The 271,970-nt window shown below is 32.2% G+C and overlaps 5 protein-coding genes and 4 long non-coding RNA genes across 11 annotated transcripts; 3 read left to right on the top strand and 6 right to left on the bottom strand.

Moving 5' to 3' along the window:
- Positions 1-56,444: 56,444 nt before the first annotated feature.
- LOC126750230 (uncharacterized) lies at positions 56,445-60,983 on the bottom strand. The gene is made up of 3 exons (XR_007665649.1): positions 58,005-60,983; positions 56,998-57,938; positions 56,445-56,914 (listed from the first exon to the last, which is right to left on the bottom strand). It is a non-coding gene; the product is annotated as an uncharacterized LOC126750230 (long non-coding RNA).
- A 7,448-nt stretch (positions 60,984-68,431) lies between these two features.
- Positions 68,432-89,180, top strand: LOC126750728 (uncharacterized). The gene is made up of 5 exons (XM_050460440.1): positions 68,432-68,755; positions 68,826-69,093; positions 83,237-83,474; positions 83,532-83,787; positions 88,778-89,180. The coding sequence occupies exons 1-5, from the start codon at positions 68,479-68,481 to the stop codon at positions 88,963-88,965; spliced, it is 1,227 nt and encodes a 408-aa protein (XP_050316397.1). The 5' UTR covers positions 68,432-68,478; the 3' UTR covers positions 88,966-89,180.
- LOC126750732 (uncharacterized) lies at positions 73,080-75,163 on the bottom strand. Its single transcript, XR_007665808.1, has 2 exons — positions 74,644-75,163; positions 73,080-74,584 (listed from the first exon to the last, which is right to left on the bottom strand). It is a non-coding gene; the product is annotated as an uncharacterized LOC126750732 (long non-coding RNA).
- Positions 83,522-93,488, bottom strand: LOC126750731 (uncharacterized). The gene is made up of 2 exons (XR_007665807.1): positions 90,965-93,488; positions 83,522-83,917 (listed from the first exon to the last, which is right to left on the bottom strand). It is a non-coding gene; the product is annotated as an uncharacterized LOC126750731 (long non-coding RNA).
- A 6,826-nt stretch (positions 93,489-100,314) lies between these two features.
- On the top strand, positions 100,315-187,242 carry LOC126750724 (myrosinase 1-like). 2 transcript variants are annotated; one of them, XM_050460436.1, is made up of 9 exons: positions 100,315-100,918; positions 165,772-166,055; positions 185,616-185,824; positions 185,895-186,078; positions 186,138-186,232; positions 186,405-186,695; positions 186,749-186,886; positions 186,940-187,046; positions 187,102-187,242. In XM_050460436.1, exons 1-9 carry the CDS (start codon positions 100,842-100,844, stop codon positions 187,214-187,216), a joined length of 1,500 nt encoding a protein of 499 aa, XP_050316393.1. In that variant the 5' UTR covers positions 100,315-100,841; the 3' UTR covers positions 187,217-187,242. The 2 variants fall into 2 exon arrangements, with proteins under 2 accessions (XP_050316393.1, XP_050316394.1); XM_050460437.1 differs by lacking the exon at positions 100,315-100,918 and adding an exon at positions 156,441-156,570.
- LOC126750727 (uncharacterized) lies at positions 111,347-116,536 on the bottom strand. The gene is made up of 5 exons (XM_050460439.1): positions 116,202-116,536; positions 115,859-116,126; positions 112,725-113,001; positions 112,412-112,667; positions 111,347-111,715 (listed from the first exon to the last, which is right to left on the bottom strand). Exons 1-5 carry the CDS (start codon positions 116,476-116,478, stop codon positions 111,525-111,527), a joined length of 1,269 nt encoding a protein of 422 aa, XP_050316396.1. The 5' UTR covers positions 116,479-116,536; the 3' UTR covers positions 111,347-111,524.
- LOC126750729 (uncharacterized) lies at positions 169,410-173,139 on the bottom strand. 2 transcript variants are annotated; one of them, XM_050460441.1, is made up of 3 exons: positions 172,829-173,137; positions 171,751-172,585; positions 169,410-169,945 (listed from the first exon to the last, which is right to left on the bottom strand). In XM_050460441.1, the coding sequence occupies exons 1-2, from the start codon at positions 173,091-173,093 to the stop codon at positions 171,765-171,767; spliced, it is 1,086 nt and encodes a 361-aa protein (XP_050316398.1). In that variant the 5' UTR covers positions 173,094-173,137; the 3' UTR covers positions 169,410-169,945; positions 171,751-171,764. The 2 variants fall into 2 exon arrangements, with proteins under 2 accessions (XP_050316398.1, XP_050316399.1); XM_050460442.1 differs by having other exon boundaries at positions 169,410-172,585; positions 172,829-173,139.
- A 27,658-nt stretch (positions 187,243-214,900) lies between the features above and the next one.
- LOC126750726 (myrosinase 1-like) lies at positions 214,901-253,631 on the top strand. The gene is made up of 9 exons (XM_050460438.1): positions 214,901-215,021; positions 250,898-251,181; positions 252,009-252,217; positions 252,282-252,465; positions 252,521-252,615; positions 252,796-253,086; positions 253,138-253,275; positions 253,329-253,435; positions 253,490-253,631. The coding sequence occupies exons 1-9, from the start codon at positions 214,972-214,974 to the stop codon at positions 253,602-253,604; spliced, it is 1,473 nt and encodes a 490-aa protein (XP_050316395.1). The 5' UTR covers positions 214,901-214,971; the 3' UTR covers positions 253,605-253,631.
- LOC126750733 (uncharacterized) lies at positions 242,740-244,289 on the bottom strand. Its single transcript, XR_007665809.1, has 3 exons — positions 244,146-244,289; positions 243,577-244,079; positions 242,740-243,525 (listed from the first exon to the last, which is right to left on the bottom strand). It is a non-coding gene; the product is annotated as an uncharacterized LOC126750733 (long non-coding RNA).
- Positions 253,632-271,970: the final 18,339 nt, after the last annotated feature.

Below are 271,970 nucleotides of genomic sequence, written 5' to 3'. Positions count from 1 at the left end.
GAAAATGAAAACAACTTTTTAATATAAATAATATATATGTCTCAGTGAACACAGGAAGTGGTATGATATGAGCATGAAATAAAATAAAAAAATAGGCAGTGCAAACCTTATAAATCAATTTACTAAATGATTCAAGTAAAAAAAAAGACAAAATAAATGTTTAAATGAATATGTATTGTAGTGTAAAGCCGGCAGTAGTAAAATTCTATAGCTCAGTCTTAGTAAAATTTACATTGCATATCGCTCTCCATGTTTTTCTTGTAATGGGAACTGAAGGAACTTAAAAAAATATCTTATTTATATGTTTCTCAGAACCATTTAAAATATAGATACTCTTACATCAAGGAAATTTTCAGGAAAATTTTCATCAATTTTTAATTGTGGAATAGAAAATGAGAGGCTAGACATTTTGTAATATGTATTTATAATAATCAAGTTAAAAATCAAATACTTGAAAAGTAAAACTTCTTCATTGCAATCAACTGAATTTGATTTTATTAAAGACTAAAGATTGACGATGCAAAAACATAATAGCAATAAATAAAATCAGATTTTCTTACCAGAAACCTGGAACTGCTTGCTGCAAATCAATTAAAACATCACTCCCAATATTGAAAGAGAACTTTTTAGAAAAAAAAGTCATGAATTTAAAATAACATCCTTAAAACAAATAGCAAACTCAACCCACGCCTGAGTTAAATATAGTCAACACGAAAATAACTTTTTTTAAAAATTATTTATTCGAGAGCGGAATTTACAACTTAAAATCTAACTTCATTTGAACAGTAACTTAATAGTAATGTAATTAGTTCTTAATGGCAAGGCAATATATATATTTATAGTGTTGGTTTGCTTAGTAATCAAATAAGTAAATCAATAGGTAATTGGTTAGCTGAATAGGCAGACTGGTAGCGTGTAACTCCTCCCTTCGTAGAGGTGAGCCCGGGGATGCAGGGGAACTTAGATGACGATTTGAGGCTGATTGGTTGTGGCTTCGGGTGAAGGAGAGCGGTTGGCATCTTCTAGAAGTTTGGGCAGCATCTTGAAGTATTTCGCGTAGACTTGGTGCCCAATGAAGCTGAGAATAATAATATATATTAACAGGGTCCAAATGCTGATAGGCTGTATATAAAGAGGTCCGTCGAAGAGTAGGGCTTCCTTCAGTTGTTCCTTTTCTTGGGCAATAATACTGGGTATATTTTCAATGTCCTCAAGGTTTAGTTTATCCATTTTAAAGGGCGGGATTTCTATATAATTAGGATTCAGGTTGGCTTCAAAGATGAGTTTAGGCAGCTGAATGTTCTGGAATTTTGTTTGTTCTTTCAGGTGGTAGTTCCTAAGGAGGTGATCTTCTATTTGGATGGTACAGTTAGGCGGGAATTCTAATACATAGGTTCCTTTTAAAGGTATGTTTTCTTTGTTAGTTCCACATTGTTGGTTTGCGATTGTTTCGTTAGGTGTTATCAGCATCCATTTTTCTTCTTCTAACTTTTGGATTTTTAGGTTATTGATTTTTGTCTCGACAATTTGGCAATTTATGGTTTTTTTTGCATACAATAGTAGGTTTACTTCGCATGGAGGATTAGTTCCTATGCTCATAGGGCTGCTTTCTTTGCATATAAAGTGTTGTGGCGTTATCTCTTGGCACTTTGTGTCAAATGCAATATAGCTAACTTCATTTAAAAGGAGGTATTTGTTAGGTGAAATGATGATTTGAAAGGTATTTTTAAAGGGAACTGGGAGGGGATATAGACGATACAATACATAGTTTTTTATTTCGACTATAGGTACTTGTATGATGAATGTGATTTTGTTTTCTTTTATGTAACTTTTAATTTCAATAATTTTTTCAAAAAGCAATAAATTTTCTAATGTGGCAGTGAAAGGAAGTTTATTGTATGTTAAGTGTGGTGTTATAGACATGATTTCATTTAAAAGGTCATTAGGGTTTACTATGGAAGGATGAAATATATTTAATTTTGAAAATGTGATGGCTATACCGACATTTTCTAGAATATCGTAGATGTTTTGAAAAGCATTGATTACTTGAGATAAAATTATTTGGCTTGTAAAGTAACCATAAGAAATGGTGTTATTGTTTTGAATTTGTTTAATAATCGTGTCTATCTGCCTAATGTGTTTTTCTAAAATTTGTTGGTTGTATGTTAAATTCTTGCTAATATTTATAAAATTTATTGATGATTTTTCTATGATAGTAATTTGCTCTTTGAGAAGTGTTTTAACTTTATTCTCATTATTTGTTATAGTATTAATAGCGTTGTCATATCTTTCAGCATTGTTTTGATCTAAGTTTCCAGTCAAGGATTTGACTATAGATCCTAAACCGTTAATGAGACCTCTCTTGGTACGTGAAAATGAATAGAAAGGGTTGATTTGTGTTATCTGTATATTGATTTTGTTTTTTAGAGACGCGATCAAATTAAAAGAGTTTAGAAAATTATTATAATTAGTGGATGTGTTTTTTATGGAAGATTGTAATTGGAAATAATGGTTTTCAAGGGACTTAAATTCTTTAATGATGTCACTTACGTCTAATATTTCAACAAAGTCAGCTATGTTTTGAGCATTACCAATTTTTAGGGGAAGGAGTCCTGGATTTTGATTAATTTTATGGAAGTTAGGGGTTGCTAGTTCTGCGCCTGCGAGCTGGAAGGTTCTGTAACAACAGGGGGTAGTTTCAATTCTTTTATGTGAATTGTTTTTTGTTGTTAATAGGGTTTTTAATCTTAGCTTTATTTCTGTTAAGGAGCTCTACAATCTGATAGGGGCCTTTAAATTTGTTATCTTTTTTATTTCTAGAATTGTTAACTTTGTAAACTTTATCTCCTTTTTTGAATTGAGTTTGATTGGGACCTAGTTTATTGTTTTTTTCTATGACTTTTTGTTTTTTATCTAATAAGTTTTGTGTTATATTTTCGTAAAGATGTTTAACTCTATCTTTATGATTTATAACATACTCGTTATAAAATATCGATTCTAAAAGATTACTTGGATCTCTAGAATTTGTATGGCCAAAAGTTAATTCGAACGGGGTAAATTTAGTGGAAGAGTGTATAGAATTGTTGTATGCTATTATGGCATAATTCATAAGGGAGATGGTACTATCTGACGGATGTTTCTGTCGAAGGATTCTTAGATGTTCGATAAGGGTTGAATGTAGCCTTTCGACGAGTGAGTTTGATTCGTGGTGGAGTGGAGTGGTAAAATGTACATTAATTTTATGAGCACGCAGAAGCTCTTTAACAGTATCGTTTTTAAATTCTGTGCCATTGTCCATGGTAATTTTGTCAGGAATACCATAAAAGGAAAAGTACTGAATAAGGGCATTAGCGATTTCGATAGCTGTTTTTCCTTGAATAGGGAAAGCCTGTCCTAATTTTGTAAAAGCGTCTATAATAGTTAAAAAATCTTGGTTATCATATTTAAAAATGTCAATATTAATTAGTTGAAAAGGTTTTCCGACAGTTTCTGTTAATACCAGAGGAACGTATGGATTTTTTCTTGCGTATTTGCTGGTTTGGCAAATATCACAATCGTTTATATATTTTGTTACATCTGCTTTCATTGACGGCCAGTAATAATTACGTTTAAGTTTTTCTAATGTCTCATTAATGCCACGATGGTTGCATTTGCCTTCGTGCTGATATTTGATTAGCATGATTCGTTCATCGAGTTCAGAGACGGAGTTTACTAATTTTGTGCATTTTATTAATTTAAGTCCGGAGGAATAAAAATGTTTCATGTAAACTTTGTTAAAATTTAAGTACATCGAATCATCATAGAAGTAAAGATAAAATATTTTGTTTTCCTTAGTGTAATTTTTTAATAAATCAATGATAAGAGAATCATTAGAGTTAGAGTTAGGAATTTTTACATGAAGTATTTTATTATTTCCAAATTGTTCTTGTTTAATTTATTATAGGGATTTTTAGAAATTATTATTTGGTGGGATTTGTTGTTAATTATGTCTTCCAAAATTGTAATGCCTTCGTTTATTATGTTGGGATCGCTAGAAGAGTGTGGTGTGGCTAAGGTGTTTTGTGCTTCTTCAAGTCTTTTACGAAGCCTGGTGTCTGGTTGTCTGGTCGACAGTTATTTTTGTAAACGCTTGGCAATACCGCATCCCTTCCATATCACGACGTCACCATGCGCGAGGAGAGCGCCGCGCGAGGTAGAAGTGGGAACGACGGACTCTCTCTTCTTGACTTTCTGACGACGCAAGCAATGGCGTCATACTATTTAATTTAATAATTTATACTGTACTTATGTACTGTACTGTGTTTGGAAAATAAATGTTGTTTTTTAATTAACGTGAAATGCAAATAATCTGAACGCCACACACTACATTTTATGGTCCTTCGTCGCTGGATTTGACTCCTGAACGGAATTTTAGTGCATTTTAACATCCGTACGGGACTTTCAACGAGGCTTTTACCGCATTTATTTGTGGCTTGAACTGGAAGAAACGCCGACCGCCGACCCAATCGACACAAGTTTGGATATTTTGCCTTTTTGACGACGGGAACAACAAGACCGTCTTCTCAGGGAACACCGATTGGTTTTGCTTATTTCACTACAGGTTAGTGCGTTCCTTTCTCACTTTCTTTCCTTTACTTTTACAGGCCTCTGTTTGATTTATTTGTTTATTTTTTTAATAAACTTAAACTGCTTTGTATTTGTGTTACTTTATGGTGGTTACTTTGATGGTACTTTACATTGATTTACAAACGATTTCGTAATATTTGATGCTACTTTGGTGACAAAATTAATACCTTTAACTGACATTTGTTTACATTGCAATATATTACACATTTTGCTGGTATACTATACCTATTTACACTAATTTCTTTTGGTATTTCACACTCCCTTTGATGGTGATTTCTACTATTTACATTTTATCAAATTTTGACATTTAATATACCTACTTTATTAGATATTTTACACATTTTTGGTGTTACTTACGTAGGTTTGATAACTTTACATGCATTTTAATTAAATGTTCTAAGAAACCTATTTAATTGCATTGTTTTATTACTTTGCCTCTATTTTGAACAATTTCTTTGAAACTACTTGTATATTTGTATTATTAACTATTCGAGATGGCTGACGCAAGAAATAAAAGAAAGGCTACTAAAGCTGCTCTTACACGGTTTGAAAACTATTTTCAAGCTATTAAGTCAAACAGAAATCTTTCTCAAACTGATTTGGTGGAACTCAAAATGCGTGCGCAAAAGGCTGATCAATTGTTGGAAGATTTTAACGCTGCTCAGTTAAAGATTGCCGCTACGGAGACTGATATTGATTTTGATAAACATGACAGTGAGTCTGAACAATTTGAAAATAAATTCTACCGCATAACATCTGAAGCGAGCAGATTTTTAATTGACCAGATGCAGCCGCAGGTTTTAACTCCAAACGTGGAAACTAATTTAGCATCTAATTCTAATGATGATTTAGCTAACATTAGACTGCCTCCAATAAACCTGCCAACGTTTGACGGTTCATATGACCAATGGTTGTTTTTTAGAGACACTTTCAATTCTTTAATACATAGCAATTTCAAACTGACACCAGTCAAAAAATTTCATTACTTGCGCCTCTCTCTAAAGGGTGTGGCAGCTGAAACTATCTCATCACTTGAAATCTCTGACGCCAATTATGATGTAGCCTGGAACATCTTAAATGAGAGATTCGAAAACAAACAGATTTTAGTCAGCAACCATGTAACGGCTATTTTTAATTTGCCATCTTTATCACGTGAATCTGGACGTGGCCTTAGAGTCATACTTGACGGCTTACAGAAGCACATGGGCGCCTTGACGGTTTTAAAGATGCCCACAGAACATTGGGATGCCTTAATCTGTCATATTGTGACAGGTAAATTTGACAATGTGACTAGAAGAGCTTGGGATTCCAAAACCTTTATTAAAGAACTCCCTACTTACAAGGAACTTATAGATTTTTTAAAAGACAGATGCCGAATTTTAGAGTCTTTCGAAAACAGGTCTTTAAGAAACGCTTCAAACAAAATCGAAAGGCCTCGCCAATCACACCCCAACTTTCACAAAAATACTTCTCAATCCTTTGTCGCTACTAACAGTAATAAAAAAATGCACGTTTTGTCAAAAAGAACATCTCATCTACACATGTCCTCAGTTTTTACAAATTTCTGCTATTGAAAAATTAAATAATGCTAAACAAATGAAGTTATGTATTAACTGCCTTTCTATAGGCCACGCAACTAAAAACTGTAGGTCGTCTGGATGTAGAAAATGTGGAAAATTCCACCATACCCTTCTACATTTCAACAGAACCGATTCTGGGACTGTACAAACCAATAATAATAACACATCTACCTCTTCTTATTCCAACAGCACTGAGACTGACTTGAAAGACGTAGCCACAACCTCTTTGTCTACACATGTGATGCACACTCCTCTTATATACTCACCGTGTAGTTTAGTGGTAAATGAAAAACTTAATTTAAACACTGTATTATTATCCACTGCTATCATCAAAGTTTTTGACACTACAGATAAGTCACACTTGTGTAGAGTACTCCTAGACAGTGGAAGCCAATCCAACTTCATTTCAGAAAGACTTTGCAACTTGTTACAACTTCCTATTGAAAATATTAAACATTCTATCACTGGTATCAATCAGAAAATTGAAACCATAAATTCTAGAGTTTTTGCTAAAGTCCAATCCAATTTTTCTAACTTTGAGGCGAACATATCGTGTCTTGTACTTAAATCTATAACTGGAAATATTCCAGCTATATCCTTCGACTCCAGTTTATTGCATATTCCCAAAAATATTGCATTGGCTGACCCCGATTTCAGCTCTGCAAAACCTATTGACTTACTGCTCGGAGCAGACATTTTCTGGGAACTGATCCATATTGGTCAAATAAAATTGGGTCGAGGACTTCCAATTTTGCAAAAGACACATTTTGGATGGATTATTTCTGGTCCTTTACAAACTAATCTTAGTTCAAGCCTTTGCTCAAAGACACAGTGCTTTTTTACAACTTCAATTGACAATCAGCTAACTAAATTTTGGGAGGTAGAGGAATTTTCTAAAACTAAATACTATCACCAGAGGAAACCTTTTGCGAGGAACATTTCTCTCAGCACACTTCTAGAGCCCCTGACGGTAAATTTGTAGTACATCTTCCTCTTAAGGACTCCATTGATCGTCTTGGGGACTCGAAGTTGACAGCTACAAGTCGTTTTTTAAATCTTGAAGGGAAACTGAATAAAAGCCCTGATTTAAAACGTACTTATCAAGATTTTATAACAGAATATGAAAAACTCGGTCACATGACCCTATCTGAGAATCAAAATGATACTTCTGGGTATTTTTTACCGCACCACTGTGTGCTTAAATTAAGCTCCACTACAACTAAACTACGGGTCGTTTTCGATGCTTCCTGTAAATCTGACTCAGGTTTTTCTTTAAACGATTTACTTATGGTCGGACCTAATGTCCAAAACAGTCTTTTCTCAATTCTCTTACGGTATTGTATACATCCTGTAGTTCTCAGTGGTGACATTGAAAAAATGTATCGACAGGTCTATGTAGCCCCTGAATATCGTAAACTTCAGAGAATTCTTTGGCGTGCTAATATTAATGAGCCGATTTTAACTTACGATTTGTCCACCGTTACATACGGTACAGCCTCTGCTGCATTTCTGGCTACTAGATCTTTGCAGGAAGTAGGTAAAATACATGCTAAAGATTGTCCAAAGATTTCTAACATAATACAGCGTGATTTTTACGTTGATGACCTTTTAACCGGCGCACAAACAGTTGATGAACTTAGACAAATTAAAGAAGACATCCATGATCTTCTTATGAAGTATGGATTTCCACTTAGAAAATGGGCTTCAAATGAGCCAACCTTAACTTCTGATTCCTCAATATATTCGATTTCTTTTGATACAGATATTCCTTCTAAAACCTTGGGCCTTTTATGGAATCACATTTCTGACACGCTAGAATATAAAATAGGTCCTATTGAATCTAGCACTCGCGTAACAAAACGTACAATTTTATCATGAATTTCCCAGATTTTTGACCCTCTTGGTCTACTTTCTCCCGTCACAATCTCGGCAAAAATCATCTTGCAACAGCTGTGGAAGCTTAAAATATCATGGGATGAATCGATTCCAATGGATCTTTTCACAATCTGGTTATCTTACAGGACACAACTTGTGGAATTGAATAATCTTAAAATACCAAGACTAACTCTTTGCGGTAATCCTACTGAGCTGCAATTACATGGCTTCTCTGATGCTGCGGAGCCAGGTTATGGTGCCTGCGTGTACCTTTGTTCAAAGGATTCGTTAGGCAATTTTTCGTCTAAGCTACTCTGTGCAAAAACTAGAGTCTCTCCACTTAAAGAATTGACTATTCCTAGGCTCGAGCTTTGTGCAGCATTACTCTTAGCAGAACTAGCTAAAACTGTGTTAGCTTCAATACCCTCTACTTTGGACTCTAAGCACTACTGGTGTGACTCTACAATAGTACTTGCCTGGATTAGATCATCTCCTCATCGTCTAAAGACATTTATTGCTAATCGAATAGCTCAAATTCAATCCATAACTAATATTGATGAATGGAGATATATTAGAACCGCAGACAATCCAGCTGATCTACTTACTAGAGGAATTCCACCTTTAAGCTTGTTAAATTCGACTTTATGGTTTCATGGACCTCCTTGGCTGACTGAAGATGAGTGGCCAACCGACATAGTAGATTTATCAAATATTGATACTCCTGAATTACGAAATGTCACTTCTTTTCATGTGTCCATCGAAAAACATATCAATAATGACTTACTTACTTTAATTGACAAATTTTCTAATCTAACTAAACTGGTTCGTACTTTTGCCTTTGTGCTACGCTTTAAAAACATCCTTAAATTAAAATCTAAATCTGACTTTTTTAATAGAGAGCTTTCAACTCTGGAAATTGAGAATTCTTTGAATACACTTGTCAGCTTGGTAGAATAATAGAAGAAGCACTGAAGAATAATAATAAGGTCTCTAATAAATCCAAACTCCTTACCTTGAATCCCTTCTTTGACCACACTCTTAATTTTATTCGAGTTAGGGGTCGTTTGCAACAATCTAATTATGAATATCAAAAGAAACACCCTATAGTTTTACCCCCTAAACATAGACTTTCACTTTTGATCGCACATTCTGAACATATTAAGCTACTTCATGCTGGTCCACAACTTACATTGGCATCACTTCGTGAAAGCTTCTGGCCAATCAATGGCAGGAACTTAATTAAAAAGGTTTACCATGACTGTTTAACTTGTTTTCGCTTTGTTGCAAAATCGACAAAGTACCTTATGGGTAATTTACCCAAGACACGAATTACACCCTCTAGACCCTTTTCTGTGTCCGGTGTTGACTACGCAGGGCCCTTCTCCCTTAGGGATCGCAAAGGACGTAATTTTAGAACTAACAAGGCATACATAGCATTGTTTGTGTGTTTTGCTACCAAGGCTATTCACCTAGAGCTAGTAAGTGATCTTACTAGCGAATGTTTCTTAGCCGCTTTGTACAGATTCATGTCACGAAGAGGCAAGTGCATACAAATTTATTCTGATCAAGGGACAACATTCGTGGGTGCATTAAATGAATTAAATGCGTTTCTCAAAGAACACTCTTCTACTATTTCGGATAAATTAGCAAATCAAGGTATACAATGGAATTTTATACCGCCTCGCGCTCCACACTTTGGTGGGCTTTGGGAGTCCAGCGTTAAATCGGTAAAGTATCATCTTAAGCGTGTAGTTGGTAGTTTATCATTAACTTTTGAAGATTTTTCTACAATAATTACTCAAATAGAAGCCTGTTTAAACTCCAGACCCTTATGTCCTCTTTCTGATAATCCGAATGATCCAAATCCTCTCACTCCTGCGCACTTTCTTATTGGTGAACCATTGACGACGTGCCCACAAGTTGATCTACTGGGAGTAGCAGAGAACAGACTATCAAAATACCAACATAGGCAACAAATGGTGCAACATTTTTGGTCTCGTTTGGTCAAGGAATGCATTGCAGAACTCCAGATACGTACGAAATGGAAGCAGAATTACCCGCAGCTCCTGAAACTAGGCGTTCTTGTGCTCATCATGGAGGATGGATTACCACCATTAAAATGGCGAACTGGCCGAGTGGTACAAATATTTCCTGGAGGAGATGGTATTGTCCGAACAGTATTAGTAAGGACTGCTGCTGGCGAGTATAAGCGTCCAGTTACGAAGATTGCTGTCCTGCCTATTTATGATTTTTAAAGCCTGGAGGCTTTCAAGGGGGGCGATATGTCTGGTTGTCTGGTCGACAGTTATTTTTGTAAACGCTTGGCAATACCGCATCCCTTCCATATCACGACGTCACCATGCGCGAGGAGAGCGCCGCGCGAGGTAGAAGTGGAAACGACGGACTCTCTCTTCTTGACTTTCTGACGACGCAAGCAATGGCGTCATACTATTTAATTTAATAATTTATACTGTACTTATTACTGTGTTTGACAAATAAATGTTGTTTTTTAATTAACGTGAAATGCAAATAATCTGAACGCCACACACTACACCTGGTTTGGGGTGGTCTGGTTTGAATATTTTCTATTATATTTATTTTGGGTATTACTGTATTAGAACTTTGTGGGGGTATGATGTTATGGTGGGTAGGGGATTCAAGATTCATGTTTTTTAATGCTTCGTTGCAAAGGTCATTTAAGAATTCATCTATATCTATATCTTGTTCACCAGGGTTGTTTACAATACTTTCGTTTTCAAAAGCATTGATTTGAATGCGAGAGAGGGCATCAGCATTTGTATTTTGGAGGCCTTTTTTATAGATAATTTCATAATCGAACTCTTCTAAACGAAGACGCCATCTAACTAATTTACTGTTAGGTTCTTTTAGACTGAATAACCAGACAAGGGGTCTGTGGTCGCTATATATTTTAAACTTTTCCCAAAAAGATATGGGCGAAAATATTTACATGTCCAGACGATCGCTAGGAGTTCCTTCTCAATAGTGGAGTATTTGCATTCGCTATCGTTAAGGGTTCGGCTTGCATAAGCAACAGGCTTATCGTTAGGGACATTACCTTGTGATAATACGGCACCTATGGCAAAATTACTAGCGTCGGTAGTTAGAATGAATGGCTTTTCGAAATCAGGATATTGTAAGATAGGGGCATTCATTAGAAGATGTTTGCAGTGTTCGAAAGATTTTATGAATTCGGGACTATGGATGACTTTACAATCCTTTTTGAGGCATGAGGTCATAGGTTTGGTTATTTTAGCAAAGTCTTTAATAAACCGTCTATAATATCCAAGGAGACCTAAAAATGATTTAATATCTTTTGAATTTTTGGGGATTGGAAATTCTTGAATTGCTCGGATTTTTTCAGGGTTTGGTTTTACGCCATTGGATGTTACGAGATGACCTAAATATTGGACTTCTTTTCTAAGAAACTCGCATTTATCCATTTGTACTTTGAAGTTGGATTCTCGGAGTCGTGAGAAAACTTGACGTAGGCGAGAAATGTGTTCTTCCAAGGAAGTACTGAAAATGATGATGTCATCGAGATATACGACACAAATTTCATTGTGGAGGCCACGGAGGATATTATCCATAACTCTTTGGAAAGTTGATGGGGCATTTTTCAACCTAAATGGCATTCGGCGGAATTCATAGTGACCTGATTCTGTTGAAAAGGCGGTCTTCTGAGTATCATTGGGATCCATCTCAATTTGATGAAATCCATTAGCAAGATCCAGTGTGGAAAAATACTGGCTTCTTCCTAATTTATCAAGTATATCTGCGATGTTGGGAAGAGGATACTTATCGCCTATGGTTTTTTCATTCAGCTTACGATAATCGATGACGACTCTCCATTTTTTTTTCCGGATGCATCAACTTTTTTTGGGACAACCCAAATTGGACTAGACCAAGGGGAGACTGAGTTTTGAATAATTCCCTGATCTAACATTTTTGATATTTGATTTTTAACTTTCTTCTTGTGTATCTCAGGATAGCAATATGTTTTAGTGAATAAAGGGGTGTCATTTGTCAAATTGATTTTATGCTGAATCTGGTTAGTAAATGTTAAGGGTATTTTGTCGCAGTAAAATATGTCGCGATATTCGAAGCATAATCTTCTAATAAAGTCTTTCTCTTCTTTATTGCAATGGTCCAAACGCAGGTTTTTAAGATTTTCTTTAAGTATATTATCATGTTCATTAGTTAGAGTTTGGTTTGTTTCGATTTTGTTGCAAAAGTTTACTTCTAAAATATCTATTAATTCAACATTAAAGGGTCTATTCATATTAATAGTAACGGGATATTCATTGGCATTCGTTATTGTTGTATAGGCAAAAAAATTTGAAATGTTTACAAGTGCTTTAGGCATTTCTGTATTATTTTCAAAATTTTGATATTCTAATATGCCTAAGCCTTCTTTTAGATTTACTGGGATTTTTACAATTTGTTGACATCTTGACGGAATTGTTATAGAAAAATTTTGAAGATCATTAAAGGTATTTTGAGTTTCTATTGGTTTTTTTATTTCGTAAATAATTGGAATAGTAGAATTTTGTGTTATTAATTTACAATTTTTTAAGTCAATATTAGCGTTAAGTTGTTTTAATAAATCACTACCAATAAGTCCATCGTATTTTTGCGAAAAATCGAACAAATAAAATTTATGGTAACCATTAAATTTAAAGATTTTAAAAACTGGAATATTAGCGAATTCATTGTGATAGGACATAGCGTGTGCCGTTTGGATATTAAATTTCTCATTTGTAATAAATTTATGATAAAACGTGTAAGCAAGTTTAGGGTTCATTAAACTTCGACTACTACCGGTGTCTATTAAAAAATATGCGTTTAGGTCAGCAATATAAATATATGGTAAATCCGATCTAATGTTATTTAAATGGATTATGTTGGGTGCGTGTTTATATCGGGGTTTTGAAAATTTTGTTGTTCGTTAGAAATGGTTATGTCGTCACTTTTATAAGTGTCATCTTCGATCGGGTTGGAAAATGAATTATCAGGAAAATGGTTATACGGATCGTAATAATTATTATCGTCATAATAATATTGATCATTCTGATAAGGGTTATAATAGTCGGAGTAGTTATTATCGGAATCGAGATTATAGTCAATACTTTCTGGAGAAATTTGATGGGCATATAGTTCTGAAACGCGGGGCCTTTTGTTTCTAGGAACAAAGGTATGTCGACTATTTCCTGAACTTGTGTCCATTGGTTCGACTTGATTTCGACGAATGACTGAACTGGGTAAACTATTATTTGGGTTGAAATTAGGGGGTCTTAGATTCAATTGAGGTCTATTAAAGGTGTTATTTGAAAAATTGGGTCTAACAAAATTATGAAAACTTGTATTTGGAATATTTGTCCTAGAGATCGATATGGGATTTGGATTAGAATTTTGAAAGTTTGTTGGTCCTATAGGTTTTTGAAATTGGGGTCTGGCGTAATTAAAAGTGTTTGGTATAAATGATGGAAAATTGCTGGGGGTTGGTGGTAATGGGGATCTTGGTTGGGGTTTTGATTGTTTGCAATGAGTGCGAAATGGTGATGGGTAGGTTTGTAAGTTATAATTTTTTCCTTGACTAAAGTATATAAAGTTTTCTTCTTCGACTACTAACGATAAAGCTTTTTCAATATTTTCTGGCTGACGTAATCTAACAACTAACTGAATTTGAGGGGGCAAGTTACTAATAAAAGTTTTCAGAGCAAATTCTTCATAGTGTTGAATTTTAATTTTCCTTCCATTATCATTAGCAACAGAGGTGTTTAATTTTGAAAATAAATTACTTCTGGCATCCTGCACTCGCATGCCAAATTGTGTAGGACTTTCGAACCTTTGAATTTTTAGAGAAATTAAATCTTGGATAAGACATTCGATGCTTCTTTGATCTGAAAAGGCTACTATTAGGGCGTCTTTAATTACGGCCCAATTATTTAAATCTGAGTTGGAGCAAATTATATCAGCGGCTCGACCTTTAAGTTTCATTAAAATGGTATCTATTAGGCAAATATTTATGGGATTAGCTATATCTGTTGTATCTTGGAAGTTACTTAAAAAGTGTTCACAAGCTGTGAGAAACCTATTTAATTGCCTACGGTTGCCATCATATGGAGGTATGTTATCAGCTTGGTACCTTAAGAGACCAATATCTTTATTGTTAGACTGCATGTCTGATTGATTTGTGAGTTGAGAACCTTCTTGAGTGGATAAACTTAAAAATGATTGAGCTAAATTTTCAATTTCTTCAGCTAAAGAGTTTGGCATTAAAGTTTATTGTTATGATAAAAAAGGAATAATACTAAAATATGCAGAAACTAAAGAAATATGAAAGAAAAATTAGCAAAAGAGAAACAAATTTTACCTATAATAATATGTCAAACTATTTTACTAAATATTATACGTCTATGGTAAAAATAAAGGAAAAATGGAAAAATAGGAAAAAGTTGCTTACGCCAAAACTGCGAAAATTTCCATTGGTTTCTTTCTTGCCTTAAGCCTAGTGGTCCTAAAGGAATCGATGCTAGTATTCCCAGGAAAATGCTCTCGGTGTTGTTGACTTCCTTGGTGGGTGCAACTTCCTGACGATGTGTGTTCTGAAGGCTGCTTCCAAGGGTAGGTTCTTCGTGCTTGAACTGTCAAAACAGATCGGTTTTGGCGATTTTTGTCCGACCGTAACACGAAACTTCCGACTGCGCCAGTTAAATGTAGTCAACACGAAAATAACTTTTTTTAAAAATTATTTATTTGAGAGCGGAATTTACAACTTAAAATCTAACTTAATTTGAACAGTAACTTAATAGTAATGTAATTAGTTCTTAATGGCAAGGCAATATATATATTTATAGTGTTGGTTTGCTTAGTAATCAAATAAGTAAATCAATATGTAATTGGTTAGCTAAATAGGCAGATTGGTAGCGTGTAACTCCTGCATTCATTGAAATGAAAAACAAACTCAAATGGCTTGACAATGACAAATGATGTTCTATCAATCAATGTCAACAACTGTCTGTCAGCTCCCTGTCAATTTTGCCAAGCAAGATGGCCGACAGACGATTCCGATTTTCACCATACAAGTTTCAAACATGTGTGAGAATCACAAGACCTAACGTATCGACAATGAGAATTGCACCACACAGTATAATAGTAGAACACAAATATAAGAAATGCGTGTTGCTTAATGATCATGGTGATGCCTAATGATCACAAGGATGGCGACCATCTTGGGTGGCGTGAAATTTAAACTGATCTTTTGCGCGATATTTGAAATTCGCACAATTTTGAAGGTGATGCGTTAACTGAAGAGTGACGAGAGATATATTTAAATATAATTTTATTGTATTTTAAAATTAACAATATACTTATCAGTTTAAGAATTCCCTCATTTTATTAAAGTTGTTAATATTTGAATTTGAAAGAAAAATAAATGTTAATACAGTGAAACCTGCCGATACGGACACCTTCAATAGACGGACAACTCCCTTGAGCGGACATTTTTTTTTGGTCCCATTGAAAATACACTAAATTCCCATATGCTTTAACCGACACTCTCTCGGGCGGACGCGGACATCTAAAAGTGGTCCGAAGAACCGCTAAACCTTCTCTTGAGCGGACACAGAAAAAATTTAAACACGCAATCGGGGGTTGCATTAGCGCTAGAGCCTGGGTTTTCCCCGATACGATAGTACTCCTCGCATGGCGCCGGTTTGTCGGGATGTTTTTGTGTTTTGACTGTTTTGTTAATGCATTTGGCTTTAGTTTATTGTCGTATCTTCTAGCGTTATTAGCGTAACAACCGATATGTCGTCGAAAGATAAAGTGCTAACTCTTAAAGAAAAAGTTGACGTAATTGAGATTTTTAATAAAGATAAACTAAGCGTACGCGACTTAGCAAAACGGTTTGGAATAGGAAAAACACAGGCAGCGGAGATTATTAAAAATAAGGATGTTTTATTAAGTTCCTCTCAAATATATATGTGAATAAAAAAAGAAGCTTCCTAAGAGAAGAGGGCAGAAATATTGACAGACAGTGCTATGAGTGGTTCATTAGAGCTCGAAGCAAAAATATTCCATTATCAGGTAACATACTTCAATTATTACACATATTACTATATATTTTACATGTCCCTATTATCTTTTTAGGTACAATTGTTAAAACGAAAGCCAAAGACGTCGCTGATGGTTTGGGGTATAGAACTTTCAGTGCATCAGAAGGTTGGCTGCAAAAGTTTCGTACCCGGCACAACATTGCCTTTAGAACTATCAGTGGGGAGGCCGCAAGTGTGAACTCTGCCGATGTCACGACATTTTGGGAGAAAGTACCATCTATAATTAAGAACTATGCCTCCCAAAAATATCTATAATGCTGATGAGACTGGACTATTTTTCCGAGCAGTGCCAAACAGGATGCGTGAAAAACGAGAAATTTTATTATTTCTCGACAATTCATGTTGTCACCCAAAGGATATAAGATTGAAAAATATTAAATTTGCACTTCTATTGTACAGCCTTTAGATCAGGGCATTATTAAGAGTTTTAAAACATTTTATAGGACAATCATTATTAAAAAACTTTTATTAGCCATAAATACTGCTGAATCAGCCCAAGAATTAGCCAGAAAAATACACGTCCTAGATGCAATTTACTTTATAGACATTGCATGGGACCAAGTGACAAAGAAAACGGTTCAAAATTGCTTTATTAAGTCTGGCATTACACACTCTAATAGTTCAGAAAATAGAGCAGAAAACCTGGAAATCTGGAAAAAAGAAGACGACATTCCATTGTCACTTTTAGCTTATGTTGAGGAATTGAATTGACGAAACAGTGGGCTGCCAAGGCAGTTGTGCATATAGGTCTCCTGATGGACCCGTCATGCCCCACCGGGGGTTACCAGAGCCCAACGGCCTTAGAGAAACCGATAAGGCTCTCTGGTCTGAAGGACTTAAAGTCGCTCGGTACACTGAAAGTGTTACCCAAGTATAAGAACACGTTAAGGAAGAAGAGGAATTGACTACCTATCAACAGGCTTTTAATATGACGCAACAGTTAAAACGCTTCACTCAGGCTAGGGGTGACCTAACTGCTCTAGATTTACTATCTAAGCTTGATCTTCATTTCCAAGATACTTTGCTCAACAAAAAAAAATCGACAAACGTCTTTATTAGAATATTTTAAACATAAACAATGATCTTAATTTGTACATGTGTTCCAAAATATTTACATATTATTTCTTACAAAAATCTTTATATGTATGTATGTACTAGTTTTTGTTTATTTTCGGTTTGTTATTTCATAAGTTTTTGTTTTGGTTTGTTTTTTAAGTTTATTTTTTTTGCATAATTATAATTATTTTATAACCCTAATTATATACTTATTGTCATTATATAATTAATATTAAACTTGTTTAAAAAAATAACATGCTGTTTAATTTTGCTTCTGTATGGCCTTTTTCACTTGGGCGGACACTTTTTGAAGGTCCCATGAGTGTCCGCTCAAGAGAGGTTTCAGACATCCTTCATCACTTTGTTCAAGAATTAACACATCAACTAAAATATTATTTGATTTAAATTTAGTTCTCAAGAAATTGCTTATTTAAGACTTTCAAGCTATTTAGATATAGATACTTACCAATGATTATAAATTAGCACCCTAGGTATGGAAGCAAATTTTAAATAAAAAAGCACAAGATTAATTTGTCTTTTAAATATTTTATTTTTAGATGAATTGAAACAAATTTACCAAAGGGCTTTAAAACGCATAAAAATAGTTACAATACATTCTAAATTAAATAAGCTGTAACATGTTTACATTGCTATGTAAGCATGGTATTAATGAGACTGTTTATAAAAATATGGATTTATGGAGGTATAAAGCATATTTTTCTTTGATTAATTTTTATAATTTCGATTATTTCTGAACTTTCAGAAAAAATTACCTGTTTTTTTTTTGTTTCCATAAGTGTTAAAAACATTATGTAACAAACACACCTAAATAAAAAAATTAAACATATATTATATTTTTTAACGATCTATACAATAATAACAACATACCCCATATTGTGGAAGACAAAATATAAATTCTTATAACAAAAACAGAAATTACACCTATTTCTTAAATTAAATCTTCTCATGGTTAATAAATTCATTATTAATGACTCAATATAACTCAAATACATAATATGGACACTATGTCCAATTTTGGATGAAATTGCACAGTATCTCTGTAATTTTTTAAAACATCATAAAAAATAAAATCTTCTAAAACTTACCATTGTTTTCAAACTGGTTAGGCTCTTGTGTAAAGAAAGGCTATAAAGTAGGAGATAGGAACCATGAAGGAAACTATTGTTACAGGTTAAAATTGGCATTTTAAACTCTTTATTAAAAGCACTGATTACAGTTATATTTTCAAAATAGATATTTTACAAATATTAATGATTGATACTAGTAATGCCCTCTCTGTAATAGCCTCCCAAGTAACCCATAGTTCTGTTCTCTAGCCATTTCAAATTACAGTATTCTTTTTTTTAAGGACACATTTAGTTTTGTACATTTCAGCTTCATATTGTACTGGTTGTTAATGAAATTTTATTTATACTCTTATAAAACCCGGTTCTGGACTAAAGAAATATTTTAGAATTTAAATTATATCCCATATTGATTATTTAATTATTTTATAACGAATAATGATTAATTGGGCATGTACAATTATTGTGTATGTTGTACTGTTCATAGTACAATATCTGATTTTGGCTTGACCATACCAGATATGCTGGTTGATTTTACTCGGACTGACCTATCTAATTTTTGTCTCTTTTTATCTAATGTAAATATTAGTTTTCTTGGAAGATAGCAAGAAGTTGCTGGTCTAGGCAAAATCGAAATTGATTGTCATAGTGACACATATTTTCATTGCCAACTTCCTTGGGCCACAAATTTTGTTATTTATTTTTTATAAAAGGTTTTATGGTACTTATAAAAAAAGTTAAGTTATTTTGTTATATATTTCGATTGGCAATACACTTTGTGCGTGATTGCTTAAATACGGGTTTGACCTCTGCGGTCGTTCCTTTTCCCAGACCGCCGTCATGAAGTGAAGAGTGCTTTAGTTCTTTTTGAAATTCGTGTGAATTTTACCCATATGGGGATATAATTGACTAAATGTGGTGATAGTAAATCAACTTTTTGGGCGTAATGCTGTAATTTGTTGTTTTGTTGAATTTACTGGCCTTTATGGCGATTTAAAACCTAATAATTTTTCACGTGCCCTCGAACATCGGCAAAATAGCGGTTCTGATTGGCATTGGCAGGGGACAATTTTAATTAGCAAGTAGGTATTCTTGAATTTATCGTTCATACTGATAGTATAGGTTTTTTCTTTTCTTTTGGCTACTAGAGCTACATAACATGGATTTTGAATGGATTTTTTTTGTAGGGACCTGATTTCTTCATGTCACATGGTGCTTTCGTTTTGGGGTTATGTACTCTACTGGCTCTAATCTAGAAGGAGATTTTAAGCAACTGTGAGCTAACGTCTAACCTAGACCACTACCAGAGCTTGGCGTATTGTGAAGTGGAAGAGGTGAAGCTTGGAAGCCTGCAGTTTTTTTCTTTGACTGGGAATTGGATGTCTGGGAGAGTCTCGAATCTGAAGTAGTCTGCTGTGTGTGGAGCTAGGTGACACAACATAACATTTTTTTTATTCACTTATTTTATTTTTATTATCACAACTTTTATCTTTTGAGTTGAGATACATACATAAGCTTATTTAAAATTTTATTGACATTATTTAATCGATGCTATTTTATTATTGAATATTACTGATAAGAGTACATATATATGTGACAAGTGACTCCTGTGAGGTAAGACGCAGCCGGCTTCGTAGTACTACGAGTATATACTTGGGTTATATTATTTATTTTCAGACTACTCCTAAGATGTCAAATTTTCTCAGATTAGCTAGTAAATATTAGAGTAAACTAATAAAAGGGTAATTTTTAAGTGGGGAAGCTTCAACAGTTAGGGTTGTTATTTTTTTTTTTTGCTTAGGTCAATGTCTGTGGCGGGATATACCGGGCCATGTAAGTTATTAGTTTAATTGAATTGAAGCTTCATTCCCCAAAGTTTGGGTGTAACATAATTTATTTTATTTTGACAACCACACTTTGATTGTGTATTTTTTGTGTGATGTTGTGGTTCCTTATTACCAACTTAAATAATTATTCCTCTTAACGATAAATAACATAACATAATTCTCTGTGATAATCAAGACTTAAATAAATTGTTATTTTCTATTGTTAATTTGTTTTTCACTTGAGTTGAGTAGGTTGGAATATCATAGGTAATTTGGAAACAATAGTGTATACTGATTTGACTTTGATTTTGTTTTCCAAGTTTCGTTTTGAACTTGCCTAAATAAATTTTGATAAATATTGGGCGTCCTTTGGGATTATATAAAATCCAAAACTTGGTGGCGCCATACTGATTTTGACATTTAGTTGGGTAACTCTTGGGTAGTTACTACCTAAGAAATTTTGGTTCATTTGGTTGAGAAAGAAGCTAGAACCCACATCGGCTTGAGCTAGCAGCATTGTGAAGGATTCCTTCTCTGGGCGTTTCAGGTAAGAGGGGTTAAGTTCCTCCGGGCATCAAACAACTTTTGGAGACCCTCTTAAGGCCATAAACCTTTCACTATTTTTAGTACTTCTTTTCTTTTGATTAACTTGGCATTCATCGCTTCACCACCATCATTCCATTTTATTGCACTTTAGAAAAAAAAAATATAACACTGGCCCCCAACGTGGGGCCTATATAACACTATTTACAAAATGTAAACCTAGTATTTTAAACTTTAAATTTGTAAAATTTAATACAAACCTTTTCACTGCTATCTTCCGCCACTTCCATTGATTCTGCATAATCCATATCAACTTCAGGTAAGCTAGTTGAAGGCATTTTTGCTTCCATTGCAAGTTTTTTTTTTGCGTCTGTAGTAAGTTGCAGAATATTTAGTCTTTATATCTCTTTATTTTTTAAAGCAAAACGAAAATAATAAATCCCAATAATTCCAAGCAAAAAATGAATTATAAAAATAAAAATTAAGTAGGTTATGTTGAATTGAATATTTTTTCTTTCTCTTATTCTCTCTACCTTTGTTTTTCATCTTCTTCCTAAAACTGTTAACAGGTCAAAAAGCTCCCTTTACAGCGAAAAATGCTTAACACAGACGATCAGGCAATGTAATACCACAGATCTAAGAACACAATTTCGTGTAGCATATATTTATCTGTGGTAATACCCATTCGCTAACGATAAGGTAACGTTGTTCTTACTGGGTTTTTGATTCGAAAAATTGTACACGTCTGCACGTCGTCGTTTTAAGTGTAAATTACTACTGCTACCATCTATAGTAAAAAAATACGTTGTAAAAACAGCAGCAGCGAGTTTTACAACAGTTGCGATACAGGGGCAATACGTCGAAGTTTGGTCGAAAATAAACGTCGTTGCAAAACCAACAAAATTTTGCACTGAAAACAACATTGCAACTAGTGAAAATAAGAGTAATTTTAACTTAGGTGACTGCAAATTGTTACTTGGGATAGCTTTGCGGTTTTCGCGACCCTGTATCAAATACAAATACAAATCGTTTATTTGTCAAAAGAAAAAAAAAGAATACACTCTATAAAAAAAGAAGGCAGCATGACAAAAAGGACAGTTCATCGATTATTACAACATTTTAAAAAGTCTTTAAATCGGCAAGTATAAATTGTATAAAGAAGTGGTCCTAATATACTTTCTTGAGGGACACCCACAAATAGAGGTATACTGTCGACGATTACTCAAAAAAGAAGTAAAAAACTTAACTGCACAATTTGAACAGCCGACATATTGATATGTAGGATATTATAATTTAAACAGGATTTTAGGTTTTTCATACTCTTTGTTCTATTTAAAAGTTTAGACAAATTTACTATTTTCAAACTATTTTATTATTGAAATAATCATTCATTTATTGCAGTTTTTGGTACAGTTATATGGCCATTTATGCCTATGTATATTTTTATTCATTCTCTTTCGCTTCATCCAGCTTGTTCAGCATTTATTTTATATATATACCAAATGCTTTGCAGGCGCGACTTAGTCATTAAACGGTAGTCTTTAAGCAAACTTCATGTTAGTTTGTAAGTTGCTTTAATTGTATTCTTCTTTTTAATTAAACGAATTGTTTTTAAAAAAGGAAGTTTCAATTAATCAAATAAAAGTGTACACAAATAGAACATGTCCCAGACTATTATTATTATATTAGAATATGTATTGTATTATTATAAATTTACAATCTTAATTATATATTGTATTAGAATACTTGAAACCTTGTATTTTTATTTTCCAGATGATTAAATAATATATTTTTGTGTACATAAAATCATACAGTTATGTTTTATTTTTATACCTGTAATTTAAATAGACATTATTATTGAAGACATATTATTTTTTGTATATTGTACCTGAGAACATTTTTTGAAGTAAAAAGTTTAATGGTATAAAAGTTTTTTAATTCTTTTATTTTTTAATAGATTTGTACATGGGAAATTTGTTTCTTTTTGTGCAAATTTTTTAAATATTTTTTTTGTAACATAAAAAATATAAAAAGAAAATGTGAAAGAACAAGTACTGATATCAATTTATTTCAATCGAGTAGAGTGCCCGCAGATTGTGACATTTAGTAGATTTCTCAAGTTGGGTCCGTCTTAGAATTCAAATTTCCCACGTTTTATTGAATTCAAATGTGGTGTCGGATTTGACCACGCCTTCTTTCAAATCTAATTGGTTAGACGGGTTGTCAATAGTTATGGCTTACAGATGTCAAAATTAATTCGAATTATTGCACCTTCAGTAGATGACCAAAATTTCTTCGCGTTAACAAGGCAACTCGCACTTCTCTATATTTGTGTTCTGTGTTGATAATTAGATTATTAAACACTTGACATCGATTTGCAGCGGCCAAATTGTGTATATTTTCGATAATAAATATAATTATTACGCTAAAGCTCAACGTAAGGCTATGGTTACAGTGCAAGCGATTTCGCGCAAACGGTCGTTCGCGGCAGAATCGCTTGTTGTCGTTAGAAGTTCAAACGGGTTTGTTTTTTTCGCGCGAACTATTTTCAGTCGTGCGGTTTGTTGAGCTCTGACCTGTTCTTGATCACTTTGTGTAAAAACAAAATATTATGAATAATGAAAATTTTCTTAGTGTTTGATAGGTTATTATGGAAACAAAGGAGCAAGGGATACCACAATCGTAAAAAATCACAAAAATTATGGGAAGAGGTGGCAGCAGATTTAAATGTTAACAGTAAGTAAATTTTGTATTTTATTTAATTGAAAATATAGATATATTATGTTTTAATATACTGCTGTGCTATTGCATCGATTTCACTATTTAAATAATGTTTAATAGCTCGAGTTAGAATATATTGGACTGGTTCACACCTTCTTTGTCTATAACAATATTATGTAATACACAAATAAATTTGACTATTAAATCAACCTTATCAGGATGACATTCTATATTCGAAGAACAGTAGTGTTCATGTAGTGTTCATTAATCCAAATGAACATTACTGTTCTTCGACTCCGTGACAGTCTGTAATTAAATATTTCTTCTTTGCATGAAAGGTTCCGTTTAAAATATGGCTTCAGTAAATAAGATTTTAGAGGATATGCATCATTACCCATAGGAAAACGTGTGAAAGGGCTATTTCGGAATTATAAAGTTTTTTCTCTTCTGGAAGAAAATATTCTGATTCTAGTTGCTCATATAATGTGGAAAAAGTGAATATTCCGCTATCGCTTTGCTTGCCATATCCATCAATCCAACCACATCAATGCAAAGTAAATTTTAATTTGCGTCAGCCACAGCCTGTAGTACTATGGAAAAGAACTATTTGTAATTATGAACATTTTAAAATACAATATATTTATCTAGTTATTACATTTATATTTAAATGTTTTCACTTTTGTATACTTCACTTGAGCAGTTCGTAAATATTAATTTTTTTAGGTGAAATGGCAAAAACGAAATGGAAAAGGTTACGAGATACTTTTAGAAGAAAATTATTACCAATTAGTGAGGACTTGAATGAAGTTAGGTGGTGAAACAGAATCTTCCAAAACAGAAAATACCGTTGAAGATCATCGAAACGATATGATAGAGGTTTTGCTATCTATTAGTGCTACCAACCAACAGTAGGAATCATTACGCAACAAGCAGAAATTCTCAAGCAGGAAGTAGCCAACTCTGCCAAAGAAACCTATAAAAGTTGGGAATGATGTTCAGAAAAGAATGATAGCTATAGAAGAAGAAAAACTAAACTTTTTAAAACAAAGGAAAGTGGAAACCGACATACATAAAGATTATAACTACCACTTTTTAATGAGCTTACTACCTCATTTCAAAAAACATGAAACAAGAAAGGAAGCTCAATATACAGTTACAACTACAACATGTTCACCTTAACGAAATCAGGTCCTACAAAACTCAAAAAATATTATTTATGCAAGTAGTTTTTCCGCGGCCTACGTTTTGTATTCTACCAATACTACTTCTCAGTCAGCAGTGTCACCTGCTTCAGCTAACTCGAGTAGCTCCACCTTCCGTATCCCAGCACTCCAACTCATCAATACGCAATAAACTTGGCCTTGAAAATTAAACTCCACAAGAGGAATACCAGGATTATGATATTGCTACATTTGTTACCATTTTCACGGTTTAAAATTAAAATTAGATTTGCTACACTATACACTTCGAGTATTACTTACCTTAATGTTACGGTTAATTTTTTGAATGGACAAATACATTCCCTGAAGTTACACTCTTTTCTTACTTCTTCCTCTATTGCGTTCAATATATAAGAATACCTCTCGTAACTCATTCGAATAATAATATTCAAAGAATTTTATCGGTTCCAATTTTAACTCTTCGAAAATCTGATAATATTCGCTAAATGATGATTTGCGTATATTTCGTTGACACAGAACCGCCTATTTCTTTTCTTAAATGTAATTAATCTCAATACTGAATTCTCAGCTAGATAAAATTCTTCTTCCATATCCATATCTTCAAATTAATATCGTTAGCGATCTGCGGTTTAATAAATTGTTTTTAATCTCGCGAATTGTATAAACACTAGAAGCCACTAATTTCTTGCACAAATTTATAAAATTTAATTTCTTGCGCGAAATCGCTTACACTATAAATGTAGCCTAAGTAATAAACAAATACTAGGTCTAAAAATTGATCCTATATAACACATAACACCAACATAGGGAAATTCGGGTTGCCTCATTAACGCGAATAAATTTTGGCCCTCTACTGAAGGTGCAATAATTCAAACTACTTTTGACATTTGTGAGCTATAAGTATTGGGTCTAACCAATTGGATTTGAAAAATACGTGATTGGAAACAGATTGTTCTCGATACTTGTTCTCTTCAACACATTTAGTTTTTATATTTTTTATGTTACATACAATATAAAAAGGATTTGCACCAAAACAAACAAATTTCCCTTATACAAATCTATTTTAACCAAGCAGAATACCGATTGACTGTGCAATTTGACGTAGTTTCCTAAATTGGGCAAATATGTATATAATTTGTAAATTTAATTTTTGGAGCCAAAACAATTAAAAAACCTTTGTGCCATTAACCATTTTTTACTTTTTCTACTTTAAAAAAATTATTGGGTAATATTTACACACGTACGCCATATGCAAAAAAGAATATTTCATCAGGAATAATGTTTATTTAAATTACAGGTATAAAAATAAAACACACACAACTGTACGATTTTATGTAAATAAAAATATATTATTTAATCATCTCAAAAATAAAAATACAAGATGTCAAATATTCTAATACAATATTCAAATAACACTGGTAATTTGTAAAAACAAAACAAGTTGTAATATCATAATAATAGTACAATTACTGCAATATTTAATTAATTAGGTCAATAATCAAAAAATTTGAAAATAGTAAACTCTTAAATAGAACAAAGTGTACCCAAAATTCTATATAAATGTGCAATTATAATATCCTGCACACAGAATAAACGATCTGAGATCGTTTATTCTGTGATCCTGCATGTAAGTGAATATCATAATAACTGCAGTTAGAAAGCTATTAGTATCATACTTAATTTTTTTTCTCTTGAGTTATACAAAAAAATATTAAGGGATAATAATAAGTTTAATAATATAAAATAAAACCTTAAACTTTTTAAAAACAATTAACATATAGTAACAAAAATACAGATATAATCATTCAAACCTCGCCTATAGGAAAGAGTCTCTGAGCGTAAGCGAGAGGGGACATGTGGAGTCCGCATGAGACAGACAGAGGGCACAATACATGCCGTTTCCAAATTAATACATTTGGCAAGACTGATATTTCTGCCGCACGGCTCTCCGCTCGTTTATCGAAAAACGAGACAATTCTTATCCCCACCACACTGCACCGCCAATATGAGATTGCATTTTAAACGTTTAACGTTATTTTAATTCCTAGCTTCCTGCTTAATCAGCAAATATTGCATTTAAAATAAACCCGCTCGCTATTTTCTTGTTAAAATGTGTTCCCTTGAGGAAAAAAAGCAAATTATTAAGTGGTATTATGCCGGCAGTTCTGTCGATGAAATATCAGGCAGAATTGCATTCACGTTCGAAAATCGGCCCATTCCCGTACGCAGCACAATTTTTGCTGCGCTTTTTTATAGATGGAAACCTTAATGCCAACAAATACCTTAATCTTTTGAGGGATGAAGTTCTTCCTACTATTCGAGGGCTCAATATCAATTTAGAACAAGTTTGGTTTCAACAGGATGGTTGTCCCGTTCATAACGCGTTAGTGGTACGTCAATTTCTCGAAACGTCTTTCCCTGATCGAACAATCAGTAGAAACGGTACTATTAAATGGCCCGCCAGAAGCCCCGATTTAGCCCCCAATGATTTTTTTCTTTGGGGATACCTAAAATAACAAATTTATAGGCACGAAAATGAACGGGCTAGTAATATTTAGAAGAGCTTTGTGTTAAAATTAGGCAAGCATTTAATAGCATCTCCATTGAAATGTTGTCGAACACGAGAAGGTCGTTTTAGGATCGATTGACGTACTGCACTGCTAAACAGGCTGGCCTTTTTGTACCTGACATAAGATAATTTTAATTTTTATTTATTATTATTAAATTAACTTCATTTTTTGCTTTATTTTGAATTAATTTTTTTATTTCCTGTCCAATATTTAGTTAATTTATGTTTACAACATTATTGCAGTCGGTTTTTAGTTTATTTTTTGCTGTATGGACAGGCAGTAGCAAAGACTCAAACGAAACAAAATTTTTTTTTTTAATTTTTTCCACAGAGCCACACCCCCGCTTAAACCCCTTAAGAATAATGAAAGGTTTCGGCACAGGTTAACTACAACCGTAGTTAAGCTGTGGTTTCGGTTTCGGGCTTCGGCGGGATCCGCTGCTTCGAGTATGTTGTCACAACGTTGCCAGACCTACCGCGATATATAATTCCTATAGGCGAAGTTAGAATGATCATATCTGTATATCATTGTTGCACTAAAGCAAGGAAGAAAATTGAGGTATAAAAGTGCCAGCTTGCCAGATGTATATGAAGTAATAAAAGATGGAATTGTAAAAGACACTAAACATAGGAAATTGTATTGTTCAACTAGTTTTTCAACTGTTTAACAACACTATATTTTAACGTAATATATTGCCTATTAAAAACAAAGTGATGTGAGATGGCTTATTGTCCATCATCGACTGGACAATAAGTCTTTAATGCAGTTAATTATTAGGTTTTTTAAAACCATCTGTCTTAACTATACGTTGTGCAAAAAAATAGGACACTGGCTTTTTAAATGTTTTTTTAAGATCTGGAACCAGGAATATAAGAGCATGATTTGCTTGGTTGGAGTTTTCACTCAGAGAGCCTAAGTTTTGAAACCATGAAATTCTTTGACTGGATTTTTCATAAAAAAGTCCAGAACGAGATATTTGATCAAACATCAAGGTACACCAACGATCTAGTTTACTCATACACTTTGCCTTCAATTTCTCTCTGCAAAGGTTCCAAAATTGGTTTGATTTGTCTACAATTCAGAGGTATATTGGAGAATATAGCTTGAAGAGTTCTGGTTCCTGGAGATGGTACTTGGAAAAAGTGCCTTTAATACTTGTAAAGCTATAGTGCGTTTAAGAACTGAGAGGGCAAAGGCTTTGTCTTTGGCTGACCACCTGCGACCAGAAGGTAGACGATTTGCATTTTGAAAGTTAATGAATTTTTAGTTAGTTCATTAAGATTCCCTTCTATAAACTAATTCTTCCATCTTTATAAAGAGACCTTAAAGAAACAAAAAAAAAAAAGCTCTTTAAAGCTCTTTCATTTTTCAGAAGTAACATCAATTTAGATATATTTATAACAATTTCCTGTTCAGGAGTTAACCCATCTTTACCAAAAAATACCAGCCTTAGCAAGAATGACTTTTCTATTCTCTAAGAGAAAAGTATATTTATCCATAAAATTTGTAGAAATATTGGAACAACACATTCTTGATGGTATTGATGGTGTACAATTTGAGTGGATATTACCTGATGAGATAGTTAAAGTGAACATACCACTAGTGTCTACAGTCTCTGAACTTGAAACTTAAATTTTATTCTCAACAATTTCTTGGTTTTAAGAGAGATTAAAAATAATTGTGTTCTAACAGAACCTGATGTTTTAGTGGAAATGCAGCAACCATGGAATTGCATCAAAATCTAAGCCTTAAATCAAAGAGAATATCAGGGTTATTTTAATTTGAGGTAGCAAAATGGTTGGAATAACCTTTAAAGTTATTGCAATCCTTTAATGAACTGACCTGGCATCCACGATTTCTTTAATATAAGATTTATAGGAAATGTGAAAAAACATTTATTTTTATAAGTCCCTAAACAATAACAAATACGTTCTTACATAATATTTACATGATAGTTTTGTTCTAGTATTTTCTAGAACCCTACGTCTAGAAAACTTACCCTATTTCAAACTTTATGCCTTTTCATGCTGTAAGCTCACAAAAATTAAAACTTGAAACTAGGGATTACGGTAAATAGAAAGCCATTAATTTCAACAAACTTTTCTTGACCCCTGAGGCGAGGCCCTCCCAAAGAAAAAGTCAAAGTGAAAACTGTCAAGAGTGTCACTAATATCACTACTGTCAAATTTTCCTAATGTCAAGTCACCCTAAGATGGCCGCCGTCCGAAATTCCACTTTGGCGAATCAAGTCTCATGGGGCTGCTAGATAAGAGGAAACACGAAAGATATCTAAATCTATATATTTTTTACCCTAGCTGCTTAGAAAGGGATTTTAGAACCCACAAAAAAATAGATAAACAAAAAATCTTTTGTTTTCAATAATGGGAAGAGACTGGCTTCGAAAAAGGCTCTTCTTGTAATTCAATTTTAGTGGACAATTTGAGAAAGAAAAAATCATGATATTAAAATTAAACTTAAAAGCAAGGATGACAAGATTAGACAGCTACATCAAAAACAGCTTCACTAAATGAATTAATTGATAAAGTGGAGCTACAAGTTGCTAAAAGCCGTTGACTTACCAAAACTCAAAACTTTAAAGAATATATTCTTGAAAATCAAAAAAAAACCACGAAAACTCTAAATGACAAACCTTTAGAGACACTTGTGCCTTTCAGGTAATTCCTAAGCATTATGCTAGGTTTAATAATGTTGTTTGTGCGATGATTGTTGTATGATTGTTTTGACGGCAGTAAACAATGTTGATATTTCTACTAAATCTTCAACCTCATTGCTAATTTAAATGTATGTATAATTTCTGTTAATCCTACGTATATTAATAAGTCTTATCTCATTACTACTAAGATTTATAATTAAGCGTCAGATTTATATTTTATTTTAATCATATTAAGTTTTTAGATTAACAGAACACATTTGGATTTAAAAATTTTTATGGGAATAGTTTTTATTTAAATTCCTAGAGGCTTGCGTCTATTGGAAAAAAATTTTAATATTGTATAAAAAACTTTTAATTTTTTTTTTGAGTTTGATAAATATATCAAACACTATTTCAAATTGAGACTAAGGTTAGTGTTGGTCTTCTTCCTGAGAGTGACATAGATGTTGGGTCTGATGGGATTTCAGGGGAAGTATCTCTTCACCAGTTGACTCTGTTACTGATAAAATCTTTTTGTCAGAGAAACCAATTTGGTTAAAGAATAATGAACGCCATAATATTTCTCAATATGTGATGGTTTCCTCATTCTGTAGAAGTAATTCAATCGGGGGAGGTAATGCAATATTCGTTCGCGAAGATTTGTACGAAGTAGGATAGTTTTGTAGTGTACTTGATTATAACAAGTTGAGAGTCGAAAATGAATTCCAGTTCTCGCTGGTGTTTGGTAAATTGTTCAATATTTATGTGCTATGTATATATAGACCGCCACGCGATAGAATTCCAGACGTTCTATCTTACGCTTATGTAGTACTTTAATTGATTATTTTTATGTAAGTTTTATTGAGAGTAATTATTGCATTATGGCTGTGGTACCGTTTGCCTTATCAGATCATGAAGCTATTTTATCTATTAAAAAGTTAAATATTAAGAATACTAAAATCATACAGAGGAGAAGGATATATAGTAAAGCAAATTTTATTAAATTTGAGTTATCAAGTTATCAGAACAGCAAAGAGAGCATTCTATTTTAATAAAATCAAAAGAAATTTGGCAAATAGTTAACGACTTGAGGAGAAGCTGTAATAAAAATAATGTTTATCAAACTGACATGGATCCAGATACTCTTAAAAATTATTATTGTACAGATATTTTAAATTTATATTTATTATTTTAAAAAATAAAAACAAGAATTGAGCCGGTATTGACGGTATTTCTGTGAGACTATTTTGTAACCATCCTGACTGAGTACATGCACACTGTGAAATTATAAATATCTCCTTCGACAAAAGTATCTTTCCTGAGAGTACGGCTTTCGTAAAACCACTTTTTAAAAGGGAAATTCTACTGATCCTTCAAGTTTTGGACTCAGCTCAATGTTGCCAACACTCTTAAAGATTGTAGGAAAAAATTAAAATTAAGCTGTCTTCTTTTCTAGGAAAACATAATTTATTAAATAAAAATCAATTTCGCTTTAGCAGTAAGAGCAGTACTAGTGATGCCACTTTTAATCTTTTGGAAAGACTGTACTTGAGTCTTAATGAGAGACAGAGGGTTGCGGCAGTGTTTTGCGGTTTTTCTAAGATATTTGACTATGTGGATCTCGGAATACTGTTGGCAGAAGCTTTCTCGTTATGGCTTTAGAGGATGTGCTCTTGAATGCCTTGAATTATGTCTATTAATTAGAAAACCAGTAGTTGGTGGGCGACACGACGTTTTCATCTGTGCGCAGAATTCTGGGGTTCCACAGGTGTCAGTTCTTGGTCCTCTATTGTTTATTGTTTACATAAATATTCTAGCTTTAATTAGCATGAATGGATTCATTACATTCTTTGCTGATGATGCCACAATTTTGTGACCAGGAACAAATGGCACTACATTGGGAGAGACAGTTCAGAACAATATAGGCAATATTAAAAGATGGTGTGAGGCAAAGAAGCTTATATTAAATACCAGCAACACAAATTTAATTATGTTTCGAGGGGATATTTTCGAGGGGTCCTTCATTAAACGGGGCCCAAATTGCAAATGAAGACTGCATCAAATTTTTAGGCATTTCTATTGATTCTGCCTTTAATCTGAATCAGAATTTGATTTTGAAGTTTAATCTCCACATTGCGACGTCTAGAAAGAAGTTGGCCTCTGCCTGTTATGCCATAAGACTGGTTCGCAGTGAACCAGATGGAAATTCGGCACAAAATTCAACAGTTCCAAAAAAGATTAAATCTGTTGACGTACCATAGTGACCAAAAATGTCTGGAACAAATGGATATTTTAGATGGATGGTTTTGAAATGAAAACACTGTATAAAAAAAGCCGAATAATATACCAGCATTACAAAAATCAAAGAAATATCTATCATAGATATCTTGCCAATTAATATGAAATAGCTATCTCAAAAAATTAAATTAAAACTGGTTGCAGCATTTTAAATACGGAAACAACTAAAAGGAATGACATCGTTAGCAGCGAGTTTCATATTTCTAAACTATCATCGCCACACCCAAGTTCCCTTTACAATGTTAATTACCCTACAATATTCTTGACACCAGTTGATTCTATGAAGGTATATAGAATTCCTATGAATCTGCCAAACAAATTTTCCGCTGGATTGAATAAAATTTCTATGATTATTCTAAAACATATAGTTGGTTTTGTTTGTAAACCATTAGCTTTTATTATTAATGAATGAAAGATAACCAACATTGTAGTTGCAGGAAATTTCTTTCATCTCTTTTCGTCACTGTCGACCACAGAATTTTGTATGGGAAGCTGGAGAGTTATAGCCTGAAGGATACCCGTTCATCTTTTATAAAGACCTACGTGAGAGATATATCCCAAACAGTGTGTATACGTAGAAATAGATATTAGGTACATAACATTTTCTGGTATTTCAAGTTTAAAGGTATCACCTAGAGCACCTATAAATATTTTCAAATCCCAAAAAAACATTAGATATATGCTGCGTTTGGGACCTAGGGACTCTTATAGTAGCGCTTTTCAGTCAGTTTTGGTACGTTTTGTAAAAAAACATAGTACCTTAGTCTCAAGAAGTTCCGACCATTATTCTGATGGCATGGCAATAGTGAACAGGAGCAGAGACCAACGAATCGCTTTACCTCAATCTACCTTTTATAAAAGAAGGACACATTACAGGACAGTGCGGACTTATCGAATGCTACCATATTTAAGTTATTCAAAATTTCAAATTCGTTTACGAGAGCAGTGATTGATTTCCGAGCACTAGACAGGTGTTACTACTCCTTTACTTTTAGGAATGTACTTAATTACCACAATGTGTCCTTTTTAATTGTTGTTATTTTTCTCCATTTTTCTCTCATCTCCAAATTACAATATCCCAATTTGTTTAAATTGGGATATTGTAATTTGAATGTTTATATGTTTTATTTAATAATGCTTGTTACTATACTAGTTAAAATTTCTTATCTTAAAATAATATATGAGGGGGTTAATTAGAATGACCAGGTATGAATGAACTAACAGGGCTTTTGGTATTTTTATTTGGCGATAACGGTAGTCTTATGCCTAGAATAGTCATTATAGTTGACTATGTGAATTGTCTCTATATGATCGTCGTTAGGTTACTCTTAGGATTAGTTTTGTGTCATAGCTCGCTGTTTGGAATTATTGTTCACCATACGTTTATACTCCTAGTTAACTTTATTTCAATAAATGTTTTTTAAAAGAGGCTCCGTCGGTCTTTTCATTGAACTCGGTAATTTTATTGGTGCTTATTTTCGGTTAGTTTAAATGAAACAATAGGAATTACAGTATGAGGTATCATGATCGTTTATTTAAAATTCTATAATTAAAACGCTTCCTTTGCATTGGCTTATCATTTTGAAAATAAATAGGACTATTGTTTGATACAGGTTTTAAAATTTTTCCTTTTAAAATATTATTTAATTCTTTTTTATGTAGACAATAATATTCATTAAATATTTACATATACAGTCAGCAATCATCAAAGCATATATTTACATATACATACGGGCGCCTTTAGAGAGAGGGCGAGGGGGGGCGGCGCCCCCCAATAATTGGCCGAGTTGGTTAGTAAGTAATAATAATAATAATAATAATAATAATATTATCAACATCATATATAACATCTCCAAGTTACCGAACAGAGAGTAGCAGACCAATATCGGGTAATAATGCGTAATCACCTTATTCCAGAGACAAGACTCAATACCATTAAAGAAGAAATACAAGCGCAAACTAACAACGAATAAGACCCCGCTAACAATGAACCAGCTGAGGAGCAACCTGTAATAGAAAACGTATTAAATAACACACAGGAACTTAACACTACCGAAAACACCCAAGAGGACAATTCTGAGCTATATCACGAACTATCTGCAGAAATGGCACGTGCGATGCTAGAATTTGAGGGAACCAACCCACTGATAAGACAAAAACTTCCAAAAGTAAACTCTTCAAAAAAACTAGGTCAAATTATGGAACTTTTAAACACCAAAATTCTTCCACCTTATCTTTTAAATATTAATAGCATGCAATCTCTTCACCTTTTAGTTTATAGCGCAGCAACTGCCGTTGCTAAAACCATGAAGATTAAGATAAGGATCCACAATGACTCTGCAAGAACCGAGCTGCCGATACCGCCATGGGAGACCAGACTCAACGAAAAATTCAGAGGTTTCGAAAAGATATCGGCCAACTAACAGAATATCTGAGGGGTACACGAACAAATAGACTAAAACAGAAAGTTGATGAAATTTTGCAGAGAAACAACATCCACACTCGGCATGAACCAGAAAATAATACAGCTCAACAATGCCTAGATACTCTAAAACAGAAACTTTCCTTATTTTCAGGGCGCCTACGAAGATACAAGACCAGTAATAACCGAAAACGTGACAATCTTCGTTTTGAAAAGGCCGAAAAACAATTTTATAGAGAGCTAAATTCAAAATCAGATCACCCAGATAAGCAATACCCCACGAAAGAACAAATTCAAGATTTTTGGACCAAACAACTTGCAACTCAAACAACATGCAATATCAACGCAAGCTGGGTTACTGAAGAGAAACAAAATAGTTATAAATATAACCAGATGGAACATCGACCATTCACTATCGAGGAAGTCAACCAGATTATCCAAAAACTGCATAATTGGAAATCACCTGGCCCAGATGGAGTTCATAACTTTTGGCTAAAGAAACTACGGAGTGTGCATCCTAAACTCTCAGAATTAATTAACCACGTTATTCTTAACCCAAAGGAAATGCCAGCGTTCCTAACGCAAGGAGTAACCTATCTACTGCCTAAAGACCAGAACAACACAAAAGATCCGTCTAAGTACCGACCGGTAACGTGCCTACCTACTTTGTATAAAATTATCACTTCATGTTTAACACAGCGCATTTATCAACACTGTGAGGAAAACAACATCATAGCCGCACAACAAAAAGGATGCGCTAAAGGGTCTATGGGCTGTAAAGAACAACTTATTATCGACTCAACAACCAGGCATATCACAACAAGAGAAATATTTTTACTGCCTACGTCGACTATAAGAAAGCCTTCGACTCAGTACCACACGAATGGCTAATAAACATATTAAAAGTGTATAAAGTTGATGGTAATACTTTGTCTTTTCTAGAGAGCGCTATGACAAGTTGGAGAACAACGATCCAACTCGAATTACAGGGTAAAAGCGCAGTAAGTACAAACAACATTCCAATTCGAACAGGAATCTTCCAAGGGGACTCACTGAGCCCATTATAGTTCTGCCTTGCTACGAATCCTCTTTCGAACCATCTTAACTCTACCAACTATGGGTTTAGCATCCGAGATAATAACACCGAGATTGCAAAGTTAAATCACTTACTGTATATGGATGATTTAAAAATAATGGCTGCAACTAGGAACCAACTAAACCAAATGCTGCATATAGTAGAAGAGTTCTCCAACGACATCGGCATGCAATTTGGACTAGATAAATGCCGTACTCTCAATATAATCCGAGGAAAAATTCAGCCAGGAGAATATCAGATGCAGAATGTCCAGACCATCGAGGCCATGGGCGAACACGAAATTTACAAATACTTGGGGGTGAAACAATCACAAACGATTGAACAACAAACAATGAAATGCGAACTGACTAACGAGTTTTTGAAAAGGGTAAGACAAGTTTTGAGAACCAATCTCAACAGCAAAAATATGTTTAAGGCACTTAACTCCTACGCATGTTCAGCTCTTAGTTATTCTTTTGGGGTAATTAATTGGAGTAGGACAGACATAGAAAGGCTACAAAGAAAAGTGAGGACCCTACTTACTAAAACGCACAACCACCACCCTCGAAGTGCCACTAAAAGAACAATGCTTCCCCGCCACCTTGGAGGAAGAGGATTAATAGATCTGGGTAAACAACTTGAAAAACAAATCACTAACTTAAGATTCTATTTTTACAGGCAAGGAGAAAATTCCACGCTGCATCGCGCAATAAATCAAATAGACGATTCCACTCCTCTACAACTTAAGAGCGAGGAAGCGCGCAGCTACCATCATACGGACCAGGAAAAACTCCGCATCTGGATGGAGAAGCCCCTTCATGGGCGGCATCTTAATGAGATCAGCCAAAATCATGTCGACACTGCTTCGTCGAACTATTGGTTGGTATCAGGCAAGATGTTTCCAGAAGCCGAGGGCTTTCTACTCGCCATCCAAGATCAGGTTATACCAACAAGAAATTATCTCAAGCACATCGTCAGAGATCCGTCCGTACAAAACGACAAATGCCGGTATGGATGCCAAACATCAGAGACAATCCAGCACATAATAGGAGGATGTCAGGCCTTTGCAGCGACAGAATACAAAGAACGGCACGACTCAGTTGGGAAAATTTTACATCAAGAGTTGGCAATGAAGTTGGAACTTATTACAACAGAGAAGGTTCCGTATTATAAATATTCTCCAGAACCCGTAGTGGAAAATGACCGATATAAGTTATATTGGGATCGCAGTGTACTTACCGATCAACATGTAAGGCATAATAGACCAGATCTTATTTTAATAGATAAAATTTCCAGGAAAACAACTCTAATTGACGTAGCCATACCGAACAACAATAATCTGCAAGAGAAACACACTGAGAAAATTGCCAAATACAGAGATCTAGAAATTCAAATCGGAAGGCAATGGAGAATTGATAATGTTCAGACCATCCCAATTGTTATATCGACAACGGGTGTAATACCGAAGAGTCTACACAACTAGGAACTGGCGAACATCTATATAAGCACATGCAAAAGGCAGTACTACTGGCAACTGCTCGTAGCACCCGGAAATTTCTAGGAGATAACTCTACATTTCAGGTCACTTAAGGACCTGGGATAAGTAAATGATCCCCCCCTTAGAGGGAGTGCGAGCCTTAACTGGCTGTAAATAATAATAATAATAAGACGTTTATTAGCCACCAATACAAAAAAAAGCATAATTACAGAAGGTAATATGATTATATACATGGAATTGAATATTAGAATATTAAACAAAGAAAGCATATTAAAAGCAATAGGTTATATAAAGAATTTAGTTAACACAAATAAGGCAACTAATAAGCCATGCATTCAGACTTCCAACAAAGAAGGAAACAACTTCCTGGATTCTGTTAAGGCTTATAATAGAAGAAGTGAGAGAGAAAAAAAAAACAATTCTTATAGACAAACTAAAAAAAAAATAAATAGGTAGGCATACACTTATAAGGGGAAAAAGCAGTAGGGGAAGGAATAAATGAAACGGAATGAAAAAAAATCCTCCCCTCCCCTCCTCCCTCTTTCTTCCCCTTCCTTAAACAGTAAATTTTTGAATAATAAATGTTAATAGAATATTTTACGTTGCATTCAGTTAGTTAGCATGTGCGTAGTATTTTAATAAAGAAAGGCATTCAAGAAAAATTAAGTTTGATTTTAAAGAAGAAGCTTGGTTTTTAAGTTTTTTCAGTGACAGTAAAATTAATTACTTTGAACTTATTAATCAAATTTGGTACGACATAAGAAAAGGATCGCTTAAAGAGTTCTTTGCTATGGCAAGGAATTGTTAAAAGATTTTTACGTCTTATATTAAGATTATGCACATCAGTACGATAGGTAAGCTTTTCAAGTAAGTAAGGCGAAGTTTTTGATTTTAGAATTTTGTAAGAAAAACATAAAATATGTAATATTCGTCTATTGTGCATATTTAGCCAACCTGCTTCTTTTAATTTATAAGAAATATGTTGCCGTCTTCTTATACCAAATAAAAGTCTTAAGCAAGAGTTTTGAAGTTTTTGAATTCTACCTGGGTCGGAGTTATCGAGACATGGTCTATAAATTGTGTCGCAAAAACGTGAGCTTAAAAAATGTCTTTGACGATATATTGTTTTTAAGGCAGAATATCCATTTTTTAGTTTAAGGATAACATGTTCTTTGAATCTAAGTTTATAGTCCATTACTAGTCCAAGATTTTTTGCAGAGTTTTTAAAACTTATTATATTGTTATTAAGGTGTACATTTAAATTATTTAAAATATTAGTTCAATGATTGTCACTACAAAAAAGAATAGCTGCTGATTTAGTGGGGTTAATCTTTAGAAGTAATTTTTGAGTTTCTATATTTAAGGTATTTAAATCCTCATTTATATATTGATTAGCTTGGACAACATTAGTGTGATGAAATGAATAAAATAGCTGGATGTCATCTGCATAGCAATGGTGCTTACAGTGTAAAATTTTTTTAGTAATTAGTGAAGTATAAAGAGTATAAAACAAAGGATCAAGAATGCTACCTTGGGGCACCTCAGAGGTAACATCCAGTGCATTTGATTTATTGTTATTGAGCACTACTCTTTGTTTTCGATTAAACAAGAAAGAAGACACCAATGCCAACGCAGACTCAGCAAAACCCATATATTCTAATATAGCCAGTAATATTCTGTGATTTACCATGTCAAAGGCTTTAGAAAAATCTAAGAGAACCAACACCGTAGCTTTATTTTTATCAAGTTCCTTAAAAATATCATCAGTCACTTTAGATAAAGCTGTTGCACAACTATACCCCTTACGAAACCCAGACTGGTATTTAGGAATTAAATTATTTACATTTAAATTATTTAAAAACTTAAATGTAAATTAATTATTTACATTTAAGTTTACCTCTGGTAAAAAACGTATATTTTTTAAATAACAGATTCGGCTATTTTTTAATTTTCACCGGATTAAGTAAACACAATAAAATGTATAATTGCATATACATATACTTACTTAATCATTAATTTCATAGTAGGTACTATTACGAATTTTCATGTTACCTTACCATTAGATACATTTAAACAAATATGCTAGGCAACCAGCAATACAGGGTAGCAGTTTCATTAACGACCTGTAAAAGCAACTGACATTGTTATGATGATTACTCGGGGAATCCCCGTTCCAAACCTTGAATTACATATTAATGAACCAAAGCAGGCAAACGGCTTATTTTCTTACAGTGTTTTAAAGACAATTTTTGGCTATTTGTATTTGTTTAATTTCTGTATTTGTATTTCGCCTTTTTGTTATACCTACAGTTGGTTTTTATTGAAATTAGCTTTAAATATTAATTGAACAATGGACAAAAAAATACGCCCCGGTCGGGTACAGGTGAAATGTGTGAGATGTGGAGCAACTTTTAACAGGGACTATAAAAAGACCCATGAACAAAAAATTCATAATGGGGATACAGTGCAAATTAAAAATGTGGGAGCGCTGGACAATCCTTTTGTGATTGCAGCAAAAACAAACAAAAACTTGCTTAAGAGAGAAAGACTCGGAGGAAGATGTTGGTTTGGAATCGCTCAAAGAAGGTAAAAAAGTATTGTATTGATGTATTGCTTTTATATTTAATTATCTTCTTGAGTAAAGGAATTTTAAAATTAAAAATGTTGGCTTATTTAATAATTTTTAGGTTGTTAAGAACCTAAGTTAACTTAGGTTAGAACCAGTTAAAGAACCTAATTCGACAACTATTGACGAATGCAGCAAATCAAATGCCAAGTCCATAGAGAACTTTAACTCCAATTTAGGTAAATTTATTTATGTTTCGCCCTTCCATACCTACAGTGTGATCCGTTTGTTTACGAAACGCGAACCACCCTTATAAAAAGTTATTTTTTTGTCTGATTTGGATCCGATTTTTTTTTAAAGCTAGAAAAAATGCACCTTCTCATTGAAATTTACTTGTCTCGTCTGTCTTGTTTAAAAGCCAATGTACAAATTCTTTTTAGCAAAATCTCTAAGTAATATGATTTCATCAAAATATTGTTCATAAAAGACTATCATGGCATCCTTGGCATTTAATGAACTAAATTTAATTTTAGTGAGAAGGTGCATTTTTTCTACCTTTAAAATTTAAAAAAAAATCCGATCCAAATTAGACAAAAAATAACTTTTTATAAGGGTATTTCGTAAACAAATGGGTCACACGACTGGATTTAATTAGAGTTTTTTTAGAAAATATGGTTATTGATGAAGACGCTGACGTTTGTAATAATGATCTACAAGAGGCAAGTACTTCTTATGAAATGCAACACTCAGGTAAATATATTTCTTACACAAAATTTATTTCCTAAGAAATAAACATTAGCATCTTAATACAACGATACGGTATGTCAATTTTTTACGTGTTTACCAAAAATAAAATTTCGATCTAGAGCGACATCTTAAAAACCACTGATTTTTAATCAAAAAACCCTAGATAAATAGTATTGATTTTCTAATTTAAAAAAAAGTCAAATTTTTGAAAAGATTATTGGCAATAATTCTTAAACGGGTTAATTAAAACTAGTAATAGGTATTTGATTAGTTGCAGATTTTAGTGTTCTTTAATTAATCTTAATACATTTTTTACCTAAAATAATTAGGAGAGCCAATATTTGACCCCCTTAAATATTAGTAATATTACATGGGTTTTTCTATGTCCCGCATGGTGATACAACATCCTGTAAATTTACATATATAATTTTTTGTAGAGGTTCAAGCCGATATGCCAGAAACCAAAGTCACACTTGAAGAAGATGATATTTCAACTGTCAAACTTTCATCATTGTGGCTAGAATGCGTGGGGAAGCTAGCCTTATTGGTAGAAAATCTTAACGAAGCAGCAAAAATTTTAGATAAAACCAAAAATAAAACAATTGTTAAAGAATACTTTTCCGTCATAGAAATGAGTGAAGCGGCTGATCAAATACTGGCGGGCATCAAAAACTTAAGAAATCACTGCCAAACATATTTCCAAAATTTTAAAGAATCCAATTCTAGCCTAAAAATTGTCGATAAAATAAAAGAAAATATACGTTTAGAGTATGACCCTGAAATTACCTTATTCAACTAGGACCACACCAACCGCATTTACATTTTTTCCCTAGTGATGGCCACAACAGATTTAATCCACATTGGTATAGTGATTTTGAATATCTTGAGTATAGTATTGCAAACGATTCGGCTTATTGCTTTATTTGTTCCCTTTTAAGTCAGAATCTTCATGGGTAAAAGGTGGCGTTCGAAACTGGAGAAAAATGAAAAGCGCTGGAGCAAATAAAGCCGGCAAACTCCAGCAGCACTTTAATTCGATAGCTCACAAGTCGGCTTTATTGGATTATTGTACTTTTTTAAAAACATATTAGCATGTTAATATTTTGCTTGATCGTAAAAAAAGGAATCTCATTATCGAGGAACAACGACGCTGGATACTTGCAGGACTATGGCAAAGCAAGTGATAGCTTTCCGCGGACATGATAATAAAAGTGGAAACTTTGTACAAATCATTAAACTTATATCTCGCCATAATCCAGTACTTAAAAAGTGGTTAGATGAGTCAAAATTGCGGCCATATCATACAAGCTACTTAAGTTCAACATCGCAAAATGAATTTATAGGGCTATTAGGAAAGGAAATTCAAAAACAAATTGTACAGGAAGTTAATAATGCCCCATTTTTTACTGTTATGGCAGATCACACTCCAGACTCATCTAATAAAGATATATTATCTGTAGTCATAAGGTACGTTGACAATAATGGTAGCCCTCAAGAGCGTTTGCTGTCGATTCTAGAAGCAAAAGATAAAAGTGGTGAAGGTACGGTAAACCATATTTACCGTATATTTTCAGCTGCTTGACAAATTGTAGCATAGATGTATCAAAATTATCTTTTCAATCCTATGATTTTGCGTCTTCGATGTCAGGTAAATTTAAAGGCACTAGCAGAAACTATCTGATTTAATTGGCTACAATATACCGTATATTCCTTGTCAAGCCCATCGTACCAATACCGCCCGTGAACACTGTGTTGAAGCTAGTTCCATTATCGCTGAAACTTTTTAACGTTTTACAAGAATTGTATATTTTTTTCTCTTCTAGTACCAAGCGATTCCAGCGTCTTAAAGGAGGGCTAGATCAAATTGAAAACTCACTTCTACTAAAAAATTTGTCAAAAACCCGTTGGACAGCTAGAGCGGAAAGCATCAAAGCTGTAATTATCTCATTTGAGTCGATTATTAACGTGCTGCAAACTATTAGTATTGACATAACTTTGGATGCTAAAAGTAGGGCAACTGCAATATGCTTATATAAGCGATTACTCTCTTTTGATTTTATTCTCACTTTACCTTTCTTAAAAATAATATTTTACAATATGAAAATTGTAACGGTAACTTGAGAAAAAGATGACTTAAATATTTTGGATGTAGTGGAAACAGTTTCCTCAACTACAGCTGTGCTTAGAAAAATACGAAATGATGATATGGAAATCGACAACCTTATTGAAAGTTCAAAAGTGTTTTCTGAAAAATTAGGTGTATCGCCGTTAGAAGATTTCAATCGTCACCATCGGCGACGATTGAAACCAAAAAAAATTGATGATAATAGGGACACCGAATGGGTTTTTACTTTAAACAGTTTTTTTAGAAAAGAATTTAATTTAGTCTTGGATACCTTAATCAACTTTCTTCAAAATAATTTGGCAACCGTTCTGAAAAATATTGAAGGGTTTTCTAAATTGTTTTCTTTTCCACTTTCAACAAATAATATTAAAATGTGTAATGTATCGCTAGTTCTTAATCTATTTCCTCCACAACACAGGCCCGATGAATTTGCCTTGTTATCCGAGTTGGAAGTGTTGCTTGACCTATGCATTAAAAATGAGGTAGATACTATGCAAAAAGTAATGGAAATAGCTGAAAAATATAAACCTGCTTTGAAAGTTGCATACCGTTTATGTCAACTAATTTTAACAGCTGGATATTCAGTGGCCACTAATGAACGAAAATTTAGTCTCTTAAAACACATTAAAAGTGTTGGTCGTTCAACTATGGGTAACGAGCGTCCTTGACTACTTAATGAGTTTGTCTAGTGAGAAAGACATTTGTGACCTAATTAATATTAATGATCTTGCTGTGCAATGGAGCAAATTAAAAAACAGAAAAATTAAAATAAATTAAATCAGAAATAGATAATTTTAGTTTTATTTACATGTAGGGTACCTACTTTTTAATTAACTTTTAGTTATAATACCTCGATTATCATTAAATAATTATTTATAATTTATTTATATAAAAATTATACATCACATATGTATAATTTTTATTTGAGTATTAAAAATTTCCCAATAGAAATAAAGTATCAGCATTAAAAAAAAATGTCTTTTTAATTTAGTTGGGTTTTTTAACTTAACTGTCCCCCCCAATCACAAGTGCTTAGAGACGCCCCTATATACAGTGAGATATAATAGTCTTATGCGAGCATGAAATCAGGTTAATTTTTTTTATATAAAAATGAAAAACTGTCTTAATAAAAAAGTAAACAGATCTTTTTCCTGCAAGTCCTTATATAAGATAAATTTAATGATTGAATAGGCTTTTTTTATTTTCATTAAATAATGGTTATTCACAAAACAAAGCCTGTTCTTTTGAATGTCATATTCTCTCTCCAAAGTTATTTCATCATCCACATTATCACCTTCTTTCTCCCCTAATACTTAATAAAAAGATTTTTGATCAAAACAATAAGTTATTTTAATTTTGTTTTTGAACTTTTTCGTTAAAAAATCGACATACGTATTTTAAGACCTTCTGCTCCAAAAGCATCTGATTAACCGGCAAGTCTTCAGAAATTTGTGTGAATTCTATATGCTCGCCATTAGTTTTCTCCTCCTCAGGTAATCTCTGCAAAATGTTAGTACATAATATAATGTTGGATACTTTTGTTTAAAAAATTACTTACTTGAATTGTTTAGGTCTTTATTGTTAGAACTTAGGTCAGTTTAGCTGTGCGCTTTTTTAAAAGCGCACTGTTATTGGGCGCTCAAATAAAGATGCTTAGCTTTTGGTGTCAACTGTAATGACCGGTTTAGGTTGACGGTCTTTAATAATCCATTTTATCCAAGGATTTTAAAAAAACATAACTTTAAACAAAAATATTTTTAAATGAACATAATAGCCAGAAAAAATTTGTAGGTCATTTAAACTTACCAGGTGTCATAGACAAACTATCCTTTTATAAAAGAACTTTAATTTCTTCTCTCTCTCTTTTTAGCAGCTTGATATCCACTTGGTTCCGGAATAGAATTGCTACCGATTTCTGTAGAGTGTTTTCCTTTTATCTCAGGTTTTCGGTCTATTATAAAATCTAGTCCTGAGAAGTAACAAGTAGAAGATTTACTTGTCTCAAAATTATAGTTTTGACGTAAAAAAACCATTTGCTTCAATTTTAAAATCTGTATGGTACGGCTAATTTATCTAAATATTAATTTCCAACTTATATTAAAATTTGCTCTACCGGTTTATGTTTAGGTTCTCCAATAAGCCCTTATTTGTCATAATATTGGGAATTTGAAAAATTATTGCTCCTTTATTTCGTATTACCTACTTATTTAGTTCGTGTAAACCGTAAAACGTTTGCAATCAAAATAAACAATATGTGCTATTTTACCTATAAACTTTCAGCAAGTTTTTTATAGAACATTCGTCGAATGAAAAATAATAAACCACACAAGAGCACAATAATAAACAGAACTAAACACAAGAGCGGCAAATAAAAAAATAAACGAAATTTTAAAATTATTTAACTATTTAATGGGAATTCGCACGTGGTGCTTATTTTAGTGCAGTATTATACAAGATATAATACCGGCAGCAAACTAGGCATAATAAAACAATTAACAACTTTCAATTTTTTTGGGCGCGGGCCGGTTAACCTGCCAATAAATTACCTGAACATATATTAATACTTCTTAGATTGGTAACTCCCATAAGAGCCAATAGAACACTGAACGTCGATTGACTGTTTTGACTGTTGCGCTCTCGGAATGTCGAGTACTAACCGGAAGTACATATAGTTTTCGACGTCATAAAATAGCGTAATTTAAAATTTAATTATACCGCCAAATTCGTAATTTGCTCGAATTGCTCTCTCAGGTTTGGGTCAAATTTTGAGGAAGTTTTGGCATTGAGGCTGTCAAAAATTCTATACAGAAATAACATGAATTTATTTTGGACTCCAACATCTAGAAATTGAAAACATATTTTAAAGTATTAGTAATTAAAATCAATCAAAAAAGATCTGACCCCATAATGCCATATTATCCCTCTAGGATTCTATGGTATTACTAAAGACGTGGGTGAAATTTTTAATTCAATCCATCAGCATATACTATTGTCGGCTGCTACTCTATGTGATTAAAAGTAATCAGTTCTTTATAATCTGATCTGAAAAAAAATTTAATGAAGTAAAATGTCTTATACATGTTGGACTCAAAGAAATAAAAAGATATTATTTTATCGATTTTAAATTTATCATACAAAATATAATTTGGACACACAACAGAGCTGTCAGTGTACGAGACATATTACTAAGTTAAAAAAAGAGCTAAGTTTAACCCAAACAGTTAGGGAGATAACCGAAGACCCTGGGAGGATAACCGAAGGTATGGCAACTGGTTTAAGACCTCTCCTTGAATTGTAAATGAATGAACGAGAAGTAGTATAATTTTTACAAACATCGAATTTTAAATAAAATTGTTTATTGAGATTTTCATGGTTTCAAGGTTTAAGAATCTGAACTCAAGTAATAAACATATTGGGCGTATTAAAAACCAGAAAATCTGTGTCTTTTGCTATACACTGATTTAATAGAATAGCTTCTTCTTCTCATAATCCATTTCTCACTTTTGTTATAAACAAAAAAAGTGTATTACAATAACTACTTATGCAAATGCAATATCGCCAATGTCTGTATGATATTCGATTAAATGTTTTTACTACTTATTTCCCAGTTTAACATTATATTTATAGAATAAGAAAACCTAATTTGGAGCTATAAAGTTATCAAGATAAATTAAATGAAATATATAAAATTTTATTTTTTAAATGTAACGTAGTATACTTAATTTACTTTGTTATAGTAGATGATTACTTTATTGAAACTTTGGTTCAAATAAGTTTTCTTATTCTATGTATAATCAGATTTTTTCTTTCGAATAAAAATTCAATAAAGTTTAGTAGGATATTCAGAAGAAGGTCTGAGACAAAGGCTCCGGTCCGATCTTGCCTCAAAAGAGAATTGTTGTGGGATCGGAAAGAGTGTGTTCACACATGTCATACATGCTTCCTCCTCCTTTACGAGTTTGGGCTTTCGCTAAATACGGTTTGAACTCAACAATTACTATAGCATGAAGCTCATGTGACAAACAGCAAGATATTTAAAATTTAACTATGGTGGCAATTTGTTTGAAGATGAGGAAAATAAAAAAGGTTTTATAAAAAACAGCCCAAATGCAGATTCAAGGTACACCCTGGTTGGAAAATAAAATCTGCGGAAGGGGAATATTCCACACTTTTAACTCACCTCTTGGACGACGTCGTAATTTATGATTATCTTAGAACGTTGATTGCAACGTTTATCTTATTGGAACTTAAACTTCAAGAAACGTTGTTGCAGCAAGACATTATTGCTTAGACATTGTTTGGTAGTTTTGTTGAGGTAAGATACTAATAAACTTTTGCAGCCCATTCACACGGTAATAATCTTTTTTTCTGGTTCGTAATTTATAAGAAAACGTAATTTTTTGTGATGGCTTCATAAACTGATCGTAATAAATAAATAGTGATTGCTCGACACATATGTGAAACTTGACATATATTAATTTATGAAGCCAGTAAAAAAATATCGTTTTGTTTTAAATTACGATCCAGAAAAAGTGACGAATCATTCGGATTTGAACAGGGGGTTAACATTTATTTTTCTTTATATTTTAAGGAGAAAATTACTCAAATAACGATTAAAACAAATTTATATTAACAAATCTCTTATATAAATAAAAGAATAATAATTATTATTAAAAACACAATTATATTAATTGCTATTCGCTGGTTTTGAAACTGCTGTTGCCGTAGAAAATTATTGCTTATTTTTACTTTTTTTTGTATCAAGGCCTATTTCTTTTGCCTGCTTGGCGGTCCATTAGCTAATGGTGTTTACGCCAACTGAAACATTTTTATTTCACTTTCCAGATAAACTCTAAAAGCGATTTTCAGTTAAATATTTTCTTTCATGTGGAATATTACTGCGTTTGAGGAGGTACTTGTCAGAAAGCCGTATTGGGTAGATGTCGGGATTATCCTTTTTTAAAATTAGCCATTTTGAGCTTGATAAATATTTATCTCCTCCCTGCACTGTCTTCGAAACACTGGGTTATATTCTATACGATTTGTGTATAAATAAATAAATAAATAATGGATTTATTTGTACTTTTCAATAGTGTACATAGGCGAAGTCTAGCCAAAGGCTAATCTACTTAACCTAGTTAAAAAAACTAAGCAAAATTATTTTAGATAGCACAACAGAAAGAAAAAAAAACATTTGTAATGGTAACACTAATATTAATATAAAAATAAACAGATATACACCCATTGGTCCATAAAAATCAAAAAAATTATAAAATAAGAGATACCTACTGACAATTTAGCTATACTGTTTTGTTAAAAAATGCAGCTTTAGTTTTTTCTTGAAACCCGCTACTGACATTTCTTTTATAGGATTCGGAACAAGGTCATTGTAAATTGCCTTAGCATTATACAGAAAACTACGACGAAAGAAGGCTGTTCGATATCTAGGAATTGACAACTTATTTATAAATCTCAGATTTGCATCATGTAAATTTTTCCGAAAAGTAAGTTTTTTGCGGAGGTAGGGAGGAGTAGACGACGCTAGTAGTCTATGTATAAAAACCGCCAATTGCAAAGAGAATAGATTTTCCACGCGCAGCCAACTAAGGTCACATAGCCTTGCAGAGACTCTATCATACTTTCTCAGTCCATAAATAAATGTGCAGCATTGATTTTGCAGCTTTTGCAAACGGTACGCAGTGATTTTGTCTAAACATGGAAAATAAACAATATTGCAGTAATTCATAATAGGTAATACTAAAGACTTACACAGTTTTTTCCTTACCTTAAAATTAATTATATTTCTGTTTGCATACAATGGCTTTAAAGAATAGTATGACTTTTTAATAACATTAGAAACGTGTAACTTAAAGCGCAATTCATCATTCAGAAGCAATCCAAGATTTTTTGCACATTTAACCATACTTAGCTGATTACCTCCCACAAAAAGCTTTAAACCGTGCAATGCTTTCCTTTTTTTGTTCTTAGAAGTAAAGCACATAACAAACACTTTGAAGGATTGAGTTTTAAATTATTTTGAGAGGAAAAGAAGGAAATTCTAGAAAGATCGTCGTTTATTTTATTTGATGCCTCCAATACAGATTCAGCTTTAAAAGCTGCTCTTTTTCAGCTCTCATTCAGCTCTTTTTTTTTTACAACTTTAAACAAATCCGAAACATACATTAGAAATAAGAGAGGTCCCAAAACAGATCCCTGAGGTACTCCAGATGTTATATATTTGATATTTGAAAAAGTCTGATCTTCCCAGACCACCATTTGCCTTCTGTTGGATAAGTCGGATTTAAAAAACATTTGGGAAACATTATCAAAGCCATACTAAGCCAATTTTGCCAAAAGCAAATGATGATCCAAGGTGTCAAATGCTTTGGAACAATCAATCATTATAAGTGCTGTGGAGTCACCTTTATCCATTGCAGAAATTATCTCTTGGGTATCGCTTAGTAAGACAGATGTCTTGCTATGTTGTTTTCTAAACCCAGATTGCTTATGCGGAATAATATTATTGGAGGTGAGAAAGTGATAAATTTGCGGCTGTATAAACTTTTCCAAAACTTTAGCGATGACTAAAGGTCTAAGGTCGCTGAAATTAGTTGGATTAATAATTTTAGCCAAAGGTGTTAAGAGAGAAATTTTCCACATACCCGGGAAATACCCAGCTTCTAGGCAACAGTTTATAATATGCGTAATATGTGGAGATAGCTTTGGAATACAGTGTTGCAACATTAACGCTGATATTGAATCACAACCGTGTGCATTTGATTTTAGGCTTAAGACTATTTTAGAAATTTCCTCAACTTTGGCTAATCGAAATGAAAAATTTAGATCATGTTTAAACTGTTTGTTCTGAAAATTAGCAACTTCTTCGGGGCAACTACCTAACGGGCTATAAATTGAAGCAAAATAGTCATTAATTTTGTTTGGATCTCGGAGATTTAAAGGAATAGAACGATTAGAGATATTTTTAGACTTAGATTATTAATAGCTCTCCATAACTGTTTACTATCTCTGATGTTCTGATGAAATTGCAGATAATTTCTTTTTTCTCGCCTAATCATTCCCACCACAAGATTACGCATCTGTCTATAATATGCCCAATCAGTCAAATTTTTAGATTTTTTAAAACTTGACAATGCCTTATTTTTTTCTTTTATAAAAAGCTGCACATTTGCAGTTATCCACGGGGTATAAGGCTTAGAAATTTTTGACGTCGTAAAGGGTGCATGTCTATCAAATAATGGGCAAATATTACTAGTAAGATACTGAATTTTTTCGTCTAAATTATTGATATAGTACACATTATCCCACACAATTTTATTCAGGTCCTTATAAAAATCATTTTTATTAAAATGTTTAAAATTACGATAGAGTTTCGTTTTTATCTCCCTACTCCGTGCCGCAATCTCGATACTGCAGAATATAGCTTGATGGTCACTAACTAATTAGATCAGCGTTAAGTACTGCTGTACTTGTAACATTTGAGGGTTTATTAAAATAGATAACATCAATGAGTGTTTGTGCCATAGCAGCAATACGAGTAGGCTCATTTATTAACTGAGTAAAATCATAAGCTGTAAGACAATCAAGTAAAATATTATTTGTAAAATGATGAACATTAACATCACCCAGGATGATAATATTCTCATACTGTAGATATGCATGTGATAATATATCATCAAAACATTCAACACAACGCCCTAAATCTGACCTTGGTGGTCTATAGACTGTTCCAACAAGAAATATTGTTTTGCCTATATTTAATTTAATAAATAAACACTCTAGATCATCAGAAAAGTCAATGTCAGCAAAAACTAAAGAGCTTTCAAAAATCTGTCGTACATAGACAGTCACGCCCCCACCCCTACCACGTCTATTCTTTACAAATAATTTGTAGTTCGGGATCAGAAAATTATCAGCCTCAGAATCGCTCAGCCAGCTTTCAGAAATACACATAATGTCAGTATTAGTTAACGTAATAAAATTTACAAAATGATCAAAACCTGTAAACAGTGATCGGACATTTAGATGCCCAAAATTAACATTTTTAACCGTATTAGCTTCCATATCAGTTTACCAAAAATACACAGCAGACCAACAAATTATAACAAAATAAAAGAAAAACAAATCAAATTAAAAAAAAAGGAAAAAAACTTCTAAATTAGGTTAAATGGGCACAAGTATGAAATCTAAGAAAAAATAAGCAAAAAGAAGTTTATCATAGGTGCCTCTGACCCTATAAATAAATAGACGTATAATATATAAACATATTTGCACATATAAAAAAAGTATATATATATATTTAATAAGTTTAAACCTAGGCAATAATACATATTACAAATTAGTGGTAAAACAACAAGAGCAAAGGGAAAAAAAATATATAGTATAAAAAGAATTCCACCACCCTACAAATTCTTACTATAAATCTATGGTAATTGATATAACGATTTGCTAAAGAGTACCTTGTTTAAATGGAATTTAAGCCATCTTCGTCCTGAACTCTGTGCACAATGCCCCGATGTTTAATATAGATATACCCATGTATACACCACACATATTGTTTTAAGAATTTATTCACGGCACTTTTAAGTAACATCTGTCTTATTTAGAGTGTCAAATTGTGTCAAGTGTATTCTCCAAGGCTGTTGATTTTTTTACTTGCGAGCGAGCCCCTTCACCACATCTCCAAACCGATTCGTAGGAAAGTACAAAAGTTTTTTTCTCCAAACTATAAGGTGTATTTTCATCGCAACTGTTAACGATTGCTTCGAAATCATCATATTTTAGAAAAGCTGAACTTGCTTTGCTCTTTTCGGGTCGATCAAAGTTAATTTGATACTCATTATAGTATTTATATATTTTCTTGTAATACGTACGTCATTTCGCTGTTACATTCCATAACGTTTTTATTGTAAAATCTTTTCACTCCTGCCCGTCTTGTGTCTTCATATTGAATGCCCAATCTTGAAGAACGTCTGCAAGTTCTCTAATCTGCGTGTGCATGAGTCATATCGTCCATATATCGTCCATTCCATGTCACATCGTCGTTGTGTCCTATGAGTTAAATATACTTTAAACTGACATAATATTCAAATAAAGGGCGTTGTTACTAAATGCAGGGCAAATAAGATATATTTTTTAAACGTCAAGAATTTGTTTTGTTTCTGTCAATCAACAATGAAAACTTAACGGTTGGTTTTCCATGGAGTTCTGTTCGATAGCTGGATGGGGTTGTTTTCGTTAGCTACAGGGGTTGTTTTCGCTGTAATCAAGCGAAAACAACGTATGTAAATAAAAAGAATTAGTGTAAATTTCTATAAAACGAAATATGCCATTAACAATAATTTGACAGCTGTCATAGTTTTTAATCTACACAGTGATTTTGAAAATTTTGGATTTTGGGATCGTTCTTGTATCTCCGTTATTGTCAACAAATATAACATATTAAAAAAGTAAAAAATGGCTTTGATGGGATTTTTTCAGTAGAATATTGATATTTAATCTGTTTATAATATATTTAAATTATTATTTTTATTAATTAAGTAATTAAATAAATTATCTGATTATAATAACACTATGGACTTATTTTCAAAAATGAATAAATAAGAGACAATTTTCGTAACACAATTACCTACTATTCTAATTTTAATAGTAGGCCATCTCTTTGGAATACATCTCTATGAAAACAATGCTGCATTGTTTTTAAGAAACTTACGACAGAATGACAGATAATTAAAAAACTATCAATTTTGAAAAGAGTTCTGTTTCTAGTTGTGCAGTGCAATTTGAGTTTATTCAGATTCAGAATGGCAGCGCAAAAAAATTACAATTTTCTAAAATATGATATGCTACTTTGCTACAAGACATGTAATGAAAATTCCCTCCAAGGTGCAAACTTATATTTTAACAGGTACCTAAAATTTTTTTGTACATTATATAGTATGTATATGTATTATATAGTATGTATATATATATATGTATTACTTCTTGTAGTTATCCCGAGAGAAGAAAACTTTTGCCCACAGGTTTTTAAGACTAAAAGAAACTTTGATTAATCATGGCACCTTTTCAAAACCAAAACCAAAAAATTATGAAAAAGAGAATCAACTGGATGAAACTAATGTTTTGGCATGTGTATCTGCAAATATATCTACATCTTGAAGAGTCATTAACTCTGAAATCGGGGTTAAGAAACGCAAGGCCCATTTCATTACAAAAATACACAAATTTCACCCTTACAAGGGAGTCAACGGAAATTAGTCAACGTTTACAACCTGGAGACGCTAAATGTCGCTTAGTTATTGGTAATTGGTATATTGCCCAGACATAATTGAATATTAACTTTAGTCGATTTGTAATATGGAGCCATGAAGCCTATATATTATCAGACGGAATCTTTAACAGACATAGTGGCACATCTTAGCATCAACAAAATTCCTTAGAATATTGAAAGGCTACAATTAGCATTACTGTGGAACTATGGACAGTTTATTTGCTTGCAACATCTCTGATCCAATGATGCCAAATGCTCATGTAAACATGGCAAAAAAACACACTTTATTCCACTTTAATAAAATATGAAGCATCTTTTTTTCATAAAATATGGTAAGATACTCTATAAAGAAGTCAACATTCAAAGTTAAATGAATGAATGTAGATAAGGTATATTAGAGAAAAAGGCAACAACATCGCAACGTAGCCCGATCGCATTGTTGATTCCACCGACACAAGTAATCTTTACCAGTGACGTCGCCAAAAAATATTTATATTATAAATAATTACTATTAACAGATTTTGGTTTAAATTATAAACAATATTACCGATTATGAACTCTTTATGCATTTTTTTAACGTATTTCATTATAGTAAAGATACTTATCTAATAAAAATAATTTTTATGGAAATTAAATATTTTATATTTATTATAGATTTCTTGATAAGCTTTTATTATTCTACGTTTATGACGACGGTTGTCCCTTGATATGATAGAAACGTATCATCCATTTTTTCTCTAAGAGACCAAACGAAAATAAAACAAAGGTAAAAACACAGAGTCACGGTCTCATGAAATCCATATAATTTTTTAAAAGCTACACGTGTTTCGCTCCTATCGGAGCATCATCTTTTAATATAATCAGCTTTTAATAATGGTTTTCCACTTGATATAATTAATCGCCTTTATTCTAAATTCTATAATAAATACAAACTTACTTACAACTTAATCCATCTTAATAATGAAAATAGTCATCTTTTTAGATCAATGTCATTTTTTGGTAATATTTCTTTTCAGCTTGCAAAGTTTTTCAAGTTTACAAATCTTACAATTGCTTTTAAAACTACAAACAGTTTAAATAGTCAGCTAATTAGTACAATAGATAAGGCAGATTTCTTTTCAAAATCAGGGGTATATTCATTAAGATGTAATGACTGTAATGCCATTTACATAGGGCAATCGGGGAGAAAAATTTCCACCAGAATAAAGGAACATACAAGTTTGGTGGACAGGTATAGGGATACTGACATGATCGAAACTAAATCGGCGTTTGCAAATCATTTATTGGCCTCCTCACATGGTTTTTCTTTAACTCAGGGAGCGGATATTTTGCATGAGTGCTCAAAAGGCAAAAAACAAGACTTGTTAGAAAAAATGGAAATAACTAAGAAGAGCCCTGTCCTTGTGTGTGTGAACGATATTTTCACGTTTGAACCTCACCTCATTTATAACAACCTCTCTTAAAAAGCTTTCTCTTCTTTTTCGATTTTAGATATTTTTAGTTTTTATTGTTAAGATTGTTTACTTATATTCACACATATTAGTATAGTTCGAATTGTTTCCCATTTTTGATCATGTTACTTGGTGGCCTATTATGGGTTAGACGCGCGCCTGTGAATCTAAAGGTTGCTGGATCGTTCCCCACTGGTGACATTTTACATTTTTACTTTTTTATTTTTTTTAAGCATATATTTTTATCTATGGTGGGAATTGTTAAATTAAAAAAAAGAAACTTAACCTAACAAGACTTGTTAGAAAAAATGGAAATAACTAAGAAGAGCCCTGTCCTTGTGTGTGTGAACGATATTTTCACGTTTGAACCTCACCTCATTTATAACAACCTCTCTTAAAAAGCTTTCTCTTCTTTTTCGATTTTAGATATTTTTAGTTTTTATTGTTAAGATTGTTTACTTATATTCACACATATTAGTATAGTTCGAATTGTTTCCCATTTTTGATCATGTTACTTGGTGGCCTATTATGGGTTAGACGCGCGCCTGTGAATCTAAAGGTTGCTGGATCGTTCCCCACTGGTGACATTTTACATTTTTACTTTTTTATTTTTTTTAAGCATATATTTTTATCTATGGTGGGAATTGTCAAATTAAAAAAAAGAAACTTAACCTAGCTTTTCTTTTGTTGTAAGTTGTAATGTGATCTGTGGAGGTCTAGGTAATGAGTTTTATAAGCGTTCTTTTTGTGAAAGATATCTTAATGTATTTTTTAGGCCTGATGATGCTCCGATAGGAGCGAAACGCGTGTAGCTTTTAAAAAATTATATGGATTTGATGAGACCGTGACTTTGTGTTTTTACCTTTGTTTTGCCTTAATATGATGTTATGAGAATATCGGTATTTACTTGTGAAAAGATCGGCTTAAACCGCCTATTTTCCATGGTACGGCACAAGTTTCTACTATCTTAACAGTTCACAAACACACTAAAAGGACTCAGCCTTTTTCCTTTTTCAACCAGAAACTAAAGAATAAACACAGTACTTCACACATGCTGAATGTAAACACGAAGCCGTTTGTCAAAATGAGACATTAGCTTTTGCCTGCGGTGTTTTTAATCCAAAATCTAACATCAATAAGTTAAATTAACATTATTATACGTGTTAGCTGTGTATAGCTGAAAATTTCCTCTTTTGAAAATGCGTATAAACAGAGAATCGATGAATTTGTTTGTGAACAAAACACCCCCCCTTGCCAGCATACGTTAAAATACAAATATGCCTAGCCAATGAGAGCGCTTCGGCATCCGCGAGGGCGTGGTATGCGAACCGCCAAATTCAAAGTAGGAAATTTTCAATGTATGTATACTTTTTCTATTCATATTTATATTTAATTAGATTTTTATGATGCGTATATATATTAGATGAAGAAAAGTGCAATATGCATTAAAAACATTTAATAAGAAGATATTTTAGCTATTATTAGTAAATGGATTATTGATTTTTTAAAATATTTACAGCTTGTGATCAATTATTATTTTAAAAATATTTTATAAATACTTGCCAAATTTGGTTTTTATAGCAAATTATCTCTTTTAATGACGAAATTTGTTAATCATTTGGTATAGCGGTACGTGTAAGCGCAATGTATGAATTATTTAATTATTATTGTTAGTTAAATATTAAAAATGGGGTGATACGAAATTGAATTGGTGTGTAGAGCTGATAAATTAATTGGTTAATAGGTGGATGAGTGGATAAATAAAAAAGTTAGAAAATAAAAATAAATGGCAATTAAATTTTGTAACAATATATGGTGAACATTTTAAAGTTCGCATTTTTACATACCTCTGTATCATAATTCTAATATGCACCTTAATAATATAATAATTGTCAATAGTTATTTGAAAGTATAATATTATTTTAAATTGTCCACTACCACTATACATATTCTATACATTATACTTTAGTGGTTGATATAAAGTATATATATATGGTTGGAAAAGCTGGATAAAGGGTAAATATGACTAAAAAGTCAAAGTATAAGAACAGAAAACAAAAAAAAAAACGTAGAAATTATATTTTAACTTTGTTTATTCCAAATAATAAAAAATCTATAAATTTATTTGTTATTTAAATATAATAATTTATGGTATTTTTAATATCAACAACCTCAAAATTAAATGCAAAGAGGCTAAATGTATTAATCTGGTATATAGTATGTAGACTCCCACTTCTTTAGCTTATTTGTCATCTCTGCTGGTCATGTATATACAGCCCAAACCATTCAAACTTCCATACAATAGTAACATGGAAAAAAATTACTGCTCTGTATACATTTTAATTAATAAATATATACTCACAGAGGATCTTCCCCCTCGTTCCATGTCAATTTCAAGTTAATCCAATTAGCTTTTCTGCACCCTAAAAAAATTTAAAAACGTAGCAAACAAAATGTAATAGAAAATGATTAGTTGAATATTAACATACAAAATAAGCTAACATTTTAGTCTTAAAATAAAAGATATAAAAATAGTTATACAGAAACCAACACCTATGACGTCTTAAAATTTGTTTTTACAATTTGAAACCTACACCAAATTAAGCCTTACAAAAACTATACCTAGTTATGTATATGACCTCTTACATAAAATTTGTATTTACAATTTGAAACCTGCACTAAAACCTTACAAAAAATATACTTAGTTATATTATACTGATTATAACACAAAATACCACATCCTATTTTTGTTAACTTCACAGCTATAATACAAACATAAAAAAATAGCTACAATTCAAATATTATCTAGCCATTAAATACACAAAGAAATCTAGCTTATTTTTTATTTGGATAGTACATGTGTTTTTTAATTTTTCTTTTCTTTTCAATGCCCTGAGAATTTTCTTCCTCCACCTCTTTATTTTTAAATTTGTTGATTACAGCCATAAATCTGGCAAATGCATATTTATCTAAACTTCTACCATAGCTACAAATTTCTTGCATCTTAAAATAAGTATAAACGATTTAATAAAAATGTAACTTATATTTTACTCAAACTACTTCTCGAATTTTTCTCTCTCAAATTTTCTTCAAAGTCCATCCAGACTTTCATTTTTGAACTCTCCTGAATAAAATGGTTTACATCCTCCTGATAATTGATTTGGCTAGTTGTGGGTAGATCAACAAACAAAACATTATCCTCTTCCTCTTCACTCACAGTTGGGGAACCTACAACAAACTCGCTCCTCTGCTCAAAAATGGCTACAGCCTACAGCATGTATATGTTTACAAGGTACTGTTTTGACAGAATTTTCTGGACACTCACATCTGTATTTATAAAAACATATTTTACAGATGTTACAGTATCCAGTGCGATATTGCTCATCACATAGTTCATGACAAGACACAACATAGAACTTACCACTTACCGATACACTTTGTACTTTAAATTTTCCAAATTCTAAAAATTCTACCTTACCATTCATTTTTTCGGCTTTGTTATGGGCTTCTATTACAATTTTATGCTGATAGCTATTTGAGTTTGGTCCTGTTGACATGTTCCTTGAATGCGAATGCTTCCCCCAGACTTCTCACTTTGCACGCGCTATTAAATCCTAAAAGTAAACACAACAAAACATACTTATGTATGTTTGATAATGATCACTAAGACTTTGTACAACCTCTGATATCACTCCTGTTGCAATTGTAAAATATGTGTTCTTCCCCATTCTTAAACTTGTTTCGGGTCTGACAAGCATAATCTATTATCTTTCTATCTATCTATTATCTATCTATCTTATTATCTATCTTATTAACTATCTTATTATCTATCTATCCCTATTATCTTGTGCCCTCCAATATGTGAATTCTTCAAAATTCCTAAAATTTAAAATTGATTCTTAAAATTGATATGGTGAATATCAAGCAAATGTTTGTTTAAACAGTTAAAATATGAAAATGTCTGGATATCATTAGTACACATTCGACATTATAATGTGTTTTATTTGTTCCTTCCCAACAAATTCAGGGTGAAACTTTGTCCAATGCCTGTTTCTGGTAGATGTGCTTAAAAATTCCTTATCACAAACTTCACAGATTGCATTTTGTTGACTGCAAAATAAATAATTATTCAAATTAGAACTAAAAAAATTATATGTATCTTACCTTAGTGATGCCATAATTGTCTAACAGACAGCAACAGATAAGTGCAAATATAGGTTTAAGTGGAAGGAAATTATACACTAAGAAACACTGGCAACTTTATTGAAAGGTAATGAAACTTAAACACTAAATTGTTTGTTTTTGAGCCCAAAACCAGCACAGATATGGATTGTATAGATATTGGAGTAAACACTCAACACTATACACTATGAATTTTTACTCAAATAGTCACAAAGTTGATATAATTGTTGATAATTAAATCAATTATTAGGAAGCAAGCAAAGCAAATAAAATCTGCAATATAGGTTAAGTTAAAGAAAACCAATCCCCAATCCATAGAGAAATGAATATTAAATTACTATATTATACAACTATATTAACATACTTTTAATTATTCTCTGCCCCAATCCGTTGATTTTCAATTTCCTTAGCTAATCGGCAACGAAATTTGACGTACGAACTTTCACGAAAGGATCAGCAGTGCTGCTCCACTCTCAATTTCTCTGATTGGCTGGGCATATTTGTATTTTAACGTATGCTCCCCTTGCCCCTGTGTACATGTTGAACTCAAACGAAGTTGTTGTTTACTAATTCTAACCTTTCAATGTTCTAAGAAAAATTCTCATTACTCTTGAACGTCAACGTCAAGGAAGGTTCGGATTTAGCGTTACATGTTTCATTTTTGGTGGGCAACTAGTTTTTAGAATATTTGAAAGGGTGCTAATAGTAGACTGGTATTTAAACATACTACAAGAAGTTATACCCGAGGTTTTAGAAAATGTTCCTTCGGCAAATTTAAACAATATATATATGCAATTCAAGATGGTCCACCAGGACATAATACTAATATTATTCGGTCATTCCTAGCGGATTTCTTTCTACAAAAATGGATAGGAGCCAATGATCTCATAAGGTGGCCAGCAAAATTTCCCGATCTTTCTATTTCGGATTTTTTTCTGGAGCTACTTAAAAATAAAGTTTATATTATGGTGCGGCATAAAAATTCTGAATAACTACAGCAATCAATAATAACAGCTATAGAGAATTTGCGTGCGCATCTTATACATATATATATATATATATATAGATTATGTGAAATTTGTGTAAGCAAAAATGGAAATAATTTTGAACAATTTTTATGAAATATTTGGATATAATTTGAAAAAGGAGAAAAAATTTAATAGTTTATTAAATTCTGCACGAAAAATGTCTTAATAATATTTTTGCTACACCTTGTAGTTTCACTTGCAATTTGTAGCGGGGCTTGTTATGTACTAAACGTAAATCCACCCTCTAACTTTTGACGTCCCAGAGTATCCGTCAACGCCTTCACTATTTCTTTGTACACTTATAGGAGAATATGTTTCTTTAAAATCTAACAATCTCCAATTACCAATTTCTATGATTAAGCACAGGCAGTTATTTGGAAAAATGTACCGGAAAATTCGGCACTCTACTAATGACTGAAAGCAGTATGATTAAAGGGAAGGGGTTATGGTATTTTTATACAAACGGTTATGGATGACATTCGTGAAGCCAGGAACTCAACACCAATCAAGCGAAGCAAAATCAATCAATCGGTCAACATTTACCCCTGCTCTGTTAATATATGAATAGTAATTATAATATCACGGACTTAGTTATTACTTATCTTTTACAACATGAAGAAGATAAGCCTTTCACAACATAAAGAAGTGTTTCTCTGGTTTCAAACAAGAATAACTTTTCGCGAACGGAATTAATGAAACGCTGTTGTAATCACCTGTCCCAGAAAATACGAAGAAAAATAACGTCCAAACCACAGTTTTAAAAGTTCATAAAACGGAGCGGAATCAATATGAATATTCTAACAATAAATCACAGATAAAAACTCCCAGCGAAAAAGTAAAATACCACCGTTTTCCAAGCATGTAACTGGAAACCAAAATACCGTAACGCGGATAATTTTACGATTATTCTGTCAAGATATCCCGCTTACTACCTGCCCTACAAAACATAAAGAAAAATAATGGCCAGGCACCAGTTATTAATCACGGCTGTTGCTTGCCCCACAAAACAAGGAGAAAAATGGGCTCAAGCGATAGTTTCAAAATAAAATAAAACGGAACGGGACGGAACGATATTAATAGCAATTTTACAAGCCGATACGATAGCAATTTTAATACGCGTGCTTGGAAGCGGCCGGCCAACTGTCAACAGGTAGCTCTTACCTAACCCAATTCACACTGTCAACATCAAGACAAAGTTTATAACGTAAATATTAAAAATTTAACGGTATTGAAATACGGAAAAATTACTGGTACTTCGCTCGAAAGATATGGTATAACCCTTCTGCGACGAATGTGTAGGAATCGGAATTCTAGTCGTACTTGAATGGTACCGTCACAGAACACAAAAATATAGAGAAGTGGTGGTTGCATACAAACTGATCAAATTCCTCTGACAAATTAGCTAACGTCCTCTCGCTTGGCAACGGAAAATGTTGTAACTAATTTGACAGTTTGACGTGCCTAATTGGACCAATTAAAATGGTAGAAAGATGTGGCAAAATTAAGGCGGGAAATCAAATTTCATTTAATCTGATAATCTTATTATTTAAATATCTAAAGCAAACGCTAACCTAATATCTAACCTAATCAAAAAAGTTACTTATAGAAAAATAGGCCTTTTTGATTAGGTGTTCAGGTGTAGCATCAGATATTGATCAGAATAAAAATAAAACTCATAGCTTTATTTTACATATCTAAATGAGTTAATTTACTGCAATAATCAACTAACAATAGTGTACTACATATCACCAATTACAAAATGGAAATAAAACAATGTTTTTGTTTAATATATTTATTATTTAATTTTCCTGAAAAAAATTACTTAAAATGATTTAAGTAATATAGAATAATTTGTTAGAAGAGACTTTATATAAATTAGAATTAATCTAAAAATGTTTAAAAGTATTTTGTTAGCACTGAACTACCCTAATTTTAAATAGATTAGAAAAGGTTGTGAAGATTTTTATTCTATTTTCTTATCATACATCTAAAGACATTACCAATAGGTTAATAATATCCCTATTTTACTAACACAAACATAGATTCAATAGAGGATGAATTATCCTTGTTTAATATGTACTTGTTTCTGTTTCCTAAAAAAAATTAAACAGATTTTAAAAACTAATTAAAAAAAATATGCTATCATGCTTTTATGCTTTTATGCTTTCAAATAGCATGTGCCTTTCAATTCAGTTTTTATTAATATGATAGTTCCATATGTTGTTAGTATTATAAGAGACCAACAAATATATACCTACTATGTAAGTGATATATATTTATACTAAGATAAGTTGTTTTCATTTTCAAAGAGTTTATTTTGTTTTGTAGAGATATATTGTTTTTTTGGAAAATACTCTGATGTAAATTTTTTAATTAGTTTTTAAAATCTGTTTAATTTTTTTCGATACTAGACTATATAAAGTAAAAAGAAACTTTAAAAAAAACACAAGTTAAAATAAAAATATTCATTCTGATCCATTCTGGGTGCTCAGCTCTCTTAGTCTCTATACCTATGTCTCTTCTCAGTGAACACAGGAAGTGGTATGATACGAGCAAGAAATAAAATTAAAAAAAGCAGTGCAAACCTTATAAATAAATTTACTAAATGATTCGTGTGAAAAAAAAGAAAAAATAAATGTTTAAATAAATATGTATCAGAGTATAAGGCCATCAGTATCAGTAGTATCAGCATTATTAAAATTTGTTCGACAGAACTGATCGGCACAAATTTTATAGCTCAAAGTTTTAATAAAATTTTCGTTTTATATCACACTCCATGTTTTTCTTGTAATGGGGACTGAAGGAACTTGAAAAAATCTTTTATTACTATGTTTATCAGAACCATTTAAAATATACATACTCTAACATGAAGGATATTTATAGGAAAATTTTAATCAATTTTTTAATTTTGGAAAAGAAAATGAGAGGCCAGATATTTTGTAATATTTATTTATAATAATCAAGTTAAAAATTAAATATTTGAAAAGTGAAACTTCTTCATTGACATCAACTGAATTTGATTTTATTTAAGACTGAAGATTGACGATGCAAAAACATAATAGTAATAAATAAAATCACATTTTCTTACCAGAAATCTGGAATTGCTTGCTGCAAATCAATTAAATCGTGAATTTAAAATAAAACTCAACCCATGCTTCCAGCATTCATTGAAATGGAAAACAAACATATAGAAAAATAGTTCGACAATGACAAATGATGTTTTATCAATCAATGTCAACAACTGTCTGTCAGCCCCTGTCAATTGTGCCAAGCAAGATGGCCGACATACGATTCAGGGCTGGGATTCTAAAATCACGACTCGATCTCGATACGATCACGACTTCGAATTCGATCGCGACCCAGTCGTGACGACAAGGGTGATTCTAAATTTCAATCGTCGGCTAAACTCGTTTTATTCGATTTGATTTAGGTTTCTTGGTAAATATTTGTTATTTTCCCTAATATTTGACAGATGGAAACGTCAATTGTCTTTTCTATTGATAAACACTAAGAATTTTTATTTATTTTGTTAATTTTTTTCACCTTCGTGTTTTTTTTATTTAAATATATGCCTATATTATTTCTTTAAAATAAAAAAAAAAATTCGTTTCAAACCACCACTATCCATTGGAAAATAATAATTCAGTTCATGGAAAATCACAAAAACTTGTGTTCATCCACCTTAGGTTTTAATATGGCAACATAGGTGCAATCAATAGGAGCTATAACACCGGGGAAATTGGATCTCTCTATAAATGTTAATTTATTAATTTCTCTCATCAGGTGATTGTCAATAATTTCGCTAATTGCAAATTTCAAATCTTGTCCAATGCTTCTTTGGTAATAATCTGTGGCATAAAATCTTGACATACTAAAACTGCCCATTCAATGATAACTCTACTTCCTCTGCCTCTATTATTAACAAAAGGTTGTGGAAAATAGGGTCGAATTAAATCTATTAGTTGCTGTGTTTAAGAAAGCTTCTTGATATACTAAATAATTACTAATGAAAACCCGGTATGACTATGGGTAAACAATAAATGAAACAAATACGTTAAAAAAAGGATGCTGTCACATTATGCACGTATTAAAAAAGGAAGAAGCTATATCGTCTGGTGTATACGATATACCCAAGCGTGTCGTCGATAAATCGTTAAAAACTAGGCAATCCGCAAGACACTCACGACTGAAAATTTTATTTAGAATCAGTCATATCGAGTAATCGTGTCGAATCGTGATTTTAGAATCCCAGCCCAGATTTTCACCATACAAGCGTCATGCATGTGGGTACCCAGCCAGGTGAACCTGGCGTTTTTTATACCCACGGCAGGAATTTTTGGATACCGATGACCGACATCCTTGGAATCAATCGTTGGATGAAAAATGCAATTGAGAAAACTTAATGGTAATAGAGTTTTCCATCATGAAAATGGTACGGGCTTACAGGCTATGACTTTATACGGCAAACAAACTTAGTTTCAGTTCTTAAAACCGGGTACTTCTAGGTGAAAACAGGCAGACAAATGTTGGTCACATGTGTACGGGAAAAGCTGCTTTTCGGGAAAACCGAGGGAAACTGAACCATGATTTCTATTATATTTTGCAAAACCAGCTAGTATGCCTCTTCATTTAACAAAGATTTCCAAGGTAGGTAAATTTTAAAACTTGCATAAAAGGATATTTAAACAATGCAACAGCATGAAAGAAAATTCATAAAAATTACTGGAAAACCTGAAGCATAGTGATGAAAGACCTCTCAGCTTTAGGCATTTGTGGTTCTTTACTGTTCTAAGAACAACCAGGACTGAAATTAATGAAGGCCAGGGACTACAACAGTCAACGGAGAACTAGGTATAACCTATAAGAAATCGAACCTTTCTACGATACTATCAAGCTAGAAACCTCTTTAAGTTGGTCTCTTTATGTATGTTTACCATTATAACCCCCTCATAACTTATAGGTAAAGCTTAAAAAGGATCTTTTTGTTATGTAAATTATAAATTTTCGAGGTTAAATGTTAACGGGGCAAAACTATCTAAGTTTTCTTATAACATACTGCCTGGGCTAACCCTTATTACTATAAAATAAAGACAAAATCTTATAACTTCGTTACATATTTAAAGTGAAACACAACTGGTAGGAGGGAAGCTTTTGCTGTCCCTTTTGAAAAACATTGTAAGCTAATATCTCTAGCGACGGGAGTTATCGGTGGCCCGAGTATTAGTTGTCCTTAGTCTATGTCCTTGATAATCGGAAAAAATGCTGTGAAAGTTTATTTTACTAGAATTTATACATTCAAGAGCTTAGACAAAGCCACAAATGCAGTAAGTTCAGGCCAATGGAAAAGCACTGAAAGTGAATTTAACAGAGCTCTTTGATCGGATTTTGTTCTGTTGTAGCGGTAACAACAAAGCCAACATGTTTTTCGTCCGAGCTTGGTTTTGAATTATGGACTGGCCAGTACGGTACTAGAATAAATACCATTGCTAGCATGCTGGGTTTTAATTAGCTTAATCCCTACTTGACTAAGATGTTCAAATTCATAGACTTATTTTAAATATTTTCGATTGTTCAAAAGTGAAGTACAAGTGGCCTCAAAAATGAAATTTTGAATAGGATGTGTAAGCTCACTAAACTACCTCGAACTACTATCCATGCAATAATTAGAGCAAGAGATGTTATTGACCATAAAAAAAATCAGAAATTTAAACTAAATAATAGCGATAAAGAAATCATACGTCGAACTGTATATCAGTTTTATCAGGACAACAAGTACCAACGGTAGAAAGGAAAAAAAGTTACAGTACAGTACAAGTATAACACTTATTATTATTTATTTCAGGTTTCTTGCTACAGTGGAAGAAGTGCATTTCGTTCCGTTGTTCCATTGAACAAAACAGTCATTGGAATACTTTTAAACGAGTGATGCCAGTTCCAGATGAGGTCAAGTGGAATAAAATAGCAACCGAATTTTAGGAAGATGGCAATTTCCCAACTGCATTGGTACCATGGATGGAATGCACGTAAAAATACAAGCCCTAAAATTCTCGGGAAATGTGTACTATAACTTCTTTTCTCTTCTACTCAATATATTCCATTGTCCTTTCGGCTTTAGTTGATCCCTGTTACATTTTTTTTGTGGACGTGCAAAGCTACCAAAAAAATTCAGATGGTGAAATTTTGTCAAATTCCAATATAAGAAAAAACTATGAAAAAAAACTTAATATCCCCCAAAAAAAGTATCTCTTAGGGACAAACAACATCATGAGACCATTTCCTGGAAAGAATTTACCTGGCCAGCCAGAATTTTCAACTACCGATTGAGTAGCGCAAGGAAAATATCTGAATATGTGTTTGGTTTTTTGGTAGAAAAGTTTCGAATGTTCATGAGATCCCTCCAGGGCAATCCAATCCTTGCAGCATGTATCTTGCAGAATTTGATTCAAAATAATGAAGGCTACAATGTGCATGAACTATCTGGTCGTACTGATGATTCTACCTGTGTAAAGAGGTCTCGACTTCAGAACATGGACGCCAAAGGTGGGGAATATCGCAAAGCATTTAATTTGATGGAATAGTTTAAACAATTTTTCAATTGTCAAGAAGGAACTGTGGAGTGGCAAGAACATCGAGCTCTCAAGATTTGATATATTTGAAAATTTTTCTATCGTTCTAATTAATTACCACAATTGTACAGGGTCATTATTATGTTTTCCCACCCCCTTTTTTGAACCGCAATTTTTAGAATAAAAATGGTATGGAAAAAAGTTGTATGGCTTGATGTGTTGTTTTTGCAAAAACTGTAATAAATACAAAAAAAAATCGTAAAGGGAATACTCTGTATTTAAAAAAAATTATTAAATAGAAGGTTTTTTCATCTTTTTTTTAAATATATAGTTTGTTGGTATTTGGTACAGTGGTTTTTATAATGTTGGTTTAAATTTTATGATTTGGTTGTTTTTAACATTTTAAATACGAATATAGAATATTAAATATGTATATTGTTGCAATTGTTTGCAACAATATACATTGCATCGCTAGGAATTCGCTTTAAAATGAAACTAACAGCTAATTCAAACCGAAACGGCGAAAATATGCGATTTGAATTAGTAAAAAAAAATGCATTCTGAATGTATTATTATTATTTATATATGTTTCTCATCCGTTTTTTTAAATTAAAAGTTTTAAAAAATAAACAATTTTAATTAATATATAATTTTAATTTTAAACATGATTGACTTTAACCAGTTTTTAACGTTAAAACACTAATAACAGCTGTCAGTCTGGCATCCAAATCTAAACTTTAAATCAACATATTTCAAAAACCACTGAACCAAATATCAATAAGAACCAGATGAAACGACGAATTGAAAACGGGATGAAAAGAAAACAGAGGGTGAAACAGATTCGAACGGTGCATGATACACGGTGCGTCTTGGCCTTTAGCGGTTGTTACCAGACAAGTTTCATCACAGATGTAAATAGCTCCGCACGTAGTAATAGCTCCGTGTAGTGCGGAGCTATTTACATCTGTGGTTTCATGCGGGGGACATTTTGGTAAATGGGTATTATTATAATTAAAAATAAAATTAGTTGAACGTAAAGAGATAATCAAATATAAAAAAAATGAATAAACTATATTGTTGTTGAACAAATGCCAACAAATCACTTTTATATAAGAACAAAACGAATCGATTACTTGACCACCTAAAAAGAAAGTAGACCTTAAGCTATTGATATATTATTTATAGATCAACCTTCTTTTTTACGGCTTTGCATATAGTGCATTTATCCACTACCTTAATTGATACTTGATTTTGAATACACAACACCAATCGAAACTCAATTAATGCTCTCGTTTCTCCATTTCTACAAATTAACAAATAAATGGTTAATTCTGATTTTTTCCTTTGATATTTTTACTAAATTACGTGCATTCGTTGGTGGCAGATTTAATTTTTCCAGGTCTTCAAGAAGATCAAAAAAGCGGATCCTCCTTGGTTTGACCGACATCCAAAGGGCTAATATTTTAAATCTTTAACAAATAAGTTTAATGAGCGTAGTATAATTACTCTTACTAAATTTGGTATTTTCAATTGATGGCTCCAAGGTAAGTTGCTTATAGGTCTTTGTATAAAAATTACAGTTTGTGGCTCCATATTCACCAAATTGCTGTCTCCATTTTTATTTATTAGTTGCCCTAAGGCAAGGAAGTATGTTATAGAATTGTAATCCGTAAACGATTTGTAATCCGATACGTCTTTATCAATAACTAGCAATTTCATTTCCTTTTATTTACTTTTTTCTCCTGTTCTATGGAAAAAAACCCCATCAAAATCAATTTTTACTTTTTTAATACATTACATTTTTAAAATAACTATGTAGACTAAAAACTATGACAGCTGTCAAATTTTCGATAACGGCATATTTTATTTAACAAAAAAGTAGCACAATAATACGAAAGCCGCAAGGCTCTATCTCCTATAGTAACCGAGATAATCTACAAAAGTGTCCAGATATGGAAACCTTGTACAAATTTTTTCAAAAAATGTTTTAATACTCTAACCCGACCATGGCATTAAATTCTTTTAGATGCATCGAAAGCCTTAGGTATTAGTATTAGTGTGAAAAGAAAACATTAATTATTTTAAAGATACACGGGCATTTCATGTATAGAGAAATAAAAAACCACTCTGTAAATTTGTAATACTTATAATACAACCTATTTAGACGCTTAGTTCTTAAACACCTAGGTATTTCCTATATCTCTCCATAAAATAAGTATGTGCTTGAGCAACCCTGTATGTCTATTAATTGATTAATGTAATTTTAATAATATGTTTATCTAAGATAACATTTAGTGAAAAACTCGATGTGAAATCCCATATATGCTTTGGTAATTTTATAAAGTTGTTTAGTATTTGCACGCGAGTGTGTCTCAAAAATGGAGACCCTTATTCCTGAAGTTCAAAGAGAAATAGAAAAAATTGCTAAAGATCATGGTTTTAAAAATTTTACTATTACCATCACAAATACTGCAGCGAACGAAACAGATGGATACATAGGAGTAATCGAGGCTGGATGTATTAAAGACAAAAATAGCGACAAAACTATAAGTTTAGTAATAAAAAAAGCTCCTTTAAGTATTAATTTTAGAAAACAGTTTCCTCTGCGAGAAGCTTTTGAAAGGGAAATTTATATATATGAAAAAGTATTTCCAGGTAAGTACCTCCTCTTTTTTACCAATAACTACTTAAAAACACATATTCTTGTAACAACATATGTTTTTAGAATTTCTTTCTTTTCAAACTATACATAATGTTGCGAAAGTCTTTAATAATTTTCCGAAAGTCTACGGATGTATTGATGATGAATATAAGGAAACTCTTATTATGGAAAATCTAAAGGAGGCAGGCTTTAAACTAACAGATCGGACCAAACCTTTAGATGCAAATCACTTAAACTTAGTTCTAAAAACTTATGCCAAGCTGCATGCAATATCTTATGGCATGAAAAAGTTAGAACCAGAAAAGTTTAAGTTACTTACTGAACGAATTAAGTAAGTTTATCATCGCTAAAATTGTCTTATATATTTTGAAAATGTCTTTAAGTAAATGTACTCTATATGAATTCTAGACTTACTTTGGATGCTTTATTATATATGCTATAAATTATTTTTAAACATTATCACGTTACTTATATCAAATTTACACCGCAAATAGGTATTTTATTGAAATGCTAATTCGATTGACCTTGCGTGTTTAAAAAAATTGTGTAATAATTTGTTTTTAAGTTCGTATGAGATCAATATATTTATACAGGATGCCTCCGATTAAGTCGGCACTATTGGTATCCTTGTCATGGTTTAATATTAGTATTTAATATACAGGGTGTTGCACCGTTAGGCCGGACATAAGAAATCCCGTGTAATTTTTAACAGTTTTAAATTAAATTTCCCCTAATTATTTTAGAAAAAAAATTTATTAGAATAAGTTAAAGAGCACCAAAAAAGCACTGTAGTAAATAATTGCAAATGTGAGGCAAACATAATGAACGAAACAATCATCAAAGGCAAGGACACAAAGAAAATGATAAAAACCTGCAGGTTTTTTTAGAAGAAAATGAAGGAAAAATAAGTACAAGAAATCTTGAAGAGATCATGGGCACTGATCATACAACTGCGTTTTGGGCTTTAAAAAAATAAAAATATTTCTCGTACAAATATGGAAGGCATCAGGAGGTTAGAGATGGGGATGAATTACGGTGGCAAGAGTTCTGTTTCGATATGATGGAAAGGGTAAACACGGATAAAACGAATTAATAAGAAGTATTTGCTTCACAGATGAATGTATTTTTACTTTAAACAATGAATCTAACGTTCAAAATTATCGGTATTAGCAAAGATACCAATAGTACCGACTTAATCGGAGGCACTTTGTATGCTTGTATAAATTTCCAGTAAGATATTTGGAAAAGTAAACCAAAGCTTTCCTAATAAAGCTTAATTTTTTTACATCCTAATTTGGACCTTAAGAAACACTTGAATGAATCAGTTGGGATAGTGGTCGGCATAATACATTCTTAATAAGCACCTACTCATTTATTATAAGCTCTGCTGCAATAGAGTTTATCATTAGTTTTTTTTAGAAATAAGTATCAAATATGTTTCCTTTAGAATCTTGTTTTTTATTTATTATCATCTGAGAAATTTATCCGACAGTTTTCCGTAATACTAATAATAAACCTTTTTTCTTATATAATAATATAACCTACTATGTTACTATAAATAAAACTTTTAAATAGCTCATTAGCAAAAGATACCAAACAAAAGCTTTTACAGTTTCTAGAACTTATAGGCACATTGATTATGTGTTTAGACCCGCAGAGATCCCAGGCTCCATTCTATACATTTAAATTTAAATTTTATTTGAAAACAAGAGTCACACATAAAAACAAAAAAAGTTAGCTAGTAGTTTACAATTAATTTTATTTTTTTTAAATATTTTAAAGTCTAACAAACATATATGAAAAACTTCCTCGAAACAGGGCTGTTCTAAACTTACATTACTTACGAGCGTAGCTAGTTAAATCTGTGGTCTCATCTATATATTTCAACTTATTTCGTAAATAACTAGGAGTATTTTTAGTTAAAATTTACTTATATATAAATGTTACAAACTGTAGTTCCCATAATTCCGGAGTAGGAAACTAACGCAATACTATATTTTTTTGGATAATTGGCTCATACTTTTTAATTCCATGTACGAATCGGACATATGTACGGTGCACCAGTTGGATTCGAGTTTTTGTTAGGAAATCTAAACAGGGGCCATACACAATACTCGCGTAACTAAAAATCGGAAAAACCACATGTTCACAAAGTTCTGACTGACGTAGTATATGGAATATTCTCTTAAAAAAAATGAGGCTTAAAATTGCCCTAAAAAAGGCGATCCTTATTCTCCTTACAATCAAATGGCATATAATACTATTTTTTGCAATAATTTAAATCTTTGAATTATACGATTTTGAAAAGCTGTAGGTTTTTATGATATTCTGGTAAATTAAACTGTTAGCCATCAGGAAAAGCCTATACCTAACAATTCTTAATTTCTGAAAATAAATTAAAGATTTCAATTAAAAATAACAATGAACCAAGCACTGACCTCTACGGAACGCCTGACCGAAAGCGAATCTGAATACATACCATGAATTCTTACTTTTTGTTTTCGATTAGTTAAATAATCTTTAAAAAAGCTTGAGGGAGTTTTCATCAAACCCGCTATAGTTCAACTTTTCATATAACACATCGAGACAAAAAATAAAGCAACACAAGGGACGTTAGATATAGTCTCATTATTATATTATCATCTCAATATTATATTATCCCTCTTCAACCTATTAGTTTATCACTAGTAATAAACTAATAGGTTGTAAATCCGTAAATGTTTCTGCTTTGAAATTTTTTGGAAGTGGGCGGATAACAGATTCATTCCACAATTGAATTATTGGCAAATAATAATTTAAGATACGCAGTGTTATGTTATCATTTATCGGTTGAGATTTTATGGAATTAAAAATAGAGCATACATACATCACTTACTGTACCTTAACTTATAGGGAAAATTCTCATTTCTAAATTTATTTAAATGTTGATACAACTCATTATAATATATCAGTCTCACTTTTACTTTTTTATTAATTTTACAAACGGCATGACCCTTTTTATCATCATGATCCTGTTAACACTGTTAACCCAGGAGTCCTTGATTTATTAATTAGTGTTAATCTTGACACATCAAAAATATATTAAGAAAATTATAAAAATTATTCCAATTGATTGACTCAAATCATGCAGCAATTTTTCAATTTTTCGACTTTTATACTTAAATGATAAAAAACTAGTTTGTGATCTGAAAATCCGAAATCTATTGTATACCCATAGAAATGTACTCATTTTGAAAATTTAGAAAAATAGGATCGATTAGGGCTTGAAACCTAGATGGTTTCACAATTATTTGTAAAAGTGAAAAAACACCTTCAAAAACATATTTGTAAAAGTTTATGAGAATCAGGGCATTCTCATTCAAAGAGATGTACATATCAATATTAAAATGGCAAACAGTTGGCAATATATCATCAATGCTCCACACTTTCGTAAAAACTTACATCGGGAGGCCTATAGACCAGAAATAATTCTTCCATCAGATTAAAATATATTCGTCGAGCAACATTCGGCTTTCGCAGTTTCACCTTAATTTTCTTTGATTTTTTTGAAAGAAATATAAATACTCAGACTAAGTTAAGGAAGCACAGAAAAATTCAACAAAGTGCTGTGTCGAGTCAGTCAGTCAAGTACCTTTGGCCATAAGGCAGCAGTGTTGAGGTCTATTATTTTGAAGAATGCTTAATCTCTAACAAGCCCAACCTGTATTACATCTACCAATTAAGAAAGAAAAAACACTTTGCATACCATGTATTTTTTCTTTTACCACTTCATATGGTCCATTAAACACACGAAATTTTCTCAATTACAAGACTCTATACTTGTACTAAATTCACACTGTAATATTAAAATATATTATTTATTATCGTCATAATCAGATTCCACTGGGCCAATGAGGTGTATAAAAGTTTTTGGAACGCTGACAATGCAGTATTTATCTTAGATTTTTTGCGTATCACCAAACTTTTCTACAAAACTATTGACATAATTTTGGAGACAAACCAAACAATATCTTTTTATACTACTTAGCATCCGATTAATACCATCACATCCTCCAACAGATGGAATGTGAAGATCGCTTTAAATAATTCGTCTAGTCTCTGGCTCTAAAACATTTTTAACAATCTCAACGACTCACCTAGTGACAACGTCTATCGAGTGTTCTGGTTTATGCAGATACATTATTTTCTTTATTTACATAAAAAATATAGTTTTTTGTATATCTTTTTTCTAAGCTAATGTTTTAAAATTAGATTAAGAAATGTTTAATAGTAATTCGTAAAATTGTTAACATTTAATTATCTTCTTCAATATCTATGAATGTGTGATTTACTTTTATTTGGAAACTTATCTTTTATCATTTCATATGATTCATTATACACAACATCCTTTTTTTCTCGCACTATATGGTAATATAATTATAGTTCTTATATATAATATGATTACTTTTTTTTATTTATTTTTTTAAACATTTTTTGTTACCAATAAATAATTTGTTGCATCATTCCAAACTTAATGCAACCTATATATTTTGATCCTTAGGGTAGCTATCGAAACCATATATAGGATCACAAGAAATTAATGTATTACTTATGGCTAATTACAAGTCTTTTCCACAACCAATTTAAAACAGTCACGAGAAGTGTACTTAGAGTATGAACTGCGTTATTGTAAGCAAAACTCCAATAAGCGATCCAAGTACTCCAACAGATACATATAAAGTTTTAAAAACCTGAGATTGTCTTATTCTCTAGATTTAAAAATTGGAGGCGTCAAACACGATTTTTAACGATAGGAAAAATTTCCTTCAATAATTGAACATTTCAAGATAATATAAAAGGGTCTGGCTAATATAAAACTGGTTTTTTATATCACGGTCGGGCCCTTTATGATTATGAAAAGCATTTATACCGTTTCTTAAAGTCTTGCGAATATTAATGGAGCATATATCATTTTGGACAAATCACATGACCTTGTGCAAGAGAGACTAGAAAAATAGTCTACAAGCAGATTTGCAATTTCAATGCCTGAATGTCGGACTTGTTTAGAGTTGGCAAAACTGTAAACGAAATTGTTATTGTTAATTATTGCCTATGTTCATTTTTAATGCATTTGGTGAAATTAATATCTTCTCTGAAGCCAACTTGGCAAGCCTCTTAAACTCAGTTCCTAAATTATAAAACTCCAAATAATTTTAAATAGTAGACGGATCATTAGATTCCTTTCTAGAACTTCGGGTCAAACCACCTGGGAAACCTAGCTGAATGTTGGGTGGCATTATCATGCAATACAATAAAATTTGTATCAATATTTCAGACGTACGAAATAATAGGTTTAAAAAAATTTCTATTGGAAGGGTCTGCTAATAAGAAACGATCCAGAAGAACGAGCATAGTTCTACTTTCAAGAGAAATCTTGTTCAACTGTAAACCTCCCGTGTATGATGGACGATTTCTTTTGCTAGGTGCCGTCCAGAAACGTACTCTTCGAGAATTTGGATACAGGCCAAAGCGAGGTTTCTTCGATTTAAGGGTTGAAATCTCCCAGCTCTTCGGCTTACTAGATTACCTTCTCTTAATCTTCTGCAGTTGGTATGTCTTAAAACAGGCACATTATGAGCTTCGCGCAGATGACTTATTAATTGTGTTGCTATTACTATGTCATTTCTTTAAGCTTCTAACTTAACACATCGATCCATATGAGGTGTAGTCATCCTTGGTCGACCCAAATGCATTCCGCGTGTGGTTCCAGTTTCTCAATAACGGCTCCAGACCTCCAGAGGCAACAGCCTCAAGCATCGCCACAGCTCTTAACATCTCATTACCTGCCAAATGACATTTAGGAATTCTTAAAAAAATTTAAAAACACCTTTGAAGTACTAACCTTGACAAAAAACTAATAATATTGTGCATTATCAGTGCACATGAACTAATTTTTAATCTTATTGGTAAGTATTGTCAATTGAAATTGAACTTGTTCAGTTGTAAAAGTAGTGGATCGTCTAGATTTCCAATTCAATTTGATAATAATCTTAAGACAGATCAAGATAAAAAAGTATCAGCTTAACGTTTTAGAATTAGATTCGGAAATTGGTCGGAATTCGCGAAATATTTTCCGAAGTTTAATTATTTCTACTAGTGCGAAGTGATTATGTCGCTGTTTGAATTTTCGAATTACTAACTTGCCGATTTTTTATTTAAGAAATTTTTAGAGTGTCAATGGCAATTTGACATTCTGATGTCAAATAAAATGTTAATAAATTTTCGATAATAATTTTCAACGTTTTTATATGGTTGTAATTTCTGGGTACTGAAAATTGAACAATAGCTTAAAAATTTGATCATTCATAGAAACAAAACAACTTGCTCAACTTAATCCAACGTAAGGGTTCTCAGAAATGCAGATGAATTTATAATCTTATTGGAATTACTGTCAATTGGAATTGAACTTGTTCATTTGTAAAAGCAGTATATCGTATACATTTTCAATTCAATATGATAATAATATTGAGACAGATCAAGATGAAAAAAGTACATTGCATCTGAGAGAGAGTAAAAAATATTTGACACATATATGACAAAGAAAATGTTTTATCTTCCAATTCTTTATTACACAATATACACTGGTTTCATATCAAAACGAATTAATAACTTCTTTAAAAAAACACCTCAATCTAGATATACAGGGAGACGTTTAATTTTATTTTTAACAAATTCTGTCAATACGCTCCTCACCTCCAGCTAACCTCATTTTGGAACCCCATCGTGTGACACATCCTTGTAAGCAGTTTTAAAATTTCTATTCCACAGTGCCAAAAAAATTTAATCTGTTAATATACGAGCGAATAGTGATCAAAAATGTCTGGGATATGGTCAGATAATTTATCGATCTCAAACTCTTGTATTTCAAATGGCTACGAAAGTGTGGTACATCATTTTAAAGGGCATCTCCTATCAAACTGAAAAAAAAAACTCGGTTAACGTCTAAGCAAATAGTAAGTAAAAATGCGTGGTAAAAACCAAAAGCTGAAAGACATGTTATCAACTTAAACTTTGGTAGATCAAATGGTTGCCTCATTGTGTCATACATTATTTTAAATGACAAACAATTTTCCATCTTACTTCGCTAAAAAAATTGATTAAAGTTGAAGCGATTTACCAGTAAAAATGTATGGTAATAACAGTTCATTGAGTCCAAATATTTTTTAAAAATATGCATCTATTATATGAGAAAAAATAACTAACGCTATTTTGAAATTCTTCCCAAAATTTGTTGCGATATAATATGTGGCGTATTTATTTTTCTAGTATTTTTTGCAGTACCTAATAGGTACAAAAATAATACTGCAGTAATTAGCATTTTTAATACGTTTAAAAACCAATTGAGTATTACTCTTAAAATTGTTATCCTGATTAGTTGAAAGTTCAGAAGTGCGAAGAAATTAAAATGTGCGTTTAGGCATGATGCAATTGAATGGCCAGTACGGTCGCCAGACTTAACACCACTAGATGTTTTCCTTTAGAGGTTTTTAGATAGCAAAAGTTTATAAAAACTTATTTAAAATCTGAAAATATTAACGATTCAAAAAAAAAAATTACTCGCGAATGTAGAGATAGTAGTAGACAAATACTTGCCAATGTTAGGAATTTTAAAACAGACTTTATTATTATCTCGCGAATAACAGAGCACATTTTGAGCACCTAATAAAAGAAATTCTATGAACTGATTAAATTGTTTATTTTTTAAACACCTTTTTCAAATTTTTGTTATTTGCCCAATATATACATATACAAATTACACACAAACAATTTTACAAATATATACCCGATGGCAAAAAAGACTACAGCGCGAGTGGCCGATAACACAAAATACACAAGGCATGTGTAATGTGTATTTGTGCACTGTACCCCTATGTAACTTAAATTATTAATAACAAGTTTCGTATGGCATAGCAAATAGCAGAAAAAAGGGTAAAAGATGCGCTCGAGACAAACAAGGGAAGCTAACAGAAAATATATTAATTTTACAAGTTTTTCTTCTTAATCTTAACGGGAAAATCTGACAACAGCACAGCACACATGATTTGGAATAAACGTAGGTTTTTTTGCTCAATAATAAAAAATTGCTTAGCGCATTTTAGGAATCTTTTATACGTAAATTCCTTTACTTCATCTGGTAAATCATTCCACAATTTAATCCCTATGTATGTAACAGATTTCTGAAAAGCTATCGTGCGATGTTAAGGCACATTGTATTTTTAAAAAAATCTTATAATGTATAATGCTGGTGTAAAAATGGATTAAATAACGTTGTAAACTATAAGGGTTGTCCAGTTTTTAAGATTCTGTGTAAAAAAGTATAAAAATGAGGTTTTCTACGGTAACTCATATTAAGGATATTTTTATTATTTAAATGAGGTTAATATGTTCTCTAAATGGAATATTGTAAGAAAAACGCATACAGCTGCTTTGTATTTGGTGTGCTAATTGCATCGTTATGGATGAATCATAAACCACATCACCGTAGTCGAATAGCGATAATATTAAACTGTCACATAATTGATACTTTATTTTGGATGGTAGCCATTTTTTAAAATAATTAAGTTTTTTCTTCTTCTTTAAGTATCTTATATAAGCAATTTTTAATTTATTATGAATATGTGTTTGAAATGTTAGCAAATCATCAAAAAGTATACCCAGATTTTTCACCTCTGAAACTCAGACCAAAGGATTATCTAGGTATTTGTGGAAAAAATAATTGCTTTATTCTGTCAATCTGATATTTAGCATTACACCCTTATTGTGTATAAGTCTATCGACTTACATTTTTTATAGACGGTTGGGTGGTAGATTATATGTTCTTTAAAATGATCTATCACACTAGTCGCTAGTACGTCAACAACGTAAGACATTGCTGCTTACACTGATGTGTCATACGATGGGAGTTTCTATTTGATATATCAAAGTGAGGTTAGCTGGAGGTGAGTAGGTGATTGACAGAACTTTGTGAAATATAAAATTAAACGTCCCCCTGTATATCTAGATTGGCGTATTTTCTTTTAAAGAAGTTATTAAGAGTGCTTCATTTTGAAATAAAAGCACTGTATAATCTGTTAAGCATGTTTACGATTTTTGAGCGTTCATATGGAGTTGTTAGCTAATCACATAATTTTAGTAGGTGGTAACTGCATTTCCAGGTTTTAAGGAGAGCATGTAGGCAGATTTAAGATCTCTACTGCCAGACAGCTGGGAAGTTAATATACTCCAGCATTAAGATCCCTTGACTTAAGTAAGGGTGCTGACCATTATTATTTAGTTTTTCATATATTATATATTTTAGTTAAATAGAAGTCCATATTTTGTAGGAGAATGTGAATATAAAGATTACAAATAGGGGAAGTCTTTATCTCCAAGAAAAATGCATATGGGTCACTTAGGTAAATGTATTATCCATTTCGGCTATGTAAACAGCCATCATCAGATACAAAACATTACAAAAAACAAAATACGTTCACCAAAAAAAAAATAAAAAAAAAATGAAAAAAAAATTTTTCTTCTATTTGTAATCTTTATATATTTTAACCTATTTATCTGCGAGGTTATGAATTTACTTTTTCTGCAAATGCAGTAAAAGATATGCTTTTATCCATATAATTTTTTTTTTAATCAAATATTTTGCTTATCATTAAATCGTTACAAATTCATTATCTAAATAAAATGTGTCAGCGTATTTTGCTATTATTCATTTAATCTTATTTTAATGCCAGTCATTATCTTAATGCGTTGTCATGTTTCGTGTTTATTAAGTCCAACACCTCATCAACGCAGCTTACAAAAATTTCTGTAAAATTAAATATTTCGTAATTACTTAGCATTTCATATTTAGGAATAAAAGGTCTTTAAAATTACTTCTTTATTGCGGGTGTTTAATATTTTTACAGCAACCTTATTACTTATGGATTTTCCCAAGGTTTCATCGATAAAAAGTTTTCTAGTTTACTTGGTAATATTAAATAATATTTATTTATACCTACATTGCAATAATGTCTGGCGGATATTTTGTATAATTATATTTTTTGTAAAAATCTATTCTCTAAAAGAATAATTTTAATGTCCTCTAAAGCTCTAAAGGTGTTATAATTTCTTAAAATTAATCAACTTGAGTTTTGAGCAGTAAAAATCTGATGAGAATTATTTCTAAATTAAGCTAAAAAATAATTTTCATCTTTTGTGCCTTCGATGCCTTTACTAAGCTTGAAATAGTTGCGCGATTTTATAATCACTCTTAAATCATGATGTTATAATCTATTTACAAAAGTTGCTAGGGTCAACTCCTTATTAACTCTTGTTAATTTTAATATTAAATAATCCATTTCACTTTTCATACCATTTAACTTCCTTATATAATGTGTATTTTTATCCTCCTATCTACGGATCTTTCCCTAAGTTCCTCCAAAATATATCTAAACTCGTTTGGCACCTGCAGCAACTACTGCTAATGGGATAACAGTATTTTATACTATATTTCTAATCTAACACGCTTATCCTAAATTAATCGCTCACAACCAAACTCTAAATGTCAAGGCCCAGTATTAGCACTAATCATACTATAAGAATGTCAGCGATACACTACTTGTGTATACCCTAGTTTTTTATGAAACGAAATATGCCGTTGTCAGAAATTTGACAGCTGTCATAGTTATTAATCTAGAAAGTGAATTTGATAATTTTGGATTTTGGGACCCTATTGTATCTCCGTTATTATTTAACATGTTTAAAATGTAAAAAAAAATTGTACAGTACTTTTTTCATAGAACACGATTATGTTATCTGTTTTATTGTTATGACTTAGGATTTTGACATAAAAATAAACTTATGTCATTAAAATAACTTAACTGTAATATCCTATATAATTTTAAATCCGCTTTATTTTTTCCTTTTTATAAATAATACTATGCACTTATTTTTAAAAATGACCAAATAAGAGACAATTTTCGTAAAATAATTACCTATTATTTTAATTTTAATAGTAGGCCATGGTCATGTATTGTTTTTAAGAAGGCGATAACAAAATAACAAATTCGTATAAACTATCAATTTAAAAAAAACTATCTGAATTATTTTTTATATTTTTAATTTTATTTCTTATTATTTATTTTCTTCTTTTTAAAAATTATATCCAAATATTTCATAAAAAATTTTTAAAATTATTTCCGTTTTCGGTTACACAAATTTCACATAATCTTGTAATGAGTTCTATCGCATTTAAAAGTATAAGACGCGCACGCAAATTCTCTATAGCTGTTATTATTGATTGCTGTTGTTCAGAATTTGTATGCCGCAATATATAAACTTTATTTTTAAGTAGCTCTCGAAAAAAATTAAAAATAGAAAGATCGGTAGATTTTGCTGGCTACGTTATCGGACCGTTGGCTCCTATCTATTATTGCGGAAAGGAATCCGCTAGGAATGACAGAATAATTTTAGTATTATGTCCTGATGGACCATCTTGATGGAAATATATATTGTTTAAATTTTCCAAAGAAACATTTTCTAATAAGCTTGGGAATAACTTCTTGTAGTATGTTTAAATACTAATCTACTGTAAGCACTCCTTCAAACATTCTAAAAACTAGTTGCCCACCCAAAATGAAACATGCAACGCTGAATCCGAACCTTCCTTGATATTACCGTTTAAGAGTAATATGAAAATTTTCCTTAGAACATTGAAAGGCTAGAATTAGTAAACAACAACTTTGTTTGAGTTTAACATGTGCACAGGGGCAAGGGGGTGTTTTGGTACAAACATATTTGTCGATTCTCTGTTGTCAAGTTTATACGCATTTTCAAAAGAGGATATTTTCAGCTATATATCAACACCTATAATAATATTAATATAACTTATTGATGTTAGATTTTAGATTAAAAATAAAAAGTAGAAATAGTTTTTTTTTCGATTGATTATTGCCTATTATACTTTTTATATACTTTGTTATGATCTTTATTATGATGTATGATCTTTATTATTCTTTGCGTTATTAATTTTGCAGATTTCACCAATAGAACTATTTTAACTTTAATGTTTTTGGTTTTTTTTCCAGAAAATATTGGCACATTTCATAACATCTTGACAGGATCGCCATGTAATATGTAACAGGATATATCCTAAAAAAAGACCAATAAGACAACCAATACCAATGTTCAACTTATAGGTACCTATACTAGCGAAACTTGCCTAGAAACCAATACGCTCAATAATAATTGATGAATACAGCAAGATAGCATTTATAAAATAATTTAAATTTTTTTTTATTTATGGAGCTCCTATGATATATTAGGTATACAGAAAGATTTCAGCAAGGATTGGAGCCCTTTTTAAAAAAAAAATTAAAAAATGCTCGGACTGTCGATTTTTCATTTTAGGGGGACAATTTTTTTAAATAATTTCAACCCCTTAACATTAACCTCTTGGCGGGGATTTGCAATCAACCTCAAAATCCTAAATAGGAAAGGGGGTAAGGTAAAAGCTTATTTTAAAGGTCAAAACTTTTTATTCTAGTTACAACTGCTAAGTTTGAAGGTGCTAACTTGAGTTTTCGCAGTATAACAGCTTCTCAAAGATTTTTAAACAATACCATTGCTTAATACTTTTAGCGCTAGTTTTTAGAGGTTCTTGCTTTACAAAGCAAAAATGCTTGTCTCATCGATTTTTGATTTTAGGAAAACGCTTCTTTGTTTAAATTTTTAACCCCACAACCTCAACCCCTTAGCGGGGGTGACATTCATCCTTATTTTTTTAATAAGGGGTGTGTTGTGGTACATCTTTTGAAAAGGCATTCCATTTTCTCTACACTTTCTTTCTTTGAGCTGCCAGAGAAATCTAATTTAATTTCATTGATTAGTACTTATGCATTATCTTATTAAATGTTGAAAATGTCCGCTGTTTACCCCCATATAATAGTACAGTAACTGTTCAAAGTGTTCCCGGACATTGTAAGGAATATCGGGTATTTATTGGCATTCAAGTCTAAGTGCGTATCTCCATTTAAATTTTTCGGTAGGAAAAATAATCCAATTATGTGATCACCAAATATACCAACCCAAACGTTTAATTTTTGAGGGTGTTGAGTATGAACCTCATGATAGATCCCTGGATTCGTGTCGGACCAGTACCGACTATTATGACAATTGACAGTGCCATTTAGAAAAAATAAACATTCATCTGAGAAGCAAACAGTTAAAATATAGTTGGGATTATTTAAAATTAGTTCGGACATTATTTCAAAAACCTGTAAACGGCGGTCGTTATCATTTTCATTTACTTCTTGAAGAAGTTAAATTTTATATAGGTACCATTTATTATGTTTTAGATTTCTCTGTACAGTGGTCCGCGAAACTCTGTTTTCTGGTAGTTTTCTGGTACTTAATATAGGATTCATAATAACTTCACCGAGAGCACCGACATCTACTGCCTCTTTTCTCACTGGATATTTAATATTCCGTTTTTTATTTGCCACCGAACCAGTTTCCCGAAATTTATCTGAATGTCTTTCATTAAACAAAGTTTCCGTTAGTCTTGCACATTGATTGTTTATAAAGTATAATTCAATAATTTCCACTCTCTCTACAATAGAATAAACCATCTTTATCGAATCGAAAGAAAAGCACAGAAATAACTAATTTACATCAACTTGCTTTCTGAAGATAAAGTCGGATTGTTGACTGATTTTTGATAGTTTAAAAACAGTTTTTTACTCACACATCTAAAATATCCAGTAAAATATTTAGAATTCCATTGCTTGGTGATGCGTAGCTCAAATTTAAAAAACAAAGCGCTATTGTAAAGTAAATTGAATGAATGTCATCCCCGCTAAGGGGTTGAAGTTGTGGGATTAAAAATTTAAACAAAAAATTGTTTTTCTAAAATAGAAATAGACGGGTGCGAGCGTTTTTGTTAATCAAGAACCTACCTAAAAACTAGCGCTAAAAGTATTATATTGTTTCATTGTTTCAAAATCTTTGACAAGCTGTCGCAATGCGAAAACTCAAGTTAGTAATTTCAAACTTGGCAGTTATAACTAAAATAAAATAAGCACTTGACCCCTACTCTTATGCAACCCTTGCTTGTTAAGTTAAGGGGTTGAAAGTATTAAAAAAAATGGCCTCCTAAAATCAAAAACCGATGAATTTGAGTATTTTTTAATTTTTTCTAAAAAGGACCCCAAACCTTGCTGGACTGTTTTCGATGAGCCGTCCTGTATAATATTTTTTGATGTAACCGAAAATATCATTAAAGGATATCAAATAAAAAAGACGCCTAATTTGGAACAGTGCGATACCAAGGCCGCTTCTTTGTATTGATATTTTTTTGTAGATTTTGTATATCAACTCGCATTTTTCTCATATAGTATTTACAATTTACAAGAACGTTACTTTATTACAATTATAATTATAATACAATACATTTATAATTTAAGCACAAACATAATGATGGGACATGGTGGCCATAATAGGAACGAGGAAGTTAATGGCACACTATTTAAATCCTGCTTTTCTGCTATCAGAGACAGACCTGATCTAATTTCAGAGTTAAAAAAATACGAACAAAGTGCTGCACATAATTTTTTCCTTTATATTACCCAATTATATAAAGATCAGTATGCCGTTTTTACCCACAGTGATTGTTGGAGTGCGAACCTTTTATTTAAATATGGGGTAACTACAAAGATTTTCAAATATATTAAGCATACAATATTAACAAATAATTTTTAGGATGAATCTAAGCCTTACCTACCTACGGACATCAGTATTATTGATTGGCAAACGTCGGCAGTTAGTCATCCCGTACACGACATAAGCTATTTCTTCTTTATTACTGCTGGCAAAGCAGATTTACACAATTACAAAAGTTATTTAAGGTCTTATTATGAGGCGTTATGTGAAAATCTCAGTGATTTTGGAATAGAAGCCAAGTCATTTTATCCCTTTGAATTACTAGAGGAACACTGGAAGAAATATTCTATAATAGGTAAAAAAAGTGTAATATTAAATATTGAAAATATAAACCTTATCATTTTATTACCAAAATATTGCGATTCCGAGGCTGCTCCAAAATTATACAAAATCGCGTTTTATTTTTTGATTTGACTTACGGGTTGCTAAAAAATGGAATTTAATTTTATCGATTAGTACATGCGTCTTATCTTATTAAAAATATAGCAAGTATTCAAATTGTTCCCGGACAATGTTTTGAATCTCGGAAGTAATTTATTAAACAGTTTCAAATTCTTGCAGAAGTAGAACTTACATACATACTCCCTGGAAATTCAATCTATGGCTACAAGGCATCAGTAAAAGGGACGTAGTTATAAATAAAACATAACTGATTTCTTTAAAAAAATTTCTCGGTGGCGTGTGCGAAGTATTATATAATCAAGATTATAGGACATACAAACTTAAAAGAACATTAAACGGAACGAAAAAACTAATGGAAAGGGAATCTAGTTTACCGTTACCAGTATTACCTAAGTAGCCAGCAGCAGCCTCAATTACTAGTTTTTGTATACACGCCAGTACAAGCATACATATCTAATACACATACGGCTAGATACTAATGTAGGCTTACTAGAGCGCATGCCACTCCTGAGGCTTCCTCACGAAGCCCTTACAGTGGACTGTCACAATGCCTTGTAGTCACTACCCATCAAAACAAAAGGACGATTCCGTACAGCCTACGACCAGTTTTTAGCAGGGTGAATCTTGTCGGCTCATAGTTGACTAGGGAGGATATACGTACTCCTTATAGCCTCAATGTACAACGCAAATTTTAAATTTACTTTCCAACTGAATTGCTTTCCTTCAATTAAGATTTCTTGGCAACGCTTAAATGTTTGATTCCGATACCTTTCGTAGCCGCAAATAGAATTGCCAGACAAAAATACTAATAGCTTGATTAAATACTGGTTGTGCCTCTTTTGTTCTGAAATTCCCATTTCGTAGATTGTTTTATAATATAATCTTTCTTCTTTGTTGATAACCGCAATCAAAATACCGTAAGCAAAATGTTAAATAGATCTTTTTTATTGTAGTTAAATTTATATAATATACAAGGCTAAATTACTACTAATCATACTAACGAAAAAAATAAATTACATAATTTTTTTAAGCATTGGCGATTTAAAAGTCTTAAACATTAATTAATATTTTTAATATTCTCCAAAATCTCCGGGCTTATGTAAATATTTATTAATGTTTAAATAAGAAAAACTGTAAAAGCTCATAATTTATGCAGGCCTTAAATTAATATTATATCACGTGCTGTATTGTTCACATTTTTTTTAATAAGAACATTTTCTAATGTTCAAAATACTGCTTGTCTAACTGTTTGGAAATCATCATTTTACATGAACATACCTAATAAGTCGCGCTGTCAAATTTTGGGTTTTTAACTTATTCACTAATAAAATTACAAATTACACTTTAATATAGTAAAGTCCTGTGCAATACAATTATTATTTGTGTAAATGGACAATATAAGGGACATGGAATTGAGACATCTTATGTAAGTGTCTTTCTATTTCTTACGTCGAGCGTTTGGTTCCGGTTTTCTGAATTATAATAAATATCCAGTCTACTTTTTCTATCGAATTAAATTCGCAATTGGGCGACACTGACTATGTAACAGAACATCCTTTTATTTTCATCTCGCCTATGTTTAAACAGATAATACAGTCAATAAAAGGCCTAAGTTCTCTACAATTTTGGTCTCGTGCAGAAAAGTTATAAAACCCACGGGTTCAAAGTGTTTTTTTGTCGGCGAAGAAATTCTTCTTGAGCTACGGTGAGTCTTAAACCCTAGGTAGCGTGGGGCTCCGTGCTCGGTTACCCATTAACACTTTCCCGCTGGGGGATACCAGTTTCTTCCCTGCACTACGGTCTGCTCTGTTGCAGTTCTCATAGGATTTCATACTTTGGTATGTCAAACTGCCGGAGCCGGAGTATAGAGAAAGGAAACAAACACAGAGAAAACCTTTCCGCTAGGGAAATACACCACAGTTTTCCAAGTGGTGGTGATTGCTATACTTGAAGTACCAAACAAACGAGAATCATTGAAAGGTAACGGGGCATTTACTCTGATAGTCAAGCTGCCTTCAACGCCATCTAGAAACCCAGGGCTAGCTCAGCGCTAGTCCAGGCGTGCAGATACGCATTGGAAAGACTTGCAGCACACAAGAAAGTGAGACTGAGGTGGGTGCCAGGACATCAAGGTGTCGAGGTCAATAAGCGGGCCGATGAACTGGTAAGACAAAGTTCTGTTAACCCCTTCGTAGGCCCCGGACCTTGTCTAGGTCTCTGCAAAAAACAAATCTCCCAGGTACTTGATAATTGGACCTGGGCAAAAAACAAGGTAGAATTGGAGAAGGACAAAAGGATGTGGACAGGCCAAAGAGATGATACCAGATCATGAAGGCTCGAAAGCAAGGTGACTGCTAGCAAACACCTGACAGAATATCAAGGACTTGGTGGGAATCTAAACAGGTATCTACATCTTCTTGGTATAAGAGAAAACCCGCTCTGTCCGAATTGCGCTATAGGGGGGAGAAACTTCATAGCTCAAACCAGATGTCTGTGATAGGTGAAGTCGCCTGAAAGGGAAAACTTTTGGAGCAACAACACTCCGACGGTGAGACCCTAAAGATCTGAACTGGTACAACGTGCAAGCCTTTATTAAAAGGACAAACCGACTAGGCTTGTCCTTTTAAGGGTGTAGGGGTGGGTGATTCTGAGGTGTCGGCGGAAAGGGACTGTTTAGGTCTACCTGCCGAGCTCTAGCTCTACTAATACTACTTGGTATGTCAAATGGCTATCCTATAGTGTGATACATCATTTTAAAAGGCATGCAATCCACTACCCAACGGCGGATAAAAAATGTAGACTTATAGATTTATAAACAGTAAGGGTTTAAAAAGGCGTTTAAAAAATAAACAATTTAATCAGTTCAGAACTTATTTTATTAAGTGCTCAAATGTGCTCCGTTATTCGCGAGATAATAATCTATTTTGAACTTCCTCATGAACATTGGTAAGTGTTTGTCCGCTATAGGCATTCGCAAGTAAATCAATCCTGCATTAATATTTTTAGATGGGGTCTCATAGACTTTGCTTTTTAAATATCCCCAAAGGAAAAAAAATGTGATGTTAAGTCTGGCGATCGTGCGGGCCATTTAATTTCACCATGCTTGCCAAGCCACCTTTGGAAACCGTTCATTAAGTTTATGAACAGATTATTAAGTTTATTAATGTTTATTATCATACATTTTTACTGGTAAACCACTTCAATCTGCATCAATTTTTTTGGCAAAGTATGATGGAAAATTGTTTGCCATATAAAATAATGGGTGACAATATCCACAGTAACCATTTTACCTACCGAAGTTTAACTTGATAAAATATCTTTTATTACCCCACACAGTTTTGTTTACTATTCGCTTGTACGTCAACCGATTTTGTCTTTTTCAGTTTGGTTAGAAAGGAGATTGTATGATCTTTAAAAAAAAGTTTGAGGTCGATTAAATATCCATTATTCCCAGACATTTTTGTCCCTATTCGCTGGCAAGTCAACCGATTTATTTTTTTTTGCACTATTGAATAAACATGTTAATGCTGCTTACAATGATGTATCACATGATGAGAGACACTATTTGACATATCAAAGTGAGTTTAACTGGAGGTGAGGAGGTGATTATCAGAACTTTATCAAATATAAAGTTATTAAAGTTCGTCTGTAAGTCTGTTACTACCAGGTCATTAAACAGTAGACATATTATTTCAGCCCGTACCACTAATATGGGCTTGGCCCTGCCAGGTTTTTTAGGGTAGTAGTCAGTGTTCTTGACATCGCTACTGCTATACCCAGACACGCTGCTCTTTGTGTTTTGTTGAGTGTCTAAATACCAGTTCTTCTTTTTGCCGCATGCTACCATATTCATGCTGCATAGGAAATGATTACGCAAAAGAAGTCTGATGGCATCATTTTATCTGATTAAGCTTTGTCTATATTAATTTTACTCTTCAGTTCTCTTTGTGCAATAAATTAGAAAGTGGTAAGATACATTTGGTTTTTTTCTATTTCTATCTCTGTAACATTTTCATTATTATAAACCATAAGATCTATTATAGTAGAGCTGTTTGACTCGGAATTGTAACTCAATGAGAAAAATTAAAACTCTCCGTCATTAGTAAGGGCATCAGTCACCAAATCACAAAATTTTATCGTTTGAGGAAAAAAGATCCAATAAAATATCTATAATACCTTACTTAAAAAAGTGTTGCTGGGAAAAGTAAAAAAAATACGAAATATAATAACAAAAGCATTACATAAATAATATCACGGAGCTCAATAAAAATGCAGTTTCTCTACAGGAGAGTTCCATGGTAGAATCATCACAATATTTATATGTTTGACAACGCGATTGTTTAACTCGCAGATATTTCCACAGACTCGGTAATGTAAACCCATACTGTTCGTGTGAGGGGTGGAGTAATTTAAGGTATATAATATTAGAACGCATAAAAGGTGACCCTCATCTATATGATCAACTGTGGTAAGTCCCAAAAACCGATTGCATTAATGACAATCCTTCATGAACCGAAATGGAAATTATTAAGGCAGGTAATATTTTGAGAAAAACGACATTAAACTATTTGTCAACCGATCTAATTTTTTTTTGAACTGTTGACTAGACATTCCTCCTGTATGTCAAAATTGACGTCTTTTTTTTCTTTTAAAAAAGTTATTAAGGGCGGTTCGTTTTGAAATGAAAGCACTGTATAACTAATACGAAGACCAGCTGCGAAATTTATTTATATTATAAACTAATACTAATAAAACTTGCCGTTTTGTAGGTAAATTGCATCAGTCTTTCCAATTTATTACTTTTAATCTGCCGCTATAACCTCAATACACTTCTTACCCTAAATTATTGTTACCGATTTTTAAATAATTTATTCTTTATTTAGGTTTCATCATGTGTTTGGTTATGCTTAAACAAAGCCTAAGTAGCACTAAAACTCGTGATTTACCTAAAATGGCGGATAATGGGGAGAGCCTTTATAATCTAGGAGGGACTGATGACGATTCCCAATTGTATGAACAGCGAATGACAGACTTAGTAGAATTTTTAATTGAGAATAAGCTCATACAATGATAATATATTGGCAAATAAATATATTTATATAGAACTTTCTTTACTTGAAGCCTTCTGTACAGTTTTACTTATAATATATACGAATAATAATATAAGGTCTATTATAAATGTAATACTTATAAAATGTATTTTCATGTATTAATCATGTAGGTATTAATAAATGTTATTACTATCTTTATAGTATAAAAATAAATTTGTTTAACATATTAAATATATTGACTCGTTTTCTGTTGCATTATATTGAAATTTCCGTTAAATTCCAAAAATTAATCAAAAGGTATCTCATGTCCGTTGCACAGCTTACTTTTTGTCTCCCCAATATTCTTAGTCTATGCCATTTCCTGCGGTTGGTGACTCACTGTAACATTCGCTGGCCATCGTTAATCATTTATCCTTTGGACATGGCCCATACGATTTCAGGATATCGATGTCATGATTTCATTATTCTTTATTTCGCTTTTCTGGTTAGCTGACAAAATAAACGCCAGCAGTTCATTTCCATAAGAAGCTCTGAATATGTATCAATACTAGCAATAGTTTCTAAGATACTTTAAAATTTTTATACCTTTGATGTTAAAGAAGAAACCGCAAATTAGACTATTGGTGGAGAGAACTTATTATTTAACATTGTTTTCTAAACAGCGACACAAGTTTTACAAAAAACGCAAACTCTATCTATCCGCTCTCATAAGTAACCAACAATTTGACCTACGAATGTAGTCCAGGAAGAGGCGAATAGGGTGCATGAGGTAGAAATTGAAACTTCCATTTATTATTTTGGGCATTGCAATAGCGTATTTGCGAGCTGATACATTGTCTTGCTTAAACAATATTTTACTTAGCCAAATGCGACCATTTTTGCATGATTGCTTTGCTTGCGCGTTGCAATAAGTTCGGCGTTGATAGTTTTCTTTTCAACTGGACTTGGATCAAGTTAAGTCAAATTAGGTCAAGTTAAATTTTCCTAGTCCGAAACTCAAAGGCAAACAAGATACATGGTGATAAACCTAATATAATGTTTGTGAATTTTGGTCATACATTTTAGTATTTATTCTTCTAATACCATTTAAAATATTATTTTTTTATGTCAAATTTTAAAATTAACCTTTTCTAACATAATGTCATAGAGGGCGCCACAAACAATATTTTGATTTTATTTTAAACTCCGTATTTGCTTAGGATTGACATAATTTTTTATCTAAAATATGCATGTGCCAATAGTTTTGCATAAAAAAGTATAATTTAAAAATCTCTCTAAGATTAACCCATTTCGAGATATTTATATTTCAAGTTTTCAAAGGATTAAAAAAAAACATTCATAAACTTAGAACTTTGAATGCACTAAAATAAACATTGACTGTTTTGTTAAAAAACAGTTAAAAATTAAGAAGATTAGGATACATGTAGCTTTATTTAATTTCAAACGATCTAACTTTTTTTGGTACTGTTGAATAGATGAAAATGCTGATGGGGTGTGTAATATAGGGCTGAACACCGTGTGTTTACCCCAATATGTACCTCAATGTAAGCATTGACTTAAATAGGTTTACAAGATATACCTTAGAGTCCTTAGACAATAGTATAAGATTTTAGTAAACAAAGTCTAAGACAATAACTCTAATACTTATTTGAAACTTTGAAATCTAATTCTACACTAGTTGAAGTACATAACTACTTACGTAAAAAGTAATTTGACGTCTATTTAATATTTAATTTGTTATTTGTAAAATAGTTATTTACGTACAAAGTGTGTAAGATGATTTTTTTTGATGAATGGGAAACTTGTCGCATGAGCCGTAGGTGAATACGACAATTCCCCTGAATCAACAATAATAATAAAAAAGATTTTTTAAAACCTTTTTTTTTAAATACATATTAATCATTTATGCGCTTGATATATTTCATTTCATACATTGAAGTTTTCAACACAAAGTTTTTAGCATTTTTAAAATGACGTTCACATCAGAAGAAAGAATTGAAATTATTGTTTTTTACTTACAGTCCTTGGCCTTGCTGCTTTGGTCCCAACTCACTCAGAGACATTGCTATTATTTCAGGTGTGTCCCGAAGCAGCGTTCACCGAATTTTGACATCACATAAGTTTCGATCCTACAAATGTCAGTTGGTTCAGGAAACGAACGAAGATGACTTTGATCGCAAAGTAGAGTTTTCTGAAAATATTTCGGAAAAATTAAACAACCATAACTTGTCATTGTAGGGACAATGTTTGCTTGCATGGAGAAGTAAACGGTCACAACTGCCGGTACTGGAGCGAGAGTAATCCATCCTTCATTTAATCCATGTAACACATACCCAGCGTTCTTTAAAACTAAACGTGTACGTGGGTATTACGCAAGCAATCACATTGTTGGACCTTTTTTGATACAGGCCAACTTAAATGATGAAATTTATTTAAATTTACTTGAGAATGTCACCTATCTCCAGATGGCGAGTTTAGAAAACGAACCGAATTTAGTCGAAGATAAGTTAGTCTTTCTATAAGATGGAGCACCTCCTTACTACGCTCGCCCTATAAAAGATTTTCTAGATATTACTTTTCCTGCTCGATGGATTGGGAGGAGAGGCCCAATAGACTGGTCGGCACGATCCACTAATTTAACACCGTTGGACTTCTTTCTTTGACACCTAAATGTTTATAAGACGCAGTCAGAATCAGTTGAGAATTTAAGACAATGAATAGTAGTTGAAAGCCGTCACCTAACACATACATTTAATAGGGTTCAAGAGGAATTTGAAGATCGATTGCATATTAATTACATTTAGTATTATTAAAAAATCACAAAAAGTTTCTTGTTTCTATCTCAACCTGAATGTTACTCTAGCAAAAAATTGCTCCTTTTTAAATTAGAACATATTTTTAAAATGATTCCTTGTAATCGTATTTATTTTGCGATTGTCTGTGTTAAACTCCATTACCATCTTATTTTAAACATCTTCTGACCCTCATTATTAGTCTCAAAGTTTAAAGCGGCTAATTTCTGAGATTAAATTAAATTAAAAAAATAGCTAATCTACTAGGCATTTTAAGTCATTTCAACAGGAATGGCAGTAGAGGTCTCAAACTTGACAGTTTTACTCAAGCTCAAAAGACCTTAAAAATAGAGTATCAGTCGATACCCCTTTCCATTTAACATATTGGGGGTGAATCTAACCCCCACTTAGGGGGTAAGGTGGCAAAGCTGAAAATAGGACCCGAATAATTTTTTTTTTTGGTGGGGAGCAGAAAAAAAAGATCCTAAATGCGAGCCCTGTGGAAAACCAAATGACGGAATTAAAGACTCACAGGACAACATCTTTGAAATGAGACCTACATGGATCGCCTTTTAAGATTCCATCCATCTTAAGACGCTGCCACCCGCGACGATCTCTGCAAGTCCAGCCACGAGAATAACATGGCTAATCTTGTCCTTAAATGCTTTAATAAAATCAATGTAGATATGGCATCGACCTGAGACCAGTTATCCATAAGCTCATAAAAATACTCTGCGAAACAAGAAGGTTAATGTTAGTATCAATAGATCTTCCCTTGTAAAAGCCATGCTGCTATACACCAATAAATTTGTTTGAAAGAATTAAAGGGTAATCGTAACGTCACTTTTGAAGAAGCTTAGCCAGTAAAGACCGTTTACTTATGGGCCTATAATTAGTAACGTTTCTCTTAACATTTCCTGTGACTGTTCTTGGGATCTGCCTTTTTTTGTAACATTTAAGGATCTTAGAGCATTTAGAGCCCGGTAGCTTAGGGTGAGACTATTAAGTTAGATATTATTACATGAAGCAACTTACTTAATATCCATATAATATATTTACAGTTCGAAAACACTAGAAAAACAATTTTTACAGAGATTAGATATTATAGCTGTCTTGTTTTTGAAGAAAATTTCATTAGGTATTGAACTAAAAACTCCAAAAACAGTTAACATTATTAGCTAAATCTTTTTTTATACTTTGAATGTAATTTTTAAAATCAAATTTTATTATTTTTTTATTGTATTCTTAGTTGTTTACATACATTTAATTTGTTGGAATATACCAGATCTAAAAGATTATTGTCACTGTTAAAAACTGTATTAAATTGCCCCATGTTGAAAAATGCCAAATTCAGAATTAAAGCAGAATTTTGTTGGTCTATATTGTAAGGGCCTAAATAAAGATTATTTGGTACTTAAAGCCTCTTGATAGATGAAACACTATACAAATAAAGATCTGTTACCTTCTAGCTTAGCACATATCCAGATATCAAGTTTTTGACTGGCAATAAATACGTTATCCCTACAAAAAAACTGCTTATTATGTGCTAAGATCTACGAGTTTATTATGCATAATAAAGGAATTAAGTCATGTTTCTGTGATACAGATAATATCTGGACTATTTGCCAAAAGGTTCTTAATTTCGTTCGCAGCCCTTAAACATTCTGATAAATTATGTTAAGAGCCATAAATAAATAAAATAAAAACGAAATCTTGAGTACTTGAGATGGAAAAAATCGTAGATATCTTAGTTTCTCGCACTAAGATATTTCTATTTTGAACCAAGTCATATACTAAAAACTATATTTCTATAAACACTGTCAATCTTGTTTGGCTTATTCTCGATTTTAAGAAAATCTTTAATGTTTTTTAGTACAGATTAAAGAATTTTATTCTGCTTTTCAGGTATGTTATATATTTTAGTGTTACTACATCGTAGTGATTGTGAAAGTGAATTAATGTTTTTATTTAGACCAGCAACATTCTCTTGAGTTTACCATTTTTTAAAACCAGCTTCTCAGTCTTTTTAAAATTTTTATAAATAATAAATATTTATTACAAACGTTCAATGAGCACATAATTTCTATACGCCAGTATAGAAAGGAACAATAAAGGAATATCTTATACGATGCAAGATTTCATGATTATTTGTCTTTATCCATCCTGTAAATAATTTAGGCAATGAATTGCTCTTGAATTTGAATTATCCATTTCTTCAATTTTTCATGCATTATTTCCATTTGGGGGAGGACTTTTGGCTCATACAAAATTTCTGATGGAAAGTTATATTGGGAAATATAAGAGTTCATTCTATTTATTTATTTCCTCATATTTTTCATTGACAGAAAATAAACAAAAGAAATAGTCATTATTGATTTTTCCAAGGCATCTCTCTCTTTCTTTAAACATCTCTCTCTTTCTTTATGGCCTCTCTGTATATGAACTAAGTGCATTACATGGTAATTCAGAAAAACCATCAGGTATCTTCTTCCCAGAATAAGATAATTCTCATCAAAATACTAATTGACGCCTCTTCCACGATGCATCCGGCCTGACCGACGGCAGGGGGTAGGCAAGGGATCCGAAGACAAAGAATAAAGAACTACTACGTGAGGGAAATGGAATCGATTACTTTTACAGAATTTATTTCTTAAATGCTCGTTATTTTCAACAGTAAGGGGTTGAAAGCGATCTAGTAAAGGAACCGAAAGACTAGAGAGGACAAAGAACTACCACTTGTTGACTGGGAAGGATGATGTGGAAATCAAAAGTAAAGCTGAAAACATCTTGTCGAACTTGCATTGTCTTATTTATTTAATGTAACACGACGTTTCGGTTGGTAAGTATCTCCAACCGTTATCAAGTGTAAACTGTTACTGGAGATACTTACCAACCGAAACGTCGTGTTACATTAAATAAATAAGACAATGCAAGTTCGACAAGATGTTTTCACTGTACCATTGTCTACCACCTTCAAAAACAAAAAGTAAAGCTGTCATTGTCATTTATATTTTCTTAACAGTTTATATTCTAATGATTTAATTTTCGACACTGACGTTTCAATATTGCTTCGATATTGAGGTTCCATTTCTCGAGTGATGTTACACCGCAGGGCCTTGAAAGCTTGGGCGATTTACGGAATGCTGAAAAAGGTTCTACTTCCCGACGATGACCGTAAGAGAGCGGAATTACCTCCTCGAGACTACATGGACTGTCAAGCATCTGATATGTCATATAAAATGCCCCCTTCTTTCAAGGTTCCTTAGCTTATAGACGCTTTCTTTTTACTTTTTCCAAAAAACTAAGTTTCATTAATGAAATTTTGCGAAAAATCTTAACAAAATTGATCTGTTCTCATTTTTCGCACAAAATTTTTTCACGCATTTAGTTCAGTGTGTTGTGTGTCAGGTGTGATTAGTTTTCATTGAGGCGTGCTGACACGTGGGATAAAAGAACATTTCTATGAAAGCAGTGAAAACAATAAATTGAATACCAGGTGAGTCATTAATATTATACGAAATAAGGACATTCCTTGGATCAAAATATTGAAAAAACTTCCTGTAAATCTATGTCAGAAAATGCTTCTCTGCGGAGACACAGGGCGTTGAAATTTTAATTTAATTTAAAATTTTTCTAAACAATTTGAAAGTAAACGTGAATAACCATATGAAATGAGGTATAACAAGGTTTTCTAAGGGGCTAAATCAAAATTTTTTAACGATCTATCAAAAATTTTCAATTAAATTCTTATAAAAACAAAGGTCTTTACAAAAGGGAAAAGTGATTAATATGACGTAAAACACAAACTAGGGGTAGAGGAAGTCCACAACAGTGGCATTCGTGATTTTATTATTGAATCTGATAGATGTCTGATTATTGAATTTGGAAATTTTTTTATATTTTATTTAATGTTTTAGCAAGCGTGTACAATATTGTCAATTTTTATTGTCTAACTTGTGAAATTTTTTGCTATAATCTCTTCTTATAATATAGAACTATATTTTGTGAATATTTCTTGTTTATTTTCTGAATCCCAGAACTATTTATCTAGTAGGAAATATATGGGTTTTTCATAAATTATAGTGCGCAAATAAAAAAGTGACAAATCGAGGACTTTATTTAATATGAGGATAAAAAAAAGTCGAAAGAACCACACATTTCCCACTAATTTTAAGCGCACGGTATAGCAGAGAGAAATTGAAATTTGTCGCCATTATCAAATTTTAAATTATCCGCTATTATGACGTCACAAAGCCATTTTCACTTGCGGTTAGTACTACTCCTCGACATTCAGAGGGTGCAACAGTCAGTCGACATTCAATATGGATTTTTCGTTATGGGTTTTCTTTTAGGATCCGTCTTATACTCAACACTTCCAGTTGATTTCAATTGAGCCAACAGTCTTTCAAAAGCAACCTTATTTGGATTATTTCTATTCCAAAACCTTTCAGCGTAGACGCGACCTGCCAGCAGGCTATTTTGGCCACACTCACCAAGAATAAATACCAGATCAATTCGTTCTTCTATAGGGTACTTTTCAATAATGTAACTTAAAAAAAACTTTAAAAGCTTCAATTATTAAATGAGAACTTTAATATAAGTAACTGATTAACCAATCTGTCATCTCCTACTAGTGAGTATTGAATAAAAAGCAAAAAATCAACATGTATTTTAAAAAATGTGAGACTATTAAATTCGAAAAGGTTTAATTATCACATTTATTGGTGATCTAAAACACAATGTGTTCCATTGAAATAAAGTCTTTGACCTTATTGTCTTGTAGCGCGTAACTCGGTTCAAACCAATTTATTTCCAACCCGTGTGAGTCATACCTACTATCCAACCACAAAAAAAATTACTAAGTCCAGACAAACAAATTTTGTTTTAAAAGATTCAGAGATTTGGTGGCCGCCAGCTTTTAGACAGTGGAGAAGGTAGTGGGAGAAATCTTAATAAGAGCGCCACTTGATTTAAATATTTTACACCAAACCCTGATATATTATGATGGTAATATAAGCCCCCCTTAATCAAGAAAATGATGACCTATATTTATGCTTGTACCTAGATCCTAAAAGCTGAAAATAATTTGGGAAAACTCAAATAACAATCCATAGGTCCACCAGATTGATATAATCATTCAAGAATTTACATAGTCACTTCCATTCATATAAAAAAATTAAATTCCATTGAGATATTTAAATTTTGATAATTATTCAAAATGTAATACTGTAGTAATTTTAAATAAATAAAAAAATTGATAAAAGAATTAAGAGTTACTTGAGGTATGCTTAAGGCGAGGCATTAGTAAAAAAAAAACAAATCCGCACTGAACTACTGTTCAAGGGGAAAATCCAAAACGTGATCACGTGTTATTTACAAGAAGTATATGTTTGGAGCCTAATTCACAATACCTCACTGGCCCTAAAATACCTTATACAAACTCTAGTCAAGTCAAATTAATCTAAATAAAACTTTTAAATGGTAAGGTTCGAATTTGAAAGCCCATTAATGGTATGTTAGTGCAATAAAACCTATTAACCAACAACCAACATTATGACTAAATATGTTATTTGTAGCAAATAACCGATCTCTTACAAGGTGATCTAGGCTCAATGTCAAAACCAATAATGTCGATGCTCGACTCAAATGAAAACCCTCAGGTTAATGTTAATAGACTTAGCAAGAACCCCTTAACGTTTTTGTTTTACATAAAAGAAAATAAACCCATAAAATTCAAATTAATAAATCAACCCCCAACCCTAAATCAAACCGTTCAATAAGAGAAAAATAAAATAAAATGTGCAAAAACTTGCGTCTCCTCTAATCTCTTGTGTATTTTGGCTAAGGTAGCTTAACTCGACAGCTCTGGAACCAGTCAGCTACAACCAGGGTAACGACCACATGGGCAAGTCGATTTCAGGCAAGTTCCAATCCAAAATCGCAGAGCCACAGTACAATGCTCAGTCCAGGCTGTGTTGAGGCTCACTTCAGCCGGTTGCCAACAGTGTTGGGATGATCAGAAGAAACCAGAGAATAGGAAGAGACCAGAGAATAGAGGAGAGAATGAGAAAAAGGAGAGGCCTCTAAGGTGGTGAGCGAGGCCTAGAGTGGGAGCAGCCGACCAAATCCAAAAATATCAGGTCAATCCGAAATCCTCTCGGCTACAACTTCCCACTAGACGTTCATCAAATTAAACCCCAAAACTTGGGAGGAATATTTTTACATTTAACCGAATTACCGGCAAGATGAACTTAAATTTTCCTTAAAACCACAAAATGTCGACTGTTCTTTCTGATAACGGGATGGCTACAGGCTGGACAAGGAACTGACAACTCACCAGACAGTGACAGGTGACACTGGCAGTGAACTTGTCACTCTCTTTCTCTTCGACACGATCTGACCCTGCCTCTTGGTGTACTAAACTACGCGGAGCCTCACTCTATCAAAATAGAAATTCCGCAATACTACAGCAAAACGATACTGCTCGGATACTAAAACATGGAAAACTAACAAAATTTTCCCAACGGGGCTACGAAATTCCAATTTTCCTCTTACGTCGCTCTGCCTGATTTATGACGCTCCGTCATCCGCCAAATGGAAACCAAACTTTAATGGGAAACAGCAACGCTGCCAAACCTCCACAACAACAAGTGTGTCAATAGTCATTACTGTCAATAACAGTCACTGTCAATCGACTAGTAGGGCTAGAAACCAGATGTCAAGGCACGTTTATTTACTAAAACTTAACTTGAAGAATTGAAGGGAAATATAGCAAGCAAAACTGGGGAGGCCAATTTCAAATCAATTAGGATACCTTGCACAACATGATTCCGCTATAGAAGAAAGTATTTGTAAGTTTTCCTACACTAACGGATCACCATCTAAAAGGTCTTATTTACTCCACTCATAGCGCAATCTGTGGCACAACAGCACCCTCTAGAAGTCCCTCCATACCCCAGACATATACCGGCCTTATAGAAACTCTTGACAAACAAATCAAAGGTCAGACAGTTCCCAACACCAGGTACATGAATAGGGACTAAGGAAACATAATACGACTAACTCCACAGAGGTGTACTGACAAGATAGGGTAGGTAAATACATTCCTAAAAATAATCAAACCCCAAAAGCCTTAAAAAAAAATAAATTGCATTACTATCAAACCCCAAATTCCATTTATAAAACTGTAAATCACACAACCCTTTCAAGCCAATACCAAAACCCATAAACTTTTGCCCGAATTTATATGAAATCCTATGTTACATGCTTAGGGCAAAATCTGCATGTAACAGTCTTCTAAAAACTGTAATAATTTAAACCTAATTTTTGAACCTAACGAATTTATTACGAAAATTGTCTATTTCGGAAACTTTAATGTTTAGGCTGGGTAAACCTTAATAGACGTACTTTATTTACGATTAAAATGTATTTACATTTAAAAAAACATAACTTTGATAAATTTCTTTTATAAAAATAATTTTAAAAGATATTTCTGGATCGCCCTCTCATATTCTCAATTTTTTTCAAATAATAATTCAAAATATTCCGTGTCTGTTCTTCCTGAAGACTGTTACACTCAGAGCAGACCGATCATAAGGCAACCTACTAGCTAAGGCTTCTGAGTCAAAGCAATTTTTTAGGTACAGTACGTAAATAATGTTTAATTATTCAATCATATTTCTTTCCACTAATACATTTTCAAGTTAAGTATCCCAGAAAGAGAAAAAATCTTAATGATTGAATAATTAATATAGTTTCATAAAGTAATTAATAAAAACTTTAATTAGATTCATGCTTGTAGTTAAAATTAAAAATATGTATGTATATTTCATCCATTTCCCTGTAAAGTAAATATATTTTGTAATTTGTAACCTTTCCGCAATTGAGATAAGTAGTTGAAAGTTGTAAATATACTTTTAATTAATATTAAATTATTATAATATTAATCTTTCAATACTGAATAATAATAATGATAGTTAAATTTCTCTTCAGATCCTTTTAAATCTATCATTTCTCACTTCTAATCACAAGTGAAGGACGCTTGTTAATTTGTAAATTATATGAATTCTGGAAAAATCATTAGAGAATCCGATCTTGATATAGCTTGGCTGTTTCATTAATTTATCTTATTGGCTAAAGGTGACTTGTTAAGAGACTCAAGGGTAAGAACCCTCCACTCGGGTATAAAATATAGCTAATTATTATTTTCTAATTTACAGTGGCAAGTTGGATTATTGGACGTGACTAATGGACTTGGAGTTTGATGGAGTGTCTCATGCCCGCCTGAGTTACATTTAGTTATAAGGTTGAGTGGTGTAATTTTAATAGGCTTATTAGTAGGTTTACAACAACCAACTCAGTCTCCAACACTCAAGGTTTGTCACTTTAATGATAAAAGTTATATATGTATTAAAATATCAAGCATTTATTTTCCGTCTTTAGTATCGTTATGTGTTGAGAAGTGATAGTTACGCTTTATTTCAGGTAACCACGGAGTTTACATGCCTGAAATCTCCTTTCTATTACTACTACCACTACTACCATGATTTTCATTTATGCAATTTAATATATAGTCTATACCTCTTAAAAGAAATACCCCTTAAATCATAGCTAAAAGACTTGTAACTAAGTACTTAACAACCGTATCTAATTTTTATTCACAACAAATTTAATACTCTTTGATATTTTGGGATTAGCACTGTCACTTCTGTCTAATAAAGTGGACAGGTATTCCTAAGCCCACCGCGCATTTTACAAGCTCCCAAAGAAAAAGATGCATACTACTGAAGTTGTTAAAGTTGTATTTTGTTCATCTAAGAGCGACAGTAAATTCCAGCCCTGCCAGCTATTTTATGCAATTAGGATTACGAAACTTCTGTATTCACATCGTTTAACTGGCAAGATTAGCTAAAAGTTTTCGAGCACGTTTGAACAATTAATTCCACCGTAAATGGTGTTTCTGCTATCGTTTATATTTATTGAATACTGATACGCTACTAGCACATACTTTTAAAACACTCATTATTTGCCTCATTAACAAGAAAGAAACTGCAATCAACCATATTTCAACAAGGTTAGCAAAACTTCAAAAATCAATATTTAACATGTATCGCGAGACGAATTTCTGTATCGAGAGAATTATTTTTTGTGTTCTTATGTTAATAAGTTATTATTTTAATAGGTAAGTACTCATGTACTATTACAAATTGGATCATCCTGTAAAAGAAAAATTTTATTTATCAAATTTTATACCTTTATGTTTTGGCTATTGAGGGTAGTTCAGTTTTGTTTTTGGTAAATCTTTGAAAAAAAAATATTGATTTCAATTTTTTAATTGAGATTTTTAAAAGATTTTTCAGTTTGTTGTTGATATTTAAGTAAAATTAGGTAACCAGTTTGTAAGTAAAGGACGAAAATGTCAACAGATAGTAGAAGGCAGAATTATCAATAATTAAGTGTAATTAAAAAAGCGGGAATAGATCTTCGCAAAATTGTGAGACACTTGGAAATAAAAGAATCTGGTCAAAGGAAGATTTTAGGGATATGAAGCACAGAAAAAATCTTTTTAAGAAAGCTTAATTAAATTCTTTTGATTTTTGAAAGTTTTTGAAAAAGTTTTTTTTTTAAATTAAGAATCCTAACTTTGGCTTGTCAGCCATTCATTCGTGGATTCGTAGTTTTGAGTGTTTGTTACATATTGTCTATAGATTACCATTTAAATGTTGGCAAGTTAAGTCTCCTGAAAATAAGGTGCTCTTCGAAAATCGAAAACAAAATATCAAGAAAGAATTAAAACTCAAAATGGGCCTAATTGTAGACAAACCCAAAACAGGCTATGGATCCACGAATGATGGAAATACAGCTAGGCGATTTTTTCAAAATCCAGATTTAAGTTCTTTAATCACTGAAATTGATAAAATATTAGTTTTTAAATTTTCACAAATTTTAAGAATTGTGTCTATAGGACAAAAAATTAAAATACCGAAATTTGAACAACTTTTGACGGATACCAGAAAACTCTACATCGACCTATACTCTTGGTATTACATGCCATCAAGTGTGCATAAGCTCCTAGTGCATGGAGGCGAAATTATTAAAATTTTTTAGTTGCCAGTCGGACTTTTAGCTGAGGATGCTCTTGAAGCACGGCACAAAAAGGTTAGAAATATGCGTCTAAATTATTCAAGAAAACACTCTAATTATTCAAGAAAACACGCAAATATTAATAACCTGAATAAAGACACGGATGATTCTGATCTATCGGAAAATGATTGAATTTAATAATAAGTTGTTTATTTTGTCGTGTTTTAGAACTCTATATTTTTTAATTTGCTTACAACTCTTTAATATTTAATAGATACTTATTTTTTTTCTCATACTCATAAAATTTAGCTTTATATAAACAATTATGTTTTATTGGCTCTCGTTATATATTTTTTTGTTATTTTTATGATCTTATCTCTCGCTCTTCACTTATATACTCCTATCTACACAATGATTATGCCGTTTATATTTAGTAATTAGTAAGTATAAATATTAGTAATTTATAATTTAGTAAGTACTCTTCGTTCTTCAGAAATAGCTAGTGTCACCTAAAATAGTAGGAGAGCCACTCCTGAACTGGTTTACCTTAACGATACTATTGCGGTAGGAAAATTGTTTGAGAATTACATGAAAAATCTAGAGAAAATGTTCTGGATCAATCTACAAGGTTCTGGATCTATAGTTAAGCATCATCTGTTTCAAACAGCTAAAAATTGGGCAGTTCACAAAGACAATCATTATTACCGATACTATATGGAGGAATCTGCCGACATTGCAAAACCATTGACCAGGCTGACAAAAATATCAATAGTCCCGAGACTGTCAGGATGCTGTAGATCACCTAATAGAGGCTTTGACAAGCGCATCTATCCTAAGCTTATATCTGATGAAAATTTTATATATGATATCTTATACCTGAAGAAAAATTTGTATTGGACTTTGACGCTAGCAATATTGACTCCTATACGGTTGTCCCAAATCTAGGATGATCAAGAAAAAAAAGTCATTGATTATTTTAATAATACGCTCTCCAAGCTAGAGCGTAGCTATTGCTTCACCCTCCGAGAGTTGCTGCCTATAGTCAGAGCATTGAAGCACTTCTACAAGTACCTCTATGGGAGGACATTCCTGCTGCTGACTGTGCAGCTTAAAAATAGCTGTTCCAGTTTTAAAATCCGGATAGTTAAGTGTCAAAGTGGATCGAGAAGCTACAAAAGTTTTACTTTGACACTGAATAGTGAGCAAGAAGAATCAATGGATATGTAGATGGCCTATTAAGAAGATCCTATCCACAGACTGCAAGCAATCGGAGGGAAGATGATAAAGATGCTCAATTGCTCCACCACCATCGTCAATAATACTTGGCAAAATAGGGATCTTATAACAGCCCAAGAGGAAGATCCCGATATCCAGATCGTCTTGACCTTGATGAAGAAAGGGAAAAAGCTAAAATGGCAACAGCTTGTCAAGTATTCTCTCAATGTCAAGCTATATTGCGCACAGTGCAACTTCCTAATTTTGGAAGATGGGTTCTTGTCGCAAAAAATAGTTGAGCACGACGGCAAAGAGGAAAAAAAGCAAATCAGTATGCCTAAATGGCAGATTTCGGAGTTGCTAAAGGAAATCCGTGCCAGTGTGATATCTTGAAGTAACAAAAGACTGTGGGAAAAGTGAAAGAAAGATTTATTGGGTCAAAAGGAAGGCAAACGTAATGGGATAGGAAATGCGTTGTATGTGCGGTAAGTAATGGATCGGAGAGAAGGCAGAACGTTTTGATGCATCAATACAATAGTAGGAAGTTCCTTAGAAAGGATTACTATTGTTACTACGTTGCTAGTCCATTTACTGAAATCGAACTGAATCGTCGCGATGGACTACATCAGCTTATGGGTTAAGACATACCTTACTATCGCCAACGCTTTAATAAAAGAATGTATTTGCCGATTTAGTGTACTTTTGGAGCTAAATTGAGACCAAGGACGTAATTTTAAGTTTCTGTAAGATACTAGAATTAATAAAACAAGAACAACTTCATAACACTCTTAGATAGTACGGTGAAATGAATGAATGAAACCATTAATCGGTATTATGTCGAAGTAGTCTCTTACGACCAAACTTCCTAGGATAGATTTCATCTATATTTCTGCTAGCTTATCGATCGGGCATCCATGAAAGCACAGGAGAGTGTCCGGTTAGAAAAGTGATAGGAAAAAACTCCGCCTTTCATGTGATCTGAAATTCCAAGAACCTGTGTTGCCGGGAAAGACCACGCAGATCTTCCAGCATCAAGTTTGCATTTCCGTTTAAAAGACAAGCGATCGAAGATGAAGGAGTATGTGATGTCAATGCCAAATACTAGAGGTACAACAGCAGTGACTTGGTTAGTCTTTATGACTTTAGAGACGGAAGGGTCTATCACCTAAATGTCAAGTAAATGTCATTTCATCCTGCGACGGAAACCTTATCATGGAAACCATAAGGATACTGAGTTGCGACAAATCCACCCAGAGTCGGATTTGACATGACATCGATGTATTCATGCCCCTTCATTCTAATAGCCAAAATAGTCGGTCCAGCGAAACCTGTGAATTGCAGCAAGACTTGTTTATTGCTCTAGCTGAGTATGTTCTGGCACATCTGTGCATATCGAGGAATAGCTTAGGCTATCCGCAAAAAGTTCGAAGAAATTGAAGAATTGCGTCGTTAACCCTAGAGTCGGACAACTACTTTGGGACGCTTTATGATCTTTAAAGGAAGAGTTGCTTGGCAAGGACCTGGAGAGTCTGGAAATTTTTAAGCTGGCATGCGGGCTCGATAACCTGGACTGGAGAATGGTTTGTAGTATGTTAGAAGTGATATACAGGGGTGCAAGTTTTGTTGTACTGTTACACTCCTCAACGTTGTTTTTTGGAGAAAAGCGTTGACTATTGTTTCTACAAGAGGTTCAGTTGCATAAGGGAACCTTCTGCCGATATCGATTTTCAAAGATGGTATGGTATTTCTAGATGAAATCATTACTATCTTTATAATCATTTCAGGATAAAATGAGCTTATGGAGGGGGCAATGTAACCATATTGACAAAACCGCGAATATATAACCCGCTCTCCCTCATTTCGGAATCATCGCGGTGACACAAGCAAGCACATTGCACGATATTTTTTCAGACACATGAAAAGGTAGCAATTCTTGGAACCGGGACCATGGTCTAGCTAGTATATAAGAGCTCGCTGCCAGAAGGCCGGTTCAGGTGAGGATATTAGCGCGACTTTTAAATCGCAGAAAAATAGATATAATATAAATAGAAGCAAATAAATACGGTTTAAATAAATATTTCTAGTAGTCTTAAGTGATCGTTTTTAGCGTATATTATTTTTAAACTGTAAATTAGTTAACTATTTTTGTTCATCGAGTATTTTAATTGACACTTTTACGAAGGGTGAAAATGCTATAAGAGTTTACTTGTTGTCTGTTGTTTGAGCTCCGATACTTGTATCTATGTTTTGTAAAATATTTTTCCCCTTATTATTGAGAAATATCCCCTTAAACTTCTTAAATTACATGTGGTTTTAATATGATTGGACACTTCTGGACTTGGACCATATTTTCTCGTAAACGAAAGTTGGTAGTTTAAATATTGGCAAACAGTTCTTAAGCCTATAGGAAATCCCGTAGTCTCAACAGCATATTTGAAAAGTTTAATCAATAAAAAAATTGTTGGTAATGAGAAAGTGTTAGTAAGAAAACCGTTAGTGAGAAAAAATATCGAGAATTTGCAATAAACCCTTATTTATCGAATTTGCATTAAACCCTTATTTATCATGTTTAATAAAATAAAATGTTTGTTTTGGTGTCTCCTACCCTCCGAGTGAGAGTCTAATGAGGATCTGTCATCAAAACTACATTTTAAAAATTACCTAAGTGCCTACCTTATCTAGCCTTACCTAGTACTTATCATTACTCATACTATTATTATTATTATTACTTATACATAAAATGAGCTCATAAGATTGATCATTGCCGGTCATAATTACCTATTCTATTTAGAAGCCATATCTTTGACAACAGCCCAATAAAAAATAATTATAATAATTTTGTTCAAATAATAAAGATTTCCCAGGAGTTGATAAAATGCTTCGATAAAAATATTTAAGATATATTTGGAAAAAAACGTATTACAAAAATATTTATATTATATAAAATGAATACTGCGTGATGTTGCGTAATATGTATTGCATACATGACTGCATAACTCAGTCGCTCAAAGTTCAAGGTTTTATTATCTTGCTATATCAATTTATCTTGCATATCAATATGATTATATGTCTATGACAGATTGTAATATTAAAAATGCTATTAGTAATATACTTTAATTTCCAACCAAATCATCTACAATGACAAAGTAACGTCACAAAAAGAAAAGAAAAATATATAGTGATGATTGTAACAAGCATTTTTAAATAAAATATATAAACATCTAAATTATAAAATTTAAAAACAATATAAAGAAAAATATACAAACAAACAAAAAATGATACATTGTCATAATTAAATAGAGGTAACGAGTAGTAAGGTAACGCCTATCTAGTAACAAAACCATTACTTTTATAAAGGATTAAAATTTTGAATGCATTGTGTAATTAATTTTCAATTATGTGCAAAAAGTCACCATTTTTATTTTAATACATTTCTGAGCACACTTAAGCACGCGTCTTGTAGCTTTTAAGATTGATCTTTCATCTATTAATCCAATTATTTGCCTAATATGTGTTTAGAGTTCATGAACGGTTCTGTATTTTTTTATACACTTCATTCTTTAGGTAAGCCCAAAAATAAAGACGAATCAGGTTACGTGTCGGAATCCATTTATGGTTAAAAAATCTATTAATTATTATTTTTACACCATTTTCTGCCTTTCTAAGTTATCATTATCCAAATAATCTTCCAGCGCTTCAGATCTTAAGAGATCTACATATCTCTCAGATCTGGGGGTCTTATTATTTGTGTTGATACTTAATTGATTAAAAATTTTTGGGATCAGTAAGAAAAAGATTTTCTTGGGGCCAATAGTGTATCTTTTTATGTATACCATATCTTTGTTTAAAAAATTTGTTTCATCGCTCCAAATTATATAGTTTAAAATATTATCATTTGCTTCATATACATTACGTAAGCAGCTGCAAAAAGCAAGTCTTTTTTCGTTATCGCCAGGCGACAATATTTGTACTGGTCGATACTTTCATGGCACAAATTTGTATTCCTTTCTTAAAGCCCACCTAGGTTCACATCGTAAGTTTTTCTAAATCTCTAGTTTAGGTATTCATATGAGCTTCAAAATAAAAATATCAACATCCTCGCTTACTATAAACAGGTTCCTTCTTCTAAACGCGTTTTTCTTATTTTTTAATTTTCTGTCGATTAAAAAGTATCTTGGGTTTGGTTACGCGTCTAAAATCTTTGGTGTTTCCCTTCTTGGGAAAAGTTTGGTAGCGAAAGTTTTTTCTCCACAAATAAAATACTAATTCTAATAAAATACTTCCCCTACATTTTTAATATTACATTGACTCCAATTCATAAGGGATTTTTTAAAATTCTAATTTAAATATTCTTTTTATTTATTTACATCACTCCACAGATTTATATCCAATTATTGAGTGTGAAGGAAAATGACAATAAAAAAATATTAATAATATAACTCAAAAACTATCGATTAAAAAAAACTTTATATAAAAAAAAAGATCTTTATTAGAAAAAATTACAGTTATACATATAAATATAAGAACAATTGATAATTAAGAAAAGTGTACTTTTTAATAGCTGCAACACTACAGTCAAAAAAGTGCCATTGATCTTGACCAGAATATGTGCTGTTGTATATTGATGTTTTTCCTAGGTCTTTATAGGTAATACGTTTGGGGGGGGTTCTGGATGATATGCGAGGCAAATGAAAATTAAGCTGTTCTAACATTTTAGGCAAATCAATCATGTTATTTAACAATTTATATGAAAACTGCAATTCAGCAACTTTCCGCCTTTTCTGTAGTATAATAAATGAAAACAGTTGTATGTGTGGTACCAGTTTTTGGGTACACTCCGTGGTACGTTAGGCATAGAAATTTCAGAAATTTTCTTTGGATATTTTTAATATCATTAATATGGTTTTGGTAATAGGAGGACTAGGGTTGAGAAGCATAAGATCTGACATAAGAAAAATATAAAAGTTTTAAACGAAGAACATCTGAGATTCTGAGAGTTGCATATTATGAAACCCAATATTCTGTAGTTACGTTTGACAATACCTGTCATATGTGATGGAAAGGAAAGAGATCTGTCAAAAATTATCCTCAATTCTTTAAAAACTTGATCTGGGACGTTAACATTTTTAATAATATAATCGTAAAGAAAGTTAGGTTTTTCCTTAAGCTAAAAGAGGCAACATTATATTACAAGAATTGAATTGACTTGACTGCGTTCAAGGACAAGATATTGTTTTTGCATACATATACATATGTTTATAAAGCTGTAAAAAAACATCCTGGTAACAAAGTGGCAGACAAAATGTGGATTTGAGGACTGTTGTAGCCTATAAAGTAGAATAATTTATCCAAAAAAAGTATCTAATAGTAAGTACCCAAAGAAAAATAAATAAATAGTACTAAAATCGAAAACATGTTTAAAAACATTTTTACATAAATAAAATGAAAAAGAGAATATACAAAAATAAAAAACCTATAACAAATCCAAAATTCATATTTTTAAATAATATTCTGGAGCTTAGATTTCATGCATTTTCGATAGCCGTTTGTCATTAGGGAAAGATCAGTAATATATTAATTTACTACAGATGCAATATTATAAGAAAATGATCGTTTAAAAATTTCTTTTCGACGTCGTGGAATATCTAAGTGCCGTCTATTTCTAACATTAGCCTGATGATGAATATCAGCTTTAAATACCACCCTATCCAAAAGATATTGTGGGCACTTCATCTTAAGAATATTGTAGCAAAATACCACATAATGTAACCCTCTCCTCGATGACATATTAAGCCACTCAAGATCTTTCAACCTGTGCGACACTCCATATGACCTGCGAATACCAAAAATAAACCTTATACATGCATTTTGCAACTTTTGTATACGCTTTTTATCTCTGTTGTCTAAGCAAAGGCCATACACGGTATCACAAAAGTTAAAAGGAGAAAGAATGAGAGAGTCGCACAGCATTCGCTTAGTATCCACATTTAACTCATGGCGCTGCGGATATAAAGTTTTTAACATTGAATAGGCTTTCTGCAATTTTGATGTCATATGATATGAGAATCTTAATCCTACATTAATGTACAAACCGAGATTTTTACAATTATCTTGAAATAAGATAGGCTCGTTATTAATTTGTATCTTTAAATTTTCCAATAGGTGCTGCCTTAAATTTTGTTTGGTAACCAACATCGCAACAGATTTCTTAGGGTTTAACTGTAAGCAATGTTTTACAGATAAATTATATAGACTTGAAAAGTCTTCATTTAAACAGTCACCAGCATTGCCTGGATTTGACGAATCAAAAGACAACATCAACTGAGTATCATCAGCATAACTATGATTTGATGATATTATGATAAACATTTAAACAAAACGCACGTATAAATCAAAAAAAGAAGAGGACCAAGAATACTGCCCCGAAGAACTACCACCATAACTACAGCCATGTCCTAAAAATTACCATTTAAACAAACTCTTTGCTTTCGATGTGTGATAAAGCTTTCCACGAGTTTCATTGCAGCATTAGAAAATCCTACAAAGCCAAGTATTAACAATAAAAGCTCGTGGTTAAGCATATCGAAAGCTTTGCTATAATCTAGCATCACTAGTACAATGGATTCGTTTTCATCTAAAGATCGAATAATATTATCCGTCACATCGCATAGAGCGGTCGTATAGTTATGATTAGAACGGAATCCAGACTGCTTCAAAGGAAGGATAGAATTGCTGTTTAAAAACAATGCAATTTGCTTCTCAAGATATTTCTCTAGAACCTTCGATAATATAGGCAGAATCAAAATTGAATGTAAGTCGCTAAATTCTTTTGGATTTTTTACTTTGGGCAATGGAAGTATATAAGCTAGTTTCCAACTGGTCGGAAATATATATCGGAATTTATCAAATGAGTAATATGTGGTATTATAAATGGACAACAGAGCAATATAAGCTCCAAGTTTAAATTATCACGACCAATTGCTTTTGACTTAAGTTTTCCTAAAATTTTCATGACGGTATTTTGTGACTGAATATTAAACTTAAATGAATTATGCGTTAGACTAGTACGGCAATAATTAAGAAGCCTTGTATCGATGATAAGTGGCTTAATAGAAATATTGGAAAAATGTGAATTTGCGTCATTTAAGTTTTTTGATAAATTCTCAGGTAATGTAGAGTTTTTGGACTTATAAATTCCTATTTTTCTCATTAAATTCCACTTTTCCTTAGTATTACTATGTTTTAGTTCATGGTTAAGAAAAGCCTTTTTTTCAGCACGAATAGCAGAAGTAGTATAATTTCGAAGTTGTTTGTAATACGACCAGTGATTATTATTTTTTGTCTGTCGAAACCTATTTAAAGCTTTTTTTCGTAGTTTAATCTAATAATATAAGACACTTTTTACGCTAAGTTTCAGATATCGTATTGATAAATGATAAAAGGAAAAGCGGGCCCAAAATTGAGCCATGTGGGACTAATGAAGTGGCAACGATCTTTGCAGAACTTCGACCATAGCATTCTACGTTTTGAGGCCGTTGACTTAAGTAAGATAAAAAAAATGAATTAGGCATGTGGAAAAGCCGTAGACATTTTCGAGGTTGTTGATGAGAATATCATGATTAAGTCTATCAAAGGCTTTAAAAAAGTCGGTATAGATTACGTCAGCTTGTGAATTAGCGTTTATTGATTCCGAAATAAATTCCGTAAGAAAGAGCAGATTTGTTGTTGTAGATCTACCGTTCACAAAGCCATGTTATCTACATTTACGAGAAACCTATTTATATTTTATAATTTTTTCACATACTTGTTGCATATTAATTCTTAATAAATTAAGTGCAGACTTTTTATTTAAAAACTTGCTACTATACACAAAATTAAGAAAACTGCTATTGTTGGAAATATAACTATTATTTACCTTTTTAGCTATAATATATATAACAAATAAGCTTAAATCTTTAAATTTTTTTTCCGTTATTTATTATTTGAGTCTTAATTTTATCACCTACGTGTTTCGGTCAGTAATTAAGTCTTTGTTAATAAGATCTAACTTGTAAGAGATTTCAGCATCCCTTCACCTCTAAACTTGACCACCTGAATGACACAAATATATTATGTTGTTATTTGATTTATACATATATGGCAAATCATATTAACTCATTTAACCATAAAAAATGATGAACTAAGTTAATATGAAACCTTCAGGTTGATTTTTTTACGTTTTTTCCTCAAGACTTTAAAGTCTTTTAGTTTTGTAAGTAAGGAAATCCAGAGTAATGATATAGAAGAAAGGTAATTAAATTAAACAGGCTAATTATTATAATACAGAGATGTTAATAACATTTATTAATACCTACATGATTAATGCTACAAATAGGTGTTAAATATACGTATATATATTTCATTATTATATAATTATTTATTAAGTATATATATTATATAAGTTTAAGTATACAGAAGCCTTATTGCTGTAAAATTTTTATTAGAACTATTTATATTTCTAGAAATTTATTTTCAATAATAAATTCTACTAAGTCTATCATTCGCTGTTTATATAATTCGGAATCGTCATCAGAGTCTTCTTCATCAAAAACATTTTGCCCATTATCAGCCATTTGAGATAAATCACGGGTTTTAGTAGTACTTAAGCTTTGTCGAAGCATTGATGAACTCATAAGGAAACCTAAATAAAGAATAACATATTTTACCATATTTTAACGCGAATAGAAATTTCACAAGAGTTTCCAAAAAATTCATAATTCCTATAGTTGAATTGAAAAGACTACCCCGAATTTCAGTTATTATAACTGAAATTCCGGGTAGTTTAGCAAAAATACAATGTTTTAAATTCACATATAGTTTCTTTACAACAAACAATCCTTTATTCTTTTACACATTTTAGTTTTTGCATAACTTAAGCTACATACTTAAGCTACATGTCATTAGCGAAAGATCAGTAATATATTTATTTACTACCAGAAATCATATAGTAATATGCAAAGACATTCATCACTGTGGCTAACACTAGCCAAAAGAGTATTTTAAATTTTCTTTAAGATTCCACTTTAAATTTTCTTCATGATGCGTTTACTCAAATTTAACCCAATTTTATTTACAATGTCCGGGAATACTTTAGAAGTTGCTGTTCTATTTTATGGAAACGGCGTACATTGTCAACCATTAATAAGAGAACACGTAAGTTCTAATCAATAACATGAAATTTTAAAGAATGCACATTATTGAAACGATATTTATAGAATGTTGGTATAATTTTTGGGAAACCTTGGAATCGACATGTGTTGGTGACAAATTGATGTATAATTGAAATTATGTATAAGTGACAAAGTTAATATATAATTTTTTGTTACACATTTTTTACCTATTCTGGAATATCTCTTCCAGTGCTGCTCCAGCAATTCAAAGGGATAAAATGACTCGGCTTCTATTCCAAAATCATTAAGATTTTCGCATAATGCCTGATAATAAGTCCTTAAATAACCTTTGTAATTGTTCAAATCTTCTTTTCCAGCTGTGACAAAAAGGAAATAGCTTATGTCATGCATGGGGTTACTGACTAACGAGGTTTGCCAATCAATAATACTGATGTCCGTGGGTAGGCAAGGCTTAGATTCATCCTAAAAAATTGTTTTTAATATTGTGTGCCTAATATATTTGAGAATCTTTAAGGTTACCTCATACTTGAATAAAAGGTTTGCACTCCAACAATCACTGTGGATAACAACTGCGTACTTTTCTTTATTTATGTCGGTAGTATGCGCAAAAATATTTTTGACACATTTTTGTAATTCTGAGGTTAGATCCGGTCTGTCTTTTATAGCATTAAAGCAGGATTTAAGTAGTGCGGCTCCCATCATATTTCTATTCTCCTTTTGGCCTTCCTCCGATTTTGATGTCTCTTCACGTTCCGCATTTCTAGCTTGATCCCGATGTATCATCATTATATTTATGCTTAAACATATTTATGTAATTATGTAACATTCTCGGAAATTTTGATAATAACTACATAGGAATAACTTTTAAGTAAACATTTTGCTGCTTATCAATATGCATGAGGATATAAAGAATCTAGGGAAAATTAATAATATGAACACGATTGTATGCAGCCTTAACGTTAATCGACGTCTTGTATTTTAGTGTTTGTATTCAATAAAGCTGTAAAATTTTTGTAAATTATAATAAAAGCTAGATATAAATCATGATAATTCTGGTTTTATTGTAAATTAAAATAAAAAGAGATATACCAAATCTATAAAAAAAATATTGATACAAAGGAGCGGTCTTGCTATCGTACAACTTTTTTCCAACATGTGCGATCTTTTCGGTTTTATTAAAAAGTTCTAACTGGACACTGGCCGTTAAGATGCCACTTCTATACTTGTATTGCAGAAAACCCGGTGTGCCTTTAGTGTTAAGGGTAGTGCTTAACGATGCTGTGATGCGTGAGTACAACGAAAGTCCCTTTAAAAGTATTGCGATTGACGTTGTTGATCCGTTTCCCGAATCGCAAGCAGGGAGTAAGGACATCGTGGTCGTGATGGACTACTATAATAAATGGGTTCAAGCATCCCCTTTACCAAACCAGAAAGCCTCTACTATGGTTAACGCCTTAATAAAAGAATGGATATGCCGATTTGATGTATCTTCGAAGGTATATTTAGATCAAGATCAAAATTTTGAATCTAGTTTGTTCCAGAACATCTGTAAGAGGTGTGGAATCAAGTAAAAGAGGTCTACTATATTACGCAAGTAGTCAAATGACATGGTGAAACGAATGAATAAAACCATTACTCAGTATTTGGTCAAAGTAGTCTCTAGCCACAAAAGAGACTTGAATACATTTCTTTATTTGTTCCTGCTGATTTATCAGGCTGCTGGTAGCTTTCTCCGGCTGAAATAGTGATGGTAAAAAAAACTTCGTCTCCCCAAGCGCAATCTCAAGTGCATGCAAGCGTTAAATGCACATTTCCATTTAAGATGCTAGCAATTGGATGAAGGACGCATATGATATCAATGCCAAAGACCAGAGGTACAATAACGGTGACTTGGTTTGGCTTTATGATCCTAGGAAATGGAAGGGTCTGCAGCGAAATTTTAAACAAACACGTGATGGACTACTATAATAAATGGGTTCAAGCATCCCCTTTACCAAACCAGAAAGCCTCTACTATGGTTAACGCCTTAATAAAAGAATGGATATGCCGATTTGATGTATCTTCGAAAGTATATTTAGATCAAGGACAAAAAGTTTGAATCTAGTTTATTCCAGAACATCTGTAAGAGGTGTGGAATCGAGTAAAAGAGGTCTACTACATTACGCAAGTAGTCAAATGAGATGGTGAAACGAATGAATAAAACCATTAATCAGTATTTGGCTAAAGTAGTCTCTAGCCACAAAAGAGACTTGAATACATTTCTTTATTTGTTCCTGCTGATTTATCAGGCTGCTGGCTGCTTTCTCCGGCTGAAATAGTGATGTTAAAAAAAACCTCGTCTCCCCAAGCGCAATCTCAAGTGCATGCAAGCGTTAAATGCACATTTCCATTTAAGATGCTAGCAATTGGATAAAGGACGCATATGATATCAATGCCAAAGACCAGAGGTACAATAACGGTGACTTGATTTGGCTTTATGATCCTAGGAAGCGAAATTTTAAACATTCCGGAAGGAGCCATATAAAGTTTTTTAAGCCATCAACGATGTTCTTTACAAAAAATAAAAGCCACCAAGGGGTAAAGACTCAAGCCTATCACTACAGCCGACTGGCTTCTTATTATGAAAACCATGAAGACGCTGAGCAGCGGCAAAACAAATCAGACTCGAATTTTACATTCAATGAATTCATGGCCCATCATTCTAATCGTAACGGCATGACCTGTGAAATGCAGTAAGATCTGCTTTCTGGTCCAGCAGTATAAGTGTAAGTATAGCTAATTAGCAGTATAAGTATGCCATGATACATTGTATGGCTAAGGACTTACAAGACTTACAGGCATCCAAATTTTGGTGTGTTGTTATACTCTTCAACGTCGTTCTCTGAAGAAAAGGGTGAAATGTTATTTCTAGGAGAGATCCTGTTGCAAGAGGGAAATCTTATACCGATATCGACGTGTGATCTCTGAATGAAATGATCACAAAGGTGATAGATTATCACCTTTGTGATCAGATAGGGATCATCTCGGGACCTCATCCTTTACACAGTAAACACGTGGTTGTTCTTTGTCATTTCCTATTCTTCATATCTCTTTCCTAGATCCTTTCCTACCTCTTGCTAGCTGAACCTATTGACGTTATTTGAGAATTAAGAATATTGAACGTAATCGATCCGAGGAGCTAAGTACAATCTTGTCATCTTCAAATATTAAACTAGGAAGCAAGCAAGCATTTCGGGACGAGTTGAGCTCAGGAAAATGGCAGTGTAAAGATTACTTGCAACTCCGCAAATATTGGCTATTCTTCGTCATTTCGCAATCGTCGCAGGGACGTAAACGGGCACACCGCACGACATCTTTGGACACGCGTTGATATAAAAATGATATCATACAATTCTTTAAAAAATAATCTATTTAATGTTATCAAGGTCAATGGGATTAGTACATCTATAGATTTTATTTAATTTGAAAAATCCTAAATATGAGTAGGTATTTGCAATATTTATACTTCATCAGTAAAACGATAATGCTTAAAAATATATTATAAGCTAGAAAAATTTATTAAACTAAGTTATTTTTTTGATTATATTTTTATTAACTATTTTAAGATATTTTCAAAACATATAAGATTATTTTTTAAGAAATAATAAACTTACCTAATACGTTCACTAAGTAATTTAAACTTCTCTGGCTCTAACTTCTTCATGCCATAAGATACTGCATGCAGCTTGGCGTAAGTTCTTATTACTAAGTTTAAATGATTTGCATCGAAAGGTTTTGTTCGATCTGCTAGTTTAAAGCCTGACTCTTTTAGGTTTTCCATAATAAGGGTTTCCTTATATTCATCTTCAACACATCCATATAACTTTGGAAAATTATTAAATATTTTCGTAACATTATGTTCAGTTTGAAACGAGAGAAATTCTAAAAATTAATTTTAGTACAGAAATTTGTAATTTAAGTAGGTATTGGTATTGATAACAAAGAGGGGATACATACCTGGAAATAATTTTTCATATATATAAATTTCCCGTGTAAAAGCTTCTCTTACAGGAAACTGTTTTCTCAAATTAATACTTGTCGGTGCTTTTTTCAACACTAGATTTATTTTTTTATCGGTATTTTCATCTTTAAGACATCCAGCTTCGATTACTCCTATGTATCCATCTCCTGCGTCAGATGCTGTATTTGTAATGTCAATAGTAAACTTTTCAAAATCATGATTTTTTGCAATTTTTTCAATTTCTTTTTGAACTTCAGGAATTAGAGTTTCCATTTTTGAGTCGCACACGCTCCTACAAACACTGTAAATGAGTTTATAAAAATATCAAAATATCATTTTCGCTAAATATATGTATCACACAATAAGATAAAAATAAAATTAATCTCAGATAAATGAGATAATTTTAATCAATTCAAGCACGGTACATACCGTATGTTTTATGATTATTTTATTAATGTAGATATAGGAGACACCTGGTGTTTAAGAATTGAATACCTAAATTGGTCTATTGACGTTATTATGATTATACAGAGTAATTTTGTTATTTTCCCATAAATGAAATGCTCGAGTATTCTCATATTTCTTTTCAAAGTTTATTCACATCTTTTAAACATACTTGCCTAAACTAAAAGTTTTTGGTGTATGTTAAAGAATGTAATGTCATGGTCAGACTGAAATATGACAAACATTTTTGAAAAACGCACAGTCATAGGGTAGTCTTACATCAAGAATGAAACGATAAAATCTGCCAGAATTTTTAAAGTAATAAAAGAAAATAATTTGTTTGGCGATCCCGTAGCTAAATACACTCCTTTAGACATCTGGGCATCGACAAAATCAGATGATCAATGTCTGGTTGTAGCACCTCATTACAATCAACTAGAACTTCATGGATTAGCTATGCCAAAGTGTATGGCGGATGGTGCAAAGTGGTTAGTCTTCTTCCTATCATATCCCACATATGTTCAATGAGATTTAAATCCGCGGAACATGGTGGTCACCACAAAATGTTACAGAACGATATGACAACGTATTAATATTTAAGACGTGCATTGCCTTGCTCAAAAAGTACGTATGGGCGGCCTTCTAAATAAGACAATAAAGTGGTTTGTAGGACATCATCAACATAACATGCAGCAGTCATACTACCTCCAAAAGAGAAATCATAATCCCCTACTATAGGCAATAGCCCCCGAAACTATTACTCTAACAATCCTATGTACATGCCTCTCAACAGTAAATCTGATGTTAGGCCATTCACATCCCGCCGTCTTACTACCTACGCCGCATACCAAGACTGAATCGCAATTCGTCGCTGAAGATATGTAGCTAAGCATTATTACATAATAAATGGCTTAGTTCTTAAATCTGCTACTACTGTTAAATACTTGGATGTGTTACTGGACAGTAAATTAACATTTGTGTATTATGATGAGATTATTAATTAGGGTATGCGTAGCCTTGGTTTTGTTATGCGTAACTCTGGTCAATTGTCGGTCTTTTGTTTCAAGATACTCTGCTATTCAATTATTCGTTCTGGGCTTGGATATGCCTCGCCTATATAGTCATATTTTTATTATAACCATTCTAACCATATTGGTCATTTTACTGCAATAGGCGTAAATACTTATTCAAGTAAGTTTATTGTACTCAGAGTATTTGATAAAAAGATTCCACTTCACAATTTTCCCTTGCCATAAAACTACAGTTATGTCAAAAGAATATGCATATGCCAACTAATCAGAACAATGATTGTAACTATTTACACTGGCACATATCAAGAATAATTCATATAGGGAATCGGTGATAAAATATAATCGTAGATATTTAGAATGTAAATGGAAGTGTTGAAATGTAACAGAACCGTCAGCGTCACCTCAAAAGCAACTTGACTCGACTCGTCGCTGTGATGATCGGGTTCGAGTTTTGGCGTAGCCGATCGATAGTTCTAGCCTGGACACTTATCCCCGCTTCCATCGATACCTCAGAACAGAAGCCGAAATCAATCGAGGCGACGACCGCATCGCGATGGCAAAAATTCCGCGCTGGGGCACATATTTTGCGTTTATTCGAAATAATATTTTACTGCAGTTATTATTGTAGTTTATAGTAAGATTACTCATTTAAAATTTTAAACTACCAAACTATTTTGATACTCGCTTTGAGTTTTAAAAAGAATAAAAATTCGGTATTTAAATTAGGTGGGTAAATTAACAATTTTATTTTTATAAATTTTATTTTAATAATTTTATAATTTTATATTATTTTTATAATATAATATATTTTTTATAACTTACATTTTACAATCTTAATTTTATTTAGAATAATGCCTACCTCTTGCTGCATTCCTGTTTAAGCTCAGAAAAAATTAAAATGGATTTAAAATTTTTTTTTTGTTTTTTTTTGATTATCTTCGGAATCATTCAAATTTTCGATTTTTTAAATAAGCAAAAAAAACAATTAAATAAACAAATAATTTTGTTTTCGGCGTTAACATTTTTACAAAAAAGTAATACAGCAATGCAAAAACTTTCCCATAGCAACCAAGATAATAACTGAAAATTTGTTTTTTTTTCAATAATCTTCAAAACCACATAAAATATAATATATATTTTTTTATATGGCATATTCTTTTACAAGTAAATAATGTGCAACTTTGGGGTAAATTATCCATTTTCGTATTTTGAGGGTAGACAAATTTGAAACACCGTTTATGTATATTTTTCCAATAAAATAAATAATAAAAAATATTTAAAACATTTATCATATACCTAAAAATACATAATAATAAAAAAAATATATTATCTTGTAAAATGTAAAATATTAGGTCCCGCGGTATCTCCACTTAGTCGTTCCACTGTACGGCGTGCGCCACCAAATCTCGGCTTCAATTTTGACGCCACGAAACCAGTGTCACGGCTAGAACTCTCGATCGGCTACAGTTTTGGCCAAACCAATAATTTAGCGTTTAAAGGAAAATTAAAATTTAAGACTAACCCCGGCTTGAAGTTGAAAACAAAATTTACACAGACCAAGACAGGGTTCCTTTTTACCTTGGCGTTCTCAAACTTTTCCAAATAGTTTAACATACTTTTTACACGGATGCAATAATGTAGTATTATTGACAAAAAACGAATGACCCGAAAATAGGAGCGCAACATTCGATCTATGGTATCCTTTATTACGAATTATTTATCCTTTAATACGAAAACCAGATATATTCAGAGCAAAGTGCAGATTAACGTCCTAGCAGAGTTGAATGTCTTGATTACTTTTTTATACAGGGTATCCCAAAAGTGAACGTCCGAACGAAAGGAAGCGATAGAGGAGGTCATTTGCAATAAAAATAACCATATACATATTAAAACAACTTTATAGTAAGAAGAACCTCTTCATAAATATTCTGGTACGTGCACCAACATTATTAACATATAAGATAAAAATTTAAAGATATCAAGACATATGCCAGCTGAAATTCTGTCGCAGCATTTTAGTATTTCTCAAGTTAATATTCGGTCTTTTAATCCTTCCTTTAGTGATGTTAGAGAATTGGTCGCTGCCAAGAAATATCACATAGTTGCAGTAAACTGAAACGTGGCTACCCAAGGTTTACCCAGACAGTATGATAAGAATACCGGGTTATCAGCTGTTTCGTAAAGACCGCTTATCGCTTGCTAACGGCCTATCTTGTACAACTGTCGATATAACTTTTTTTCATAAAATTATTGATTTGGCACATCTGTGGTTGGCTGTTGACACATTGCTTTCCGTATTGGACCACATGTATGACTATATTATCTTAACAGGAAATATTAATGTAAATTTACTCTTAAAGACTAGTCGCGAAAAATTATTTTTTTAAACAATCTTAGAAACCCACAACTTAGTCCAGGTGATTGACGAACCATCTCGAGTATGTGAATTCTGAAAGTCTGATTGATATTATATGAGTGGATCAAGGTATGCAGGTCATTAAGTCGGGAACAGTTGTATGTATGATGTAACAGACATAGGCTTGTTTATTTTTTATTGACTTTAAGCATCGATGTACATAATCCTAAACTCATAATTTTTACTTTGCCAGCATAAGCGATAGGGACATTCCCGGAACTAGTCAAATATTTTTCGTCCAACACTATGTTACCTTCATCCAATAACAACTTCAAATTACCAATCGTTACGATATGCTTCTGTTTAGCATTGATTTTTTGGCTTCTGTGATAATGACTATTTACAATAACTGTTAACAGAATGGTGAGTATCGTGTCATGTGGAAAATGGCATTAGTAAAGCCACTGCCCAAGACTACACATGCCGGTAGTCTGGATGAATTACGAGCAATTAGCCTCTTGACGATCCTTGGGAAAATGCTTGAACGACTGGTTTCGGACATGATGAACAATTTTGTTCACTCATACTGCCAGATGTTCAGTCTCGATTTAGAGCTTGTCATAGCACAGCAACAGCACTTAGCAGGATTACTAGTTCCATATCTAAAAACATGGATGAATCAAAAGAATGATCCTTAATCCTACCACAGCTAGACTACTGTAACTCGTTTACTACAGCTACCTCACAGAAGAGTATAAAACTAAAATACAATTAGCTCAAAATATATGTATGCGTTTTGCGTATGGAGGTCGTAAGGTTAACCACATCACTCCATTATATGTCAATAATAGTCATTTAAAATACAATTTTCATGTTGACCTCCACTTTGCTATGTTTGTATATCGAATTGTAAAATACAACTCTCTACCTTATCTTACAGAATATTTGACTGTAAGGGGCACTTTACATAACCTCAACTTTAGAAATGTGGCTAATTTTGATATTTCCTTTCATCGCACAACAAAATTTGAAAACTATTTTGCCTACCGTGCGGTGGAATTCCTCAATTCAAATTATTTGCTGATGGCTGGCTCCGGTTATTAATCTTTTAAAAATCAATACACCAATATTTATTTTTATTTTTATTTAACTGTTTACTTCTTATTATTGTTTTTTTAACAGTACCGTAATTGTATATGTAATGTATGGTGTTATGAAAGATCGTGTTATCGTGAACTACGTATTACCCAAAATAATGGCAACACCGCTTGGTTGCGGCTTGCAGGCGGCGGAATTTTTCGTTTTTATGTTTTGAACCGGGAGTGAGCAGACCTCACTTTGCTGTGTTACTGCACGTTGCATTAATAATTTTTGAGCGTTATTTTCGTGTTTTTTTCACTATGGCTGTTTATACCCCTTCCTAAAGAGTTCAACTAATTAAATGGTTTTATGAAGGCAATTCGGCAGTACAATGTAGAGATTTGTTTTCAGTGACATTTGAGAATAGACCGATTCCTTGTGCAAAAACGGTTTTAAATGTGGTTACAAATTTTGAGACATCTTTTTGTCTTCAAGATTGTAAAAAATGCCACACAAAACGTCAAGATCCACCTGTTGAAGTGGTCCAGGATATAGAACGGCGGGAAGAAATGGTTTGCAGTACCCTAGAACTTGATTTGACATGGTCCACTAGAAGTGTTGGAGAGGAACTGGGGATGAGCAATAAAACTGTTGCTCGTATCTGGAAAAAATATGGGTACAAATGTTTCAAGTATTCAAAAACTCAGGAAATATTTCCTGAAGACCTGTGGCGAAGAATGGAATTTTGTGAAACCATGATGGAAAAGGCAAATAAAAACGAATATTTTTAAAAAAATATTTTGTTTTCTAATGAATCTTCTTTTCCATTACATGGCAAACACAATCCTTCTATTGTTCGTTATTGGTCTCAGGAAAACGAGCACAGAAGTTTTCAGCTTCGTACCCAGCATCCTCAGAAATTGAATGTTTGGGCAGGTATTTTGGGCGACAATGTTATAGGGCCATTTTTTATTGATGGCACTTTAAACGCCCAAAAGTACCTTGAGTTGCTGCAAAACCAAGTTCTTCCTGCCATTCAAATCCTACCTGATGTAGACCTGGGATCGGTTTATTTTCAGCAAGATGGCTGTCCTGCTCATAACGCGGCTAGGGTAAAAGAATTTTTAACAACTACTTACTTATTTACTTTTTAACAAATACTTTTCCTAACCGCCTTATTAGTGGGACTGGCGATATTAAATGGCCTCCTAGATCTCCAGATTTGTCTCCAAATGACTTTTATCTGTGGGGTTACCTTAAGCAGACCATTTACAAGTATGAATTTAGTAGGCCAACAAATTTAGAGGAGTTGCAAAATAAAATTGTCGAAGGTGCCAATTCCATTTTACCTGAAACTCTTTTGGAGGTGCGAAATAGCTTTTACGATAGGTTAAGTTTTTGTTTAGCGAAAGAAGACGGTTTATTTGAGCCTTTTATTTAAAAAATGATATGTTGTTAAGTTTGTTTATTAGAGTTTTATTTCTGATTTTTTATTATATTTTTATCAGAGTTAATATTTTATTTTTTATTGAATAACGCTTTAATTTTCATTATGCAAAGCACAGCATATTAAACATTTTAAGATTACAATTCTATGAGGGTTTTACCAACACCACCGAAATAAAGAAGGCCGCGCGGGGCTTCGCTGTGACGTCATCACAAGAAGGCAAATGCTTTGCACACGTTTATGAATCTCGGTACGGACGTGTATTTAGGATAATATCGGCCGTTATATTTAAAGTAGAATGTTTTTTAACGAGTATGGCTGTTAAGACCTAATTTAGGCAAATAATTGTGTCTTTATCTGTCTCTGGAATAACCTCATAACCTGTGTATTGCCTCGATAACTTTCGAAGAAGTTAAGATATTAATTTGTAATTTAGTACACATGTTGCATTCCTATTAACTATTAGTTAGGATATCTTTTGAGTAATATCGGTTCTGAAAAAGGGGTAGAAAATAAGGGATGGTTTTTATTCTTTGACAAAAAAAATATTTGGCTTTGATAAAATTTAAAAAACAATTCATGAGGAATGTAAACAAACTAATTATTAAAAATAAATTATCTTAACCTTCATTTCAATAAGGGTAATTGCAAAAATAAGAGTTGAAACGAGGGTTGAAATTTTAAAAAAATTATTTGTATCGAGGGTTGTATCACAGATTTAACTAGCTAACGCTTGCGTTAGCTAGTTAAATCTGTGGTTGTATATAGTATTTGGGGCTCATACTAATATCAAAAATAATACTTAGTATTAATAATTAATTGTAGGTATTACCTATCTTAACTAGTACATTCATATTTCATCTTTTTTTTTATTTTTTGTTTTTTTTTGTATTTTTTTTTTAAACAGATTTGAAAAAGAAATTAAACTTCAAAAATTCATGTCATAAATTGGCGGGGGTGTTATTTAAGGAAATTTTTTTTTTTTAAAAGTATTGGTAACAGAATTAATAATAATTTTTACATTAGTTTCACTACTATGAATATGACATTTTGGAAAGCTGTCTAGAAAATTATTGTTCTTAAGATATTCCAATGTTGTCATTGCTAAAAACTTTTTTTTATTATGAATCGCTAGGAAGTCATCTTCAGAGTTTTGTAAGATTTGATTAAAAATAATATATTCATATAAAACAATGTTACTTATATAATCTTTAGGAAATTTAAGACACCCTCTTGTCAAATTTTTAATAAGAATATGATTATCATCAATTTGAAGGTCATCTTTAAAAGTTAAATTTTCTTTACATATGTCACATTTAGTTTTTTTTTTTAAGAATATAGCAACAATACACTCCTAAATAGGCAATTACTGGCATTTCTTCTTTGACATTTTCGATATCATGTTCGGTTATAGATATAGTAGGACTAAACCAGCCTGATTGGTTGTCACTTACACAAGTCGTATTATCGGTATCATTTCCTTCATCATTGCATAAAACGAATCTATTTTAAGAGGCCCAAAACAAGTGGATTTTAAAGACATTAATGCTTGAATTCTGAGTTTTTTTTTCACTTTCATATAGTTGACGAATAAAGATATTATATTGGCCTTCTGCCATTTGCCTGTATTTTCCAAATCTATTTTCAAGTGGATCAGTCTGAAATTTTCCTAATAAAACATATTTTATTTTTAATTCTTTGAAACAATATGTTATTACCTCTAACATGCCATAAATAGTCTGATAAAGAGCAGTATGTGTCTGATTTGTTAATTTTGTTGAAAATGTTTTTGTATTTTTCCAAGCTTCCAACCAGAGCAGCATTTGATTTCAAAATTTTATTTTAGGATCATTAGATTTTACAGAATTACATGTTATAAGTTCTTGATAACGGCGTTTTAACATTAACTACTTTCCACCAGGTTAAAATTATGTTAAGAAAAGTGGCAGTGTCCTTTGAGTTCTTAATCTTTGCTCCAAAAGTTGAAAGTGCTTGAATTACAAAAGGATTAAAAACTTTTAAAGCTAATGTTACGTTTTGTTTTTCAAAATTTGTAGGAAACAGAAGATTCAACAGAGATTTCAGAGTTAAGCTATAACCATGTTTTAATAACTTGTTATTCTCAGTATTATGGAGCTCAATTAAAGCTTGGAACGAGGCATATTTTAAACCAAAAGTGTCAAAATCAGGAAATGTTAATATTTTATTAGGTTTAATGTTCATCCAGTTATTTTTTATACATTTAAGTAAATGTACAGAGTCAAATAAATAAAAAAGTGGTATTTTGTCCTCTACAGGATGAGGATATACAATGCTTAATTGTTTTTTTGTGCAAAAATTACTCATAGCTTTACTATTAATAGCATTATTGTCACTTATAACACAAAAAATTTTATAGCCAATGTCTTCTATCCCAACAGTTATTGATTTAATGAAAGAGAACAGTAATTCATGATTAATTTTAGCTATCGGTGCAATGTGGATGACCTCCTTAAAATTTGAACACAAACCATTTAGCATAAAGGTAAATGCAGAATTTGCCAAAGTGCTATTGTTAATTGCTGTACCGACAATATTCTCCCCTTTATAATCAAGATATGGCTTTATATGTAATTCATCCATAAGCAAAATCATATATGTTTCATTTTCTTTGATATACTTAAATGCATTTTTTGCATATGTAAGAAATGATTGTCTTTCTTCAACGCCAGGGTCTGACAAAAAAGAGTTACAAATGTTTTTTAAAGAATCTGGATGTGGCAATGTTAAATGTCCAAACCCCCTTAAATACCTGTAGGAATGTGCACTTATTGTATTTAATATAGAGCAAAAAATTATTGTGTCAGGCGAGTAACGATATCTTTCTTTAGGTAATATTAATAATTTTAATTGTTTGGATATAAAAGATAATGTTTTATTAAAATCTTCACATTTAATAGACTCCAACATATTGCAAATCTGGTTTATAATATTTGTTTTTTCCTGTGAATTAATTTTATTATTGTTTTCTATTTGATATTCTGAATTTAATTTATTAATTTCATTTAACAAATCTGATAAATCATTAATATTACTTATAGTGAATCGAGTTTTAAATTTATTTATCTGCAATATTATGTCTTGACCGTATAAATAAGTTTCTAGTTTTAAATGTTGGTTTATAATTTATAATTGGTAAGTTAGTTATGATTGGTGCGGGTGAGTATTTTAATTTATACAATATAATATCATTTTGAGTATTAACAGATTTTAGCCATTCATTAGGCAGCATCATTGCATTAAAAATAGGTAAAAATTCTTGGAAATTTTGAAAAGTTGTAGTTTTTTGATAGGCTGAAAATTCATCAATACTGTTTTGAATTGCTAGAGACAAATTTTGTTGTTCAATTTCAATTTTCTTTTCATCTCTACTTTTCCTAATAACTGGTATAGGCTTTGAAATATATGAAGGACAATTAGGGAACTTTACAGGGATTGTACCTGGTTGAAGTTTGGGATATTTCAATGGAACTTGTAAAGTCTTGCCTGTCTTTTCATCAAAATATGTTGTCACCCAAATTATATTTTCCTTGGCAAAATGTGCGTCACAAACCCTACTATACTGGGTAGGTTTAAAATTGTCTCTAGGAATCATTCTTAGCCACTTTTTACACAGTTCATCATCCTTCGGAAGGCATTGAAACATGTACCGAGTATGTTCGGCATCGTAATTGCCTTTGCAACCCGGTACGCAGCACTTATTAGGCATAATTGCGAACGGCAGTCGGATTATACAATATTTAATTTATATAATAACACAATAACAATGAAACCGGCAACGAAACACCTGTTATATTCACCTGTAGAAATACTACAAGTTGTCAACAACAAACACCCTTTAAACGGGATAAGGTGTAAAGTGTAAAAGAGTCAGCATTGTTGCCACAATGTGGGTATAATAACCACAGATGTCGCGGTCAATAAGACAGTATTACCCCAAATATATTTTCAATGATATTGCGGTTGATTTGGCACGACGGTCGTTCCCACGAACTTAAAAATATACCTGGACTGCCAATTCAATGAAAAGTAAATGACCACTACTAGGAGGCCGCTATTTTGTGTGATTGTGTCCTTTCGATGTTGGTCACTCTGACAAATTTTAATTGTGCCAACTGTAGGGAAACAAAACAATTAAAGTTTTTGAGAGGTTATGTTTACAAAAATACAAAATAGAAAGTTACATAAAGGTAAGAATTTAAGATCGTTGCGTTAGATCTGTAATTTTTCTGGTACTTCTTTAAGAATTTCGTTAAAATTTATGAAAGAAAGTAATCCTCACCTAAAATGAGACAAAGTTTCAATCAACTTATTTTCTTTCTATTTTTACTATTACGAGTTTTACTTTCCTTCCATGTACAGCGTTTCCACATTAATAGGTACAACCATATATAAGAATCAAAATATAGATGATTTTATGAGGGTTTGCAATTATAAAGGGTTTATATAAAAAAAATATATTATTCTGTCAACAACTCAATATATTATTCTATTATAAACAACACAGACGGACAATTCACAATAATTCGGTTTTGAGAAACTGAACCAAATACCTTTAAATAAAGATGGTGATACATTATTCACGTATTAAATAAGGAGAAAGATACATCGCCTGTTCCAGACGATATACCCAAGCGTCGTTTACAAATCGTCACAAACTAGGCAATCCGCTATACTCACACGTCAAATGTCAACTTCATTATCGTTATTTAATATATTTTTTGTTGGCAACACTAAAAATTTTCAGAGTGACCAACATCAAAAGGACACAACTACTATAAAAATGGCGGCCACCAGTCCAGGTATATTTTTAAGTTCGTGGTCGTTCCATTATAAGATTTGAAGGGGGAAGGCGGTAGCGAATTTCTTCGCCTTCTTTGCGTGACGTATTACTTTAGTGACGTCAGAGCACCTCGGCCTTCTTTATTTCGGTGGTGTTGGTTTTACACATTGTCATGTCTGTAAAACCCGCATTAGAATAAATATTTTAAAAATGCCTGGATTTTCGCGTAATATTTTTGGATATTTTGTCGCCAAACGACGCAGCTCCCACGAAAGTCAGATGTTTACTAATCCCGTCCTCGGGCCGGCCGGGGCGGTGCTCTGTCGCAGGCACTCGTACACGCGCGACGTTGCAAAATTTCCCTCTATGCGGTTTCCTATAAGTAACGAACGAAAACACGATCTGTATATGCTATATTAAGGCACAATAAACTTGATTTTGATTTTGACTTTTGACTTTGATTAGGATGCTTTAAGTAAGCATCCCATAAAGCTTCTTTCAGTAGTAAGAAAAAAAAATTCTCAATATGTTTAATTTTAGCAAACAAATTATTTGTATTTCAAGTAAGGCAGCCAGAGACAAATTTACTACAAAACATTAATAACTTTCTGGAAAAGTTACTTATTTAATGAAGATTCTCATACGGTGAAATACTTTCAGATAAGTAATACGAGTCTTTTTTGTTGACATTTTTATTTAGCTAATCATTTTTGCACAAAAATCACATACCTTCTAGTTATTCTAAATTATAAAAAAAAGGATTTTATTACTGCTAAAGATCACAATAAATGTTCTAAGTGTGAACGACGGATAACATTACTTTTTAGGCGCCAGAAGGCTGTTTTATTAACGACTATAAAAACGATAATTTCTCACCATTTTAGGATTAACATAGTTCTAATTATGTAAATTATGTATATATATATAGGTTTTTTTATTGCAAATGACTTCCTCTATCCCCTCCTTTCGTTTGGAAGTGTACTTTTGGGACACCCTTTATAGTAAAAGTTAAGTTACAATTAAAGATAAAATGTAAGTGTCAGAGAGATAAAATGTACTCACTTTTCAGTTACGCACAGGAGTTCCACATGAAGGAAAAAATATTTTCTAGCTCACTCCCAGAGATTGTGATATCCATTCTCTCTTTAGTATAGGACACGGATTTTTTCAAATTTAATAATTTAATTTACAGACAAAAATCTGGGTTGGCTATGGGTTCTTGCATGTCATAATTTCTTCGTGAGGACTTTATGAGCAATTTATAACAACAAATATTGTCAAGTGGATTTTCTTACTTTCTTACATCCTGTAAGAGATACGTGGGCGACATTTTTATAATATGAATAGGAAATGACGAACAATTGTCTGATTTTTAAAATATGTTAACACTTTACATCCTGATACCATAGTCTGAGTTTATATTGAAGAGAAAGAATACTGGTATATATTTTTGTAATAGTTTCTAGTGTATGAAACATTAGTTTATTAAATGTTAGTAGGTCACCCATTGAAGTTCACAGTGACTTTTCTATGCTTGGCAGTTTTTAAAATTTCCATTTCAAATAAATTACAGTAACAGAGAAATGTGTGATAAGCATTTCGTGTACGATATTTCAAAAGGTAATAGTTACGAAACAAGGCGTATTTAAATATTCCCGAATCGTCTTTGTTGCTATTCTACATAGTAAAAACCATTCAGTTCGTTCGCCCCCATCAGCGACTCAATGAAAATGGTTGTTTCAAGAATTTAACCGCTCACAATGACCCACCTTATACAATTGCAACTGTAGAGGTGAAAGAGGCAGTATTAATCCAAATTGGAGAGGATTCTACAATAACTACAAAAAAAATGCTACAACACTAAATATTCAACGATTTGCAGCGAGTGCAAGCACTTTTACATTAAGTGATTTTCCTCATAAAGTAGCATTTTGTCGATGGCTACAGCAAAAAAATAGAAGGAAATCCTCAGTTCGTGGTAAGAATACTATCCACAGATGAAGCAAATTTCCCAAAAAACGCAATTATGAATTTTCATAGTAATCACGTATGGGCATACGAAAATCCATATGGAATAATTGAAAGTCAGCACCAGCAACAATTTTCGGTTAATATATGGATGGGAATTGTTGGAGATAACTTGATTGGTCCATTTGTTTGTCAAAACGATTACTGCCTGCCTGCCGAACCGAACTGCCTGCATTATTAGAAAAAGTCCCTCTTGAGCTATAAAATATCAAATGTATTTTATGCATATGGTGCTCCAGCGTATTTTAGCTCAATTGCTCGAGAACATTTAGATAGAGAATATCCCACGTTCTGGATAAGTCGCGGAGGTCCACAACTGCGGCCTCCACGATTTAACCTCATTAGACTTTTTACTCTAGGGTTACCTAAAACAATTAGTTACCCAAGGAATACGTCCTTAAATTTTCCCGCAATATTAATAACTCAACCTGTATATAATAATAATATTAATAATAATAATATTAAGTGTTTTTTTTAAATCCAGAAAGTCTAGTCCTAGGGCTACTCTACTTAACTAATAAAAAAAAATAGCATTTACATAAATATAATTCTACATACTTAATTATCCTGCTAAAGTACATACAACAATAATAAAAAGAAAAATACTTATTTTCAGAAACATAGATTGGTACTTTGATAGAAATACAAAAAGAGGTATAATGCCGGAATTAAATGCTCAAGTTCCTTGCACAGATAAAGGGAAGGGGTCGTGCAGCAAACTCAGAATAAAAACACACATTGGTGCAATAAAACATGATATTTCAACTTGAAGACTTTCAAAATTTTTTCTCTTTTTGACAAAATTTTGCATTTTCTGAATTCTTTGTTATTCTAAAAACCGCAAACAAGACATATATATAAAATCGCAGTAAGCATAATGACTAAGAAAAAGAGACTCACATAGTAGCTTTTTTAATTTAAAATTAGGTGTCTCTGAATCAAAATTAGGTTTAAAAACAAAAAGGCTTTTTTGTTCAACTGTTAACCTAGGTTAATATCAACATTATTTTTGACAATCATATTGTTTTTTTACTTCCAAAATATATAACCTTGGATTTATTGAATTTACGTTGTAGATTTTGTTCATTAGACAGGAACCTAATGGTTTCTAAGTGGTGATTAGGACTCTGTATTGCAACAGTAAAGTTGGTTGTATCAAAGTTATATACCAGGTGCGTACCGTCAGCAAAGTCAGTAGCTGTATAGAAATTAGTAGAACGAGGAATATGAGCGGTATATTATAAAAAGCAAAGGAGATAAAATAGAGCCTTAAACACCGGAATGAATACTTAGGGTCTGAGAAGAAATTCCATTGTATGTTACTTTTTGAAATCTTTATTAAGAAAAGATAAGATAATATTTAAAGAAGCATCTGAGCACCCATAATAATGAAGTTTGGAACACAAGAGTGCATGGTCCAGGGTATCATAAGCCTTAAAATATTTTAATAATATTAGGAGACTGGCCAGGCCTTTATCGTTAGACCCTAAAATGTTATCAGTTACAGACACAAGCGCTATTGCTGTAATTTACTCTTTTGGAAAGCCACATTGGTTTTCAGGTATTATGTGACTCTCGATTACAAAATTATATAATTGGTTGCATAAAATCTTTTCATAAGTTTTAGATAGTACTAACAAGATGCTGATTATATGCAGATCAGACAAGGTTGGATTAGCAATTTTAGCTAGAGGTTTACCAATAGCGTTAACCAAATATTCCAAGAAAAAGGAAAATATTGCCTTTCGATACAAAAATTAATTATTTTTAATATATAAGTGTCATTTAAGGGGCTGCATAGTTTTAACATAGAAACAGAAATATCATCGCTTCCTCACGATTTGGTTTTTATTGTATAAATAGCATTATGAATTTCCTCAATAGTACAAAGCGAAAAATTAGAAGAAAAATTTTCGTTTAATTTATTACTGTTATAAAAGTCGATTTTTTCTTTTCCGTTAGAAGAAATATTTTGTAAGAACGACCCCAAAAAAAATTATTAAAAGAATCAGGGTTAGATAAATGGTAATAATTTTGTAAATTATAACATTTGTTGGTCTTAGCATTCATGTTAGAAAGAGTCTTTTATACGATCTTCGTTTGAGCAACATTGTGTTAAATTTGTGCAAAGCTGCGTTGCGTTGTTTTTTAGCCAGGAGGCTGGTTTTCTTGAAACTGGAATATTTTTTAGTGGAGCATGAATATCAAAAATGTTTAAAAGAGTTTTATTAAATACTCCTTCGTCAATATTAATAATTTGAAGAATTTTCACTATTTGGCTGAATGCAAGTCATGCTGAAAGGCTTCATAGTTAAAATTTTTATCTTAAAATCTTTATCTATGTGTGATAAATTTTGCTGGAGGTTTAGGAAATTTTAATTTATATTCGAACACATGGTCCACAAAAAGCGACATCATCAGGTTCTCAGACAAAAAATGGATCAATAAGGGTGCTAGTATGTTCAGTTATTTTTGTTGATTCGTTTAATATTTAAAGAATTTGATTTAAAGCATTCATTGAAAGGGTGATTAAGGTGATTAAAACTTTTGCAGATATAGAGTATTTTATACAGGCACACACACCCTCGAGAAAGTTTCCGATCTATTCTAAACAGTTTATATCCCGGGATTTCCAATAATATACTGGAAATGTCATCTTTACACCACGTCTCAGTAACGAGAAAAATTTCATATTAATTATTGTTTACTAATATTTTAAGGTCCTAAGGTACCAAACATCTTATGTTAAGGTGAGTACATTTCATTATTAAAATAGCTTTTTATTCTTTACTAAGCAAGGCAAAAAATAATATACATGGTGGGTGAATAAATATTCCGCGGCTGTACACGCCCACAAATCCCCCAAGTATAAAATGCAAACTACAAAAAGCAAAGTACTAATATTTGAATAAAACAAAGAATTAGTATATCTATGAAAAATGCTTGACAAACTTGCTATGTAGAAAGATTATACCTAATGCCCAGACCCGTGTGCAAAGAAAGCAATCAAGCCACTGGCAAACCAAAATTTAATATTATATAAGCAAAGCAAAGCACCTAGATTTCTAATGCAAAACAAAACACCTAACAAGTGTTTACTCCCGTTTGAAAAGAAATTTTAACATATTAATTATTATTATTCAGAAAAGAATATTATTTATATTCTTTTTTAGTTTATTTATATTATTTATATTTCTTTTTTTTTATCTTAATTAGTTCGCACAGTATCTAAATAAAAATAATTTTCATTTCAATTAGCTTAACTTCTTTAAATCAGTCCTGCTTGATATTAAACTGCACCCGAAAAAAAGAACAACAGATTTAAATAACATACATAATATTTTAAATGAGTATTTTTAAAAGTAGTAAGACAAAACTAGTTTTATTTTCAAGAATCTTAAAAACATCTACTTAGAAAAGTTTTTTTTGCCACCCTTACAAAAATCTTTGTAAAAAGACGGTATATAATACTTAAATATAAATAGTATCTTAGTTTAGGATCACGACTTATGCCCAGAACCTTATTGTCAAATCAGTTTTTTTCTGAGTATGTGCACTCCATCCGTAGACACAGTGTATAGAGTATATTAATTCGCCAGTGATAAATGTTGTGCATATTTGGTAGGATCCGTAATCCTCAAAATGTAACTGCTTGACTAGTATCAATTACCATCCAGTTCCAAGTTACCGAGTACCGAGTTTCTGCCATCCAGCGGGAAACCTATGGGGACAAATGACGACAATTAATTTAAGCTGTTGGCTTCATTAAGTGAGGTTTTCAAGGACGTCGGAATCTCCGGTTGCGCAGCATTGTTGGTTATTTTTTTAAATATATAGACTTTGCTCCTTTTTCATGAGCTTGTTTTTAAACAGTAGATATTTAAATAAGCTGTAATTTGACATGCATGTATAAATCGGATAAAAACACAATATAATGCTATATCATTAAGGTAGTCAAGTAACGTATTTAGAGGTGGAAAGCATAAAAAGATTAAAGCTTGTTAAATGTAAGAAAGTTAAATGCAAGCTATAATTCCAACAATATGCTAGGTGTATTTTTTTATTCTGTATTCCACCGTGTCAAATTTTTAAAACAAATAAAAAGTCTCTTGCACTTAATTTACTAAAAACTAATTTATAAAATGTGGGACAAATTTTAAGATGTAAATAGATTTCAGGTAGATAAAAAACAATAATTGAAATAATGCATAAGGCCACTAACATACAAACTTTTTTTGGATAAATAATATTAAAAGGTTGCATTTTATATTTTTAAGAAATATGTTATTTTATTATTTGAAATTTAACATTCTATATCGATAAACTTATCAATTAAAAATGTATTTTCTAATCTTATTTCAAAAGGTTGGGTAATATGTAATTGTTTTTCGAGTTTAAGGAGTTCATAATATAAATTTTTTGTTTTATTAATACTTGGATACATAACATTTATTTTTGCAAAATAGTTTATTATCTTCTATTTATTTATAATATTTTGTATAAAATTGATTAGTTGGTCTAAATAATCTTGAATATCAAAATAGTGTCTTTCAGATCCTAATTCGATGAGTAATTTTAATTTATAATATTTTTCAATACATTTTTTTTAAAGATATCGTATTTTGATTATATATGTTACTTAATAATTTCTCTTTATTTTATTCTAGTTGCTTTAATAATTATGTTCTCAGTTTGATGCATCTAAATAACCACTTATTAAATTAAATAATAAAATATTTAAAAATCCAGGTTCTCAGATATATTGAATACCAAGTCAAAGGATTACATGTGTAGGCGCCTGTACTAGGCAACATCGGAACTTCTGTAAGAAAGAAACAAAAATAATAAGCCTTATCAACTCTTATTAATTAAACCTAATTTACACTAAAATTACGAAACTTAATTTAAGCCGGACTCTTCAAGAAAAAATGGTCTATTTTTCCGGGTTATTGAAGTAATAGAATTTTTTTAAATTATTGCATTAAATTTCACTACCATATCATTGCAGCTAGAGCTCTATAGGCAGGATCTACTCATCAGGCAGATGCGAGATGAATATTGAGTGCATCTGCATGCGCCTAGAACGGAACTTACATTAACTAATATTAAAACTTGCAGAACTCTAAGGAAAATATGCACAGACAGCTTCATACCACGGCATCTACTCATGATATTTAAGTGCCATAGGATTTTCCCTTTTGGGCCAGTGTGTTCCATTAAAAAAATGCAGCCTGGTGTATTAATTAAACCTCTTTTTACTCTAATATTAGGCAATATTTCATAAAGCTTTATATCTACGTTATCTTTAATTAAACTTTGAATTCTAAGTTGATTAAAATCATTATTTTTATAATAATTCTTATCATTTTGTGAAACTAAGGTTAAATTATTAGTTTTCTTATCTATCTAATTATGAATGGCTACGTACATAATGTGTTAATTTAAAAGTTTTTCTGTTGACCTCGCTAAAAGGTTTAAAAAATAAGGATTTTCGAAATACAAGTTTAGTGATTTGTAAGTCTAAATTATATAAAATCTTTTATAACATTAGCGAAATAATTTTGAGATGTCTGCAAATTAATTCATTTCTTTTTTTCAAATAATATTTTGGAAGTTGCCAAGGAATTTAAAATAACAGATATTAATATTTGATTTGAAACATAATTATTAATTGGTGTCTCGACGATCTGTATATCAACGATAAGATTTTGTTAAGCGTGGGTGTGAACCGTGTCGTCATCCGCGTTATCGTCATTGGGGATTGCTTTGTATAGTCAGAAGATTCACAATCATTAAAATGAATCATAAGGGTTTGGATATCATTTTTAAATATTAGGCGTTTACATTTTCCCTCATTTACCTAAATTAAAATTAGCATCCGTATCATTTGCCTAAATTTCTTCGCGGGAAAAAGGGCAACAGTATTACCGTTTTTACTTATTACAGTAGTTTACCGTTTTTATAAAAAAATTATTATATTCATTTAATATAATTCGCCAATGTAGTAAATTTGATTAATGATCTTTCAGTGAGAATAAAGCAACTGAAAAGGCTTATGATCCGTAATTATGTAGAATTTTCATCTGCAGAGAAAAAGCATTCTTCGTAGCCCAGACAATACAAAGAAGTTTAAAAGACTATACAAGAACTTTTTCTTGTGCATTCTGAATAATAGAACTCACTATAGTTAAAGGTACAAGACGCATACGAGATTGGTAAATCATTATAAATCATTTAGTCTTCAAGAATTGATTTTGTGTAGCATTAGTAAATAATTTCGCTTGCTTATTGACAATTGTCAACATTCTTTAAAATGGCTAAAACAAAAGAGTTATCGGTAGAAACAAAATGTATTATCATTGGACTTCATAAGGTTGGAAAGACTAACCGTCAAATTTCGACGGATTTGGGAATTCCAAGGCGGACTATCGATTATAATGTTAGGAACTTCACCAGAGAAGGGACTATTAGCAACAAACCTCGATCGGGAAGGCCAAAGGCAACAAGTTTAAAGGAGGACTTAAATATTATAATTACAAGCAAATGCAATAGACGCCTTACCGCCCCTAAAATCACAGCAAAAAACAACAAGGAGCGTAAAAAAGCGGTCAGTGTTTCGACAGTAAAACCGCGACTTTATAATGCTGGTCTTAAAGGACGTTTAGCTATATCAAAACCGCTACTGAACGATGTTAATAAGAAGAAAAGACTTGAGTGGGCCCAATCACACAAAGAATGGGCCATTGATGATTGGAAGAAAGTTCTCTGGAGTGACGAGTCGAAATTCGAGGTTCTTGGAACGAAGAGGTGAGTTTTTGTTCGCCATTATGCCAATGAAAGGGTCGCTGAGAAGTGTACGGTGGCCTCAGTTAAACACGGTGGTGGTTCGGTGATGGTGTGAGGTTGTTTCGGAGGATTTGCAGTGGGCGATCTAATTAGAATAGAGGGAATTTTTCGAAAAGAGGGTTACAAAACAATTTTAAGTGACAATGTACTTCCTTCTGCTACTCGAATAATTAGGGAAAACTTCATCTTTCAACATGACAATAACCCCAAGCACACATCGAAAGTGTGCAAGCAATATTTAGGTCAATTACAAAGGCAACATCTTCTAAAAGTTATGGTATGGCCCCCACAATCACCGGACCTCAATCCTACCGAATTACTGTGGGATGAACTGGATAGACAAGTGCGAAAATCATGCCCCACATCAAAAGAAGACTTGTGGAGGATCATCCAAGAAGAGTGGCATAAGATACCTCAGGAAACTTTGGACAAATTAATTAGAAGACTACCGAAACTCTGTAAAGCTGTTATTAAAATCGAGGCGGACATGTAGATGAATCCAAAATTTGATTTTCATAAATTTAATTAATTGAAAAATGTGTTGTTTATATTCATTTTGTTATAAATAAACCGTTTCATAAGAATAACTGATGGGTTTATTATTTTTAGTTATATCTTTAAAACAATCATGTGAGCAAATACTTTTGAGTGGTAGTGTATATTCATTTTAGGAAGTTTTATTTTTTCTTCCATATTTGAGTTTAAGGGATTTCAAATTAAATTGTTGGGTTTTGACGAAGTGGAAAACAAAGTTTATTGAATTTCTCTACTTTGGCAATAAAAATATTCAGTATGTTTTCTAATAACCTCTTCTGCATTAAGTTCTTCATCATCGATTAAACCAATTATATCATTATGTAGGCTCTTAAAATCATTATAAAATTCTTCCACTCTTATTTTGTATTTAAAAAATGCTATATTATTTGTAGGTTTTATTTTTGCTTTTACTGCCAACTGTGAATTTTAGTTATTGTATGAAAATAAATTACTTTTAAAACCAAAAAAACATTAAAAATACGAATCAAGTACTGATTTTTAAATTTTATAGAAATATTGTTAATTTAAATTCTTTCACCCATTAATATTATAATTTAAAGTTATATTTAAATAATAGTTGCATACCAAATACGAGACCGCATACGAGGCCAAATAATTTGTTCCATACCTGTATAATTTTAATCCAATGTTTTTTTTTATTTTATTTTACACTAGACACCTGTGTAACTCTCAAAATTCAGCACTAACCAAACGGAAATTTTAATCGACAATAAATATTATAAAAGTTTTTACCTATATCCCGATCTAATTCACGCGAAATTTGTATTGTTTTTATTTTTATAATATAAAAATAATGTAAAAAAAATAATATAAAAATTATGGATTCTGTTAAACTGCGTCGCGCCGTATCACGTATATCTACTTGCTAATATTGAAATAGCGTGACGCAACGAAAAATTTTATTTACATTGACCCACAGACCGTCATTGGGCTACAATAATTGACTAATGGTATTGACCAGTAGAACGCTATAGATACGCAATTTTTCTTTGCTATGAGCGAACGAAAACTAAAGATGGGCAAAAAAACGACTGATTTTGTGCATTGATAATACTGTAATTATTATATAATTATAGTGATTATTTTTATGCAAATAGGATCAAATATCCGGCAAAAAGTTCAAAAAATGTTTGTAAATTTTTTAGGAGTTTGGACTGCAGTTTGATATTTTTAGAGATTTAAAAATTATAAGTAGAACGAGCCATATAATTTCAAATTAATAAAAAGGGCACTTACAATGTGCTTTTGGTCGGCGGGTTTTCTGGTTGTCTTTCTACCCTGCGGAGATTCCCCCATATAGTAATTATAAAGGTTTTCACATGAAGATTTATGTTTTTTAACGAAAAAAATCGAGAGCAATTTTACAAGGCAGTCATGCCGACGGCCATATTTTGCTGCATAAGGAGCAAGTCCTCTGGGCGTCTGCGCGCTCTTACACTTGGTCCTCACAACAACTGTATATGTAGCTATTATAGCTTTTTTCGCGGTGATAGTTCTGAACGCATCTCGGATCAGTCAGGAACTCTTCATCCTTTTAGAAGATGCGCATGCGTGGCTCATAACCGGTTGGGAATTTATTTCAGCCGCGAACGATCCACGGACTGTCAATATCTAAATTTGTTTGAGTTAGTATAGCTTATATTTGTGTTTTGTGTAGTATACGTTATGTTTTTCGATTGTTTTGTTTAGGAAGGTTTTTTTTCTTTAAATAGTAAAGATTTAAAGCAGAGTGAAATGGCTCAGAAATACTGTATTAAATTTTAATGAAGCTACTTTTTCTGAGTTGCCTTCCTGTTTTTTTATAATATGGGAATGCAGAAAATCGATCTGCCAGTTCATCAGTCAGTGTTGAGCCCATTCGAAAATGTTGAAAATACAGGTTATCATCAAATTGTAGGACAATGTTTTTCAAATATCTAACATTTTTGGGAACTTCGGTAACTTCTAAGAGGTTCTCCAATTCCTCATCACTGGAACTTAAATGATCACCAATCAATGACTTGGTAATTTTATCATGGACAACTAATCTAGAACAAAATCAATTTAATTAAAGCAGGAATTGCTACTTAAGCAACAAATTATTCATAAAACTAATAAAAAACAGTAGGGCAAGCAATTATTATTTGTAACTCATTATTGGTTTTAAATATAAAAATTAAATTAAATAAACACCACTTATCAGAAAACACAAAAAGAATAAATAGACGACATACGTCAAATATGTCATTAAAAATCTACTGCGCAAGTCCAGAACTCAAAATTTTAATGAGAGTCCAAGGATCGATTGAACTGGTTACAGATCGATCCTGAATAAGTAACAAAACATCCGCGAACGGCAGGATTTCGAATTAGAAGTTCAGGACCGGTCACCGTGATCGTTTTTTTCTAACAATGCGCATGCGAAGTAACTCTGAACTTGTCTAGGATTGTCACCGCGAACAAAGCTTATATATTTGCGCGGAAATATTTAAGAGTAAATTATAGCAAAAGAACGAAATTTACACAAACAGTAAGATAGTATTTTTTTATTACTTTTATTGCAAAAAAATCTTGAAGCGACTTTAAGAAAAGAATAAGAAATTGAGTCTCCATAAATTAAAAAAATAATAATAAGAAGGAAGCATGTCAACGGCGTATATTAGCAAATACATCAAAGCATTATCAATTTGACAACTTTCAATTCCGAAAATATTTAAAAAAATTATTTTTATACTTTTATATTTATTTTTTTATTACTTTTATATATTATAAAAGTTGAAAAAATAAAACTTGGCATAACTTTTAAGAGATTGGTGGAACTATAGAACCACCATATACTGAATTGTTATAACCTTCTTTGTCAAATCTTTAATTAAAGGTCTCATTGAATAGTCAATAGAACAATTTTTCTTATGTAGATAAATACTGCTCAAAAGAACCTTTATTTAAGTTGTGACAAAAGGGGGTAATTCCATTTGTATGTTGGGTTGGTTCAAGCTTTTCCAACCATTATGACAGTTGTATATTTTGTGAAATATTGACATTGACACTCTTCAAGGTGACACTCTGTATAAATAATAGAATCTGCTTAGAATTTATTTTAAAATTAGAAGAAGAATAAGAAGATACAAATACAAATACAAATACAAATCGTTTATTTGTCAAAATAAGAAAAAAAAGAAGACATTTTATAAAAAAAAGTATGACAAAAAGGACAGTTCATCGATTATAAAAAAAAACCGCTTCACAATGCTCCTTATATTAAGGAAAGCATATGTAGGCATAAGGAAAGCAAGAAGCTATTCCTGGCATATCTGAATATGGCAATTAGATATTCTGAGCATATGCATGCAATGTGTCTGGAAATCCTAAAAATCCCTTTATTTATTAGATATTTTTAACAGCATATTTTCCGTTTTGCATTCCACAAAAAATATTGTCCATCACGCGATGGAAAGTCGCTAGGCAGTATTTCAGACCAAAAGGCAAACGCAAAAAATCTTATTAGATATTTGAATTAAAACAAAAAAAGATGGCCGACGAAGAACGCGACTCCGATGTGGAGAGTGTAAAATCGTATTTCAACGAAAAAAGTGACGAAAGAACATTTTTAAAATGTCATAATACACTAAAGAAAAGGGTGAAGAGAATAAGTTTGCGTAAACTGTGGGGAGGCATACCACCGAAGCTGTGCAGCAAGAAAAAAGATACAAGTGCTAACATCAAATCTTATAATCTGTTGCAATGGCGATCTTATCAATAAGTTCAAGGATGGAGGCCACGAAAACAAAAATCTAGTGGAAGAAAATAAAATCACGAGAAAACTAATTGCGCAGTTTAAGAAGAACGCAAAGCTTCAAGATGAAAATAATGAGTTACTCAAGGATAAAATACAATACTTCAACAAAATTCTTCAAAACTCCAAAAATATGAAGAACCTGAAATGGATCAAAATCAAAACAAAAATCAGCTGGCAGCTGAAACTGTCAACCCGGCAACGCTTTCAACGGAGTCGATACAAGGCCAAGTGCGCGTTCAAAATTACAGCAGAGAAGCAGAGAACACACAAAACACCGTGCAGAACTCACAGAACAAACGCATACGGAAAACGATGTACTATTGTGTTACTATCAACCAAGAAAATTCTAGAAAAGCTTGGCGTAAAGATGTATGGGCAAATGTGGCTGTCGTATCAAGGTTTTTTGTCAAGACGAGGATGTCACCAGCGGTGAATCCTCAACCATAATAATGAAAACTTACTTCCAAAACATAAAAAGTCTTCAACACAAACTGGATGAAGTGGAATATATAAGCAACGAGTAAAATTTTGACATAATCTGTCTTTGTGAACAATGGCTTAAAGATAATTTGCTACCATAACATAAATGGATATAATATTGCAAACCAGTATTGCCGAAAGGAAAAATATGGAGGCGTTCTAATATACACAAAAAGAGAAATAAAAACCAAACGGGTAAAACAAATTGATGTCCTAAGAGAGGAGACCTTTTTAAAGATCTCCTCTCTTCAGAAAGCAGCAATTCAAGTAAAGACAGAAACCAAGACAACTAAAATAAACAATAGTCAATCTACCAGTATATTTGTCCATCATACATAGTCAGTTATATAACTAATATATCTTCTTATTGTAGGGTTGTGTTGGAAGATTTTTGTCCATCAGACCACCTTGGAATTATTAACTATGTGGCAGGGTATTCCCCAGTTGAACCACAATCTGAAACCAAACAGATAACATATCGTCCACTCTCGGTGGAAGCAGTCCAAAAGACGGTAAAATCATTAAAAAAACATGATTGGTCAAAGCTAGAAAAGTTTAGTAATATAAATGAAAGTTTTCAATATTTTCTCAATATATTTATAATCACTGGAAAATTTTATATATATACATATATATACCTCAGCCCAAAACAGTTTATTCCTTTCAGCAGTAGATGAAGAAGAGGTCAGGTTATACCTAACAAAAACTTAAAAACAGCACCGCCAGAATATCTTTGGACATAGCAAAAAACTTTTTAAAGAACTAAGGCTAGGCATTCTAAAACCATTAACTAAAATCGTAAACATATGTTTTTCTACAGGAATGTTTCCAAACAAACTAAAACTTGTAAGAGTCACACCCATCTATAAAAACTAAATTAAATAAAAAAAACAGATTTAAATAACTTTAGGCCAATTTCTATGATATCCACTATTTCTAGAATCATAGAACTAGCTTGTTCAATTAGGATGATGAACTTTTTAGAAAAAAACTACTGTCCAACACACAGTTTGGTTTCAGGAAAAAACTATCTGCAAACAGTGCAATGTAATATGGCGGACCTAGTCGATGCATTTGGGAGGGAGGAATATGTGGCGGCTACCATCTGCGACCTCTCAAAGACATTCGCGTCGGCCATAAGACACTACTTGATAAAATCCAGGCTTATGAGGTCAGGGGAATTCTCTACAACCTTCTGAAATCATACCTCTATAAAAGACAACAACTCACGGAATCAAATGGATTACAGTCAACAACAATAACGGTACTATCAGGGATACTGCAAGGATGGATACTTGGACCAATTTTATTCATCATTTATTCAAACGATTTTCTGGAAAAGGCATCCAATTTGCGAATGACAAGACATATTATAGCTCGCATAAAGTTCTACAACAAGCACAGGACACAAACTCTCAACAAAGCATACATGTGAAAAATTGATTTGACTCAAATTCTTTATCTCTTAACCTAAACAAAACAATAAACATACAATTTTCTTTAAAAAAATAAGTATCAAGTAATGAAATTGAAACAAAATTTTTAGGAATTATATTGGATAAGGAGATTTCTTTTAAACCACATATATTATCATTAAATAGCAAACTAGTAAGTGTCAACTTCTTATTAAGAAAAATAATGCTATAGACAAAAAAGCTATAAGAATTCTAACAAATTCAAAACACACAGACTCATGTCGACCATACTTTAAAAATGTAAAAATATTAACCTTCCTTGCAACATACATACAACAAGCTCTCCAATATGTAAAAAGCAATATTGCTAACATATCTACTCACCCATTAATTCATATTCATGATACAAGAAACAAAAATTAAGCTATGATTCCCCGACATAGACTAACTTTAACTCAAAGAAATTTTAAAATTTTATTAGAAATAAAAAGTCTGCCCTCTAATAAATTTAAATTCATAATAAAAAAAAATCTTTCTTCACATAAGTCCATATAACATAGAGGAGTTCTTGGGGCTCGACTGGGGTACATGGCCTGCCAACTAATGCCTAGCCTAGTGGAGCCACTATTAACTGTATTTATTCCTATTTCGTACTATTTATTTATGTGTTCGTTTATTTATTTATGTGATTTATGTATCGTAGAGAACTGAGTACTGAGAACATTTAGGCTATAAGGTTGATCAGTTTTATTAAATTGTGCAGTTAAATTAATTACCTAAATCATTTTTAATCAAATAGTATATTCTTTCACTCAGTTCCAAATTGTTCTTAAACCTTAACTTTTAAATACTTTAACTCATTTCCACTTGGCTCATTGTTTAGAAACAGTTTTGTTACAATATTTCTATGAAAATGCATTTAAAAGAATATTTTGAGGCCTTATAAAAAGAGCGCGTCCAGCATAACAGCCGCAGCTCGCTTTCAAGTTGCCGAGCAAGTGGATCGAAAACCGAATCGCTAACGCAAGTAAAACCGCCTGCTGCAATCCCGCATTTATGGGATAACCTGAATTAAATTAACTTTTAAAATTCATTAAAAGCTGGCCAGCTAACACGAGTGAAAAGGCAGTCCAAGTGAAAATCAGATAAGGTTGCAAAACCCGTTTCTTTTTTAATAATTAAAAAAAGTTTCCACCAAAAAAGGGGTCCACATTTGCTCAACGGTGAGCTAAAATATTTTACACACACTTCTATTGGCTAGAAATTTTGAAATACAAGGATTTACAATAATATAACCTAAATAACAACTTCCGCTTCATCCTTCACCCAGTCAACACGTGGTTGTTCATCCTTCATATCCCTTTCCCAGACCCTTCCCAACCCCTTGCAGGTGGTAGCAGATCCTATTCACTAATTCACGACATCGTGCTTTGAAAAGTCTCGATTGTGATTGATAATTTAATATAGTGAAAGTGTCGATTCGGGGAACAGGGTACATACCCGACGGTTTTCCCGAATCTCCAAATCGTGCTGGCAAATTGCCTCGTAGCAGAGCCATCAATTGAACGGAACAACAACAACAACATAACCTAAATAACCTAAATTTTGGCTAAAATGGAGCCCTCAAACAAGACGAACTACTTAAAACCTAGGCACTATGATGAAAATATAAAACCAAACGTAAGTAGAACCCTAAATAAGCCCTACGAATCAACGTTTTACTACAAAATATGAATAAAATAGTACAAAAATTGGAGAATAATGTACGTATTTTTATTTTCATAATAATATGTAATAAAAGTAAAAATAACAATAATTTGTTTGGCCCATTACCTTTTTTTCCATTTCATTCTTATCTTAATTGTTGATCAAATAATTTTCAAATAAATTTTGTGGCCTTCGTTGTCCTTCACAGGTCGTTTTACGCTTGGTTTTTTTGTTGGAATTTTAACTAGTATTATAAATAGATAATAAAAACTTCAAATATTTTACCTGTTTAACGTTGCTTGGTGCTTGGTACATGGTACAGGGTCGTATATAGTGTATTATTTTACAGGGTGATTCAAATATAAATTAATATTTTGACGTCACTATCGTAAATTTTATTAAAAAGTAACGAGGGACAGGATATTAAAAAAAAACTAACAAAATCCAACAAAACGGAACAAATAGACAAATGCGAATTCTTTCGAAAAGAGGTTAAATATCTTGGACGTGTTGTTACATCAGATGGACATATATATTTTTTAAAACCCAACTGTGAAATAATAAACTTCAATTTATTATAAACTACTTTATCATTTTAAAAAGGTAAACTTATTATTACGTACAACTCTTAACAGCAAGAAAATAAATCTCTGACTGCCTCACAGCAAACGTTTTTATGATTGTTGCTCAACATTACATTTCCAGAAATCTGCATAAGAAATATGGTATATTATAAACATTGGTAAATAACTACGCAACGTCGACAATATCCCTTTAGATTCCTCTGTCGAGCGAATAACTGTAATGGGTAGATTTATTCAGGTCAGCTTTATTACGAGCCTCTCACACAACCCAGAAAAAATGTCTGGTATCCAGAAGTTTCCCATTTCTAAAACTCTAGAGGAAATAAAAGCTTTCTTAGGTCTTCTAGAATACTACTGTAGGAGAAATATAAAAATAGTGGACTGTATCTTTAATTAATTAATGCATAAAAAATTAAGACGACGGCCAAGACAACCCCAAAATAATTTGTGGCTCACCTTGCTGTCGCTTCTGTTCAGGACTGCTCCTCCAGGTTCACCTCCAAATATTTACTGGGTTTGACGGTGTGCCGGCACTTATAATTTTTGGAATTCACTCGCGTGTCTTTATATATCGAGAGCGACTTATTTGGTCAGTAGTTTATATACCAATGCTAATGCTGCCAGCTCCCATCAATCAGGATCGATGCAGTACTGGACTAGAGGTGCGTGCGACTCTTCTCGGTCAAAATTAAGGTTGTCTTACATATGACGCGATAAAAAGCCGCGAATAATGATTTAGCAAAAAAAAAAAACTAAAGAAATTGTAGAATACAACTTTAGATATTAACAACGATCAGTACCACGACGAAGCAAAGCTCATGTTAAATATAATTATATGAATATTGACAATAAAAAAAGAATAAAAATAAATAAAGAAATGAGTCTTCCGATTTGACGGAACAACTACAGGTGTTTTATTAGAGATTTCGCTAAAATTACTCAACCCATGTCAGCTTTTTAGAGAAAAATTGTAGAAACTGTAGTTCAGAAAACTGTAGTTCATTCTCCAGAATTTATTAAATCCTTCGAACATTGCAAATAACTATTTATTAACGCCCTAATTCTTCAATACCCCCACTTCTAAATAACCTTTTTTTTTGACCACCGATGCCAGCAATTTCGCTATTGCAGCAGTTATATCCCAAGGAAATGTCCTAAATGTCCCTCAATGATAGTGAAAGTAGATACTCTACTATCACCACTATAACCCAATAGTAAACTGATAAGATAACGTTTGAAAAGTTCAATTACGAAATAATTTATTTAAATAAAAAATCAATATTCTAATGCTGATGCTCTTTCCATAATTCAAATAAACTCATTAAAAAACGAAAGTATTATGAATAACCCAAGAGAATCAAACTAAGATATCATGGACTTTTTACGAAATATGGCCGAAAATCTCTTCGAAATCTGACACAATGCATCTTGCTCACTCTAATTTATCAAATGCAGAAGAACAAAACCCATCCCTAATCCTGATTCAAAAAATATTATGATACAATTATCCGAAATTAAATTATCCCAAAAAAACAAAATTCCAAAATAAAAATTCTTGATGAAGTCATATTAGCCCCAGCTAGGTACCCACCAAACAATACAAATTTGATACATACGGATAATAATCCACAAATGCTAGCCACACCACATTCGTGCAGCGACCCCAATAATTGAAATAATTATATAAAAACATTAGATGACATAGTAAATAGTAAACCTATTCAAGTTCTATGTCTAAACATTCACTAAACAGACTTGAGGTCGCAAATGAACCTTAAACTTCTTTTAGTTAAAATTTCAAAATTAAATGATCAGTTAATAATAAGTGATCTTTTAAAAAAATTATACCACTGAGAGCAGAACTTATTTTTTTTTTTTAAAATTTTTATGATAATTCACTTTGTCTAGATTTTTACTGTCTCTACCTAAAAAAATTCCATAGCTGTGGACTAAACTTAATTAAATGTACTAAAATAGTGAATAGCGTTTATGAACAGAATCAAAGAACTCTTTTCATTAAATATCAACATGAAGGTAAATGTAACCATAGAGGAATAAATGAAACTTTAGAACACCTTAAAAAAAAACTAATAATGGCCCTCAATAAAAAATGATTATGGTACCTACTAATTATATAAATGAAAAACGCTCTCACGAATTATTTTAAATAATTGCAAAATATTCTAGGACTAAACCGGATATTCCCTTTGTTTTAACAAAAACAATAGGAGAGCCTCTTGGAACTCATTCATATCGATGTTTTTAAGTCTGATAATCAAGACTTTTTAACTTTAATCAGTACATTTACCATATAAGGCCAAGCAATGTCATTTCAGGAAAAACTTCGATTGAAATATCAAACGCACTAGTAAAATATTTTTCATTTCAAGGGATTCCTTACAGAATTATTATGGACCCCGTCACAGAATTCAAAAATGACACTGTTCAAGTACTCTTAAAAGCTCATAAAATTAAAACATTTAACAAAAAAAAGTAATTGAAAAACATAATACGTCCGGTCCAAAAAAAACGAATTTAAAGTAGGTCAAACAGTTTATATAGCCACCAACAGTAGAAACAAAAAAGATAATAAATTTAAAGGCTCTTATAAGATTTTACAAGCCGTAGAACATATTAAAGTAAAAGTTAAAATTAAGCAAACAAACGAAGTATATCGGTTCATGTAAAAGAACTAAAAAATCCTGTTATTACAGGACTCCTGACGTTCGCCGGAGCGGAACTAACTAACTAACCTCTCCCAAATTTGACAACCTCAACCAGAATCCTGGAATCACTTAAATTAAGTAACGCACAAAATACAGACTATTGGTTTTTTGTTAAAATTTTTGATGTGAGCGATATAATTTATGAAATAAAATATTTAGAAAATACGTTTGAAAAATTAAAAACCCCAGTAATAAATAAAATTCCACAGAAATAAATTCATTTTTACGTACTTTTAATCTTGTTAATTCATTAAAAAACAAAGTATACCTGCAACTTCAACAAATTAGCCCTCTATTTAATAAACGCAGTAAGCGGAGACTCTTTAATAGTTTAGGATCTATTATAAAATCTATTGCTAAAAATCTGGCTCAAGAAGATCCTGAAAGATCTGACAAAACTATTTAGGAAATAATAACTAGTCAAAACTCACTAAAAACTCAGAACAAATTATATAAAAAAAAAATTATTATAGCTCAAAAATCTGTCCACAATTTTGGATAAGTAAAAATCTATCGCACAATCAATAAATCCTAGAAACTCATATTAAATAATTAAAATTAATACTGAAACATACACATAATACCACTTTTTCATGCCCCTTCTTTTTAGATGAAATTCTTATCTCGCAAGGAATAAATGCCTACCAAAATATTTATAACGTCCTGTAAAATATCGAATTCGCTACTAACTAAACAACGAAACTTTTAAACTCCAAACGATCTTTTAAATGAAATTAAATTATTACCCTTTTAAGTACTAAACTACCATCTACATTTACTTAAGAAAACTTTTTGAAAAAAAAAAAGAAAATTGTCGAAATTAAGTGGTACACAAAGGAAAACAAAATATTTTTTATTATAGAGATAAAAAATAAACTCCAGCTGTACTATACACATCCAGGACTTCCAAATTAGAAGCTACCATGTTAACAAAAACTCATTCCACTAAATAGAGCTGCCAAATCTTACATTTGACGCAAATGTTAGCCGTCTCACCATGGATTTTTAACTTCGACGACCTAAGAAACATACAAATCATGATTGGCATTCAGGACAAGAAATTAAAAAAAACCAGGACTTCCTATTTATAGCTTCCGTTGCCTACTTATTACTGGAGAAGAAACACGACAACAACAAAGCCATATTGTAATATGATTCGCCCCTAAGCTCATCTCTTGAGGAGGGATGAGTTACGGGTCCTAGCCGGCTACCTTCTGCCGACCCTGCATATAATTGTATGATAAGCCTTTGTCAGCAAATATATTATTATAAATGTCATAGATTTTATTGTTACCAGATTCAATTAGTTTTAAGACTTAAGAGAGGTTAACTGTAACCACCTGTGGACATTTATCTAGCTCTATTATATTGGGTAAGATGTGTGCTATCATGTCGATGAATTTCATTACGTTTTCTGAAATCTTACACATATATATTGTCCTTCCCTAAGATCAATCTTTTTGGTATCTCTCAAATTGGTTCTGCCCATAGTGATGATTAGACTTATAATTTGGTCTAACATGTTTTTTATTTGACGCTTAAGTTCCTGTTATGAATGAAGGAATATCTTTATCTTTTCGCTTAAATGCATGTCTCATCTGTAGTTTTAATTTCGTGCTTTACGTGACTTGTGAACGTAAGAGATGTATTTTCATAATAAAAATATAAAAGTATTCTTGATAATTTTACTAGGTCATAATTAAAAGATTTTTTGGTAACACTATCGATTAACTTAAACTAAAATAATATATTCTAATTCTTTTTTCGCAAAAGTTCAACTTTAATTGGTTCGGAAAAATCTTATAGAATTTTATGAGTGTAGCTATCTAAAATGCCTATGCCAATAAAAAATATCCACAATAATAAAAAGTACCCACATAAGTAACCTTTGGCAAAATCTAAATTTGTTTTTAGAATTGTGAGATTACTACTATCTAAATTTCATGGAATTAAAATAAAAAGAATACTAATTGTAAAAAAAATATTTTTCAAGGTATATAATAATTGCACAATTATCATCATAATCTTCGTAATCATCATAATATTGGTTAGTCTATTAGTATTATGTAATTCTTAAAATATAAAATTACGAGGGCCTGAAGCTACGGATTGATTTGGTCTATTTTTATAAATTTCGTTATAATCGTTATGATTGATTAAGGTTATAAGATTGATTGAGGTTATGCTCATAGACATTGGTCGAAAAATATCTTTTTCTCTCGTTTAATTTGGCCTAAAAATGTTTCGATTTTGGAGTGTTCTACAAAACACTTGCTAGTATGTTGGCAATGGACGTGGGGCTATAATTCCAGGGAGTATAGGAACTAGGTCATGTTAATAAATAGGTTGTACTTAAAATCGAATTTTTATGATTATTAAAATTGAGTGGGATATAGTTGGGTTGTAGTACAGATTTATAAAAAAATTCAATTATAATAAAGTTTATTATTTTATAATTTTTTATTTTTTTTTAAATATTTAGATTTACAAATTAAAAAGCTGCGGTTAAGGTTCTTGGACGTATATACCGAATTTTGTCTCTCAAGGTTATTTAAGAACTGATGACCAAGAAAAACGGACAACCGAAACAACCACCAACTAGATTTTTCCAAAGATATTCATATCAATAGTAAGCGCAACAATAATCCATTTTTAAATATAAAAATAAAGTTCAATAGACTTACATACATAAGAAACTGCATAATTAAATATTTTTTGTTAATATCGTTTTTGATTGATGCTATTATAAATGTACTTTTACACTGTTAAATAAATTACTACCTTATTTTAGAATTTTCTTTTGACAAATTTCCCTTTGTCTACGGACAAAGCAAAATCACCTTTTCACAATTTGATATTAAATCCTCCAAAAACCTCCATAAAGAGCATGTATAATTTTCTCCCGGTACACAAGTCCAAGAAGACTGGCGGTTCATTGCAAAATATAAGATTTTTGTGAGCCAATAATAATCCAGGCCCTTAGGATACAATTACCCTTAAATCTTATTCTCACTGTCTCCATAAAAAACATGACAACTATGCTTATTAACGCTAACCCATTAGATGATACCGAATTACTCTACCAAATTCGCCCTTATGACAAGCAACGCACCTTAAATAAAAACAATCGGTGGCTAATATTAATTATCATATAAAGTATATTTTATCACATTTGGATTAAAATTAACAAGATCTGCAGCAATAGGTACCTCTTAATATGAAGATCCAAATTTCTGACTAGATAACCTCCGCCCAGATTCTTTTTGTCTAACGAAATTCTTTAAACCAAACTCTTCTCATTCTAAGTGGATTATTTGATCATTTTCTACTACGGTTTGCAAAAACGATATACTAAGGCTATTCAGCTTCTCCTTCATATTTGGACGCACTGAACTGCCTAAATTAGTTTATGAGGAGATAAATTCTAAACTAATCGCCGAACGCTGCCAAACACATAATAAACTCTTAGGCAAATTCAATTTGTTTTTGAAGGTGGTAGACAATGGTACAGTGAAAACATCTTGTCGGACTTGCATTGTCTTATTTATTTAATGTAACACGACGTTTCGGTTGGTAAGTATCTCCAACCGTTATCAAGTGTATACACAAGTAATACACTGATCAGTTTACACTTGATAACGGTTGGAGATACTTACCAACCGAAATGTCGTGTTACATTAAATAAATAAGACAATGCAAGTCCGACAAGATGTTTTCAAATTCAATTTGTCAGTAAGAAAAAGCATAACTGCATATTTCTATGCTTCTATACGTAGTCACTAAATCATGCGGTTAGATCTTTAACCTGTCATAAAGAGAAGCAATATCGAACTTATTTGCGGAAACAGCATTATTTAAAATCAATTTAAGAGACTCCTGAATATACCCTTTAATCTGTAAATTCTCATGAATAAAACGGGAAATTAAACAATCTACTATTGGTCCTATGGTTGGAATCTTTTGTGTGACACTCAAATAACGAGAAAGTCTTGTATCTAATAAAAACTTTTAAAAATTAAAATATTTTAAAATTTTACTTTCGATACGTGTGTCGCTAATGATGTTAGCTTCGGGAGAAGATTAAAAGTAAAGTAAATTTTTTTACAAGTGGCATCATATACTAAAGATGTAACTAGTAGAGCGAAAAATGCAATGAACCATGACCGAATAAATCTGAAGCACTAACTAAACTATACAATTGACTATAAAAGATTGGACATTTATCCCTATTAAAATTTGACTGTATGAAAATGACCAGTATTTAAAACATATTCAGCCAAACTTGAAATTCGACATTTCTCTATTTCACATGCGCTACATGTTCTTTTAATCTGACAATAATCGATTTTTTTGTTTGCCCTATGTACTTTTTACCGCAAACCTTACAATTAAACTCATAGATCCCGAACTGTTAATTGGTTTTCATTTTATCTTACCATTCTTAGACCAAGTCCAGCCTCAAGTTAGGATCATACTAGATTTTAAGTTTTAATCTATCATTTTAACCAATGACTCTAGTATTGTTTTAATTGTTGCTTTTTCTTTATTAAATCTGTAGTTACTTAGAGGAAATGAGACCAAGCGAAGTACCAAGAAATGCATAAATGAAATACCAAGAAAGCCATTTTATGTTGAAACCAATAGTTAGAGTCACTAGTTATGTATTTAAAAGTATTCGTTTCTTTTCAATAAATATCAAATCCTAGCTGATTATAATTTTTTATGACAAGAGGATCTAAGACGGAAGTTGGTTATTTGTTTCTTGTTCGAAGATAAATTTAACGGATGGAAAATAGTTATTGAATTTTTTACAAAATTATCATATTGTATTTGCTTTTGTCGAACATCGGAAAAATAGCATCAACATGATTTTTTTCCATTTAACTCAAAATGGTTTTTTTTCAAAAGAGCCAGTTGTTTATACTTCAAATTGTCATATTGAAAAACAAATTGTGATATAGGGCAAACAAAAAGATCAGCTAATGTCAGATTTAACATGTAGCTCATATAAAACATAGAAGAGTTAAAAAATCAAGTTTGGCTAAACATGTTTTAAATATAGGGAAATTATCTTCTGGATGTTTCGCAGTAAGAATGGCAAAACAAGAGCTGGGAGGGGTGGTTGCACGTTCAGTGTACTTTTCACTTATTGAATCTCATATTCGGTATGGCTTGCCTTTTTGGGGTTTAACCAATAAGGGGCTACTTAACATTATCTTTGTTATTCAAAAAAAAAACAGTTAGATACCTGTGTTCTGCTAAGTTAAGAGATTCTTGCAAACCCCTCTTTATTTCTGAAAAAATCCTAACTCTTTTTTCACTCTTTATCTTAGAAACAGCTGCTCTTATTCACAAAATTCCCAAACTACCCTCTGACACTGGCCATTTGACTCGTCGTGTAAATGATGTTCCCCTACCTATTCCTACGTGTTCCCTTACCAAAAACTCATTAATTTACATAAGTAAAAAAATTTACAATCATGTTCCTCTGTGTGTTAGACATATATCGGATATTAAGAAATTTAAAAGAGAATTAAAGTCGCTTTTATTGTCTAAGGCATATTATAACCTGGATGACTTTTTTAATGATAGGTTTTAACCTTAGACATGTTGAAAAGTTTTCTTTTTTTCCTTTTTTCTTCTCTAGTTTTGTCAACAAGTTTACCTTTATTTAGTAATTGATTGTTTTATTTAGTTATCTTTAATTTAAGTATGTTCAAAAAGTTTTGTCTTTTTGTGTTTAATTTTGTTCATTGTTTTGTCAATTTTTGAAATTGTATTTGTATTTTGTTTTTTTAGCTTGTAGGATGCTTGTACACAAGATTATTCTTACGTAATATAGCACATTTTCTTTCTTTCTTTCTTTCTTTCTTGTAGCCATAGAAATATTACTTAAACCGGTTAAAAACAACAGAAAATTAGATGCATGCAAAAGTTAAGCAATATTCAAAAATCAAAAAACCCTTCTTAACAGTGATAAAGGTCCAATTGTATAGTTTAGTTGGTGTTTAAGATTTATGTGGCCATGCTTTATTGTATTTTTCGCTGTATCCATTACATCTTTAGCACATAAGTCAGTTGTGAGTGGTCTTAGTTTTAGTTTTAATTTTTTTCCGAAGATGCCTTGAACATGAACATCCGTTAACGAAACGTGTCAAGAGTAAAATAAAGCTTTTTGGTTAGTGGTAAAATTGCCTTATGATTTGAATCTACTATTGGTAAATAATTTTGCCCGTTCGCACTAGAACTCTATACTGGTTGACTTTTCGGGATAGTAGCCTGAAGCAAGTATTGTATTGTACCTGTCCTCAGAAACAATATCCGCGTTGTCATAAACTGCTTTAAACTGCAACGACAGCAACCACTATTTTATGTTTTATCGAAAACTTTAAGTTGAGAAGGTATTTCGTATTTTTGGGTCTTACCTGGCATTACCTTATGAACTCTGAGACTAATTATACATCCTCAGATCTTATGCTATTGTGGAATAGCACTTCATAGCATTGTAAATGACCCATATATGGCTTGGTGTACTTTTCGCTCTCTTCAATTTTCTTGAGCAAATTTTTTTCAGAGACACACATTTCACATGTTTCAAATAATGTTTCTTTCAACGTCAAACGTGGGCCATTCTTCGTACAGTCCGTTGAATGTTGGAATGTTAATTGTTGGGATGGGTGTGTTGTTTGATAGATTTTGGCCCTCCTTTATTTTGTCGTCTAGCTTCTCTATAATATCATCGTATGACCTTTTAATTAGACGGTGGGCAGATAAATATTCCTTGCTTGTAATGCCTTTGCAGAGGATCTCGTTGTGAAGTTGCTGAATGGGACCCCATTGATTCTTGGTGTCTTCTTTTAGAAATTCATAGCGAGTTGTAGGTTTATCTCTGCAGAGTTCTTCTTCAATTTCTTCAATCAAAAATTGAAACTCTTGGACTATTACTTCTTTTCGTCTTAGTATTGCTTCGTCTTCTTCAGGCTTCTTTTCTTCTTCTGGTTTTTTGCACGTCTTCAAATGGCTTTTTAAATTATCGTACAATCCCTTAATTTGGTCCAAGTATTTCTTCGTGAAGTAACTATGACTGAATTCTCCGATTTTTCTAAGCTTCTCGTCATTTTCTACAATTGCGTCCCATATTCTGTCTCCCTGTTGGTTTCTCTGAGTAATATATGATGATGTTTTTCTTGAGTTTGAATCTTTCTTTACATTGGTTAGAAGTTGTTCTAATTCTCCCGCTAGCTCCTGCTGGCGGAGGGCAATTTTATTCATTTCTTCCATTGCTTTCACGATGATGGGCGCGGCTGTTTTGGCTTGACTGACTTGTCTGTTTTGACTGACTTGACTGCTTTGATTGGCTTGACTATTTTAACTTGACTTGTCTGCTTTGACTGGCTTGACTGCTTTAACTGCTTTGATTGGCTTGATTGCTTCGGCTGCTTTGCTTTGACTGACTTGTCTGCTTTGGCTGCTTTGATTTGAAGATGGAGTCGGCCCTTTTTGGCGGTTGCTCCTGACTTGACGATGGAGACGGCTCTTTTTGGCGGTTACTCCTGGCTTGACTTTAAGATGGAGGCGGCGTCGTGGGCGGCAACTCCTTTGGTTTAACTTGAAGATGGAGGCGGCGTCCTGGGCGGCAACTCCTTTTGTTTAACTTGAAGATGGAGGCGGCGTCGTGGGCGGCAACTCCTTTGGTTTAACTTGAAGATGGAGGCGGCGTCGTAGGCGGCAACTCCTTTTGTTTAATTTGAAGATGGAGGCGGCGTCGTGTGCGGCAACTCCTTTTGTAGATGGAGACAGCGTCGTGAGCGGCTGCTCCTGGTTCAATTAAAAGCTCGAAGGACCATGAAAAGATCTAGGGCTGTTCCCTAAACCTTTTTTTATTCCCTATTACCCTATAGCAGCCTCACTATAGGTTTACAGGCAAGGGTGGCTTGGCCGTAATAGGTTGAGTAGAGAACCACTTGATTGTAGAATTCAATACTGGTTTATTCACAAAAATTAACAACTATTTATATCAGTCTTAAGATAACAATTCGAGGTAATTATACAAATCAAGGTGAGCATCGTAATCATAATTTTAACTATTTACTAATTTCGACCTTGCAAACTTATAGCAAACGTGAGCTTAAAATCCATCGCAAACACCTTGACCGGCTAATATTAACAATTTTATATAAATATGTATGAATATTTAAAACTACCAAAAAATGTAAAATATTTAAAAAATGTCGTTTAGATACCGAATATTATTCTCGTTCTCCAATATTTTCACAAGATCGTTAACCCTCTTTGAATAAACAGAGCTTTCTTTCTGTTCTTTTTGAAGTGGGTTTCATAATTTTTGGTAAAGGTGAAGTATCATTGTCCACTTCCCTTGAATAGTGGCAATTTTCCAATACGTTAAAACGGAAACTGTCTTTCAAACGAACTGACTCAATTTGTTTACTACAATTGAGTTTATTGATCTCTTTGATGGGAAGAATTCCAATAAACTGATTACATTTTTCTATGCGCAAACTCTAGGATTTGATAACGATTACTTGGAATGTTTTATAGCTTTTTATCCTTCCAAAGCAGAATCTCGCAGTATCTTCCCACATATGTAATCTTCTGCGGTTTCTTTCCCACAAGCCTCGCTTGTGAAGAAATAGTATAACTCTTTTTTAAGTAAAAATTTTTTTCGCAGTACAATCGGCTCAAATTGATTTCCATTAGGGATTTCAAAGGGTAATTTTTTTTACTTATTAAATTAAATACTAACCGCAATCCATTAATTAAATCTTTTTTAGTCTAATATTGGGCAATATTTCATAAAGCTTTATATTTACCTTATCTCTTATTACACTTAAAATTTTAAGCTGATTAATAGGTTAATTTTTATAATATTTCTTATCAATTTAAGGTTAAATTATTACAAAACGTTTGAATTTAAAAATTACCATTTAAAGTTGTTCTGATTTTTGAAATATAGGTGATATTGTAATCCTGACTCAACATTATCAAGTCAAGTCGCACAATAGTTGAAATAAATGATAAGGGTTTGGATCGTTAAATATCAAGGTAAAGGTTTTTTGTGGTCTTCAGATTTTAAGGAAATTAGCTAAATTCCTCAATATATTTACTATAAATTAAAATTAATATCCGTATCATTAGTGTGCACTTCTGTGCAAGGGCATCGGCATTCGAATTAGGTTTACCCTTTTTTAAAAAAAAATAGTTATTACATTTATCTAATTTAATCCACATAATTTAGAAGAGATAAAACCCCTAAACGCCTGTAGAGATAAAACCCAAAGTATTTCGCAACCCATCAAGATACGTGACGCATCCTATTAGTAAATTATTGCTAATTGTTTCTGGGGAAAACACAGCACCTAATGCTATACTAGTATATTGCTTGAATCAGTTCTTTACTAACATTTGAATATTCTAAATTAGGATTGTAAATGAATAGATTTTTTCAGGTTTCGAAACAATTTATAAATTTGGCAATATGTTTAATGGTGGTTCTTTTTTAAACATTTAACTAATTTACCGAAATCATCTATGAATTATTTTTATAGCCCTGTTAAAAATATATTTTTTTAACAGGGCCTGCATACTTCTGCATGAGAGTATTCTGCAGTCTTGATAGTTTAATGACTATGGAGGTGCAAAGGTCTTTTTGCAGGTCCAAAATATCTGAAAGATGTGCTGCGACCCATTCGGCCTTACGCTGATTAGAGCCCAGACCACCTCCTAACCCCCAAAGAAACTTGTCTTTGTTTGAAAGAAAATGAAGTTTGTTAAAATCAGTTCTTACTTAAAAAGCCTTCAAAATTAGGTTTATAGGCAAAATCGTAGAAGTAATAAAACATTTAAACTAATCATTTATTTACTGGTAAAACTTAATGTGATATGCTGATATGAAATTAATGTGATAGTTTTGATGATATATTACCACATGCATGTCCACAGTATGAGAATATTATTATCCTGGGTGATGTTAATGTTAATCATTTAACTAATAATATTTTACTTGATTGTTTTACAGATTGATTTTACTCAGTTAATAAATGAGCCTAATCGTATTGCTGGTATGGCACAAACACTCATTGATGTTATTTATTTTAATAAGCCCTCAAATGTTACAAGTACAGCAGGACTTAACGCTGATTTAATTAGTGACATCAAGCTATATTCTATAGTATCGAGATTGAGGCACAGAGTAGGGAAATAAAAATGAAACTCTAGGGTAATTTTAAACATTTTAATAGAGATCATTTTTATAAGGACTTGAATAAAGTTGTGTGGGATAATGTGTACTATATCAATAATCTAGACAAAAAAATCAGTATCTTACTAATAATATTTGCTCATTATTTGATAGACATGCACCCTTTACGATGTCAAAAATTTTTAAGCCTTATACCACGTGGATAACTGCAAATGTGCATCTTTTTATAAAAGAAAAAAATTAGGCATTGTCAAGTTTTAAAAAGTCTAAAAATTTGGCGGATTGAGCATATTATAGACAGATGCGTAATCTTGTGGTGGGAATGATTAGGGGAGAAAAAATAAATTATCTGCAATTTCATCAGAACATCAGAGATAGGAAACAGTTATGAAGAGCTATTAATAATCTAAGCCTAAAAAATATCTCTAATCGTTCTATTCCTTTAAATCTCCGAGATCCAAACAAAATTAATGACTATTTTGCTTTAATTTATAGCCCGTTAGGTAGTTGGCCGGAAGAAGTTGCTAATTTTCAGAATAAGCAGTTTAAGCAAGATCTAAATTTTTCATTCCATCTTAAACCTAAAATCAAATGCACACGATTCTGATTCAATATCAGCGTCAATCTTGCAACACTGTATTCCAAAGCTATCTCCACACATTATGCATATTATAAAATGTTGCCTAGAAACTGGGTATTTCCCTGGTATGTGGAAACTTCTCTCTTAACACCTTTGGCTAAAGTTAATAATCCGAGTAATTTCTGCGACCTTAGACCAATTTCAATTATCCCGGTCATCGCTAAAGTTTTGGAAAAGTTTATACAGCCGCAAATTTATGACTTTCTCACCTCTAATAATATTATTCCGCTTGAGCAATCCGGGTTTAGAAAACAACATAGCACGACATCTGTCTTACTAAACGTTCCTAAGAGATAATTTCTGCAATGGATAAAGGTGACTCCACAGCACTTATAATGCTTGACTTTTCCAAAGCATTTGACACCTTGAATCATCATTTGCTTTCAGCAAAATTGGCTTATTATGGCTTGGATAATGTTTCTCAAATGTTATTTAGATCCTACTTGTCCAACAGAAGGCAAATGGTGGTCTTGGAAGATCGGACTTTTTCAAATACCAAATATATAACATCTGGAGTACCTCAGGGATCTGTTTTGGGACCTCTCTTATTTCTGATGTATGTTTCTGATTTGTTTAAAGTTGTAAAATACTGCCAGATCCAGGGGTTCGCAGATGATATGCAAATTTATCATTATTTTAAAGCTGAATCTATATTAGAGGCATCAAATAAAATAAACGACGATCTTTCTAGAAGTTCCTTCATTTCCTCTCAAAATAATTTAAAACTCAATCCTTCAAGGTGTTATGTTGTGTGCTTTACCTTTAAGAAAGATTTGCATTTTACGGTTTAAAGCTTTTTGTGGGAGGTAATCAGCTAAGTATTGTTAAGTGTGCAAAAAATCTTGGATTGCTTTTGGATGATAAATTGCGCTTTAAGTTACACGTTTCTAACGTCATTAAGAAGTCATACTATTCTTTAAAGCCATTGAATGCAAACAGAGATATAATTAATTTTAAAGTAAGGAAAAAGCTGTGTGAGTCTTTAGTACCTACCTATTATGAATTACCGCAATATTGTTTATTTTCCATGTTTAGACAAAATCACTGCGTACCGTTTGCAAAAGCTGCAAAATCAATGCTGCAGATTCATTTATGGACTGAGAACGTATGATAGAGTCTCTGCAAGGCTATGTGAAATTGGTTGGCTGCGCGTGGAAAATCTATTCTCTTTGCAATTGGCGGTTTTTGTGCATAGACTGCTAGCGTCTTCTACTCCTCCCTAACTCCGCAAAAAACTTACTTTTAGGAAAAAATTACATGAAGCAAATCTAAGATTTATAAATAAGTTGTCAATTCCTAGATATCAAACAGCCTTTTTTCGTCGCAGTTTTCTGTATAATGCTGTGGCAATTTACAATGACCTTGTTCCGAATCCTATAAAAGAAATGTCAGTAGCGGGTTTTAAGAACAGAATAGCTAAATTGTTAGTAGGTATTTCTTATTTTATAATTTTTGATTTTTATGGACCAATGGATGTATATCTGTTTATTTTTATATTACTATTAGTGTTACCATTATAAATGTTAATTATTTTCTTTCTGTTATAAATGTTAATTGTGTTGCTATCTAAAATTTTGCTTTTTTAAATAGGTTAAGTAGATTAGCCTTTGGCTAGAGTTCGCCTATGTACACTATTGAAAAGTACAAATAAAGCCATTATTTATTTATATGTACAGGGTGGCCAAATAAAAATGTGAGGGTACTATATCTGGGAAACTATTCATCGTAGAAGCTTGCGTTAAAAAAAATTATTACTAAAATGGCCAAGAGAATGACCTGGAAAATATTTTTCAAGTTTCTAAAATGGCCGCTAGGGGCGCAACTGCAATCTTGAATCTAGAAAACTGATGTTTCTGTAAATTTTGCTGAATTAACCTAACAAAAAAATAGCTGATTATTAAAGTAGAGACTAATCCGAACCTTTTTTATTTGAATGTATCTCTAAAAATAAAGTGGTGGGGGGTGTTCAAAAGTTGGCTTAAAACACACCCTGTATACAAAAAACGCCTTAGCCGATTTTATCAAACTTGGGCTAGTTAAAAAGAGCTATTATTAAGCTACGAATATTATTATATTTCATGTTTTTTTAGTTTTACATCTTGCCGCTAGAGGGCCTTTTTTCGGCTTTCTGACACAAATGAATATTTTCTCAAAAAACTTAAATGCGTTGATATGATTTTTTTTCATAGAAAAATAGCTAAATTATGTTTAAATAATCTTGCGAAAACCGCAACTCGATATCTTCTTCCTAACCTAAAATATAGGCCAAAGAATATTTTATATGGAAATCCCTTAATATTTATAAAAACTACAAAATAATTTATTTCGAATTTCTTTTATAATGTAAGTTGTGGCCCTATAAAGGATCGATTTTAAAAAGAAAGGGTTTTAATGCCCCCGTAAATGCTCGAAATGCTGACCATCACGCTCTATGCATTGCTGAAGCCTCTCATGGGTTGATAGAACTGCAGCTTCAATTTCGGCTCTCGGTATGGTATGTATTGCATTACGAATGCGGTTTTTCACATCTTCTCTAGTCGTAGGCTGAGTCTGAAATACAATGTTTTTTAACCGCCCCCATAAATAGAAATCAAGACAGGTTAAGTCTGGGGATCGCGGAGGCCATGGAAACAGGCTTCCTCTTCCAATCCACCGCTGTTGAAAAATGTTATTAATATGCACATTCCTAGCAAAATGTGCTGGACAACCATCCAACTGCAAAAACAAATTTTGCCGGACTTCCAGTAGCACATCTTCCAGCAACAACGGTAATTGATTTACCAAAAAGTCGAAAAAACATTGCCATTTAGAGATTGCTCAAAAAAATATGGTCCAATAATATTGCCTCCAAGTATACCACACCACACATTTAAACTCCAGCGCCCTTGGTGCTGAACTTCACGCAACCAATGCGGATTTTCTGCAGACCAATAATGCATGTTATGCAGGTTGACTCTACCGTCATTATTAAATGTGGCTTCATCGGTCCAAAGAATTTTAAATAAAAAATCTCTGTCCTCGCGTATCATGCCTAATATCCAATGGCAATAGTCCAACCTACGGTCAAAGTCTGCTTCTTCCAATGCCTGATGTAAATTAACATGATATGGGTGCATTCTATAAATATATTAAAAAAAAGCTGAACTCACATATATGGCGATGGCTATTAGAACTTACCTATTGTGTTGAACAACGATTCAAAATATTTTGAATCGTTGTTCTTGATATGCCTAATTCAAGGGATAATGCTCTTGTGCTAACATGAGGATTTCCTTCAATATATCCCAGTACGCTGTTAATATTGTCCACATTTTTTCTAATTCTTGGCCGTTGAAACCTAGGCCGAAAACTACCATTGGCTCGTAAGTTCGCCACTAATCGGGGACAAAATCTAACATCGCAAGGACTTCGATTTGGATATCGAGCAGCATAAACTCTTTTTGCTACTGCAGCATTTTGAAGACATTCAAAATAAACCGCAAGCATATCAACAGCTTCATCGTTCGGAAAACGCATTTTGCAAAAACAAAAAATGCTCAAGTAACGTAAAACTTTTGACAACTTACTATTGACAATTTGAGGAATGTTTATAATTTGAGTAGACATTTGTTTTGTTGCATTCCATGGTCTGCTTTCTAATAATTATTTTTTTCGTATTATTTCCATAGTGAATATATAACATAAAATAGGTCTGATTTTTGATATAAGCATTATTAATACCTACCTTTTAGTGATATTAGGTAATATTTTCAAAAATGGTAAATTTTGTTTTCAAAAGTAGCGAATTTAAAAAAATTCCAAAATAATTAGTATAAAAAAATTAAAATTTAAGGGTATAAAATATTCTTTGGCCTATATTTTAGGTTAGGAACAAGATATCGAGTTGCGGTTTTCACAAGATTATTTAGACATCATTTAGCTATTTTTTTATGAAAAAAAAACCATATCAACGCATTTAAGTTTTTTGAGAAAATTAGTCATTGGTGTCAGAAAGCGGAAAAAAGCCCTTTAGCGGCGAGATGTAAAACTAAAAAAACATGAACTATAATAATATTCGTAGCTTAATAATAGCTCTTTTCAACTAGCCCAAGTTTGATAAAATCGGCTAAGGCGTTTTTAGTATACAGGGTGTGTTTTAAGCCAACTTTTGAACACCCCCCACCACTTTATTTTTAGAGATACAGCAAAACTATTCAAATTAAAAAGGTTCGGATTAGTCTCTACTTTAATAATCAGCTATTTTTCTGTTACGTTAATTCAGCAAAATTTACAGAAACATCAGTTTTCTAGATTTCTAGTTGCAGTTGCGCCCCCTAGCGGCCATTTTAGAAACTTGAAAATATTTTCAAAGGTCATTCTCTTGGCCATTTTAGTAATAAATTTTTTTATCGCAAGCTTCTACGATGAATAGTTTCCCAGATACAGTACCTCGCATTCTTATTTGGCCACCCTGTACAATGAAAGAAAAATAAAATACAATTTAGGTTTGCAATAGTAATTTACCTAAAAATGATACTTTATTACCCGTGCTAATAAAATAGTACCTATAATGTTTAATCAAGGTATCAAAAAGATGCAGTAGAGCTTTAAAACGCGTTCGCTTCTGACGAGTTTATAATTTGATTAAGAAAAACATATTTTCTTATGAACATAAGAAAATAGCGTTGCTTAGAATTGAAAAAGGTACGGGAAAGTAATAAATTTTTTGTAATATTTTTTTATGAGAAAAACCTTTATTATTTGATTTACCCATAAGTCCGTGAGTTTCCTGTAAAAGTTAGTTAAAAGTTAGGAGTGGTCAAACGTGGAATAAAATTTTAAAGGAATTATTACATAGCGCTTTATATATTCACATAATTATAACGAAGCACCAATAAAATAATTTTAACATATATTAACTAGTTCGCTAACGATGTCGAATTGCTACGCACTCTCGATATCTTCAAGAGATAGAAAAAACATCATCTTTTTTCGTTGTCATTGTTGCTTGAGGTATTTAGTGAATATAAAATAAACTTTTGACATATAACTTTTATAAAATAAAATAACAACAAACACTTGCAACAGCTAAATATATTTATTCTTACTGCATTTGTTTACAACTATTTAAAACTCGTGCCAATATTCAGAAATTTACTTCATTGAACTGACTACTATCGGCAATACTGCTTGTTATATAGTCTTTTCATTTTAAAACGAACCACCCTTAATAACTTAAAAAACATATACGTCAATTTAGATATAGAGGGTTAATTTTATATTTGACAAATTATCAATTTAATTACAAAATACAAAACAATTACAAAACAATTCAACATTTCCGTCTACATCGCTACTTATCCTTTCCCTAAACAATATTATTTCCGTTAGACCTAGATTCTTGCTCACTTGTTAAAACCATTTAACCATATCGGTGCGCACGCGCCTGAATTTCTGGGTGTAATTGAACCACATGAAGAATTTCCAAATAGCATTAGTTATTTTCTCGCAAATCCAGATAATGTCGCAAATCAATAATAGATGCATATTTAAAAAAAATATTTGGACTTAATGAACATTTTTACTGGTAAATCGCTTTAACTTGCATCAATTTTTTTGGCAAAGTAAGATGGAAAATTGTTTGGCATTTAAAATAATGTGTGACACTATGAGGCAACCATTTGATCTACCAAAGTTAAAGTTGATAACATGTCTATTATTAGTACACATTTTTGCTTACACATTAACCATTTTTGTCTTTTCTTTGGTTAGATAGGAGATTATATGCCCTTTAAAACGATGTATCACACTTAGGGTAGCCATTTGAAATCCATTATTCCCATTGAAATTTTTATAATAACTCGACCCACTATTCCATTTAAAATTTTTGAAGTTAGTTCCACCCTAGCTAAGGGATGACAGTTGGAGGTGATATTATACTCTGAAAATATTTTTCCCTGGTAACCTAAATTGACGTGTCCGAGCGTTTTCTTTTTAAAATCTTTACGAGCTCGACATGGCCGCCGTTTCGTTTTTGTTTAGCCACCCTGTATACAGTTTAGAATTTTTAATTCTTTATTTTGAAAAAATTGCTTAAAAATTAGTTTACTGCAGATTCTCCATTATGGAATAAGACAATTTAATAACATTAAAAAAAAAAACAAGTAAGATATTACCAATTTTTAAAAAGAGAGATAGAGATAATATTGAAAAATATAGACCTATATCCATGATGCTTAAATCACATCTCCTTTTTGGTAAGGTGATTGAAGCGATCTTAAAGGATATATTTATGCATTATTTCATGAAATTTCATGTTTTGACAAATAATCACTTTCATTTGGGGCCAATTCAGGCTGTCTTGGAGGCTGTGAGATGCGTGGTCGAGGGCCTTGAGAGCCACGAACAGTGCTGCTTTATCAAGAAGTGACTTTGATGAAGTTTGGTCGCATCTCTAATCTTGTCTTCGTGGATAGGATGGATTATATGAGTATAAATGGTGCAGCTTTTTCTCTCTTTACGTTTTATCTGAAAAACAAAAAACAAATTGTGTATGAAAACCAAATGTAGTATGTAAGCGATCGTCTGAAATGATTGTCCCAGACGGGATACCTTAGGGCTCAAAACTGAAATTACTTCTTCTTAATATCTATACGAACTATTTTGGTGTTAATATGCTGTCCAATCGATGTATTTTATACTATACGCCGATGGCTCTACTATATTGGTTTTATTGGCATCTATTACATACTCCTATATACGAAATTATAGTATTACAATTAAAGTATTACCAGAGGTCACTGTATAAGAGCAGTGCTATCTGCGAAAGTGTAATATTGAGCCTATATTCCAGAGCTCCTAAGACTGAGCATGTACAGTGAATATATTAAAGCATCCAATAAAGCCGCTTGAGGTACACCACAATTACACTCCCCGTTGATTTATAATTAAATATTTAAAATCATTATTCATTGTAAGCTTGAAGAAAAACATTCAATGAAAGGTTTTGTCATCGATTGTGTAAGTATTTACCATCTACAATAAAAAATTTAAAAAAACTAAGCAAAAACTTAATAAAACTAAGCAAAAAATTTGTAATAGAAATTAATATTAATTTATTCAACAAATATTGAAAAAATCGATAACTGTTTTTATAACATAGACCCATTTCTTGATGCTAGTTCATAAATCATCATCAGACACAATTTATACAGTACCTTTTACATTTGTAAATATGTTATTATCAAAGCGCGTTTAGAATAAATTGTGACGTATTTCTATTTTATACTTGCCTTTTACATTTTAGTCTCTTTTTTTAAATTTTATCTTGACAATGTCTATGCACATTACTGTGATTTTGGAAAATATAGATATTATTAGATATTAGTATTATATCGTATATGCTCATTTTAATTTTTCTTATCAGATTAGAGGCAGCAGACACATGTAATACTTCAATATTCCCATCCACGTTTAAATTTGGGGCAGGAACTTCCGCTTTCCAAATAGAAGGTGGCTGGAATGAAGATGGAAAAAGCAGATCATCGTGGGATTGGCTCTCCAATACTTATTCCATATATTTAAATAATGCTACTGGAAACGTTGCCTCTGACTCTTACCATCAATACAAGCAAGATGTTGCTTCCATGGTGGCTATGGGTCTGCAAAATTATAAATTTTCTTTGTCATGGTCCCGAATATTACCTAAAGGTAAGATCTTTTTGGTAATTATTATCATTCTACATTATGTATAATACTAGGGGAGACTGGAGCAGACTGTAACAAAAAACTTTTGATTTTTTTTTTCATTCGACTGATTTTATTAACCAAAATTTTTTACATAAATGTCTAATTATTAATGATTGCCTTAATATTAATGATAAAAAAGTAACCATAACTTTTCTATTATGGTTACTTTTTCAGGGTTTCATATTTTTATGAAACCCTGTATATTTTTTTACGCCATTCGCAGCGTATTAAAATTTTCGTTTCAGCCAGATTTCACAAGTTGAGATTTAATCGACAAGTGACAATTAAAAGTTATTTAAATTATCACTTGCCGTAAATCATCGAGTTAGAATTTTTTTAGCTAAGTGTGCCGATATTTAAAAATTATGGAATGCGAGTATTTAGTTATAAGGGAATTAGACATAAAAGAAGACACAATGAGAAAGATATAGAGCAAAACTTCTTCAAAGGGGATAAAGTCAATGTATTCTACCCAATAAGTAGGAAACACTAAAATTTGTTTTTATAATGGTACATAATAAAAAAGAGCCAAGGAAAAACGGACACGGTGTCTGTTAGAATAATATTACCTTACAATGAAATACAAAAAAATGGTAAATAAAGACATGCATGTCCACAATTTTGAATGAAATGAACAGTTGAATGAACGGATGAATTGAAACAGTTTTGAATGCCATTAAATTCTATTATCTTGGCCTAAGTTCCCTCAGAAGTCAATTTGAGGACCAATCCATTTTATTTTATATACTTCCAAATTTTATAAATTTTTAAATTACTGCAAAATACAAAAGTAAGCAGATGACACTGAAATGTATTATATGACCCAACCCAACCAAAGTTAATCCTTTGTGATATTCTTTGGTACGCTTATTAATGTAAAACAACTGACTGAAAGACTTTGCTTGAATTTCTTGGAAATATGCTCATCGACGAGCTGTGACAAACTTTCAATGATTTCATTTTGAATCGTATTTACCCCACAACGTCAAAAGTTCTTTATAGTTGCCACGATTAATCGACTCTTCGGTCTCATCATGTCCGCGAAAAGCTAGTTCTTGTGAAGCTAAATAAAGAGTAATGTCAACAAGCCGCTCTAAATTTGACCGGTTTTCACGTACTTGATTGTTAAAAGAAATAATGGCTTCTTTTTGAGCATTATCTAAAGCAGAAGCAATATTTTGTTTTCCAAAAAGCCTTAATTTACAAGACGAAGAAATGTGCTCCTTTGATTTTAAATGTCTTTCAATGAACTGAGGCAAATTTTTTAAATCAGAATATCTAGTTTTCGACCACGTAGAATATTCAGTTTGGACAGAAAATAACAGACAAGTCCAGCAAAAAAGCTTTTCTCTTTTAACTGATCCGGTCTAACCAATCATATTTGCTGTACCAAGTCAAATTAAACCCGCGATTTTGTCGATTGTCTGCAGATCGCAATGAAATTAAATGGGGCTGAGGCCTGCCCAAAGTCTTAATAACATAATATTTGGCATCAAAGCTTAATAAACTAAAATTGTTTAATAGCAGCCAGTCTATTAAATCTTCAGCTTGTTTGATTTCATTTAATTTGTTCATCTTTCAGCAAACAAACATTAGAAATGATATGATGATTAATAAAAGAAGCCATTAAATAAAAATATCTTACCTTGCATCACTCAAATACACATAATAATAAATTATTAAGCACGATAAATAACTTAAATTAAGTACCAAACACTAATAGAGGGAAATCCGGCCGCACAATTAAATCGATGAATCGACAAAATCAAAACTAATCAATAAAACCGTTAGCCAAAACCACCTACCTTGTCAAAATTCGCGGGCAAAAGACACTACAATCACCGAAATCAAAACGACTGAAAACTGCTGACAATTCAAAACAAAACCAATTTGAGTTGCTGTTTTTCGCTGTAGTGTAATGGAGTTGGATTTTATAAAGAGAACAGAAATCTTCAAGATCTTTATTTTTAAATTCTGTTCCTCTGTCACACGTAATTTGAAGTGGCAAACCATGATGTGTAACAAATGTTAAAAGGTTTTCAATTACAGCTGTTCCTGTAACACTACTTAGATGGTAAGCTTGTGCATAGCGAGAAAAAGCGTCGATGATAGTAAGAAAATTATAAGATCAATCGACTTACCTGAAGGAAGATTGATATTAATTTTCCGAGCTTGTCCGTAGATATAATTACAACAATGTAGTATCCGTGAATCATGTTTCTCGGCACGACGTTCAGAGCAAAAAATGTTTATTTTGCATTATTGTTGGCCTGCCTTATCGCTGGGAATTCATTCCGTTGGCGTTGGTTGGTGGACAAAATTGCTTCTGGGTGCTTGGAAGTGGTGGGAGGGTTTGTAATTATATCTACGGACAAGCTCGGAAAATTAATATCAATCTTCCTTCAGGTAAGTCGATTGATCTTATAATTTTCCTTCGCTTGTCCTTGATATAATTACAACAATGTAGATGTTTAGAGTAAAAGGCAATTTTGTAGTGGCGAAATTTTAATTTATCTAACAAATTGTACCTGGTTATGACATGTATTATTTTAATAAACTTATGAAGTGAGTAATAGTAATAATATAAGATTTCTTATATAAATGCGTAAATGCATCTTTTAAGTAATTATTGGCATTTAACAATTAACACTTATACCTATACTAAATTAATCTGCAACATTGGTATGTTCCTATGTACCTACATATATTGGATCCTTAAACCTAAAGTTTTATATGTACATTATATAAATACTTATATAACCCTAGACTAAATATTATTATTAATAATATGTAAGGCTTGTTCCAATAAGGATGAATTTTAATAATCTTATGCAACATTATTTTTCGGTGGTTAGCACCGTTTTAGCAAATTCTTCTCTGGGTTTAATTAAGGGTCTATTATAGAATTTGAAAAATGTATTGGAGGACGGCGTCCACCCGGCCGTATGACGTATGAGGTCAATATTCACCCCTTTCCTGGAAGCAGCGGAAGCTGATGCGTGTCGAGTGCTTTGACCAGAAAAAACTGTAGTGTCAATTCCTCCTAATTTTAACACTGTTTTCAGCCATCGACTTATGGTTTGTGAGGTTGCTGGGTGAAATGGTCTTTTATGTGTTAGGATCAGTGATTCGTTATTATCCCTAAACTGTGCAGTTTTTTCTAAATAAGCCTCTATAGTGTGTGCCACGCATAACTCTGGTGCTTCATTAAAGAATGGGAATATTAAAACTGGTTGGATTTTATTGGGGGCTGATGTTTTAATTCTATCTGAAATTTTTATTTCTATTTTATTTTCATTCTTTAATATGTTACCGATTTTTATTTTAGTTAAAGTTTGTACTCTACTGGCGGATGCAATTGCCATTAGAAAAGTAAGTTTATAGGTTAGTTTTTCGATATTCAAGGAATTTAATGGGTACCACGTTTTCAAAACTGCTAGTACCGAATCCGGATTCCAGATGTACGAATATTTCGGCTCCGGCGGTCTTATATTTGCTACACCCTTGAGAAACCTATTAATGCATTTTAAGTCTTGTTCTTTCGGCGAAAATATAAGATTTAAAGCCGACCTATAAGAATTAATGACAGAATAAGACATTCCTTTATTTAATGCATGTTCTAAGAATTCTAAATATCTACCTATACTGTAAATAAATGGGTTTATATATTGCCTTTCATTGCAAAACTCCCAGTATTTTTTAAAACAATTGGAATATTGCTTTAAGGTGCCTTCTGATAAGGAATTGATCATTGTTGGTATCGCTGTCGCCGGAATTCCTTTTATTTGATAAGCGATCCTGACAATTTCCCTGCCACCAGGGAAAGTTCCTTGCATAGCGGATGGCTGGTCCTAAAAGGAGATAAAAGGAGGCTAGGATTAGGTTTAAAATATATCGGATCTTCAGTTAAAAGTTTTTGGAAGATAGGAAACCAGGGTTGCGAGGGCCAATTTGGTACAACCATTATACCTAGTGCTTTTTCCTCAATAATTTTTTCTAAGACTCGAGGAATGCACGAAAAAGGCGGAAAAGCGTAAAAATAACATGCGGTCCATGAAATTGTGAATGCATCGACTGAAAATGAGCTTGGATCGGGAAACCAAGATATATATTTTTTACATTTATTATTAATTCTTGAGGCAAATAAATCTATTTCTGGTTCCCCGAAATTTTGAATAATTTTCGTAAAAGCGTAAAGATTTAATTGATACTCCGTGTCGATCGATAACGATCTAGATTCTTTGTCCGCTTTAAAATTTTCTGATGACGTAATGTAACTTGCAAATATTGATATGTTTTTGTTTTCACACCATTCCCAGATAAGTCTTGTAGCATCATTCAGATGGTGAAATCTGACACTACCCCCTCGATTTATGCAAGAAATAGCGGTTTGATTATCAATTCTCAGTAAGATCCGTATGTTAGTTTTATTTTTCGTTAATGAACTTAGTGCATAATATGCCGCTTTTATTTCTAAGTAATTTATGTGCATTTGAGATTCATTTTTGTCCCAAAACCCATGAAAAGTATTTTTTCCACAGAAGGCACCCCAACCTGTAGGTGAAGCATCTGAAAAGATTTCTAATTTAAATTGATGTGGTTTTATATCTTGGCCTTTCCCTATATTATTTTCCCACCATGATAATTCATTTCTTATTGAGTCGCAAATTTCCATTTTCTTATTGTAATTTTGATAATCACTTCGAATAGCTGAGTGCTTAATTATTTCCAAAATTTTTAAATGAGCAAACCCGTATTTTGTTGCTGGACATGACGCTACTAATTTCTCTAATAACTGTGCAAAAACTCTTACAGTGCATTGGTTTTTCCTTTTAAATTGCTTAATTTTTTGTTTTATTGAATATATTTTTTTTTCTGGTAATGAAATTTTTAAGCTTGCTGAATTAAAAGAAAACCCAAGAAAGTTAATTGTCTGTTGTGGCTGTAATACGCTTTTGTTAATATTGATTATAAAACCTAAGTTTTCTAGCAATTGTGTTGTAGTTTTTATATTTTTTATACATTGTGACTTACTATCTGCCAGAAGTAAAATATCATCAAGATAGAAAATTAATAGAATATTTAATTTCCTTAGAAATCCTGCAACTTGCTTCATTATTTTGGTGAAAATGAATGGCGCTACGCTTAAACCAAATGGAAGTGAGTTAAACTCATACATGACATTCCTGAATTTAAATCTTAGGTATTTTCGATATTTTTTCTGCATTGACAGTAAAAAATAAGCGTCCTTGAGGTCAATTTTTGCTAAATAATTATTATGGTGCAACAGTCTTAACACTGTTCTATGGTCTTCTAATTTGAAATGCGGAGCTTCCATATAGTTGTTAAGTTTTTTCAAATTTAATATAAACCTATTTTCTCCATTTGGTTTTTTTCTTATAAAATAAGGCGATAAATATTGATTTTTTGTTGGGAGACATTTTGAAATAGCCCCAATTTTTATTAGGTTTTTTATAGAACTCTCATAATCTTTAATTTGACCCTTTTCTATGTAATTTTTAGGCTCCCGCAGTTGTTTAGGCTTTGAATGAAAGGGGAGATTTATTCCCTGAACCCAGTTTAAGACTACTTTGTTTTGGGTAATATTTTTCCACGCTTGTGAAAATTTATTTAATCGGCCTGCATATTTAGTTACCTTATTCGAACCGCCTACTTCCTGCGTTGATGGTACTGTTGTTCCTTGCGCTGGTTCCATTTGCTTCTTTCCCTCGGCAGCCTCTCCTCTCTCCTCACTCCTTCTTTGAATTTCCCTTTGTATTGGGGGCGCTGGTAGTTTAAAGACTGACGGTATTTCTGCTGAAGTCCAGAAGTTCCAGCGGTCGCAGTCATGGCAGTTGAGGCTCTCTTCTTCAAGACAGCACTTGATTTTTTTAGAGCTTGGTCGTTTTTGAAAACTTCATGAAAATCTTTTCCAAACAGGTTGTTATCCATTTTTATGTTTTTGGCCACTTTAGCACAATCAGGATGTAAATGCGGCAAAATTTTGTACTTTCTATGAATTGAAAGCGCATTATGGACATTTGCAAAAATTTGACATGCTTCCCCCAAAACTTTTGTGTCGTTAGCCTGTTCTGCGACTGGCAAATTTTTGTTTATTATTGTTGCGATGGCTGAGAGGCCGTGAGCTAGCTGTAACTGCAACGCTGTAACGAATTTGTCATGTTTAAGAACCCCATCGGGAAGACATGGTTGTATTTCATCATTTGTTTTTGGAGGTAGCAATTGTAGACAATTTTCGGGAATTTTGTATTTTTCTGTAATGTCACTTCTTTGTGCACTGGTTAACCCCGATTGTAGCACTGCACTCCAGCGTACTGCAATCTCGTTGTGTATTGCTACACCGATTTGTGCCTCGTCCAGCGGCTTGCTGCCAAAGAAGTCAAAATCTACTTCAATCTGTTCTGGTGCTGTCTCCGTTTGAGGTATGATCTGGATTTCTTCATTATTGGGTTCTACGTCCGAAGACGAACCTAAACGGGCGACAAAAAACCTTATCAGTTTATTAAAGTCTTTTGGCGAACGCTTGTTGCCTGAGATTACTGAAATCGCGCGATTTCACTCTCAATTATAAGGTTTCATATTATGCTTTTGTTTATAATGGTATAACGCGTGTTATAACCCTTGATTTGGCAAGCGCATGCTGCCAGAGAAGATTAATGAAATCGCGCGATTTCCTTCTCCATTATTTAAAGGCAATTAAGCCATTTTATTACCTGAAGATTCGCTAGATGACGTAAAAGACGAATCGCTTGAATCCAGTAGTCGTAGCTTATCCTGTATTTTCTTGAGTTTTTTGTTAAGTTTCCTCACTTCACACTTTTTTTCCTCACTTATTTTACGTTTAGGCATTTTTAAGTCAAAAAGAATTTCGACGCGTACCTCGAACACGACAAAACGGAATGAATTCCCAGCGATAAGGCAGGCCAACAATAATGCAAAATAAACATTTTTTGCTCTGAACGTCGTGCCGAGAAACATGATTCACGGATACTACATTGTTGTAATTATATCAAGGACAAGCGAAGGAAAATTATGATTATCTATTTTGAAGGTGTCGATGTGAATTTGTTCAAACGGTTTTGTTGTACTCGGTGTTAAATTAAATTTGATTACAGGGGGATCTCTGTCATATTTATTCTTTTAACAAATATCACATGAGTTAACGTATCTTTCTATATCCATAATTATACTAGGCCAATAAAATCTATGGCATAATGCTTTTTTCATTTCGGTTATGCCTCGATGACATGTTTTTGTGGTGTGATATAGAGTGAGTTTCATTTGTTGTTCTTCTGACGTTTCAATGTCTTGTAACATTGTTGAACATTGTACAAATTTATAGGCTGTGTTAACAAAGTAATTTTTTAAGGTTATTGTGAAAAGTTTGCTAAATACTTCATTTCTGAAAAACAAGGCATAAAGGTTTTTGGGATTTATGTAATTTTTCAAGAATTTAACAATGTCTCTTACAGGTTCTATTTTTGGGAATGTTACATAATATCGAGTATTTTGAAAGATTTGTTCTACTTTACAAGTTAAGCTCGATATATCTCCTACAGTGATGACTATTTGTTTTTTATAGGTATTGAGTGTCCTTTCTGAGATTGGTAAATTAAAAATAGGGTTTTCTAATGATGTGTGCACAGTTTCGAGATCATCTGAATTCTCTTGCTCTTCCAGTGGAGTTGATGATTTTGGAATGGGTCTTTTTAAAATAGTAAAATCAGATATTATGTTTGTTTTTGGTTTCTGCATTCCTAGAATTTCGTCTAAAGTTTCTGGATCTAGGTCTGGAAGTTTTTCTGAGTGTTGTAAAAGTTCATCGATAATTTCATCAATATCACCTGGATTATTATCGATTGAGGCTGTCTCTACAGCATTTAGGTCAACGGGGTTTCTAGAGAGAAAATCTGCTGCAGTATTTGATTTGCCTTTTTTATACTTAATGAAATAATCATATTCCTCAAGTTTAAGGCGCCATCGTACTAAGCGACTATTTGGTTCTTTTAAAGAAAATATCCATTGTAGCGGTTTGTGGTCTGTTATGACCGTAAATTTGTTGCCAAATAGATAAGGTCTGAAGTATTTGCATCTCCAAACTACTGCGAGTAACTCTTTTTCAATTGTGGAGTAATTCATTTCCGCAGGGTTTAGCGTTCGTGATGCATAGCTTACAGGATGTCTATCTTGTGATAAAATAGCACCTATAGCATAATTAGACGCATCTGTAATAAGTTCAAAGGGTTTTTCAAAATTGGGGTAAGCTAAAACAGGTTCGGAAGTTAATATGTTCTTACAGGTTTGGAAGCAATCTATGAATTCTTTAGTGTGAATTACGCTTTCGTTTTTCTTTAAGCAATGAGTCATGGGTTTGGTTAGTTTGGCAAAATTTTTGATAAATTTCCTATAGTAGCCTAAAATTCCTAAGAAAGATTTTATTTGTTTTTGAGTTTTAGGGATAGGAAATTTTTGAATAGCTTCGATTTTTTTCGGGTTTGGTTTAATGCCTTCGGGTGTTACTACCTAAGAAATCGACTTCTTTTCTTAAAAATTCACTTTTGTCTAGTTGAATTTTTAATCCCGCTTCTCGCAATTTGGCAAATACAAGTTTTAAATTTTGAATATGTTCTTGTAGGCTTGTGCTAAAAATTATTAGATCATCAATATAAACCATGCATATTTTACGTAGTTCTTCCATCCATAGCACGTTGAAATGTTGCTGGTGCATTTTTTAATCCGAATGGCATACGAACGAATTCAAAATGGCCATCTTCCACAGTAAAGGCTGTTTTTTGAATTGAATTTTCGTCCATTTCGATTTGATGGAAACCACTTGCGAGATCTAGTGTTGTAAAGTATTGTGACCGTCCTAATTTATCTAAGATATCATTTATGTTTGGTATTGGCCATCTATAATCGATTGTTTTGTCATTAATTTTCCGATAGTCGATTACTAGTCTCCATTTTCGCTTATTCGAAGCGTCAAGTTTTTTGGGCACAATCCATATTGGAGAGCTCCATGGGCTTGATGATGGACGTATTATTTCTTTATCTAGCATTTCAGCTATTTGTTTCCTAACCTCATTTTTGTGAATATGAGGATATCTATAGGATTTAGTATGTATAGGTATTTCGTCCGTTGTTTTTATTTCATATTTAACATGTGATGTAAATGTTAATTTGTCTCCCGGTTTATGAAAAATGTCTGAATATTCTTGACATAACTTTAAAATTTATTTTTTTCTTCTGAATTCATGTGGTCAGTTCTAATGAAGTCCTTGATGTTACACTTTGTACTTTTACTAGTGGATTTATTGTTATTAAAAATATTATCAAAGGAAAACATTTCATAATTACCACTATTAAAAGGTTCTACTGTTATCGGTTTTGTAAGAACAATGTCTATTGTTTTGTCCGTCTGGTTTTCAAGTTCAACAATTCAAGATATGCTACTGCCAGTGTCGATTAAAAGCTTAATGTTTAGATTTTTTAGTGTTACGTAGGGGAGTGATTTGTTTGATGAAATATTAATTTCTATCAACTTTGTTGATTTGTTAGATGATCCTGAGTAAAATTTTCAGAGTCTGTATTTTTAAAAGAAGTATTCTGTGAGTCATTAGATTCATAATTATTATCAGAATAATAATTATAGTCATTAAAATATTCATTTTGAGAATATTCTCCTTGTTGAGAATATTCAGGTAAATATTCTTCATTATAGTCTTGATTGTAGACTTCCTCTACAATATAGTGAGGTTTTTGCTGACCTTTGTATTGTGTAAAATGATTTTTAAAGTGATTTTTAGAATTAAATCTTGCACTTTGAATTGTAGGGTTTCTTGAAGTTGTTGCCATTGGTTCAGGTTTAGGTAGTAAATGTTCTGGAATTTGATTAGGCTCAAAAACATTTTTTGGTTTACCAAAAACTTCTTCGTTTGTTGGTAATCTTCGTGGAGGTAAATTTCTGGGTCTTATGTCAATAGGTTGACAAGGCCATTGTGGATTAGTTGAGAATTGTTTATTATTATTGAAGTTATTAGAATTATTGTTTGCAAAATGGTTATAATTAGTGGGAAAATTATTTTGATGTGGAAACTGGTTTTGATTTGGAAAATTATTTCCAAAATTATTATTATTATAAAAAGGTTGGTTACTTTGAAATTGTCTTTGATTATTATATTTATTTTGATAATTATTGTTTCCATTGATGCTTGTATGGCCATATAATCGTTCGAAGTTTTCGAATTCGATTACATAAGCCATTGCATCTTCCAAGGATTCTGGTTTTTTAAAATGCATGTTGTTTTTCAAAGTTCCCGTACAACCAGCAATAAATGTATTTAACGCAGTTTTATCATGATGTTTAATTTGATAGGTTTTTTCTTGTGTAGCAATTGTTATATCATTGCTAATATGCTGTGCGACACTGCTTCTTAGAAGTTGTAAACGATTTCCAAAATTTAATAAGTTTTCATTTCTGAATGGTCTAGCTCTAGTGAGCTCTTGTATTAAACAATCAAGGTCTCGTCTATCTGAGAAGCATTGTCTTAAAGAATTTTTTAGATCTTCCCAATTGTTAATTTCTGCTCTGTTCCCGACAAGAACTTCAGCTCTACCGATAAGTTTTTCCTGAATAGATTCAAAAATGTGCTTCATTAACTCATTATCATTAAATGGACTATAACTACAAATAATATCTTCGCATCTGGAAATGAATTTATTCAAAGTATTAACATCACCATCATAAGGTTTAATGTTATCTAACCGCGATTTAAATAGTTCTCAATTCATTTTGGGTTTCTCAGTATTGTTTGGTACAGTATTCATATTGTTTATATTAATATTATGTAATAGGTTTACCAACTCTCCTAATTCTGTATCAGAATCAATATCTGACATTAAAAATTATAAATAAAAAATATGAAATTATTTTTTATAAATAATATAAAAATAAATATTGTTTTCAAAATATAAATATTCGAAAATCATAAGATTAATTGTGATCAATTCACTGAACTAGAATTACGAACTTTCTTAAAATTAAATGCAATTAATTTGCTAAATAAAATTAGTTTTATGTACGATACAAAAACTAATTAAATTAATACGTGCAATACGTAGAACCTAAAATTATCTCTATTAAAACCTTAAACAGAGGGTGGAATAGGTCGTAAATCGTCTAAAGGGTTGAAATCACCACGGTGAAAGTTTTTATCGTGACGAAAAAACACATACACCGGACACAATCCTACCGACTGTGCCAATTATAGATTTGTGTGGCGAAAGATTGTTTTTAAAAACAAAATATATTAAAGTACGATACAGAGTACAGTAGCTTAGGTACAATAAGAATGACTAAAACTAGGAGTAACTTATATTTATAAACTAAAAAGAGCTTGGCTGGCATAAAGGTGGGCCGCTGCCGAATAGGCACTATGTGACTATGTAACTTGCAGCAAAATAAAATTGTTTACATTACATTTAAACGGACAGACCTCACTGAATACCCATGATACTAATACTCGAGAAGATAAACCCACGCGCATGAGATGAGCCTATCTCTCTCGCACGCCTGACGTCAGTCGATGACAAATTTCCCCAGGAACAGCTTTTAATACATGAACAGAGTTTTAATACATTTTAATATGACGTTTCGTTTTTGCTTTAGATGTTCGATGGATTTAGGGTTAGGGCACAGCATAAAGAAACCAGCAGTCTCACTCCGCTCGAAAATGTAAGCGAACTAATAGCATCCTTAGCCATGCCGCAGCCATGTTCTCCGGATGCCGAGCTCACTGTTTATCGAACTGTGTTCATAGGTGTATCGCCTAGTTCAGCGCCGTACTTAGTGACTATTTTAATAGCATTTTTACAAAGCGTAGCGTTTTTTATAAAAACTTTTGTATTAAAAGAGGGGTATATCAAAAATTATTAATGAAGCAAAATAATTGACTTTGCCAAAGTTTTTAATAGCTGCAAATTTGGCTGTATGGCTTAAATAACATAATTAAGCATCAATTAAAGTTGCAGCAATGTATTTTTTTTTTTTGATTTTTAAGGACATTATTTATATTTCTGCCATTTTAACAGTGTTGCCATATTTAAAAGAGTTGCAAAATTGTATACTTTTACTTTAGTTGGTACTTAATAATATAACAAAAATTCGCAGATGTTAGAATTGTTTTGAATTGTTGCCAACTATTTGTCTTTATTTATTGGCCTAAGAGTTTCTATTTGAAATATTACTTTATTTGTATAATTAGTTATCCTTAAACTACTATGTAGTCAGATGTTAATCTAAAAGCGTTACTATACAGGGTGTTAATTAAGTATGTACCATAAATTATTTAACAGGCGATCGTTTGAGTAATTTTAAGACAAAAAGTTCATATGAACATAGGTCTGCAAGTTCTCTGGCGGTGTTATTTATAACATTAAGAAGCTAATTAGGTTCAGTGTAATCTCAAACGGGACCTGAAGAAATATTTGTGGCAAAAAAATTGGGGCACCTGAATTTTGTGCCATTTTTAATATGTTATTTGATTTACTCAAATACAAATACAACTTTTTCGATAATATTTTTCGAGAAAAAAAAAGTCCACTTAATTGCATATCCCTGGATCACACAAGGAATTTGGGGAAGAGTTTCATTTGGAATTTATTATTAACTAAGCAAGATACGAAAAAAATTCAAGAGACAGAAAAGTTTTATTTGTATAATCCACAGAACATAATAAAAATTGCACAAAAGTCAGTGGCATATATTTTAGTTGTTGTTAAATTTTAACACCCTGTATATTGAGAACGAAGAATTTCTGGACATATGTTTATATGAACTTTTTGTTTTAAAATTACTCAAAGAATGGTCTCTTAAATTTATGGTACATACCTAACTAACTTCCTGCACGTATTCTTCTATATCGTCGTTGTTAGATGTAGAAATGCGATGTTTATTTTTGTTTAAATATTTTGTTAATGTATGAACTTTATTTATATTAAAAAATCAATATTTGTACTATGTAGGTATTTTTAGTTTACAAGAAAATAACATCTAAAAAAATGTTTAAGTCCGGCTCTAGCCAAGGCAAAAGCCGCGTGGACCAAAGCGAGTGTCAGCGGCATCCCTACTATAAGCAAAATTGCCTCGCCTGCGTTAGTACACATGCACCGAACTCGCTTATTCAAGCCAATGTATTTTTATTGAAGTGCGACTGCTGGTTTCTTTATGCTGTGGTTAGGGCATGGTTTATTTCTTTTGTGTATATTTTGTGTGACAAATATGGCAGAGTTTATTAAATTATAATAATTAAAATTTTTTTATCATGGTGTACTGTGCAGTTGTGGGTTGTTCAAGCAACAACAACAAAAAAAGTAAGGTAGTTTCGGATTACCGATTCTTTAGATTTCCAAAGGACAAACAAGTTTGCCGACAATGGATTACAAAACCATTTTAATAAACTATTATTACCAACAACCAATGGGTACTCATCTGTATACTTAGCGCACACAATTTTATGAAAGTTAATTGTCACAATAGGCTGTATATCAATCCTCTAACACAACATAATAAAATATGTACATATTATATCACTGATATTTTTCTGCAGAGGCATTCGTCTAACGTAAAAAAAAGTTAAATAAAAACCATAAATCTTTTTTTTTTGGCTATAAAGTATTATTAATTTATTATTAATTAACAAGCCTTCAAACGTTTCATATTGTGTACATTTATTTTCAAATTAAAATACCTTAAATAATAAAAATCGTTTTTAAAACCTTATCCAAAACCAAAATAGGCATTTATATTATATAAGGCTTTACTATCCTAGCACGGATCCACGAATCCTACATACTATTAAGGAAATATTTTACATACTTTTATAATAATCATAGCATATTTCATATAACAAAATATAATAATACTTAATAAGTAATGTTAAATAAAAAAAGGCTTTAAAATACTGCTTTTCCAACCGAAAAACAGACTTTTTGTCATCGACTGATGTCATGCGCAAAGTCACACGAAATTGCATCGCCAAGTGGGTTTATCTTGCCAGTAATAGTATCATGCTGAATACCCGGTTCTCGTCCGATCATCGAAGTTAAGCAGCGTCGGGCGTGATTAGTACTTGGATGCGTGACCGCTTGGAGGAGACACTACGTCGTTGTATTATTTTCTTTTTTTAAGCTTTTTAGTTCTTTTATGGAAAAAGGATATTTTAATACCGCTTTCTAAAGTTAAAAATAAATATAGAAAGTTTCCTTATAATTTATCTTCCTTTTCTTCATCTTGCCTCTTTCTGGCAAACATAAAAAGTATAGTACGTAATATGTATGTAACATAGAAATAATATTATGAAATACCAGTGGTGTTTTTTTGTCGTTTTTTAAAGTAAGAAATCGTTTTTGAAATAATTTATTCTTTAAATAATTGTAGATTTTAACCCCATATACCTTAATACACCCCTGAAAATGGGTAAAAAAATAAAATAAAAATGACGTGTTTCGCCTTTTTTTTAAAGAAGTACTTAGTTTTAAAGCTATGATACATATGGGGTGGTTTCAACCCCTTCCTGATGGAATTTAAAAAAATTCCTTCTTAGTGGACATCTACATAACCATAGGAATGTTGTCCCCAAATTTTATATTTCTAAGTTTTACCGTTTCGGCTGCACGTTGATTGTCAGTCAGGACAAGTCTTTTTATATATAAGATGTATGTTTTTTTTTACAGAAGTTGAATACACCGTTTTGAGGTGACTCAGGTAAAAATCCAATGGCATTAGATCGGGAGACCGAAGAGGTCAGGCAATGTATCCTTTACCTATCCAACCGTTTGAAAAAACGTTAATCAGGTGGTTCCTTACAACAACGCTGAAATGAGGTGGGGCTCCATCATGCATAGAATACATGGTTCGGCGGATCGCAAATGCTCTATTACATCCAGAAGTAAGAAGATTATTCTTAAGAAACTTCAACTAAAGTTCTCCAATCGTGGCGGTAAGACGAATAACCCAGGCAAAAAATTGCCAATGATTCCTGCCCAGATACTAATTGATTGGAACTGATGTTGATGAGAAACAACAGTGGCATGAGAATTTTCTTCACCCCATACATGCGAGTTAAATAAATTCAAAATACCATTTTTGATAAACCTTGCTTCATCGCTAAAAAGAATAATGCTAATGAAGCTGTTCTTAAAGTACTTTATGTATTATTGTTTTTGGTGTATTAAGCTGAGCGGCTTTTTGAGTGCTTGTTGAAGGAGTATCAGCTACAGCATCTAAAATATTTTTCTCCAATTGTACCGTAAGTACTGTTCTTCTCTAACCAGCATCGGTACTTTTTTTCACGAAACTTCCTAACATTGCAAGAAAATCAAAAATATTTCCTTAATAAGTGGAAATGTCTTTTGATTTGGAATAGTGCGATTAGGAAATCTTTCTTCGTACAACCTTTTTGCTTCCAATGCAAGACGCAAGGCCATACATAAGATTCATATCTGCATACTCAATTAACGTGAATTCCATAGTTCGACTTAATTCAAATTAAATTCACCAAGAAATCCAAAAATTAATACATTATTATGAAAATAAGGGATCAATATAATAACAACGTGAAAGGGGGCAAGTTTTGAAACATATCTATTTGTTTATTGCGTACCATAGAAACTTTTGCAAGAATGATGCGTTTAGAGCAACAAAAAATGCTAATAAAAAGATGCAAAAAAATTTAATTAAAACAGTGAGTCCTTTATTTCTTTTTCTCCAAAACCGTTCATTTTATCGATATCGTCCCTTTTCTATAGTTTAAGGTTCAAGATATGCCAATTTTTTATTTCAGAGTCTATCATACAGGGTGCTAAAAATTTAAGCATTTTAGTATACAACCTAGTCTGCCCTTGATAAAATAAACAAGGTAAATGTGTTTTGAGGATTCCGTTTTAAGGACCCTAGTACCCTAGTACTTAGGACCTAGACCTTAGTAGTGTTGATCAAGTAAATCATTTTTATTAAATTATACCAAGTACTTCAAAAGCTATTGAAGAAAAACCGACTTCCATCGGTGTCTTTAAGGGGCCATATCTTCGTAGGGAGGTCCTATAGGAAATTCTTGTATAGGAAAATTTCATCTTATTTTTTTATTTGCTAGCTGATTTAAAAAGACTTCCTAGACTTTCCGATATGCTGTATGCTTATCTCTCGTTTGCTCACGAAGCTCTTACTAAAATTAGGTGTTGGGAATGGAAGTATGATACACTGTTAAAAAGGTGATTAAAAGGGCTAATAAAAATTGCAAAACTGCAATATGGCTCCTTTAAGAAAAAAGCAAGGTCGTCATAATGGAAAGTGTATACAGGGTGACCCCTTTGGACAGGCTAAGATACACCCCTAAAATCTTAAATAGAAAGATACAGGTCAAATGATATATCATCTTGAAGCTCTTGAAAAATGCTTTCGAATGATGTTATAGAAACCATATTTTAAAAAACTCTTCTCGTTTATCAACGAAACCAATAAATGAAAACATTTTTGATATTTTTTATTATTTAATTAAATGTTTAAAATAATGGCTACCGATATACTGGCATAAACCAATAAGAAAAGTACTTAAATTTCATAAGTTATAGGTATCCCTATAAACTGCAAATACTGCAAAAACTTGGTAATGACAAACCGGACTAAAAAATTCAGTTTTGTGAAATAATATGATTACGGCAGAATCTCGACTAGTTAAAAATATTTGCTTCAGTAATGATTGTAACTTTTATTTAAACGGGTATATTAATAAGCAAAACGCTATTGACGCATGTCGTTACTGACGAGAATCCACATGTTTATTACACTAAAAGGTTTATTAGTAGAAGGGCATACCCAGTATACCCAGAAAATTAATGTTTGGGGCTGGTATATTGGAAGATGGTATTATCGGACCAATATTTATACCAGAAAATTTAAATGGCGACATGTATGCTGAAATGCTACAGAGGTCTATCGGATTCCAACAGAATGGAGAATCTTCTTATTATATAGTTTCCGTTAGGCAAGGGTTGAAATTATCGTTATCCTAACCAATGTTGGAAGAAGAGGTTCTATTTAATGCCCTAGATTTTCGGAACTTTTAAGCGTAAATAAAAAAATAAGCTAAGTTAAGCTAATGGGCTCGTCAACACCTTTTGATTTCGTTTTGTGGGGTTCCCTAAAATCTGTGGTTTTTAGAATACAACCTGTAATTACGGATTTAGGTATACCTATATTTTCTATATTTTTAAATCAAATTAGATCAGAATTAAGCTACCTAAAAAGTAATATCTAATTGATAATATTACGATTTTCGAAACTTTCTTTTTTTTATTAAATTAACGAACGGCAGTGCTCTCAAAAGGCTAAAGTATCTAAAAAAAAAGTGTATTTAAATGTAAAAAGAGAGGGTAAGACACTCTCTTGATATTCCTGTTTTGGATGTGTATGTTGCATTATTCAATAAATCACATTTTGATTTTAAAAAATCAGGTAATTCAATTTCTAATAAATGCTCGGATTCAGGTGACTGGATTTGAATTAATACTGATTCTGTAAAACTAAGCAACTAAGAGGTTCTGGTAGCTTGGTCTCGATGGCCCCTCACGTTTAGGGTATACAGATTTTTGCTCAGAATTAATGGCACATCACATTTTTGACTTAGGCGTTTGTGTTGTATTTGACATATCCCACAGCTTAAAGATATATCTTGAGATACCTAGAAAGTATTATAATTTGAAATATTGTGAGTTGCCAAAAACAAAGTCTTATCTCTATGAGTTTTTTTCTCAAATTTTATAAATAAAAACAAAAAGTGTGCTAATAATAATAAGAAATACAGCGTATTTATAATGATCATAGTAATTATTATAACAATAATGCAACGTAAATTTAACAAAAACTTTAACATAACAAATTTTATAAAAACGAAAACAGCTGTCAACAGAAATAAAAATTTATATATAACAGAAAACCGGGAGAACCCAGAAAACCGAAGCTAACAAAGCCAATGGATTGGTGGTCTCGATTGACAGTTTTTACGCAATTTTTCAGAAACCGCGTTTCGTAATTGAATCAAATTTCAGGAAATGTATGTTTACCGAACAGCAACCTCATTCGACCGGTTATTCGAATCGGTTAACTTAAGAAACGTACCCTTACTGCTGGCACACACCTTTCGTAAAATTCTCGAGCTTACCGAGAGCAAAGCGACGGTGTCGCCATCCCATTGTCCGGTACATTTTCGTCCATAAGATTGCGCATCGGGCGTAAGATGACCTAACTTTTTAATTTTAATGTTTTCTTAAAAGGACGTTGGCCTATTTTCTAAAATATATTAAATATTATCTACATTTAACAATAAATTCCGCAATGAAAATAAAGTCTTTAGGCACTGATGAACCCCAAAAGGGTCCAAACAGTTTGATACCACAGCAAATATATGATGCTTCCCGTTGGTATGGCAACCACAGATCTACTCGCGAATCTATTGGCCGACGTGCTTCGCATGATGTCACATAGGGTGCATTCGATTCGAGACCTGTGAACATAAAGTTTAGCTTTGTAAAGTTTCTACTAACATCCAATCATTATTTTACTCTTGCAAAAGTATGTACTTACAATTACTCTTCGATAAATCTCGCTGCACGCGGATTCGGCTGCCGCTTTAGGCTTGGACGAAAGGTTAATTATGTAGGTAACCAGAGGAGTTTATTAGTTTAACCTGTTTATTTTTATTTTAAGTAAATTTAATAATTTTATTTTAATATCGAATTTCGTGCCCCTGTGCTCCCTGGCAGCAGTTAATAGTCTACCGTCTGCCCTTCAAGTCTGCTCTATATCATAGTTCTCTAACCATATTAAAAATTGTTTCGTCCTTTCCCCAATATCCTTGGTTTAATAGATGATTCCGCCAATAATCATACCTTGTTCCCACACATCATCATGTTTTATAATAAAATATAGAGAAGACTTTCTCTTTTTAATTTTAAGTTTGTTATAGTCTTAGGATTATTTTTTTTTCTATTATTGAAACAGTTTATGTTTACCTGTCCTTAAGAATAAGTATATAAATCAGCTGAACAAATTATGTTCAACTGCACTCTTGCCTTTTCATTGTATACGTGTATAGTTATACGTGAATTAACATTATTATAATATTATTATTATTATTATTATCGAAAATCGAAAATAAACGCCTTAAGCACACTGACGCTAACAGTACCATATGTCAGAACAATATACCGGGCCAAACAATCTGTACCTATAACGGCTAAGAAGCGGTAAACTGTTTAAGAGATTTTAATTACGCAATAATTTAAAAACAAATGAGAATTGGATAAGAATAAATGATTTTTTTTTATGTAATTTTCACCTGTATATTGTATATGTCTTTATTTACATTAATATAGATATGTTTACATTAACATTATATCGCTTCTGTAGAATTTAGAATAATTTAATATTACTGTTCTTTCTAGGATTAAACTACAGTATAAATCAAGCTGGTGTAAAGTATTATCATAACTTACTTGACGAACTAGAAGCCGCGGGAATAGAACCACTTGTAACCATTTATCACTGGGACACACCTTATGCCCTAGATTTGCTCGGAGGTTGGACAAATCCTAAAATGGTCGACTATTTCGTTGCTTACGCAGATATTGCTTTTAGTCTTTTTGGAGACAGGGTATATAAATACATATTTATAAATGAATATTTATATTGTTAATTATACTAAAAGACTCATTTATTTAAAGGTAAAATTATGGGCAACAATTAACGAACCAAAATCATTTTGTGAAGGAATTCTCAGCGTACTAGTAAATATTTTTCCCGAGTTACCTATTGGTACCTATGAATACCTATGTGGCCATTATGCAATTTTAGCTCATGCAAAAGCTTACAGATTATATAAAAAAAAGTACCAAGCCACGCAGCAAGGTAAAAATATTAGGAAATTATGCATTATAAGCTTAGCTATTTTAACAACGACTTTTTAGGACGAGTAAGCCTAATATTAAATTTAAGTTGTAATATGGGACTTACAAATTCTACAGCTGATCAAGAGGCTGCCGAGAGAAAAAATTTATTTGAAGTAAATAACTGATAGTCAATATTTACCTATCATTCTACCTCAATATATATCATCTTCTGAAACTTACAGCTGATGATTTCATTTAGCTAATAGAATTAGGTTTCTAAAAAACAACCTTATACAATATACATGTATATTTCTTTCTAAAATTTAAATTAATATTGTATTTTAGTTTGGTTGGTTTGCACATCCAATAGTCTATGGCGACTATCCAGATATAATGCAAGTAGTAATCGCAAATAATAGTGCAAGCCAAGGATTCCTCATATCTCGACTACCTAAGTTTACAAGCTCAGAAAAACTTCTGATAAAAGGGGCTTACGACTTCATTATGGTAAACACATATACATCTTATATGGTCACTATGGCCAATTACAGTAATTCTCCTTCATACCAAAATGATTTGCAAACAAGTACAAGCCAGTCAAGTGAATGGCTTAGTTCTGGGTTATCAACTTTAAAGGTAAAACGAATATGTATAATTTTTAATTTAAAATTAATATGTGTTATTTCAAGGTTCATCCAGAAGGTACGAGAAAAGTGCTAAAGTGGATAAGTGATACGTATTCAAGTCCTGAAATAATAATCACGGAAAATGGATTTTCAGATAACACGGCTATTTTAAATGACACCGATCGAATAAGGTTTATAAATGTAGGTTAAAATTAAAATGTGTGCACCACAATTGAATATTTTAATGCTTCTAGGCTACTTTAACTAATATCCGTTTATCAATGTGCTCTGATTCAGTTAACGTCACTGGATATTTCTATTGGAGTTTAATTGATAGTATGGAATGGAATAACGGATACACGTAATAATAATTAGATATATAGTTTTTTCCCACAATTAGTTAATTTATTTTGTAGTGTCAAATTTGGATTGGTACAAGTAGATTTCGACAGCGAGAATCGTACAAGAACATTAAAGGATTCAGCCTACTACTACAAAAATTTAATTCAAACACGTTTAATTATTGGTTAAATTAATAAACAAAGACTTAAAAGTTATTTATACTTTCTTTTGTGATTCTTTTGATAATTCGCAAAGTGCCAGAGAGATATGATTAAAATGCATGAGAACTAATAACGCTGACACCCACCCACACATACACACTGAAATGAAACTTTCCTGACTTTGAACAAACAAAGTAGGTAACTTGCATGTTTAATTATGCAAGTCGCATGCATAGAAAAAATTACTGGAATATCTCGGCACGAATCGTGATACGAGAAAAGTCAAATCAAACCCTTTAATGAGGTAAATTGTCCTGTTTTTTGGACACCCTTGTAAATGTAAATTATACCGGGTCCTCACCTTGGGTAACCTGCCTAAGATTCTACAGGATGGTAGGGAAAGCATCCTAGAACCATTAACAAGCATTTTGAGATAATCGATCAGGTAGAGGATCTTTATCAGGTAGGATGTGACGATATACAACGTTGACTTTATAGTTCACGACATGCGTTAAAAGTAAAAAAAAACCCACAGATGAGAATTCTCTGTGATTAAGAGTGCGTAAGAAGTAGAGAAAATTTTCATAAGACCTTTCTGGATATTAAGGGTGCTTTTAAATTGTACCTATTGAGGTAGTATGACAAACATCGAGAAATATTAGTCCTCACAAGGCTTTGTCTAATAATCGTTCTCATCTTAACTAAATAAATAAATTAGTTATCCTTTGTCGTAACAATTAGTAGGTATGCCCTTTGAGTCACAAAAATACTGAGAATATTAAATTAAAAAGTCACTAATCCAGAACAAAAAGATGAATACATAAGGCCCTGGAAATGACTTTTTTTAACTGGGTAGATATTAAAGAAATACTGCGATACTCCAGGGATAAAGGGGATTCAAAAATAAGCGGCATGCTTTCGGGGGCGTAATCCTTGCATAAAAATAAGACAAAAAATTTCTATTAACACGGGTCCGCAAACGCTTCCTACGGGTGCGGGTTTAAGGTGTCGTATTAAATTCCCATTTTAATAAGATACCTTAAAGATGATTTTTTCTCTATAATTTTAAAACAATTTACAATAAATTTAAAAATGTATATATTGTAAAACATTAGATGGTAGTTAAAATACTAAATAAAAAAAATTAAAAATTTTAGTCACTAGCGTCACATGCGGGGGTGGGTAGAGGTTAAAACATCCTGTCGTGCATAAAAAACATTTGTGCTTGTAATAGAAGTGGAAGATATTCCAATGGTGACGGTAATTCATTTTGTAAAAATAATGTGTAGGCGTCGTCCAATTCAAAATTGAACACAAAGTGGTAAATCTTGCTTTCCCAAGGCATGAACTCATTGATTATAATAAGGGTGCAGTAATATCTCGTGCAAAATTCTTCATATAGTTGACTGAGAGGTCCCTTCTTGATTTGCGATAATGCGGGTACTTAACGATAGATCTGCTTCAACACAATCTAGCACTCGTTCTTCCAGTGCTAGAATTCTGGCATTTCTTGGTCGCCCAACAACTTCCTGTCTTTGAAAAGATCCTAGAATAAAATCTAAGCAGGTATTGTGCAACACCTCTTTCCTAAATGTTTAGAATTCACCTCTTTCCTTTAAGTTACGACCTACGCTTAAGAAAACTGAACGATGTGACACTTGTCGATCAGGAAATACCTCTTCATACAACCAGTTTGCTTCCATACAATCACCAAAAGCCCTACCATACATAATATGAATATTAGCTTGTTCTTCATACGCAAAATTAATTTTTGCTTTTTAAACTTAGTATACACCAATTCAATAAAGAAAAACACTCTTCTAACTAATTACTGGCTAAGTCAAGCGTATTTTACAACGTCAATCATCGGTGATTTACGAAAAATGTAAACACCAAAATAAATTTCGTATTCATTATTAACCCATTCTTCTGTCCATGATAGTAAATAAGATTTTTATGGAAGGTATTTACGATACACAATTTGAAGTTAGGTACTGAACTTCATTTTAAATGCGTACTAATTTTAATACGAATAAACTTACATTCATATTCAGAAAATTTTCAAAGTCAATTGCTCGTAAATTAAATGATAATTTTTTCAAAAAAAATATGCTTCTTTATGTATGTAAGCTTAATTATTATTATATTAGTTATTAGTTGTATTAGTTGCTTTATTATTGTACAGTCTATTGTACAAATGATTTCTAAGCTTTCTTTATTTATATGTTAGGTATTTTTTGTATGTTATGGTCTGATGATGCTCTAGTCAGGCGAAACATGTAACCTTTGTCATTTTATTCAATGTTTCTGTGATGCTGTAGATTTTGTGTTTTTGCCTTTTATAAAAAAATAGAAAGAAAATAAAAGTGTTTAACTCAACAAAAACAACTAAATTTATTAACTAAACACAAGCAAAAATTTAAATAAAGATCATCATCTTCATGGTATTAGGACTTATAAGATTCAATTTTATTAGAATAACAAATATTTTGAAGTGCATGCATCTATCTCAAGTTAATTGAAACTTCATCTAATTTTAGGTGAAGATCACTTTTTTTCGTAAATTTTAACGAATTTCTTAAAGATGCACCGGAAAAATCTCAGGTCTAACGAAACTCTCTTAAATTCTTAACTAAATGTAACTTTCTGTTTTGGTTTTGCAAACATAACCCCCCAAAAATAATAATTGTTTTGTTTCTTGGCGCTGTTATTGTTTTGTTAATTGGCACAAATGAAATTTGTCAGAGTGACCAACATCGAAAGGCACAATTACGCAAAATGGCGCTCACCTAGTAGTGGTCATTTACTTTTCATTCAATTGGAAGTCCAGGTAAAGTCCAGTTCAGAGATCTATAAGAATCTTTGATGTGTCGCAGATGCCGCACTAAATAGTCCGTGCTGGTATATCGTATTTATTGTCGCATGATATACATGTTTAAATGGTAAAATCTCATATAATTTTTCTATGTAATCATTTTAGATATACATAAAACCCCATGTTTTACACAATTTTTTATTTTTCTTTCGAAAATGTCAATTTTTAAAAATAAAATAATATCACAAGAAAATAATATCAAAAAATTGACCGCGGACTAAAATCCAAGCATTTAACAAAACATTTTAAACACTCCCAGCATTGACAGATTTCTCACCTCTTTTTAGCCAGTCTATTAAACAAAGATAAAACACCTACGTTCTTCCTACTTTAGGCTGTACAAGTGATTGTATATCTCTCTCTATCCCACTGATTTGTTGATTTGTGTTGCGGGTCCGGTAAAGTTAAAGGGACGTCTAAAAACCGATTTTTTTTTGAAAATTTTTACATGGAATGTTGAGTGTGGTCAAAATATTGATAAAAAAGTGAGGATGATTGGAAAAAATACAAAATTTTGGAAATTATGAAGGTTTTTCTACATACGTTAAATACGTAATTATTGCCAACTTGCACAAGGTTTTTTAGCTCTTGATTTTGCTATAGTTAAAAAAAATATATATTGGGGCAATTTTGGAACTTTTTGGGGGCTATTATTGTAAATTTATATAATTTTTTATCGCTTTGTACCCTTTTTAATTACATATTTTGTAATTTACACACAAGAAAAATAAAACAACAACCTTATTGACAAAAATGGCAGTGGCTTCACTACGTCCCCAGTATTATTTTTTGGTTTTGCCTGGAACACTTTTTAGTTGGATGGGTTGGCTGTGGACTCAATTTTAGATAATAAAGGCATAGTTAGATTTTACATTACATGAACAAAACACATTTATCAGGTGTTAAAATATAGGTATTATTTATTTAAATTATTTGATATTTTATGTAATTTTATATATAATAAATATACATTTTGAAAAAAAAAACATAATTTAAGATATTTAATTATTAATAGGTAAATAATAACGATGATGTTTAATGTACATTAACTTATAGTCAAAACAATAGGTCAGGATAAGGCATAGGAATTATAGGCACAAACACGCGGGGCTCCCGCCCTAGTAGGGCTCAAACGACTACCTAACCCACTATTTAGCGCCAACCCAAGGTTCCAATTCCTTTTTGCAATCCCAACTCCACATGTGCGCCAACCACACAGTCCCATGTGCGCACACGGGGCTGCCGCCCCATGTGCGCCCACCTTGTATGCGCACCGCCCCATGTGCATATTTTATGATTATACAGGGTGTTTCCTAATTACGGTACGAAACTATACAGGGTGAATCGTTAGGTCGTTTTATGAAAAAAAGTTCCTATGAACGTATGTCGGGAGTTGCTTTGTTTCTGAAATACAGGGCGGTGAAGGTTCAAAAAAATAACGGTATTTTAAAAATACTATAACTATCCTTAAACCGATTTGGTTGAAATTTGGTGCAGTTATGTGAAGTTATAAGACGCTTAATTAGCTGTAACTAGATTGAAATTATTAGGTCCAATGGCGTGTCATTAGGCACCACATGCTTATTGTTGAGAAAAAACAAGGCCAATAATTGTTTTGCAGCTTTTTATTTATTTTTGTATTTAAGCAACTAAAAATACAACTTTTTCGTATCTTATACATATCTGGCTTTGTTTTCGAGATAAAAAATTTAAAGTATTTTTAACTCATTCTAAAAATTATCCATGGACGACAACATGAAATAAAAACCAATTAATTCGATAAACAATTTCGACCTTAAAGTACATGAGCAAAATGTCCACCCTCCAATGCACGACTTTTTGGTCTCTTGTGTCTTGTTTACTATGATAATAAACATTCAACTTCTACGATTTTCATTATCAGATTTTTGAAATACAACAAAATAACAAATACATTGCTTCTTATGACAAATAATTGGCAAGTCCATCAAGTACCTCCTTTGTACCTACCTGCTTTGGAGACCAGCTGACAGTGATAGAATTACTATAAGTAAAATTCAGCTGTCAATTAGCAGTGATGCATTACTCCATCATGAATAATTTTACTAACAATGAAATGACCGACATGCACTTTATTTATAGATTAGCAAATGGAAATGCGGAAGAAGCACGAAGAATTTATCAGGACAGATATCCTAACAGAGTAATTCTATGTGCAAAAACATTTAGAAAACTACATGCAAGATTATGTGAAACTGGAAGTTTAATTAAAAATATGGGTGGTGGAAGACCAGAAACTATAACAACGCCTGAACTGGAAGAAGCTATACTTGATGCGATAGAAGAAGATCCTTCCAATAGTATCAGGAAGATTGCACTGCAGCTTGAAGTCAGTTCAAAAACCATTTGGAAAGGTCTAAAAAGAAACCTCCTGCATCCATATCACATACAGCGTATACAAGCTCTACTGCCTCAGGATTTTCATCCAAGATTAATGTTTTGCAGGTGGTTGATTCATACGATGGCACACAATAATAATTTCCTACCAAATATTTTATTTACGGACGAGGCAAATTTTTCAAGAGATGCTATTATGAACTTCCACAATGATCATTTTTGGGCCGACGAAAATCCCCACGTTATTAGAGAAACTCATTTTCAGCAACAATTTTCGCTGAACGTTTGGATAGGAATTATTGATGACTACCTAATTGGCCCATTTTTTTTACCGGCAAGATTAACAGGTGAATCCTACACGGATTTCTTGCAACACCATTTACCCACTTTATTAGAAGAAGTACCCCTACAAGAAAGAGTCAACATGTGGTTTATGCACGACGGGGCTCCAGCTCATTTCAGTGTTCTTGCTCGTCAGCATCTCGACGTCATCTACCCTAATTGCTGGATTGGACGTGCAGGACCTCAAAATTGGCCGGCTCGCAGTCCTGATATGAATCCCCTGGATTACTATTTATGGGGCCATCTGAAGGCTCTTGTTTATAAAACTCCTGTTCTAGATGTGAATGACTTGAGGAATCGGATAATTGTCAATTGCAATATCATAAGGGATACTCCAGGTATTTTTAAGCGTGTCAGACACTCAATGACAAATCGTTTGCAGACGTGTATTTTATCAGAAGGTGGGCATTTTGCTCATTTACTTTAAGGTCGAAATTGTTTATCGAACTAATTGGTTTTTATTTCATGTTGTCGTCCATGGATAATTTTTAGAATGAGTTAAAGATACTTTAAATTTTTTTTTTTTGAAAAAAAAGCCAGATATGAAGATAATATAAGATACGAAAACGTTGTATTTTTAGTTGCTTAAATACAAGAATAAATAATAAGCTGCAAAACAATTATTGGCCTTGTTTTTTTCTCAACAATAAGCATGTGGTGCCCACTGACACGCCACTGAACCTAATAATTTCAATCTAGTTACAGCTAAATAAGCGTCTTATAACTTTAAATAACTGCACCAAATTTCAACCAAATCGGTTTAAGGATAGTTATAGTATTTTTAAAATACCGTTATTTTTTTGAACCTTCATCGCCCTGTATCTCAGAAACAAAGCAACTCCCGACATACGTTCATAGGAACTTTTTTGCACCGCCCCATGTGCATATTTTATGATTATACAGGGTGTTTCCTAATTACGGTACGAAACTATACAGGGTGAATCGTTAGGTCGTTTTATGAAAAAAAGTTCCTATGAACGTATGTCGGGAGTTGCTTTGTTTCTGAAATACAGGGCGGTGAAGGTTCAAAAAAATAACGGTATTTTAAAAATACTATAACTATCCTTAAACCGATTTGGTTGAAATTTGGTGCAGTTATGTGAAGTTATAAGACGCTTAATTAGCTGTAACTAGATTGAAATTATTAGGTCCAATGGCGTGTCAGTAGGCACCACATGCTTATTGTTGAGAAAAAACAAGGCCAATAATTGTTTTGCAGCTTTTTATTTATTTTTGTATTTAAGCAACTAAAAATACAACTTTTTCGTATCTTATACATATCTGGCTTTGTTTTCGAGATAAAAAATTTAAAGTATTTTTAACTCATTCTAAAAATTATCCATGGACGACAACATGAAATAAAAACCAATTAATTCGATAAACAATTTCGACCTTAAAGTACATGAGCAAAATGTCCACCCTCCAATGCACGACTTTTTGGTCCCTTGTGTCTTGTTTACTATGATAATAAACATTCAATTTCTACGATTTTCATTATCAGATTTTTGAAATACAACAAAATAACAAATACATTGCTTCTTATGACAAATAATTGGCAAGTCCATCAAGTACCTCCTTTGTACCTACCTGCTTTGGAGACCAGCTGACAGTGATAGAATTACTATAAGTAAAATTCAGCTGTCAATTAGCAGTGATGCATTACTCCATCATGAATAATTTTACTAACAATGAAATGACCGACATGCACTTTATTTATAGATTAGCAAATGGAAATGCGGAAGAAGCACGAAGAATTTATCAGGACAGATATCCTAACAGAGTAATTCTATGTGCAAAAACATTTAGAAAACTACATGCAAGATTATGTGAAACTGGGAGTTTAATTAAAAATATGGGTGGTGGAAGACCAGAAACTATAACAACGCCTGAACTGGAAGAAGCTATACTTGATGCGATAGAAGAAGATCCTTCCAATAGTATCAGGAAGATTGCACTGCAGCTTGAAGTCAGTTCAAAAACCATTTGGAAAGGTCTAAAAAGAAACCTCCTGCATCCATATCACATACAGCGTATACAAGCTCTACTGCCTCAGGATTTTCATCCAAGATTAATGTTTTGCAGGTGGTTGATTCATACGATGGCACACAATAATAATTTCTTACCAAATATTTTATTTACGGACGAGGCAAATTTTTCAAGAGATGCTATTATGAACTTCCACAATGATCATTTTTGGGCCGACGAAAATCCCCACGTTATTAGAGAAACTCATTTTCAGCAACAATTTTCGCTGAACGTTTGGATAGGAATTATTGATGACTACCTAATTGGCCCATTTTTTTTACCGGCAAGATTAACAGGTGAATCCTACACGGATTTCTTGCAACACCATTTACTCACTTTATTAGAAGAAGTACCCCTACAAGAAAGAGTCAACATGTGGTTTATGCACGACGGGGCTCCAGCTCATTTCAGTGTTCTTGCTCGTCAGCATCTCGACGTCATCTACCCTAATTGCTGGATTGGACGTGCAGGACCTCAAAATTGGCCGGCTCGCAGTCCTGATATGAATCCCCTGGATTACTATTTATGGGGCCATCTGAAGGCTCTTGTTTATAAAACTCCTGTTCTAGATGTGAATGACTTGAGGAATCGAATAATTGTCAATTGCAATATCATAAGGGATACTCCAGGTATTTTTAAGCGTGTCAGACACTCAATGACAAATCGTTTGCAGACGTGTATTTTAACAGAAGGTGGGCATTTTGCTCATTTACTTTAAGGTCGAAATTGTTTATCGAACTAATTGGTTTTTATTTCATGTTGTCGTCCATGGATAATTTTTAGAATGAGTTAAAGATACTTTAAATTTTTTTTTTGAAAACAAAGCCAGATATGAAGATAATATAAGATACGAAAACGTTGTATTTTTAGTTGCTTAAATACAAGAATAAATAAAAAGCTGCAAAACAATTATTGGCCTTGTTTTTTTCTCAACAATAAGCATGTGGTGCCCACTGACACGCCACTGGACCTAATAATTTCAATCTAGTTACAGCTAAATAAGCGTCTTATAACTTTAAATAACTGCACCAAATTTCAACCAAATCGGTTTAAGGATAGTTATAGTATTTTTAAAATACCGTTATTTTTTTGAACCTTCATCGCCCTGTATCTCAGAAACAAAGCAACTCCCGACATACGTTCATAGGAACTTTTTTTCATAAAACAACCTAAAGATTCACCCTGTATAGTTTCGTACCGTACTTAGGAAACACCCTGTATAAATAAACAAATACTTACCTATAATGAGACAGGACAGAAAATTACAATAATCGTACTAGTACAGTAGCCACCCCCAATAAATATGTGACATTTTGACAGTTTATTAAATTTATGAATAAATCCGTATTTACATATTTGATATACCTGATTTGCGTGTGGAAATTTGTGGTTATCACCTAAAGAAGTGATGTAAATCCTTCTAAGTTGCAGAATTTTGTTACTTAAGGCTTTAAATTGAAATTAATAGCATATATAATGGTCAACGTGATGCGTATAGTCGCAAATAGAGTGTTGTTAAGCCGGGTCTAATTGTGAATCATACGTAAGTAGAAAATCCTTTATAATTTTTAAAATTTTGCATTTTTTTACTTCATCCTCACTTTTTTAACAATAAAATGTTCAAACTCAATATTCTATGTAAAAATTTTCAAAAAAAAATCGTTTTTTAGACGTCCCTTTAACTTTAACGGACCCACGTTTGTGCGGGCTTATGGAGACCGTGGGTGCACAAGAAAGACAATAACATTTGTCATGAAAACAATAAGAGTTATGTGGGCAGTGATTTAGACTCTAATAGTTCTGATTCTAGTTCTGAGATAGTTGATTTTCTAGTGTGGAGCAAGCATAGAAAGAAGCAAGGGCAGTGGAAACTACAGGGGAAAATCAAGCAGTTTTAAAACGTAATTGTTTAAGTACAGACGCCAAACAAATTTGCTTAAATTTCTATAACAATCTAAGGACCGATCCTCAGTTTAAAAATGATTGAAGTGCTTTGCAAGAAACAGCGTTTTTAATAGAGGTTCCCTATAGTAGAATATGCTATTTTGTAAAAAAAGGGATTAAAGATAGAAAAAAAGAAAAGATGCAGGACAATCAAAGGGACTTGACACGGATATTGCCAAATTGCTAAGGGAAGTTGTGTATTTTAAACCAAATCATATCATGGGAAAAGCAATATGTAGTAAATAACATAGCTAAAAAGTATGGTCTTGGTGTCCTCAACCTTCCTCCGTATTATTGAATCCTATCGAGTTGATTTGGGAACAACTAAATAGGAGAATCCGCAGGAAAAATAAGTATACAAAAATCTGATAAAAAAAGTTATAAATTTTATTTAGGAGGAAGTTATGAATTTAGGCGAATATCGTAATTTGCATCAGATTATTTTGAAAGGAGGGGGCCGTTTTATTATAAATTCGGATAATGATGCATCTGATGCAGAAATTGAAGATCTGTGGCTAAACTAGTTATTGTTCCATATGGTAAGAAAGCCCCTCTTTGTCCTTCAGCGACACAATAAGGACAGTTTCTTACTACATTCTCTGGGAAAAAGTCCTTTTTTTGCCATAGTAAGAAAACTCTTCTTTTATTAATTAAACAAGTTTAAAGTTTTGTTTTTTTCGCTTCCTGCCCCTGTTTGCCCTTCAGCCACATAAAAAAATCTGCCTCTTTCTCCATTCTCTGGGGAAAAACTCTTTTTTGCTATAGTAAGGAAAACACTGTTTTTATTAAGAAAACAAGTTTAAAATTTAGTTTTTTACAGTTTTTTTGTCCATGATTTGTTTTACAGAGACACTATAAAACTAGTTTAATAATTTTTTTTACAATTACTGCTACACCTTTTTTGTCCCAGAGAGGCAAGACTGCTTCTTTTATAATTCAGTGGAAGAAAAAAGGCTATTTAGCTCTGAGTTTAAAATATTTTAAAAAAGGTTGTTGTAAATATATTATTATTAATTAAATTTAAAAATTATTTATGCTATTCGTGTACACTTTTAGAAAATTGTATTAACTCTTCAGAGTTTAGAAAATTGTATTAACTCTTTGGGCCAGATTCAAATGAGTGGTTAAATTGATAAAAGCATTTAGTATTCCCACTCTAATTTTAGGATCCAGTATACTTAAAATGTAGTGTTTTGTATAAAATTTTTAGTTTTTAGCATAAGCATTTATTTTTGTTAATTTTCATCTAATCTCTTTTATTATGCACAATAACTAAATATAAGGTAAAAAAATTTATAAATATTACACTCAGGATTCAAATTGTGTTTTTTCTTTATATTATTGAGTAAAACTTGTGTCTTTTACACGCATAAGATATAGACAGCTAGATGGTTTTTAATATAAAAGTTTATTTAAAAAAATATTTTTCCACTTTTCTGACTACATAATTATTTTTTATCAAAAGATGTTGGTATAAAATATATAGATGGGGTTTTCATGAGTAAGTTATTATAATAATATATCATAATATGTATAAATTAAGAAAAAAACAAAATTAAAGGACATTGAATGTGGCAGCCAAAACCCTCGTTAATAATAACCACCAAATAAAAATAAATCTCAATAACCAAAAAAACGAAATATATAAAATTTGAAGACAAACCAAAATAGTTTACCCTTTTGTGTCAAAAGTAAATCTTCAATGCCTAAATTCACAGAATAAATGGGCCTAAGTAATTTGTACCACCTATTCTCTCATTACTTATTATAAACACACCACTGATGGCGCTAAAAACTAAACTTATTAAATTAAAATTTTCGGTTAAACTGATTTTACGTACTTAAATCTTATCTTTAAATTAAATATTATCTTGCTATCAACTATCCTGAATTTCAAACTTTATAAAACTAAACCCAAAAATCCAGAATAATGAAATTTTATATACAAATAAATCTTAGGGCCGGACCTGTGCAACTTTCCACGTCTGAGCGGCTGTGACTGAGGGCAGACGTGTAACAAAATAGTACGTGGGCGTATGTAGGCAAATTATACGAATCATATATATAATTAAAAAAAAAATTTTAAACATTTATTTATTTAATAGAATGATTAAATATCGCTTAGAATTTTAATTTATGACTCTTTCCACATAAAATTTTGCGATTTACACATGCAGGCTATGAAACAGCAACACCGGCACGCGGACTGTTTGCGGCATATCAAAGATTCTAATAGATCTCTGAACTGGACTTTCCAAAGAAGAAGAACGGTGTTATGTCCGCATAAGACAATGAAAATGGCATGCTGCATAAAAATGATTTTTTTGGAAATTGAAAAACACGTTACGTTTGTCAGAGAAACGGGTTTTGACGCTAAAAGCATAGCACCTTTAATTCCCTGAGTGGATGTGTCCTCCACATTTTGTCAAATAGCAACAAGATCAAGGGATACCTTATAGGAAAGCACTTTTAATCCTCTATACATACCGGCTTACTTTTTAAAACAAGTTTCGAGAAAACGAGGTATAAAAATTTACATTTCTGATTTAAAGTCCTGTAACGTCAAAATGGTTCACGTCAATGCAAAATTATTTTTACATTTCTACCTTAGAATATCAAGTCGATATCACCCGAAGTCACACACCTTAACTTAGCTAACAGTGTGGTCCTTAAGCTAAGAGTTTTACATTGTAGTATTGGATAAGCCTAATAATTATTTCAAGAAATGTAAATGCCGTTTTGCTTTAACTTGAACCGTTTTTTCGTTACACGCTTCAAAACGTTAAAAATGTAATTTTTCAGACGTCATTTTCTTAAAACTTCGGTTTTCAAAAACTAAACAACGATGCATATGAGATTAAAAGCCTTTTCTAATGTGGTATTGACTCCATTTCCAGGGAAAAAATTTGGGGATGACACTCCCATTTATTGAATTGAAGATTTTTTTATGCTTTAGATTTCAAAAATTGTTCCCTTCCCAAACAACCTTGACGTATGTTTTCATTTTGAAGAAAAGTTCTTTCCCTCCGTGTTTTTTTTTCGATGCGCCACCCTGTATATTCGACACGCGAGTTTTTAATAAATAAAATAATTCAATATTTCTTACTTTATTTTACACCTGAGAATTCCGGAACGATGGTATTTTTATGGAATAAGACTTGGCGATCGACAATTTTGTGCTGAGTAGTTTACCTTCCGTATAACATCCGATACGATCCTAAATATGTTTGTCCGACCCCGAAGTGAACGATTTTCATTCCATGCTTGGAGTTGGATGTCTCTGAATGGTCCTGGAGTATCTTGGCAAATAGAGGGCATTCTGACAGGAGATCAGTATAGGACCCTTCCCGAAAACATGTTCCTGCCGTCCATTAACGTCATATATCCCAATGGGTTTAAAATATTTCACGACAATTCAACAATTCATACCTCACGTGTTTTCAAGGAATGGATTCTGCGACAAGAAAATATGCAGATGCAACTGGACAAACTACTAGACATTTTATGCGATATCCATTTTGTTTTTTTTATATCCATTAGTATATAAGTATATTAGTATATAAGAAAACATTTATTAAATATTCAGCTCTTACATAATGTTATTCTTTCTAAAAATGTCTTTTTACTTTATAAAACTAAGGTATAAGTTAGCTTATTTTTTTAATCTAGATAAAGATAATAAATTAAATGTCAAAAACTTTCAGTATATAATTGTAGGTAGTGGGTATCGGATTCTAAAGTAATTTCATGTCGTGAAAATATAGGTATTATTAAAATAAAACAAATGTAGTAAATTTAAAATAAAGAAAATTACGCTTCCAGTCAAATCTCACTCTTTAATTTGGAATTACGTACTTGGACGACAGTATTTTTATTATCACCCAGCATAATATATTATTTTGAGGTGTTGAACTGATCCAATTTATGTATATATATTTCAAAAAGAAAAGAAAATATTCATTATTATTGACATAAAAATTAGTAGCATTATTTTATAAGTTGCATTATTAAATCTTATTAAAATTGTTGTTTTTGACGTTAAAATTCGCCACCACAAAAATTAATTTATTCTAAGAGAGACACGGCTGTTTGGTGGAAACAAGTGAGCCGCAAAAACCCTTCTCACAGAATGGCTAATTGGCTATAGATAACAAAACAATGATAGATCAGCTTCGCCAGTTCATCAATTTCACAAAGCATCAATAGAGAAAAAACATGAATGGAACTGTCAAAAAAATGTTAGGGTCCGGCCCACACACTGCTGGCGCTAGCGTCGTAATCTCATGTCATTTCTGTCAATGTCATATGGTGGTATTTTTTTCGACATAATTGCGTTGTTTATAATTTCTGATTTGTTTGTTCAATTTTGTGAATTTCGTGATATATTAGTTCTTATTCATTGAAAGATTTATATTTTGTGAAAAACTATGCCTAAATACGTCAAGAAATGTTGGATCCAAGAGAAAAAGGAAAGGTAAATTTGGATGCCAGGTACTGCAAGTTTCTCTTTTTATTGCTCTTCAGATATACATACGAGTTACGATTATTATTAATTTGAAATAGTTTTAAATTAAAACTTAACCTTAAATTATTATTAATTTATTGGTATATATATATATTTATTAAAAATATTGTTAAATTTACATGTTTTTTTTGTTTCAGAAGTTTCTCGCCAATATAAACACATCCTTGGTAGAATAGGAGTAACAAGGCAAAAGCAGCTTACACCACGATGCAAGTATTTCTATAAAAGTGTGATGAAGTACTGCTCATTATCAAATAATCTGCAAAAAAAAGTCTTTCCAGACAAGATTAACTTATGCAGAAAATATATCTAAATCTGATACTTTCATTAACTTAACAAAGTATGTAAATACTACCACATATAACTTCATAATGTGTCAAGTTAAAAATCAGCTAAAAAAACCACAGGCAAGAAGATATTCAGTAGACAAGAAAAGTCTTGCACTGTCTCTGCTAAAATGTGGAGGCCGAGGCTACAAGCTACTGTCAAAAATTTTTTCACTACCAAGTAAAGGTACACTTACGAAGTTTTTAAATAAAATTCCCTTTAAAACTGGAGTGGACAAAAGAATGTTTGATGTTTTGGAAGGTCCAATTAAAAAAATGAAAATACATGAAAGATATTGTGCTGTATTATTTGATGAAATATCGCTTAGCACGAACGTACAGTATGATATCAAGGAGGATTGTATTGAAGGTATACAGGACAATGGGGTTATAAGGAAACCAATATTAGCCGACCATGCAAATGTATTTTTTATAAAGGGCATATTTCGTAGCTGGAAGCAGCCAATAGGATATTCATTTTCTAATGGGCCGAGCAAAGGATTAGAGTTTAAAAAATTGCTGGTTGATGTAATTAGAGAATGCCGGAGAGTTGGCCTTAAGGTTATTTGTTCGATTTGTGACCAAGGTCAAAATAATCGGGCTGCCATCAATTCACTTTTAAAAGATCCAGCAGAAGAATGTATTAAACACAATGTTGATAATCGCTATCATGGGTATGTTCTAGACGGGGATGAAATTGTCCATGTCTACGACGTTCCCCACTTATTTAAAGGAATTCGCAATAATCTTTTGACGAAAGAACTAATTTTTGAAGTTGAGGGTAAGAGGAAAGTGGCCAAGTGGGAACACATTGTTCAATTCTATTTGTTGGACTTGGATGAAGAAAACAGAATATGTCCCACATTGTCAGCTGCACATCTCTTTCCTGAAAACATGAACAAAATGAAGGTGTCCCATTGCACCCAAGTCTTTAGCAATAAAGTAGGATGTTTAATGTATAGGATTGCTAAGTGGGGTAAGTTTTTGTTTAACTATATTTGTTATATGTATTTAATAACAACAATTAATGTCTTACAGATATAAAAGATGCTCAAGGTTTGCCAAGGGAGGCCATGGATACTGTAGAACTTATCCTTTTATTGGATCAGCTGTTTGACAGCTGCAACTCTCACTGCAAGATAGCACCGTCCAGCAAACCCCTTAAAGGGGCTCTTACGGCTTTCTCAGTGCACGAGAAATATTGGCTAAAACAAATAAGCCTTCTTAAAAGTATGAGGTATCATGATAAAAAGAATTACAAATTAGTTACTGTACCATCATTAACTAATCTTATTTTCACTTTACAAAGTTTTATTCAGGTAAAAAAATTAATTTTGAAGGACAGTCCTAAGTTTTTTCTGTATTTGAGGGAAATTAACCAACATCCATTGGAAATTTTTTTTGGCTTAGTTAGGGCACATGGTATAAGAAATATCAATCCCTCTGTATCTCTTTTTAAAAAAATCATTTAAAGCATTAATAGTTAGTAATTTTTTGTCGTCACGATCACCAAACTCAAATTGCGAGGAGGATCAAACCCAAGGGGCGTTAGATACTCTAAGGTGTTTTATTACAGGAGAAATAATACCTGGCGTAATGCCATTATATCCTGAAGTCGATTGTATTATTCCAGAAATTTCAAATAGGAAAACGAGAATTGGTCGGTCAACAATATGTTATATAGCAGGATTTATAGTAAAAAAGCTAAAGAAAATAACAAGTTGTAAATTTTGTCGTGATAACATTTCGAACATTACCAAGAAAGGTGATTATGGTGAATTCATACAAGCCAGGCAATATCCTAATTCCTCTCTCACTGAGACTGGAACGAACTTTTATCTTATGACTAGTAGGTGTTTTGCGACACTATTTTATTTAATACCAAGGTATTGCCATTTACCTAATTTGTCAGCTTCTTTGGAAACATATTTAATTAAAAATATTGATGTCAGAAGGCTATGTTGCAAAGATCATCCCAATTTTGTAAATATTGTGATTAAGCTGTTTGTCAAATATACGTTGTTCTTTTGGTGTAAAAGAGTAAATGTTATTGCTAAGGGCAAGGATGAAAAATTTGCACGGTTTCTAAAAAAAAATCCAACAAATGTTGATCCTATCAAAAAAATGGCGTTATTAAAGTTTGAAAATGCCTAATTGCCTAAAAAAAATTGCCTAATTTTCCTTCTTTGAACAAAGTCTTTTTTTCTTAGGAAACGTCAAAAAGTGATACAAAGATAAAGGATTGAGATAATAAAGATAAAATCCTTTTATACGAAATGAGTTCTAAAGTGATTTCAACACTTTTGGATGTCTTTAACTTATCAATTTATATAATGTTAGAATGGTTAATTTTTGTCATTCATTAATTTTAAGTAAGGTATCGACACTTACGAAACTATACCATGTCAATCTAATTTTTAAATTAAAAAAAATGCATATTTATTTATAGAGAATATGTTCCACATTTCATAAACATGTCTAGAGTATTATCTCAATTCTTAAAAGAATTTTGTTTGTCGTAAGCAATCACCCTTTATCTCAAAAATAATTAAGAAGAACACACGTTCATGCAAAAAAAATCTTGAAATTCGTCCCAAAATCACCCACTCTATGTATAATGCCTTTAAGGAACACCCTGTACAACTAAGAAAATAAGATTTTAGTAAAGTAAGTGTATAATAAAATTGAATAAACATATTTCTTCTCTAATGTTTTGTTTTACTTATTCACACCGAACCTTTTATCAGGAAATGTCCAAAAGTGTTCAAAAGATAAATCGCTTTCATACGAAATAATTTAACGTGCTTTAAACACTTTTAGACTTTCTTGAAAACAAGAATTTCCAAAATAGTAAGTGCAATACAGGATTTAATAAATTCGAATTTCCCACCATTTCAAGTTAGTTACGGGCCCACACACTAGCGGCGCTGTAACTTATTTCCAACCTTTACACGTGAGAAACTCCTCTATTGGTGGTTGCTTTGTGATAGTCACGCCGCGTTCGACCCGTACCACAGATGTAAATAGCTCCGCACGGAGTTATTTACATCTGTGCCCGTACAATAATTACGTTTTCTCATCATAATTAAATATTTTAACTTATTAATCTAATCTTGCAGGTTTATTTGGATGGGGTAAATAAAATATAAGTTGAATGTGAGTGAAATAAGGTGAACTTCAATGCGATCAGTTTTCAAAAATCATGAATATTGTTATTTTTCACATTTCGGACATCAGCAACAATTATATTTGAAAAAAAGAAAGAACACTAAATTTAAATAGTAACTTGACTTAAAACGCTAAAATTAAGCTAATAAAACAACTTTATTAGAATTAAAAATAGTTCACATTTATATCAGTAAATATAATATAATATTTAAAATATTTGTCACGTTCATGAAATGTGGTAAATTAGAAAAAGAGAAGCATCCAAGTAATATTAAGACAACCAAGAAAAAAATAATTAGAAAAACAAGACATAAACGATAATATGTATACATACAGGATATTATACCCAGACTACAAATTACATAAATACTTACTAACTAAACCAACTAAACTCTTTAATTTTGCAACTTTCTTATTTTTAGTTCTTAAAGACAGATATCTTTGCCAAGCCAGTTGCTTTAAATTGTTCTTTTCTTTAATATTACTTAATTTATATATTTACTTACTTGTTCAATCCCACCTTTTAAAATTGAATTTATATTTTTATAAATAAGTATGAATAAAAAAACTCAAAAATTTTTCTATGTATAAGTCAAATACATTATGTTCCTTGCAAACAATGGATTAAAAATATTTTTTTTCATAATTATGATTAGTTTGTGTTTCAAATTCTGACCCAAAATATTGTGCTTTATGTGCTTCATGAAAATTTATATCATGTGAACATTCTTCGAAATCGTGTTTTTGTTTTTATTCATTTTTCAATGAATATTCTCTTTTACATATTAATGTATGCTCCTCTGAAACTGATGAAGATTGTAGCTGTTTAATGCATGTGGGACAATTCCCAATATTTTTTTTATCACTCTTGCAAGACATGCATGAGTGGAAAGGACTCTTAAGTCCTCAATTTTATGTAAAACTTGACTTTGATCTGAGGCATTCAAACTTGCATCATTTTCCTCAGGAATAGCAATTTCATCTTCTTTAAGACGTAAGGACTTGGATGGATTTATGTTAACGTACTCCGTGATTTCTTATGCATCCAAAGAAATTCTCCAATGGATTAATTGATTCAATCTCCCCAGACAAAGATATTGAAATCTGATTAAATTTAATTTTCTCTAGATAAATAAAAAGCCACGTAATGTTTTGATCTAACTGATTATTACCGGTGGAACATTTTTTCCCTTTGAAGTTAAAAATTTCATTGTTCTCAGTGGTTTCACAACCATTTCCCAAAACTCTATATGAGGAGAATTTGGTTTGACAGCGCACCTCAGTATCTTGCCATGGTCTGCCTCATAGGAACATCCATCGACGCTATCAAAAAGCTGATCCACAAAGGACGAAAAATCCGCCATTTGTGTGGCAGATTTGGGTCTCCTTCACGACCTGAAATAAAATATACGCAAATAAATCTGATTTAAGCTATCAAATGGATTGTTTAATACAGACGTCAGACTTATACATACCATATTTGATAGTCCATCTCATAATAGAGGACACTTGATGAGAAAACACTTGGGCTGCATATTTTACCTTCATTTTTTTTTCTCTTTGTATACATGAGCATCAGTTAGCTTGTAATACATTCTTGTATTGAAATCCCCTTCACTAATTCGTAAATATGCTCCCAAGTTGCTTTCATTTTTGTATTATTGATGGTGAATGAAATATCATTTGCTATTAAATTATTTCTTATCCGTTTCAATAGGTGGGGTGTATCATATGAAGCAACATTTTCTGATCACCTATTTAAAATATGTCAATATCATTAGCCCCTTGTCTAGGACTTGCAGCCTTTAACTTTTTGATAGCATTGGGATTTGCTGAATATTGTTCACAAACTGTACTAACGATAATAAAACCAATCTCTTGCACCTTTAAAATGGTCTCTCTAATTAGTACTTTAAGATTATCAGAATCCATTTCTCCTTGGCTAAAATGAAAGCATATTGGTTGCTTCTAACTATCCCAGGAACTATCCCAACATTAAAATGAATTTTATTCAATTGGTTCATATGTTTTTCTTGATGGTAATGCAAAGGGAGCCCTCAACACCTTATATGCCTTTGGACTCTTTAACAAAAACAATGCAAAATATGAAATAAATCATTTGACTCACAAAAGTGTAAAACTTTTTTAATACGATTTTTGTTTCATGTATTTTGAAAATTCAAACGCTTTTTAAGTTCTTTGCAATATTGTACAGCTTATGGGCTTTGGGTGTTAAATCTTTTGCTGTGCTAACACCAACAGATTTAATTATTTTGGCCCCAGAAAATCTAGAAATATTTTACAATCTAGAAACTTTTCTTGGCATAAATAATTGTAAGTCATCATGGTAATCTAGATATAATCTAATATTTAAAATAAAATTATGAGAAGATCCAGATTTATTCTTTTTAAGTAATCATGTGTTTGTAAAGCAGTCACATCCATGCTTTTATCTCTAGAAGTGCCTCTAAAAAGACAATAATGCAATTTAATATTTTTAGCAAATTTTTAAGAATTTGTAGTTTCCGGTCTTACCTAGAACATTAACATCAGGAATATATTCCGTGGAAGGCAACATGAAGTGTGTAATATTTGAACCTTTGAAAATAGCAAGATGCAAAGATAGCATAGCATATACTTTAGATTTGTGCGATTTCTATTTGCAACAAACTTTGCATCATCTGCAAAGTGTACTTCGCATACCCTAAAGTTGTATCTTTGCTTATCATGTATAACTTGTAAATCAGGCTTGTTCATAACTTCACACCATTATCTTCTAATCTAAAAAATCACGTGAATTTTATATGATATGGATATTACATTATGTTCAATTTATTCTAGTTGTTACAAGTTAATTGAAGGTTAAGAAAAAAATTGGCATGCAATACATTGACATATAGTGATAACTTTTTGTTTTATAATAGCTATACAGAATTACTGGTAATATGAATTTACTGGATGAAAAGCAAGTAATTTTGTTATGTGAAGCCCTACCAGCAACTCAACTTAAAAATTGTTTTGTTGAACATCAGTTTAAAAAAATAAGAAAATGATAGATTAAAGTATGTACTTAGTATCAAAATGACCAAAGTTTTAAACATTTTATTATTTATTTAAAAAGCCTAGAATGTTTAATACCCAAAAATGAGAAACACATCGGAGGTATAAAATTAATTAAATCTTAAGTATGAATGGATTTATTTTTGCCTCTATATCATCTTATTCGTAATAGAATCATCTATCATATCTACATCATATTTCTCGTTTTCTAGTCACCCTTTACCTAAGGTAATTTACATAAACCTAATATATAAATTAATACAGTAATTAAACAATATCACTAAAGAAAACTAATAACACTTCATAAAATTCAGCAAAACGAAGGCTCAACAGCTAAAGAAAATCAAGTCGTAAACGACTAACCGACGCTTAGGCGGACAGCGCTACAGGTGACCCGTACCTGAACTTTATAGGGAACTGTCAATCCGAGAGAGTACGCAGCCCATGGAATGGCCTGAAACTTTTTACTGACGGGACCTCATAGAGAAATGAATATTAAAAGAGTGTTCGAAAGGTAGCCTAACCTGATCATCAAGTTCTAAAACTTAACCTAACAAATTTAGTTCGGTTAGACCGCATCGAGGGCCAACTTCTGTCATAATTGTCATTAGATTATCGACTTTCTTTCGTTCCTTGCCACCACCCACCTTCGCATCATGGATCGTCGCGGCAGACGTCGCCATTGCTTATTCCTTTTTATTTTGGCGTTCATTGGGTGTGTCCTAGGGATGTGCGATACTGAGGAAAGTACCGGTATTTTGGATCGTATCGTATCGTTTTAAAAGTACCGGTACGATTTAACTAAATATATATATTTTTTAAAAATGTTAAATTAGCGCGGACTGGTATGGTCAATACTGATATTTTTAGTATTATTTATTAAAATATTATTTATTAACAGCATTTATTTCGAAATAACTACACGTGAATATTTGACATTTGTCGTCACTAAAATTAAAACCGAACAACAGAAAACATTAAAACGTAAGACAAAAATAATTATTCTAGAAATTGAAAAATAATTACAAATTCCAGTAACTTAATTCTAACGAATTTAAAAATAATAGCCTTGAAAGTCTATCTCCAAGAGGTCAGTTACGGCATTCATCCATTATCGCATCAGCCTTTGAAAATAGGCGTTCAGAAAATGGGTTGCATCTGCCAACACTACGGATAAATTAATTTTCATATTAATTTATGTGGTATCTTTTTGATTAAATTAAATTTATTTCATAGCATTCTTCGATACGATAGGTACTGCATAAAACTCAAACGGATCGGACCGAATCGTACGTTAAAGTACCGGTACAAAATATCGAGTATCGGAAGAAAAAATACCGGTACTAAAGAAAATCGTATCGTATCGCACATCCTTAGTGTGTCCTTTTGTTTTTTTTCTCAACAAAAAATAGTTAAAAATGTAGCTTAAAGTCATTAAAGTGTAATTTCATCATAGAAGCTTTTTTGTTGTTTTATTGTGTGGTTTCAGATCCCTAGGATGGGGTAAGTGCAATTTTTTTTATCAAATAGTTTTCACCATGTTGTAGGTCACTTAAAATTGTTGTTTACCATTTTAAAACTGCCCTAATAATGTTATCACCAGGAAAATTCATTTTTAAATGCAAGGCACCTACTTGTTCTAATACATACTATTGGCCTATTGAGGATTCATACAAAAATAAAATTTTCTTTAAATTTCCTGAAAGTGACATTATTAGGAGGTCCGAATAGTTTAAAATACTTGGTTTAAGCCCAACCTCAACAAGGTGTTATTTATGTCAAGACCATTTTGATGATATTTCATTTACTAGTACTATACATACTCATTTAAGAAAGTGTGCTTTCCTAATTGCTGGCCCAAGTACTAATCAAAATGCCCCAGTACTGGTTGAGGCACAAGTACCTTGGGAAGATACATTGACTTTATTACCTGCTATCATAATCCAGCAATCTCAATATAATGTTCAGAATGAACATAATTATGCTAGACCACTTTTTACTAGGTCTGACGAAAGGTATTATCAGTGCTTTGCTGCTAGGAAGTACCAAAAGCACAATAAGTGAAACAACTTCCATTCTACCAGGTCACTACTCAAAGAGGTACCTCACCTCGATAAGGTGGAAGTAAGATCCAGGGATTCTCCTTGAATATTTAAGAAAAAGGACCGATGACATCTAGAATTTAGGGTATACATCAGTGTTAACTAATTTTTTATATCATACTCTCCATAAAGAATATTTTAATTACAGGGTTAGTTTTTATATATTACCACTCCCCTAACATTTTTGGGTACCCTCTGTACAAAAAAGTGGGTAGTAAACGTAAAATTTTTAGGGCATATTTTTGAGAAATATAGTTCTTATGTCTATAAATAATTAATTTATAAATTTGATAAATTGTCATTTTTGTATCATATCCTCAAAATGTAGAAAAAGCAAAATACATACCATGGACAGTGTTGTGCTAAAGCAGCACAAAAACAAATTGTATCCCTTTTAAGACAATAAATTATAAACTTACTTTACAATTGACTTTAATTCTACCCCTACCCTTGTTAATTTGTTGATAACAGTGAATTTGTTAGTATCAAGCATTTAATTCTCAAAATAGGACTTAATATATTATACTTAAATCTCTAAAATATTGTCTTACATAATTGACACATTAAATCTTTTTTTGATAGCGTATTGGGCTGTAAAATCTCTTTCTCATTCTCTAAAAATCAATGAAAAGTGCATTTTTAACAATTTATTTTTTTGAAGGGCGTTAATGCCTTAACTTAACAGCTTAAAAGCAAATTTGATGAATTTAATGTCAAAAAACCAACGAATTCAATTAAAAAATGTAAAAAATAAACTTAAATTACATACATTATCACTCTTAGCTTCTTTAAAAATTAAATTAATACACTTGCACTATTTCATAATTTTTTAAAGTTTATGATCGATATTCACAGCCTTTACGCTGTTAAAAATTGATTTAATGGGTCAATAATTTTAAATTTCGCGCCATTCTAAAATTTTGAATAGCACGCCTTTCATTTCTATGACGGATCGGTATTACAGTAGACTATTTTACCGACTGTGACAAATGTCAATTTTGTTAGTTCGGTTAGACCGCAACCGTACGCTGCAATCGAGTTTAGGGTAAAGATGATGCCTACTTGTCACTATAGGATTGAACCCTCTCATACTTTTAATTACTCTATGCGGGACCTATACCTGTCTGCCTAGACAAATTCTGTTTGATTTTTTAACAGCTACTTATAGAGCATATCATACTTGGTTTCGATAACTATAAGGCTTATAAAATGTTATAAAAAAGTCGGCATTTTGTATTTAGCGCGTTATTTAGCAATCTGGGTCTCGACCAACATTTTTAAATTATATTTTTTGTTTCCCTTTCTCAACATCTTCATATCAGATGAACATGCTAGGCTGCCTAATGCACATCCCTATCATATTCATCTTTTATGAAAGTGCTGTTAGTTATTAATATAAAAGGACCTAATGAACTATTTATCGAAAATGTATCTATCTTTTTTATTATAATTAATTAAATTTTATTTTAAATTTAGAGATTAGAGGCTTTCAAATTTTAACTTAGAGCTTGTAGTGTAAATCTTGGAATAATTAAAAAAGCTTTAAGACTATCATTTGAAGCAATTTGTAATCGGCCTTTTGATTAACTTTTCTTATATTGTTTTTCATATAGCAGATAGTGAAATGTACTTATACTACCTCGCAACTTTAAATTTTAAATGTGGAGTCTAATATCTATTACCGTGAATATTTAATAATCACCTTTTATAACTACTATTTGTCTACTATTTGTCTGATTTTTTAAACTAAGGTTGTCAAATTAAACAATTAATGCCATAATTCTTATAAAATACTCACAAAAACAATAAAATGCACAGTAAAATCAATAAAATAAAATGGGTGAAAGTTTCATTATAACGGATGGATTTTAATGGAAACTACTTTTAATGTAACGTCGGTCAGTTGAAATCGGTAGGCGCAAGATCTTACTTTGTATTTTATGTACCATGGCTCAATTTTATCATGGTGGTCACATCAATGTCGCCACGTTCCCACCTTATCTCTGTTCCCACCTTATCTCCTTTTTATCAATTGATATTATTTATTTCTGCTATTCATACGATCTCTTTTTTTGTTCAAATTTGGGTGCCATAGGTTAGCACAGGTCTGAGACAAGCTCTTTACATCCAAACTTTTCTTCATTCACCTAATTCAAAAACACTAAACTAATTGTTTTAAGTCTTTTAAACACAAGTATTTTAGGTAATACGCACATCACATATTTCAAACGCTACAAATGTATCAGAATCATTATAAAAATAAAGAAGAATACAGATTCAAAAAGGGGTATATTGCCGGAATTAAACGCTCAAATTCCTTGCACAGATAAAGGGAAGGGAGCGGGCTGTAAACTCAGAAAATACACAGATCATTGGTGCAATAAAACATGATTTTTCAACTTGTAGACTTTGATGAGATTGAACATATTTAGTTATATTTGCGCTTGAAAAAAAAAAGAACAAAATTTAAATTTGAGTTTATTAATATTTAGAATTTTAAAGTAGTTAGGCATATGGTTGTATGAGTTTAATAGCATTAAATGCAAATCACGTTTTAAATCGAGCAGTTTTAAATTTGGGCGTAGTAAGTGATTCTTTCCTTCCCACATTTAAGTGATGAACTTTATTTCTTGGAATAAATTTACTTTTAAGTTTTTTTTATAGAAGAGGTCTTAGAAGTGCCGGTGATAATTTTATGAACAAAATTGGCAAGATGAAAATTTCATCTGTTTGACATATTCAGTCTTTTATTAAAAAGCCATATATTAACCTACAACAAGAGTTTTGCATTTTCTGAATTCTTTATTGTTCTAATAACCGCAAACAAGGCGTATATATAAAATCACAGTAAGCATAATGACTAAGAACAAGAGACTCACATTGTAGCTTTTTTAATTTAAAATTAAGTTAGTGTTTTTGAATAAAAACTAATTTTAGGGCCAAAAAGGCCTTTTTTGTTCAACTGTTTGACATATTGGCTAAAACGAAGATCTTCGTCCCTATGTAAAACTAAATTTCTCGCGGAAGCTATGAAAGGAAGTAAGACCCCTCCTAAGTTAATATTAACATTATTTTTGACAATCATTTTATTTATTTTACTTGCAAAACATAGAAGCCTGGATTTATTAAAGTTAAGTTGTAGATTATGTTCATTAAACGACATAGACACCTAATGGTTTCTAAGTCGTGGTTAAAACGCTTTGTTGCATCAGCAAAGTTGGTGGCATCAAAGTTATATACCAGTTGCGTATCGTCAGCAAAGGCAATAGCTGTACAGAAATTAGTAAAATGAGGAATATCAGGGGTGTATAATATAAAAAGCAAAGGAGATAAAATAGAGCCTTAAGAAACACCGGAATGAATACTTAGAGTCTGAGAAGAAGTTCCATTGTATGTTATTTTCTAAAATCTATTGTTAAGAACAGATGAGATAATATTTAAAGAAGCATCTGAGCACCATTAATAATGCAGTTTGGAACACAAGAATGCATGGTCCAGGGTATCAAAAGCCTTAGAAGAATCTAATAATATTAAGAGACTGGCCAGGTCTTTATCGTTAGACTCCAAAATATTATCAGTTACAGACATAAGCGCTATTGCTATATTTGACCCTTTCAAAAAGCCACATTGGTTTTTAGGTAAAAAAGGAAAATATTGCCTTTCGATACAATAAATAATTATGTGTAATAAATAAGTGTCGACTATAATAGGGCTGCATAGTTTTAACATAAAATCAGAAATATAATCGGTTCCTCGCGAATTGATTTTTATTGTATAAATAGCAATATGAATTTCCTCAATAGTAGAAAGAGAAAAATGAAAAGAAAAAATTAATTCACTCGTATTAGAAAGAGTCTTCCACATTTTGGCTGGATTGTTTTGCGAACAAAGAAATTCAATATACTTTTAATCTTTTGATTGTCTGACCTAACTAAGTAATTGCGGCACTGTATCTTATAGGATTATCGTTTCGTTTCGTTCAATACGCGACTCTGTTTAAATTTGCCAACGCTGCGTTGCGTCGTTTTTGTGCTGCGACTACCTCATGATTCAGCCAGGGGGCTGGTTTTTTTGAAAATTGAATATTTCTTAGCGGAGCATGAATATAAAAAATGTTTAAAAGAGTTTTATTAAATATTTCAATTTTTTTTTCCAATATTATTATTTTGAAGAATTTTAAACCAGTTGGCTGAATGCAAGTCATGCTGAAAGGCTTCATAGTTACAATTTTTATAACATCTATATGTGATAAATTTTGCTAGAGGTTTAGGTGATTTTAATTTATATTCGACAAAAACTAACTCATGGTCAGACAAATTATCTGTTGATAATGTTCCACAAGAAGGGACATAATCAGGTTCGCTCACAAAAACTGGGTCAATAAGGGTGCTAGTATATTCAGTTATTTTTGTTGGTTCGCTCAATATTTGGGTTAAAGAATATAACTCGAAGGATTCATTTAAAGGGTTATTAAGGTTAAAGAAGTTTATGTTTAAGTCGCCCATGATAATGACGTGCTCAAAGCTAGGACAGATATAAGATAAAATGGAGTCAAAATCGGTAAGTAGACTATTTATATATAATATATAATATTCGGAGCTTTATAAAACTACAGCTAGTAAAGATCTAGCTATTGTTAATTGCAGAAATAGATGTTCAAGTAAGGGGTTAATTTGACAATCAAGACTTTTGAAGATATAGAGTGTCTTTAATAGGCACCGTCTATTTTAAACAGTCTACGAGTATATCCCGGGATTTCCAATAATATACTGGGAATGTCATCATTAAGCCAGGTTGTATGAATAATGTATAATTTTTTTAAATTCCTAATTAAATATATACTGTATACCAAATATGCCTTAGCAAATATAATATTTGCTTTTTTTTAATATTTATTTATGAGCTGGAACAAATCTGGTTTTCTATTATAAAAATTAATTTTTTTATTTTTTGTTTACCTTTTGTTAATCTTAGATCACAGTCATATAAATATCGTTCTCGCAATAAATTTTATTTCATTTGTATGAACCTTTATTTACTATGTGTCGACAATTTTTCATATTCTGTATTTTAGTTTCCGCCATTATTGGGTAAGAAATATTGTTAATACTTTATATACGTTCTAAGTTAGACGAATTCCGAACTTTGCGATGTAACAGTTTTATTAGTGTGTTCAGTCTATGTAAAAAAATATTCTAGTTGCCGGATCTTATGATTTTCTAACGACGGTAAGACAAGATTTTTTGTGGTAATTATCGTTGAATTTTTTTTTAAATCTATATTTTTTTCCAAAATGGGTCTCTTATTCAGTTCATTCATTCATTCTTTAAGCCTACAAACATTTTGCCCTAAAATGCGATGTTTCGTAATTATTAACAATTTAAAGAAATTTTCACGAAAATGTATGTATCACTTACATTTTAATATTTACCTCCGAAGTTTTTTATCTTTTTGAAAAATCCATGTAGAGGGCTTGGCTAAGTTCCTTTTATCATTCGAAATTCCAAAATGTTTTCTTTTATACGGGGTGATCAAAATCGTTACTCAAATAATGATATTTTCAATTCAATTTTGCGATAATTTTTAATTGAACAACCTGTATCTAATATCGCGTTTTGATAAAGCATTTTTTTGTCCGTTTTGATATCAACAATTTTGCCTTTATCTCTAACCGCTTTCTCAAAATTTATTCTTAAAGAAAGTATGGCGCATTTTTTTATAAATATAGAGGCATTACGACACTTACGACGGAAAACGTTTAATATATATTTTATGGAATAACGGAGACAAGTACTTTGTCAATTCAATTTCGAACCCTTTTGAGTAATAAAAAAATCAATAGTTATATAACCATAGTATAATATTAGTAGTAAAGATAATTAATATTAATCCCTAATGCTTATCTCGTTTAAAAATTTAAAAAAAATCATACAAGTAAAAAGTTGGCCATGATTTATTTATTGTTTATTGTGTGACGTATGTCAATTATAATGGTTACTTATCATTTATGTTAAGTAAATTTGTGTCAAAATTAATTACTTTCAGCAAGAATAAGTAAATATAATTTTTCTTATCGGTGAATGCCTTGGGAACTGGTTTATGGTTTCAAGAGTTTATTCGGAAAAAAATTTCTAAAACCCGACACCCTGATAATAGAGTGTTGAATCAATTAAAAGTTCCTTTCAAGCATACTGAAAGCATAGAGTACAAAAAGCAAACTAGTACAAAAATAGTTTAAATGAAGGAAACCGATTGGTAATCACCATGTCGGTTGTAGAAATACTGGAAAATGGCGTAAGACAAATAAGTAAAATTAGAAATATCGAAATTATGCGTGGAAAAATATCTCAATAAAAACAAATCAATCATCCTTATAATGCTTAGTTACATCACAAACTTGCTGAAAATGATTTTTTTTATGGAAAAAAATTACTTTTGGTCAATGAGCACAAAATCCAGCAGCAAAAAACAAGATTTTTGTGTAAATTTGTACTCTACACTGATGAATATACGTTCCACAGAAATGTCAGACTAATAATACATGATTTTGTTATTGGTTCATACTTTTTTGAAAGTCGTAACAGTAACAGTAGAAGATTTTCAAAATTTCTTAAGAAAGGATATTCCACGCTTTACTCAAGACCTTAACCAAGACCAAGACCAAATTTAAATGCGTTGACCGAGACCAGTTTTAACCCGACTTTGTAAGGCATAAGATGTAGCTACAGTTGGATAGTACACCAGCTCATTATGGAACGTGTGTGTAAAGTGTTGAAGGGATATCCGAAGTTTTGCGTATTGCACCCACGACTAGGGAAGATATGGTGCAGCGCATACAAGAGTCTCTTAGACATGTTTCGCTTCGTGCAGAAGAATCTTTCGCACGTGAGGTTGATATGTGTTTGTAGCAAAACTTTTGTGATAGAACTTTTTTTATGATCTTTTTAATTAATGTTGTTAATATATTTAAGGAATTGTTGATGTAACTGAACTTGAGGGGAGTGATATTTTTTTTCTTGTGGCATTTTTCTAGTGACAATTTCTGTATTTGGAAGTCCCTGTATATTGGTCTTATTACATCTGACGCTAATTCTCGAAATTTGTACAACTGACTTGGTGACTGCCAATTTGATTTCTTCATTTGAAAACTGTTTTTATTCTAGTTTATTTTTTGTAGTTTGTTTTTTGCGCTTCCAGTATGCTCAAGTAAAAAATCGTTCTCAAGTAAAAATAAAAGTTCTAATGCGAATGAAAAAACCTATGTCAATCTTCTTTTAAGTATAATATTTGAGAAAACGGTTAGATAATAACGGCAAACTTATTAAAATACCATCAAATTAAACATAAAAGAATGCTCTATCAAAACGCGATACTGGATACTGAGAATTCTATTTAAAAAATAGCATAATTAAATTGAAAATGTAGTAACAATACTGTTTGAGTAACAATATTGATCATCCCGTTGTATAAGAAAAAATAAATTTTGAAATTTTTAATATTAAAATGAACTTTAAAAAATTAATTTGAAAATAAATTAAATTTAAAAATAAACTTAGCCAAGGATTAATTTGACAATCAAGACTTTTGAAGATATAGAGTGTCTTTAATAGGCACCGTCTATTTTAAACAGTCTACGAGTATATCCCGGGATTTCCAATAATATACTGGGAATGTCATCATTAAGCCAGGTTGTATGAATAATGTATAATTTTTTTAAATTCCTAATTAAATATATACTGTATACCAAATATGCCTTAGCAAATATAATATTTGCCTTTTTTTAATATTTATTTATAATCCATAAAAAAGGGTCCAATCATATGGTGTCCGATAATTCCCACGAATACATTTGTTTTTTGGGGATATTGTGTCCGAGTATGAACAAAGCGATGTTCATTTTCTTGGCTCCAATACCGGCAATTCTGAACATTTGGTTTATTGTTGAGGGTAAATGTACATTCATCGGTAAAACAAATATTTCTTAAAAAATTCCTATCATTATTTGCTCTTTCCATCATTTCAAAACAAAATGCCATTCTTCGCTCTTCATCTCCTTCCTGCAGCTCTTGATGTTTTTCGGATTTATAGGAATAATATTTGTGTTTTTTTAAAGTGAGCAATACCGTTGTATGATGTTTATTTACCTCTTGCCCAAGAACCCTCGTATCCTCATCACCCGTAACCCTCATTGTGTTTTCCTCCACACTCAGTAGAATAATAAGATGTGTGTTCTCTCTTTCTTCGGCTGTATTTTCGATATCCTGAGTTGAACATTTACAATTATTTATTACGGTACCTTTGGACTCGAACTTATTGATAATACGTTTATCAGTTGAAATGGACGAAATAGCTTAATGGGGAAATAAACTGAAAATGTTTCAGATACTGCTCTAAAACTGTTTCCCGCATAATGCCACTTAATTATGGTTATTTTTTCGTCGATTGAATAATTCATACTTGTTCATTCAAATATCGACTGTAACCGATTTATTGACACTTTTCCTCACTTCAGCGATAATATTCATTTTTCTGGTGCCCGTTTGGTTTTACCTGAACCGAAAATTTGCTAATTTTGCAATTACATTTAATCGAATAATTCAAGATTCGCTTATTAAAATTTTTTGAAACTTTACACAAGGGTTTGCCAGATTGGTCTCTTCAAAAAGTTATCTTAAATTTTTTCTATAAAATGTACGGCGAAGCCAATAATTAACCCCCTTAAAATTTATATATTATATGCCTGCGACAGAGCACCGCCCCACTAGCGTCTGCCGCCTGGAAATCACTGTGCCTCTGCAGTCAGATGTGTGGTGCTACGTTGCCGCTATTCATATTAAAATACCGGCTGCATATGTTGCGCGCCGCGCCGGCAGCTCTGAGAGATATTTTTTAAGGTGGAGTTGGTTAAAAATAAAATAGCTTTGTGTTAAATGGAGGATTATTTTATTAATTATTTTTTTAAAGGTTATATCGCTACGTACAGGGTACAGTAATAGGACATTTTGTACCTATTTAAGTACCTATACCTAATTTATATGGATTTTTCAGTTTTGGTTCTTAATGTTAAATAGTTGTCCTTCCCTTAATGTTAAACCTGATTTAAGTCAATTCCAAAAAGAAAAAATGTCGAATTTTAATTTTTTTAGAGTTGGATCTCAAAACGGATATTGACCGTCGGTTGGAGCCTCCCATCGGTTGGGTTAGTGTCTTTTGAATTAACTTTATTTATTACTTTTTTCGTTTTCACGCAAAAAAACTTAATTTTTCCGCAATTTTTTACTTTAAAAAATAGAAATGCCTCTCTTTAAATTTTCTTCAAAAAACATTTACTTTTGATTGCACTAATATTAAATAGACCCCTAAAATGAGTTAAGAATTGATAAAGGTACCTACTACGATTTCAATGAACTCGTAATGTAATAAAATCACATGGCATTATTTTATTCAACCATTCATGAGATAAATGTGTTGAAAATTGTGCTTGCTATGACTAGGAAACTGTGCAGGATTCTAAAGATGGTAAAAACATATTGCACTTTTCTGAATGTAACCATTAACCTTTAAATTGCTAATTTTTAGGATTCATAAACATTTTGATATTTTATTCAATAAATACCAAGGTATTTTTTTATATGGGTAAAAAATGTAAGATAAAAAAATGCGATTTGTTTATTATTTATCTGCAAATAGATAATAGATTTAGCTGCATATACAGACTGATATATAATAGTAATAATGTAGGATTTGGAATTTTTAAAATATCGCTTTTGAGAAATATGTTTAAATTAGCAATTATTTCAAAAATATTTCAAATTTAGAAAAAAAAATAATTTTTCAATCCAAAATAAAACCATAGTATAGGTAACTAAATTTTAAAATATTAATAAAAAACAAAGAAAAAGATAAACTTATTTATGTAGTGAAGGGTTACCAGAAGTAGGACCCAATAAGGAAATGAAACCAATTTCTTACAAAAAAATGCCGACGTTTCGACCTTATCCTTATATTTAGATCATCTTCAAATGTGGCTGGAAATAACACAATACATGCATTATGTAAATGGATATACATGTAAACCAATCACTTAGCTAATGATATTTGTTTATATCAAAATAAACAAGTAAATACAAAATTACTAAACATTGTTAACCAAGTGTATATGTAAATTATTAGAATCTTAATATAGTATCAGTTTTTTTTTCAATTTTAAATAAAAAACACAGAACATTACATTTCTATTAATTAATGTTCTATTGTAATAATAATGGTATGATGAAATACATAATTTAATTCAAAAGCTGCCTGTTCTCTTTTGTGCTTTTTATTTAAAATAAAGAAAACTATTAAGATTCTTAAGAAGAACATTCATAAACACTTGGTTAACCAGTGTTTAACAATTTTGTAGTTGCTTCTTTGCTCGTTGGTTTATTTAGATATAAACAAATAGCATTAAAACTAAGTGATTGGTGTATATATATCCATTTACATTATGTATTGTGTTATTTCCAGCTCGGGAAGATGAAATTTTTTTGTAAGAAAGTGGTTTCATTTTCTGCTAACCCTTCGCTACGTTATGCTCTAAGGAAGCTAAATTATTGTAATTAAAATTATTTATATGCCAATAATATACCAAACCTATATATTTTTTTACAGAGTGTTTCCTTGCAATAATTCAACTGCGATGTTATTTTGCTCTATTTGAGAGGGTTTGGTAAGATGGTTATTACTTCTTTTGCGATTTTTCTTTGTGCTAAACAGTCTGCGTTGAGATAAAATTTTTTTATTGTGTGGACTTGCTTTAATCAGTGGAAGAAGTGGCATATTATTTTGAAGAGCTTTTACTGTTGGCTCTATACTGGAACATATTTTTTCCACAGCAACCAATTGTTTCTCATTTTCAATTTTGTCGACTTCCATAATAAGTTTTTCTATAAGTTTTTGTTTTCTTTCGGTAATTGTTTTTTTATGGTCTGCAGATGTGCTGGCACTGGCATTTAAACACTCAAAAAGAGCTTGTGACTCAGTGGCTTTTGGATTATCAAATATTTGTAAGGATCCAATTTTAGTATTGCCTGAAAGAAATATTCATATTATGAAGTACTAATATAAATACACATGTAATATAAGTACAATTTAGTTAAGTTTTATATTTTTTTATTACTTTTGTCGTTATAAGTAAATATATAATTTTGAAATAATGCAAAAATATTTATAGAATAGCCCGGCGGTATTTTATTGAACTTACTACCCTCATTTGTATCTATATTTTCTTCAGAATTACTTTTTTTTGTTTCTTCCTTGATATATCTGCATAGCAAATGGATATGTTTGCACATATTCCAACGAATGCAGCAATCTATACAATCACATGCATATTGGTGGATACATAAATGGCATTCTGAACATTTTAATTAGCATTCGCAATTATCTGTATTTTCAACGATGGTATATACAGTGCTAGAATGAGACGTGGACGGAACTTGCCATGCACCGTCAGCAATTTTTATGATATTAGCGGAATTCAAAGTTTTACTAGAGTCATGTCGCTTCCTTAATTCCTTTATTTTTGATGAAATTTTACCTTTATTTAGGGTGATAATTCTGTCAAATAAAAGATCCCTGACAAGTCTCATCAAAGCTGCAATAGTTTTTTCTAATCTTTGAACGTTTTTTCCTTGCAGGTATATATACTTAATTGACTTATGAAGTCTTTCTATGTGCATATTGGTATTTAATCCGCAGTATGTGCGGTAATATTATGCCCAATTTTTGCAATTTTTAATATAATTATTTTTAAAATATATACCAAGGTCTGCTGTATCTTCTTTATTACATAATTGAGTTTCAAACCCTTTTTTCATGTTTTCGAACGCATTGACATCCGTCTCTTGCAATAAACTTCTAAGCATTTTGTAAACTGCTATCTGTAAAAATATTTTATTAAATGTAGAGTTTATAGGGTATCTATGTTATTTTAACTTAAAAAAATATATATATTTTAAAAGATACTATTTGTTGTTATAGCAACAAATAGGAAACTTAAATATGTAATTCACAAAATAATTAGATATTATGTCATGTTAAAAAAATATCATAAACATGTTGTTATTGGATGAAAAAATATTTAGGAAAAAACGATTGAGGACTTATTTTAAAATATTTAAAAGTTATTGTCTCCCTGTGGTTCATATTTACCCCGAAGACCAGACAGACAGAAGTATTTTTCATTTAAATAATAAAATAATAAAAGCCTATAACTGGGACCCCCTCAGATATTTTTACTTTCTTGCCACGACCTTTAAGTTATTAAATTATCTCTAAGTTTTTAATCAAGGGAATTGTTAAAACTATAGAGTTAGACAGGAAAAAAAAAATTTTACGAAATATAAAAAGTGCTTCACAAAAATTTAGCAATAGATAATTTTATTGTGGGATGGTCCATTTCCCTGGTAACACATTTACCCAATCTTGTCTTATAACCGACATAGAGCAGGGGCATGTAGGGGGTCCCAAAATATGGCAATTTAACGCAACTTTTTTTTTCATAGCCAACTTTTGAATTTTCGATGATTTTAAATAACACACCTAGAGTGCGTGTTTTCAGTTATTTGAGTTTTTGATGAAAATTATGAGGTTTTTCAAAAAATTACTAGAGTAAGAAAAGTTTTAGAATTGAATTACCCACAAAACAAAGCAAAGATTTTTTTAAATCCATCAAGGGTTAACAAAATTCTGTTGAATATTAATGGTGCGCCACCCGGTATAATTCCTCTAAAAATTTCAATTAAACTCTAGTTACTGTCAAGTAATGCCCTAAATACATCCACAAAGTGTACCAAATTTGGTTGCCTTAAGTTCAAGAATAACGGAGATATTGATTTTTTTCAAAATTTGTATTTTCTCTTTCAAACCTATAACTCCTTAGGGAAGCAACTTGGTATAGCTTCGTAAGTTGCATTAAATTGCCATATTTTGGGACCCCCTACATGCTCCAGTTCTATGTCGGTTCTTATGTGAATCACCCTGTATATCTTCATACCATCATTTAAATAAAAATTAACTTACTTGTGTATCCTTATTCTTTATTAATGGCAATTTTTTTCTCCAGGCCTTGTCCACATGCCAGGTACAAAATAGACTATAAAACCAGTTTCCTAAAAAATGTTGAAATACAGTTATATTCTTACTTACCGGTATTGTGCATCTGACATTACATATAATGCGCTGTAGTATACTTCAGCCATGTCAGACATGAAAACCTTAGTAACAATTGTCCCAACTTCCTCTTTCAGAAATATAAAAAAAACATTTATAATCTCCACATCACTTCTACTGGAAATGCAAAATGCGCATGGAAAACCTTCTCTTAGTTCGTCTAAAACTACGATAGTATGTATTTCAAATTTATATTTATTCAGTCCGTGCGTTCCATCAATGCATATGCAATCCTTCGAATATTTTTCCAAAATTGTCTTTTGTCCTTCCGTCATTATTATTAGAAGAAAATCTTCTGATTTAAGCTGTGGATAATTTTCTAAAATTGTATCTTGGGGTTTGTAAAATATGAAAGATGACGCCTTCATCTCTTCAACCCATACATCTACACTTACTGCATCCTTAGTATGTCTCTGCGATGTTGAATGCAAATTATAACTAGCCTCGATATTAAAGAGGTCTTTTTTGTAAGTAGATGTAATCTTTCTAGAGAGGTTTCAGTTAAAGAATCCCGAATACCATCAAGTATTACATCAAATGGTATTTTAGCTGATATTTGTGTGCCGCTCTTCTGGGATTAAAACTAAATGACACAAATCATTCTCATGTCCTATGTGGGTTTTTACAAAAGATACTTTATAACTCCCATCGTTTTTTTTTACTTCAACACGTAGACCAGCAGGTCAGAAACCATTGATTTTCCTGCTTCCTTGCGTTTTAAGGTGACGTTTTCCAGTACCCTTAGATTTAAAAAAACCAGATCTGTGGCAACCATAATTAATAACAATAGCCTGTTTAGTGTTAAAACGCTTTTTTAAAACATATTTTGCTTTTGACTCTTTTTCAATTTGAGCCAGCCAAATTTTAAACTTTTTAAAATTATTTATGATTTTAAACAATATCATGAATAATTTTAAAGTGAGCGCAAAATTCGCTTTTTATGTTTGCTGTATAAGAACATAGCGGACATTTTCTTCTAGACTTTACTATAATAGAACCTAAAAAATACATAAAAACTAAGAATACCAGGATAAAGAGTTATAGTCACAGGATATTAGTTATCTATATAAAAGTGTATATGTTATTGGTATGAGTAAAATTATTATTTTACTCATACCAGAGGCGTGCGTGCGGACACATCTGCATAATTTTAATAAAAAAAATTGTATGCCGCAGATTTTTTGTGAAGAAAAAATAATTTCTAGAAACCCTAAATAATTTATAAACAACCCTAAATTTGATATATTTCAAAAATAATTTGTATCTTATTTTTTATAAAAGTTATAAAACATTTATAAAAAAATTAGCCTCATCACACAAAAATCACATTTCAGTCATATACCTAGTAATAATCCTGCCTTAATATATTGAAATTTTCAATTTAACATTCTATATGGGTATTAATTAGGCAACAGCTTTACTTATACACCTTCTATGTATATGCGCAATTTGCTATCTTAATATATTAATATTATTAAACTGTAACCCTAATAATATATACGTCGTTATACTTCTATGCGTTTTTAAATGTTGTTTCCAACGATTTCTGATGGTAAACACTTCTTCACAATGCAAACATTTAAAATTGTCAGTTCTAATTCTTAAATGAGGAGCTATCTCTTCCTGTAACTCCGGATGAAATTTCTTGACATGCACTCGTAAATGAGTGGTTCTTGTAAACAAGCGATTACAAACTGTACATAATTTATTGGGTTTGGAGTCTATATTATCACCGTTGTATAACCTACTTAATATGAATAAATAAAAATCAAAAATTACCTTTATTTATCAAACCTACCCAAGCAAAAAAACTGTACCTCGACTAATAATTTTTCTTTATCGCATTCAAAAATACCCTGCGCGCCAAAATCACTTTATATCAATACTTCCTGTCTCCGAAAAATCCTAACGAGAAGTGCGAGACTGCGAGCGAGCACATGCATGCATAACGGCTCAACCAGAATGCGTTTTAATCATAAAATATGATATCTTTGATGAAAGCGGCAACATTGGCTATGCTCTGTCGCGAGAGCGAGCGCCGGCGGCACAAGGAACTGAAGGAACGGTGGTTCCGCAGACGCTAGTCACCGCCCCGGCCGGCCCGAGGACGGGATTAGTAAACATCTGACTTTCGTGGGAGCTGCTTCGTTTGGCGACAAAATGTCCCAAAATGTTACGCGAAAATCCAGGCATTTTTAAAATATTTATTCTAATGCGGGTTTTACAGACATGACAATGTGTAAAACCCGCATAGAATTGTAATCTTAAAATGTTTAATATGCTGTATTTTGCATAATGAAAATTAAAGCGTTATTCTAATAAAAAATTAAATAACAACTCTTATAGAAATATAATAAAAAATCAGAAATAAAACTCTAATAAACAAACTTAACAACATATCATTTTTTAAATAAAAGACTGAAATAAACCGCCTTCTTTCGCTAAATAAAAACTTAACCTATCGTAAAAGCTATTTCGCACCTCCAAAAGAGTTTCGGGTAAAATGAAATTGGCACCTTCGACTGCCGCCGCCTGCAAGCCGCAACCAAGCGGTGGTGCCATTATTTTGGGTAATACGTAGCTCACGATAACACGATCTGTATAATATGATTATATTTAATATATTATGATTATTATATATAAAAAAGTGTAATCCAGATCCTTTGGGAGTTTTGAAAGTTATAGCCCTTTATATTTTTTAACATCTAGGAAATCAATAATTTTTTACCAAAAAACCTTCGTTTGTAGAGATTTGCTACCATCTAACTCACTGAAACAAACAGTACTAGATTGGTTAACAAATAAATTCTCAATTCAAATCAATTCTTAAAATATCGACAATTTGTACAGAGATAAAGAAAGAACTAGGCCAATCATCGTAAGATTTGTTCGTTTTTTGGATAAACAGTTAGTTTTAAAAAGCGCACATAAGTTAAAGGGTACATGCTTAAGCCGTTGTAACGACTTAAATCTGCAACAGCAGAAAGACCAGAAAACTCTTTACATGTATTGCAAGAAAGCAAAAAGTAATGGATTTTCAACTAAAATTGTTAAAAACCAACTGGTGGTCGATGAAGACACTTTCACTTTAGACGATTTGATAGCAATAGATAAAGTAGCATTTTACGATTTCGTTATTAATAAAAGCCAATTGTTTCGCAATAATAGTGCCCCCTCAACACCCGATCCATGATTCAAGACTGTAAGTCAGACCATTTTCTAATCCAGAACCTCCTTCAGTCAAAGCGGACGTGACAAAAAAGACAGAAGAAAGGCCTGCAAAAAATTCGGTTTTTCAAACAAACCAAACTTCAGTCGTAACAAAAACTGTAACCAGAGCAGTCTCTGCGAGAACAAATTCTACTTCAGGTTCTGGATAAAGGGATAATTCTAACATGTTTTTTTTTATCTGATTTGTGCATGTATGTTTAGTAATTTATCATATTAATTGTATTATTATTAAACAGAAGTATGTTTTCTAATTTGTATTTATGTAGTCTCTATTTAATGTTGGTGTTTAAATATTTATTAGTATTTGGCTATTTTACTTTTTTACCATGAGATAGGGTGTAGAGAATCAAATTTTAAAAAAATGTCTGAATTTGTTCAAAACCTAGGGGTGTCGGAACAAAACATTCGAGTAATTACAATTCGAGTGAGGTTTGTGGGTTATTTGACATATTTTTTTTTTCTGTATTTCGCTGAAATGCTAATTGGTCTGGTTCTGATAAGAAAAAAAGAACTTTTTCTTTTGTTTCTCTTTTGTAAAGTTGTTACTTATCTTTTAGGTTAAGCACAAGGTGGATTTAGACAATTCAGTGAGAGATTTAAAGTGGACTGTATTTGTGTGATTAAAAGTAAATGTGGAATGGTCAAAAAACCAGCCTTTAAAGATCCTTACCTTAATGTGTCTGTATCCAGCTTCAGCAGGCCTGCTCTGGACTTATTGGGTCTTCTAATTCGGGTTGAATCACTAAGAGTCGTTGCGGGTTTGATAAGTAAATCACGATCTGTGATGCGGTAAGATTAAGACAACAGTTGCGGAAATAAACGTATAGAGATCACGACACTGGAATCAATGCGCGATGATAAAGTGCTAACAAGGAAGTCGTCTTCTCTCTGGTCTCCGTTCAGCACAAACCAAAGGAATTTAGAAATTTAAAGGCTACACGCGCAGATTTGTTGTTGTTAAGACTTAATATAAAAATATTAATTAAATTGGTTATAATAAAAGGAGAAAATTAATTTAAATGAAATGGTAGTTTTAATTTGGAGAGAAAAATAAAGAAATATTATAAAAAGAAAAAATTTACACTATTTGGACGTTCACAAACTAAATGTGGAGGGACCACTAATAGTTTTGGATTCATTTAAATATTACCTCGATGTTGTAATTTTCAGTGAAACTTGGATCATACAAGAATTAAGTTTCTTCAAGATTGAGAATTATGAACTGATATATAATGAGAATAGCATAAACAAAAACAATGAACAAAAACAATGGTATCATTGTTTATGTAAAAAGTAAATATCAAGAACATCTAATGGTAAAAATTTTGAATGTTGGTAGAATTAAAGTAACTTTAATTAAAGCAACTTACAAAATATTTGTAGGAGATATAAATATCGACATAAAATCAAATAAAGCTGATGCTTTTGAGTACTTGAACATAATGGTATAAACATGGGTATACTTTATTAATAAACGAGTTTACCAGAATTCAAAATGGGTCAAATTCTTGTATAGATCATATATTTTTTAAGGGGAAACTACTAGAACAGCAAAATAAATCATTTGTAGTAAAAAGTGATATTAAGGACCATTTCCCTATAATTTCTTGCTTTCACATACAAAACTGTATTTCTCGAAATTATTCAGCTCAATACTAAAAAATTTAAAAATTTAAAAGTGAAAAATTTAGTAAAGCGTTTAGCAAACTAAGCTGGGATTCTTTTTATTACAAACAAAATACCTCCAATCTAGTAGGTTTATCTAGTTGGAAAAATAACAAAGTGTAGGAAGATTGCTACGTAAAAATTGAAAATTAGTAACAAATACAAAAAACGCAACCCCTGGATTAGACATGGCTTAATGAAGGCAGTTAACATAAATCAGTGATTTGATCAAATTTCCTAGCGATATTGAGAAAGAAACTAGGTGTAAAAACTACAAAAGATATTTAGAAAAAGTTATTTACTAAACGAAAACAACAAAATATTATAAATCTCAAATTAAAAACTCAAATAATGATTTTAAAATATTTTGGAAGATAGTAAACTCCTATACAGAAAAACTAAAGGGTGAACCGTAATACCTATCATTAGTATGGTAAATGACTTAGCATATAAAACTAAGAAACCTTCAAGTCCAATAAACAAACATTGTATAATAACAATATATTTTTAAAGCCTTTTTAAAGCAAATGATGGTGATATTATAGAAGCAATAAACCAACTGAAACCACCTAATAATCCTGGTGTTGATGGCATAAAAGTGTAGCATATACAGGTAGTCACTTCCCATATTAAAAAACTATTAGCGCATCTATATAACCAAATAATTTTAACAGGTAATTATCCGCAGCTTTTTGAAACAGGCTTAGTTAAGCCATTATACAAAAAATCGGATAAGAAATTAATCTCTATCTTCTAACTATCTTCCAATTACCTACTTTAATTTCTACCTTATCTAAGATAATAGAGAATTTATTTAAAAAACTAATGGGTATATTTTTGAAGAAATTTAATATTTTATCTAAAAAGCAATTTGGTTTTAAATCAAAGGTTTCGACCGAAGATGCAATTGTTTATCTCACCAATAAAATATATTGTGGCTTAGATAATAATAAAAAGGTAATATGTGTATTTTTAGATCTAGCTCGTGCTTTAGATACTGTTAACCATAAAATAATGTTAAATACACTTGAAAATATTGGCTTTAGAGGTAAGGTTTTAAATATAGTTTAAATAGGCGTGATTCAAATCATGCCCCATAAATTTCTTTTCGAGATAAAGTTGTCGAAGAATAATTATGATGGACACATCTCATCCTTCTCCGATGACACTGTTATATATTATGAAACCAACTCCTGGAGGGAAGTAAAGATAAAAGCAGAACATGATTTATGTAAAATAAAGGAATAGTTTCATAACATGTCATTAACTATCAACATAGAAAAGACCAAATATTATATTTAATTGATCTTAAAAGAACAGACCCGGATTTTCAAACTTAACCATAAAGTACCACCTAATTAATATACTGAGTTTTCTGTACATATATATAGTTAATTTATTGAAGTAGGATATTCATATTGAAAAAATTGTTAAAAAAACTCAGATTAATAATATTTAGGTTCAAACAAAACCAAATCACATAAAATAATAGCAACGAACACATAAAAATAATATATTATTCTTTGGTATATTCAGTAGATACGAAATGCTAGGTTGGGGAGGTCCGATGAAACACATATGAGGAAATTGGAAGTGATACAAAGGTTGTGTTTTAAAATATTGTTTAATAAAGAAACCCTTATCCTAGTCATTTATTATATAAAGAAAATAATTTATTGGATAATCACCAAATATTTTGTTTTAAACTGCTTACAATGCAGCACGAAAGAAGGAATGAATTGAAAAACGCACACGACCATAACACAAGACACAAACGGGATAAAATAACGAAAACTGCTAGAACAACAAAAATTGGACAACGATCAAGTGAATTTTAAGGGTCTTACATTTATCGTTTTGTTCCAATCGAAATTAAAAATACACTTTACATAAAAACTTAAGAAAAATGTGTTACAAAGCCCTAAAAGAATATTAAAAAAAAACCTTTTTGTATGTTTGTTAAATTATAGTTTTTAAATGTTGGATAGAGTAAATTAATTAAGTTCTTGTTTATATTCAATTCAGTGATGTGATTTCAGTAGTCCTTTTTTATTTATTTTTATGTAGAGTTAAGACCGTATGGACCAAAATGTAGCTTCAAATGTACGCGACAATGAGATGGCGACACCGTCTCGTCGGTCGAAGCGAACCCAAAAATTTTGCCAAATGCGTGTGCCGACAGTCACTGTCTGTCTGCCTGTTTTGCATCTGCCTATTTTTTGAGAGGTTTTTTTATTATAGAATTTTCACCAAATATGTTGGTATAAATATTGAATTCAATTTAACCAATTAATACAAGCTATTTTGTTTAAATTTTTCTTTTAGATACTTTAGGCTTTACAGAGCAGTGCTGTTCGTTTAATTAGTTTTAAAAAAAGGATTTTCGAAAATCGTAATAATATCAATTAGGTAGCTTATTTCTGATCTAATTTGATTTAAAAAAATATAAAAAATATAGATTTACACAAATAAATTTAAAACTATGTAATTGAGTACTGGATCAGTACCTCAGACGAAGTTTTATAAACAATGAATTACAATAATTCAATTATACTTGTTGCAGTCAATTACGGTAGTTATAAAGATTTATTGATCGTGCATGGATTATTTAAATTAATTCAGATTTAAGTTCTTATTTTTTGTAAAATCAAAAATAAGCAATAAGAAAGAAATATTTTAAATCTATAAAAATTACTAAATTAAATAATGTATTTTCTCTATTAAGACCATCAAACCATTTTTTAAAATTTATGTCAAAACAATAAAATCATTTAATGAATTCATAATTAATTTGTAATATACAGGGTGTCCCAAATGTGATGGATCAAACTCAAACAGAGGATAGAGGGAGTCATGTTCAATCAAAATCACCCCTTATGTTGTTATGCAATTGTGAATAGTTTAAAAGTTATAGCCATTTTTATGTATTTTTTAAATTCAAGCACACTGTCAAATAAAAGCTTATAAAAAAATTATACAGTGGATTAAACAATGCGTTTTTTTGTTTGCTTTTACCTAGAAGTACCTTTCTAATAAAAATATTTTTTTAAATATTACTTTTCGAAAGAGCTAAAAAAAAATTTCTTTTTGGACTTTTTACAACTTTAAAAATAAGTACCCTTAACTTTGATGCCGTTTTTTTCTCAAAAATGTAAGACATAAGAGTGACCCTGTAGCGTAAAAACTTCTACGTTTCATACCGATTCCAGCAAGGCATGACTTAAATACATTATTTCTTATTGGCTAATTAAATTTTGAGTTTTTCAAAAAAGAGGCAAAAAAGAATTTTATGGCTAAATCAATATTTACCAATTTTTTAAAATAAATAATTGTGTTTTGTTGGGTTGGTGGATTGCAATATAAAAACATTAGAAAATGGTTTATTGTTTTACATGATAGTTTTGCTATCATTTACAATAAGTCCAAAAATCTCATCCATTCTTCTCTAAGAGACCAACATACAAAATTGACGAAAAACAAATAAAAACACGAAGTCACGGTCTCACAACATGTAATTCAACGGGCTACACGTGTTTCGCTCTAGTTAGAGCATCATCAGGCCTAAAATAAAAATACTACTTAAACAAAACTAAAAACTTACATAAAACAATAAAAAACCTTTAGAAGCCATCTACACACTTCACAGTACATAAATAAACAATAATTTTAAGGTTATAAATTGTATAAAACAGAAAATAAAAAATAAAAAGTGGACCGCAACAACATAGACTCAACGAGAATTGAACCCGGTACAACAAGGTTATAAGTGTAAAACCTATCGGCTTTATGGACCTAATGCTAAAACAACTTAACACGTTAGCCAATGTAAATTGAAGAAAGTGACTACAAGGAAAATGTTAAACGATACTTAGCTAAATTAAAGTGTTAAAAATTAAATTAGGTTCGAAAGTAAACACGTCATTCACACACACGAGAACAGTTACAAAAGCTAAAAAGAGTCCTGTTCCTTTTTATTATAAAAGGAAACTATATTGCGCATCTTTCCTCTAGTATAGCACCTCGTATCTTCTACAGTTTCATACTGCTTATCCTTATTTTGGACGTCCTGTTTAATCGCGATGCGGGGTCTTTAAACTAAATTTTTGTTTTTTTTTTGTTCCTACTAACTATAGTTTTAAGTGTAGCTGTAACAACTGGTGATTAAAGTTGCCTGTATCGCAACTAAAAATATGGCCTATTTTCCATATTTTATCGAGTCCTATTAACATTCTCACTCAAAACCTCTTCAACTTTTTTGTGTTTTTTTATTTTTATTTCAGTTAAACGTATTTATTTTTTAATATTTTTCATCCAAAAAAGGTGTACTTTACAGATCTCACTACGCTGCACAGTTTTTCAGATATTGAATCATATGATAAAATGGATTATTACTTTTTACAAAAAATTATTGACTATAAGAAGTTATATTACCATGAGGCCATTATTTGCAAAACTTGCTTTTTGCTCGTAAGCCTTTTTTTGGGAAATCGAAAAAAACGATTAAAGGCCCTGTAGTATGTTTCTCGCAATTGAAAGGTTTTTATAATTGTTGCTTATGACTTTTAGAAATGTAATTTAGGAGATTTCAGCCTAACATAATTGCAAAGTTTTTAAAAAACAGGGTTTTTTATTGCAAATAACCAGTTTTGAAAATACATAGGTACCTTAAATTTAAAAAAAAATAGTAATTAGTTCAATAAAGTAAGTTATTTTGTTATAGAAATAAAACATTGAAATTCGCATTTCTAATGATACTTTTTAAAAAAACATATAAAGAAAAAAACAGAAAAAAAATCTTAACCATCAACGGTTTCTTCTGGTGAAGCAGAATCTTTTTTTAAGTGTTTTTTATAAAACGTTAGTTCCGGAAGGCTTCTCCAATTTTCTTCGTAGTGTTTGGAAAGGAGACCATTAATAGTTCCTTTATCTCCCTTAAGTTCTTTTCTCGGTGGTAATTTCAGAGGAGCCATTGAAGAAAGGCTAATTTTTTTTTTACAAACACTTTTAGCTTTTCCAATAGCATTGTTGTAATTGGGCTCACCTCAGGTAACAGGTAACAGGCATTTTTTAATAACTTTTTCTATAAGGCCGAAGATGCGATCAGGCGGAATAAAGGAATGATCGACGATCGGAAAAATCAGTTCAATTTGTTTAATATGTTTCGGCGCTTCTTCTAGAAGCCAATAAGCCATTGCCATCATATTCGTGTTTTGTCCGCCGCAACCATCAGCGAACAAACGAACTGATTCTATACTGGGATCAAAATCAAAATTATTTAGAGCATGTTGCAAAGCTGATGCAATTGTATTAGAATCTTTGCAGGAGTCAATCTCTGTCCACAAGTAAGAAAACACATTGCTTGGCCTTAATTTATCTTTAGAAGTTCCAGCGACAATGGTAAAATTATTATAGTTGATTTGCTGGCTAAAATATGCTCCTTGATCAGGTAGTCTTGGCAGTGCCAAGTTTTTCTGGCAGTCAAATGAAAAGTAAGTTGTGTTGGGTTTAGGATTTTTAAGCAGTTTGAAAAAAGCCTTTGCCTTTGCGATATGAACATGATGCTGAGTGACTAAGTTTTGTCGAACATCTAAAGAAGTTGCTACTTTTAGCTGCTCCTTTGTTCTTAAGCAAGTAGGACAACAGTCAGTTAGCGGAGTTCCAAAAGCGATATTGTACTTAGCATTCACATACTTTCGAAAATAAGAAATCTTTACATGCATAGGCTGTGGAACTTTCTGACGATAATGGTTGAAAAGTTTCTTAAAATTTAAGTCACATGGCAAGTAAATCCTCACACTCGTCTTGTTTCTGCAGTAATGAGACTCGGTACATGTAATGGATTCTATAAATTGTTTGATGCAGTTTCGTTTTTCGTCATTTTTTCTTCACTCTATCACCACCCCTACGTTCCCTTGGTATCTCTCCTGTTACAACAAAATTTCTTACAATTTTTTCGAACAATAATATGGTAATCCGGGTCGTCCATTATGTCCACAAATTGGAAAAGCCGGAAGAGCTTTTGGTGTATTTCTGTAACAATATAAATTGACAAAAATCACACAATAGCTGCATACATAAAACATAATATCGATACAACTCATGACTCACGGCTAGTAAACTTTTTGTTAGCCCTACTCGACTTTAAAAAAAAAGTCAAAGAAATAAAAAAAAAACAACTGACACTGCAATAAAACTCAAACGATTACCGCATAAGTTCAAAATCATAAGTTTAAGATGAAGTACTTACCTACCAAGTTTAGCAACATTCCTTTTATGCGTTTCTGGCTGAATAAGTTTTTTGCGTCCTTTTCCCTGTGGACTAGGTTTAACAGACATTTTCACCAACTATACTCTATTTCAGAAGTGTGTAGAGCAATAAAACCTCATTAGGTATGCAAAAGTGGTACCTGGTGATCCACCAATATTTCATGCCACTACCTTAGTTGGGTATTAGTTTCAATGTAAAATTCTTTCTTTTCGTTGATTGCAGGTAGTGCCACCCGGTTTTGGGTCAATTTATGAGTTTTGCCCATTGTTACCCACTGATAAACATTGAAAACGGTTCGCCAAAGGCGTGCAACTGGGACTTGTTTTTTACCTTATAATTAATGTACTTAAATGCTATTTTATTTTAGAAAGTTACTTTTGTTTAAATGGAATAATATATTTTTTTCACAAATTTATTGAACATAATATGTAGAGTAAAACAGTTGAAAATGTCACTTTTGGATCTGGCACTTTTTGAACAGTGTATAACAATTTTAAATTATAATAGATTGTAGTCTTCTTCGTCATCTGACGAACTGTCATCACCTCTTGACATTATAATTAAAGGATCGACTGTCTGATCGATGAGGTTGTCAAGATCCCACATTTTGTCCTCTTGCTTAATTACATGCTGGACTGCTTTTCGCCAATTCTCTGGTGTCGCTTCCGTAATGGCTTGATCAAACAGTAGCTTAACATCTTTCATTTTAAAAGTCGTGTTTTGTCTTGCTACAAATCCTTTTACCTGCGCCCATATCAGTTCTATAGGATTTAGTTCGCAATGATATGGCGGTAAGCGCAGTACAGTTATATTATATTTTTCGGCTATATCTTCCACGGCGTATTTCATGAAACGAGTTTTGTGTAAGTTTGCTATTGCCAGCAGTTCTTTTTTTATCAAATTTGCTTCAAACGCAATACCTTTTGCAGTCAGCCAATCGATAATTTCTTGCTTTCTCCAACTTGAAGTTGGCGTCTTCTCTATTCGCCGTGAATGATAGCTTGCGTTATCCATAACCACCACCGAATTAGCCGGAAGAAATTTTATCATTTCACCAAAATAGTCCTCGAAAACGTCTGAGTTCATGTCTTCATGGTAATCTCCTGTGCGAGTCGACTCAAAGGTTAGCAGACCTTCTTTTAAAAATCCCTCTTCGCTTCCAATATGTGTGATTATAAGTCTTTTTCCTTTTCCCGAAGGTACTTTAATACCCGTAGACAGGCCTTCTATGAAAGCTTGGCGAGCACTGGTTATATTTTTGTCTTGCCACATTTTTTGGACTATATAACCTTCGTTAATCCACGTCTCATCAAGATAAAAAACTTTCTTTTGCTCCCTGCGGTACTGCTTGATACTTCTCAAGTATTGTCGTCTCCAACAAACAATTTTGTCGCTCTCCAGTAAAAGTGCTTTGCGGTTATGCTTTTCCCAGGCAAAATCCATATTTTTTAAAGTTTTCCATAAAAGTTTTCTACTTATCAACGGAATACTGTCATCTCGGCCAAGTTCCATTAAAATTTTGTCTAGGGTGGGTATTTCCTTTTTAAAATAAAAAGAGTGAACTTTTCTTCGAATTATACATTTAGCATTTTGATCAAGGACTTTTGTAGGTCGTCTTGGCTTTTGCTTGGGAGATTCCACTTGACCTGCTACTTTTCTTTCCCGCAACAATTTGAAAATGGTGGACTTTCCAATTCCACTCATTCGAGAACATTTTTCAACAATTTCTTGCACAGTAAAACTAGGGTAATCGTGTTTTATGCAATCATGTACATTTAAAATAATACCTTTTTCGCTCAGCGATAGTGGAGAATTTTTAGTACATCTTTTCGTTGGACTGAATACCTCCATTTTTTAAATATTGGGATAATAATATTGTGATTACACTACAGCGTAGCAGTGACTACTAACGTTTAAAATATGATTTAAAAGTATTTATAGTCTGTATATATTACCTGACCCCATTTTTGCATGTTACAAAGCGTTAAAAGATAGGTACCTATACAAAAGGATTAAAAGTATTTATTTAATATTTAATCTCTTTCAAAATAAAGGCATTTAATCCGTGAAAATTAAATTCATAAATATTATAAGTACCTGCGCCTATGAACTACCACGAAATGTAGCCAAACAGAACGGAATTCCCCAGTTTATTGCTCTATACACTTCTGAAATAGAGTATAACTCCATATTAATAAAAAAAACTTTTTCTTATTCGCCAAGAAAACACCTGTATAGTTGCTTGAATAAAAAATACTTAAATGCCGTTCCGAAAAAAGTTTTTGTAAACAACCCTACAACAGCTGCTACCGCGTGTTAATCACGTGATTTAACAAGTTAATTTCATTGGTGTCAGAACAAGGAGCGAGTTTTGCAAGTCAAAGCAAAGAGCTAGTTCTGCATATAACTCTAATTTTCTTCTCAGTATTTACATGCTAAAAAGAGACTTTTGAAAAATTCTGATTTTATCATTTGATTCGCCTTCAAAATTTAAATAAACTAAGCAAAAAAAAAGAAATTCCATGATTTTGTCGATTAGCAAGTTTTGCAAATAATGGCCTCGTTATGTCTTATGAATTATTTCAATTGCTCTTTATATTTACGTGAAACCTATCTATATCTTAAAATTTGTCCCAGATATTTTTTTATATTAGTTTTTTAGTAAATTAAGTGCAACAGGCTTTTTATTTCAAAACTTGACCCTCTTGAACACAAAATGAGAAAAAGTGTTTGTTGTTGGAATTATAATTTATATTAAACATTGTTGGTAATTTTGTAAAAAATAGCTTTTTATATATTTTTTTAAATAATTTTTGCCTCAAAAACTTATTTTAGTAAGTAATTAATTATTTGTTCATAAAATTTAACTTATAAGAAATTTCAACATGCCTCCACCCATTACTTGACCACCCAATACCTATAACACCACTGTGTTTGTTGTATGCTTAAAAAAAATAAAAAGTTGGCAGCATGTTTTATAAAGGTAACCAACACCGCCGCGTAGCCGGAGATTCCAGCGTCATTGAAAACCTCAGTCAAAGAAGCCAAGTCCACGCAGCTTAAATCAATCGTTCCTAGATTTTCCGCTTCGGCAGCACCACACGGTGAACCAAACTGAACGGCAATTGATAGTCGACCGGGTACATTTTAAAACACAGGATTGCGTATCTTCCCAAATATCCAATCAACGGTTAAACTGTAGGGATCCTGAATGTATATTAGAAATAAATAAATTTTGTAAAAAAAGTGTTTTGTTAAGTTATAGCCGTTTATATTTCTGAAGATTCGAAATAATTAGAATAATTCAATTTTTTTTACGAAAAAAACCTTTGTAGAGATTTGCAACCATCTGAAATCGGTTTAGATAAAAAAGTTTATGTAATTAATAATAATTCATAAGAAGTTTAATTCATAATAAATGAGATTTATAGCCATTAAACCTTTTTTGTCCATCCAACAATTCACTAATCTTTTATAAAAAAACGCTCGTTTATAGAGTTTGTTTATTACAAAAAAAAAATTATTTAAATCCTTTGAATGTAATGGAAGTTATAGTCATTTATGTTTTTAACATATAACAATTCAATAGTTTTTTTCGAATAAACTTTCGTTTGTAGAGATTTGCAACTATATAAAGTCGGTTGAGATATTTATTATTTATTACATAAAAAAGTTTTGTCCAAGTTTGCAACCATCATAAATCGTTATGATATTTATTATCTTTGGGAATTTCGGGAGTTAGTTCTTCATTTCTTTAGTATTTGACTTTTTAATTTATTTTCGCAGCAAAACCTTAGTTTGTAGAAGTTGGGGACTACCATAATTCGATTTAGATATTCATTGTTAATATCTGGACATTTCAGAAGATACATGGATTGTATTGATTAAATTACAGCCAGCGCGGACTCTTGTGCAAACTGCTTCTAAAAAAATTGTAATGGCAACACCTCAAGTAAGAGCTCTGTGATGCGCAATTTTGTCTTCTGTTTACACTCGCTATTTGGGAAATTCTGTGTTTTTTCTTTAGTCTTTGGTTGAAAAATAAAAAATGCACGCGCCTATACAATACAGGCACGCCTGGGCTGGGATTCTAAAATCACGACTCGATCTCGATACGATCACGACTTCGAATTCGATCGCGACTCAGTCGTGACGAGAAGGGTGATTCTAAATTTCAATCGTCGGCTAAACTCGTTTTATTCGATTTGATTTAGGTTTCTTGGGATATATATGTTATTTTCCCTAATATTTGACCGATGGAAACATCAATTGTATTTTCTATTGATAAACACTAAGAATTTTCATTTATTTTGTTAATTTTTTTCGCCTTCGTGTTTTTTTTATTTAAATATATGCCTATATTATTTCTTTAAAATAAAAAATTGTCGTTTAAAACCACCACTATCCATTGGAAAATCATAATTGAATTCATGGAAAATCACAAAAACTTGTTGTGTTTATCCACTTTTGGTTTTAATATGGCAACATGTGTGCAATCAATAGAACCTAGAACACCAGGGAAATTGGATCTCTCTATAAATGTTCATTTATTCATTTCTCCAATCTCTTATATTTAAAAAATTAATGAATCGGTCAGCAAGGTGATTGTCAATCATTTCAGTAATTTTATGGATCCAATGACTTGTAGTAGTTTCGCTAATTTCAAATTTAAAATTTTGTCCCATGCTTCTTTGGAAACAATATGTGGCATAAAATCTTGATATATGTACTAAAACTGCCCATTCAATGGTAACTCTATTTCCTCTGCCTCTATTATTAACTGAAGGTTGTGGAAAATAGGGTCGAATTAAATCTATTAGTTGTGTTTAAGAAAGCTTCTTGATATACTTACTAATGAAAACCTGAGATCATAGATAATAATAACTAAAAATGCCTGGTATGACTATTGATAAACAATACATGAAACAAATATGTTTAAAAAAGGATGCAGTCACATTATGCACGTATTAAAAAAGGAAGAAGCTATATCGTCTGGTGTATACGATATACCCAAGCGTGTCGTCGACAAATCGTTAAAAAATAGGCAATCCGCAAGACAGTCACGACTGAAAATTTTATTCAGAATCAGTCATATCGAGTAATCGTGTCGAATCGTTATTTTAGAATCCCAGCCCCTGGTTGTACCGGGTGGCCAAATAAGCGAGATAAGCGGCTGTATCTCAGGACCTGTACATCTGGCAATAATGGAATTTTTTTTATTATTATAAAAGTGGCCATGGGAAAATTCTGGAAATTATTTTTAAGTTCCGTATTTCACCGCAAGAGGGCGCAACTAAAAATTAAATAAAAGAAACGTCTTTTTCTCCGAAAACTTAAATATTAACCTATACTTTTGATATTATTTTTAGTAAGCCTAGATAATTTGCTATAATTTTAGTTTATGAATTATTGACGTACGAACGATAGTAGGGGTGGGGGAAGCTATTGAAAGTGGAATCATTAAAATCGGTGTAAATTCTAAACCACTTATTCGATTTGAGCAATTCAACATTTATTTGCAAGATAAATGTAGCTGCTTTAAAACTCTGATCTCAATGCTACCCTATAGTTCCTAATAAAACCGCCAGAGGGCGCAATTTGTTATAATTCCAGTTTTTTTCATTTTGCTCTAAAAATTCAAATTGAATGGTATATTTTTGACATTTTATTTAAAAAGTAAATAAAATTTGCAAAAGTACTGTAAAAACCGCACGATGATATCTTTGCTCATTTTAAAGTTATAGCGTATTAAAGTTTTTTACGCACCGAGCCTAAACTTGTGTGTCCCGCCTAAAAATCTGTAATTAGTATTACGACAACTAGAATACCATGATGTTGTCATAATTAATAAATTATTATAGTAATAATTGATTGATAAATAATAAATTAATAATACCTATGTGTCACAGAATAACTGGAAGTTTATGTGACTTTCTTAAGCGGATAATTTTATTAACGAATTTCTTTTTATATTTAAATTATGGTCCTGAAAAGGACCGATTTTAAACCCAATCATATTTGGTATTTAATGCCTCGATAGGTGTTCAAACTGCCTTTCATCACATTCCAAACAAGCTTCCAATCTTCTTTGCGTGGATAAAAACTGGTGTTTCGATTTCAGCAGCTGATATTTCATTTATTGCACCACGGATTCAGTTTTCCATATCCTGTCTTGTTGTAGGTGGAGTTTGGTACACCATTTCTTTTAGTAGTAAAAGTCTAGGCATGTTAAATCGGGTGACCTGGCCGGCCAAGGATATAGACACCCCCTTCCGATCCAGCGCCCTTGAAAGTAATTATTTATATGATGCGGCACCAAACGGGAAAAATGTGCTGGGCACCCGTCCAATTGGAAATACATGATCCGTCTTACTTCCAATAAAATAGGTAAGGAATTTGTTAAAAAATGCAAAAAAAACATTACCGGTTAATGTGCCATCAAAAAATAAGGACCAATAATTTTCATTCTGATAATGCCACACCACACGTTTACACTCCAGCTTGGTGCTGAACTTCTCGCATCCAGCGAGGATTTTCAACCGACCAATAATGCATATTATGCTTGTTGACTTTCCCATCGCTACAAAAAGTGGCTTCATCGGTCCACAAAATCTGTGACAAAAAATCCCTGTTTTCGCGAATCATTGCTAGTATCCATTGGCAAAAATCAATTCGGCGCTCAAAATCATGTTCGTTTAGAGCTTGATGTAGGATTATATGGAAAGGGTGTAGCCTTAAAATAAAAAGAAATGCCTATATTCGGGAAAAAAATTATAATAAAAAGATGTATTACCTGTGGTCTTTAAGTATATTTTGAACAGTAGTTCGAGCTATTCCCAAATCTAAAGATAACGCACGAGTTCCAATATGCCTATTAAACTCTACGTAGGCCAACACATTGATAATGTTTTCTTCAGTTCTTTTAGTAGCGCGACGCCTTCTAAATTTGGGCCGACTAAAACTCCCAGTATCGCGTAGTCGCTGTACCAACCGTGGAAAAATTCTTCTGCTATAATGGCGGCGATCTGGATACCGAAGGGCATCCTGTCTTTCAGCTATTGCTGCATTTTAAAAGCACTCAAAGAAAACCGCAATCAAATCCACAGCTTCATTATTTGTCAAAGGCATTTTACAAAAAATCGAGCAAAGAAAATTGAAAACAGATTTAAACTGGCCGTCTAATAAATATTTGACGTTTCCATACGATCCTTTTTAAAAGTTTCTTTTGTTTTTGCCGCCTACTATACGTTAACTAGAGGCCGAGCGCTAGATGCCGGTACAGTTTGGACTCGGTGCGTAAAAGAATTTAATTCGCTATAACTTTAAAACAAGCAAATATATCATGGTGCGGTTTTCACAGTATTTTTGCAAATTTTATCTACTTTTTAAATATGATGTCAAAAATATACCATTCAGTTTGAATTTTTGGAGCAAAATGAAAAAAACTGGAATTATTACAAATTGCGCCCTCTGGCGGTTTTATTAGGAAGTATAGGGTAGTGATGAGATCAAACTTTTAAAGCAGCTACATTTATCTTGCAAATAAATTTTGAATTGCTCAAATGGAATAAGTGGTTTAGAATTTACACCGATTTTAATGATTCCACTTTCAATAGCTTCCCCCATCCCTACTATCGTTCGTACGTCAATAATTCATAAACCAAAATTATAGCAAATTATCTAGGCTTACTAAAAATAATATCAAAAGTATAGGTTAATATTTAAGTTTTCGGAGAAAAAGACGTTTCGTTTATTTCATTTTTAGTTGCGCCCTCTTGCGGTGAAATACGGAACTTAAAAATAATTTCCAGAATTTTCTCATGGTCACTTTTATAATAATAAAAAAAATTCCATTGTTGCCAGATGTACAGGTCCTGAGATACAACCGCTTATCTCGCTTATTTGGCCACCCGGTATACTGCACACCTTTAGATGATGTTCTGATATTAACATTATGTACAGGGTGTCCCATTAAGAATGTTCCTCGGCTGTATATCAGGCCCCAATAATCGTAGAGCGTTGAGAAAAAAAATTAGTATAAAAGTGGCCCAAAAAAAATAGCTGGAAAATATTTTGAAGTTCATTGGTCAACCGCTAGAGGGCGTTCTAGCTACTTAAAAAGTTTAAAGTCTATTTTTTCCAAAAAACCTTTAATAACTTGCACCCCAAAATATTATCGAAATAATCTACAAAGTATTCCTGACAAAAATGTTTTGACAACCATTTCTGTCAAATGTCAAATAAAGTGGTGGGGAGAGTTTCTATCTTAAATGAGAAAAATGGTGAGAAGTAGGCTTTGGCTGCACCGATTTTTAAATAATTTTAAAACAACTTTTATTTAAAAGCTCTTTTATTGCTTTATTTTTCTACCAAAAAGATATTATTGGAAAATTTTCCTAAAATCCGCTAGTGGGCGTCTACTTCTAACTTACGCTATTCGACTGATTATTTTAAGAAACTCAAATGCAACCATGTGTGTTTATTCACGGTATTAAGAGCGGAGAACAAAGCTTAATAATTTAGTAAAACCCGCATTTTGATATCACGTCTCTAACTAAAGTTACAAAAAAAAATGTGTTCATTAGAAAGTGAAAACATCAAATATGGTCGTTAAGTTCTATTTACCAGCCGGGTTAAAAAAACTGGTGTCTAAATGAATCTTTATGTAGAGAAACAATCTTGGTATACCAGCTTTTTAGAAATTCCGGAAGGTGGCGTTTATTTATACACTTCTTTACACAGGAAGTTTCATTGGTAATAAATCAGGTAATAAATCAATGTTTATGGGAAAACTAGGAAAACTATGCATAAGAACGTTTTAAATATTTATCAACGTCGACGCGTCATTGTAACACGACAAAAATATTTTGATAGTTTTGGCACTTGGTACCGATTAAACTGAAAAAAGATAAAAATCTTGCTTATTTTAAATGGAATAAAAAATAATATTATTTTAATTCCTACACTAATCTAATGCCTGCCGAGGTGTTCGGCTACCTACACTAATCTAATTGTCGTCCGTCTTGTTCTATACAATTTTGAACTCTTCGTCGGGTTGATTCCACGGCTGCCTCTATTTCTGCGGCTGGTAAACTCCGAATAGTAAACCCCTTATTCGCTGTTTCATATTTTCTCTATCGGTAGGAATCGAAGAAAATACAATGGCTTTTATTCTACCCCATAAATAAAAGGCAAGGCAGGTTAAATCTGGCGATCTGCAAGTATATGCAATGTAATCTAATAATGTTTCTATAACGATAAATTACCTTGCCGGCCAAGGGAAAAAGCTACCTCTGCCAATCCACCGATCAGGGTACCGCTGATTAAGGAACGTTCGCACTTGTACCGCGAAATGAGCCGGGTATCCATCATGTTGTAAAAACATGTTGGCTCTTATAATCAGAGGCACCTCTTCTAATAATGCTGGGAGCTCATTTCTTAAAAATCCAATATATCGTTCTCCAGTTAGGCTCTCATCAAATAAAAATGGACCTATAACCTGAGATCCTATTACACCGCACCAGACATTAACACTCCACCTTCCCTGATGCTGGATCTCGCGCATCCAACGAGGGTTAGTTTCAGACCAATAGTGCATATTATGTCTGTTAACTCCTCCGTCACTATTGAACGTTGCTTCGTCTGTCCATAAAATTTCGTTGAGAAATTTTCGAGCTACATATTCTCCATCCAATGACAATAATCTAGTCTTCTGTCATAGTCTTCTAGATTTAATGCCTGGTGGAGTACTATATGGAATGGATGGAATCTATATGCAAAAAAAATTAAATTAAGTAAGTATCTAGGCACTTATTTTTAAAAAATTGTGTTATACCTGTGTTCCTGCAAAATTCTGTGAACTGCAGAACGAGGTATGCCTAAATCGCCTGAAATAGTTCTGATGCTTAAGTGCGGATCAAATTCTACATACGCCAAACAATTTATTATGTTTTGTTTATGTTTTGTTATTTATTATACCTTGCAGCTATAGTAGCATTTTCAAAACATTCATAAAAAATTTTGATAACATTTACCGACTCTTGCAAAGACAGACGCATTTTAAATTAAAGTCAAAGAATAAACTCTAATCGAAATAAATAACTAAATTTATGGGACCACCGAAAACTTTTAAGCAGCTGTCACAGAGTTGTCACCGGCCTTTTTGTTTTTTAAACAAATGCAAAGCCAACTTATTATTAAAATTGGCATAATTAAATTACCTATGTATTTATACTCGAATAAAGTGCTAACCGATAGTCTTATATAAACTTTAATTTTTAGTTCCTTTATGAACACAACTAATATGTTGCTGTATTATTTTCAATATTATTCTTTTAACTTATTTTAGCACATCATGTGGTATTATTTGTTGCTACGTTGTCCAAAAATTTAAAACTATGTTCCTATGTATAGTTTTCCCATACTGAATAGATTTATTCCCGCTGAAACTCCTTTATAAAGAAGTGTAAATAAACGTCACCTTCCGGAATTGTGTATAAATAAAAAGCTGTTATACCAAGGTTATTTCTTTACACAAAGATTCATTTAGACACCAGTTTTTTTAACCCGGCTGGTAAATAGAACTTAACGACCATATTTGATGTTTTTACTTTCTAATGAACACATTTTTTTTTGTAACTTTAGTTAGAGACGTGATATCAAAATGCGGGTTTTACTAAATTATTAAGCTTTGTTCTCCGCTCTTAACACCGTAAAACAACACACATGGTTGTATTTGAGTTTCTTAAAGTAATCATTCGAATAGCGTAAGTTAGAAGTAGACGCCCCCTAGCGGGTTTTAAGAAAATTTTCCAATAATATCTTTTTGATAGAAAAATAAAGCAATAAAAGAGCTTTTAAATAAAAGTTGTTTTAAAAAAATCGGTGCAGCCAAAGCCTACTTACGATTTTTCTCATTTAAGATAGAAATTCTCCCCACCACTTTATTTGACATTTGACAGAAATGGTTGTCAAAATATTTTTGTCAGGAATACTTTGTGGATTATGTCGATAATATTTTGGGATGCAAGTTATTAAAGGTTTTTTGGAAAAAATAGACTTTAAACTTTTTAAGTAGCTAGAACGCCCTCTAGCGGTTGACCAATGAACTTCAAAATATTTTCCAGCTATTTTTTTTGGGCCACTTTTATACTAATTTTTTTTTCTCAACGCTCTACGATTATTGGGGCCTGAGATACAGCCGAGGAACATTCTTAATGGGACACCCTGTACAGAGTAACAAAACAATAACTTTTTCTTAATTGTCATAGGAGACTTTAGATCATTAATATTTTTTATTAGAAAAGTGCATAAAGAGTTGACAAGCGGTAATATTGCTAAAATTTAAAGCATAATCTATTATTAATAAATATTGATCATGTAAATGTATTTTATTAAGAAAAATACTTCATATTTTATTAAAGGGGAATAGTAGTATTGTTTTGAGCTTGGCAAAATAAGGGACGAATTCTTATGAGAATATAAAGTGTTTTTTTTGCCACTTCCACATAAGCATTTGGCATAATTGCATCAGAGATTGTAGCGGGTTCTTTCTCGTGTACGCAAATTACTTTACGTACAACATAAATAGATTCTCTCTAACTTTGGCGACTCAGGGTATCCGTCAACTCCTCAATATTTGCTGTACAATTATCTACATAAATAGAAAGAAAATCGACAAAAAAATGCCGCGGGTGCCGCTCTAAGTAATTAAAGGAGGTTAGAATTCCCTATTGCCTTTTGGGTACGCTTTAAAAAGTGGATAAATCAGGTATATAGTAATGGCAACTTAGTATTATTACTTTTATAGTTAAATACAAGAAAATCATTCCCTAAAATCTAACAACCTCAGTTATCAATCACTATGATCTGGCCCGGTTATTACTTGCCTTACAAAACCGAATAAAGATAAGCCAAGTAATAGTTATTAAACACGTCTACTGCTTGCTCGACAAAACCATTAAAAGGTAGGCCTAAACAGCAACGCACACAGACAAACGCTAAAACCACAACACTGAACGCTAAAATCCCTGATCTATTACCGATACAGTTTATTATGATACCTTGTGCTACAGGACTTACAGTCTATTATGATACCTTGTGCTTACAGTCTTGTAATTGAGTACCATTAATACTGTAGGTATAATTTTCATTTGATTTAAATTACATCAGAGTTAAATAACAAGATCGACGGAGCTTCTTTTAACAAACGTTTATTAAAATAAGGTTAACTAAGAGTACAAACGTATGGTGAACAATAATCCCGAACAGCGAGCTTTGACACGGAACTAATGCTAATTTTAACCGACGATCGTATATATAGAGACAATTCACATAGTCAGCTATAATGACTATTCTAGGGATGTGACTCCAGAATACATCTCTTTTTAAATTATGACAATCCTTCACTACACTTATTTTCTTGTAGATTTTAAAGTTATCACCACAACATAATAGTAATTAAAAACAGCAGAGGTCCCAATTTGGAGCCTTGGAGAAACCCAGTATAGTCGGCACGCTTTACTCTAACACATAAGTAATAAAAGTTCCCCGGGTAAGAAACCAGCGGCTCTCAAACAATTTTTTTATTTATATTTTTATAAGATTTTTTTTTAATTTTGGGTATTAGTATTAATTTCTATAAGTGTAAGTAAGAATATTTTATTTTCTTCTAAAATAATAAAAAAAAAACCTAAATAGGCTAAAAAGACTTATTATATTTAAAAAAAAACGTTAAAAAATATAAACGGAGGAGCAAAAATATAAGCATTCAAAAATTATTGTAAGGAAGTTCACTCTTTAATTAAATATATTTAATTAAGTTTAGTCTGATTTTGAAGACATGTCAGATTTCCTAACTGTTTGAGGAGTATTTCTTCAAACCAATGTTCAAAAATATTGGTATCCATATTTCCGTGGTAGTCGTCTGTTTTTTTCGTCTAAGAGAAAATCAAACTAGCGTCGGAGATAAAGCCCTCGTCATTTCCTGCATGTAGCACAATGTACCTTTTTCCATAACTAGAACTGCTGCTGGGATAGCATTGCGTGCTACCATCTTGCCATGATGATTTTGATGAGCCTTGATCCCCTTGGCAAAAATCCAAGTTTTGTCTAGAAACACAAATTGTTTGGAATCTTCCGAGTTTTTATTTTTTAGATATTTTCTCAGAAAATTTCTTTTTTTTTGTCACTTCATGTGAAAGTTCACACAGTACTGTCCGATTATTCGTCTTTTTGTAGCGAAATCTCTTTAGAACTTTTGCCAAACTAGTTAAACTAATGTCGCAAAGTTCTTTGTCCTTTATTATTTATAGTACGGCAGCCATCGTCACGTGTTGTTTACTTTTATACATGTTATAAATAATGGTTCTAGTTCCGCTCTTAATTGTTTGGGGTAGGTCCAGACTTTTTGGATGCCGAAGGATTCTTTTATTTAGTCCATATTGCAAATCTTATGTAAAGTGCTTCTTGAGATCTGGCATGCAGCACATGTCCGCTTCTTTACTGCCAAAACAGATGTCAATAATGGCTCCATGTTATTTTTTTCTTATTTGAAATAATTATGTACTTTTCAAACTAAACGACGTTCATCCGAAGATAGAAACCGATATTTAGCAATATGTTTGTCTTCTTGCGAATCCATAATTTAAAAATTAAGAAATCACAAAGTAAATTTAATTAATAGCCTAATGATATCACTTCAAAATACCAAAACGAATAGAATAGACCACCAAAGTATTTATTTGTTTAAGCAGGCAAATTATCACCTTTCAGGTACATAATCCTCTTGACCTATTTTTTCGGCACTATATTTGGGTTTTGTACATTTTCCAGAATTTATAATCCTTTTTTAACCCAATTCTACCTTTTTTTTTACCTTATTAATTCATAATAAATATTAGGTTACACTAATAAATAATAATATTAAAATAAATTATTTAAGTATAAAAAAGCATTTCTATTAAAAAAATATTAGTACCTTTTAAAATAATAGCCAATATTACATTTAAAACCAAAAACGATTTTAAACCACTGGTAACAGTCGTCCAAACCAGTACTCGATATAAATAGTGAATAATACGGCGATAAGGAGTTCATTGTTTAACCGGTCCACTTATACCTCGAGAAAATCCGTTATGGGTAAAACGAGCCGACTATAATAAGATTTGCGAGTTTATGTAAAAGTGATTAAAATAAAAAGTTAATTAGCAAGATAAATTCAAATCTTTTTTCTACCTTAGGTCTGTGAGAACATAGTATTGGGAATTTACTTTCGCAATCTACTATAAATAGCTCCGGTAAATAAAATCTTCTACGCAAAATTTTAATTTTACTTAAGACGGATTTAAGTACAGAAGAAGTTGATTCTCAAAGTTTCGCTTAATTTTTTTTTGTTATTTAGAGAGATAATATATAAAAGACCGTTCAAAACACTTTTAAAACCTTGTGTAAAAAAACAAGCAACGTTTTGTCTAAGCATGCTAGGCTAAAATTATATTTTGGTAGCAACGGTCACTTACTAACATGAAATACGTTTTTAGATTTAGGTATACGAGTTAATTCAGAGATAAGGTAAGCGTTGAAGGTATTCTTGCCTAATAATAATGCAACAGCTCTTTAACACGCGCAAGGGAATCCTTTCCAAGAGTATTTTTAAAGCCAAACATTAAATTTTGATATTTTGGGCATTTCATAAATCTTTGTGGCTGAATTGGATTCTGACCTTAAAATGCTAAAATTTAAGTCAAATGCCTTTTCATGCCAGAAAGGCTAAAGCACAGCATAAAGAAACCAGCAGTCGCACTCCGCTCGAAAATGTAAGCGAACTAATAGCATCCTTAGCCATGCCGCAGCCATGTTCTCCGGATGCCGAGCTCACTGTTTATCGAACTGTGTTCATAGGTGTATCGCCTAGTTCAGCGCCGTACTTAGTGACTATTTTGATAGCGTTTTTACAAAGCGTAGCGGTTTTTATAAAAACTTTTATGTGTTTGTTTTGTGATTTTGATTAAAATGGCTACAGAATCGCGGGGAATGAGTCGTTGTGCGGCTGTTTTATGTAAGAACAATTCAAATAATTGTGATTTGAGTTTTGTTAGATTTCCGAGAGAATCAGAAAGGTACGTACATAGCAATAAGTTATCATGAATATCAGAATTATTATAATTTATAATAATTACTTCATATTATATAATAGAGAAAAAACAGATCTATACAGGGTGATTTTAACAGTGTTGCCATATTTAAAAGAGTTGCAAAATTGTATACTTTTACTTTAGTTGGTATTTAATAATATAACAAAAATTCGCAGATGTTAGAATTGTTGCCAACTATTTGTCTTTATTTATTGGCCTAAGAGTTTCTATTTGTTTTGAAATATTACTTTATTTGTATAATTAGTTTAAATCCTTAAACTACTATGTAGTCAGATGTTAATCTAAAAGCGTTACTATACAGAGTGTTAATTAAGTATGTACCATAAAGAATTTAACAGGCGATTGTTTGAGTAATTTTAAGACAAAAAGTTCGTATGAACATAGGTCCGCAAGTTCTCTGGCGGTGTTATTTATAACATTAAGGAGCTAATTTACCCCTAACATGATTAAATTTATTAGATATAAATTTATTAAATTTATCTTGCTAATTTTTCGAGAAAAAAAAAGTCCACTTAATTGCATATCCCTGGATCACACAAGGAATTTGGGGAAAAGTTTCTTTTGGAATTTATTATTAACTAAGCAAGATACGAAAAAAATTGAAGAGACAAAAAAGTTTTATTTGTATAATCCACAGAACATAATAAAAATTGCACAAAAGTCAGTGGCGTATATTTTAGTTGTTTAACAATTTAATTTTAACACCCTGTATATTGAGAACGAAGAATTTCTGGACATATGTTTATATGAACTTTTTGTTTTAAAATTACTCAAAGAATGGTCTCTTAAATTTATGGTACATACCTAATTAACTTCCTGCACGTATTCTTCTATATCATCGTTGTTAGATGTAGAAATGCGATGTTTATTTTTGTTTAAATATTTTGTTAATGTATGAACTTTATTAATATTAAAAAATAAATATTTGTACTATGTCAGTATTTTTATTTTACAAGATAATAATATCTAAAAAAATGTTTAAGTCCGGCTCTAGCCAAGGCAAAAGCCGCGTGGACCGTAGCGAGTGTCAGCGGCATCCCTACTATAAGCAAATATGCCGCGCCTGTGTTAGTACACATGCACCGAACTCGCTTATTCAAGCCAATGTATTTTTATTGAAGTGCGACTGCTGGTTTCTTTATGCTGTGGCTAAAGGCTTAAAAATGACAATTTGTAAATTTTCTATAAGTTTTTAATTTCAGAGAAAAAAAAGTTGGTGTTTATTACACAAAAAAAAATATAAATTAAGCATATCTCACAGGTATGTTGAAACAATGACACAAGTGTTCAAGACAACTCAAATTTGTCTTTTAGATATGATTTTTAGCGATTGAAATATAGACCAATCAGTATAATTTAAAGAAAAGTAAAGATATTGTACTGTATTATATCGTATTATATCCCAAATACTCATTTAAAATTTTCTTATTAGATCAGAGGCAGCTGACACATGTAATTCTTCAATCTTCCCATCCACGTTTAAATTTGGTGCAGGAACTTCGGCTTTCCAAATCGAAGGTGGCTGGAATGAAGATGGCAAAAGCAGATCATGGTGGGATTGGTTTTCCAACAGCTATTCTATATACATAAATAATGCTACTGGAAACACTGCCTCTGATTCTTACCATCAATACAAGCAAGATATTGCATCCATGGTGGCTATGGGTCTGCCAAATTATAGATTTTCTTTGTCATGGACCCGGATATTACCTAAAGGTAAGATTTTTTTCGAGTTAAAGGGTATTATTAGGAATCTTCTACGAATTTTTTTAAATAAGAATTATTTTAGGTTTAGCTAAATATGGTTATTCTATATTACGTACACTACTATAGCAGTAGACTGTAGAGTCAGTGTAAAAGCATTCATCTAGATAATTCTCCATATGTTTTTCTTTATAATATTAAACAAAAATAATTTTTACGACTTTATCTTTACGAAATAAGTTATTGTTAATTTGGTATTTGAACTGCTTTATTTGTCCTATATTATGCTAGAGCTCTACTACTTTACCTTTATAATTTTAGATTTTATAATTGCATCACTTAGGTAGCGAGTGCTGTGGATTAACCATCAGCCTTTACATATTCTGCTTTTTTTTATGAATTCTGTTCACCCCATTACTTTTTGCATTGGTGATGTTGATTAAGATTCCGTTGTCTATTTTTTCAAAAATGCCCTAATATGTTTTTCTGAAATTTGACTCCCTTTGAAGCTCGTGGGTAATTATTATAGGGCTTCAAAGAAAGCTTAACCGATTTTCAAAAAAAAAAACAATGGTTTGATAGTTCAAAAAGAGTTTGTCGAGTCTTATCAAACCAGTTCTTTTGTTTGAAAATCAAAAAATCATTTACCTCATTCTTTAGGTTGGATATACTGTAGAGCTTAAACGTAGTACTATATTAGCTTGAATATTGAATATATTGTATATTCATCCTCTATATATTTCAGTATTTCTTAGATTACATATATTCTATACATATATTACATGTTGTATTATAATTTCTGAGATGTTATGAAAATTTAATATTAGTCTTTTTTCTAGGCCTAAACTACAGCATAAACCAAGCTGGTGTAGACTATTACAATAATTTACTTGATGAACTAGAAGCAGCTGGAATAGAACCACTTGTAACCATTTATCACTGGGATACACCTTATGCCCTGGATTTCCTCGGAGGTTGGACAAATCCTAAAATGGTCGACTACTTCGTGGCTTACGCAGATATTGCTTTTAATCTTTTTGGAGACAGGGTATATATATTTATTAATAATTATTTATATTGTTAATTAAATTATAAAAATTACTTATTTAAAGGTTAAATTATGGGCAACAATTAACGAGCCAAAATCATTTTGCGAAGGAATTCCAAGCGTAGTGGTAAATCTTTTTCCAGAAATGCCTATTGGTACCTATGAATATCTATGTGGACACCATGCAATTTTAGCACACGCAAAAGCCTACAGATTATATAAAGAAAAATACCAAGCCACGCAGCAAGGTTCGATTATTAGGAAATAATACATTGAACCTTAGTTATATTAACGATATTTTAGGCCGAGTAAGTCTAGTATTGGACTTAGGTTATAATATGGGACTTACAAATTCTACAGTGGATGAAGACGCTGCGGAGAGAAAAAATTTATTTGAAGTAGGTATCAGAGTCAATCTTTTATCCATCATTCATCTTCATTGTCTGTCATATGTTAAAACTTTAAGCCGACGACGTGATATATATAGCGGATAAAAATTTTCTATAATTAATACACTTAGGTTCCTAAAAAAACCTTATACATTCTTCTCTAAAATTTTAATTACCATTGTATTTTAGTTTGGTTGGTTTGCTCATCCAATAGTCTATGGCGACTATCCAGATATAATGCAAGAAGTAATTGCAAATAACAGTGCACGCCAAGGATTCCCCGTATCTCGACTACCTAAGTTTACGAGCTCAGAAAAACTTCTTGTACAAGGGGCCTACGACCTCATTATGTTAAACACTTATACATCTTATATGATCACTATGGCCAATTACAGCAACTCTCCTTCATACCAAAATGATTTGCAAACAAGTACAAGCCAGTCAAGTGAATGGCTTAGTTCTGGGTTATCAACTTTTAAGGTGAAACATATTATTAAATTTTAATATAAAATTAACATGCATAATTTGAAGGTTCATCCAGAGGGTACGAGAAAAGTACTAAAATGGATAAGTGATACATATGCAAGTCCCGAAATAATAATCACGGAAAATGGATTCTCAGATAATACGGCTACGTTAAATGACACCGAGCGAATAAGCTTTATAAATGTAGGTTCAAATTAAAATATGTGCGCCACATTTGAATATTTCAATGTTTGTAGGGTACTTTGACTAATATCCGTTTATCAATGTGCGATGATGGAGTTAACGTCACCGGTTATTTCTATTGGAGTTTAATTGATAGTATGGAATGGAATAGCGGATACACGTAATAATAATAAGATTTATATATTTCCCAAAATAAATTAATTTTATTTTGTAGTGTCAAATTTGGATTAGTACAAGTAGATTTTGACAGCGAGAACCATACAAGAACATTAAAGAATTCAGCCTATTACTATAAAAATGTAATTGAAACACGTTTAGTTAATGGTTAAATTGATAAATAAAGCATTTACGCCTTATCTAAATCTAATTATTTTTCTTTTGGTGGTGACAGTGAAAAAACAAAACAAAAAATTCTTGCTTTGGATAGACAAAATTGATAGCAGGTATGTTGGTTTAGTAAGGATTGCATGACTAAAAAAATTGACTGGAATACCTCGGCACGTAATTTAAAAAGCCACGAGGAAAGTCAAAACGAATCATTTAAAGAGGTAAACTGGTCGCCGCTTTCGGCACTCTTATGAATCCTACAAAACACCGGATAAAGGTGAAGGGATAAAGGAGAAGAAGGAGGGATAAATTAATAAATGGGAGGATAAATTAATAATTAATAAAAGGGATAAATAAATAAATTTTTCTAAGCTTTCCTCATAGACTTGACCAAAAACAACGGATGCATTATTTTTTTACTTATATGTCTGAATGACTGCTCAACTAGATTGGTAATTAATTAAAAATGAAATAATCAAGGTATAAGCATTATATATAAATTTTTGGTGACAGGCTATTCTTTCTATGGCAATGATATCCTTAGTCAAAATATGATGAAAATAAAAATGATACTTCTAAAGTAAATTTTTAACGTGTATGTTGCACTGTATTTCGTACAATGCCTAAATGTGGGTTCCAGGTTTATTATTAGCCTTTATTAGGGCACGAAAAGAAAACGCAGCTTTACATCGGAAAACCCAGCTTTAGTATCGAAGGATAAATCAATGTCATTACTGACAAACTAATTTAACCTATAAACTCAATTAAAAAAAATACAATAATAATTTATAATTATGAAATAAGGACTATGAAAGAAAAGAAAGTAAAATTAGCACTTTATACTTTTTTAATAGTACATTTGATATTACCTCACATATACTTATATACTCGGTTCCCAATTTCAAATGAAATCAGTGATGGTGGCTAGATAAACAATTTTGCTAAATTCAATTTAATATCTGTGACACTTTACATATTAATTCCAAACAAAAAAGAATCTATAAATTGCGGTTAGCCGATGAATCAATAGGGAGCCTAAGTTTCGAGATGCATCGAACCACTACGAAGCATCCTGCTTCGACAGATAATAGATCGAAAGTGACGAAGCACTAGTGAATTTTAGTTTTAGGTGTTAATTTCACTAAAAAGATGATTTAACCTCTCTCCATCACAGCTGACAGCACGGTTGACTTTCGACGGAAACAGCTGGAGCTGGAAAGTGTTCTCGTCCTTTCCTAACCTACGGTTTCCTTTCCTTGACCCTTTCCTACCCCTTGCCGTTAGTACAACGTGCATTTCAGAATTAAACTTTGTGAAAGTTTCTATCCCACATTCACGTTATCCTTCATCCCATCAACACGTGGTTGTTCGTCCTTCCTATCCTTTAAATCCCTTTCCCAGACCCTTCCCAACCCCTTGGCGGTAGTAGCCGATCCTATTCACGCCGGTAACCAGGCCGGATGATGCCGGATGCATCGTGAAGAAGGCGACATCGTGCATTGAAAAGTTTCGATTGTGTGATAATTTAACATAGTGAAAGAGTCGATTCGGGAAACAGGGTACATACCCGACGATTTTCCCGAATCTCCAAATAGTGTTGGCAAATTGCCTCGTAGCAGAGCCAGCAACAAAACAACAACAAACAACTTATCTGCTGTGAAATCTTCTAAATTTATAACAAGGTAATTTTAAAATATCTTAACAAAATGAATAAAATTTAGGATTCTCTAGATCCCGTTTTGAATTGAATTGTCGAAACAGTGGGCTGCCAAGGCAGTTGTGCATATAGGTCTCCTGATGGACCCGTCATGCCCCACCGGGGTTTACCAGAGCCCAACGGCCTTAGAGAAACTGACAAGGCTCTCTGGTCTGAAGGACTTAAAGTCACTCGGTACACCGAAAGTGTTACCCAAGTATTTGAACCTGGCGCGCGTAAGTGCTGGGCACTCCCCGACTAAATGGTCAACGGTTTCATCCTCCTCACAGCACCATCGGCATTCCGGGTTGTCCGCAATACCGATAGTATGGAGATGGCTTCTTAAGTGCCAGTGACCGGTTAAAAGACCTGTCACTAGCCGAATTTCGCGTCTTTTTAGGCGTAGTAGATTTTTGGTGAGACAGGCAGAGGGCCCACCTATGTGCGCTTTGGCCTGTCTCATACCAGGGGACTCAGTCCATCTTCGGTGGGTCCACTTGTCCAGCAGACCCTTCAGTGACGCGACCGCAACGCATTTGGCGATACCAACTATGGGTTCCGGCCCCATCGGCACATTCGCGGATCCCAGTCTGGCAAGAGAGTACGCTTCCTCATTACCTGCATGGCCTGCATGGCCAGGTATCTAGATGAGCTGGACCCTGCAGCCAACCTGTACCAGTTTTTTCAGGACTTTTATGCACTCTAGTACAAGCTCGGAGCTTACCTTTGCGGTCGTGATAGCCTTAATGGCAGCTCTGCTATCCGAGCATATTGATACGACTGTATTGCGGTGTCCGCAGCTTAGGATTTTCTGTCCGCATTTTAATATAGCGAATACTTCGGCCTGGAAGACAGTGGTGTGCTCCCCCAGCGAGTATGCCCTACTGGTATGTGGGATCTCACCACAAAGCCCTGATCCAGCTCTGTTATTGATTCTGGAGCCATCTGTGTACCAGATGGTCCCCCTATTTAGCAATGCAGGTCTGTTGGAATGCTGCTACTCCTCTCTGCCTGCAATGTGCGTCACGAATCCCTCGCAGTCCACAGTCACTGGAGCCATGCAGTCACTGCCCATCAGAAGGAGAGGATATTCCTGTATGGCCCGTGACCAAATTTTTGCGTGACCGGTCTCACCAGCACGTAGTTCGCCGAGGACGTATAGCCTGTATGCAGTCCTCATTACCTCGAATTGCACAACGAGGTCCAGAGGCGGAAGTCTCAGCAGAGTCTCAAGCGCTCTAGTTGGCGCCGTCCGCATGGAACCCGTTATGCAGAGACATGCAAGACGTTGGTCTCTGTCCAGTTGAGCACGAATTTTCGCTTTCTCCGTACATGGCCACCAAACGATAGCCCCGTATGTGAGAAGAGGTCTCACAATGCGCGAGTAGATCCAGTGGAGGATCTTAGGAGACAGACCCCAGGTATTGCCGAAAGCCCGCCTGCAGGCACATAGCACGCAGGTGGCCTTCTTCATTCTGGTGTCTGCATGATCGTGCCAGAAGAGGGATCTGACTTGATTCCCAGAAATCGAACTGTCCTGGAGTAATGCAGCTGCACGCCACCTAGAGATATAACAGGGGGCGTGCCAAAGTTACGTCTCCTCGTGAATAGTAGGAGCTCTGCTTTTTTGGGGTTAATCCTGAGACACCCCGAGAGGCACCATATGTCCACCATACGCAGGGCTCTCATCATAGGGCCCCGCATTGAGACGGCGTCTCTCCCTGGGTAAAGGATTACCAGATCATCAGCGTAGGCCTGTGTGTATAGGCCAGCATTGTTTAAAAGATTTATCAGGCTGTCGACCACAAGGCACCACAAGGTAGAGGACCATACTCCTCCCTGCGGGCATCCCCTAGCCGCCAACGTTTCGACAATCTCGTTGTTGAGCTGGGCAAATACATGACGTCTCGAGAGCATGGCCTCTATCCAGCTAACGCCCCTTCAATGTCTAGAAAAGCACCCAGACAGGCCACTACCCAGAGCACCCTCTACCTTCCTCACGAGGTGGTGTAAGGTCAGGTTCGTGGATTTGCCCGCCTGATAGGCGTATTGGTGCACATGCCGTGGTTTGTTGACCAGGATACTTTCCTTAAGGTACCGATCAATCAGCCGCTCCATCGCCTTCAGCATAAAGCTGGTAAGGATGATAGGTCGGTACGATTTGGGATCTGTAAAATCGCTTTTTCCGGGTTTCGAAATGAAGACGACTTTCACTTGACGCCATAACTTTGGGACGTAGCCCTGAGCAAGGGACGTCCTAAATAGTCTAACTATGTGTGGGGTTGGTACTTTTAACCCATTTTGCAAAAGGCATGGATATAATCCATCCATGCCCGGAGATTCGAAGGGGTGGAATATCTTGATTGCCCATTTCACTCTCTCGTAGGTAATTATTCTTCTAGCAGTCTCGAACTCTAAGCGAATCGGAGCCCGAGAACAGCTAGGAGGATTGCGAGATGAGTTGAGAGAGAGTTAGATCCCGTTTAAAGCGTAATTAATCCTGTAACAGGAAAATTATTTTAATATATGTTACAGTAAATATTATAAATTGAATAACTATCAACAAATTTACTAATTTTCTATTTGCCTTTGAAAATTTCAGACTTCAAGATTTGTATAGGATAGGATCCAAAATGGTTCATGCATTGAAACTGCATAAATTGTTCTTCTCTCAGGGTTAGCATCACATTTTGAGAATTTTTTGACATTGAGGCCGTCAAAAAGGCTATAGAGGAGCAAGATGAATTCTGCCTCATATTGAGCTTTACTAGGTACTTTATTTTGGGATCCAATATGTACAAATAAAACGCATATTTTGAAGTATTAATTTTTAAAATTATTAAAAAAAAATTAAATCTTACCCTATTTTGCCATATTGTCCCTCTAGGATCCTATGTTATTACTAAAGACCTGGGTGGAGTTTTTAACTTTTAATCCGTGAGCATATTCTGTTGTCCGCTACTGGTCTATGTAATTTAAAGTAGTCAGTTCTTTATATTTTTTATTTATTATTTTTAAATGAAATGTCCTAAACATTTTGAACTAAAAGAAATATAAAGATATTATTTTATTGATTTCAAATATATCATACAAAAAACCATTTGGCCACACAACAGTGATGACAGTCTAAGAGACACATTACTTAGTTAAGTATAATTTTTTTTTACTATGAAAAAACTAAATTGTTAATTAAAGAGCTTGGTTTAACCGAAGCAGTTTATCTTAATTAAGCTTAAACTTACACTTCTGGTGGGGTCCTCCCTGTGGCTTAAGGCTTCTGCTTGAATTGGGCTTGAATGAATTTGAAGTAAAATAATTTTACCATGCATAGAATTATTTATTACTCAGATTTTCATGCTTTTAAAGCTTAAGAATCTGAACCCAAGTATTAAACATATTGGGCACAGATTTAATACAACAACTTCTTCTTAGAACCAGTTTCTTACTTTTGTTGTTTGCATGTGAACATTTTTACAAAAAAGTTTATTGCAATAACTATTTATGCAAATGCTATGTCGCCACTGTCCTACATTCAATTCAAAGTTTTTACTGCTTATTTCTCAGTTCTTTTATAACAATATAATTACCTGCTCTTTTAGAAACTTCTTGTACCCCAGGTCACTGCTGCTCAATGTTTCCTATATCACAGCCGACATACAAAACACGGAACTAAACAACTGGAAAAATTTTGTGTGGAATATGAGATCTTTCGGAAAATTTTATAAATGAAAGTTATTCGGCAGAAGTAAAAAGAAAGCTTATGCGCGCTAAAGAACTATGAAAAATGGCTACCTTGCATATGATATAATTAGATGCTTGACTTGATCCTTAAGTAGTCTTACATTCTTAGCGCTATCTAAATTTCAAGGAGTAGAAGCTTGTTAGTGTTCTGTAAATTCCCCAAGCTTTCAAGGCCCTGGGCTGCGATTCTAAAATCACGACTCGATCTCGATACGATCACGACTTCGAATTCGATCGCGACTCAGTCGCGAGAATCTCAGACGAAAAACTCGAGAAAGGACGAGAAGGGTGATTCTAAATTTCAATCGTCGGCTAAACTCGTTTTATTCGATTTGATTTAAGTTTCTTGGACTGGGATTCTAAAATTACGATTCGATAAGATTACTCGATATGACTAATTCTAAATAAAATTTTCAATCGTGACTGTCTTCCGAATTGCCTAGTTTTTAACGATTTGTCGACGACACGCTTGGGTATATCGTATACACCAGACGATATAGTTTCCTTACTTCCTTTTCCTTTTCCTCCTTTCCTACTTCTTCCTTATTTAATACGTCCATAATGTGTAAGCATAATAATTTATTGATTGTTTACCAATAGTATTACCAGGTTTTCATTAGTATATTAAGAAGCTTTCTTAAACAAAACTAATAGATCTAATTCAACCCTATTTTCCACAACCTTCTGTTAAAAATAGAGGCAGATAAAGTTACCATTGGATGAGCAGTTTTGGTATGTCAAGATTCCGATTAGATTCAAGATGTTACTAAAAAAGCTAAAAAAGCATTGGACAAGATTTTAATCTTGGAATTAGGAAAACTACTACTAGCGAACTACTGCAAGTTCCTGGATCCATAAAATTACTGAAATTATTAACACCTTGCTGATCAATTCATTAATTTTCCAAATATAAGAGATGAGAGATAAATTTTAATAAATTAACTACTACAGTCCTTTTGATTGCACCCATATTGCCATATTAAAAGCAAAAGTGGATGAACACAACTAGTTGTGATTTTCCATGAATCCAATTATTATTTCCTAATGGGTAGTAGTGGTTTTAAGCGACATTTTTTTATTTTAAAGAAATAATATAGGCATATATTTAAATAAAGAAACACAGAGGCAAAAAAATTAACAAAATAAATGAAAATTCTTAGTGTTTATCAATAGAAAAGACAACTGACATTTCCATCTAGCAAATGTTAGGGAGAATAACAAATATATACAGTAATTACTAGAGGATGACGTACATGACGCCTCGCCTGTTGGTAGTAGAGATGCGCAGAATTTATAAAATATCGATGGGCTCTATATGAAATATATAGGCAAACACATATAGACTTTTAAAAATTCAAATTTAAAAAAAAAAAACTAGGACATTATAAAACATAAATTTGTAGGTTATTTTTTTTTATGTGCAGTAAATAAAATTGTAATAAGACAAACGATTTTTAGGTTTCAATATAAATCGAATGAATTGGTAAGAACCGGCGGTACTCTTTTGGTTGACAACTTTGATTAAAAAATTGGTTATCAGCAATTGAAGACTTGATGTTGAAAATTTTGAAATTTGGCACACAAGCAACCTAAACACTACTTTTTGGCCCCTAGCTCATTTTACAAAGTTTCAAGATGGCAGCGAGACGTCATTTTTAAAAATAAAATCAAATAGAAAAGGGGGTTATCGTTTGAAAGCTCCCTTTGAATGCTTTATAATCCTAGAATATTAAGTCATTACTTCTACCCATAACAAAATGCAGCCTTTCAAAATCTTATTTTTCGCATTTATATATATATTTTTTTTAAATAGACTTGTTCAGATCTAATTTGTTTGTAGGTATGTTGTTGTTTCTAGAGTTTCTATTTTTGTCAATATTAATGACACATTATTTCATTATCATCATAAAAGTTACTGTTCCACACAAAAACTTTGATTTATCAATACCTTTAAAAGCGGATAATATCAAAAGGAGAGAATATTTTTGCTATTTCGTTCAATGCAATTTTATTTGTACCTAAGTTAAATCGAGAATGCCTGATCGTAGCCGATCGATAGTTCTAGCCTGGACACTTATCCCCGCTTCCATCGATACCTCACAACAGAAGCCGAAATCATGCGAGGCGACGACCGCATCGCGATGGCAAAAATTCCGCGCTGAGGCACATATTTTGCGTTGATTCGAAATAATATTTTACTGCAGTTATTATTGTAGTTTATAGTAAGATTACGCATTTAAAATTTTAAAGTACCAAACTATTTTGATACTCGCTTTGAGTTTTAAAAAGAATAAAAATTCGGTATTTAAATTAGGTGGGTAAATTGACAATTTTATTTTTAACTTACATTTTAGAATCTTAATTTTATTTAGAATAATGCCTACCTCTTACTGCATTCCTGTTTAAGCTCAGAAAAAATTAAAATGGATTTTAATTTTTTTTTTGGTTTTTTTCATCTTCGGAATCATTAAAATTTTCGATTTTTTAAATAAGCAACAAAAATTTGGCGTAGGTACCTACCTAATTTTGTTTTCGGCATTAACATTTTTACGAAAAAGTAATACAGCAATGCAAAAACTTTCCCATAGCAACCAAGATAACCCACAAAAGTGTCAAGAATAAGTTTTTGAAAATTTGTTTTTTTTTTCGATAATCTTCAAAACCACATAAAATATAATATATATATTTTTTTATATGGCATATTCTTTTACAAGTAAATAATGTGCAACTTTGGGGTAAATTATTTATTTTCGTATTTTGAGGGTAGACGAATTTGAAACACTGTTTATCCAATAAAATAAATAATAAAAAATATTTAAAACATTTATCATATACCTAAAAATACGTAATAATAAAAAAAAAATTATCTTGTAAAATGTAAAATATTAGGTCCCGCGGTATCTCCACTTAGTCGTTCCACTGTACGGCGTGCGCCACCAAATCTCGGCTTCAATTTTGACGCCACGAAACCAGTGTCACGGCTAGAACTCTCGATCGGCTACGGCCGTAGCCGATCGATAGTTCTTGCCTGGACACTTATCCCCGCTTCCATCGATACCTCACAACAGAAGCCGAAATCATGCGAGGCGACGACCGCATCGCGATGGCAAAAATTCCGCGCTGCGGCACATATTTTGCGTTGATTCGAAATAATATTTTACTGCAGTTATTATTGTAGTTTATAGTAAGGTTACGCATTTAAAATTTTAAACTACCAAACTATTTTGATACTCGATTTGAGTTTTAAAAAGAATAAAAATTCGGTATTTAAATTAGGTGGGTAAATTAACAATTTTATTTTCAACTTACATTTTACAATCTTAATTTTATTTAGAATAATGACTACCTCTTACTGCATTCCTATTTAAGCTCAGAAAAAATTAAAATGGATTTTAAATATTTTTTTTTGGTTTTTTTTGATTATCTTCGGAATCATTCAAATTTTCGATTTTTTAAATAAGCAACAAAAATTTGGCGTAGGTACCTACCTAATTTTGTTTTCGGCATTAACATTTTTACGAAAAAGTAATACAGCAATGCAAAAACTTTCCCATAGCAACCAAGATAACCCACAAAAGTGTAAAGAATAAGTTTTTGAAAATTTTTTTTTTCGATAATCTTCAAAACCACATAAAATATAATATATATATTTTTTTATATGGCATATTCTTTTACAAGTAAATAATGTGCAACTTTGGGGTAAATTATCCATTTTCGTATTTTGAGAGTAGACGAATTTGAAACACCGTTTATGTATATTTTTCCAATAAAATAAATAATAAAAAATATTTAAAACATTTATCATATACCTAAAAATACGTAATAATAAAAAAAATATATTATCTTGTAAAATGTAAAATATTAGGTCCCGCGGTATCTTCACTTAGTCGTTCCACTGTACGGCGTGCGCCACCAAATCTCGGCTTCAATTTTGACGCCACGAAACCAGTGTCACGGCTAGAACTCTCGATCGGCTACGCTACGGCCTGATCCATGTCCCCTTGCTGAAAAAATTGAAATTATTTTCATGTAAATAAAATGGCGGCGCGACGCCATTTTGAAGTTTGTCAAAATGAGTTAAGTTTAAAAGCATTAAAAAGATAAGAGAGGGGGATCATTAAGAGCCGCACTGTATATTTTATTTTCTTTTTTCTTTAAAATTATACTTTTTTCTTTATCGCACGTGGCTCCTTGCCAAGGTGTTACTGTGAAACGGGTTCTTCCCCAAGGAGAGTTTTCTCAAAATAAAATGATTTTGATATTCCAGTGGTAATGTTAATTTTTCTAACAGATATTTCCGGATTTTTAGTTAAAACTACATATTTTCTTTTTCTTTAATGTTGGGCTTATTATTTCTTGACAATACTAATTTCTTCAATGCACCATACTGCTTAAGATCCGAAGTCAATTGTCAAAATTTTTGTATTAGGTTGTTTTCTCTTTAGATAGTTATTTTAAATACATACGACGAGTATCAACGTTGTTGCTGTAATATAGTATATACCACAAAAAAACAATTTTAACACTTCAATAAAATTATTTTGACATTTTGTCAGAGCGATCATTTCACCGCCTATTACACCAAAACATTTAAGATTTAATAAAAACCCATTTTTCCAATTTAAATATTGTAGAATGATAATGTATTTTATGTCGCTATATTCGTTATAAAATATGCTATTCAATACAAGGTTTACTTTTTTACGCGCCATATAAAAAAATAAAGTTGATGATGGTTTCTCCGAAAGGAAATGTCGTACGGTTTTTTTTGTAGAGCTTAAAAGGTAGTCATGAGAAAGTATCTTTCATTTTTCCATATTTTTTTTAATAACATTGGAAAAAAATTAAAACGAAATCAGCAAATTTCGGTTTTTTAGGCCGCATATTGCATTAATTTTCTTATTTCCTCATGATTGCTTAGAATGTTCGCTTCTTAAACATTTCTTATATTTTAAGAATGGAGATATATAAAATTATATATCTGACCAGTAGTAATGAAATAAACATTTTCTTGGTGTTTTTTTTCTTCAAATTCGTTACAATTAATGTTTATTTCAATGAAAAAATTGTTGATCATCATATAAATACAATATTCTATAAATAAATGATTTGTTCTAAAACTCTAAAAAAATTTAAGTTTTGTACAAAAATCTAAGTCCATTAAGTGCAACAACACTTTTTTCTACAGGGTTTACACAATTTATCTACAGGGAGCCTCCTGAAATATGATGTTAATTAAATAAGAAAAATAACTGATTTAAAATCTAAGCAATAATTATACTTTTTTTTATATTTAGTTACTTATATTTATCCTATCCTATTCTAATAAAAATCCATTAAGTGGAATAAAACTTGTTTAATTTAAAATGAATTTACTAACTCCGTAAAACATAAAAGAATAATTAATTTACTCACCACGGGTAATACTCTCCCCAGTTCCCACTTATACAGGGTGTTTCAAAAGTCATGGTCCAAACTGAAAAGGGGTGTAGGGGAGCCTATTTGGAATCAAAATAACCCCCTATGTTGTTATCCGATTTTTGATGGTTTAGAAGTTATAGCTGTTTTTCACTTTTTTGCTATATTTTACTTCTGGCTTAAAAAAATATTTTTTTTTAGTGTCTGAGGATTTATTTTTTAAATATATTTTTTTAGTATTTTATTTTAAAAATGTCAAGTCTTTTTAATGAAAGTATATCACAAAAAAAAATTGTATTATCGCTGCAGAAAATCATGTTTAATTTTTTTGTGGTTTCTTTAAAAACAAATTTTACCGTTTTAATGAGGCACCACAGTACAGAAAGGCGCTGCAAGAATTTAAACCAATGTTTTAAAAATTCTTACAACTTATAGCCTTTCAATAGAAACGTTTAACTTAAAGGTCTTTATCTGTTTAATATAAGTTAAGTAAATTTTTAGAAAAATGGAACGTAAAAGAAATAAAAGCTAAAATAAAACTTCGAATCTTTCATTGGCATTTATTTAAAAAAGATGTTCAAAATGGCCACCGCCGGCTCTTATACACAAACGACATCGTCTTATAAAATTTCTTTTTAAGTTTCTAAATGCTCGAGCATTGTTTCGTAAACTTGTTGCTGCATCTCGCCGTTTTTGACGACGTTTTCTCCTCTGCCTATCCAACGATCTGGGTAAGCACCATTTAGATAGTCTCTGACTATTCGTGCACTATGCGCTGGCGCTCCGTCGTGTTGCAGCCACATTCTTGCCCGTAATTCCAGAGGCACATCTTCCAAAAGGTCATAAAGTTGGTGTTCTAAAAAATCTAGGTAGCTCTCTCCATTTAATCTGACCGGTAACTCGAAAGGGCCAATCAACCTACCACCGAGAATTCCTGGCCACAAATTTACACCAAACTAGTACTGGAAGCGATCTTGCCTTATTCTCGGATTTTCTACAGCCCAATAGTGAAGATTGTGAATATTAAATATACCAAGTCCTTGAAATGAAGACTCATCGGACCACAAAATGCAGTCAAAAAAGTCCGGGTCTTGCAGACAGCGTCGAAGCATTTCTCTGCAAAATGATAATCTATGCGCGTAGTCACGGGGTAAGAGGGCTTGAAACGTTGCGTTGCACGTGGTATGGATGCTGGTTGTTCCTCCGCAACATGCGATGTATCGTAGCTATAGCTAATCCAGTAGCTCTAGAAATTCTACGAATACTTGTAGAAGGGTCCGCCTCTATCAAAGCAAGCACCTCTTCATCATCCAACCGCGGTCTGCCTATTTGTTGTACATCACCAGGTATTTCTCCCCGCAAATATGAGTTATGTACTCGTATGAACACTCTGTGATCGGGAAAGCGTTCACGATCCGGATAACGATCACGATACTCTCTTGCAGCAAGGCGAGCGTTCCCACCACACAATCCATAAATGTAATGCATTTCAGCATATTCTCGTGTATAGTGGGGTATACCGATCCGGCATCTCGATGGAGATTAATTATTACTTTAACGGTATAATAGGTCAGAAAACAGAAAAAATCTATTAACACGTTAGCTAAAGACAAACAGAAAACAATACAGAAAATACCAACAATAGTCGGTTTGGCTATTTAAAATGGTCCCTGTGAGAATACCATTTTTGTTTGTGGCTCTTCATAGCATTCTGAATTCCAATTTGAAGGTCAAGCGCACTTAAATAGTACCAAATTTATCGTATGCAAGCAAAAAATGTGGTATGACTTTATTTCTTTTACGTTTCATTTTTCTACACATTTTCTTAACATAACATACATTGATCAAATAATAAACACTATAAGGTAAATGTTTTTATTGAAAGACTCGAAATAGTAGGAAGTTTTTAAAGAGTGGTTTAAATTCCTGTAGGTCTTTGTGTACTGTTTCATTAAATTGTTAAAATTCATTTTCGAAGAATCCAAAAACAAATTAAACAAGATTTTCTGCAGCAAAACAAAAAAAAATTACACTACACTTTTATTAAAAAGACTCGACATTTGTTGGAATAAAAACAAAAAAATATATTTAAAAAATACAGCCCCAGACATAAAAAAAAAAATTTTTTAAGCCAGAAGTAAATGAAAAATAGCTATAACTTCTAAACCATCAAAAATCGGATAACAACAAAGGGGGTTATTTTGATTCCAAATAGCCTCCCACACCCCCCCTTTCAGTTTGGACCATGACTTTTGAAACACCCTGTATACTAATATTTACATAATGATTATGTTGTTTATATTTAGTAATACAGTACTGTCGCCTAAAATAGTAAAAAGGCTACCCATGAACTAGATTTCCTGGTCGACATAATTGCTGTGGAAAAATCGTTAAATCGACGATTACATGAAAAATGTAGAGGAAAAATTTAGAGGCAAAGTTAACCCCAAAGAAATATCATCTATTTCAAACTGCCGTCCAATATTTTGGTCACGTCGTTTCGGTCACAGTCAGGGAGTTGCGGGAGTGTTAAAAATTGGGCAGTTCACAAAGACAAGCATGACGCGGTTTCTTGGGATTATGCACTTACTACCGACGCTATGCGGAGGGCTTTGCCAACATTATAAAACCATTGCCTAGGCTGACGAAAGGAGAACAAAAATATCAATAGTCCCAACACTGTCGGAGGTCACCTACTAGAGGCTGATGAAGAAATAAAAAAAGCTAACTTGGAAAGAAGTTGTCAAGTATTCCCCCAATGTCAAGTCATATTGGGCATAATGGAACTCCCTAATTTCGGATGATGAGATGCAAAGAGGAAAAAAGGCAAATCGCTGTGCGTAAGTGGCAGATGTCGGAGTTGCCAGAGGCAATCCGTGCCGGTATGACATCTTGGAGTAACAAAAGCCTCTAGGCAAATTGATGGAAAGATTTTATTTGGTCAAAAGGAACAAGAGACTAATGCAGGAAATGCGTTGTATGTGTGGCAAGTAATGGACTGTTAAGAAGGCTAAACGTTTTGATGCGTCAGTGCAACAGTAGGTAGTTCCTTTAAAAAAATTACTATTGTTACTTTAGTTCATTTCTTGAAACAAAAGCAGGGAATAAGTACATCATGGCCGCGATGGACTACTTCAGCAAATGGGTTAAGACATACTCTCTGCCAAACTCAGGAAGCTTCTATTATCACCGACGCCTTAATAAAACAATGTATCTGGTATACTGGATTTGGTATACCTTTGAAGCTAAATTGAGACCAAGGACGCAATTTTAAACATCTGTAAGGTGCTTGGAATTAAGAAAACGAGAACTACTGCAATAACATCTTCAGATAGTATTGCAGAATGAATGAATTAAGCCATTAATCGATATTTGGTCAAAGTAGTCTCTAACCACCAATGTAACTAGGATAGCTTTCTTTTTTTACTCCTGCTGGCTTATCGATCGGTCATTCATGAAATCACACAAGAGTCTCCAGTTAGAATAGAGATAGTAAAAAACTCCATATTTCCTGTGATCTGCAGTTTTGTTTCTGCCAGGAACTACGGTTGCTGGTTAAGACGACGCAGATCTTCTATATTCAGGTTTGCATTTTCTATTTAACATACCAGCGGTCGGATATGAAGGAGTATAAGACGTCAATGCCAAATACTAGAGGTACAACAACAGTGATTTGGGTTTATGACTCTAAGAGAAAGAAGGGTCGGTCACCGAAATTTCAAACATCCTGGGATGGAAACCTCATAATGGAAACCATAAAGATACTGAGATGCGACAAATCCATCTAAAGTCAGGTTTGACATGACATCGATGAATTCATGGCCCATCATTCTAATGGCCGAAAGAGTCGGCCCGGCGTAACCTGTGAATTTCAGCAAGACCTGTTTACTGCTCTAGTTGAGGATAGTCTGGCATATCTGTGTATATTGAGGAATGGCTCAGGCTATCCGCAAACATTTCGAAAGAATTGAAGAATTGCGTCGGTAACCCTAAAGTCGGCCAAGAACTCAAGATAACTCATAAAGAAACTGGTAGACAGGTTTTCTAACTGTTTACAAAGAAGATGTCACATGATATATTTGGGACGCTTTACGTTCTTCAAAAGAGGAGTTGCTCGGTTGGAGAGTCTAAAGACTTCCAAGCTGGCATGCGGGCTCGATAACCTGGTCTGGAGGATGATTTGTAATATGCAGACGTGCAAGTTCTAATTACTGTACCGTAAAACGGGGTAACTTCGCACTGAGCAGGGTAACTTTGCACCGAACATGTAAAATTATATTTTCTGTAATCCTCCTCATAATTTTGTTCAGATATTTCTACTACCTCTAAAACACATAGGCAACATCGCAATACGTCACCAATACGCGCGCGAATATCCTCCTGGTCGCCAGTTGTTTATCAGCAACCGTCCGAATATTAACCTAGAAAATCTATGATTTTCTGGCTTTGCAAAATCATATCGTCCAAACTGTTTTCATTCGCAAGAGTAAAAGTTAAATAGGTAAATGGTTTTCAGAAAATGCCCAGACGTTATAAAAGGAAACTGGGATTCCGCAGATATGCAGACTACTCAGAAGAAGATTTGAAGGCATGTTTGTCATAAATACAAGATGGCATGAGCACAAGAGTTGCCGCTGTATCCTTTAACATTCCAAGGAGAACTATTTTTTACAAATTAAAAGGAACACACGCTAGAAAACCTGGATACCCATCAATATTCTCTTATGAAGAGGAAATATGTTTCGTACAATGCATTCATAGCCTTAGTGATTCTGGTTTTCCTGTTACTGGAATGGAATTTCGACAAATAATCAAGAGCTATTTAAACCGCAAAGGAAAAATAATAACTCGTTTTAGGGATAATACTCCAGGTATCGATTGGGTAAAATCATTTTTAACTCGTCATAAGGACCTTACTGCAAGGATAGCCACGAACATAAAAAGAAGTAGAGCAGCACTCAATGCAAACCAAATGACTGAATACATAGAAAATCTAAAACAAACATTAACTGGTGTAGAGCCGCATGCTATTTTTAATTATGACGAGACAAACTTAACCGATGACCCCGGTCAAAAAAAGATATTAACTAAACGTGGTGTTAAGTATCCCAAACGAATTTGTAATTCCTTAAAGAGTAGCATTTCTCTTATGATTTGTGGAAATGCAGCTGGTGAGCTTCGACCTCCTTATGTGGTGTACAAATCCAAGCATTTGTGGGACACCTGGACTGAGAATGGTCCTTCTGGTACGCCTTATGCAAATACTGCATCTGGTTGGTTCGAATCACAGACATTTGCAAATTGGTTCAGCACTCTCATATTGCCCAGGCTTAAAAAAATTCAGGGAAAGACGGTCGTTTTAGGAGACAATTTGTCTTCTCATATTAATGATAAAGTCCTCGATTTATGTCGAAGACACGACATTGATTTTGTATGTTTGCCTCCGAACAGCACCCACGTTACACAACCGCTAGATATCGCATTATTTGCCCCCATGAAAAGAGCCTGGAGAGACATGTTATCTCAATATAAGGAAACTCATGTAGGGAGTAGATGAAATGTACTAGAGGAACAGCATTTTCCAATGCTTTTACGATCATTAATGGAAAAAATTCAAAAGTATAGCGCTGAGATATTAAAGTCGGGATTTAGAAAATGCGGTATCGTCCCTTGCGATGTAACACCGCTCTTGGAGCGGTTAACAAAAACTAAGCAATCTAATATGACAACTGCTAGCGACACAAATAAATCAAGTTCGTCGGATATCGAAAACACCTTCATTAAGTATTTAGAAGATAAAAGACAGGAAGCCACACAGTTTACGCCACGTAGGAAGAAGAAAATAACGGTTTCAGCAGGATACAGTATTGCCTATTCTGAAATTAGTTTAACAGATCTAACTGGAGCATCTACACCCACACCTCTTCAAGCTGTTGAACCAGAAATCGTAGATGATTCAGAGGAGGACATTATTTTGGACGACCACTTTCCACTAGGCAGGGATTCATCAGATGATGAAATAAATGAGATGCAAGAGATAGAAGAAGAAAAAGAATTTAATGAAAAACTCGTCTCAGGTTCTCTTGGAACAAATATTGTCGAAAAATTCAAACACTCTGGATTAGATGATGTTAAAAATGTTGTTGGTGAGTACGTTTTATTTTCCTATGAAGATCATGTTTATCCTGGAGATATAACAGCGATAGAAAACGATGGAGCGATGATCAATGTAGGCCAGATCGATAAAGTTTTGGAAATGGCCAGAAAGACGTGACGAAATATGGTATTCGTGGGACAACGTAATTGGCGCCATTAGCCCTCCCAAGAAAATGTCCAAACGAGGATTGTACATTGTCCCAGAATGCGACAAATTGTGGTGGGATTAGTTTCAAATGTTGTATTTTTACTATTATAATGTTATAATAAAGTTTGTTCATTTAAATTGTAGCAATTTTCTTTACTTTTGTGCTTGTTTCATAAATTTATGTAGGTAAGTAGAGTTAAATTCACAAAACTTGGCCCACGAACATTTTTTCGCATTTAATTGGTGCAAAGTTTGAAGTAATAAGGGTTTTCTATGCACCAGTGAGCATTTAGTAGCCAAATATTAATAAAATATTGAGTGGTGCAAAGTATGACTTTTTTGGGGTGTACTTTGCACCACTAATAAAACTAGGTTGTTCTCTTGATTAGGCAATATACGTAACAAATAGCTATAATCAGAGTTATATTACAACCTGCTCAATTGATATTTATAATAAAAAGTTCAGATCTTCTTTCGAGTGACGTTACATCCTAACTAATAAAATAAAACTAAAAAAAATGGTGCAAAGTAACCCCGTTTTACGGTACTGTTATACTCTTCTTATACTCTAGTACTGTTATATTCTTCAACGTCGTTTTTAAAGCGTTGACTATGGTTTCTAGTCTACCTTCGATTCAGTAGCATAAGAGAACCTTCTGCTGATATTGACATCCACCATCTTTGTAATCATTTCTGGATTAAATGACCTTAAGGAGGGAACAGTCTGACTATATTGAATCATCGTGGTGACAGAAGCAAGCAGATTGCACGATATCTTTGCTGACACATGGAAGTTAGTAATTCTTGGAACCGGAATCGTGGTCTACCTAGTATACAAGAAGCGCTTCTGGTGCCCACTAGCCCATAATCGAAGGTAACACTTAAGTCATTTTTAGTACGACTCAATAATTCAAGACCAATATAATAATTTTAATTCAGTATTATGCATCTTCGAGCATATGTCATTACTTTACATTTAGAGATGCTTAGTTCTAGTTTATAGTTGTCATACTTACTGTGCAGAATATTAATTTATTTTGTAGAGAATCGCAATTCCATACAATACATAACTTTGAATAGTACTAATCCTGACATAGCGCCTTAAGTCGTCAGCAAACATTAAGTTGTAGTAACATTAAAGAGCAGTAGAGAGATCAGCAGTAGTGGTCGTAGATTCGACCTTGCGCAAATCCGCAGTTCCGCATCTCC

Source organism: Anthonomus grandis, chromosome 2 (assembly GCF_022605725.1).
Source record: "Anthonomus grandis grandis chromosome 2, icAntGran1.3, whole genome shotgun sequence".
Lineage (NCBI taxonomy): Eukaryota > Metazoa > Arthropoda > Insecta > Coleoptera > Curculionidae > Anthonomus > Anthonomus grandis.
Note: the sequence above shows the minus strand (reverse complement) of the source record. Positions and strands in the feature narration are given on the sequence as shown.

Coding starts and splice junctions, on each gene's coding strand:
- LOC126750726 (XM_050460438.1), top strand. CDS start 214,972: ATGTGTCGACAATTTTTCATATTCTGTATTTTAGTTTCCGCCATTATT. Junction 252,218..252,281: donor TTAATCTTTTTGGAGACAGG/GTATATATATTT, acceptor ACTTATTTAAAG/GTTAAATTATGGGCAACAAT. Junction 252,616..252,795: donor AGAGAAAAAATTTATTTGAA/GTAGGTATCAGA, acceptor ATTGTATTTTAG/TTTGGTTGGTTTGCTCATCC.
- LOC126750724 (XM_050460436.1), top strand. CDS start 100,842: ATGTATCGCGAGACGAATTTCTGTATCGAGAGAATTATTTTTTGTGTT. Junction 185,825..185,894: donor TTAGTCTTTTTGGAGACAGG/GTATATAAATAC, acceptor ATTTATTTAAAG/GTAAAATTATGGGCAACAAT. Junction 187,047..187,101: donor GAATGGAATAACGGATACAC/GTAATAATAATT, acceptor TTTATTTTGTAG/TGTCAAATTTGGATTGGTAC.
- LOC126750728 (XM_050460440.1), top strand. CDS start 68,479: ATGGAGACCCTTATTCCTGAAGTTCAAAGAGAAATAGAAAAAATTGCT. Junction 68,756..68,825: donor ATATGAAAAAGTATTTCCAG/GTAAGTACCTCC, acceptor ATATGTTTTTAG/AATTTCTTTCTTTTCAAACT. Junction 83,475..83,531: donor ACCTTTTATTTAAATATGGG/GTAACTACAAAG, acceptor AATAATTTTTAG/GATGAATCTAAGCCTTACCT.
- LOC126750727 (XM_050460439.1), bottom strand. CDS start 116,478: ATGGAAACTCTAATTCCTGAAGTTCAAAAAGAAATTGAAAAAATTGCA. Junction 116,127..116,201: donor ATATGAAAAATTATTTCCAG/GTATGTATCCCC, acceptor ATTAATTTTTAG/AATTTCTCTCGTTTCAAACT. Junction 111,716..112,411: donor GAAGAGATATTCCAGAATAG/GTAAAAAATGTG, acceptor TTCTTTATTTAG/GTTTCCTTATGAGTTCATCA.
- LOC126750729 (XM_050460442.1), bottom strand. CDS start 173,093: ATGTTTCTCGGCACGACGTTCAGAGCAAAAAATGTTTATTTTGCATTA. Junction 172,586..172,828: donor GTCATCTAGCGAATCTTCAG/GTAATAAAATGG, acceptor TCGCCCGTTTAG/GTTCGTCTTCGGACGTAGAA.